Below are 288,358 nucleotides of genomic sequence, written 5' to 3'. Positions count from 1 at the left end.
CAGCCTGTATCATGCCTCTTCTGCATCCTCTCCTCTCCTCCCCTGTCCAGCAACGGCCACTTATTCCCTTGCTGGACTGAAATTTTCTGCAGGCTTCCCCATTTATTTTGGTTGTGGGAAACTGGCAGGAAACTGCCTTGCCTAATGACTTGGCTGCTGGTTAACAACAAGAGGGACCCTAGGGTGATTGCTGTTGCTAAATAATGTGTTGTGATTTACTACCTCATCATTTAGTGACAGAAATTCCAATTCTAATTGGTGTAATAAGTCAATACTACTTGTAGTTTTGAATGAAGTCTTCTGACAAATTAGAAATTAGTATTTTTGAAAAGGCTTGTGAGATTGTATGTATTTAAAATTAAGATGCATTTAAAACTTAGCCTTGCTACTATTGTGCGTAGTTTCAATGTTTAGAGTATGTCTATTATTAATATAGATGTAAGTACAGATCACAAAACCAAAAGCAGTTTTAGTGCCTTTTTTATTGCTTTAATACATAAAAAAAAGATGCAAGACATTTACATATACAGGAAATCATCTGATATTTACATATATCATAAAATCTTGATCACAAAATATAATAAAAATAGAATAACGAACCTTTACTACACATTAGTAGTATGGAGCCAGTACATCATATAATTCTCTTGTTTCTCCCCCTCCCCCCCTTGATAAGTCATGGTGATTAATTCCCAATTTTTGTTATATACCATACTTTTTGGAGTATAAGACGCACCTCCCCCCCAAAAAAAAGTGAATAAAAATTGTGGTGCATCTTATACAGCAAATGTTGCCAAAGCCCCGGCCTTTGGCCATTTTTGGCCTCCGCGCATCATGTTTTTTGCCTCCGCACGCCCCGTTTTAGACCCGTTCCAGGCTGCGGGGATTGCTACAGCACATTGCTGCCTCTGCGCATTGTGTTTTTGGCCTTTCTGCATCCCATTTTTGGCCGGTTCCAGGCGGCGGAGATTGGCAGTGATGTGCTGTGGCGAACCCGCAGCCTGGAACGGGTCTAAAACGTAGTGTGCAAAGGCCATAAACTTGATACGCGGAGGTGGCCAATGCCCTCTGGCAATCCCCACAGCTTGGAACAGCTGATTGATGGTACTGTGGGAGGCTGATCCAACTGCCAATCAGCTGTTTGCGCTAAATCAGTCTGCGATATTGTGAAGCTTGCCAGGCTGCTTGCTGCAAGGATGCTAGCTGGATGAATACCAATGGATGCTGGTAGGCAGAGGCAGATTTTTTTTTTCTTCTTTTCCTCCTCATAAACTAATGTGCGTCTTATACTCCGGAGCGTTTTATACTCCAAAATTACATTTTATCTTTAAAATTGTAACAGATTAATAAGCCCTACAATACTGAATTAAAATGAAAGTTAAGGTGATTTCCTTTGAGTGCCACCTGTTTTAAACAGGTTTATGCCCAGCCTTTTAAAACAAAGTATTTTGTTAAATTAGCATCATTGTATAAGAAACGTAATCTGCAAAATGCTGCCTTGAATAATATAGGTGTGATAACATAAGTATTCCCTGATCTTTATTTCATAATCCTTGCTAATAATTAGGGTTATTGTACTGATACTCTAATTGTTTATTTGAAAAATAGTGTAATTTCAAGTCATCCACAGTCTAATTCAGTTTGATTATAATACAGGAATTTATATGCTGTAAAATTGTGAAATAAGATGTTTTAATTAACTTTATTGCCATTTAGCAGTTATAGACGTTCCAAATTGCAATTATTTAAAATAGTAATTAATATTAGATGCTTAGCAACCTTTTACAAAATCAGATTGTGTGGGAGAGGGAGTTGAAGGTAGTATAGTCTGCAATGCATACGTCAAGTTCAATGTATTTGTATATTGTATATATATCAAGGAATTGGATAACATTTCATAATCTGCAAGGTTTTGTTATTTAGTGGCTTTTGATTCTCATAAATCAGGGTAGGTACTCTTGTCAGAATTGTATTTTAGCTTTGGTTTCTGTGAATTCTAAGTGCGCATTTGTGTCATGTGTGATATTAACTAGCCCTTTTCTGTTGCCTTAGTTAAAGTTCAATTTTCCCCAAATAATGGGGTCCTTTCCAATGACTCTTGTCCTCTGATTAAGTGTTTAAACTATTAAAGCTTCAGCCTCTTCATTAGCTTGAGCAATCCAGTGAGCAATCTGGTTTTGCCAAAGTAGCAGACAAGTCTGTTTCACAGATATTGCAATCTATGATTGATTGATCGGCCTAGGAAGGTTGATATTTTTCTCAGCAATTTTAATTTGGTTATAATTTCTACAATCCAGGGTTTTCATTAACAGTGGCAATTCTGACATTTCTGATTACCATTTGGTAAAGCGAATCACACATTGCTAAGCAAGGGCAGCACGTGTCACCATTTGCGACCAGTCTGCCCATTACTTTTATTGTTGGGAAATGGGAAAGAAGATCACAAATGGCAACCATCTGACCCTCGGATGCTACAACATCATAATTATGAGTTGGGCACTCAGATTGTGATCACATTGCAGTGTGGATGCCTCAATGGATGGAACTCAGAAGATCAGTCAAAAGTACCACTAGTTTAACACCATCACAAGTTTGAACAGTCACTGAACAAATAGTTGTTAACTGAGGACCACCTATATTATGGAACTCAGACTGTGGCTTATATTACTCATAAACACTTGGACTGGAGCCTTTTCCTGTTTCATAGGTTTAATTATCTCAGTAATTTATCTGGGAAATAAAATTGCAGCTAAAAAGGCAATTTGGAATAATAATCTTGTATAAAAGTAGTTTAATTCAGTGGGCTAAGTATTGCAATTCAGAAGATTCTTTTAAAAGATCTTAGTGAGTCAGAATCATGATATACCTATCCTGAGTCATTTATAGCAGGTACAGTATATAAGAACTATTTCAGCCAAAAGGCTAGTAATGTACCATACTTTTGCTGTATGGTTTAGTGAATACTCTGTTTCAGGGGCATGGAGCAGAAATTAGCACACATAAAATGGGAAGAACTTGGGGGGAAGTGGATAAAATACACCTCTACAAAAGAATAATCATTTCTGGGCTTGTAACTATAAAGGATATAAATGGAAATTAAGAATGACTTTGGACAATTCTTCAATCTTTATTTTAATAGTATGGAACTTTTCCTAATTTGTAGCTAAGGGCCAACACTGTGTTTACCTTTAATGAGTAAATCAGGATGATACATGCTAAGCATTCCAGTAGAAGAGAATATCTGTAGCTCAGGATTGAACTGCGGAGCCCTTGATGCTCTCTAAGCTTGGTTGTTTGCAGACATTTCATCACCTGGCTAAACTCAATGCACTAGTCGGATAATGAAATGTTTGCAAGCAAACAACCAAACTCAGGACAACACCAAAGTCTCCATAGTGTCAACCATTGTTTTTAAACTTTAAAGGTACAGCTGATATAAATAAATTGAATAAAATTGAAAGTCAATAATAGCAACATTTCATCATCAGAATAAAATTTCGTGGTAAATATATATTTAGACTGCTGTTTTTAGGTGTTTTTCTATTTTTTCTTGTGTTTAGATTTCATCCCTTGGAAAGAGTGTGTTTGTATTTGTTTGTTTGTTTATTTATTTATTTATTAAGTGCTTGACATTCATACTTATAGGGAAAATGAAGTAGAAGAAGTTAAGGAAGAAGGTCCTAAAGAAATGACTCTTGATGAATGGAAAGCTATTCAGAATAAGGATCGTGCAAAAGTCGAATTCAACATCCGTAAACCAAATGAAGGTGCTGATGGACAATGGAAAAAAGGCTTTGTTCTGCACAAGTCAAAGAGTGAGGAGGTAGGTACACTTTATTTTTATTGTTTATTTATACATACAAGAGTAATTGGCTTATGACTGTAACCATGTGTTTTCTAAATCTGATTTCAGAAACAAGCAGGTATTTGGTTAACTAAGCATTGCCAATTTTACTTTGAAACACAATTTTATATCCTTTGCAATTGAAAAATTTAAAAACACAAGGAGCAAAATCTTGGATTGTGATATCCCAGTATAGCCTTGTGTGTGGCCGTCATAGACTTTCTATAAAAAAATCACCTAATGTTAGCTTATAATATGGCAGGAAGAAAAAAATGATTAATACATGACTAGAGAATGTAACGTATTAAATGTAAATGAAATCAGTATTAACTTTGGTCTAGGTTTCATATATTATTTTTTTTTGTCAATACCTGTTTTTCCTATCTGCAGGCTTAAGTGGGGCCTTCAGCCTCTAAAAATTATATTTGCCTGGTAGAGGTGGAGAATACATTCCAGTTTTTAAAATTCAGTTGGCTAGTGGGATATGGGTTATGCATGTAAATCTTGAGTCCTAGAACAATTTGTAGAAAGAGTGTTTTACTGAATAATTATTTAGACACGTAATATTCCATTGTATTAAAATTTCCATGAAAAGTAAACTCTGTAAAATTTAAGACCATTTAATTGCACTCTGCATCTTACTTAACTATGATAGCTTTCTGTCCAAAGTAACATTGTGAATCTGCTTTTCTTACTTGTCCTTTTTATGGAGAGTTACAAGTAGTCCTTGACTTACAGCCATTCGTTTAATGACCCTTTGAAGTTACAACAGCATGGGAAAAAAGGGACTTATGATTGTTTTTCATACCTACGACCATTGCAGCATCCCCATGATCACATGATCAAAATATGTACTATTGGCAACCGGCATGTATTTTTAATGTTTGGAGTGTCTCGGGTCATGTGATCTTTTACGACCTTCTGACAACCAAAGTCGATGGGGAAGCTAGATTCATTTAACAACCACATTACTAATTAATTACAGTGATTCACTTAACAACTGTGGCAAGAAATGGGGCAAAACTCACAAGAATTAACTTGCATAACAGAAATTTTGAGCTGAATTTTGTCATTCATTGAGGACTACCTGTATGTTTATTGGAGATGTTGCTAAAAATGAGAACGAAAATATCAAGCTATTTGTTTTTTATTTTTCTTTGCTCCTGTTTCTCAGTAGCAAAGTTGATCCTTTTTTGTTTAAAGGCATGAGCTCCATTCTTTTCACTAGGGATAATTTATGGATGAGAGTGATGTGAATTGTGATCTAAAGCTGTATTTTAGAGTTCAGCACTTCCTTTTAACACACCTACCTCGAAGTGACTTTTTTTCTCCTAAAAGTGATCTTGATGCTTATGCTTATGTGTATTAATTTTATTAAACACGCTGGCTTGAATCCTAATCCCATAATACCCTCTTTACTTGTGCTGGTTTTGGATTTTTCTTGGTGTATGTTTAAAAACAGGTAGTCCTTGATTTACAACCATTCATTTAGTGACCATTTGAAGTTATAATGCCACTGACAAAAAGACTTGTGACTGTTTTTCACAGTTGCGACTGTTGCAGGATCCCAATGGCCATGTGATCAAAATTCAGACACTTGGCAACTGATGTGTTATAACAGTTGCAGTGTCCTGGGGTCATATGATCCCCTTTTGTGACCTTCCGACAAAGTCTATTGGGAAGCCAGATTCAACCATGTTACTAGCTTAATAACTGCAGTGATTCACTTGACTGTGGCAAGAAAGGTAAAATAGGAAAACTCACTTAACTGTCTTGCTTAGCAACAGAAATTTTGGGCTCAATTATGGTTGTAAGTTGAGAACTACTTGTATCTTGCACCCTACAGTTTTGCCTGCTTAATTGTGGAATTAGTTATTCATGTATACACATGTGGGAGTCTTACTGTCTTTCTTTTGTTTTTATTCCTTGCCATTGACATACAACTTACTTCAGACAAAGGGGATGTCAGAAATGCAGGGGAGTCAGCTGGAGCCCAATGAGGTACTTTATGGTTTATCTTTACCTAATGAATAAGAAACTCAAGTTCAAATTTGAAGATTTTTTTTTAAAGAAAACCATTGAAAGTGTCAATAAAGCTATTGATGAATTCATTAATACTCTTTTTTGTAACCAGTTTGGTTGCTGACCAATCAGCATTTGTTCCTTTTTGTGCCAACCTGCTTGCCCATGAGTTCAAGTAATTTTAGTTTCTGAAGCCCATATTTTTATCATGACTCTAAACACCCATGGCAATACTCAGATTGTCTGATTTTTTTTTCCTGAAGAAAAAAGTGTTGAAGGGATTTCAGTAATTGAGTCCAGTTATTAGTAGGTTGATCTGTGTTCCTTTTTCATTGTCAGCTGTTAAGGAATAGTACTATAACATTGTCACACCATCTGCTTCTCCTGTTGAAGTAGTTTGTTGTGGCTTATGTAGCTAAACAATTTCAGCCCATTGCATATTGGCAGACTGACCTCCATAGTTCTTCCATTCACAGAATAGTATGCTTCAAGTTCATTTTATTTGGATTTTAAATGTGAGCTAAAAGTCTTTGCTTGTATATTAGTATCTTTCAGTTTATCATACTGATTATTCAGTTGCAGTAAGACAAATTACTCGGCAGGTAATGAAGAGGGAATGGGGCTCTGCAAAGAGGTTCAGGGTAACTTGTGCAATAGTAATTGAGAATAACAAGTCTCTTATAGTTCTTACAGGAATATGGTACAAACCCAATTTATAAATATGCTCTGGGGCAGTCTCATCACAGTGGGCTCGAGTGGAATTTTGTCCAGAATTATGGACAAGATGGTTTCTGTAAAGTCAGCTATTTAAAATATAATGTATACTTGCTATCAGTTGATATTGAGATCTGGCATTTTAACTGTGTTTGATCTATAGAAGATAGGTCAATTTTTAATCAAGTGTTGAGTTTTGTGTGTTCTGCTTTGTTTTCTTTGTATCTAGGTAATTGTAATTGTATCTTTGAATCTTCTTTGCAAATCCAGAGCTCTTAGCTGGAGTTGTGGCATAATATTTCAGAGAGCATAATAATTATAGGGTTCCATAACTCCATTTGTTAAAAATGCAGTTTTGACATATATTTGACAATATTCAAATGTTGTTCCTCATTCCATTCTAATATTGTCTAGTTTGCAGCCTACTCGTTTAAGTAATATGGATAAAGTGTATATAATTTTCTGTTTTTGAATGAAAATATATTTTAAGGAAAACCAGTTAAACCTGAATTACTTGATTTCATTATAGTCTCATGCTGAGGACTCTGTAATGGATCACCATTTCCGCAAGCCAGCAAACGATATCACGTCCCAACTGGAGATCAATTTTGGGGATCTTGGTCGTCCTGGGCGTGGTGGTAGAGGTGGAAGAGGCGGTCGTGGGCGTGGGGGAAGGGCTAACCGTGGAAGCAGAACTGACAAGGTAATAACTGATTTTATGCAAATGAAATGTCAACTGAGGCAAATGTTTTATGGAACTGTGCTGCTTCTAGAAATGGTGCACAACATTGCAAGCCTAACCTGCACAATTTTGAAAAAATAAAGTTATATCTGAAAGAGTAAGAAGTTAACTTTAGGGAAGATGTTTATGTAATAATTTTATGGCTGAAATGTGAAATACATTAGCTTTTCCTCAGTTTCACTTAAATGATCGGAATACGGTGTGAGAACTAGATAACTTCTTAAGTGCTAGAGGAGTTAATTATTTCTTTTCCATTTAAGTTGCTGCTGACTCTCCTCCCCTTTGCATGCACTAAAGCTACTTCACTCAATTTTTGATATTTCCACGATACGTATTACATGATCTCAGAGTTACAGATAACCAGTATTTATGTTCAAATATAAAGTTTCCCGTTTATGAAATTAATTTCTTAGTTCCATTCTGTTTTGCATACTTTGAAATTTTTAAAAAATATTATCCTAGTTAACAATAAAGAGTCTTTATTCCAGATTTGTATATCCCAAATAGGAATGAGATTATGTTATATTTGATGCATTTTTCTGTTTGTTTCTTCTTGGGTTAGGGTTCCAAAACTGCACCAGAATTTCCACTAGCTTATTCAGAGCAATTTGAGAATTTGGGGGATGGAAGATGGGCACTGCATGAAAAAGTGTCAACTGCCCTGATTTCATCAACAAACAATTGGTTAATATTCTGACTTCAGCAACATATATACTAACAGAAGAATGCTCAATAAATATTTTTGCTTGTTCTCTTTTAGTTGGTTAAAGAGTTTGATGTGATCCACACACCCAACCAGGTTAGTGGCTTGATAATTTTATAACATGAGTACAGTAATGCTAAGGCTAGCACTCTTCCTATTTATTTATTTTATTTTATTAAATTTGTATACCGCCCTTCTCCTACTGGACTCAGGGCGGTGCACAGCCAAAATAAAAACATCCCAATACAAAATTTAAAATTTGTTAAAAGAATTACACAACTTTGGCCTAAATTTAAAATCCCGACTAAAACCCATAGGCAATTAAAAATCTAACATCTCAAAAAAAAGGGGGGGGGTTACGCCAGCCCTGCTTGGTGAAAAAGAAAGGTTTTTAGGGCACGGCGAAAAGCCCGGAGATCTGGTATCATACGTATCTCCGGAGGCAGGTCATTCCAGAGGGCAGGTGCTGCCACAGAGAAGGCCCTCCCCCTGGGGGTCGCCAGCCGACACTGCCTGGCTGACGGCACCCTGAGGAGTCCCTCTCTGTGGGAGCGTACTGGCCGGTGGGAGGCTATCGGCAGCAGAAGGCGGTCCCGCAAATACGCAGGTCCAATGCCATGGAGCGCTTTAAAGGTGGTAACCAATACCTTGAAGCGCACCCGGAAGACCACCGGAAGCCAATGCAGCTCACGCAGGAGAGGCATCACCATAGGAGCGCCCCCTCGCTCCCATAATCCCCCGCGCAGCCGCATTCTGCACCAGTTGGAGCCTCCGGGTGCTCCTCAAGGGGAGCCCCATGTAGAGAGCATTGCAGTAGTCCAGGCGGGAAGTGACGAGTGCCTGAGTGATTGTGCGTAAGGAGTCCCGATCCAGAAAGGGACACAACTGGCGAATCGGGCGAACCTGATGAAAAGCCCCCCTGGCCACGGCCGTCACATGCTCTTCTAAAGACAGCCATGCATCCAGGAGGATGCCCAAGTTGCGAGCCCTCTCCGTGGGGGCCAGTGACTCACCCCCAATATCTTTATCTTTATTTGATTTGTATACCGCCCTACTTCCGAAGGACTCAGGGCAGTGAACAGCCAAACAGTAAAATACATAAATAGAAAATTTAAAAACAGGATAAAATCGAATTAAACAATTTGGCCCAGACAAATTAAAACACCCCAGTCATTTAAAAACAGATTAAAATGTACATGTTTAAAAAGAAAAGAGGGAAAAAGATTAGGCCAGGCCCGCCTGGTGGAATAAAAAGGTCTTCAAAGCGCGGCGGAAGGTGCGCAGATCCGGGATCCTCCCTATCTCCGGGGGGAGCTCATTCCAGATAGTAGGTGCCCCCACAGAGAAGGCTCTCCCCCCAATAGCCAGCGATGGCACCAGCTGGCTATATCAGGACGCCGGAAGCCACAGCCACTCGGTCTTGGAAGGGTTGAGTCGAAGCCTGTTACTCCCCATCCAAATCTGCACGGCCTCCAGGCACCGGGACATCACTTCAAGGGCATTGTTGGGATGGCCTGGAGTGGAGATGTACATCTGAGTATCGTCAGCGTACTGATGGAACTCCACCCCAAAGCCACGGATGATCTCGCCCAGCGGCTTCGCATAAATGTTGAACAGAAGGGGCGAGAGGACTGACCCTTGCGGCACCCCACAAACAAGGCGCCTCGGGGTCGACCTCTGCTCCCCTGCCAACGCCAACTGCGTCCAGTCAGAGAGATAGGAGGAGAACCACCGCATGACCGGTGCCCCCCACTCCCAACCCCTCCAACCGGTGCAGCATGATACCATGGTCGATGGTATCAAAAGCCGCTGAGAGATCTAACAGGACCAGGATAGAGGAACAACCCCTATCCCGAGCCTCCAGAGATCATCCACCAATGCGACCAATGCCGTTTCTGTGCTGTGCCCAGGCCTGAAGCCGGACTGGAGTGGATCCAGATAAACAGCTTCATCCAGGTACCCAGGAAGCTGTCGCGCCACTACACTCAACAACCTTCGCCACAAAGGGAAGGTTGGAGACCGGACGGTAGTTAGCCAAAACAGCCGGATCCAGAGTGGGCTTCTTGTGGAGGGGCCTCACCACCGCCTCTTTCAAGGCGGGTGGCAAGACACCCTCACCCAAGGAAGGGTTGATAATCCCCTAGATTCCTAGATTTCCTTCCCTCATTTGTGTGACAACCTCAGGGTATTCTTTTCAGCAGTAAATCACTTTGAGATCTCTGCTCCTCTGACTTTGGAAATATTTTGCCTAGGATTCTTTTACTAGCCCTTGTGACTAATTTCCACTCAGAGTTGAAGTATGTGTCACTCCACCTTGTAAAGTTAAGTGTCAAGGTTTTAGTTAAGTTCTTTCTATCTCTGCCCTTCACCTTCATTAATCGTGGTCTCTATTATTTTGAGGGTCAAGAAAACCTTTTCTGTATGTCATTCACACTGTGATAATTTCATACACATCTATAATACCTTATTTGTTAACACTTGCAACTTTTTGTGATAGCAAAATGGGTACCGGAGAGCATTACGAAAAAGGGGACTATATTAATAAATAGTTGACTTACACAGCAAATATGTGCAAATTAGTACTTGTGTAACATTACTACTTTATGTTTATTTGTTGTATACAACTGTCTTAAATAATACAGCTAATGAAAGTGCTATATTGACTATCAGAATGATGGACCTCCTCTTTCGTTTCAGTCAAGTGCTTCTGCTCCTGATGTTGATGATCCAGAAGCTTTCCCGGCTTTATCCTAAACTGGATGCCCTAAGCCAACCCTGCCTCTTGTTGGGCCCTTCTCTACAAGGCTTGCATGCTTAAGGATCCTAAAAACAACTTAAGATATTAAAACGGGGACTCTCATTCATGCCATTCACACCTGAAGACTGAATTTTACCTGTTTTGAAATGAACTTCTCTTGCTACACAGAAGCAACAATATGGTAGTCAGTTTTGTATTTAGAAATGTAATGGTAGCAGGGATGTTTTCATAATTTTTTTCAGAAATTATGCATTCTTCATGGATACTTTTTTGTATTGCTGCTTGAAAATATGCGTTTCCAAACTTGAAATATAGGTGTGAACAGTGTGTACCAGTTAAAGCTTTCACTTCATTTATTTTATTTTTTTTAAATTAGGGTTAGATGTGCTTTCCCTAAACTACAACAATTTTAACTCTTGCACACTATTTCTTTTAATACTGCTTAGCAGATGGTTTCAGTCCACGGTCAGCTGGGATATGTATAAAAATAATATGGAAAATTGTTAGTACTGTGTGGAATACTAACTTCTGGAGTATTTGAGTTTTTAATACTTAAGTCAAACTTGGAAAGTCCATTTTCTTCTATCTTTGGTAGTTTGTGTATTCAAAATCTTTATACAAAATTGATATCAGATACTTGAAAAATAGTCAAAGCACATTGGTTTATATTCTCAATACCTGCTTGTGAATCCAGCAGCTCTGGTTGGATAATTGGCCTAAGCCATTTTTTTAAAAAAACAATCCATGTTGCACCTCTCATTCACCCTTTTTCTTCAAGAAAACTAGTTGTCTGTTTGGTAAACTTTGTTTAAACTTGTTAATATTGTTGCTACCAAAAATATTCTGTAGAGTGGAGCAACTTTTTTTCAAGACATGGAAGGTTGGGAACACAGTGGTATCTTATTTCTTAATATAGTTGGTTTAAACTACAGTTGATACTGTGTGGCAGTGCTGTAAATCTACATTAAAATGCGGCCCCTTGGGTGCATTTAAACACTGTTCCACTAGCATGCAACCCTGATTCTGAAGAAGAAACCAAAGGGCACTGTATACTTCTTGGGAAAAGGATTATTTGACTTGTTTAAATTGGAAAACCAAGACCATGAAAGTGGGACAGCAGTGGTCTGCGTGGGACATAAGCCAAACCTCACCACCCAATTGAAATGTGGATCTTGCTCTATTGCTTCAGCTTTTGGCCTTGCCTAGCTGAGAAGTGAATGTTTTATTTTTGGTGTGGGGGGTGATTGTAAGCTCTCCTTTCCACTGTAGACTTTTCTTAATATTTTAACTTAATCCCTGTGAAAGAGAATGTTACCACTTTCAAAACATGAAAGGACTTGAGCAAATAATAAAAAAGGACTACTTTGCCTTTCTGTCTACAACACTTGTTAGGAGATTAGAACTGAAACATCCATTTATTTCAAGGTTTTGTCGAGTACAATTGGTGGTTTTCTTAAGGAATTGGAAACATTACCCCCGGAGGGCAAAAAGTATTGAACTAAAGCATAAACAGTATTGAGATGATGCATTATCTGAATGATTTTTGTGAACATTTGTTTACGTATGCAAAGGTTACTACATTTACTCTGATTCTTGATGCGTTTAAATTTCAGCATTGTGATGAGGAAGTAGGAATGGAGAAGTAGATTTTTAAATGAGTCCAGTATTTGCCTTCAAGGAAGATTTTTAAGCACATTACCCTTCACCCTTCTTCCTGCCCCAATTTATTGGTTCTTAGTTTCCTGATTATGATTTTGGAGGTAGTCAATGTTCCTTAAGTCAACAGGTTACATATGTTATCAGGTTCCTTGTTTGTTTCCATCCAAATGCATCTCTTAGCACAGATTTCTTTGGAAGATTCTGCGTGTTGTCTATATCCTTAAAAAAACAAATTCCTATTTCCTGCACAAATACGCTAATGCCCAAATAACATACTTATTAAATAGTATGTTACTGTTCGTGAATAGTCCCAATTTAACTCTTTGATTTCTAGATGTTAATTCTGGACAGCCATATATCCATGCAATGCCAGTTTGGTACTTGACGTGACATTTTCATCTTCTAGTATACTTTTAATATAGAGCAAATTTAGAAATGCTGTTTAAAGATGGCAAATTTGCTGGCTTTTAATAGCTGTGTACTTAATTTGTGTTGAGCTGTGAAAATGCTTTCATAATATTGGTACATATTAGCAAAGTAAAGGTTTATTTTCATGCTCTTTTCAAAAATGCTATTAAATTGGCATTGTAAATGTTTTTAGTGCCAGGCATCTTGCCTAATTTCTACCTGAAACCATCTACATGTCTTTCCCAGGGAATGGTCCCCTTGTGGTGGATCCATTAGCAGTTGTGAGCATAGCTTTAGCAAATAACTACTCACATAGTTAATTTTAATATTAGCTATTAAATGAATTGGGCTTTGTATCTCTTATTCTTTTGCTTGTTTGTGTTGCTATTGCACCTTTTTTTAGAGCTAGCCTCCTTTAAAATGTGATAATTATGATTGATTTATTAAATGTTTGAGCATGAAAGTTCATCTTGTACCAGACTACCGGCAGAAAAATTAAAATGAGTAAAATGAGAGAGCACAAGCCCTTCTAAGGTAACCCTAAACATTAAAAACTATATGTCTATCGTGAATATACATTTTGTTGGACAGATACTGCGTCTGATTGGATAATTACATTTTGCCCTGAAATTTATATACCCTCCTGTTGACTTAATAAAAGCAGGACTGAGGCTTTTGGCTGTCTTGAGTGCTCAAAGTTTAGATACATGTTCACTTTCGATGAACAATACTAATTAAATTGCTAACTGCGAAATTACTGGTGAGAAAATAAGGGACTGATAGTGAACCTCCCACCCCTGAAAACTTTGATTTGAAATGTAATGCTTTTTTTTTTAAAGGTGAGAACATAATATGGTAATCTTTTATATTTTAACAAATGTGAGCTAAAAGTCTTCATTCACACCTGACTTAAAGGTAGATTAGTTGCTTAAAAAACAATTGCTTAATCCTTCTCTCAGAGGAGATTTGAGGAGTTATGAATAGCAGTGGGGTGCACCAGAGAAAGTATCTGAAGATGGGGAGATTGGCTGTGCTCAGGTGCATTGAATATATGAGAGTGCTGATGTTATCAGCTCTGGGTTTACTTTATTAACTTAATGTTTAAAGTACTTGCCTCAATTTTGCAATTTCTTAATAAGCAAAAGGATGCATGGAATAAAAAGGTAGAATTATAAGATGAAAACAGTTAAAGGTAAGAGGTTGAAGCTTAAGCTGTTTTTATAAACATCTGTTTTATTTGAAAATTAAATGCTATGTGAGTGACAAATGAGAAGAGCTTTTTAGAATTATATTTGGCTCTTTTCCATAACATGGAGAAATTAAATAGGTGGGCAAGAGTGCAAGTAAACTATTTTTTAAAAAAATTCTTTGGAAGTGGAGGAGAAAAATTGAATCACAAGTCCCATTGGGTTGGTTGGGGAAAAAACAGGATAGTAGTGTGAGTCACAGATTAAATTCTTCAAAACATATCCCCTGTAATAAATTAACAATGTTTGCAAATATTTACAAGGGTCGTTCTTATCCTTATATTTTAGAAATCATTTCTGGACATGCTGTGGCCTTAATCTTGAAAAGCAAATACTAGTGCATGTTTTCTTGTCAGTTGTACAGTGCTGTATATTACAATTGATTGTATGAAGTGCACTTAGTCTTATATACAGATCTGTCCTTCGATAATGTCGTATATGTTATCTTCCATATTTCAGAGAATGGAACAGCCTGCATTTTATGAGATTTGTAATCCGATCCTATACATACTCCCATTTTAATGAGATTTTAACTGATGCTTAAAATTGCAGCTGTTTTGAATGGGCAGGTTTGTTACATAGGTTTCAATCCCACATAGAGTAAGTCCCAATAAATGCAGAATGCTTTGTCTGTTTCTGATAGATGTAGCAAAAATATAACGGGCTCGGTTCTGTTCATGCAGAAGGTTATTTCAGATTACTGCTCAATTACAAGTTGGTTTAAAATACCACTCTGCCTCCAGCTGATAGAATTAACTTTAATGAAGTTATTTTGCAAGTTTCCGGTATATTCGTAGAACTGGATGTTATGGATCAGTAGTAATTTAAGCACAGGTTTATTCCTGTGAATGCCTCATAAAATGCAAAAGATGGTTTCATCCAGCTTGCCCTGGATTCACAAGTTCACAACGTTTTTTTCCCATAAAAACCACAATTTTGATCACCCAAGAAAAATGGCTAATATTTTCAACATTTGTTTAAATGATCGCCAGACACAGTTGCCTTTTATCCCATTCTGATTTGTTCTATGTATGTATATGTTGCCCAAACCAGTAGATCCTGGATCAATTTAGAATTTCATTTCAGCAAGATGTTCTGAAATCATGACTACAAATTTTGTGTTTTTCGAAGAGGATATACTTAACAGAATTTCACAGTTACATTGATTAAATGTATCAGTAGAAGCTAGCCATATATTTAATTTAAAATCATATATGCACATTGCACAAAATACAGCTAAAAAAACCAGGCCATTGGTTAGCCATCACCTGCCCTTAAATTAGCCATTCAAATTATATCCTGCATATATAAAGCTGCATTCTACTTGTCCAGAATATAGTTTACCTTAGAATAAATTGGTTCTGGCATTTTTTTAAATCTAAAAACATCTGTGTAGTATCCACATTGCAAAAAAATATTATGGAGTTAACATAGATTGGCAAGGAACTATTCAAGATTGAGTAAAATCACAATAGATTGAACATTGAGTGACAAACACTTGTGTTTTGCAGGATTTAATATCAAAGTGGACTGTATAAATTGCATGAAATTCTTCAGAAACCTTTTGACTTGCAGCTTTGACAACAATAGGCAGTAAAATGTATCTTCCATAAATTGTGCTGGGAAGAGTCTTACATCTACATAAGCAGTATTTTATAAAATATTTTTTACTATATTCCTTGGAGGAACACCTGCCTGTTTCAAAACCTGAATATTGCTTTTACGTTTAGTAAATGAATAACTAGTATGGGTTCTGGCATTTATATAGAAACAAAACTGCAAGTTTCCATCTTATTGAAAAATCCAAAGTATTGTATTGCACAGAATATAACCTGCTTAAAAAGCATACTTCTATTTAAGAGGTGTGATTAAAGTGTATATACATATGACCGTGGGAAAATCAGCTCCTTTCTTTTGTTGCACTGGACAACTGTAACTTCTGAAATACATTGATAAAAAGTGCTTTGTATCTTTATGAAATTTTGTACAAATTTCATAAAATTACTAAGTTTTCAAATGTAGAAAACATTACTACATAGGTCTGCTTCCTGATTACTATAAAACGAAAATTAGATTGCAATAAAACTTAAATGAAGTTTTTTTCTTTAAAACCAGTATGAGAAGGCAAACTTAATGTTTTGCAATCAAAGAGCTGGTTTGGTATAGCGGTTAAAGCAACAGGCTGGAAATCAGGAAAATAACTTCCAGTCCTGCCTTAGGAAAAAGTCCCAACTGGGTGACCTTGGGCCAGTTAGTTTCAGCCCTAGGAAGGAGGTGATGGCAAACCATTTCTGAAAAACCTTGCCAAGAAAACTGCCAGGGTTTGAGTCTCCCGAGAGTACGGTTGAATGGAGGAAAAGAAAGAGATCCTTTCAGGTTCGGAAACGGAGCAACTGAGGAATCCAGGAGATCTTGAAAGTGCAGTAAGTGCATATACTATAACAAGGCATGTAAAATGAATGAACTTCCGGCTCATGGATCAATTTATGGACAAAACGTTTGAAGAAAACATTTGCTATAAAAAGTGTAAATAAAGGGAGCTGACTGGGTCTTGGACTCTGAGAAGCAGCAATTAAAGATGCTATGCCGTTTCACCGAATGATCAGATACTGGAAGAACAGACGTGAAAATTCTGACAATTTCCACTGGGAAAGCATTCTAGATCCACTGATTTAAATCCTAGGGTTCTGTAAATGATGTTGCTGCAGGTGGCAACAGCTGATCAATCTCCAATAGGAAGCCTTGCAGGGTTGGATCCGTTTAGTACTTGGATAGGAGACCTGCAGATCTAGCTGTAGACTAGATTTGGAAGTTCAACAAAAGCCAGCAGCGTAACAGCTGCTGCTACTATTACCAAGACAATTTCAGGAGTCCTTCAAGTCACCAAGAGTTGAACTCAACTTGGATTTCATTTTAAAGTTTATAATTAGAACGAAATTCTGGACCAGCTGAAGTTCCACCCGTTTTCTGAAGGTAGAGAGTGGCAGTGTCAAACATACTAAGGAATGTGTGCAGTTAGGCGTGTAGTTCTCTGCCACTGCCATAACTTGGGCATTTGATCTCCAGACTTGTATGAAGCTAAACACAAGTCAAGGCAGCAAGATAGGGTGAACTTGCCTTTCAAATGATGGAGAATGTTTTGTTTAGATTACATTTAGGTTTACTCTTAATATTGCATAGGGAATACTTGCATCCTGGAAAAGGATTTGAAACTGCTTTGTGCTTTGGTGTAAAGTAAAATGTCTGAGGGCTTGCATTCCATCAAACTGGTGAAGTTGACTAATCTATGAAGTACGTCACAGTAACTTTGTTAGCCTTTATGGTGCCACAAACCTCGAAAGTTCAGGGGATTCACAGATCATAAGGTCCCTAAGAATCACCCTAAATCAAACATTAGGATGTGAACTATAATTCCCCCAGTGTCAACTTTTAAATCCTTCCAATGAGATGGATCTAAAATAGTTTCTCGAGTCCCATTCTATCAGTGGCTGAAGGAGTTCCAGGAGAATTCACATATTTTCGTTGTTGACTAAGAAATGCAGTAACTCTGCTCCATTTCCTAGCACAAACAGATTTTATTTTTTAAAAATGATCAAACTTTCTAGCAAGTGATGTTCCTATTTCTTCAAATGAATTCACTGATTATCAATTGAACCTTAAATTAGAAGTGCTTGGAAAATTCAAGTATTCTCTTCCGATTGTAGAGGGGAAAAAATGTCAGTCCCTCTTAATAGTTTCTAAAAAGTGAGTGACATTGACAAACTAGAAGCCAGGCGCCAAAGCCAGCTCCATCAGGAACATCGTATTTTAGGGGTGGGGGGAGTGATATAAAATTTGGTTTAAGCTTCATCAATATGTCGAGATATTTTACAGCTCATTCCTTGTCTGTTTTGTATTGGGCTCTTAAACTGATTTAATTTTTCTACTTTAGGTTTTGGGAAATTGGTCTTTTGTTCCTGGTCATATCCATGATGCTACTGTGAGTGAGTTTTTTCAAAGAAAGCACCAAAGACATTCAGTTCCAAAACACTTTAAGCCAGTGCTTTAAATAAAGTGAAAAAGGACCTTTGTTATATTTTAATGCTCAAATAACCTCTCTTCACCCTCCTGCTCCACTTCCCCAGAAAATATTGGAACAAATTTTGTCATCAACATAAAATAAGTTGGGAGACTGCAATTTTATATCTCCTAAGCTGGAAATATAATGGGTATTGTAAGTATGGAAACAAAAATGCTCTTTTTCCAGCTGCTTTGATGTATTTTTTGTGTATTTTAAATTTTGGTCTGTAATTGCTCTTATGCTACATAATATAAGCATTGCAGCATTGTAGTTTTTGGGATTCACACACAAAAATCATTTGGCGGTGTTTCAAAACTTAAGTTTGTTGTGGCAATTCCACTCATGCCCAGGACTGCCCTTAAGGCAGTGTTTCTCAATCTTGGAAGCTTGAAGATGGGTGGACTTCAACTCCCAGAATCCCCCAGCCAGCAGTGCTGGCTGGGGGATTCTGGGAGTTGAAGTCCACCCATCTTCAAGCTACCAAGATTGAGAAACACTGCCTTAAGGGCTGGTACTTCCTACTGTTTACCTGAGTTGGCTGCTCTGATGATACCATAGGAGTTCCTCACAGACATTTCAATCCTGTGATTTGCTTGCATTGTCAGATGTGAATGCTGATGTACAAACTACACAGAGTGTCGAGTTTCTTTTGTTAACTGGCCACCTAGTTTAATTGGGTTAGGGGAAAAATGGGTTAGATTGGCTTAAAGGCTTATTGAACTCACCCTTCATGTTTCTGTGTGAACGACTGCAGCAGCTTCAGTTCCTGGCCATTCTGCCCCATGTCTTGTCTCCCAATCCTACAGAGAAGGGGTCTCCAACCTTGGCAACTTTTAAGACTTGTGGACTTCAACTCCCAGAATTCCTCAGCCCGCTTTGCTGGGAAGTCCACAAGTCTTAAAAGTTGGGAGACCCTTGCTACAGAGTATTAAATTTGTCACAGCTTAGGAAAGGCTTCTCACAGAAACTCCTCATTTCCTCTCTGTTTTTTTCCAACTTCAAGCATTCTACGACAAGTGTCAAACTCGTTTTTTGCAGAGCTGGGGTGGGCGTGGCCTGCGCGTGACACATCCGGTCAGCGGGCTGCCAGCTTGACACCCCTGTTCTATGACCAACTGCTGTAGCTGATCATAGTGGTTCTCTCAATTCCTCTTATTTTGCTAATATAGGTAGTCCTCAACTTAACAACCACAACTGAGCCCAAAATTTCTGTTGTTAAGTGAGACATTTGTTAAGTGAATTTTGCCCATTGTATGACCTCTCTTACCGCAGTTGATAAGTTAGTAACACGGTTGTTAAGTGAAACTGGCTTCGTCGTTTTTGCTTGTCAAGAGGTTGCAAAAGGTGATCGTGTGATCTTGGGACACAGCAATGTCATAAGCATGGGTCAGTTGCCAAGCATCTGAATTTTGATCACATGATCATATGGATGATAAAAAGGTAAGTGTGAAAAACGGTCATAAGTCACTTTTTTCAGTGCCATTGTAGCTTTGAACAGTCACTAAATGAATTATTGTAAGTCGAGGACTCCGTGTACTCTCGAGGCCAGGATTTTTGCTGCTGATTTAGAAGGGTAGGTTCCAATCTTTATTACAGAACATGCAACTTGCATCAGCCCCGTTGGTGTTTCAGACACAGTGAGCTATGATCTCACCTAACAGTGAAGTGTGGGGGATTGGATTCTCTCCACTGAAAATGCCTGTAATGAGTCAGCCAAATGACATGTTACACCTCTCAAAGACCTTGTTTTTCAATTGCCATGACTATGCCTGCTGACTGTCCTAATTTATGCACATACCATTTTATTAAGAATTTTAATACTATAAACTAATACAAACGAAACTTAAAGAGAATAAAAGTTAAAAAATGCAAAAGAATGTGTGTGTGTGTGTATGTATGTATTATGTATGTATATGTATGTATGCGATTTCCAGCTTTCATCACAAACAAATTTAGTGATTATGGTTACAAACATTTATTACTTCATCCAAAATTCCACCTCTTTATCTATAAACAAATCCATGCAACATCATCTTTTCAGTCCTGGTGTCACCAAAAAAAAAAAAAAAATTCCCAAAATACATGCTAACTATGTATCTTGTTTTAATGTTAATCAAAAAACAATTTGATATCCTTTTTATTTCTAACCATGTTAATCTTTAGTTCATTCAAATATTGTCATAGGATCTGTTTTTCTCTATTTCTTCTTTATCTCATCACACACTGTTCTTCAAGGCTTTAATAAGCCTCTTTTATAAATCAAGTAAAGAAACATCCAGGTCATGCCCTTGGTTTGTAGTTCTCTTTTAAATTTTAAGTTTAAGTAAATTTAAGTCAGTTTCTTTAATAAATCCAGTGAAACATCATTTTTTAAAGTAATTGTCTTGGTCTGTCAGTTATACATCCACTTTTGAAACCATTTCTAACTTGTCAGATAAAATTTGTTCTATATGTCATTTCTTCAATAACGTTGAAGAACATTTGGACATCTATTCATAGAAGCAGAAATAATTACTGAAATTATCGATATTGTAGCTAGCATTTTCTGAATTCATTTTTCAAAAGCCGCCTTTGTAGATTCATTGATATAACAATTTTGCAATAGTCTTACTGCCTTGTATATCTTTCCTCTTCTTAAAAACTTAATCCCCTCTAGTGCCCAGTTTTTGAAATCATGAAATTGCTTATTTTTCTTTTGTTTTATAAAAATCACAACAGAATCTAATCCCCATGAGAAGCGTTTGGGGGTATCATGAGAATAGCACCCCTCACAGAGCATAGGTAGTCATAATGCTTAAGAGCAACATTCCCTATATCTCTGCTCTTAAAAAAGGGTTCTCAGTGAAAGAATTACAGTCCATTTTTATAGCATCCAGAGTAAGTTTTCCACCCAAAAAACCTGGATTTCTTCGAAAAGAACTTATAGGGAAAATAGGCAACAAATTGAGTTCAGATCCAGAGCTGTCTTCCTCAGAAGTCATAATGGCAGGTGTGATGGTTGGCAGGTAATCTTCTGTGGCATCCTTGAGTGGATTAACCAAGCACTCAGAAAATACTTGGCTTTCATTTGGATCTTCAGGTATAAGTTTCTTGTACAAAGATGGCAACTGATAGTTCCCAGTACTATCTGTTATATTGGTAGTCAAAGAATTGCAGTTGCTAGTTCTCATAGATAGTGCCTCTGTCTCGGAATTTTTGTATATGTGCCCATCCATAAAAGTAAAGCCTTGTCTTTCAATTAAGATTTCCTTTATTTGTAGAGTTTCGGGGTCTTCAGATCTGACTGGGTGGCTTAAAAACTCTGTAGAATTGGAACTTGATTCATCCTTAAGGAAGAAATTAAGAGAAAATGTGAGTTTGATAATAATATAAATATACCTCTCTTTAGAAGCAAGCATTTTTGCACAAATGTCACTTTTATATAACTGCTCGGCACAATTTGACATTCATAAATTCTTTTTTTTTTTTTTATTGAAAAAGTTTTCAAATACAGATTTTCCCCCCCCCTCTCCCTCCCCCTCCCTAACCCCCCCTCCCCACCCCAGCCATCCCCCCCTGTGACTTCTTCATAACAAAAAAACCCTAATTCATAACAGATTACTTACTCCCTCCTCTAGATATTGACCTTTACTTACTAAAAATATTATTAATATTATAACATCCCCCTTTATCCATACATTTCAGAAAAGAGAAAAGAAAGGAAAAAAAAGGGGAAAAAAAAAGGACATTATACTATAACATTATAAAATAACTTCTCCACTTTAAAACTATACAATAAGTCCTACTTTAACATTTAATCTTCTATGTATATTACTATAACATTTCAGAGCAGCCTTCCCCATCAAATCTAGTTTAACATTTATTCCACTCTATCCATTTCCTCCACTCCCCTAAATATATCACTTAAAAATCCCTTTTCTTAGACTAATCAATCTACTAACTAGCTTATTCACCCACTATCATGCAAAATTACCATACACATTTCTTAATATCTTTAATTCACTGCCCACACTACTTAAAAATATATGTCTATATTTTCCATTATATCTAAATAAAAAAAAAGAAAAGACAATAACTTTAAATTTATAATCCATATAGTATCTTCTTTAAGGTCTTTCCACTGGATTGGTAGAACCAACATCCATAATCGGGTAACATAGCTTGCTGGTGCAACAGTTTATTCAAGATCTTCAATCATATCTGCCCCCATCAGTAGTAAATATCTTCTTATATATATAAAAGTAAAAACAACCACCCGAGTGACATTATAATTATATTCCATATAGTAATAATTGTGGGTTTCATCAGGATTATTAATTCCCGTCATCGTAGTGGGTAACAACCCGATCTTCTGCATGCCCCAGCATAATTCTCTTGCCTTGTAATTCAAGATAATATAATATATTTATCAACACAAAAAAAAAAATTCCAAAATGGATAATTCAAATCCATCAGTTTAAGGCTCATTTCACGTCCCCAAATTACGGCCATGCAGAGATCTGCCACAATCTTCAGGATGATATTAACCAATACATCGCCTCTTCTGTATTTACACATAATCATTCATATTTTAAAGTCACTGGCTTCACTGTTGCCTGATTTAGAAATTTCTATTTTTATGCCACCTATTTCTTTTTTCCTTTACTTTTTGTGGGTTTGGTTTCCATCCTGGTTTCTTTTCTACAAATTGTGTATCATCTGGTCGGATTTTGTTCTGCTTTGTAGATTGGTTTTGTTGGTTTTGTATTTGTATCTCATATTTCTTTTTTATCCCTTGTATTTCCCCTAATTGGTTTCCATACTTGTCCTTGCCTTGATAAGTCATCACATTAAGGTTAGATGCCACTTCTCTCAGATTTATAGATAGTCCAGCTGGGGTATCCAATGAAACCAAAGGCAATTCATCTGGTACAGTCTCTATATTTCGATATTTTTCCTTTATTTCCGGCTCCTTCTGCTTATTGTGTATTATACCTGAAGATGTTAAGTTCATTTTCAACCTATTTTGATAAAATTCTTCCGCTCTTTCAACAACGTTTAGCTGATATCTTTCTCCTTGATATCTAAATATAATACCAACTGGGGCATCCCACCTGAATGAGATATTTCTCTTTTTTAACTCATTCACCAAAAAACCAAATTTCTTCCTTTCCATCAATATCTTAGGTGGGAGTTCCTTATAAATCCAAATCTTTCTTCCATGCAGTTGCAACTTAGAATTGAAGGAATTTTGCACGATGTTATTCCTAATTTCTTTATCTATAAAATAAATCACCACATCTCTCGGCAATTGCCTTTGCTTGGCAATCCAAGAGTTGATTCGATAAACTCTGTCAATCCTACTAAACACTTCATCAGGTTGAACCTTTAGAATCCCAGCTAGAAATTCAGAAGATATTTTCCTTAAATCATCTCTATTATTTTCCTGCAAACCTCTTAATCTTATCGCATATTCTGTAAAATTATATTGTACCATTAAAATCTCTTTTTCAATCTTCTGTTGCAGATTTTCTGCATTACCATACTTTTGATCAGCATTCATTTTAGGTTTTTCTTCTAAGCTATTATCCTGAATGTTTATCAAGTCATTTTCAATTTTTTGGATTCTATTGTCCAATTTATCTTGAGTTCCTTCCATTTTAGACTCTAGTACATTAGTATTTGTGTCCAACCGCATCATAAATTCTGTAAAACCATTAGCCATTTTTGAGAATTTTTTCTCCAAAAAATCAAACTTAGATTTCACCAATTCTTTAATTTCCTGCTTAAATTTTTCAAATTGCTGATTCACAATCTCCTCCCTTCTTTCAATCTCTTCTATAAAAAATTCTATTATATTAAAATCAGGTTTCTCAGACTGAAGAGTTAAGACTTGTTCCTTTAAGTTGCTGGTGGGGGAATCCCCCCCCTTCTTGTTTATCTGACTTTATGAGTCTCAGTGCCATGTTTCCGCCCAGGCAGGCTTTGTTAAAAAAAAAAGCAAGAAAGACTTCTTTCCAATCAACAACAATATCAGGTCTCCAAGGGAGAGAAAAAGAGAAAAAAACACAGGAGCGAAGTTTTGTCTACAAATGTAGCCAGTGGTATTTATTCCGCTACATTGTAGTAATAAAAAACGGAAGGACTTTCCCTTTCAGCCTCTCCTCCAGCCGACGCCATTTTAAAAGGCTTTTTTTCCTCTTTCTTTTCCTCCTCTCTCTTAAGTAATTTCTTTTAAAAATTCAGTAAAATACTTGCGGTTCAGTATTACAGGTCCAGCTCACATTTTCTTTGAGTAGTCTGTTAAATTTACAGGCTCGCTTTTGACGCCTAGCTCTGCATCAGCAGAGGTCTCCCAAAGCCCGGAGCAGCAGCTGGGGATACGGGGCATCTCATCCGCTCCGTCCCAAAAGTAAAAAAAAAACTTTTGAGACTCCGCAGAGAGTTCTACCCACCCCGGCCGGCTCTATCTCCGTTTCCTCATGGAAACGGAGTTTTTTCGAGCCGCCATTCCGTTGTGAAGGCGGCTCTAACAGGCGATGGAAGCTGACGATCCCAAAGGAACATCTGGCAGCGACAAGCAGCAAACCGGAAGTCTCGACATTCATAAATTCTTGTATAAAGTGGGGGTTTTTCACCACAATGTTAACAGATTCTGAGATTCGTATGAGACTGTCACATCAATAAATTTGGCATGTGTTTTTCATCACAGAAAATCTACATTCGATAAGAGGAAATCTTAGAAAACTGAAGCTAAATTATTTATATTTACTCTTTTTTCTCTCTCTGCAAATTTAAGGAAGATGTTTTTCTATTCAGAGAGAAAAGTCAATCAGCTGGGTTGGAGTTATTAAGTAGGTTGGTCTACCTCTTTAGAAGAGAATTCTTTTGCCCATGTAGAGTTGGCTGGATCTGGATACCAACCAAATACCAGAGCAGAAAAGAGAGAGAAAATCCTAGTGAGAAAAAAACAAAACAAAACAAAAAATGCAGCCGTTAGTTTTAAGTGATAATGCCACAATTGTGGGATGTTAAAATATCTCTAGAAATTATTAAACTAGGCAGAGCTATATGAAACTCTTCTGGCATGAGTACAATAAATATAGTCCTCAACTTATGAACACAATTGAGCCCAAAATTTGTGTTGCTAAGAGAAATTTGTTAAGTGAGTCTTGCTCCCATTTTATGACTTTTCTTGCCACATTTATTAGGTGAATCACTGCAGTTGATCAGTTAGTAACATGGTTGTTAAGTGAATCTGGCTTCCCCATTGATTTTGCTTGCCAGAAGGTTGCAAAAATAAATCACATGATCGTGCAACCTAATTGTAAATCCCATGACCAAGGGGATGCTGCAACGGTCATAAGTGTGAAAAATGGTCAAAAGTCACACTTTTCAGTGCTGTTGTAACCTCAAACAGCCAATAAGCGAGCTGTTGCTTGCAAAGATGGTTGGAGGTTTCTGCCCTGTAAATTGTGAAGGTCTGATTTGGCCTGCTTAAAATAGCAGATTTGGGTTATTATAAAGGTGCAGAAAGCTGCCAATTATTATTCCTACAAGGAATTTGCTATTTGACTTTTTGCCTTATGAAAGTGGGAACCAGTTCCAACTGGTCTAGTTGTTTAAGGCAGTGGTCCCCGATGGTTCTGGCCAGTGGTGGGTTCCTCCCGGTTTGGCCCGGTTCCGCCGAGCCGATAGCGGTGACGATATGATGATGTCACCAAACCGGTTCTCTTTGTTCGGGAGCTGCCCGCCACCGCGTTATTTTTACCTTTTATTTGGCCCCACCCCCAATCTATTCACTGCCTCCCGAGTCCCAGCTGATTGGCTAGAAGGAAAAAAACTGTTTAAACTCTTGCCGCGGGGCTTCAAAGGGCCGCCCTACAGCTGATCAGTGTTAAAAGGCAGTGTGGTGGTAGACCGGTGCCTCCAAGAACAAATGAGTAGACCGATACCTCCAAGAACAAATGAGTAGACCGGTGCCTCCAAGAACAAGTGAGTAGACCGGTGCCTCCAAGAACAAATGAGTAGATGGGTGCCTCCAAGAACAAATGAGTAGACCGGTGCCTCCAAAAACAAATGAGTAGACCAGTACAGTTCTGCAAGCAGTTAAAAGCCTGGTAGACCAGTACCTCTGCTAAATCCTAAAGAATTGTCACATGACCATCAAACCACGCCCACAAAATAAGCCACGCCCACAGAACCGGTAGTAAGAAATTTTAGAACCCACTCCTGGTTCCGGCTCTGCGGATTGGTGGCAGCGAGGTGGGGGGTGGGGAGGCGATGGCTTTGTGCGCACTATCTAATCCTGCACATGCTTTGAGCCAGTCACTCTTTCTGAGCCCAACTCATCTTATAGGGTTGTTATTGTGGGGAAAATAGGAGGAGAAAGTATTAGGTATTCTCCAAAGCATTTGAGGGCAAGACAAGAAGCAATGGATGGAAACTAACCAAGGAGAGGACTGATCTACGGAGAAATTTTCTGACTGTAAGAACAACCAACCATTGGAACAGCTTGCCTCCAGAAGTTGTGGGAGCTTTATCACTGGAGGTTTCTAAGAAGAAATTGGACAGCCATTTATCCAGAATGGTATAGGGCCGTGATGGCGAACCTATGGCACGCGTGCCACAGGTGGCACGTGGAGCCATATCGGTGGGCACGCGAGCATTGCCCTAGCTCAGCTGTAGCACACGTGCACACCGGCCAGCTGATTTTCAGGCCTTCTGGGCCCACCATAAGTCGGGAAACAGGCTGTTTCCGGCCTCTGGAGGGCCTCCAGCGGGGTGAGGAAGGTCCATTTTTTGCTCTCCCCAGGCTCCAGAGGCTCTTTAGGAGCCCGGGGAGGGTGAAAACTGCCTTCCCCACCACCTCCAGAGGCCGGAAACGGCCCGGGGCACATTGAATTATGGGTGTGGGCACACACGCACCCCCCACTCTCTCCATTTTTGGCACACGGCGGCAAAAAGGTTAGCCATCACTGGTATAGGGTCTTCTGCTTGAGCTGAGGGTTGGACTAAAAGACCTCCAAGTTCCCTTCCAACTCTGTTATTCTGTTTGTTCACCATCTTATTTATAAAAATACAATAAAGGGGGGATATAAATTAAATGAATAAATATTATTCATTACTGTTTACTTTTCTCTCGCTTCCAAAAGCAAGTTTTAGAAGGTGGCCGCTCTATAAGCATTTGATGGGCATCTTTCTCCACATATCTTCAGAGTATGTATGTTTGCCTAAGCCAGGGGTCTGCAACCTTAAACATTCAAAGAGCCATTTGGACCCGTTTCCCACAGAAAAGAAAACATTGGAGCCACAAAACCCTTCCCGTGCCTGACTCTTTTTGAACAGCCACAAAACTAGCATATGTAGTTGAAGTAAACATTCTGTTTTCTTCTGAAACTTTTCTCTTCTTGGATTTATCCATGGTTGGCCTCCCAGGGGTTGAAAAGCTCAACCAGCAGGTGTTGCACATTGGCGGTTGTGACGCATATTTTGTGTGACGGAGCCGCAGCAGAGGGGTGAAAGAGCCACATGCAGCTCCAGAGCCACAGGTTGCTGACCCCTGACCTAAGCCCTTTCTGGTTGGCTTTTGGGCTCTTAGTGGAGTAGTAGACATACAATAGAGGAGCTGCTAAAATAAAGGAAAGGAAGAAGCAACTAAAAAGACAGAAAGATAATATTAGAGCATCCATGTTTAAAACAGTCTCTTTTTGTAGACTGCCCCTTTGGCTTCCAAAAATGAAATACTATATCCATGGAACCCGGTCAGGTATCTCGCTGAATGTACATGCATATCTAAAGATAAGGAGCTGAAATGTATGGATGCATTGGAACACAACAAGGCAAAGTATAGTTAAAGGTAGAGCACCGAGCAGAATCATCATGAAGAATGAACATGTTGAAGGAATGATCTGAAGTTGTTGAGAAAGGCACGATATGGACTGTGTTTGCTGTGGAGGAATTTAGGTTTTTTATGGGTCCGCAGGCAGCCATTAATAGCCTCCCTGTTGGTATTATGCTTTTAAAATTAAATAAAAAACATCCTGCTTAACTTCGCCCTACATGTCTCAACTCATTCTGGATATTTTTACAATCAAGGGAGTGCTTTCCCCTGTGGATTATCCTATTTAATTCCATTTTTATTGTGTTCTAATTTTATGTCTACATCTAATAAACACTAATCATCTAAAGCAGGGGTGTCAAACCTGATTGCATCGCTGTATCTGTTTAACAGGCTTGATCTAAAGAAAGACACTTTGGTGTATTGGTTAAGGCCGTGATGGCGAACTGCTGGCATGCGGAACCCTTTCTGTGGGCATGCGAGCTGTCGCCCAGCTCAGTTCCACTGTGCATATGCGTGCACCTCCCGCCGGCCAGCTGATTTTTGAGATGCACAGGGCGTGCATGGGGGGCAGTAGGAGCACGAGTGTGCGGCACCCCCCCTGTGACCTGTTTTTGGGCTTAGGAGGCTATAGGCCCAAAATGGGGCGGGGGGAGAATAGGGGGTCATGCATGCATGCACAGGCCCCCCTTGCATTGCATTATGGGTGCCAGCTTTCATGCGTGCATGCGTGGGGGGTGGAGCATGGGGGGGTCACGTGTGCATGTGCGGGGGGGCAGGGGGAATGTGTGGGGATTGTGCGCACATGCACAGGCCCCCCGCATTGCATTATGGGTGCCGCAGTTTCGGCACACAACGAGAAAAAGGTTAGTCATCACTGGATTAAGGCATCAAACTGGAAACCAGGAGATTGTGAGTTCTAGTCCTGCTTTAGGTCCAAAATTGCTTGGTGACCCTGGGCCACTCAGTTTCCCTCAGCCTTGGGAAGGAGACAATGAAGACAAAGAAACTTTTGAAAAACCTTGCCAAGAAAACTGAACACACCTGTCCAGGCAGTCTCTGAGAACTAGACATGATTAAACATTAAAAAAAATCATCTAAGAAAAAAAATTAGGATCACTTACTTTTGCCGAACAGCTGGTATATAGCAAAAGAAGACTGAAAGTGTGCTAATAATGCAAATGGTTACAATTGGAACCCAGTCAGAAACACCTATAAATCCACCTGTTGTATTAAAGACAAAAGCACAGGTATTAAAACATTACAACTTAGATTAACAGGAATTTAGAAATCTGATATCTTTTTGAAGACATTAATTTATTTAGTCTCTTACAACTTTTTTTGAATGAGATCCATGACACATTACTCCGTAAGACACATATGTTTCAACAGGTAGCTTCAACTTACAACCATTCAAAATTACGATGGGCTCAGAACAGATGGTTTACAGCCCAAAAAGCACTTTTGGTCATCCTAAAATGTTATACCACATCATCACCCCCATGGCCACATAAACACATTTTGGCCGCTTGGTAACTGTCTCACCATTATGGCCAGTTGCATGAGCACAATTTGGGCTGCTTTTTGCTGGTTTCCCATTTGAAAGAATGGGTTCACACTTAATGACTGTGACATTCAGTTAAAGCCTGCTGAAAAAAATATAAAACCAGATCTGGTCACATGGGTGCCTCAACTTATAGCCATAACAACTGGTGCCAATTGTGGTTGTATATCAAGGACTAGCTGTTTATTAAAGCAACCACCCTGGATACTTTCCTATATAGCAGGGGTGGGCAACTGTGGCCCTTTTACAAACTGTGGACTTCAACTCCCAGAATTCCTGAGACAGCCAAGCTGGCTCAGGAATTCTGGGAGTTGAAGTCCACAGGTTGTAAAAGGGACACAGTTGCCCACCCCTGCTATATAGTAATCCCAACCTTCCAATTGGAGAAGATAATTTAATACCTTTTGCAGCTTATTATCTAAAAATCAAACCATTTCACCCAACATTTTGACAGATGATTATGTGCCTAACATGAATTTGTTTGGAAAAAAACCTCAGCCGTTACTCATAATGGTGACGTATTATAATTACTTTTTATGTAGATCAGCTCTTCGTTCCCTCTCGGGCTTTCTCCAGCGTTTGTAGAAGCCGTCATCCAAATAACATAGGAAGCACCAGCCTCTATGTTTTTTATACAAAAGGGCTGTGGGGCTGGATTAGAGATCTCTGATTGGAAAAATAAGAAGGTGAAAGAATAATTGTTTCACAACATGAGCTCTTATCAAATCAAGCTGCATATCTTTGCCTTTGTGATTTAAGGCAGTGTCCATTTCTTTGGGCACGGAGGAATGGATCCAGTTTTGGTCACCACACTATAAAAAAGATGTTGAGATTCTAGAAAAAGTGCAGAGATGAGCAACCTCGATGATTAGGGGACTGGAGGCTAAAACATACAATGAACAGTTTCAAGTACTTGGCATGGCTAATCTAGTGAAGAGAAGGACCAGGGGAGACATGTTAGCAGTGTTCCAATATTTGAGGGGCTGCCACAGAGAAGAAGGGGTCAAGCTATTCTCCAAAGCACCCAAAGGCCAGACAAGGAATAATGGACGGAAACTGATCCAGGAGAGATTCAACCTAGAAATAAGGAGAAATTTTCTGACAGTGAGAAGAAACAACCAATGGAACAGCTTGCCTTCAGAAATTATTGGAGCTTCATCACTGGAGGCTTTCAAGAAACGACTGGATTGCCATTTGTCAGAAATGGTGTAGGGTTTCCTGCTTGGGCGGGGGATTGGACTAGAAGACCTACAAGGTTCCTTCCTGAATACCTTTAATTTCTGACTGAAAGCTATTGATAGAAGAGAATATTTTTAGCCCAGGACTGAACTGGTGTCCTATGAGCTTTGGTAGGCTTTTTTTGCAGGCACTGCATTACCCAACTAGGTAACATCATCAGTGCTGGAAGGAATTGGAGTTTGCTCTCTTTTTATACCAGTGACTTGCCCTGTCAGTTTTGGCAGGCTTGATCTTGCTTGGTCCTTGACTAGGCTATTGTTTACTGTTAGTTTATTTGTCTGAGTTGTTAATTCCTTGACTGAAAGTTGCCCACCCCTCCTTTTTTTAGTACCCCATGCATTTTGTACTTGTTATTAATTTTTATAAGGTACCTACCATGGACATCTGGGGGTACAGAAAAGAATTGTTTCTGCAAATAAATCTTATAACTAATGATACACCCCATCTTCTGATGTTCTGGAACTTCTCTCCAGGAGACCAAAATGCTCCCATCTTCCACAGTTACATTCACAATCTGAGGTCCTGTTAATGGAGCTACAAAGGAAATCTTTGTGAAAAAGTTGATTATCTTAGATCAGAGTTCCCCAACATTTCTGGCTTTGCAGGGCCAGTGAGAGGTGGGGAGAGGGGATGATTCCGCGTGAGTGGTCAACAAGTGCGCACATGCATGCGCAGCTCCATTTGCGTGAGTGGCATGCATGCGCACCTCTGCTGCTCACTTAAATGGAGCATGTGAGAATGCGCTCGTGCGCATGTGTGCTCGCCGACCGTTTCCATGGCCTGGTTGCAAACCCCTCACAGCCCACAGGTTGGGGACCTCTGTTTTAGATGATCTCAGACCTTAAACCAAACCATCAGTTACTTTTACCTTTTGCTGAGATATTTTCTGTGGTCGTAGCTGCTTTTCCTGCTCTGTCCTGATAGAGTGCAAACACACTGATGTGGTAGCATACGTTGGGCTTTAAATTATCTAGAAATTAGAAAGTGGTCTTTCAGGCATAGCTGACTGCAGCGCTTCACAATTTTAGAAGCAGAGTGGTTTTATTTTTTTCAACACGATGTTTGCAAATCATCAATTTGTTGGTGTAGACATAAGGTCATCCTAGATTCTAGATTTAGACAACAATATCTAATGGTGCTGCTGGAAGCTAACAATTTTTTTTCTTAGTTCATTTTTTCCCCCCTCAATCTTGGTGGCTTTAAGCTCTGTGGACTTCAATTCCCATAATTTCCCAATCATTGCTTCTTGGTCCTCTATCCTAAAGGCCACATGTTTCAGGTACGTTTTCTGTCTCTCAGATAAATTTAGGAAACATTTGGACTTGAGGGCTAAAAGTGTATGCAAACTTGCTTCTGCTGGATTGATTATCAATAAGAAAATATTATTTTATTTATTAGCAAAACTAAGCTCTTCTTTTCTGAAGTTTGCAGAACTAAAGTATATGATCAAATCAGATGCAACATGCATTCTTGTAAAATTATCAATCTGTGGATTAGAAGCCTTGGGAAAAGACTTTAGAGGTTGTAAACATGTCATTAAGTATGAAAAACAGCCATAAGTCACTTTTTTCACTGCTGTTGTAACTTCTGTCAGTCAGTAAATGAACTGTTGTAAATTAAGGATTGCCTGGAATCCATTCCAGTATATAATCTATTACAGGAGTGTCAAATTTAAGGCCTGCAGGCCAGATATGGCCCGTGGGGTGCTTAGATCTGGTCCGTGGGGCCACCCTAGAAACAGTGAAGGACTGGCCCGAGGTGCCTCTGCCAGCAAAAATGGAGCTCAGGAGGACCGCAGACGGCCCTCCCAAACTCCATTTTCGCTGGCAGAGGGCTGCAGGAGGATCCTCCTAGTCCCACCCGGGCCACCACTACATCGAGCTGGCCATGCCCACTCGGCCTCCCAAGGTTGAACACAACCCTGATGCAGCCCTCGATGAAATTGAGTTTGACACCCCTGATCTATTACATTGAGTTGGGGAAGGTTGTACTGACTTGGTGCGCAATGCTGAATGGGGACTTAAATGTGTGAATGTTTAAAAGCAACACTCGTTTGTAATTGCTTGTCTACACTTGCTCGTTAGCAACATGTTTTCCTGAGATATGGTTTACCTTTTATCGCTGTGCAATTAGAAACAGGAATTTTAAACCATGTCAGGGAGGTGTTCCTGTGATAGTCTTGAGGGATCTCTACCCATTCAACTACATATCCATTGATGAAAGAGGATGGTGTTGATGAAGGTGCTTCCCATTTAACAACGATTCTCTCATTCTCCATGGATGTGGCAGAGACCTGGTTAGGTGGTAGCAGTTCTTTGAAGAAGAAAAAAAACAATTGTTTTATTCAGCTCAACTGGAATGCAACTTCATCAGCTCTGGAGACATTCAAATTAGAAATGGAAATAACGCTCATAGAGATGTTAGTAAAGTGGAATAAGATTTGGAACTCCACAATGGAACTATAAGTAATCAGTGATTGTAATACTGAACTAAAGTCATGCTACCAAAAAAATCATGAATAGGTAATGCAAAAGAAAATTAAACTGAATTATCATTATCCATTGAGTTGGTACTACTGTACTACATTACATGGTGAAGGAATCTTTTTAATTCATACTATTTAGCATGAATCAAAGCAAAATCCACCTCTGGAATTCTTTCTGTGGCCAACAACTGAGGCCAATAACTAATATTCAATTAACTTGATGAGCGTTTAAGTTCTGTAGGAAAAAAAATGTACCTTACCTGTAATTCCCAATTTTGTAGTTATGTAGACAGATGGGGAGACACCCCGTGAATTCTTCGAATTAAGTGTTATGTTATAATCCGCCTTAAGGGAGACATGTGAGAAAACAGTATCGGTGGTCACACTCATTTCTGCAGTTCTAGGTGGCATCTGGTTGAGGTTTTGAAATATCACTTGATAATGAAAGTTTTGGCTTATTGTTCCTGGTACATTTACTGACTGTAAAAAAACAAAAACAAACATTTTTCCATATTAGTTTAGGGTGTTCTGCCATGCCCCAATACAGGGTAACTGGACTAGAACCGGAAGGACATTGGGTTCAAAAATTCACTCTGTCATGAAGATGTATCCTGTTTGATTTTTCTCAACAGCTGGCCAAAGAGTGCCTGAGGTAGAGAATGGGGCGGGTTGTTAGGAATGGCTATTGTCTAACTGGTTGGGTTGACAATATATATAAACCATCAATGCATGCTTGCAGTCAAAATGTAATGTATAGCTTTAAGACTGTAATACTGTATTTCATCATTCTGTATTCTGATTGGCTAGCTCTGTAGCTAATGTACTTAAGAGGAAGCTTGAATCATGGCTTATTTTTTCTTATTACATTATTATTGCTACCTCTGCTCCTATCTGCCTGTTCTCTCTGCATGATCACTGCTTGATCATTGCTCTTGTTGTTTTCTACTTTTTTACTGATTGTTTTACTGCTGTACTTGTTCCTGTTTGCAACTCCAAAAAGAACTGTTTTATTGCATATGACTACAACAACTGGTAAGAAGACTTTGTTCTTGGAATATCCCTGGATTGACAATTTAACCATCTTTATCTGTATATGACCTGGATTGTTTATTGGACTTTGCTTTACTTTTTCCTAAAAGTAAAAGAATATCACAACTCAGTGTGTCTGTGTATTGACAGTGCTTATTCACAATCACTCTCAGCCGTTTCTCATGTGCACAACCTTGCTACTCAAAGGTTACTCTGTGCATATTCCTTAACACGGGTCTTCTGTAGCTTTCTGGCAGACGAAGAAGGTACTTTTTGACCTCATCTCTCAAGGCTCCACCTTTGCGCAGGAAAATGCAGCAGTGATGGCACGTATCTCCTTTCCCCATTTCCTTTTTTAAAATCAGAATAAGATGTGTACAGAAATATTTACCTTCCAGAAGAGAGTAATGTTCTGCATTTTGGAAGAGGTCTCCTCCTTTAAATACCAGACATCAACAGGTTCAAACGGCACTGGGAACCAAGAAAAATGTCCTTAGAATGTAATGTTTATATCAACTTGGGAGCAAACTTTGCCAAGTGTTGGGCAGCTGGCAGAAAACAAATGGAAGAATGCTATGAATACTTGGCAGTCAAGGATTTACTCATTCTAATAAAAGAAGTAATGATTTACCCTTACCAACTAGGAAATTTCCCCAAAGTTACCAAAACTCAGACCATAGATAGAAATTCTTCGAAGTATGATGTCAGTGGGCCTTCATCATTCTTAGTACCTTTAAAAGGGGAAGGGCTGGGAGATATCAACATGCCCTGCCACCCAATTTATTTTCTATTTTTTTTTCCAGATTTCTACAGGTAGATCTCAACTTACAACAGTTTCTTTAATGACCATACAAAGTTATAACAGCATTGAAAAGAAGTGATTTATGACAGTTTTTCACACTTACGACCTTTACAGCAGCATCATGGTCATGTGATCAAAATTAAGACACTTGGCAACTGATTCATATTTATGATGGTTGCAGTGTCCCATGGTAATGTGATCACCTTTTGCAACTTTCTGACAAGCCAAGTCAATGGGGGAGCCAGATTCACTTAATAACCGTGTTACTAACTTAACTGCAGTGTTTCACTTAACAACTGTGGTAAGAAAGGTCATAACATGGGGCAAAATTCACTTAACAAATGTCTTACTTAGTAACAGAAATTTTGGGCTCAATTGTGGTCATAAGTCGAAGACTACTTATATATTAGTATCCTATCTGCAATAAGGGATACAGATAATCCTCGATTTACAACCACAATTGAGCCCAGAATGTATGTTACTAAAAAGACATTTGTTGAGGGAGCTTTGCCCCATTTTACGACCTTTTTTGCCACTGTTGTTAAGTGAATCACTGCAGTTGATAAGTTAGTAACACAGTTCTTAAGTGAATCTGGCTTCCTCATTGATTTTGCTTGTCAGAAGGTTGCAAAAGGTGATCCATGACCCCAGGACACAGTAAGTCGTAACTATGAACCAGTTCAGTGGTGGATTGCTCCAGGTTCTGTCCGGTTCTATAGAACTGGTAGTAAAACCAGGGGGAGGCACCGCCCACCTGCCACGACGTCATCATGGGTGATCTGTGCATGCGCAGAAGTTTCTGGGTATGTGCAGAAATGCGCACATGCACGCTCCCACTACAAACCGGTAGTAAAGGTAAGTAGAACCCACTCTGAACCAGTTGCCAAGCTTCTGAATTTTGATCACATGATCCTGGGGATGCTACAAAGATCATAAGTATGAAAAATGGTCATAAGTCACTGTTTTCAGTGCCATTGTAACTTTGAATAGTCACTAAATGAACTGCTATAAGTCGAGGACTACCCATAATTGGTCTCAGGTGGTCTCAGTCTCACTTTAGAGAAGGAGCCATGCTGGATGAGACGTTGAAGTTGGTGCCATTCCAGCTAAACCATAAGCAGCATATATTTTTTATATATAAGCAAAGTTCCAACTTAAGCATTATCTTCATCCCCAAATAGGTCATTGAAGCGCAATAGATGATAGAGGCACTCTTGAAAAATTAATTTAAAAAATGAGTGACCACCAGGGTTTATTTGGAAATGTGTTTGTCTGCCAATAAACGAAGCTTTAAGATTAATTTTAAGGGATAGAAAATACCCACAAACGACTAGAAGGGGTGGAGCAAAGCAACCTTCCTTATTTGTCCTAGAAAATGGAATTTGACTAATATCAATCCCCACCATTTTGTGGATGAGCAAGTGCTTGTGGCAGCCATTTTGTGAGAGTGCTTTTGATAAACCTTCCCTCCCACACTTAGTTTTTTAGGACATTAAAAATATTTTTTTCATTTCTCCCTAAGTTCCTATGACATTATAGCCTGACCTGAATTGCCTGATTGTCAGAGGCTTCTTTTCCTTTTAAAAACATTTTTTCTACAACCTCTTCGGCCTGTGACGATCCCAGCTGAGCCGCATGATTATCAGAGACTTTTTTTTTTTTTTACTTTTAAAAGCATTTTTTCGGCCGAAGAGGTTGTAGAAAAAATGCTTTTAAAAATAAAAAAAAAAGCCTCTGATGATCGCGTGGCTCAGCTGGGCATGGGGGGGGGGCAGGGATTTTTGCTACCGGTTTTCCGAACCACCCACCGCCATCGCTACCAGATCGGGTGATCTGGTCCGAACTGGGAGCATTTCACCCGTCCATGACTTATTTTTATGTCGGTAACAAAATAACAAAACAGACATGTGGAGTTATTATTTTACTACCTGCTTCTGTTTGAAATGCTGGGCTCCAGTCACTCCATAAACCCCTTTCTAGAAGAAGCCTGCAGGAAACTTGGAATTCATATTTTATCTTGGGCTCCAGGTCATGAAGATCGTACCTTCTAGCGTTAAGATTTTCAAGCTAGCATGAAAAGGAGATGAAAGCATGCATATACAACTTAATAAAAGCTGTTTTTCTCTGGTAATCCCAATTCCACTGAGAGACAGAAAAGCTCTATTTACAGAACCTTGCAACAATCCTGTAAGTGCTATAAGATGCCCCAGTTGGGCACCGCAAGAGAGACACAGGATCTTCTAAATTAAAAGCCAGACCTGGCACAAACATTCACATTTGTTCCTAATTACGTGCTGGAACCAAAGCTTCATTATTTTGTAAACACGTATCTCTGTCTTGTTTCTCCTCTGTATAGATGTGTGAAGCTGCTTTAAAGTTGTCTGTCGCTGATGAACTTTATTAGGGCTGTTAGGACCTCATCGATGGGACAAGGCAGAATTGCAGAACTATTTTTATCATTGGTTGGATTCAGACATTGCACTTTATCAGGGATGGGCAACTGTGGCCCTTTTACAACCTGTGAACTTCAACTCCCAGAATTCCTGAGACAGCCAAGCTGTCTGTCTGAGGAATTCTGGGAGTTGAAGTCCACAGGTTGTAAAAGGGCCACAGTTGCCCACCCCTGCATTATATCATGCCTTTCTTAACTGTTGTTATCAGAAGATGCCACATTAATTAGATCAATACATCATGCCAGCAAAGAGACATGGAATTTTTTGCAGCTTCGCTGGTATTTTGGCTTCCAAGCACCATGCGGGCATGAGTCTGGTGTTGCAGTGATATCAGCAGTTGGACAGGCCTAATTATTCCCCCCCCCCAAGGTTTGGATGACTTTGAGATTAGAGATGAATGCATTTTCCCTTGCAGCAGCTTAATGTATCTATTTTCAGGAATGGGATGGAATGGGATGGGATGGGATGGGATGGGACGGGACAGGACAGGACGGGACAAGACAGAATAGACCTTGGAGGTCTTCTAGTCCATCCCCCTGCTTAGACAGGAAACCCTATACCCGTGATGGTGAACCTATGGCATGCATGTGTGCGCCGGCCAACTGATTTTTGGGCTTTCTGGGCCCACCGGAAGTCGGCAAACGGGCCGTTTCTGGCCTCCGGAGGGCTTCTGGGGGTGGGGTGGGGAAGGCTGTTTTCACCTTCCATGGGCTCCAAGAAAGCCCTTGGAACCTGGGAAGGGCGAAAAACGGGCGTACAGGGCCCACCGTGCCATTGCCTGCCAAAAGCAAGGGGAGCGCGGTGGGGTGGGGCGCATTGAATTATGGGTGTGGGCACGTGCGCATGTGACCCCCCTGCTCCCCCCACTTTTAGCACGCGATGGCAAAAAGGTTAGCCATCACTGCCCTATACCATTTCAGACAAATGGTTGTCCAATCTCTCCTTAAAAATTTCCAGTGTTGGAGCATTCACAACTTCTGGAGTTTTTCTACTGATTAATTGTTCTAACCATCAGGAAACTTTTTCTTAGTTCTAGGTTGCTTCTCTCCTTGATTAGTTTCCATCCATTGCTTCTTGTCCTGCCCTCAGGTGCTTTGGACAATAGCTTGACTCCCTCTTCTTTTCTCCCTTTTTTGGGGGGGGGGGGGAAAACCATACCATGTTTTGCCAGCAAACTGCGCAAGCATGATCTGGAAAGCTTCTGGAGATCACAATATCAGGACCAAACAAGATTATAACATGCCTGGGAGAGTTGCTCACCTCTGTTCTAAGCTCCCTGTTTCTATATCCTGTACTTTGTTTATAGAGCACAACGGCTCAATGCACAAAACATGTTGTTGTTGTTGTTGTTGTTATTATTGCGATTTATATGCCGCCTTTCTCCCTGGGGACTCAAGGCGGCTTACAAAATGACAAATTCCAATACAAATCACAATGAAATAAAATTAAAATCAGCGACCCTATTAAAAACAGTTTAAAATTATGACAGTGTACCCCCAAACAGATCAGTTGAGTTGATGAAAGAGCCACGTCTTCAGCTCGCGACGGAAGGAAAGAAGGTCGGGGGCTGTCCTGAGCTTGGTGGGCAATCCATTCCAGAGGGTCGGGGCTCCCACAGAGAACGCTCTCCTCCTGGGGGCCGTCAGCCGACATTGTTTGGCCGACGGCACCCTGAGGAGGCCGACTCTGTGAGAGCGCACAGGACGGTGGGAGAGCGGCTGGAGATGGTCCTGCAAGTACCCCGGGCCTAAGCCATGTTAAGCCAAAACTCAACTATATTATGGTTTAGTAAGATGTATCCGCTCACTCATGGTCAGTTGGAGAACCATTTGCTTTCTTTTGGTGCTAAGAAGCATTCTGGATGCCATCTTGCATCCACCAAATGATAAAAAAATGTGCAGAGGAGACAGAAGAGCTGATAGAGATCACGCTACTGATGTTGGTTAATAAGTATGCATTTGGAAGTACAGTATGTGTTAAATTAATGACAGATTATGAATCCTGTGCAGTATTAAAGATATACACTCCCTAGCTGAGTAAGAACAAAAGGATGACTCAATATGCTGCTATAAATCTTGCCTCCGGGGACGTGATTTAGGTGGAAAGCACCAGAAGACAATCAACAATCTGCTTCTATTACATCAGGATATATTTTGCATAAAACATGCCGTTGATTTCTCTTCTATTGGATGCTTACTATGGGACTGAAAATACTGACATATCTGAGTATCATTAAGGTATCACATTAGTAATATAGAAAATAATGACTTACATAATCGTAAAAAATAAAATATCCTTACTTTCTCTCTTTATTTGTAGAGACTGTAATAAAGCAATTTCATTTCATTTCAACATTCCTACCGTAATCCAGGAATTACTGTGGATTGGTTGGTATCTCAGTCTAAAGCACTGTGTTTCTTGCTGATCTTGCCATAAGATGGTACAATTTTGGGGAACAAAGGCATCACAGCTTACTGAGAGGTCCACAGGAGGGTGAGGCTTCACTGTGTTGTGATGATCAGTGATGCACCAACAGGAACAAAAACACAACATTATTTCTGGAAATAAAATTCTGAGCCATACTAATAACACCCCTACAAGAATCCTCAAGACCAGACTATCTAATAACCTGATATCTTGTAACATGCAGTAATATGTTAGATGCTTCTGAAAAGGCCATAAGTGGGAGATGAGGACAATACAACCACCTACTTGTCACCTTGAAAATTATTTTCAGCTATTCACTGTCTATAAACATGGGAGGGTCACATATTTTCCCATTGCTTTATGTAATCGTTTATCTATTTCCTTGTTCCAATCATCTCTGTCTGTTACAACTTTACAGATAGTCCTCAATTTACAAACATTCATTTAGGAACTGTTCAAAGTTACAACGGCACTGGGAAAAAAAAAGTGACTTACAACTGGTCCTAGTACTTAATGACTATCGCAGCAGCCACACAAGTCATGTGATCAAAATTTGGGCCCTTGGCAATCGGCATGCATTTTACAATGGTTACAGCATCCTGGGATCATGTGATCATCATTTGTGACCTTCCCAGCTGGCTTCTGACAAGCAAAGTCCATGGGGGAAGCCAGATTCACTTAACAACCAGATGATTCACTTAAACAACTACAGTGATTTGCTTAACGACGGTGGCACAAAAAAGTTGTAAAATCGGGTGCGACTCACTTAACATATCTTGTTTAGCAAGAACAGACATTCTGTTCCCAATTGTGGTCCTAAGTCAAGAAGTATCTTTACAACTTCACAAATAAATCATACACACTTGATATTGTTTGTCTTCAAGGAGCATGCATTTGAAAAGCTGAGTCCAAAAATTCCAAAAGCAGTCAGGGTGAAAAGCACACAGATTTATATTTTCTTATTGCTTAAAGATCAGTAGCAGAAACTTGACTTTTTAGTAGTTTTATCCCACCCAAGGAACTCAAAATAAGACTCATGAGGGATTTTCCCTTCATTTTATCCCAATTAATATTACCATGTAAGATAGGTTAGGTTGGGCTAAGAGATAATGAATAACACAATGCCCAGATGGGGAGTTGAACTTAGCTCCTGTCTGACTGCAGTCCTATTTAGCTCCTATATCACAATTGGCCTCCTGGGGTCTGTATTCTGTATGCAACACTTGCAGGCATTTCTACATCACTTTGGTTTAAACACCATCAAAAGAGCCACCTCCAAAGGCAATTTATCAAGGGTTGCAAAGTACTACCAGTATTTAGCAAAGGCAGCAAAAAGACTTTCGATACAAGAGTGGTTTGGTTTAGTTGAACTGACCGACTGATTAGAAATTATCACTCAAAATATTCTTTCCAATAATTTATCAGAGTTCCTGATAATCACCAATGTCTATTAATGTGAACTGCATTGGTTCAGATGAATTGCTCCCAAGTTTATTTGTGGCTTCAACCACAACTGTATAAGTAGTTTCAAAGTCCAGCTTTTTCCTGAGATCTACTGTTTGAACTGTAGTGCTATTTTTTTCTCCCAAGACTGTTCCATTGGGGGTTTCATTTGTTACCCTGCAACAAAAAAAGAAACTGAGATGAACAGGGTGAATTATCTTTCCTCCCCCCCTCCTCCCCCTCCTTTCCTTTCCCTTTCTCTTTTCCCTTCCCCCTCTCCTTCCTTCCTTCCTTCCTTCCTTCCTTTTCCTTCCTCTTCCTTCTTCCTTGCCTAGATTTATTTTACATCTATATAAAATTATATGACAGTCACAGAAATTATATTACCTAATTATAACCTAAATGTTCAGTTCATAAAGGCTTGTTTCTTTGTAGATGACTTGAATCCGATACTTTTTATTATAATATCCAGTTTAATCATTCGGTCTAATATTTCAGGTACTTAATTTGGTTAATTTCACTTACCCTAATATTCAGTTTAGTTTTCCCACTGATTACTCAAAACCCCAATACCTACTCTCAGACCTACTGCCAAATCCCAAGTATAGAATCATAAACTCAGAAAGATGACAAAATTAAAAATGAAAATCCTGCACAACTTTTTTGAAATTTGCATTATAGATCATGAAACCAAACCAAATCAAATCCATATGATGGCAAAATTTCTTTCAGATTTGTATCTGGATTGTGAATCAGGTATTTCAACCAGTATTACAAAAAAGAATTGGCATTTTTATTATATCAAGGTCTCCATCCCAAGCCTCCGGTGCATCTAAAAACTGTTAATTTTCAGATGATATAACCTGAGTCTGTAACAGCCCCCAGAGATATTTAACTAAAGGGCCAAAAAGGGGAGTTGTGTTATCATAAGCAAGAGATGGCTAACCTTTTCTGGACCAAGTGCCCAACCCCCCAAAATGCAATGTGTGTGTGTCCCCTGCGCATATGCCCCATCCCCGTGCATGTACCCCGCCCCCCATACATGCACGTGCTTCCCTCCCACATGCACCCCACCCCCTGCACATGTGTGGCAGAGACCCAAAAACCAGCTGGCTGGCAGGAGGCACGGGCGCATGCACAGCGGAGCTGAGCTGGGGCGATGGCTTGCGTGCCCACAGAGAGGGCACGTGTGCCATAGGTTCGCCATCACTGTCATAAGCCATGATATCCATCTACAATTGGATACAATTACATTCTGCCAACCATCAAGAAAATCTTGTGATGGGAGCAGATGATTAGAGAAGGGGAGATAGAGAATGTGTATTCCTGGACTTTCTATTCACAATATAAAGATAAACTGAGGGACAGCCACCGATTTTAAAGCCACAGAGGTTAAAGAGGAAGCAACAATATCAGCTGGATCTGGTTATTGAAGGATATCCAAAGTAACTTCCAACCTCAGAACAATCTATTAAGGTGAAGGATGTTGTTCCTTTTGTAGAGTTAAATAAGGTTCAACTCATCATGGATAGACTATGCCATCTTCTCCTTTGCCGCAGACTATACAATATTTTGAATTACCCTAATAATGGGAGCAAATCCTCAAAAAAGGCTTGCAGAGCAAAGGTGGATGTCAGGGTATTTAAGCCCTAATGGTTGACAACCATGACCAATATTTTGATCAAAGCTAGCTCAAATTCTACTCATTTCATCCCAGGTGGTACATAAGAAAATGGAAACACAGATGAAGTGATGAAGCAGAATTAGCCAGATGTAAACTTAATTATAAGGGAGACAGAACTTACCATAGTGTATAGGTAGTAAGCAGATAGGTATGATATCCTTTATCCCAAGAACAAATGGTGGATCCATATTTTCCATACTGGGCACATGATACATTTTTTGGTTGATCTGGAGCAACTTAAAAAAGAAAAGTGGTCTACAGCTGAGATAGGAGGAAATGACTCTTGGTTTGAATCTTTGTTGTTTATAAAAATTATTGGGTAAGAGTCTGTTTGCATTTGAACATTCCAGCGTACAGTGAATCCGTGCATCAAAACCTCTTCGAGGAAAGACCTGCCATGTGTACATTAATAATACATATATTCCACCAAGGAAGTGAGACCTAAGTTATTACGATTTCATTCTATTTTCCCCATTAATTCAGAAGAGATAGTATTGTCAAAAAATAACTTGGTTTTGTGGTGTGTTTTCTTATATGGATCTGATGAGGGTTGCTGAACATTGCAACAAAGCAGTGGTGGTACCTGCTGCTAAACATGGATATATTCCAGTGGTGGGTTTCAAATTTGTTTACTACCGGTTCTGTGGGCGTGACTTGGTGGGCATGGCTTCGTGGGTGTGGCAGGGGAAGGATACTGTAAAATCTCCATTCCCTCCCTAATCCAGAGGAAGGTTACTGCAAAATCCCCATTTCTTCCCATCAGCTGGGCCTTGGGAGGCAGAGAATAGATGTGGGTGGGGCCAGTCAGAATTTTTACTACCAGTTCTCTGACTACTCAAAATTTCCGCTATCGGTTCTCCAGAACTGGTCAGAACCTTCTGAAACCCACCTCTGATATGTTCATATGTGACTCTTGTTCTTCTCACTGCAGTCCTAATTTTGCTAAATAATCCAGTTAAAGTCAAACACTTTATAGCATAAAAGTGGAAAGATGAAAGTATGTATCTTATTTTCCTAGGCAAAGCCTTGGTGGGAGTTACTAATTTCGAAGAGAAATAGGACTGGCAGCAAGATGAACAAGAGTTATTGGAAAAAAATCAGAGGAAGAGATAACAGCACATTCCTCTATTCAAAATTTTGAGTGATTATAACACATAAGCATTTTTATGAGGCTATAAATTGATGAAAGGCAATAATTCTTTTTTTGTCTGATGGACTATTGAACAAAGCACCCATCTCACGAAAGGCAAAATCTGCCTTTCCTCAGTTATTTCTATTATTCTAATATTAATTAATTTACCCCCTCTATCTCATTATGTCTCATTGACTACATAAAATCATATATTCATAATAGAACAATGTTTTCAAAAGTAAACAAATTCCCTTCCCATTTTCTTCTGTACATAGTTAACAAAAGTTTTAAAAAGCTTCTTACTTCCAACATCAACATAAATTCCACATATGTTCAATGGCCTCGGTTCTTTGCAATTGCAATTAAATGTCTGCCTCCCAAAAGTATTCAGTAGAATTTGGGTTCTGATTGAAGAATTTGGAGAGCTGCTGCTACTGATAATGGAGTTGTTTTGCAACAAAACGATGTTACAATGCCTATGGTAGAAGCTCTTGTTTAGCCAGCAGGACAGATCCACCGTTGATTTTAATGACAGCTCCGTGCCATTTGCACGCATGTGTCCCCTGGAAGGCAGGAAAGAACTCAACAAGTTAAGGACAGTTAAGGTGCAGGATTTTTGTCTTATTATTTTACTCTTTTATGATTATTGTATTTATTGGTTTTCTTTTTTGGGAGGCGCCCAGAGTTACGGTTATATAAAAAGGGAGCCATATAAATCTTTTAATAAACAAATATTAACTTCTTGCAACAGAACTAAACTGGGTTTTGGACACCATATGTTTTGCCCTGTGCCAGTACAAAATGCTTGTGTGGATTCCCCCAACATGGCAAAACAAACAGCTCATAACAGGGACATCTACAGAAGGAGTAAAAAAGAAAAGAAAAATCACAGCTGCAGCTGCAACTCCATAGTCAGCCATCTTGGTTTTGTTAACACCCCATGGCTCCCATCTATGGTCTTGGCTCCCATAAATGCTCACCTTTGGTCTTATTCCAAACTTCTTGATCCTGGAGGCGACATTCAAAGTCTATCATTAGTGTAATGTAATGTAGTGTAATGTAATGTAGTGTAGTGCAATATAGTCATGATGGCGAACTTATGGCATGTGTGTCAGAGGTGGCACACAGCATCCTGTCTGATGGCACATGAGCCATCACCCCAATTCAGCTCTGCTGCGCATGTGCACGTGCCTCCTACCAGCCAACTGGTCTTCACGCATGCATGGGGAGTGGGGCGCATGCGTGGCACGCATTGCATTTTGGGGGTTTGGGCATGCATGCGAGCATTCATGCGCATATGCGTGTGCTTTGGGCACTCAGTCCAGAAAATGTTAGCCATCACTGCTATATAGTTTTTTCCAGCAGGTGTCCTCCAAAAAACATGTTGGATTCAGGGTCTTTTTAAGTGCAGGACCAATTATTCGGGGGGGGGGCAGTTGAACAGCCCCTCTTAACAAATATAGTTTAGATTTTGAAATCCCACATAGATACTTTAGGTCCCTCCATCTGTTTTCTGGCCTACCAATTTGGAGAACATAATATTGTTATAAGCTGCAGGTATAAGGCAGCAGCCCGAAGGGAGGTAATATTCTGCTCTCAGTTTCTCTCAATCATTTAAAGGCCCTTGTTGGGCTTTGGGGCCCATTGTGCTGAGTGACCTGTATCGATTGGGGATTACCAGAGTGAAATATACAGCACAAGGAGCACCTGATTAAAGGAAGCTGCTCCAAAGTTGAAGCCTTCTCTTTTTTAACCTTCTGCAAAATCAAGTACCAATTTTCTCTCTACTTTTGTTAGCTGTTAAAATATTGTTGGACAAACCAAGGAATCTCCTACCATTGCCCTGCCGCCTTCAGATTGCCTCTTAGCCAAGTTTCCAGTGTTTACGCAAGCAGAGAAAGAAGACAAAATAATGGGCTTGCTTTCCCATGAGCTGCAACTTCCTGGGTGTTCTCTTCTAAAGCTACTGAAGGGAAATCACATGTGGTTCTCTGAAATGGTTGTACAGGTGAATAAGTTACACTGTGAGGTAGTGGGTTGCGGGTACTGAGAGAGAAACATGGAGAGGCAGAGGAAGGAAGGGCTGTCGTTCTTATCTCTGCTTCCTCTTTTAACTTAGAAATAGATTTGGAGTCGGTTGAACTTTTAGGGAAAGATTTTCAAGTAAGCAATTTAGCTTGGAGTTGGACTTTCTTGACTGATATTCTCACTGTTCTATGTTGTGTACCAAAAATAGCAGAACCGCTACCATTTCCTTTGTGTGCCACATCACAGCTTTTACATGTCACACAAGGCAGGATCTGTTGAATCCCTCCTCTAGAGCAGGGGTCTCCAATTTTGGCAATTTTAAGACTTGTGGACTTCAACTTCCAGAGTTCCTCAGCCAGCTTTGCTGGCTGAAGAACTCTGAGAATTGAAGACCACAAGTCTTAAAGTTACCAAGGTTGGAGACCCCTGCTCTAGAGGGTTTGCTAGAACACCCAAGCACTGCCAGAAAGGAGATAGGATGAGCGTAATAACAACAACAACAACAACAACAACAACAACAACAACAACAACAACAATAATAATAATAATAATGCAAATTTGTAGGGCCTATCCTGATTCTTTACTAGACACAACTAGAGTAAAAATCCTTGGAATGAAACAAGGCTTCAATTCTGGAGGAAAAAATGCAACAAGCCCTTTGTCAACAAAAGAGTCTGCATTTGCCTCAGTGGATGTCACAACCAACTCTAGAACTAACATAAAAGGAATTCTGCAGGGTGGCTATTTTTAGTTAATCATTTCAGCCACCTTAAAAGCCTAATGGGCAGAAGGATGTGTATATTTATTTTGGATTTTAAAAAATTGTTTCTATTGTTTCAAAACCTTTTTTTAGTTTTAACTGTGGCGTATTTTTTGAATTGTAAGCTGCCCAGAGTCATTGATTGAGATGGACAGCTGTAGAAATGGAATAAATACAATAAAATGGGGGAAAAATTGATATTTTCTTTTCAAGAAAAAAAAATGCTACTCAACCGTCTACTCGTGCATTCTTCTGATAGCAAAACGTTTACTCCTAGAATAAAAAAACAAAACAAAGATGTTTCATAATAAACAATTTCAAAACCTAAATAATTATAAAAGTAAAGAAGTGTTGTTTATACAGATTTCATTACAGGAGGAAATTATGGGATCTGCTGACTTGTTTGGCAGCATTGGCTGCAACGGAAGATCAAGCTGAAATTTTTTCGAAGTTGAATAGTCTATGGATTTAAGACTCCCAGAATCAAGAAATGAGAGTCCAGATCATAGTTCTTCCTCCAAATTTGTTGTTCAGACTTTCTAGTTCTCTTTCTTGATTCAGTAGTTCTACCGCTGATTGTACATTGTCTAATCAAATCTACATTACCCATTGTTTGTATCCCCAAGATCTAATCCCAGGCAGTTCTTTATTTAAAGTAATGAGGACATGGTCAGTGACTCAATAGTTTGGATGAAGCTATTTGTTCATATAGAACCCTCCCCACTTGGCAGAAGACTATATGATAGGATAGGAATATTTTTCCTCCTGTGACTCTTGTAGATTATTGCCTTTACTGAAGATATGTAGGTTAAAAAAGTCCTGGATTTCCAGGACTCACTCACCTGCTCCCAAGAATACTAGAAAACACATTTTTAAAGGTAAGCTTCCTATGTTGAGCATCTTGATATCTTCTGCTGAATTTTTACTCCTGGGTTTGTTTTTTTTAAATTAATAATCAGTACATATAATCAGCGAATAATCCTTTAAGGAGGAAGACACTTTCATATTTTTGGCACACAGGACTGAAAAGTTGGAGTTCACCAGAAACAATCATAGGAATGATAAAGTGTGGATATTCTTCTAGAAGCAGATGCTTCCGTCGAGAAACCAAATGGTTTTGATCCAAGGTTTGTCTTTTCTTTCAGAGTCTTGCCTTTCCCTGTATTTTCTTCTCTGCTTCTCTACCCATCCACCCACCCCTCGGTTCAGGAACAATACTTCATGATTAATGTGACTCGTCATGAAACATATTTTTTTAGTTTCTTTTTCTTTTTTTTCAATGATGAGCAATATTTCCCAAGTTTTGTTTCTGGGTTCATGAAGACTGAAACGAAACAGAGAGGAGAATTAGATGAAAAGCCTGATCAGGTTTATTAGATTTACTTTGAAAGAATATGAGGGAAGGAATCGGAAATTATAGTTGTAACCAGATAGAAAAGTGTTGTTTGTCATATTCAACCCTGTGATCAAACTCTAGTGCAAGGGTCACCAACCTTGGCAATTTTAAGACACATGGACTTCAACTACCAAGAATTGTTGCTAGTTGCATGCTGGCTGGGGAATTCTGGGAATTGACTTCCACAAGTTTTAAAGTTGCCAAGGTTGGACACCCCATTTCTAGACCAAAGATGGGCAACCAAGGATCCGGAGGCCAGTTACTCCCTAAAATGCTTTTTTTTAAAGCTCCTGCAAGAGCCATATTATTGAAAATTGTCTAGTTTCCTGCCAGTAGAAGGCAGGAAATAAACTGTCTTGTCTGTCTGTCTGTCTATCTAGTTTATTTCCTATAGTTTATATACATACATACATACATACATACATACATACATACATACATAAACTTGACTCAGCTAGAAAATCTCAGTCCCAAATGGATGTGATGTGAACCCTAATCTTTTTTTTAAATCACTGCTGCTCACCAAAGACTGTGTCCCCACCCTAAGAAAGAACTTGCTTATGTCGCCTAGTTTCTTAATACTGGAAGGTGTCAATGATTGCCACCAATATGGTTTGTAGAGGCCATCGATAAATCATAGGTGGGGCATATCTATTTTTTAAATGATTACATGAGGTTCAGCTTCAGAAGTTGGAGTGGGAAACCAAGTCAGGTTATAATCTGGTGGCTTGGCTTGGCTTGGCTTGGCACATCTGCTGTACCTTCTCAAACAATTTAGATTACTTGTATAAACAAATTATAGATATTGGGGGGGGGGTTAAATGGGCAAGGATTTGCCTCCATTGACAAACATACATCTGAAAGGCTCACATTTTGTCATTCTTTCGCCATCATACAGTGGCTATAAAAAGTCTATACACTCCTGTTAAAATGCCAGGTGTTTTTGATGCAAAAAAATAAAAATAAAATCAGACTAAGATAAATCACTTCACATTTTTTTCCCTACCTTTACTATAACCTCTAAGGTGTACAAGTCAATTGAAAAACAATCTTTTAGGGGAAAAAGTAACAAAAAAACATACAATAGCAGGCAATAACTCGAACTACAGTGAAAATTGGTAGCGCAGCCCTGGTAGCGCAGCAGACTAAAGCACTGTTATTAACATCAGCTGCCTGCAATTACTGCAAGTTCAAATCTCACCAGGCTGAAGGTTGACTCAGCCGTCCATCCTTTCTAAGGTAGGTAAAATGAGGACCCAGATTGTGGGGGCAATAAGCTGACTTTGTATAAAATATACAAAAGTATGAAGGCTATTGCTTAACGCATTGTAAGCTGCCTTGAGTCTTCAGAGAAGGGTGGCATATAAATCAAATTAAAAAAAAAAATTGGACAATTTTACGGAAGGACCTTTGCTTGGGTACTAGCTCCCACATGGAATATGGAAAACATGGACAAGACCGAGAACAGAGGTGTCATGATGTAAGAAGAAGTTGAAGATATGGACAATATCACAGAAGATGGAAGCTGTGACTGTGGGGATTTGAGTCCTGAACATTTATTGATATGCCATAATCTTGATGGACCACGTACAGTGGATGATTTGTTCCTGGTGAATGATAAAGCTATTCAGACTGCTATTTTCTGGGCCTCCAATGCTATGCTATGTCATATAAATGTTTTAAATCCCTTCTGTGCTGAAAAAAATTCACAGAAATGTTTGTGCATGAACTGTAAATAAGTTAGTCAATGTGGAAAACATGTAGCGTAACATTAAAATAAGTACAAGATAGAAATCTATATTGCCTAGGTAGAGCACTCCTTTTAAGTGGCAGAGTATGTTATCCGTGAAACCATTTCCCTTGCCATCTTTTGGAAGGTGTAAGTGATTATCTGATGAATATCTGACTTCCTCAGATCATTTCCCAAGTATGACAAAACAGAACATCAAAAAGCTATTTCAGTTTCTTTATCTGTCAAAGGAATAGACTGGATGAATGATCAGTTCAGGATATTAAGAAGAAAACTTGTCTCTTTACGAAAATTATTTTCCATGTGGTATAGCAGTTAACAGAGAAGAATTAAACACGCTACCTATGGCAGCGTGTAGTTGTACACACACACACACACACACACCAAAGTTGGGGGATTTCTAGTATGCTTATAAATCAGAACAAACTTAACATGTTAAGCCACGAAGATTCACCTTCGGGCCAGATGAGCACCATTGTTTCTTCTTGAACAATTGTTCAAACCAGTACTTTATTTTTGTTACGTAACTGATTCCGTTTATGTTTACACTGTTGGTTTTAGTATTCATAGATTCTATGATTCTTTCATGTTGTTCCAGCTAATTTGTACTATCTGATCTTCTAGCAGTTATACATGGACATGTGGAATTATACTCTCATAGTTTGTTGTATTTGTTAAATTCACCAAGGGAAGCAATCCTAAATATATGCTCCCATGCTCTTTTTTTATTAGTTTTCCTGTTTATCATAGGCTTGAAAGGAGACATTTATAATTATCAGCCTGGTGCAGAAATTCAAATTAAAGCATGCCAGATAGATGCTTACTCTTCTGAGGGACAAGCTTTTCAGAAATTTGGAGGCTACTATTCAATCATCTCTTCCATAGGATAAGTATATGTTTAACCATTTTTATACAGCTTGGTTTCCAGACTTCTCATCATGTTGATAGCTATTCTCCAACATGCTTCATTTTTGTCATTGACTTTTTAGAACGGTGATGCCCAAAATTGGAAACAGTATTCCAGATAGTCTCCAACTCCAAGGCAGAGTGGAATTGAACAATTCCTCCTCATGATCTGGACTCTACATTCCTGTTAATGCATCTCAAGATAGCATTTACCAGTTTAGTAGCTGTATCCCACTGCTAGCTTATATTTAATTTGACACGCAGATTCCTTTCACATGTACTATTGCCAAGATAGGTCTCCCACATCTTATCCTTGTCGCTTTCAGTTTTTCCCCCCACACCCAGATGTGCAACTGAACATATCTCCTTTTTAGTTCCATCTTATTCATTCCAGTCCTTTTTGCTGAAATCTGTCCAGGTATTTTCGTCCAGGTATTTTTAAAAATCTCTTCTAACTTGTCCCTTTCAGTTTTGAATCATCTGAAACTTGATAAGCATCACATCAGATACCTAACCGAAGCCACTGATTTAAGTACTACCAGTACATCTCTCCAAGCTGAAGCCTAAACACAAACTCTTTGCCTTTTGCGCAACCGTGAGTCCATCTAGCATCGCTTAGCCCATATTTTTATATCTTATTATTTCATTTAAAGGAATAAGGTGAAATCTTCTGACAAAAGTTTTGCTAGCGCCCATATACGCTAAGTCTATCAAGAAAGGAGTTACTAATTGCAGCATGCCTATCAAAGAGCTTCTGGCCTCTCTCTGTCATCTGCACCTCTATAACTGTTTGGTTTGGTTCTGCAACCCAACAAGACAGACACAGACTTCAGAGGATAATTAGCAGAAAAAACAATTGCTACCAACCTGCCTTCCATTGAGAACCTGTATACTGCATGAGTCAAAAAGAGGGCTGTGAAAATATTTACAGACCCCTCGAATCATGGACATAAATTGTTTCAACTCCTACCCTCAAAACTATGCTATAGACCACTGCACACCAAGAAAACTAGACACAAGGACAGTTTTTTTCCTGAATGCCATCACTCTGCTAATTTTCCTTATTTGTACCCTATGACTATAAGTGTTGTACCTTCGGATTCTTGACAAATGTATCTTGTCTTTTTATGTACACTGACAGTATGCACCAAAGACAAATTCCTTGTGCGTCCAATCACACTTGGCCAATAAAGAATTCATTCCATCCATCCATCCATCCATCCATCCATCCATCCATCCATCCATCTATCTATCTATCTATCTATCTATCTATCTATCTATCTATCATTCTAACTGGGGGCCCTTTCACAAGTTTTTACTTAAGAATAAGAGGGCTTCTGGCCTTTTGCCACTTTTAATAGAAGGGCAGCTTTTAGTAGCACTTTCTGTAAAATGATAACTAGCAAAGCCTGGTTAATATAAAGAGACAGAGACTGGATAATATTTTGTCTATTTCTTTTTTTTTTCCTCATTTACTCAGGGGTTCTTCCACCTTTGTTTATTTTTAATACTACTGCTGTTCCAGCCATACACTCGGTCGATCTGATCCCCAGAAATGGAACCGAAGTGAGTAAATGGGATCGCTCTGCTTGCAAAAGATTCCAGGGCAGGAGCAGGCAGTTTCGCCCGGGGTGAAGGGTGGGGGGAGGAACCCACCATCCCGTCTTCCCCAAATTCTCAGCGAGTCGAGAAAATCTCTCCCTTTCCTTCCCTATTCAGCTCCACGGGGCAACTCACCCGCAGCAGGACACCCAAGGCAGGCAACGCGTAGCTCATCACTCCGCCGGCATCTTCTGTGCTGCTTCGTAGAAAGAGAGAGAGAAAGGAAAAAGGGAGGGGGGGAGAGAAAGGAAGCAGCACTCCGCCCCCACCATTCTTTTTGCGGACGCCTGAAGAATTAAATTCAGTATTGATTTAATCTGATCAATGGCCAGGAAATTTAAAAACAATGTTTTGGATGAAAATGGATACCGCATAGATAAAAGATAAAGTACAAACTATTACTTACATTCACGTGTCCTATTAGCGTGCTAATGCATTAACTATCCCAGCCATGATGCATTTAAAAATTAAAGAAAAGCCTATTACGTAGAGCAGGGATCTCCAACCTTGGCAACTTTAAGCCTGGCGGATTTCAACTCCCAGAATTCCCCAGCAGCTGGCTGGGGAATTCTGGGAGTTGAAGTCCGCCAGGCTTAAAGTTGCCAAGGTTGGAGACCCCTGACGTAGAGTACATATCTCCTAGCAGCTAATTATTTAAAAAGTATCCAAAACTGGTATTTGGGGTAAGCACTAAGCAGCCTGCAGAAGAAAGCACGGCCAACGTCGAGACCTAAATGTTGAGCATAGTTCTGTCCGGGGCAATGGGATCTGACTGAAACTTCGATTTTTGGAGGCGGAGATTTATTTCCCTGCTGAAAAGATTCCCGATTCCCCCTTCGCCCAAGTTGCTCCAGAGTAGCTGTTCTCAACTTTGCTTCTCCTCCTCCTCTTCCTCCTTCTCCTTCTCCTTCTCCTCCTCCTCCTCCCTGTCTTTCCAGAATTGAAATGAAGAACCATTACAGACCAAGAAAGGAATTTAAAAAGCAGCAATCAGTTCAACAGTTCTCAATTCTTAGCTATGCGTTCTCTTTGCTTTCTTGTTTTTTTCACTGAAGAATCATTTACTTTATTCCAGCTATGAGAACTGGTTGATTCTACTGGCTGATTGTTTCTGTTGCATTCTCTGACACAGAATTCTCCCCCCCCCCACCGGAGTATTCCCCAGGGGGAATGCAGCCCTCAACAAAACAAATCAAAACAGAACCCTACACAAAACAAAAGTTATGGGAGAGAATATTTAGGGAGAAGGTGGTGCCAGCTGTGCCCTTAGAGCTGGATAGAGCTGGATGTCTGGTCGTTTGTAATGCATGCAGTAGGAGGGGGCAAAGAGAAAGGAAGACGCTGTGTCACAGGTTGAATAAATGCTACTCTCTTCTACATCTTGTGGAAGGTGGACACTTCCATCTTCTACTGTGGGATCAGCCGCAGTCCAATGGCTTTGTGAATTTGGTGCCACCATGTTTAATTTAGGTAACACTAACAGGGTCACGTGATTTGCCAGTTTCATCAGTTTATCACATATTCACACAAATACATTTCCCAAGACTCTTCCCACTGAACCCCTGTTTGGTTCACAAAAATAAAGTGGGAATGAAAATTTAACAGCACCGTGATTTTAATGCATGAAGGGTCCCCTAACTGGAGTTAAACTTCTACTTTTTAATGCATTCACACAGGGGTTGACAACAATACAATTTTGGCTTTTTCCTTGGCTTTTTCCAGGATGTTTTCCCACTCTAGAACTCTGGTATTCCCTGAGTCTCCATTCAACCACTCTCCACTCATTCCTAGAGACCCTCGAGAAAGCCAGCTATATACTAGGTTACTTTGAGGCACTGAAATATGAATATTTTTAATGCATTTCAACATTGGGAAGAATCTTATACCAATGCAATCCATCCCATGGGTGAGTGAAGAAACAGTCAAAACCCAAAGGAGAACATACACTCCAGATTAATATAAGTAATTCCTTTGCTAAAACTGATCAAGATTTAAATTAATCCATAACTATTCCTCAACCAAAGACTGCCAGATGCCAATGAAAAGGAACCTTGCAACCAAGGAAACATGAGCTTTTCTTTCCAGGATGTGGGCATCCTGGTTATTTATTTATTTATTTATTTATTTATTTATTTATTTATTTATTTATTTATTTATTCAGATTTCTATACCGCCCTTCTCCTTTCGGACTCAAGGCGGTGAACAGCCAAGATAAAAAACATTTATACATAAAAGTTAAAAATAGATTTAAAATAATTAAATAAATTTGGCCCGTAATTTAAAACTTTTCAATTAAAATCCATATCAAATTTTAAAACCAACCATAAAATCAGGACAGCCCGGGTAACTGAAAAAAATAGGTTTTTAGGGCCCGACGAAAAGTCCGGAGGTCGGAGATCACTCATATCTCCGGGGGTAGATTGTTCCAGAGGGTAGGTGCCACCACAGAGAAGGCTCTCCTCCTGGGGGTCGCCAGCCAACATTGTCTGGCCGACGGCATCCTTAGGAGGCCCTCTCTGTGGGAGCGAACTGGCCGGTGGGAGGCAATTGGTGGCAGAAGGCAGTCCCGTAAGTACCCCGGCCCTAAGCCATGGAGCGCTTTAAAGGTGATCACCAACACCTTGAAGCGCACCCGGAAGTCCACCGGAAGCCAATGCAGCTTCCAATCTAACCAATTTATATTGGTTAGATTGACATCCTGACTTTCCTCTAGGAGCAAAAGCTGGCATATGTAGGCATCCTTTCCCTTCTGAGCTGAGAGTACAACAACCTTAAGGCCACACAGTGATTTTCCTTGGCTGAGGGTGGAGTTGGGGTTGGCTCTCCCTTGATCTTAGTCCAACACTTTAATCATGATAAATTTACTTTTATTCTGCTTTTGCTTCTAGGGAGGACTGAAATACTCAAAAATGAGTTTCCCATTTTTGCATTGTTAAGTTTAATTCTCTTATTTTGGTAACCGTTGACTAAAATTCTTAATTCTCTTGTTTTGGTAATGTAATATTGATTAATATTTGTATTTTTCTGCAGATTTTTCTAAGCATGTTATACAAAAGAAAAAAATTCTAAATATAGTCTTTGCGGTCATCCATAACCAATGCAATGCAATATGACATACCTGGTGCAGAATTTTATTATTTTTGATTGATAGTTTGCTTTGCAAATTTTAAGGGATAACTGGTTTTCACTTTGTATAAAAATCTGAAACTGGAAATTGTTGCATTCAGGTGCAAACCAAACAGTTATCCTCACTGATATTATTTGCTCCTAATAAATGTCCCGCTATCTCTTCTATTGACTACAGATTTCCTAGTTAAATGGTATATTTCTTCTTGATAGATGCTGTTCACCAAGACAAAAATATATTTAATTTTTTCACCCTTCCCTATACCACTCTCACCAATTTGGGCAGATAAAGAGCAATGGGAATCCTATGGTGAATGAGTAAATCCTACCTTTATCCTCCAGACAAAAACATCTAGGAAATTTCTATTTGAATATAACAATATTTTCCCTTGGGAGATGTCATCATAAAAAAAATTGGTGTAAAGGTAGGCCTGAACTTACAACAGTTCATTCAGTGACTTTTCAAAGTTATAACAGCACTGAAAAAAAATGACAATTTTTCACACTTACCAACCTTGGCAACTGAATCATATTTGTGTCGGTTGCATGTGATCAGCTTTTGTGACCTTCTGACAAGCAAAGACAAGAATCTGGGGAAACCTGATTCACTTAACAATAATGTTGCTAACTTAACAACTGCATGATTAACTCAACAACAGAGGCAAGAAGGGCCATAAAATGGGCCAAAACTCACTTAACACAAGTTTCACTTAGCAACATAAATTTTGGGCTCAATTGTGGTCATATGTATGGTGAAAAACAAATAAGCAAACCAATCATATTATTAATTTTAACAGGAAATGGAGAGAATGAAAGAATAAAATTCTGTTTCTTACATTTATAAGAAAAAACGTTTGTTACATGTAATTTTCCTGTTTTTAGAAAGTTACTGAAAACATATAGTTTGTCATTAGCCTGTGTAGGCAGCAAGTTATATACAGGACAGAGGGGCAGCCTGCTTAAGCCCTGATATATCTGCTTCCCAGGTTTCCTGGGGTGAAATCACTGCTGAAGATTTCAGCCCGTACTAGTAACCGTAATGGAAATTGTGTGAACGTGTGATTATATAAGTAGTTCCATTCCCCTTTGGTTTTCTTTTTCCAACTTTCTTGAACGTTGGTTTTGCACTGCTGATTTCATTTTCGTAAAAAAGGTCACTAATAAGAACTGAACAATCTATTCCCATAAAATATGCTCACACGCTACATCACAATATGTTTATTCAGTATTCTCAGAAGATTGTACTTTCTGTATTGCTTTCCTGTAACATAGTTAGACTCTGATGTATTTACGAACAAAACAATGTATTACCCTAAATTTTCAAAAATCAGATTTTGGTTCCACCATCCCATTGCCTAAAAAAAAAAAAAACTCTTCTTTTTTACAACTCTGTAATCCCTTAATTTGGGGTAGAATTGAGGTGACTGGATGGAGCTGAGCATTTACTGGCTGGTTGCCCTTCCTAATGCCTATGCAGAGTTTGCAGCAGATATTTTCTCTTTGCACCTTAGAAACATCTGCCACTGCCTAGGATTGAGCTTTCAACTTTCCAAGTGGGAGGCGAGGGTCTTCACCACTAGGCCACCACACCTCTCTCCATAATAATGCCTAAATATCTATCAAAACTTTTCTTATTAAATGGCATCACAGTATTCTATGTTTTCCCACCTATTGCCACCGTGGCATTGTTATTTTGAGGAGTTTAGTGACATGTTTCGATTTCTCTTTCAAGGACTAAAAGTTCAGGCCTCATTCTGAGCTAACCTGTCTGTTTTTCACACCTGTTTGCTGAGTAAAGGATACGAGACTTGAGTGGGTGGGAATCTTCACACAATTGCAAAACTTTCTTTTAAAATTATTTTTATTATTATCTGTGAAAGCCTCAGACATTCAATTCCCATAGCAGAGCTATATGCCACCAGATCAAGTCTTGTAGTCTTGTGTCCATAGAAGCAGGGCCATGAAGTCATGGTGCCAGGTTTTAATAAAACCTGGCCTTTAAGCTGGGAGCTTCTGCACCGAATCTAGCATTGGATCCAGAGGTGGGTTTCAGCAGGTTCTGACCAGTTCTGGAGAACCGGTAGCAGAAATTTTGAGTAGTTCTGAGAAACGGTAGTAAAAATTCTGACTGGCCCTGCCCCATCTATTCTCTGCCTCCCAAGTCCCAGCTGATCGGGGGGAAATGGAGATTTTGCAGTAACCTTCCCCTGGAGCAGGGCAGGAATGGGGATTTTATAGTATCCTTCCCCTGGAGTGGGGAAGGAATGGAGATTTTACAATATCTTCCCCTGCCACGCCCATCAAGTCACGCCGACCAAGCCACACCCACGGAACCGGTAGTAAATTTTTTTGAAACCACCACTGATTGGATCCTGTGGAAATTGGTCACCCTGGGGATATCTCTGCTATCATTATTAAGGAAGTCCTAAGACCTGCTTGTGTGCCATAGGTTCGCCATCACAGTATTAGATGTTCCAGAGAATTAAAGGGCTTATAGAAGAGTAAATTTTAGAATTGCCAAATCTGGACGAACAAGATATAAAATAAAATTCTGGATGATCAAAAGATGAGATAGAGCACTAATTTTTTTGCTGTCATATCTATTGACTATGTGGATTTGTGTAACCCATATATGACAGGCAACTCTAACAAATTCTAGAGGAGTAGCTATATTAATTTTATACAAGAGAAATGAAAAAAATAGCTTGTAGCATGTTAAAAACATTATATGTATGTATGTATATATGTATGTATGTATGTATGTATTTATGTATATTTATTTATTTATTTATTTATTTGTGGTATAGACTCTCTTCATCAGGGTCTTAGTTGAAGTTGAGGATAAAATTGAAACTTGGAAATGGAGTTTAATTCACAAAAGGGAGGATTATTTATTTAAATATACATAGTAAGCAACAGTAAACCATTTTAATATCTCATATTAAACCCGGGGCTTGTTTTCACCTGAGCATGATGTGTGAACTCTGTAATGGTGGTTTCTAAAGCAATGCATTATATGTGAACCAATGTTTTGTTCTGTGAAATATTGTTAAAACTGTGCCTTATGTGTGCATGATGTGTGAATCCAAGCAATGGGACTTACTTTTGAGTAATTATACACAACTTGTGTTTTAAGTCTTTATTGAATCATAAAAATACCCTCTTTTTCTTGTGATAAAAGGAGAATTTATCTAGTCTTTTTAAAAAATTCCCTAAAGGTATATGGCATTAACAATTTCTTTTCAGAACAAAATCATTCCTGGATTGTAAGAAGACTGACATACATTCTTATTTTATGGATTTAAAGTTTCAAAAAGAAAAGAATGACAAAAAATATACTTTATGACTTTTATTTCCACTAGCTGTTGCGGTTGTCTATTTCCTCCCTGCATCAACAGCTACTAATTTTAGTTTCTAGAGGTATTGAAGAACCGGTATTTCCATTTCTAGGAAGTCATTCATATTTTTGAGAATTTTCGACGGTGACTTGTTCTGAGGGGAACGATATCTCTAGGCTAATGTTAAATGGCATTTAACACATTTTAGGGTTCTCAAAATGAGCTCCTTCATCAATACCTAGCTTTCTTTTAAAAGACCACAAAGACTGGGTCAGATACTACTACACCATGTATAGGAAAGAGCTCTCCTGGATCATATAAATGCCCATGTAATCCAGCATGTTGTTTTTCCAAATGATTAAGTTCCAAAGGGAAGCCATCACATAGAAGTATCTCCACTGTTGTATCCAGGAACTGGTATTCAGTGCTCTTAACCTCAAAATCTAGAAATAGCAATTGTATCTAGTAGCCCTCCACCAATATGTCCTCAATCTGCTTAATTTCCTTTTAAAGCCCTCTAGGTTGGTAGCCATCGTGACATTCTGAAAAAGTTAATTTATAGTCCAACTATGCTTCATGTGTTTTGCTCTTTTACTGTTCCATATCCCTCAACATTCAGTATCCCTGGGTTTTTGTATTATAAGACAAAATAACAACAACATCTCTGTCCATTTTCTCTACATCATAACTGTCTATAATTCTAAAATGTCCCTCATGAACTATTATTTTTTCTAATTTGGACAGTGAGTTTTCTCAGTCTCCTTTCCTCCAACTTTTTGAGATGTTCAGTACAATGTTTGCAATTGGGCACCCAGAATTACATACTCTATTCCACATATGGTCATACTGTAAATTTCTATGGCATGGTGCAAACATGCTTCCTTAATGGTTGGATACCAGAAACGCTTTGCACCTCCTCATCCTTTGAGGGAGCATAATGATGGTTGGAAGAGAGGGATTGATGTCACTGAGGTCAGGAGAATTCCTTGGATGATAATAAGAGCAGTTTGCTCTTTCATCCATAGTGAAGAAATAGCCACTTAAGCAGTCCTCAGTAGCTTTTCAAGCAAGCCAAATTGGCCCAGAGGAGCAACATGTGTCATCTCCTAAACTTCAGGCTATGCTTGACTACTTGTTTGCCTTAGCAAGATGCAGCTCAGCTTGATTAGAGTCCTTATGATGAGAATAAAAGGATACACAACAGTTTATTTCCCACTGCTAGTGAATAGTTCCAATAACAGAGAATATCTGTAGCTCAGGGTTGAACTGTGGAGTTATAGGTGCTCTCTCAGAACGCATGTTACCTAGCTGGCTAATGAAACATCATAATAGTCAATAGTGGTAAATAACTTCTTTGGCCCTCAGAACTTTAAATTTGAGACGACTTCCTGCTACCCATTAAAAATGATAGATATTTGGCATGGTTTTTGATGACTTTAGAGCCAAGAAGGTACTGTATGTGAGGTTGCTGACATATCTGGATTTAGTCAGATTTTTAATGGATTCCCCCACTTCCTTTATATTGATTATGACCCTGAGGTATATCTTGTACATGCATCCTTCAGTTCAGTTGTATACTTCCTTGTATAAGAAGTTGGGCTTCATATACCTGCGGTATCATTTCATAGTCTTGAATTGTAAAGTAACTTTATTATAAATCATTTTACCTTCTGAGAAGATTATTCAGTTGACTTTCGGATCTCCCCTAATTCGATGTACACGTTAATTACAATATGAACATTAGAATTAGAGGTTAGAATTAGAATAACAGAGTTGGAAGGGACCTTGGAGGTCTTCTAGCCCAACCCCCTGCTCAGGCAGAAACCCTATACCATTTCAGACAAACAGGCTCTCTGATCTCTTTTTAAAAGCCTCTAGTGATGAAACACCTACAACTTCTGGTGGCAAGTCATTCCACTGATTAATTGTTCTGTCAGGAAATTTCTCCTTAGTTCTAGATTGCTTCTCTCCTTGATTAGTTGCCATGCACTGTTTCTAATTCTGCCTTCAGGTGCTTTGGAGAATAGCTTGATTCCCTCTTCTCTGTAGCAGCCCCTTAGATATTGGAACACTGCTATCATGTCACCCCTAGTCCTCCTTTTCATTAAATTAGACATACCCAATTCCAGCAACTGCCTTTTATATGTTTTTAACATGAATTAACCTGAGAGATGAAAACTGAAATGGTGGCTGCGACTTACTTTTTTCAATTTTGTTCAAACAATGAACGGAGAACCTTCAGTTATGCTGCTTGAAAATGCAGAGTTTGTGTTCTTTGTGCAAAACATATATCCTTTTTCTTTTTCTTCAATCCTCATAGTAAATAGCGTTTTGAGGGAAATAGGACATGTTGGTCCGGTCTTCACTTATTGTTTTTAAGCAAGAAAGTAGATTATCTGGTATTAAAGTCTGTTCTTGAATATCTTCATCTGAAAGCAGAAACCTCGACTGGGGTGCCTTTTGGGTGCTTGGGTCTTCATCTTTTGAGCTGACCCTGCTTTGCCCACTTCCACTATTCCTAAGAATAAGGGTGATTTTATCAAATAAAGACTTATTTTCATTGGGGTCAACAATAGGCCATGCAGGGGCCACAGGACTGGTATAATCTTTCCTTAAATTACTTATGGGTGAAACTATTGAATTTGATTTGGTGTCCCAGTTTTGAAAAGGTGTTTCACTGGTGGTGCTGAAAGTAGTTCCCAATTGAGCCTTATTAGAAGTCTGAGGTTTGTACCCATTTCTCACAGTCACATCCAAATTGCTGGCAAATGGTATATCATCTGAGCTACTGACTTTCTCAGGAACTGTTTTGCTTCCTTCCCTTTTTTTCTCCACAGCCCTATAGTGGTTCTGCATCAATATTTCTTCAACTTCAGTTACCACAACATCCAAAAATGGCTCGGAAAAATTGTCTGTCTCAGCATCATTTTCCTAAGCAGAAAAATAATATAGAAAGTGTTGAATATTCTATCACTCTTGTGGGCACATCATAAAGGTTGGAACACGGAAGGAGCAAACACCTGTTGAGGTACTAGCAGTGTCACAGGATTCTGAGTATAGATAGGTTTTGACTTATAATCACAATTAGGAGGTTGTTGCAGTCATAAGTTGAGTTGGACCCAATTTTATGGCAATTTTTACAGTGGTTGATAAGTGCTTACCAATGGGCATTTTTTGCCTTTGTTTGCCATAAATCAGCAAAATCGGTTGCAAATTGTGATTACGTGAAGACAGGAGGCTACAACCACTCGTAAACGTTACCTGGTTGCAAAGCACCAAATTGTAATCAGAAAACTGTAGTGGTCATTCAACGTCGTAAGTGTGAGTACAGACCATAAATCACTCTTTCTGAGGCCTTCATAACTTTGAATCATTGTTAAATGCATGGTTGTAAGTTAAGGGATTTATATAATGCTCTAAAGGAAAGGGGGAAAATGGATATCTAAGTACTTCCTGGTTTTCTTAAACATAAAAATATTTTAATCCAAAGAATTACCTGGAGACATTTGATTACTTTGCTGTTTTGCATCTTAGGATATTCTTCAAAAAGCCATTTTGGTGCTATCGATCTAACCATTTTGTTAACCCTTGAAACAAAAACACAACATGTTAACTTGCATTTTTAAATGATGGATTAGAATTCACATGCTTAACTGAGAGAAATATCAATGTAATTGTCAACACTTATTGTGGCTGCAGACTCTTGTCTTCAAATATGGATCGTCATCACGCAGATCTAAACCAGAGTTGGGAAAGAGCTACTGAGCAGCTATTAAACCAATACAACTTCTGCTAACTTTTATCCTTGAATGTCCTTTTTCACTCCTCTCTCTCCATTCACCAATTTTTTTTATCTTCAAAGATGATGGGAAGAATATGAAGGGAATGAGAGGAAGTGCTAGGAGGCAAAAGGTTTCTTTTTGAAACAGCGTTCTTCAGCTCAGATGCTTTTCTATATCAACTTGTTTTGCAAGCTGCTTTTAAGACATTCCCTCACACTGGGAGACAAAGCTCTGTAATTACATTCAATTATGAACAACGCTCAAGTGCTAATACTTTCAACAATTTATGGACAAAGGAGTGCCAAAATTTTATAATAATAATCCTTGTCATGCTTTAATAAAGGAAATCAAGACTGATACAGACAGTTCTTGACTTCAGACTGGTCACTTAGCAACCAAATGAAATTATCATGAACTCTACCAAAGTTATTTATGACCAGTTTTGAAGTTACAGGTGTGGTGGAGTGGGCAGTAGGCCCAAAGTCTTAGGGGAGCCCAACGAATGGGAAACATGGCATGAGATACTTCAGGGAACCCCAGGCCTCCCAAGCCCTCCTCCACTCTCTGAGGCCTATGCTCGATCTCCCAGGACTTCTTCTACCACTGAGGCACCCTATGCTCTGCTTAACATCTGTATCAAGGAGAGCAGGTGGGAATTGTTGAATTGATTGTGTGAGTACCTCCCTTAATGATCGTCGCGATTTGTAACTGTAATGGGCGGGCTTTGTCACAGTCATAACTTGAGGCCTACTTGTATTGGGACTGCACATTCCCAAATTATGCTGTCAAGAAATGGGTGGTTACATACATTTGATTAATAAATGAAACTAAATCTTCATTAACCAAAGCCTGGGAAAAATAGCAATTGGTACCTTTTCCTGCACGATTTAATTGCAATCAAAGTGAAAACAGAGATTGATAAGAAAGCCACTCCGACACCAGTTCCCAACAGAATCCCAGTATCGTAATCATCATTGGCTGAGAGAGAGAAAAGGGGGGGGGAGAGGGAAAGATGAATATACAAATTTTCATTCATGCATTCTGAATGAGTTGCAGGAAAGTGCAACTCCTGGATTTTTTTTAAACTGGATAAGTGTTATCATCTGCTGGAGAAGAGGGCAATTGCCAGATTCTCCTTGCTCTGATAAATAAGACCTTTTGTTTTAAAACAGTTTTACTACTGTTTCTGGCAGATAAGAAACAGAAGATTAGGGACAATACTGCAAGTAAAGAGCAGTTGGATACATATTTCATTTTCTTTGTCAGCTTTTTAAACAGTAAACCATTCAACTGCAACACTGCTTACATTTCTAATTAAAAGCCAAAGATTTCAGCTGAACATTTTTTCAGTTAAACAAAGAATAAAACTCAGCAAGTTGTACCCAGATTTATACAGAGAACAAAAAGCATGAGATGTAGCTTCAAATCTGCTTGGGCAATCTACAGCCCATTGTAGATCAATTGATAAAGTTAGTGGATTTTTTTCCTAGCATGCTGAATTCTGGCTTTTTTTTTTCCTGTAGTGAACATTTTTTGGTAACATTTTTTGACCAAGAGCTCAGCAGAGCTATCAAATGATCAGCAGCCGGTTTAAATAGCTTTTCATGTGGAAATTTGTCATTTCTGGTAATGCCCTAAGGATAGATTCATTCAAATGATTACATCCCATTTATTTCTATGGTTCTATGTCAGTTGAAACAATATTATTCAAAGTAGACATTATGGAGAACAGTGAACTCCCAAGCAGCTATGTGTAGAATTGTAGTTATGAGGACTTATTAAAATTAAAACATGTTAATTTCCTTGAATGCTTTGGTTGTCTTTTTTGAAATGTTGCAATAATATTTTATGACCCAGAGCACTGTTATGAATGGGATCTCTACATAGAGGGGATCTAAAGGCAACCGCTTGGAACAAACCAAGTGAAATCAATGAAACTTCAGTTGACCATGCAAAAGAATTCCCAAAAGTTATTGAGGAATAATTGAGTTATTTTACTGCAAAATTCTTGAGGAAACTTTCTTAAGGAGGCTGAGATGAAGAGACACATGTTTGGGTTGCAGTGAAAGCAACCCTGCTAAAGAGCTATAAAGATTAAGGATTCCATTGTGGTACAAACTCTCACGAATTAGAGTCTTTTCTCGTCTTTGTTATTTAACCACGTTTTTATTTGGTTTCCTGTTCTGTCTGTATTTAAATCTTTTTTTTAAAAAAAAGTCTTAATACTTCTTATGCTTTTAATTTTTTAATAAGTGTTCTTTGTTTAAGTTATATTTATGCTCACACCTCTTTTATTAATATTATTATTATTATTTTAAAACTAAATTGTCTTGTTCCTTTTCATGAATTTCTTGACTTTGGTCACTAATGGGTTTCCAAGGATAGTGATAGTAATTTATTAAATTACATTCAGTGGTAGAAGTTCTTGCTTTTTATAATTTCCTTCATCCAAGGATGTGAACATGTCCTACTCAAAAGCATGGGGAATTTGACTGAATACCTTTGGGAATTTTACAGGTGGTACAAGAACATTACTATTTTGCATTTTGCCATTAACAAAGTTTACATTTCCCTTGGACCTATCAGAAATGGAAATCAAAACCCCCAGACTCCTCTGGATGTCTGGCTTGCCTTGGAGGAATGATGTTCCACAAACCATTTAAAGACACGAACACATTATGTCATTCTCAATCCAGTGGTGGGATTCAAATAATTTAACAACTGGTTCACCCAGGGTCAAGTTGGCTGTCGTGGGAGGCATGGCCCATCCCCAACTCCGCCGCACATGCGGGATGAGCTCCCGTGACAGCCAAACTGACCCTGGGTGAACTGGTTGTTAAAATATCCCCCCCCCAACTATCAAAGTGGATCCTGTGCGCTGCGCTGCAGTGGAGAAATGGGAAACGGAACAGCCTGCACAAGGGAAGGAGGAGGAGCAGGGAGAAAAAAGAGGGAAAGCGGCCTTCTCCTTCCCTCGTGCCGGCAGCTCCATTGCCCATTTCTCCATTGCAATGCAGTGCCCAGGATCCACTTTGATTGGGGGGGGAGGTAATTTAACAACCGGTTTGCCTGAACTGGTGCGAACCGGCTGAATCCCACCACTGCTTCAATACATCCTCGACCACCAGAAAGGCAGCCTCCACACATTTTTCCTTGCACCAGTTCGAAAGTGCTCTTGCAATGTAACTTTTCCGATTCCTTCCTCCTTCCTAAAACTCGTTGGCACCGTTCTTGTCAAAAATTTTTAGATAGAGAAAACCTAGAATCTAGCAAGTTCATCTTCTGCATCTTGGCATCTGTTTTCCCTATTGATGGATTGACCTATGTCCTATCCCTGCTTCCCATCTCCCAGTCAGCATTTATTGAGAACGTTTTGTCATGCTTGCTTGGGTGCACTCATTTTCTATACAAGAATTTAGTAAATGACTAACAATTTAACAGTGGGGGTGCCCATATATGTATGTGTGTATGTGTGTGTGAATGAAGTCTAGATGGGTCCAAGTTGTGAGTAATCATAGGTTACATCTTTAAGTCTTTAATGTCTGAAAGCAATCTGAAGTTTTATTTTCTTGGAATCATTGTCAGTGCATGCTATAAACATTTCTTGCCACTTTGAAATGTCATAATGTTGCATAAGCCGTACATTTCTGATCACACAGAAAATCTCACAACCCCCCCCCCAATTATTAGAATTCTTTCCTACCCCTGATGACGGCAAGACTCCTTTCTTGGGAAATGTCAAGTTCTTTCTTTTCTTTCATCAATGCTACCCAGAAAAGAGAAAAAAATATAAGAAAGTGAGAATGAATGAATTCCGCTGTAATGTGAGAACAAGAATGATTCATTTAAAGTGCCTTGCAAATATAGAATAGATTTTTTTTAATAGAATAAAATATATTATATTGATTTTGCATGCAAATCATCTACTTAGTCACTAAGTTAAATCTCTCCCTTGCAGGACCTACAACACTACTATAAGATTCAGCCAGCAGTCACACTTCCTACTGATCATGTTTTTGGGGAAAGCCTAAAGAACTTTAGAAGTAGCATTAATGCTGGGTTATTCCATAAACCTTGTCATCGTGTGGTTCAATAACTTTCAATTGACTTACAATTATAATTCAGCCCACAATGTTGAATAGTGACAGGTGAATGCCAGTTTCTGGCAAAACATCAAAATCGTAATCACATGATTCCAAACAGCCATAAATGCAGGCTGGTTGCCAAGCACCCAAAATGTGGTTACATAACCATGGAGAAGCAGATGTTGGAACTTCAAATCCGGGTTGTAAGTCTCATTTTCAGGTTCTGTTGTAACTAAGTGACCCAGGGTTCTAAATTTTTTTACTACCGGTTCTGTGGGCGTGGCTTATTTTGTGGGCGTAGCTTGGTGGGGGGTTAATGTGACTGGGTGGGCGTGGTCAACTTTTTTTTTTTTTTACTTTTAAAAGCATTTTTTCTACAACATTAAGATGTTGCAGAAAAAAATGCTTTTAAAAGCCTCTGACGATCAGGCAACTCAGCTGGGATCGCCAGAGGCTTTTAAAGGCATTTTTTTTCCTACAACCTCTTTGTCCGAAAAATGTAGAAAAAATGCTTTTAAAAGTAAAAAAAAAAAAAAGCCTCTGATGAGGTAGGTGGGGTAAGCAAGCGGCGACCGGGCCGGGGACCGGTTCGGGGGCATGGCCAGCCAATTTTATTACCGGTTCTCCGAACTACTACAAATTTTTACTACCGGTTCTTGCAAACCGGTGCGAACTGGGAGCAACCCACCACTGAAGTGACTGCTTGTAAGGTCACTTAAGGATTACTTGTATAACAACAATAATAATCATTATTCTATCCAGAAAAGAGAGTATTTTTTTGACTGTTTCATTTCTTCTACCAAGCAGCAAAAAGAAGTTTTAAATGCTCCTTATAAATAACATAATCAATTCTCTCCGTTTTCATATGAATGGACTAAAATGTCATCCCGAATTTGAAATGAAATTTTGTTCAAAGCTGTGTTAGGATGAAAATTAAATTGACAGAGTTTTAAAAGGGAAATTCTGTCACCAAGTTTTAAATGTTACAGAAAATCTTACCAAGAACACATGAACAAACAGTATCAAAAGCACATTTCTGCAAGATTTTATCTGTGTAAAATATTCACCATCCTTGATTGGTCTTACAGGACCCATTGAGATACCATATTTTCACTTTGGGAAAAACGTCTGCTATAGCATCAGTTTTCCGCTTGCTATAAGGGCTTAATTTAAGAAGTCCAAGTATATCATAATGTAAGAATCCAGCATGATAGAGGATAGAATAATTCCTTCTTTAAGGGCATATCGATTGCTTTTGTACAATGAAAGTTCAGCCTTCACTAAAAAAGTATCTAGCACTTATCTTCACATAACACACATAATAATCGCAATGACTTTCAATGAAAATGTTTGGTTCTATTGTAGTTGTTAAGTGAGTACTATGTGTATGTGACACATGTGATTATTGAGGATATTTGAAGATCTTTTTCATTCTTTCATTACAATATGAAGTGTCTCTTCCTTGAGCAGTCCTTTTCTTGGGCTCCTTTTTCTCCAATAATAGTAATGAAACCTCATCAGAAAAACACTGGTGGTTCAAGGCAAGAGTCTTTGTTTCATATTTTGCTGCAAATTGTGTTAAATGAATACAGAACCTCACTTTAATTTTTCCCCAGTGTTTCTTTTTTTCCTTTGAACCCTCAGAACTTTATGGTCAATCGGGAGTCTCCAGAAAATGGCACACTGAGCGGTGAGGTGATTTTTTTTCTCCTACTGACAAACAGCTGACTTTACTGCCAAAGCTGGCTCTTTGGCAGCACAATCCCTGGATTTTGAATGTGAATAACTTCGAATAACCCACAATGACCCATGGATGACTGTGTTCTTGCCTGGAAAGAGAATTCAGTGGATTATGATTTTCAATAAGCGTAGCTTGAGGGTCTGGTTTCCATCTTTTCAAGTCATCATTTCTTTTTTTAGGAGTGTCTCTACTTTAACATCATTTTGAAGTTTTCTTTTGTTTTGGTCTACATTTTTAATGTTAAACATCTGGTTGAATGCTGATTTATCTTACAACCCCTTGTGAGATTACAAAAGTGAATTTTTCATTTTGGAGTTAAAAAACACGTTCTCTTTTGCCACATGGCAGTAGACGGCATGCGGACTTTCCCTTAGGTAGTGAAAATGATTGAATTTGAAGTACATCGGATTTCTACTGCAAGGATTTGATATCTCACTTGTTCTTAAAAGAACTTTGTTGTTTTACTATATTTTTGTATATATTAGGAATTTAGGATATTAGGATTAGTATATATTAGGATAGGAATTTCCCCCTTTATTTTCTATTTGTGGGAATCTCAATTTCTTCTGCACTTACTTTATGATGGAACATTCACTTTGTGATGGAAGAAATTGCTTACATTTTGGTCTGGAAGTTTGTCCATTAAGAGGGACTGGTACTATATTAAAGTTAAAGCAATAATAAATAAAAGATCCCGAACATTATATATTATACACTTTTTACAATGCTCCCAAAAAGAGATATATAAGAGGGGTAGGAGCCAGATGACTTTAACGTTAAAGACTTTCTTTGGAAAAAAAGGGTTTTATAAGCTCTAGATGAAAATCTAGGAAAAAGATTTGATGAATTAGCAAATGTTTTAAATCAATCTAAAGATGAAACCCAGATACAGGTGATAGCAGTTAAATCAGATTTGCAATTGTTAAATTGTTTGAGAATTGGAAACTTCGTAGGGGAGGCTGAATAGGCCATCCATTTAAAAGATTTAATCAGTGGATTGGTGATGGACTGGATCTTCTTAGGAAAGGAGAAGGAGATTGAAGAATAGATTTATTATATATAGCCAGAAGACAACTCTTGGGGGATGCTATGATTCGGTTCATGGGAAAACCTACTGAACAACAAGGGCTGCAGAAATAATCTCAACTCAGATTTATGGCTTTGGGGAGTGAGGTGTAACTATCTGGAAGATCCTAGTTATAATTTCAAGGAGAAGTTTATTGTCAAGAATCAATCGAGGATATTTGATCCTGGATGGCTCAGAGATAATGATTGCAGTGAATTTATGGTAGTCTAAAAGTTTGTGGAGTTTCTGCAAGTTAATTACAATAACAGATCATTAATAGAGGGCTTTGAAGTTTAGCTTGTTGTTGGGATTACCATCAACTGCTTTCTTTTACAGTAGATAGATGGTAGGGCAATTTGGGTGAGTGATAGATTTTCATGTTTGTAATATTTTTAATGCCGTATAGTAATTTAGCAAATAAAGATATAGAAGTTTATAAATTGTGGACCTGTTTTCCGGGGTGGGGGAAGGGAGGAACTATTATTGTTGAAATATATTTATCAGTATTCAACCAGGGGGGACCATTTATGTGTATCTTTGTTATTTTGTCTTTATGCACATTTTTTTCTAGTGTTTTTCTTGTATTGTTTTCTTTTTTCTTTTTTGGGGTTTTATATTTTAACTTTGGAAATAAAATAATTTTTTTATTAAAAAAAAGAATTCTATTGTCATCCCAATATAGTATAGAGATATTGCAAACAAAAGTCACACAATGTCCTTTTTACTGAGTTCTGAATCATAATACTTTTTTTTCCAGTTTTTTAACAGTGTTTTCAGTATCAGTATGATTTTTCTGTGGGCAGAGCTAGAGAACGAATTTTCACTCACTCTTCAGAATCTTCGACAAGTACCAAAATACTGTAAATGTATGATTTTATCAGAACTGCTAACTTTATTTATAAGAATCAGTTTCTTTTCATCACCAGAGCTGAGATATGAATGGCTTCTGAATGGCTGCTTTTAACTTTTTATTATTGCAGCGAAGATGATTGGATTTTGCACATCCTTGCTTATTTTTCCTTCTTTATTTCTATTTCATTCCTTTCTTCTTCTTCTCTATTTTATTGTCTGAAAATAGGATGTCTACAGATAGTCCTCGATTTATGATTACAATTGAGCCCCACATTTCTGTTGTTAAGTGAGACATTTGTTAAGTGAGTTTTGCCCCATTTTATGACCTTTCTTGCCACCGTTGTTAAGCGAATCATTGTAGTTGATAAGTGAATAACATGGTTGTTAAGTGAATCTGGCTTCCCCATTGACTTTGCTTGTCAGTAGGTTGCACAAGGTGATCACATGACCCTGGGACACAATAACGGTCATAAGTATGAACTGGCTGCCAAGCATCTGAATTTTGATCATATTATCCAAGGAATGCTGCAGCAGTTGTAAATGTGAAAAATGGTCATAAGTCACTTTTTTCAGTGCCGTTGTAACTCTGAATGGTCACTGAATGAACTGTTGTAAGCCGAGGACTACTGTACTTGCCACCTTCTCAGCAAAGGACAAGAAACTGAAAGATTAGGTCTGCGTCCACTAATCTGTATTTCATTAGGTTGCATGATTGGATGATATGTTCAGTGGTGCACAGGGATTTTTAACTCTTTTGCCTTTCTTGACAATACCTATATATACCTTCATGAATAGGGATCCAGCATGGAATATTGAGAAGTTGAAAACAAATGTTTCACACACACACACAAACACACACACACACACACACACACACACACCTGCTTTCTGGATGACATTAAAAAAAAAACCCGGACCTGAATTTAGTTTCATGTGCTTTCATGATTGAACATTAAGATTTTGAATGCAAAATACTTAGACTAACAGAGTTGGAAGGGACCTTGGAGGTCTTCTAGTCCAACCTCCTGGTCAGGCAGGAAAGCCTACACCACTTCAGACAAATGGTTATCCAACATCTTCTTAAACATTTCCAGTGTTGGGGCATTCACATCTTCTGCAGACAAGTTGTTCCACTTATTAATTGTTCTAACTGTCAGGAAATTTCTCCTTGGTTCTAAATTGCTTCTCTTTTTGATTAGTTTCCACCCATTGCTTCTTGTTCTACCCTCAGGTTTGAAGAATAGTTTGATTCCCTCTTTTTTGTGGCAACCCCTGAGATATTGGAACACTGCTATCATGTCTCCCCTAATCCTTCTCTTCATCAAACTAGACATACACAGTTCCTGCAACCGTTCTTCATATGTTTTAGCCTCCAGTCCCCTAATCATCTTTGTTGTTCTTCTCTGCACTCTTTCTAGAGTCTCAACATCTTTTTTAGATCATGGCGACCAACACTGAAGGTCTTACTTTTTGGGGTAAGACCCTGTTCTAGATAAGTCTTAGAAATAAAATACTACTTTGGATGAGCGTCGTTCTTTGTTCCATCTGTAGAGAACCAGTTTGGCATAGCTATTTATGGCAGGCTAGAAACTGGGTGACTGTGAGTTCTAGTGTTCCCTTAGGCACCAAGCTGAGTGGGTGACTTTGGGATAGTCACTCAATCTCATCCTTAGGGCAGAGTCAATGTCAAACCACTTCCAAATATTTTGCTAAGAAAACTGCAGGGACTTGTCTAGGCAGTCATCTAGAGACAAGATTGACTCAAAGGAACTCATATGCACACACAATCTGTAGACTACATACCCAGATGAAAGAAACTTATGGTTTGGACGAAACGTAACTGGAAAGTTTCTATATCAGTAACTATCATTAATCTTTTACAATCTGTCTGCTTGAGTTCTACTCACTCTGGATGGAGCTGGCTCGACTGATGCCTTTCTGATAAACAGCGTATACTGAAATGGTGAAGTTCTCCGCCATTCTGATGCCTTCTGTGAAGGTGAAGTTTAAACAGCACATAATTTTTATGGAATTTCGGTTCTAACACATACTCTTAAAAGGAATCGTCATCATCAACAGAACCTTTTTCTAAGAAGGAAACCATGATTTAACTGTTTTACATGAGCAATAATAGCAACAAGCATTAACCACAGAAACATCCATTCTGGAAATGCTTTTAATGAGTATATTTACTTCCCACCCAAGTGGGGTCTAAATAATTCTTTTTCACTAGGTTCTCACAATAGCTGCAAACTACTTGGGTAGCTGTAAAAGACAAGAAGCAGGCAAATTCATGGAGGATAAGACAATTGATGATAATACTTATGACAGCCATCTGTTAACTCCAGATGTCCATGAATGCCAGTTGCTAAGAGTCTTGAATGGAAAGACTCAATTGTACACATCCTCCATTTGATTACTTGGTGTGAGAAATGAATGATGACTTTTAGTCTCAGCCAGCATAATTCCTGTGATGTTCTTATGATTTTAGTAGCATTTTTTAAATCAATAATTTATTAGTTCAGGGTTTGCTTGGATTTGAAGCAGATCACACCTTTGAAAAAGCATTCTAGATTACTGAGGATTAAAAATATCTATATTTACTAAATATAGATATTTTTATATTTATATTTTTTTATATTTACTAAATATAGATATTTTTAATCTTCAGTAATCTAGAATGCTTTTTCAAAGGTGTGATCTGCTTCAAATCCAAGGTAATCTTGTGTTATTAGATATTGTACAAGTATTCCTCAGCTTACGACCACAATTAAGCCTAGAATTTCTGTTGCTAACAGAACAGACATTTGTTCAGTGGATTTTGCCTCATTTTATGACCCTTCTTGCCACAGAGTCTAAGTTAATCACTGCAGTCGTTAAGTTAGTAAGGCGGTTGTTAAATGAATCTGGCTTCCCCATTGACTTTGTTTGTCAGAAGGTCGCAAAAAGGAGATACATTACCCTGGGAGACTGTAATTGTCATAATTATGAGGCAGTGGCCAAGGTTCTGATCACGTGACCATCAGGATATTGCAATGGTCGTAAGTGTGAAAAGTTGTCATAAGTCACTTTTTTCAGTGCCATTGTAACTTCGAACAGTCACTAAATGAACTGTTGTAAGTTGAGGACTACCTGTACTTACTAATATATGTATCCACCTTTCATATTTATTGTGAAGACACCAAAATAATTGACTTGTAGCTTACCTTCAATAGAAGTTGATGTATTCTGGAAAGGAACTTTCTTCCATGCAACAATGCTATGATGAAAATGACTGAAGTTTGCAGAAATCCATTCCACTATGTACCATAAAAGTGTTTTTCCAATAGATTTAGGAGGTTCCCATTTAACAGAAATTCCTTTCTGTTTATCAGTGAATATTTTGATATTAATAGGGGGTGGGAAAGCTACGGGGAAAAACAGATGGTGTTATATGTCAGCATATCAGTTTTGTTACTGCATATTTCCATAACTATATATTGACATCATTCAAAAGGATTGCATTGACATAGTTAAAAATGCTCATGAAATTAGTGATTAGATTCGTCTCTGTAATGCGGTGACCTCCATATATATTGATTTCCATCTCAGACATTATGGAATTTTTCCATCCCCATTTTAGTAGCTACTATGATAGTTCTTTGTACATGCTGTGATATCAGTTGTGACCAAGATAAATGTGTCAGGCCTAGCCCCAAAATGACATAACAACATTAAAACAAAGTTCAGATCTTTATTTGCATATACCATATAGACAGCATCTTGCCAGACTAAACCTATATTACCCTAATCTAATAGATGTAGCAATAGCAATAGCACTTAGACTTATATACCGCTTCACAGTGCTTTTACAGCACTCTCTAAGCGGTTTACAGAGTCAGCATATTGCCCCCAACAATCTGGGTCCTCGTTTTACCGATCTCGGAAGGACGGAAGGCTGAGTCAACTCTGAGCCTCGTGAGATTCGAACTGCGAAATTGCAGGCATTTGGCCATCAGCAGAAGTAGCCTGCAGTACTGCACTCTAACCACTGCTCCAGTGGTGGGTTGCCCCCAGTTCGCACCGGTTCTATAGAACCAGTAGTAAAACCAGTGGGAGGCTCCGCCCACCAACCGTGACATATCAAAACGCTTCTGCGCATGCGCAGAAACTTCTGTGCTTGCGCAGAAGAGCGTGTGTGCGGCCCCGCTGCAAACCAGTAATAAAGCTAAGTAGAACCCACCCCTGGACTGCTCCACCGCGGCCTGGGAAATTGTAGGGAGTGGCTATCCTCAATCTCTTCCTCTTCCTGTGATGCAGTTCTGGGCTTTGCTGTCTCTTATCTCGCCCCCCTCTTTGGAATCTGCTCTCTCTTTCCTGGGAATTTGCGGCATTACTACAGTCCATCACAACAATTCTACTTCATAGGTACATCCCATCACACAATGCCTTTTTAAAGGCAAAGGCCAAAAAAAACACTCACACACAATGCTTTAAGCCAAAAACTAAAACTCTACATTCTGTAGCATTTTCTGAAAGAAAATAAGACATGGTATACATGCATTGTGTGCAACGCTATATTCCACAAGCCACGGCTAAAAGAAATTGTGGCTCAGCTTGATGGACTGCTCATTCTCTGTTGTAATGCACAAGATGAAATAGGTTTGATGAAACTTTTTCCCATGGTGTTATCCTCTGTGGTAACATTTCTCTGTGCATTCTTCCTAAAACTGTAAAGGGTGGCTTCATATATTCCAATGCAAATCATCCATTGAGATAGAATTTTATGAGTTTTCTGTATTTTCAGAAGCTGCGGGAACTGAATAATTAAGTCGAAAGGGTAGAAAAATTTATGTTCCTAACGTCTATAACTGAATTAATGAGGCAAACAGATAGAATTTTCTACAGTATCCAAAGGTGAATATAAAAAAAAATTGTTTCTGTTAGGAGCACTCTAACAAAGAACTGTTTTTTTAAATGTTTCTAAGAATGGTATATTTAGATTGAACCTGTAGAGGGCATTGTAGGAAAACTAGTCGACAAACAAGAGAGATACGTGCTATGCAATTGTAATTCTTAGAGTGCGGAAATGATAAAAATACCAGTCTGACTACTATAGGCTGCGCTATAAAGGCATGTTTCTAAGGCAGTATCATGAGTATTAACTCATTTGTGACCTGAAATTTAGCGGACACATTTTTATACAGATAATGTTTTAATAATCACAATGACAGGAAACTAATCTTTTAAATATATATTTTAGATCCCAATTTCCTGCTATAATATTTATGCCTGCATTGGAATTATATATTTTTCAACTGGGTGTCTCTGAAATTTGGGTATATATAAATATACAAACTTGTATATTGCAGATATAGTCATAGTGGAAGGATGTAATCTGTCTGAATTAACTTAATAGCTTCAATCTGCAGATGGCAAAATTCAAAATGTATAATTATTTACAAGCGGCCATTGTCATTTACAATGGCACTGAAAAAAAGTGACTTACACTTATGACCGTCGCAGCATCATCATGGTCATGTGATCAAAATCTGGGCACTTGGCCACAGGCATGTATTTATGACTGTGGCAGTGTCCCAGGGTCATGTGGTCACCATTTGTGGACTTCCCAGTCAGCTTCTGACAAGCAAAGTCAATGGGGGAAACCTGATTTGCTTAATTACCATATTGACTTAACTGCAGTGATCTGTTTAACAACCTTTGCAAAAAAAAAAAAAGATTGCAAAATTGTGTGCGATTCATTTGACAACTGCCTTACTTAACAATGGAAAATCTGGTTCCAGTTATGATGGTTAAGTCAAGGATTACCTGTAATATATTAAATAGTAATATATTACAATAGGGACATAAATAAGTGTGGTAATAATGTTAGGGAGTCCCCAGTAGGATATTTTATTCCATTCCATTTAATATCTTTTTTTTAAAAAAATTATGGCCACCCATTCCAGAGGACTCTGAGTGTCTTGTTAATCTAACCAGAGGTGGGTTTCAGCAGGTTCTGACCAGTTCTGCAGAACCGGTAGCGGAAATTTTGAGTAGTTTGGAGAACTGGTAGTAAAAATTCTGACTGGCCCCGTCTCCATCTATTCTCTGCCTCCCAAGTCTCAGCTGATCAGGAGGAAATGTGGATTTTGCAGTATCCTTCCCCTGGAGTGGGGTGGGAATGGAGATTTTACAGTATCCTTCCCCTGGAGTGGGATGGGAATGGAGATTTTATCTGCCATGCCCACCAAGCCACGCCCACCAAGCCATGCCACACCTACCAAGCCACACCCACAGAACTAGTAGTAAACAATTTTGAAACCCACCACTGAATCTAACATAATATTTCTGAAAAATTTGCCTGCTTTGTGATATCTTACCTTGGTAATTGTGAGGCGGTTGTTTCACAAAAATATTTGCAGGTTTGGAACTTCCTTTGGAATTGTGTGCTGTCACATAAATAATGGTCACTGCTGGGGGCACCATCACTTTGCAATGTAGTTCTGTTGTTTTACATAAATCCACCTTCTCTCCTTGTTTTTCATAAAATATTCTATAATTCAGAATTTTTCCTCTGCTTTCCTTTGGAGACAGCGGCTAGAGAAATGCAGAATTGCCTTTAGAGAACAGCAAAAACTAATATTTCATTATTTGTACATATAATGTTCCACAAGTTGCAGAAATGTGAAATCCAAAGGAAAAAGTGATTGAACTAACAGCTGCTCAGGAGTGCTAAATTACACCTGACATGCCATCCACCCCAGGTAACAGCATTTGAAAGGATTCATGAAGAATTAATCAGAATCAAACAAAAAAGTAGGGAGCCATTTAAGTGTTTTACTGTCTGCCATTTCACCTCTTCAAATTGTATCTTCAAGCAGAATTTTAGTAGGATTTTTAAAAAATTTGAAATGTTTGGAATGTTCTCAAAATCAAGTGAGAAAAAAAAAACTTCTTAATATGGATAAGTCAGGGGTGAAATCCAGCAGGTTCTGACAGTTCTGGAGAACCGGTAGCGGAAATTTTGAGTAGTTTAGAGAACTGGCAAATACCACCTCTGGCTGGCCCCAGAGTGGGGTGGGAATGGAGATTTTGCTATATCCTTCCCCCAGGAGTGGGGTGGGAATGGAGATTTTGCAGTATCCTTCCCCTGCCACACCCACTAAGCCACAACATGCCCATCAAGCCACGCCCATCAAGCCACGCCCACAGAACTGGTAGCAAAAATTTTTGGATTTTACCACTGGGATAAGTCACCTTTTTCAAAGCAGGTGGAACTTTTCCTTCTACAAAGAAGCCTTCACTATGTCCAACCTCACCATTACCTGGGAGGCCTTTACCTGCAAGGAGGGACTTGGATCTAAAACACAGGTGGCCACATCCTATGTCCACTTCTTCAGAACCCTAGATAACCAAGCAAGACTGTACATCATACTTTATTTCTATATATTTATATTTACACTCTTCTATTCCATAGAACTGTCCCAATCAAATTGCAGGTATAAATCTGAGATACTTTATCCATTAAATGCTTAGAATAGTGTTCACAGTGGCTTTGCAGATGTTCCTTCTCAAGGAGCAATCTGGTTACTCAAAATGAAGATGCCAGCCAGCTATCTGGTTACACAATAAGAGCACCTGTTTCAGTGCTCTTATTGCCACAAAGTAAGCCCTAATAAAGGTTATTAGCTAGGCTCTGTCAGATTCATTCTTTGTCTTCCTCCAGTAGTGCTTCAGGCATGTCTTGCATTGTTTCATCTCAGGGAATCCTTCTGAAAATTGGAGGAATTCAAGAATCCACAAATGCAGAGTCAGAACAGGAATGATCTGATTTAAGGCTGTCATTGCCTGCTCATTTCAAGCTAAGGCTTTGGACTAGCCATGCAACAGAATTTAGGAATAAATCTAAGGTCTCTATGGAATCCAACTGGGTTCATGAATTATCTGGGGCAGACCAACTGAATTGGTCCTTCCTTCTTGCAGTGGGAATTAACTGCAGAGAATGTCAAGGCTAGGAGAGCATGATCTCTCCTTGATAAGAAGTTGATATCAATACTCAACTTCAAAGCACACCATAATTCTGAGATGAAGACCAGCTCTAGTGTGTGCCATCCCCCCACCTCTGAGTAGGGCCCTTAATAATCTGGATGAGGTACATGGTTGCCAAGCTGCCTCTGTCTCTGGGTCCACAGAAGGCAGGTTGAAATGCCTCAGAATCATGAGCCTAGAAAACTCCACCTGATCTCTCCCACAGAGCTGAGAAGTATAGGCAGGGAAGCTGTTACACAGCAGGAAAGTTGGTACAGAAGCAGCAATCCCAATGGATTGTCCAATTTCACAAACAAGGTCTCACAGTCTATCATATCCAATGCAGCACCCCTAAAAACTTCCAAAGATTCCTGAATGACAACAACCACATTTCCTCCTCTTCCCCAGCGTTATATCTGATGCCACATTCAAAACCCAGAAGGGCAAATTTCTAAATAGGGAACCCCTCACCTTTGTATCCAATCAGGTTTTAATAATACAGAATAGATAGGTGTTTTCTTTAAGAACAGCCCACACCTGTCTTCTGCTGCATTGCTCCATGCCACTTTCCTGATACGATATCTTTGCTTTGCTTCCCTTCTCCTTCATCCAGTTCCTCCAACTGGTGTGCTCCCATCTCCAAGTGAAAGGGTTACATCATCACACCCTCACACATACTAGTGCAACATAGGATGTCATAAACACACCCACACATTATGCCTAGCACTCAGCATCTGCTATGTGGGACAACTGCCCATGTGACACTAGATATCCAACTCCACCCCATGCATTATCTCCCAACCACCCTTCCCTCAGGTGATGAACTAGGAGAAAACCAGCTATACCCTCATCTGGCCCATTGGCCCGGATATGCTTTCCACTGTTTTTCCACAGAAGCAGGAGAAGAAATTACAGCCTCGCCCAGTGCCCCTTCCCACAGCCAGTTTAGATTATTAATCCAGCCCTTTTCTCTCAACCCTTTGGAACCACTGAGGTAAACTGATCAGGTCTGCTTCAAAATGGAATCCATAAAGCAGTCTTCACTCCTTTTTAATCTGCATTGCATGGCCAACAAACATTTAAAAGATTTGACTGTGTGGTCAAATCTGCCCTTTTGACTTTTTTGACCTACACTCCCACAGTGGCCCCTGGTTTTTATTTGATAATGATAATCTCTATTTTATTTTATTTTTAAATGGTGTTTATTATCACCTTGATCAAGACAGTCACTTCTTGGGTACTATTGGGATAAACTGGCCCGAATTTCCTCCATACATCAAGTACCGCAGCTGGTTCTGTATTTAAAAAGAGGAGAGAAACATATGAGAGAAACAAATATATATAAAATGACTTCTATTATAGCATTGCTCTTACACTGGGGAATAATTATAATAATGGAGTAAATGAACTATTTTTAAAAATAGATTTTAAAAGATAATAAGCAAGCATGGAAAACAAGACTATGTTGATTTTGGAAAGACAGCGTAGGAAGCTAATAAATAAAAAAGCATATATTTTATGACAGATACAAGTGTAAACATAATTATAAATACACGAAAAGGATACGAATAAAAGAAAACATTAGGACAGGGATGGTAGGCACGCTGGTCCGCTTATGCACGCCTTTTACAGACCTCTTAGGAATGGGGTGAGGTCTACAGTAGACAGTCTAAGGTTAAAGTTTTGGGGATTTGGGGAAGAAACCACAGAGTCAGGTAGTGCATTCAAGTCGTTGACCACTCTGTTGCTGAAGTGATATTTTCTGCAGTCTAGTTTGGATCGGTTTACCATGAATTTGTATCTATTGTGTGCTCTTGTATTGTTTTGGTTGAAGCTGAAGTATTCATTGGCTGGTAGGACATTGTAGCAGATGATTTTATGTACTATGCTTACATCAGACTGAAGATGGCAAAGTTCTAAGTTGTCTAAGCCCAAAATTTCGAGTCTGGTGGCATAAGGTATTTTGTTGCGGGCAGAGGAATGGAGGATTCTTCTTGTGAAATATCTCTGGACTCGTCTGATTGTATTAATGTCCGATATGCAGTGCGGGTTCCAGACAGATGAGCTCTATTTGAGAATTGGTCTGGCAAAAGTTTTGTATGCCCTAGTTTGCAGTTCAATATTACCAGAGAAGAAACTACTCAAGAATAGGCTAATAACTCTTAATGCTTTTTTAGCAATGCTGTTACAGTGAGCTCTGGTACTTAGATCATTTGAGATGAGAACTCCAAGGTCTTTGACAGAGTGAGGGTCATCTGTTAGGTTGTATCCATTGCTGAATCACATCTTGCAATATCACTCACTGAGCCTGCATTGTTTGAATTCCCTCGGAGTTGTAATTCAATTACATATGGAGAGTGACAACTTCTCTGCCAGTTTGCTGGAGAGGGAAACTACCTATAATTGAGTTTCTACCTACCATTAGTAAGACAGTACTTATTATTAATACCTAGTAATTACTGGGTAATTACTCAGGGACAGGGACACGGTGGCTCAGTGGCTAAGACACTGAGCTTGTTGATCGAAAGGTCAGCAGTTCAGCGGTTCAAATACCTAGTGCTGCGTAATGGGGTGAGCTCCCGTTACTTGTCCCAGCTTCTGCCAACCTAGCAGTTTGTAAGCATGTAAAATAGGGACCACTTTTGGTGGGAAAGTAACAATGTTCCGTGTGCCTTTGGCGTTTAGTCATGCCGGCCACATGACCAAAGAGATGTCTTTGGACAGTGCTGGCTCTTCGGCTTTGAAACAGAGATGAGCACTGCCCCTTAGAGTCGGGAATGACTAGCACATATGTACGAGGGGAACCTTTACCTTAGTAATTACTAATAAATTATGTAACAGATCAGTAAGTAGCTATTAGCTGCTGCTTTATCAACCCAAGTTCACACTTTCAGTTGAAACATAAAAGGCAGGCCTTATTCACAAGACATATGGAATCACAATCTAGTCAATCACATTTAAATTTAGTGCATTATGTGAACTCACTGTTATCACTTTCTGGTTCAATGTGTTATTCAGAGAAAATTGGGTCTATGGTGTAAACTAAGTTAACTTTATATAAATATGTTGTGTGTTAGTACTGTAGTGGGAAACTTTTTCAGTATTTGAACATATCATTTCTCCCCTCTTCCTGACAATGAGAACAACAACAGTATAACAACAAAAAAGTATCACAAAGCTGACTGCCAAATAAGAGCTCCCAATAGCTAAAACATTCAGGAAATGACAGTTTTAATAGGAAATTACAACAATGGGAAAGAATTCACCTGATGAATTTCACATCAGAATGTAGCTACTAAGGGGAAAGGAGGCTTGCTAAAATAAATGTGCTAAAAGACTCTTGAATGGGAAAACAAAAATATTTTTTTCTTACTTAGAACCCAGTTCTGTCAGCAGGGGTCACTAATTCTCTGATAATATGGCTTCCTGTAATGTGCTAAACTTTTATCTGGTGTTGACAAAAAAAAAAGTGAAACTGTGTGCTAACCAGAGTTGTATGTTGTATTTCTTACCGAGGTTAGAAAGTTTCTCCTTAGAGCATGGGGCTTGTGGTAACTTTCGGAGGGAAACAGCAGAAAAAGCTTGGACCGACAATATTTTACTGCTAAGCCTACAAAAATCTCTCCTATTCCTCAGTGAGTTCCCACTGGCAACAATATTCCTTCATTTGTAGAACTTTTGGCTGGTTAGCTCAACTCAGTTTTTAAAATTGATTTTCTCTCCTCAGTCACTGCTGTTTTAACTACTCAGGTGAAATGAGAGCAAAAAGCAGAATGGGTTATCCTAATTCTGACAGTAGTAGGACTGGCAAGGACCAAATGTTTATGTTTGTTTGTTTATGTTTTATTGAATTTGTATACCGCCCTACTCCCGGAGGACTCAGGGCGGTGAACAAGCACAAGATAAAATACAGAAATACAAAAGTTAGAAACAATTTAAAACCAAATTAAATAATTTAGCCCACGACAATTAAAATCCCAATAATTTAAAACAAATTAAAATTTCAGTTTAAAAAATTTAAAAGAAAGGGGAGAAAAATTAGGCCAGGCCGGCTTGCTGGAATAAGAGGGTCTTAAGAGCATGGCAGAAAGTGCGCAGATCCGGGATCCTCCGTATCTCCGGGGGGAGCTCGTTCCAGATAGTGGGTGCCCCCACAGAGAAGGCCCTCCCCCTGGGGGCTGCCAGTCGACACTGCTTGGCTGACGGCACCCGGAGGAGCCCCTCTCTATGAGAGCGTACCGGCCGGTGGGAGGCTGTTTGTGGTAGTAGGCGGTCCCGTAAATAACCAGGTCCTAAGCCATGGAGCGCTCTAAAGGTGGTAACCAAAACCAAATAAAGAGTAGGGTTTCTTACCTTGAATTTTTGCAATTTGATATGAATTATACTAAGCATATTATTTCTATCAAATGACTAAGGATTGGTCCCCATGTCTTGCTTATCCCAGTTTGAGGATGGCTGCTCAAAGACAGGAGCAAATATTGTCCTCAACCTGTCTCCATCCCACATAAAGGCAACCTCCATCCTTTCTTCCTTGTCCCATTTCAAAAATAATGTTTTACAACTTCTGCCCGCTCTAGACATGTTGTATGTTTGAGCTTCCTTTCTTTCTAAGCAAATATCTCTCTTCCAGTTGGCCATTGCACACCATGGTAAGAAGACCCCATCTGTCTGGTCATTGGTTGCTATCTTCCATGGCCTTCTTATGGAAGGCTTCCTGCTCCTTCTGAAAGGATACTCCCACTGTGGACCAGTCAAGCTCTGGACATTGGCCCTCCACTTGTTTTTAAAGGGTTTGGTGGAGGACTGGTGAAAAAGTAGACTTTTTTCTTTAACAAATTAATCTGTGAAAGCATGGTCCCTCCTTTCATTTTTTTAACCAGATGAAATTGATGAGGGTTCTGCCAATTTCCTCTGCCTAAGCACTATAGCAAAAAGCAGGGTAGAAGTTTCCTTGCCACCATGCTTACCTGTCCAATGGCAGATAGGGGGAATGGGAAAGCATTGATGGGGAAATCAACAGGAAGAGTCTTATGCAAAAGAACCACCAATGGAAAGTTCATGTCCCCAAAGGCTGCCTGTGTAAAAGGAAGTGATTGATAGAGCCGTGGTGGCACAGTGCCGGCTGCCTGCAGTTCGGCAGTACAATTCTCAGCGGCTCAAAGTTGACTCAGCCTTCCATAGTTCCGAGGTTGGTCAAATGAGGACCCAGATTGTTGGGGGCAATATGCTGACTCTGTAAACTGTTTAGAGAAGGCTGTAAAGCACTATGCTTTACAGCACTATGAAGCAGTATATAAGCTGTTGCTTTCCCCAGCAAGGTTATAAGGAATAAGGAAGATGTGGAATCTGCTGTCTAGAATGAAGACCTGGCCAGCATGGATGCCAATGCTGAAAAGTGGATTGACAGTATTGTCTTCAATGGGCTTCATTTCCAGCTATTTCAGTATGGGAAAAAGGCTGCCACAGTATCTGCATATACAGGTAGTCCTCACTTATTGAATGATTGCTTAGTGACCATTCAAAGTAACAATGTGTCCCTCAAAAGGTACTTGTGATCCAGTTACAGAGTTCTGATGGTAGCACAGCCTCCTGCACAGTCACCTGCATTTGGCAACCTTTATGGTGGTTGCAGCATTCCAGTGTGTCATGTGATGGCAATTTATAACATTGTTGCTGGAAATCGGCTTTTTCAGACGATTTCTCACAAAAAAACCAAAACAAAACGCCCATAGGAATGCATTCACTTACTTAACGGCCATGGTGGTTGCTTAATAACTGTGACATTTGCTTAATGACCAACATTTGCTTAATGACATTTGCTTAATATTCGCTTAACAACTGCCTCAAAAAAGGTTGCAAAATTAGGTCAGTTAGGTGGGTGCCTCAACTTATGACCGTCATGACTTACAATGGAAATTCCAACTCCATTATGATCATAAGTTGAGGACTACCTATAAAAGCTGAAAGAAAAAAAATGTTACTGAGAGATCTGCTACTACCTGAGGAGCAGCACTGGCCAATCCTGTTGATTGCAAATATTTTAATGAATATTTCCAGCACACATGGCTGGAAAATGATAGGATCAATCTTCCATACATGCATTTTCCACAAACATCTCAAATTCATAAAGACCACAGTGCTACGGTTATATATAACCTGATGAATATAATACAGGAAACAAGAGCAAAAAGATATAATCTAGTATTCCAGTTCCTGAGTGACAGCTTCCTTTTGCTGTATATATTTTCTAGTCTGTCTTTTTGCTGAAAATACTCAGAAACCTGTAATTAGTTGATTTATGGAGGCTTCAATTCTTTACCCATTCTCTGTGGAATTTTTTTTTTTTTTGACTTGAAAAAGATGTTCAAGAAAAAGCAGTGAAACTCACCTTTCTCTGGAGTAATATATACTGCAGATTCACTCCATGTGCTCCACAGGCTTCTGGGGTGAGTTAGTTTGCATCTAATTTGAAACTCATACTTTGTATATGCATCTAAGTTGTACTCGGTGTTAAGTTCATCTCTTAAATTAGCATCCCAGTCTCTTACCTAAAACAGAGAAACAGTAAAATCCAATTTGGCACTCTTCTGATCTCAGCCTAAATCTTTGGTTCCTACATAGCGTGGTGTGAACCCCAAAGGCCTCCATCTATAGTGGAAAGTGATTTCTGTTTTCAAATATGATTTACTGTTGTACCTGCTTTTCCTAACAGTCAACTTCTTTTTTAAATCAGTGATAATTGAATAAATCAAACAGAAATGGAGCATTCTTAGGCAGTGGTGGGTTTCAAAGTTTTTTACTACCGGTTCTGTGAGTGTGGCTCGGTGGGCATCGCATGGCTTGGTGGGCGTGGCATGGTGGGCGTGGCAGGGGAAGGTTACTGCAAAATCCCCATTTCCTCCCGATCAGCTGGGACTCGGGAGGCAGAGAATAGATGTGGGCAGGGCCAGTCAGAATTTTTACTACCGGTTCTCCGAACTATTTAAAATTTCCGCTACTGGTTCTCCAGAACTGGTCAGAACCTGCTGAAACCCACCTCTGTTCTCAGGGCTAGCATCCTCAAAACAAGGATATTAAAAACAGCAATATAGGTGATAATGTTAGATTCTAGATGTAAATGGCTTAGATGGCAATACAAATTATTTTAGCTGCATTTGGAAATATTCCTGTTTATTATATTTAATGGGACCTACTTTTGCCTCAAAGCCATGTTTGGATAGTAACACTCAGTAGAAACTCAGAAGTTTCTGAAGTTCAATCCCAAACTGTATGTACATCACTGGATCTCTCAACATTTCTGTTAAGATAATGTACCTGAATTTAATGGGAGCAATGATGCTTATTCACTCTGTTTTGGGATTATCTGAGAAAGAACATCAATTTAAACTAAAGTAGTGCTAAAGGAAAGGCTCAAAACAATCTTTCCATTACATTTACAGCTATGTATATATTTAATTTTCTAAAAATAAAATGTGAAGATAATAAATATCTGCTTCCTACTATGTGGCTAGCAACATTTTGCTCATGCTGGAGGGAGGAAAACATACTTATCTATAACAAACTGAGGTTGCATCAAAAGCGATAACATCATGCAAACTCTTTTTTTCTACATTTGTTCCCAAGATCTGAGTATGTTAGCTGTGTGCTTAGTGTCAGGATATGAAACTTGTTTAGTCGGTTGCCCCCTTGCTTCTGCCTATGGACCCCAACGTGTTCCTATGTCTCCTAGTTTGTTGCTCTGGAGATGATACACTTTCTGGAGAAAGAAGAGTCATCACAGGCTGGGTAAAGAAAGAACTACTGCATCCCAGCACCATCAGTTTTCTATATCAGCCGGTTCATTCATAGAATAAGCCATGCATGCAACTCAACCAATCTAAGAGTTGCATACTGCATGTATTGAAAATGTAAGAATATATAGGTGTGGCATTCTTTCAATTGTATTAACAAATGTATTCCTCTTACATATTTATTAAAAAAAATGAGAGACACTGCCTGGATTTATCTTTCTTATAATATAAAATCTTTTCAAACCATATAACAGGAACTATATCAAAGAATAATCACTTGTAATTCACTAAATGGGTCATAGGGCAAATATTCTTATCAAATTTGCCCTCCTGATAATCTTTCAAGCACGATGGATTACAGTTTCTATAACCTCCATTTTTGGGAAATACAGAAATGTGTAATATGAACCATGTGTGTAGAGGAAATGTTTCACCACAAAACCAAAATACTGAGCCTACAAAGTTATTGTCATCCAACTGAATTATGAAATGGAATGATCAATAAAAAACTTCATTGCTAATTAGAAGAAGGAAGGAAGGAAAGCAATGTCTCACATGCCAAGTTTCACTTATTGTCTCCTTATATCGCTCCTCACAATGCGTCTCATTGATTGCTGTTTGCCTTTTCCAATGTATTATTGTCTTGAATCCTGGAGACTCCAGTGTTTTATTTTGAACAACAACAGGTACAGCTGGTATTACTAAAGGAAACATAAGAATGGCACATCGAATTTATAACAATAACATTATTAGCATTTTTCCCAACATGCATATTTTAGAAGATTGTTCTTATACTTCAAAAGAAGTACAATAACAGTAGATATAGTTTCTACACCAATTCATTTCTTAGATCTTTTGCTGTACAGTTATTTTCCATAAACACATTGTTTTGTTAATGTTTATGTATCAGTCCCATTGTGCTTTCCAAATGGAGATTATTTTATAAAAATGCTGTCACTATCCAGAATTCTTATTCTTACTTTGAGAGTTCACTTAACAGCTATTGATGATCCAAGTAAACCTAATTCAAGAATGTTTGCTAAGTACAATGGGACATTAAAATAAAATAAAATAGGACACTTGAATTTAATTAGCTGCCCTGTCCAAGTATCCAAGCCAAAGACTATGAGTTTTTCCATAATTGCACTTAACCATTTTATGTGACAGAGTCTTTTTCTGCCTTGTAACTACAATGTTGCCTTCAGCTTATCCCCAAATCCACGAATGAGAGCACTGATGATATTACCTAGTTAGGGTAATGGAACATCTGAAAGAAAACAAGCAAGCTCGGAGAGTACTAAGGACCCCTCATTTCAACCCTGAGCTACAAATATTTATTTATTTAGTTAGTTAGTTTGTCAAACATGTACAAGATAACAGGTAAAAGTATAAAATAATCTGAATACATGAAAAGAGTAAATAAAAAGGAATATTAGGACAGGGATGGTAGGCACGCTGGTGCACTTATGTATGCCCCTTACAGACCTCTTAGGAATGGGGTGAGGTCAACGGTAGACAGTCTAAGGTTAAAGTTATGGGAGTTTGGGGATCTAACAACAGAGTCAGGTAGTGCATTCCAGGCATTGACCACTCTGTTACTGAAGTTGTATTTTCTGCAATTGAGTTTGGAATGGTTTACCTTGAGTTTGTATCTATTGTGTGCTCGTGTATTATTGTGGTTGAAGCTGAAGTAGTCACTGACAGGTAGGACATTGTAGCAGATAATTTTGTGTACTATGCTTAGGTCAGACCGTAGGCGGAGTAGTTCTAGGTTGTCCAAGCCTAAAATTTCAAGCTTGGTGGCATAAGGTATTCTGTTGTGAGCAGAGGAGTAGAGTACTCTTCTTGTGAAATACCTCTGGACTCTCTCAATTGTATTAATATCCGATATACAGTGCAGATTCCAGGCAGATGAGCTGTATTTGAGAATTGGTCTAGCAAAGGTTTTGTATGCCCTAGTTTGCAGTACAATATTACCGGAGAAGTTTCACAAGATTAGGTTGACAACTCTTAATGCCTTTTTGGCAATGCTGTTACAGTGAGCTCTGGCGCTTAGATTGTTTGAGATGAGTACTCCAAGGTCCTTGACAGAGGTCATCTATGAGGTCATATCCTCCCAGCTTGTATTTGGTGTTCTGATTTTTTTTTGCCAATGTGTAAAACAGAGCATTTGTTGGTTGAGATTTGGAGTTGCCAATATTCTCTCTTATTCTCTCTTATTGGTACAGACATTCTTCTTAACTGTACCATTGTTAGATCAGAATCGTTCCTCTTATTCTATCCATCTAAAGTGTACAAAAATAGATTTCTCAATTACTGTGGAGGGAAGTTGAATGAGTGGCAGTAACCCAATGCTGACATAGGACAGAGATTGACAATGGAAATTTAATGCCCATGTAATTTTCTGCTGGTACAAAAATCAGTGGATAGAGCTTCAATTCAACTATCAAAAAGATCCTATGATATGGCAGAAATTAATCCTCAATGCTTTCATATAGCTTGTTAAGAAAAATATCAAAAATATTATAGCTTAGATAACACCCTCCAATCTAAGGTGTTTCACCACTAGAGAATTATAGCATTTTCACACCATTGCACAGACATTGATGAAGTAAAGAAAGCTTTATTCTGGTTATTTTAGCAAAAAGGTGGCTTGTAGGAAACATTGAAAAACACTACTAGGGAAATGACGTAACTTTCTTCAGCCTCACATACTTAGAAACAGAAGAAGATAGAATTGCTTTTCATTAAAATTGTTCAAGTCACTCCAGCTCACATCATACACGGCAGTACAACTTATCTCACTTATTGGTGAGAACACTAAGAATACTCTTACTCTTGAATTTGAGATGCAAGTGCTCCACTTGCATTCCACTCCAACAACCTATACATACACATATGGAAGGGTGAGTAATGTCTAACTGTGATCTGTTCCTACTTCATTTCTTTGCCGTATGGAAATGCCTAAGTTTGCTTTGACTGAATTTTCCAGCTTTCAACAGAAAAAAAAATAGCGCCCAGTAGAGGCACTCATTCAGAAAAGTAGGCATTTTCCTTCAGTCTTTGCCATTTGTTGTCTTGTGAGCGCTCGTGTCATATAGCAGGATTGCAGTGTCATTGCACAGAGCAGGACGGACAATTAATCCCACATCAAAAGTTTTTGCTGCAACTACAAAAGTAGAAGAAATATGAATACTCACTTCTTGCAGCCTGGCATTTATCACTGTTTTGGGGACCATATGTTTGGGTAGGGAGAGAACATTGCTCTCTGGAACTTGTAACATAGATTAGAGACCAAGGAAGTCCTTTATTATGACCTTGTCATGGGTTTTGCCAAGCATTCAAAAGTGTAAGTAGGAGCTGGGCATCTTTTTCCAAGGTGGAGCTCAAATTGGATTGATGTTAACTCCCAGAATTCTGGGTGGAGACTTCATACTGGCTGGGAAATTCTGAAAATAGAAGTCCATACATTCTAGATTTCTCAAGGTAGAGAAACACTAGTATAGAGGAGAATTGTTCTACAACAACAACACTTATATGTTTTATATTTTAAGTTTCCGATGTCTTTTGGGCTTTTCCAGTTTGACTCAAATTTGAATATTTAAATATCCTCATGTGACATCTGGCTTTTTAATTCTACATTATAAACTAAATAAACTAAAAAAAGTCAGAATGAGATTGTCTCCTGATATGAGCAATGTCTGGCTCTCAAAATCAACATAATTTATTAAACTTGTATGTCACAAAAACAACTCTGAGCAGTTCACAATTGAACAAAGAAATAATAAAATCAATAAAACTTAAACGGTAAATATATAAAAAAAATTGGATTCATCTGCTTATGATACATATTGTTTAACTTTCTTCAGATTAGGAATCAGGGTGTCCAAGAATATACTTTCCAAGTCTTAAACTGTCACTTCTAAAATTCCTTCAAAAGATTTTACTATAAAAATACTAGTGACAAATTTCATGGAAACTGCAACCTGTGTGTGTGTGGGAGGGGGAAATAGGTTTTCCTTCAAAAAAAAACCCCCTGAATCATATATTACCTATGGTGTTGAGATCAACATGAAGTTCTTCTGAACGAATTCCACCCAAGTAATTTTCAGCATGGACCGAGATGGAAAAAGTTTGGTTTTTCTGTAGTTGATTCAATGGAATGATAACTGAACTATTGTTTGAGACAAATTCTTTGTTCTCTTCTGTGAATAAACTGCAAAGATCAAAGAAGAGTTTAAATAAAAACGTAGCTAGTTAAATATTTGAATAAGTAATTAAAACAAGATCTGTAAATATTGTTCTAGAAAAGTCATTGTTATTAGGGGTCAGCATGTTTTCCCTCACATGTTGTTAAGGATAATCCAACCATTGGTAATTTTGTTTAAATTCTACTGCTTTCAAAGGGAACCTAGCTTTGTAATACAATACAGTCCTATAAAATTTCAGTGCAGCAAAACCTATCATTTCCAAGGCAGTGTTATTCATCAAAAAGAGAGAACAATCTGTAATTTAAAAAAGCAGAAAAATACTTAATTCTTATCCTGCCAGATACCCCGAAAATAAGACATGTCCTGAAAATAAGGCCAATCGGGCTTTTCAGGACATGTGATAATATAAGCCACCTTCGCAAAATAAGCCCCCCCCACCAACTACTTGCCCCACTCCCCCGAGTTCAGCCAAACTCCTTGAACTTGCGAGAAAGTTTTTTCTACAACATGTCTCCCTGGACAGAAAGGCGAGGAACGTGATGGTGCTAGAAAGGTAAGACGCGCATCTCGCGGCCCAATACGTCCCACCCCAATGGCAACAGCAGCCTGGCTGCTTCCCTTCCCCACCATCTCTTTATTGAGAGGGGTGGCAGGTGGGATGGGGGAGAAGTGAGACGCTTCTCGCCCGCCCCACCTGCCACCCCCAAATTGCACCCTAAAAGGGGTGGGTGGGGGCGGGTGGCTAAGTGAGGCGCAGGAGTCCTGTCATGCCTGGTGGGGGGGGAAGAAGAGATGGCAAGGGGAGACACATCTCACTTTTCCCATGTCCTACCTGCCAGAAAAAGTCTTTGTGAGACTTGTCGCACCGCCGCCGCCTTGTAGAGCAGGACTCTGCAAGGCTTGTGCCGTTGCATGCAGGAACTGCAGCACAGCCGCAAGGTTCGACATACTGGCACAGCCGCTAGCGGCAGGATGCCAGCTGTGCCGGTATGATGTAGCTCGTGGCAGTGCTGCAGTTCGTGCATGCAATGGCACAAGCCTTGCAGAGTCCTGCTCCACAAGGAAGCAGAGGTGGCGGGAGACATCAGAGCAGCGGCCAATGCGAAGAATGAGGAGAGGAGGCAATGGCAGCAATGGGACATCCAGTCCCACAGTTACTGCCTCCTGCACCCCAAAAATAATAAGACCCTCCCAATAATAAGGCCAAGCCCTTATTTGGGGGGGGTGTCAAAAGAAAATAAGACCCTATCTTATTTTCGGGGAAACACGGTAGTTTTTCCATGACTTTTCTTTCTTTGGCCATTAAGGATGTTTTTCCTGCTGAAGTACATAGAACTTAAAACAACTGTTCATTTTTCTGCCTAAATTTCAAATTAGAGTTATAAATGTAGAGAGGGGCCAATAACCTATTTTGGGGATATTCCTGAGAGTTTACTAAACAAATTAAGTTTCTTTACTTTTTCTCCTCTGAGTTAAAAGCATTCTACACTGCTATTTATCACCCTTTCTACCTCCCAAACCCACAGACGACCTGCAATTTTTCTCACTTTGGCTAACCTTGAAATTAAAATAGTCAAAGAATATGATGAGTCAACCAATGTTTTCATTCTAAACTACCAACAGGAGATTGCAAAAATATAATATTCTCAATGTTCTGACTCCTACACTTTTGTGAAACAACTCCCTTTTTCTCTACGCCATGAAAACAGGTATTGTTAATACCTTCATCCAAATTTAGATTACATAAAGTGTATATTTATCTGGTGGTTTGCATAATATGCACTCCGAGGAGAAAGGAAGATAGGATTCTTCCTAATTTCAACTCCTCATATCTAGGTTACTGTGCATCAAATAATAATTGCTAGGGCCATAAAGTATCAAATTAGCCTGAACTGGGAGCTGCATTTTAGATGGATTTTGACAGACAAAGTGTATTTGTCTGGTCATAGTTCAGAAACAAACATGTTCCTTCAACCCATCATGCCACCTTTCCCTTTTAAGGCCTTGTGAATAGGATGCAATGTTGTTTGGCAACCAGGGAAACTAATTGAAGAAACAGCTGCCACTAATACTAATAATAAAAAGTCATGTCAAAAGCTCTACTAAATTTCAGCCGAAGAGGTTGTAGAAAAAATGCTTTTAAAATGCCAGTAAATACCACCTCTGACTGGCCCTGCCCCCATCTATTCTCTGCCTCCCGAGTCCCAGCTGATTGGGAGGAAATGGGGATTTTGTAGTAACCTTCCCCTGGAGTGGGGAGGGAATGGAGATTTTACAGTATCCTTCCCCTGCCATGCCCTGGGGTGGGAATGGAATGAATAAAACTTTATTACGGTCCTCGACCAGCAATAGATATATAATAAATTAAAAATAATGGGTGGGAATGGAGATTTTACAGTATCCTTCCCCTGCCACACCCACCAAGCCACACCCACCAAGCCATGCAACACCTAATAAGCCACACCCACAGAACTGGTAGCAAAAATTTTTGAATCCCATGTGTATATACCCACATACACACACATATCTGACAGAGAAACATCAGTCTAGTCTGAATATATACATATACATGGCAAAAAAAAAAAAAAAGACTCCCGCAAATTTACAAGATGGATGGTATAAGGGACAAACCTGTTACAGACTCTAGTAGTCCTACTGTAAATACTTTGAAACCTCCTCCCAGAGGAGAGCAACGGAAACAGACTGTGAAGTGGGTATCTGGGGTCTCTAACAATGCTTCGAGCTCTAAGCACATTGTGCTTATAAAACAGTATCCTGAATAACAGGAAGTGAGCTTCCTATAATCTTCTCAGCTGTCCTTACCACTCTCTGTATGGACCTTCTATCTGAGGCATTGCTACTACCAAACCAAACAGGGACGCAGTTTGTTAAAATGCTCTCAGTTGTGCCTCTGTAAAAAGTGTCCATGACAGAAGGAGAAAGATGTGCTCTTCTCATCCGTTGCAGGAAATGCAAATGCTGGTTTGCACGCTTCACTAAAGATAATGTATGAAGAGACTAAGTCAGATTGTGAGTTATCTGCACCCCAGTTATTTAAAACTGTTGACCACATCTACAGCTGAAGCCTTGATACAAAGTGGAGTATAATTATGCTGGCTCTTTCTAAAATGACCTCTTTTGTTTTACTAACATTCAAAACCAAGTTATTTTTATTGCACTGGACCACCAAAGCCTTCACCTCCTCCCTATAAGAATCTTCATTGTTGTCCCAGATGAGGCCTACCACTGCTGTGTCATCCCCATACTTCACAATATGATTCATAGCAGACTTGGCACAGCAGTCATGAATCATCAAGGTGAACAGTAATGGACTCAAGACACAGCCCTGTGGGAAATCCGTACTCAGGGAGATGGAATTGGAAACTTTTCTTCCAACTTCATCAAACGGGGGCATATCAATAAGGAAATCAAGTATCCAGTGACATAAAGAAGTACTAAAACCTAATAGGCCTAGTTTGTTCACCAAATGCTGAGGAATGACTGTGTTGAATGCTGAACTAAATTTGTCAACTTTCATTTGGTAGGAATAAACTTCAAAAATATGAAATATGAAAATATGAATTCAAAAACATTGATTCTCAAAACTGAATTAATGTAAGGTACTGTATGTAATTATCCCTTTAGACAATTTATTTCTCCAGATGTCAACTTTTATGGGTTAGGAATAAACTTCAAAAAATACAAAATCTGAAAATATTATTATTATTTCCATATAAAGGTCCAATAAATATATATTTGTTGTTGTTGAAAAAGGTGCAAACTAAGAACCTATTGCAGTTTTAACACCTTTTAAAAATTCTTTTGAGATGTATTCTTATCACATGGAATTCAACATCTGGCCAAATAAAATGGATTACATTGCTGGTATAGAAGTCTTATTATTCAGTATTAGAAAGATAAAGATATTGTCCTAGCTATCAAACATAGAATTAGTGTTACCAGCAATGTATGAATCAATAGCTTATTTATATAGATTAGGTAAGCTGATTATAACGAATGATAACTTCCATTGATTGAAACGTTTATTTTACTTTTATGCATGTATGTACATCTGTGAATATACTCTTTCTCTGTTTTTTTCTTCTTATTTTAGTTTTTTCCTTTTTCTTTATAGCAACAGCTTTAGCATTTAGGCTTATATATCTCCCCATAATGCTTTACAGAACCCTCTGGGTGGTTTATTTTACAATGTCACATTATTTGCATATTGCTCCCGACAATCTGGGTTCTCATTTCACTGACCTCGGAAGGATGAAAAGCTGACTCAACCTAGAGCTTCATTAGGATTGAACTCCAGGCTGTCAGCAGAGTTTGCCCATAATACTGCACTTTAACCACTGCGCCACCATAATTTCAGTTACTCTTTTTCTGTATACAGTTAATAAAAGCAGAAAAAAGTCAGCTTGCACAACATACAAACCAATCAAGTTATTTTGGCATCTCAGAGAGACAACCTCACAGTGTTGCTGCCTTATTCTAGGCATCCAAAACCAGGTGTCTGCATGGCTGTCTTACTCTGCCCAATTAATCAGTGGAACAACTTGCTTCCAGAAGCTGTGGATGCTCCAACACCGAAGTTTTTAAAGAAGAGATTGGACAACCATTTGTCTGAAATGGTATAGGGCTGTGATGGCGAACCTATGGCACATGTGCCAGAGGTGGCACGCAGAACCCTCTCTATGGGCATGCGAGCTGTCATGCGTGCTGACCAGCTAGTCGTCATGGGCACTGGAGCACCAGAAAATAGCCTGAAAAACGCCCCCAAAATAGGCTGTTTTCCGGGCATTTGGGGGCGCATTTTTGGACCATTTTCAGGCTGTTTTCCAAGCTGTTTTCAGGCCATTTTTGGGTCGTTTTTCAGACCAAAAACGGCCTGAAAACGGCCCCAAAAATGGCCAAAAACAGCCAAAAAACAGGCATGCACGCACCAGTCAGCTGGTTTTCAGGTTTCCAGTGCTCTGGTGTGCCCACATGCATGCACCTGCACGCACATTCCAGTTTGGGCATTCAGTGCCGAAAAGATTCATCATCACTGGTATAGGGCTTCCTGCCTGAGCAGGAATTTGGACTAGAAGATCTCCAAAGTCCCTTCCAACTCTGTTTTTCTGTTATCTATTCAATAGTGGAATTAGACCTATAGTCAGGATAACTTGCCTGAAAGCTTCCACACCTGGAATATGTCTCATAGCCATGGCACACAACAACTACCCCAGTTAGCCTACCTAGCCAGTGGCTATATTGCAACCATTATACAATTGCAACGTGCAATTACTGCAAGTTCAAATCTCACCAGGCTCAAGGTTGACTCAGCCTTCCATCTTTTCGAGGTAGGTAAAATGAGGACCCGGTTTGTGGGGGCAATAAGCTGACTTTGTATAAAAAAGAACACCGCTTGGGGGGGGGCAAAAGCCCTACTAAGCAGGTATATACAAAAGTATGAAGGCTATTGCTTAACACATTGTAAGCCGCCCTGAGTCTCCGGAGAAGAGCGGCATATAAATCGAATCAATCAATCAATAAATAAATTATGGGAACTCTAGTCAAATACATATGAAGAGAACTGGAAGAAAGCTGCTGCTATAAATTGCCTTGTTCTCAGGAAATTAAAAAAAAAAAACTTGGGAGGTGCTGCATCTCATGAGTGGTGCCAGAGTTGCATAAAAGTGTGCATTGTATATCAAATCATTGGCAATTATTTTGTTATTACCTTAAACTAAAATTTTGTGACCTTTTTTTTTTTTTTGCAGAAAATGTAAGTGGGTCATGTTTTTCTTTTTCACTCATCAGAAGTATGGCATTAGTATGTTTGACCTTGGTTTGTGGCTCCGAGCAGGGAAACCACAGCACAGTTACCATTCTTTCATATTTGTCAAAGTTTGGTTGAATTGGTAGCTAACCTAGTTTTAGAAGGAGACTTTACATGGCAGGCAAATACATCTCACAACCCTGCTGTGGTTGAGTACTCTTTGCATGTTTTAATAAAAACTGGACTCTGCTGCCTGCATTTGTCAGCGGAGGAGTGACAGCAGGGGTGAAATCCAGCAGGTTCTGACAGGTTCTGGAGAACTGGTAGCGGAAATTTTGAGCAGTTTGGAGAAACGGCAAATACCACCTCTGGCTGGCCCCAGAGTGGGGTGGGAATGGAGATTTTGCAATATCCTTCCCCTAGGAGTGGGGAAGGAATGGGGATTTTGCAGTATCTTTCCCTTGCCGAGCCCACCAAGCCACGCTCACAGAATCGGTAGTAAAAAAAATTGGATTTCACTCCTGAGTGACAGTGTGCTTAATAATATCCCGCAATTACTTTTCCCCATAAAATTCCATCCCAAACCACTCTTCTCAAAAATTCCAGGTACAAATGTATGCTTGTATATCTGTTTACATTAGAAACCAGCTGGCCCGGGAGTGTATAGTAAAATGCCTGGTTAAACAATTCCCTTCCTTCTCACTGCTATGCTGGTCAAAAGGATGGCCTATGAAGATGTTGGAATTAAATCTTTTCAGAAAAATTACTAAGCATCTCCTCCTCAGTATAGTTAACATCAGGGGTAGGTTCTTACCTTTACTACCGGTTCACAATGGGGCCGTGCGCAAATGCTCGCTACACTTGCGCACGCACACACTCTTCTGCGTAAGCACAGAAGTATTTTCATGACGTCAGGGTCAGTGGGCAGGGCCTCCCGCCGGTTTTACTACCGGTTCTATAGAACCAGTGCGAACCGGGGGCAACCCACCACTAGTTAACATAAATGATGACTGGAGCTTCAAAGAGAGAAAAGGAGGGAGGGAGGGAGACTGAGAGAGTGAGAGAGCACCTTTTTATCCAAAGGACACTCAGGCAGCTGATAATTGAAAATAAAAAACATTTAAAATCTGATAAGAATGTTAGGTATATGTAAAGGTAAAGATTCCCCTTGCACATATGTGCTAGTCGTTCCCGACGCTAGGGGGTGGTAATCATCTCCGTTTCAAAACCAAAGAGCCAGCGCTGTCCGAAGACGTCTCCGTGGTCATGTGGCCGGCATGATTAAATGCCAAAGGTGCATGGAATGCTGCTACCTTCCCACCAAAGGTGGTCCCTATTTTTCTACTTGCATTTTTTATATGCTTCCGAACTGCTAGGTTGGCAGAAGATGGGACAAGTAACAGAAGCTCACCCCGTTACATAGTACTGGGGATTCGAACCGCTGAACTGCCGACCTTTCGATCGACAAGCTCAGCGTCTTAGCCACTGAACCACCATGCTATTAATGAACAATTAATAATTAACTATTTATTAATTATTAATTAATAAATTATTAATTTATTAATTATTGAATGAATAATTATTTATTAATTAACAATTAACAATTAACAATTAATAATTAATATGAACTTAATTAATTCAAAATAAAAGGACATGACCAAAGTGAAAGATCTTGAAACTTCCCTTAAAAACAGAAAGAGATCTGAGCACATTTCTGATATTATTCCATTGTTGTTTTTATAATTCATCAAGAGTGGCCAAAATCTTGGAGTTTGACAAATGTTGCAAATTCTTTGTTTCTTGCATGAGATCTCATAAGACCTCAGGCAAGAATATGTGAACTCCAGTGAAACTTCAGATATTTTACTTTTATTTTAGTGTACCTATAACGTTGTACAAAGTTGTGTAATCATGCCAGTCATCTCTAAAAGTTGCTAATACCTGATATAAAATGTCTGGCATGGGATAAAGACTTTTCTTACCTTTTCACATATAGAATGTAGTTAGTGTTTAAATGTGTTTTCTTTCCTGGTTTCCAAGTGCAGACCATATTATCTGATTGCTCAGGTTTAATGCAAGTTAAATTGGCTGGCTTGTCAGGCAGATCTACAAATCAAAGAGTTTGTAAAATTATGCTAATTTAAAACATACCCAGAAAATATGAAATCCTATCTCTCTCATTTCCTCACTATGTCCTTTGGCATTTTAAATGAATTTATTCAAAGTAGCTTCTAGTCCCCTTTTCGTCTAAGATATGCCAATGAACACAATTGCTTCAATTTGAATAAGATTCATTTAGACTTGCAATTTTCATCTGTTAATATAACTGATACTCTAAATGATTTTACAATGCTTTGCATTTGTCACAAAATACTTTGCCTAGCAATTAATTGTCCTAAAAACAGCATTTAGTTGCTTTGTGGCTAACAATTTTTGTAATTTTGTCTCTAAAATTGTATCAATACTGGTCTTTTCAGAAAAGTGTCAAAAACTTTTTCCTAAAAACTGGTTTCTAGCATTAATTGTCACCCAACTATCATTCTGACAATATATGTCCCCATGATTATAGTGTTGGCATAGTAGTAGTTGGATGATGCAATAAAATGCTATAAATCACCCACAAGGAAATGGCTATTAGCTCAGTCATTTTTCATCAGCGTCACCATTGTGTTGGGATATGTGTGTGTTGGAGTTAAAGTAAAAGTGGAGAATTCTCTTTTTGGCTCTTAACTATTTGTCTTAGCTATCTTTAATCAGTGACCAGCATTTCCCACTACTTCTCCAATGGTTATATATAGAACAAAAGTACATCTAGATGACATATACAATCAGTCCCAATTAATGTGAAACTGTTGTCAATAACGTTTGTACCTATTGTATAATGAGCAACATGGATTTATTGTTGGCAACGCTTGTTTACCATACTTCAGAAATAAACCTGGAATCTATAAAACGTCTACGTGGGAGCATATCATGTAAATTATTTGGACTATGCGTGTTTTAGATTGATGTTTCTGTCTTACTGATTTTGGTGATGTTTATTTCAAAGTAGATGCGATTAAAAGTGCCACATGTGCATATTTACTCAGGATTAAGACCCATTCATTTTGCTCCACACGGCTTGGCTTCCTCCCTTAGTTTAGATAATGCTTAGACCAGTGGTAAAATCCAATTTTTTTTTACTACCGGTTCTGTGGGTGTGGCTTGGTGGGGTTGGTGTGGCTTGGTGGGCGTGGCTTGGTGGGTGTGGCAGGGGAAGGATACTGCAAAATCTCCATTCCCACCCCACTCCAGGGGAAGGATACTGCAAAATCCTTATTCCCTTCCTACTACTGAGGGAAGGATATTGCAAAATTTCCATTCACACCCCATTCTGGGACTAGCCAGAGGTAGTATTTGCTGGTTCTCCAAACTACTCAAAATTTCCGCTACCAGTTCTCCAGAACCTGTCAGAACCTGCTGGATTTCATCCCTGGCATAGACTATAAGCCAAGCTATAAGCCCTCCTGAAAATGGATTATTAAAAAACAAACAAACACATAAGTATCACCTCAAAAACTTACTTTTAAATAACTGACTATCCCAAATTAATTAAGGTGTCCTAGAATGGCATAGTTCATGCTGCATAGCCATGATACTTACATCCCATGCAAAACTGTGTTCCACAGATCAGTCGGCTTCTAGAACTTTTGAGAAGGCATGAAACTGTAGAAAAAGGCTCATTATAATTCTGAAGGTTGAGCTGAACTGTAGTTTGGTTTATAACTGACAGGAGTGTATCCTCAACGTCGACATTATTTAAGATCAGAGATAGTTTCCCTTTCTGACAGTTTTCCACGCAATGACAATTTATAGAAACATTTTGGCCTATTTGAATGATTGGGGCTGGTTCTATCCATACACGCCCAGAACACATTATGACACCTGAAAAGAAGAAGAAAAACAGGAGGAGGGAGGATTACTATGAATACCTTAGCAATTCATTAGAAGTAAATTCTCCATGTTTTGGGTATTCTAACCTTGCTGGGGAAACACCAAGAGCGCACAGCAATGGGGCTAAATATTGTCCTGAAAGCCCTTCCCTGCCTTTCAATGAATTGTTAATGTTGCTTGTCTCTTTTAAAGTTTATATATTGTTTTATGGTTTTTAATATTTTATTTTGTACACTGCCCAAAGTCTCTCTGTGAGGGACAGAGGCGGTTTTAAAATGCCATACATAAAAATAAATAAATGATACTTCAAAAGTATTTACCTAGTAATTCATTCTAGAAATTAAAATAATACTGGAAGAGGTTTATTTATTTATTTATTTATTTATTTATTTATTTATTTATTTGTTCAATTTATATGCTGCCCCTCTCCGAAGACCCAGGGCGGCTCACAATACACTCAAAAAATCATTATAAAAACACTTAAAAATTAAAAACATTAAAACCCATTCACACCATTCAGATTGCAAAGCGAGATCAATGGCTCCAGGCCTGCTGGAAGGCCAGGTTGGCATTTTGCTTGACAAAAGGCTAGCTCCTTTTTAACTAACTAACTAACTAACTAACCAACCAAATGAACAAATAAATAAAATAAATGGTATTTAAATGTAAGAGTGAGATGGAGCAGGAAACCAGTGCACATGAAGGAAATAACTTATGGATACATTGCATCCTAGGAACCAAGCTAGGTATCCAAGTATAGTAAAATCTAGCTAGTAAAATACTGATTGGCTGGGATTAGGAACATGCATGATCCTAATCCCTTCCCAGCAGGGAAAGGATTGGCTTGGATTAGGAACATGCATACTGATTGGCTAGAATTAGGAACACGCATGTCTGTACACAGGGAAGGCAAATAATATGATGCGCAACATGACATCACATTATCAGTGTTATACTACACAAAAATTGCATTGTATATTATGATAGTTGCAGTGTCCCAGGATCATGTGATCACCTTTTGTGACCTTCTGAAAGCAAAGTCAGTGGGAAGCCAGATTCATGTAACAATCGTGTTACTGAATTAATGTGCAGTGATTCACTTAATAACTGTGGGAAAGCAAGGTCAGAAAAAGGGGCAAAACTCATTTAACAACTGTCTTACTTAGCAATAGAAATTTTGGGTTCAATTGTGGTCGTAAGTCAAGGACTACCTGTATTTAGTTTCTCTCAACCCCTATAAGGATATAATACTTACCTGGTCCTTTAGCTAAGCACCGATGAGAAAGAAGGCTTTGGGGGATCTTACAGAAAAGTAAGTTTAAAACCAACAATACTTTAGATATTGCCATGATCTGGAAGATGTTGGACCTTTGTCAAAAGGCATTGTCTAAAAGAAAAAACAATAATATGATTTTCTCTACCAATATTTCTTTTAAAAATGTTTAACATAATCCTACCAGATTGTTGAATGGGAAGGACAAATTTAGTTTTGGAAATAAATGCCTTGATTCTTTCTTGAACTGTCTATTTAGCTTCTCATATTTCTCCTTAACGAAAATCAATATCAGTGTTAGTTTACTACTATGATATTTTAAAACCACTTTTAAGCACAGCAAACAATGTTTCAAACATTTCATTCTGCTTGTCAGCAGCTCTATAAAAAGATATTACTATTTTAGGTTAAGCTGATATTTTTTTTATTTTAAGATAAATATCAAAGATGCTATGAGATTAGGAGTTTCTAGGCAAGGCAGTCTTTAGGCAATTTCCCAGGCTGATTTACAGATTTTTACAAAAATGCTAACATCATCCCAAAGATATTCAAAAAAAGGAAGAATGACATTCTTGAGTGTACACAAATTTAACAAAATAAAAAGTTGCAACTTAAAAAAAAAGATTAAGAGGTAAATTGTTACGGTTCTTCAAAATCAGAATCTCTTGAAATGATCAGAATATTTGATTTGGTTTATCTCAGGGGTCTGCAACCTTAAACATTCAAAGAACCATTTGGACCCATTTCCCACAGAAAAAAAAAAAACACCGGGAGCCACGAAACCCTTCCCGCGCCTGACTATTTCTTGAGTGGCCACAAAACTAGCATATGTAGTTGAATTAAATGTTCTGTTTTCTTCTGAAACTGTTCTTTTCTTGGATTTATCCATGGTTGGCCTACCGGGGTTGAAAATCTCAATAAATCGTGTGCCGGCGGGTGTTGCACATTGGCGGTTGTGACGCATATATTTCAGTGAAAGGGAGCCACAGCAGAGGGGTGAAAGAGCCACATGCAGCTCCAGAGCCGCAGGTTGCTGACCCCTGGTTTATCTGAACCAGTATTGAATCAACATGGCCATAGGTTTGTTCTGGAAAGCATGGTTCATAAAAGGGCACATTTAAGTACTTCTAAGACCACCATTAGAACAAAGATGGCTGGCCTGAGCAAATAACCACCCAAACTATGTATATCAGACGATAAATCAGCCACTCCTAGCTGGAGAAGGACTTCACTTCTCATGTTCAAATTACTTCTCAGATGATTTTTGTCCCTGCAAAAGAGAATTTGCTTTTTTCATAGCAACCATGCACAAGGGCAACAGGTATCTTACAATACCATAAAATTCCTTTCCTGTCCCTCAATTTCTTATCATTTCCATTTGTTTTTTTCCCCAGTGGCTCTATTCTATTTTTCTTTGCAACCCTTTCCATGGGTGCAGCTGCCCAGGAGAAGCAAACATTGACCAAAGGTCATTAGCAATAGACTAGCTATCAGCTGAGCAATAGACAAGTTGGTTTGGGGATGGATGTTTTTGAGCAACTGTGGAAGTGGGATTTCTATATCCTCTTCAAGCAAGGAGTTCATGCAGTTGCAAAACCCAAGTTCTTATCTGTTGTTTGATCATGAGGGGCCCCATCAAAATTAGGTCCTTTGTCTAATAATTCCTTCAGTGAGCAGTTCATGGTTTCCTTCTGCTTCATCAGCGGTTTAGGTATGTAGTGAAAAGGAAGCTGGGGGGCAGAGACCAAATTAAGTAACCCATTTATGGACTAGGTGTACAGCTATTGCAACCAAGCTACTAGCTGACATGCCTCCCCGCCCCCCACCGGGCAACAAGGTTGTGTAATGAGCAACTTTTGTTAAAAAATTTTTGAACTAAAACTAACTTGCAAATTTACTCTTGCTGACATGTTTACTGATTTTTGATAGATATTTATTTTATAAATCTAAGATGATTCTGAGGGGTCCTTGGTGCTCTCTGAGCTTGGCTATTTTCTTGTAGACATTTCAATATCCAAATAGTGCACTGATTATGTTACCTAGCTTGGTGATGAAACATCCCCCCCCAAAAAACCCCTAAGCTCAGAGAGCACCAAGGACCCCTCATTTCAACCCTGAGGTACAAATATTCTCCTTTATTTGTAGGATGATACTTTTCTTATATATTTCATTTTTCTTCACCTTTTTCTCTCCAGGAGCAAAATATGAGTGTCCTTCTTGCCCTCTAATCTTATATCACTAACATCTTTAGGTACATTTGATAAAAAATTGTGACTGGCCCCAAATTACTCAGAATGCTTCATAGTTTAGCGGAGATTTGAACCTGTTGTCCCCGATCCTAATCTGATGTGGTAGCAGACTCTCCGGCAAAACTGAATATAGGTAATCCTCGTCTTACGATCTCAATTGAGCCCAAAATTTCTGTTGATAAGTGAAACATTTGTTAAATGAGTTTTGCTCCATTTTATTACCTTCCTTGCCCCAGTTGTTAAGTTAGTAATACAGTTGCTAAGTGAATCCTATTGACTTTACTTGTCAGAAGGTTGCAAGAGATGATCACATGACCCTGGACACTGTAACCGTCATAAATATGAGTCAGTTGCCAAGTGTCTGAATTTTGTTCATGTGACCATGGGGATGCTGCAAATGTGAAAAATGGCCAGAAGTCACTTTTTTCCAGTGCCATTGTAACTTCGAATAGTCACTAAATGAACTGTTGTTAAGTTGAGAACTACCTGTATGTATGCTCAATAATTGTATTTTAATGATTTTTCTTAATTTATCCCAAAAATGTATTAAGCAAAACTGAATGTAAATCCCCTCTCCCCTCCCTGCCACAGTCTGTTTTTAAAAATCTTGTTAGAATGGCTGCTTTACAGTCTACTGGTCCAAAGCCAATCTTTGGAAGTTGCTTCATCTTTTGATAAGAAAATTAACTTCTTTTCACATTGGAATAATGGAAGCAAGTTTATAGCTTGATACCACCAGGATCTGATATGTTTGGTGTTTTTTTTCCTCTTTATCAAGTAGAACTAATTTATTGTCAGGATAATCATCTACACGGTTTATCTTCTTGACAAAGAGATTAGGCACTGCCCAACATTTTCTGCAGGGAAGACCAATGCAGAGTTCAGCTTCTTTGCAATTTGCTTATTCTTATTTTAATATGTTTTTGTTTAATAGGCTTGACCCCCTTCCATTGATGGCTAGATAGCTAAATAACTTTCATTATTATCAATTTTGCATTTCTTCTTACATTTTTATTTTATTTCTTCTTTACATTCTTGCTTATTCACCAATCTCAATAGATCCCAATCCTTGCCATAACAATGTAATGCCTTGCCATACATTGTGTTCTTTATGTAACTGTATTATGTGCTATGTGCTATGTAACTATTATTCTCATAGTACTCTATTACTATGTTAAACATCTTGTCCATACAAGATGAACGTAAATTCGAAATTGCCCTGTGTCCCAAAGACCTCCCCAGATTTTATCTAGGGAGGAAATTTCCAATGAAAGTCAAAGATGAGCTGATCACATGGATACTGCTCTTCCAAATAGGTGAAGAATACTTCATTTTTGTTCTATTATCATAGAGCCTTTTACAAGTTAAGGATAAAGGATTAGGTGCTTGGGGATACACCAAACAGTGGGATAAAGATTACTTAAATCACAGAGATAAAAGGGTCAGTGTCATCCAGTGGTGGGTTGCTACTGGTTCTCACTGGATCAGGCAAACTGGTAGTGGCGGTGGCGGGAGGCTCCGCCCACCTGCCTGGACACTTATGCGCAAGCACACCCATGCCCACAAGCAAACCGTTAGCGACGGGTTTTAAAACCCACCCCTGGTGTCACCAGAACAAGGAGTAATGTTGGAGTTTCCAGGCTGCTTTACATATATTGTAAATTCCAGGGAGGAAAGGCTTTGAGCTCTCTCCCCCACCCCCACTATTAATGCAAGATTTCCTTTTTCTGAAGAAACTGTTTTCTCTAATTAATTTGTTCACTTGGTTTGGAAATCATGCTGAAGAATTCCTGAAAATGAAAATTCTTTCCATTTCTATATATTAGACTGTAGCTGAAGGTCTATTAGTTTAGTATTTTCTTTAGAGATCTGAATTCTTTGATTTGCCCTTTTAGCTTCCTTTTTATCAATATTCAGATTTTTTTTCAGATTTCCATTTTGGAAATCAAACGTGACTGGCAATCCCCTAAATTTATCATTTTGGGCAACTGACTCAGTAGCATTTACTTCATGGTATAAGATGAAAGCAACTAGGATTCAGATAAGGATCTCTTCCTTTTTATTCCATCAGGCGGGCTTGGCCTAATTTCTTCCCTTTTTAAATATGTAAATTTTAATCTGTTTTTAAATCATTGGGGTGTTTTAATCTATCTGGGCCAAAATGATTTAATTTGATTTTATCTGGTTTTTAAATTTTTTGTATTTATGTATTTTATTGTTGCCTGAGTCCTTCGGGAGTAGGGCAGTATACAAATCAAATAAACCTAAACCTAAACCTTTTAGTTGATTTCTTAGCAGATTTTTCTATGATACAAATGTGTTTTATGACAAAGACATAACATTTCATATCACTACAATAGTGCCAATAGCAAAACTATAAGTTCTTCCTCCTCTTCCCAGCATTGTAGTAATAATAATGGCAATGGACTTGTTCATCTTAAAAACAATTAAACTGTACACTAACAATAGGCAGAAAAGAGGCAGCCAGTCTGGTATAGTGGTTAAGATATAGTGGTTAAGGGAAGGGGGAAGGGAAGGGGGTATGGAGGGGAAGGAGAAGGGAAGGAAGGGGAAAGGGAAGGGAATGGGAAGCTCAATATATAAAAATACTTTTTTACTCTTGTATTTACTGGGAAGAAACAACTTAAATCTGGTTGTATTTATTATAGTTCTTAGTATGTATAGGTATACAATCAGTTTTATTATAAATACACTTTATTTATACTGAATAGTATAACATATTATAAGAACTGGCACAATTCAAATAGATTCAGCAGGATCTGCAATCTGAAAAAGCAGACTTTGCAGGTATATACTTTTGCATGCCATAGACTTTTGCTGTAATCATGCAGCATCTGCTCAAAATGCTTCATAAAGATATTTTCAACACAAAAGAATAAACGAACTAAACCAAATCTGTATTTTGGAAAAGCAACATGCCAGTTAAATATGGAAAATAGAAGACTTACATTAACTTTTTTGTAATGTAAATTAAACCTTCACCCCTTCTCATTTACTATTATTTTGTCTCAAAATTTAAAAATAATCAAATACAAATAAATTGCTGTAGAAGATTTGCAGACACCTCCCTTCCATCCCTCTCTTTGTCCTTCTCTCTCTCTTTCTCCCTTCCTCTCCCTTTCTCTCCCTCTCTTTCCCTCTCCCTTTCCCTCCCTGTCTAGAAAAGAAGAATTCATAGTTTCATTGCATCAATTATTAGAATATATTTTTACCTTTTTCTTCATCCGGCCACGTGTCTCATTTCTGTGTTTGAACTTGATTTCACTACTAGCAGGTGCTGAATGAAAGTCTTGTTTCTTACTGCATGCCCTTTAGAATTCACTCCTAGAGGCACCAATAGAAAGACAGGAGAAAAAAGCAGCTTCTTAGTCATGACCTACTTGAGTAAGAACCTGTTAAGAAATGTTTATTTTGTGAGTCACCTTGTGGGGGAAACCCACAATTCTCAAATTTCTACTGCTTTTCTCCCCACTCCTCTCATGTCCTCCAGGTGCTATCAGTTCAATCTGAATAAAGTTAGTTCTGTATTTATAGTACAGAGCTGAGTTAAAAATTGATTTCTGAGAACTTGAAAACAAGGATTGGGTCAATTTGTTTGATCAGAATTACTATATATATTTTTTCTTTGCAATTTTAGTTAGTAGCAAAATAGCTAACATCGGCACAAAAAAAAATCATCATCCAGGTTACTTCCAAACAGCAACAAGAAAGCTCAGCTTTTTACATAGCAAAGGACTCACTTCTTTATATTTATAGATATTTTACGTTTTACAAAACACATAAAAACAAACATAAAGTAAGAGAGCAGAACCAATAAAGGAAAAAATATAAGCAAATGTATAGAAAGAATCACAAAGAAAAAATAGAAAGAACAAGCTATTTCCTTTGCAGAAAAAGTCAGTACATTTACAAAGTTCTCTCTTATTCTATGATTGCAGAAAAATTCCACCTCACTTTTCTTTATTATGTAACTTTTTTCTAATCATCAGAACCACCTTTTTGTTTCACACAAAAGGTTTATAAAAGATTTTCTAATTGAACATAAATGTAGATTATTTTTCTCAATCAAAGAGTTTAATTTAGCCATCTCTGCAAGTTCGGTCACACCTTTCTATTTTTGAGCATATAATAGTCTCATTGCAGAAATCAGATACTGTATAAAAACAATTTTGTGACTTTAAATATTTTAAATAAATATATCATAGGACAGTGGTGGTGAGCCTTTTACTCACCGAGTGCCAAACAGGTACGTGCTTTGCACGCACATGTGCCATCTGCATTAGCACATGGCTCCTCCCCGTGTGCTACATGCGCTGCATGTGCTGTACACGCAACTACACAATCTGTGTATTGGCATGGCTTTTGCGCGGCTCCCCCATGCGCTGTGCATACAATTGCACCATCTGTGCATGCGCACAGGTTTCGCACAAATTGTTACCTATGAGTGACAATAGCTCTGTCACCCGCATGCGCAAACGCGCGCACATGTGCAGGAGAGCTCCTAAGACTAGCTGGGTCCTCTGAATTGCGTGCATGCATACCAGAGGCCTGAACACAAGCTGGGCCATGCGCGCATGCCCAGCTGCAGGTGAGTTGGGTGACAGCTTGCATGCCCAGAAAGATGGCTCTGTGTGCCACCTCAGGCACGCGTGTCATAGGTTTGCCATCACGGTCATAGGATATTTCATTATTTTTCTCTTACATCTTTAGGAACAGCAAAACCATTAAAAGCTGCTCTATATTCTACGGAATGTGAAACATTAACTTCAGAGCACTTATGTTGATACCTTAGAAAAAACACTGGACATGACAACTTTGAACAGCAATTCCATAGTAAATATTTAGTATGGAAACATTGTCACTTGATATTTTATAGATATATAAGAAACTTTTATATACTTCAGAGTTATATACACATTTCTTAAAGGATCTTAGGGAATCATGGTGATAGTGAGTCCATGCTTTATTTATTTATTTTTTTCCCTGAAGTTGGATGGTTGCTTTTACTTAAAAGAAATTTGTTAAATTCAACCCATTTTTGAGATTCTAGGGAATCCCGGGTTGAAATTCAGCCAACAAAACTCAAGGGATGTCTTTGGGAAAATCATGCTTTCTCAGCCCAACCTTTCCTACAGGGCTATTGTGAGAAAAGTTGGAAGTAAGAGTATTATGGCCAATGCTCTGAGCTCCTTGAGAAAAATCAGAGGGAGGGAGGGAGGAAGGACATTTAAATTAGACCTGTGCATAACATGAAATATATATTTTCTTTCAAAACTGAAATATACACATTGTATTCTGGGATATAAGAGGGCAGGAAGGAAAGCATAGCCAGCCTTTCAAGATTCCTTCACTATAGCTTGTATCATTAAACATAGTTCCAGTCTCTAAACTTGTGGATTCAGTTTCCTTGAATTGCTGACACATCAAGAGAATAGCAGAAGCATACATGTGATTGTGAAATAGGGAGCTGATAAGAAAAACTTGATCATCAGAACATTTAATACTTATGTAAACTATAAATGGTACATAAAAAGAAGTACTCTTACATTTTACAGTTGTGGTATTATTGGATGTATATGCTTTTCAACTTTTATCATGCGTGATGAGTATAGAGATATTTCTATGTTCTTCAATATTTTCTTCTGAATATACAAGCATAATTCTGTGCCTGTGTATACTCAAGCTTGCTTGATACAGAATAACAGAATCTTCTAGTCTAGTCCAACCCGCTACTTAGGTTTACAACTTGAGACTGTTCTTTCCCTCCTCCCGAGAATTGAATAAAACGCTCCTACATGGAGACCATTTCATGTAAAATAAGCTTGTTGCTCTTCCCTGACACTGTATGTATACTCATACCTCAACAAATTATAACTTTCATCTCATTAACTTTTTTTTTTGCTTGCATAGACATGTGCCCAACCTATGTCACAAAGATCCCTCAGTGCACGGTCTCCACACAACACTGGAAAATTCTAGCAAGGCTAGTCTTAAGACTAGCAGCTTACAGTAAGCTAGTCACCATAGTTTTAGACAATAATGATGACACAATAAAAGTAATGAGATTCTATCAGACTGTGACCTTCAGAGAACACCTAAAGCTATGTCACAGAAGCAGATGAATTACAGATTAAAGATTCTCTGGTGATTCTGCCACACATATCTCCTCTAATTTGCTCCAAGTTATTTCTTTTTTAACTCTCTAACTTGCTTTTAAGAGCAAGTCCTTGACATTTGACCTTCTCCAAACCTATAGTTCAGAACAGCTTGAGTTTCCTGAAGGTTGTTTCTAGGCTGTTTCAACGGACATGGTACATGTGATATTGTACGTATGATTAAATACCTTTTAATCATCTTTGCTTTTCAGAAACATATCTAAAACTGGAATCAGTGAATGATCTGCACTGCAAATCTCATAACCCTGAACAATGACTGGAGAAAAATCTTTCTTGAAATCTTTCTACTGTCTAATGATGTAGGTACTGAAAATCTCCATGTTGCTTCTTGTGGCTTGAAATTTGGTACTTGCCAATCTCTTTTCCTTTGAATATGAAGGTACAGTAAATATATGCAGTATAATACTGGAAGATGAAGATAGACCTCTCTGGGTGAAAAACAATGCTGCATTATACCGGTAAAGTGACATGCAATAATTTTGCCCCCAGGACTGAAATAAAGCCTGATTTTTAGCTTCTTTTATGTTAACATTGTTCTTGTTGTTATAACAAGCCATTTTGCCCTATTCTCACAATTAATCAAATATTTGAATAAAGAATATTCATTCATTATAGGTAGTCCTCAACTTATGGCCACAATTGAGTCCAAAATTTATGTTGTTAAGTGAGAAATTTGTTAAGTGAGTTTTGGCCCATTTTATGACTTTTCTTGCTACATTTGTTAAGCGAATTAAAGCAGTTGTTAAATTAGTGACACATTTGTTAAGTTGGCTTCCCCATTGATTTTGCTTGTCAGAAGATTGAAAAAGGTGATCGTATGACTCTGGGACACTGCAACTGTCATAAATGTGAATCAGTTGTCAAGTACCTGAATATACATCTTGTGACCATAGGGATGCTGCAATAGTCATAAGTATGAAAAATAGTCATAAGTCACTTTTTTCAGTCCCATTGTAACTTTGAACAGTTGTAAGTAACTAAGTGAGCTGTTTTAAGTCGAGGACTACCTGTATTTATTCTAATAAGATCTTTATTTAGCCTAATGTGATATTAGTACGTTGAACTGTACACAGTTGTCTTCTTGCACAATATTAACTGTATCTATGCAGGATTCTGCAACTGTCTAAACTACACAATAAGCCAGTAAATCAAGCAAAATATTTGACATTTTATGTGCCAGATCATTATCTGGGATGTGCTGTACATGATGTTCCTAGCAACAGTTACAGAAAATTACACTTTGTTTTCAAAATGATCTCTGCAATCATTAGGATTTAAGCACATAATGAAGTGTTTATGGGGAGACACACATGATAGTACCAATGTTGTTATTTTGATCTTGTGAGAATATAGTTCTGAAATTTGGGATGTCACAATCCAGACAGCACTGACACATCATTCCATAATATTTTCTTATAATTAAAAAAAATGTAGTATTTATAACATGCAGTCTGAAGATTTTCAATTTGGAGATACATTAGAATGCAGATGTCACTTGCAGCAGAAATATTGAAATGATGGAGAGATTGCAAGAAAATATACTGAATGAAAAGTTAAACAAGAATTGTATCTCAGTGGATACAGAGAGATGTTGAACCTGGGATCACATCTTGAAGATGAGGGTCCTAGGATATTTGTTACAAAGAAAGAACCTGGGAGCCCTTTGGATCAAAACCTTCTTAGGGTTTTCTGTATGCTAGAAGACTTCAGGACTGAAGGAGCTGTGGTTTGGACTGATCTAGCCATACTTTACATGGAGTGATTTTTGATAAGATAGATGAAATGTCTTAATGAGATGCTGATTAAAAGAACACATGTAAAGTTGCAGTAGGGACAGCACATGCATCTTGGATTATTGAAATTTAAACTTGATTATGATCTGTGGCCAACGTAGAACATCACACTTTTTAAAAAATAGGTCACAAGATAGAATGGGTAGAACATAGTGTAAACAGTCAGGATGGCGTTAACTTTATACTATTTGGATAGCAATAGTATAAACTTTATACTATTTGGATAGTATAGTAAATAGTAGAACAGTATAAATTCAGAGCTACAGTATAAGAATATGTAATTGGGAGCCTAATTCCAGATGAAGACAAAATGGATACTATCTGGGTAAACTCTGAATCACTAAAAATTACCTTATAAAATATTCCAAGCAATGCATATGATAGGAGACATAAAAAAGTGATTCTAAAAATCCTGACCCAACACAAAAGCATGCATGTAAGAAAAACGTAACTATTCTACAAAAATTATTACAAGGACGCTTCAGAGGAAAGGGACAAAAAACTGTCTAAGGAAAAAAAAAAGCCAGTTACTGATGACATTTTGGAGGAACCAACATATTCCTGATGTTACATGTCCCCACACAAAATGTACCTAGATTACTTTATGATGGAGCTGTTTCCAGAACATAAGAAAGATGCACAGAAATGACCTGGGAAGCCCACTAGTGATGGTCTAATAGATAAACTTCAGACAGGGTTATAAAATTCTTATCAAGTAGCACATGCTGAGTTACTCCTGCCTCGCCATCCTGACAAGGACACCATTGTTGGTGGATAGGGGATTGTTTTGATATTTCTCCTCTAGCCCCACTAAAAGGAGGGCACCTCCATCGCCAGGGGAAAGGCTTTTCTGTGAGGTATGAGGAAGGTTCTAAAACCTTCCTCATACACATATAACAGAATTTCACTGACATTTGATTTAGAAGATCCTTTATGTGCTGCTCCATTGGCAGTATAGGAGCTCTACCTAGATCAGTTTGCCACTCCACATCCATGAATGTTGTTTAATGACAAGAGTTACCTGATCTATTTAACACTTTACTGTATGTGGAGAAAGGCATATGATTGTAATTAGCTTATAAAGGAACTCATTCAATAACTTAATTATCTGACAGTATCCGCCCTCAGATAGGACAGTAAATGACAAGTAAGAGCCAGAGTCTGGCCTCTGCCTCCTGACTGAAGATGTAAGAGATACATTCTGCATGTCCAGAAACTTTCGTTTTTAAAGAAATGACATCCTTTTAGCTAAAATCTTTCTGTTAAACTTTGATTGCATATTTTAGCATTATGGATTAGCAACTTTGCTTGCAAAGTTTCATGGGTAGGGCATCAACTAGGCCAGCTTCATAAAATAATCCCTACAAGGAGAAGGTTTTTGTTCCTGAGCACAATAGATTCTTATTCAATACTTTTTCTGAGTTTTATCTGCTTTATTTCTTTCAGAATTAAAGAACTGCCTTCTCTATAGAAAATGAAGAGTAAATATGGCTCAGAGAGTACTAGTAAAACTAGATGTGTTGAAGCGATATGAGAAGAAAAAACTGAGCAAATATGACATGGTGGAGGTAACTTTTGAGATAACATACAGCAGAAATACTTGTGATTCAGCTTTTAGAACGTACAGTATGTTTTTTCCTATGAGCTTCAAGAAAACCACAGGAACTTGGATTCATTAGGATTCTCAGAACTGATTCAAACTTCCTGTGCATCAATAAAATGTGGAGTGAAACATAAAAGTACCTCTCAGCTTTACTGAGGACAATTAATGTTTCATAACTGGGTTCCCATTTGAACAATGTCATTGTTTCTATCAGCAGAACTGAAAGGAGTGAGTCTTCTCCTCCCTGGGATCCACGAAGTGAAAAAATGTCAAGATGGTGGCTACAATTGTGCAACTAAAATTCTGTTTTATGTGCATCACATAAAAATGGATAGGGTTTCAGTCAGGCTGTCGTGGCCACCATCTTGATTTTTCCCCACTACATCCTGTGGACACTCTTGACTTCATCTCTTGTCATTCTTCATACATCTCACAAAAAACTGTTCTGTAATATTTGGGATTGCGGAGCAGAGGATATATCTTTTGCCCCATTCTGATTGGAATGCAATTTCAACATTGGATGATCTGAATTTGTTTTTACCTATGTGTGTTCTCCAGAGGTGGGTTTCAGCAGGTTCTGACCAGTTCTGGAGAACCGGTAGTTCGGAGAACTGGTAGTAAAAATTCTGACTGGCCCTGCCCCCATCTAGTCTCTGCCTCCCAAGTCCCAGCTGATCGGGAGGAAATGAGGATTTTGCAGTAACCTTCCCCTAGAGTGGGGTGGGAATGTAGATTTTACAGTATCCTTCCCCTGCCATGCCCACCAAGCCACACCCACCAAGCCATGCCATGCCCACCAAGCCACGCCCACAGAACCGATAATAAAAATTTTTGAAACCCACCACTGGTGTTCTCTAAAATGTTACCTTTGTTAATCAGCCAAACAATGGAGGGAGTTAAGGAGGAGACTATGCTGGAAATCAGCCCACAAAATGCTGGAAACAGTCAAACAAATAGGAGGAGAGGAGGAGATTGAGGAATTATTCTGAAATCAACTAAATAGTTGGTGTTTGGGAGGGGATTAAGCTGAGAATTAATCAAATAGAACAAGCTGGAAGATAGTTAAATATTAGAGGGAGATATAGTGGAAAATATATTAGAAATTGGAGTAAATAAAATATGCCTTTGTGAGAAATCTGTGTAATATGTAAACTGGGAGAAAAAAAAAACTAAGATAAACTGATTTGAGGATAAGGGTCAAAGGATTAAAATTAGATAAAATGTTGTTTTATAAAATATAATAAAAATGGAGTGGTATTGAATTGAAACTAAGAATAAATGGTGATAAAATTGTAAGGTAAACACTTAACAAGAGGTTAGAATATTGTAAAAATTATTTTGATATGACTTGTATAAGATGAAGAATAAAGATATGTTTAGAATTGTTATGCAGATGTAAAAATGAGTGAAAGTGAATTTGAAACTAATTTTGAATAGATATAATGGATTTATATAGATGAAAATGTTAAATTTGAGGTAAAATTGGTTTTTTCTTAAGTTTTGAATTTCTTTTTTATCTTTTTTTTTCTTTTTTTGTTTATTTATAAAAGATGTAATGGAAATTGTGAATTGAGCTTGTGAAAGGAATGTAAGCATGGTAACCATCTATGACCGGATCGAGATTTTTGCTCTTGAAAGTTATGTTTTTATGTTTAAATTTGAAAAAATAAATAAAAAATATTTACAAAAAAAATAAAATAAAATGTTACCTTCATTTGTATGTGTTTATGCCTTTAAAAATGAACCTTTTAAACACCAAGCTGCCGCTTTCCTGATAAGGCTAGTTTTAAAAGGACTTACATGATACTGTAGCTAGCTACTCACACAAGCTATATAAGTATTAATATTTTTAAAAACTAACCTGGTGCTTTACATAGTAGTGAAAAGTGAGTTTACAAGCTAGATACTAATGATTTCCATGTATGTGTGTGTGTTTTTAAATCAGTCTCAGAATCTTGGGAAAGTACAATTAAAACCCTATCACAGAACTCCATTGACATTTGATTTTAAATTGTTTTATGAACCTACAACTAAGAAATCAAATATTCCAGCAATTCCGTCTTTACATAATTCATACATTACAGAAAAGGAGCAGAGTTCAACTGTGCTGCCTGAAAGGTAAGACTTCTTTGATCTGATCTGAGCAGGTATTGCAGTTTTGCCATGTATTGTCCACTTCTGTCAAGACCACAATGAGTGTTGAGTGGCATGTTAAGAGCCACATTTTAAAAGTAGCAGAAGGTTTTATGAAAAATCTTCCAGAGTTTAAAGGATATAAAGGGATGTTCTAAACATCTGCAAGCCACCCACTTTTCCAAATTACACACACATTTATACAGCTCAGGGTAATTCCATAAATCCACTCCATATTTTCAGCTTCACTACCATCAGCATCACAAAGGTGAATAAAAGGAACCAAGAATCACCACTACATTCAACACTGCTGAAGGAGAAATAAAGATTCTTTTATTGCCGCTCCATGCAACAGTGATATAAACCAAACTGCTTGTGCACATACACCTCATACACATATTCACTTTGTACTATGTGAATATTTTTGGTCCCATCAGTGCAGATCTTTCAGAACTTGGGTTGGATAGAATTGGCAGGCTAAGAAAGCTGACAGATGTGATGTAAAGACAGAGAGGTTTCATCAAGGAACCAGTACAATATAATGCAATGCAATACAATACAATAATGGACAATGCAACCATTGCAAAAGTAGGACAAAGAAGCTTGAGATATTCATCCACATAGAACACACTTATCCAAGAAAGCTCATTGGATGGCTTTCGGTCATTCATACTTTCTCTGTCCAACCTTCCTCACAGGATTGTAGTTGTGGGGAGGAGGAGACGTGGAGAGAGCACTATCTATACACCTTCAGTTCCTAATATAATAAATAAAAAATAAATACTTGTTTACAGAGGCCTGTGAGCTCTTTAGAAACTAATTCCATGCAAATGTGTGTGTGTGTAAATCTACCCTAAATGTTCACAAATTATTGAAGTTCTTTTCTCGAACTGTTGCAGGACATTTACATTAAGCCAATTTTGTATTTTACAGATGGGATATTCCTAGTACTTCAAGCTCTGCATTATCAACACACTTCTCTAGGAATAATTATTCTGGCAAATCTGCTGTGAGGCCATCTAGTGCTCCAAGTTATCTGAAATGTAAGGCAAATGATCTGAAAGACATATTCATTATATTTATTTAGTAAATTTTCAACTGGAATCTATGCCTGGTTTTTCAATCATTGTCAGCCACAGTTTACTTAACCGATCTTTATGTAATAAATCACAGTTGCCTGAGATCACATGATCCATTCAATCAAGATTTCTTAATCTTTTGGGGGGATGGACCCTTTTAAGAATCTGGTAAAACTATGGACCCCTTTTCAGAAAAATATATTTAAATGCTTAAATGAATTCGTGAAAATCAAGTTGCAATTTCTTCCCCATCTTAAGTTCGTGGATCCCCTGAAATCTGCTTATAAACCCCAAGAGGATCCATGAACCCCAGATTAAGAACCTCTGCACTAAATTGTAAATAATATTTTTTCAAACCAGGAAAGCTGGGTTCACATAATACATTAAGCCAGATATTCTCAAGCTTTGCAGTCCCTAAAATAATAAATAAATTTGTATGAGCCCCCATATCCCAAAAGAAAGTGAATTATTTTGTTGGAATTCGGCTTGGGCAAGAAATAAAGAAATAAATATGCCAAACAATTTAATTTTTAATCACTTACCGGTAGATATCATAGGAGTTTGTGCAAAGCAAGAAGCAAAGCCCAGCAAAGTTCTGACTGCACTTCTACTCTTTATGTATAAAACTGATTTGGTTAAAAAAAGGAAAAACTATGTGACCTCACTAAGAAAATCACATATTAAGCACTAAGCCACAAAGTAATAGTTTACCATGGAGTGGAAATCCAAACTTGCAAGGTATTAATCATTATTTTATAATTAATGAAGGATTCTAAATTTTAATTCTCTCTCTCTCCTCTCCCTCTCCCCCCCTGTGTTCTAAATACTTACATACCTATCTTCCCCAATTTTTAACTCATTTCTTTCACTCCTGCTGCTTCCTATGGCTTTTGTCTTTCCTTTTTTAAAGCCTATGCCAATGTTGGCGTTGGTACCTGGGAAAAGAGAAGTTTGCCATATGAGAAATATATTCAAATTCTATATAATTTGAAGGTTGTGGTTGAAATAAAGTGCCACCTCATTTACATTTCCTGTTATAAATATAAAAACTTTACTTTTTAATTCTATGTACTTCTTTTTACAATCCATCTGACATCAGCAATTCTTTTGATGTGGGATAGTACGTCTTAAACATTGCTGATAAAAACTTTGCAATGTATTACACAATTCCTTTGAATACATACACCAAATTCTCTTGAACATGATCTTCAGATATTAGATGTCACTTTCCATAATTTCCATCTAGAGTAAATATCTGATTTCTCAAAAATAATAAGTATATTGTTTGGATAATCCATCTAAGCATTCCAGATTGCAAGCAGTGGTGGGTTTCAGCCAGTTCGCACCACTTCGGGAGAACCAGTTAACTTTCTGAGCAGTTTGGCGAACTGGTTATTGGAAGAAATCATTACGGCAGAGAACCGGTTGTTAAATTACTTGAATCCCACCACTGATGCCAAGGTCACATAGAGAAGCCCCTTTTAAGGCAAGCTCTGCCTTGTTTTTTCCTAATAGGCCTCTGCACTTATGCTGTGTGATATTTATTCCTATTTTATTCTGGCTTTTGTTTTCATAATGTATTTCTAAAAGCTAACTTGAAGACTGCAGATGGAAGCTTCTTAATCCTGAAACAAAAGTTAAAGCAAAAAAATGCTTATTCCACCTCAGAAGTTCAGATAATACCAGAAACATTATCAAATGTAAGTTGTACTATTGAGAATGTCATACCTTTTTTTTTTTTTGAAAACCACAGAATTTATCACACAATGTATGCCCCTTGCTTTTGTATGTCAAGATTTAATTTTTCTTTTCTTTTTTTAGAAAATCCTAAAAAATTCAAATCAACCTACAAAGCACGATTTCAAAAATGATAAAAGAATAAATGAAATCTCATGCCACTACAATTTAGGAAAATAATCAGCAAAATGCCTTTTTAAACATATTTTTTTCTTTTCTTTTTCACAGCTGATCATCTCAAGGAACATGTGATGATCTCAGTTTTGTTTCATCATACCTTTCATTTCACTTAAAATCTACCATTTCTGCTTCTTTCATTCCAAATCATAATTATCCATATGCCACTGTTCTCCCAGATAGATATAAAGTAATAACATCCACCACAGCTTCATTCTACCAAAACTTCCACCTAAAGGTTCATAATAAGATAAAGAAGATATAGCTTAGATTATCCATACTAATGCTGAGGTCAGTGCCACTCGGTTTGAGCCAGGTTTCCTCAAATTCATCCAAAATTTTAGTTTTACCCCAAAGGTTATCAAACTATTACTGTATATATTAATTGGCAAATCTAATCTAGCAATTATTTGTACCAACATAATCTTGTTCACATGCCAACAACCAAAAAGGTGAATGCTGAATTATATTGTTTAGAATTGAATAATCAAAGCAATCCAATGTAAACTATTGACTTGATTTGGGTCTCTAGGTTGATTTGATTAAAATCTCTGAATTAGATTGTTGATTCAGACAATTTTAGGGAGGGAAGCATTTCAACAGGTGTGAAGGCTATCACCCTTAAATCAATCCAGGGACAAGAAGTTTAATTTAATAATTTGATCTGGATCAATGACCCAATTGAAAAAAATTAATTTGATTCAAATCAAACTATCTTTGAACTGAAACTCCCTATCAAATCTTCACATAGTTGCAATATTCAAGCTTTTATTATTGACAGTGGAATATTTCTAATCAATGTATCAGTTATAAAGCATGCATACACAAAGGTAATATGAAATATTCTTTTACTCTTCTTTGAATGTTTTGTTTTACACGCAGCTGTTTGCTGAAATGCCATAATTTTCTCTGATTATCCCATTCTTCTTTTTTGTGCTTTCATATCGGTCTTGATTCCTGCTCATACCATTTTCTTGGCAACATTTTCAGAAGTGGCATGCCAGTGCCTGTTTTGTAGGGCTGAGAGAGAGTGGCTGGCCCAAAGTCACTCAGCTGGCTTTGTGCCTAAGATGGGACTAGAACTTAACATCTCCTGGTTTCTAGCCTTTAACTACTACACAAAATTGGCTCTCCTGTATTACACCGTGAGGTAAAAAGAACACATTTTGGATTTCTTTCCCAAGAGGAAAGATAATGGTATAAAGTATTTATGTTCAAAGGGGTGAAGGTGTATTTTTCCTTATGACAGGTTAGCAATAACTGTATGATTTCTCCCTTTTCATCATCTTTCTTAAATACAAGGAAATGGTTGATGTTTTAGGCACAGAAGATTGGAGTTTCTGGAAAGTATGGTTAAAAAATGTCAGGATGGTGGCTGTACTAGTATGATCAAAGCTCTCAGTCATGGCCGCCATCCTAACCTTTTTGATCATGCCCAATGGATGCTCCTGAATAGATAGCTCATGCAAACAAATATACTGTTAATTGAAATTAATACATATAGACTGTATGTCATCATAAGATAGCAACTAAGATGAAATTACCCATTTAACCCTGGAGTAATTAATACCAAAAAAAAAAAAAAAGACATGATCACAATCTGATTTAAATTCCAGCAGTTAAACTTTCATTAACTTTGCTATGATCAGATTAGCTGGAGACAGCAAGGAGAAAGAGAGAGATAAAAATGTGATGACTAGCCAGAAAAAGTGAATAATAAAAGATAATGAGCTCTTTCAACAAGTCCCTGTAAGCAAACAGAAAATAACAGTGTACAGGGCCTCTGTTCTAATACTGCCATTTCAATGCGGGTTTATGCAATTATGTAAGAGAGTACGTGTCTGGGAAAATGCCATTTTAAAATGCTCCTGCAAATAGGAATAAGCTATATCAGATCCGTAGAGTGGAGTTGGTCACGATTGAATGGCTGATGACAACAATGATATCAGAACTGTTTAGAAAAGATTTTCTGAGATTTTCCCATATTAAGTAAAGTGGAATATCAAAAAGTGATGCCTTGTTTGCACAAGTTGATAACAGTTGTAATGAAAATCTATGCCTCTAGACTTCAGTGAAGTCCACTGTCAATCATGGAAGGAAGTTGGAGGAAGGAAATTACAGATAACTCAATAATGGTCACATGAGTTGGAGCACATAAGTGGTTCATCGCAATGGATCACACAGATATGGCTTCCCTGCCTGTAACACCAAGCAAGATGATCATAAATGAATAACAATGGTCATTCATGATGTGTGAAAGCACCTTTGCTTGATAGCGTTAAATCAGGCACCATCTATACCTCTAGTGATATTTTGAACTTATGTTGCACATCTTTTCCAGCTGAATTTGTTACCTGCAAGAACCTGTATTAAATGGGATGGAGAGACATCTATCAGAGAGAGAAAAGGTTGGATCAAATAACTACTCATTATGAACCACAGCAAATACTTTTAAATAACACATAGATTTCAGGAATGGAGGACTAGTTCATATATTCAATACAGTTGAAAGAATTGTTTTAGCATTGTATATCTTAAGACTGAACTTCAAAGGCTGAAAAAAAATAGCTTGGATTCCTGAACAAATAGCATTTGGATTAAGGTTGATTTATTTAAATGTACTTCATTTTCTATGACTGATGCATTTAAAATAAATGTAAAGACATATTTTATTACAATTATCTATTTCATATGCACAATTGATTCAAATAAGTTTGTTGCTTGTAATGTTCTTACAAGAATAAGCAACAATAGGTTGCAAAGTTTGGAAGTGAAGGAGCCAGTCACAAGAAGTGGACCAGAGAAGAGAATGAATGAAGAATGAATGGATTAGTTAATTAATTAATGAACAAATACAAATAAACTAAGACTAATGCTGGAGATTTTCTTCAGCTCAAATGTTACTAATAATGTTGAATATTTCCTGATGACTAACTCAAACATTAGGGTAAACAAGATGCCAATCCAAAAACATCCCCCCAAAGTGACAGATTTAATTCTGGATGAAAACATTCACAGATGTGAATTAGCCTAATCTTAAAATGCAAACAAATTGGCCAAAAGCCTGAAACTGTCTTTGTGACTCACTGGCTCCACAGGGTAAACAGCCTGTAGTTTGGACATTGCGCTAGGATGTGAATCAATCCCCAGATCAATCTCTTAATCATAGTTATGCTAGTTATATCTTCTCCACTTTTTTCCAAGCCATCCAACTGTAAGCCAATTTTCCCTAACTTGGTTTCCATTTGGGTAGACTAGAATTCAGCCCCTTTAATTCTCAACCAAAAGTTATGCTGGCTGCAAATCACTTGTAGTGCCAAATATCTAAAAGGCATTAGGATGAGAATGTCCAACTGAAATTATTACACTAGGCATTTTTGTGTGTGAAGAAACAAATGGCTTCTATTTGCTGATAGCACTGTATTTTTGAACTATTGCTATTTCAGATGACATAATAAATCGGTCTGAGGCCAGAACGAAACCTACTCAAGATCTGAGAATGGAAAATAAATTCATAGTTGGTACAAGTGATCATTTGCGAACAATTGGCCAGGATGAAAGGTAATTAACCATAATTAGAAAAAATATTTTCTTTCTTTAAAATGAGAGCTGTAGATCATTTTTCATTTTTATGTTTACTGTTTAGACTTATTTGAGTGTTGGTCTTTATCCCCCATCAGAGGGATGGAACTGGCAAGGATACGATATAAAGTCAGTGAGACAGTCCCACTGTAAAAGGAAATGGGGATTCCTTTAATTTCCCCTTTCCAGAAAAAAAACAACAACCTTGCAAGCCCCCAATTTACTTACACATGTAATTGTAAGTTTAGGTTTGTAAACTACCTAGAATCACCTTTAGGCATGGCATCTCATAATAAATAAATACATCCTGAAAATCTTATCTGAACAAGCAATAGTTCTGGGACTAATTAGCTGAACTCTGAATCCAGGTGTCATTTATGTTGTGCTTCTTTCAAGGCAAAACCAAGGCCTATTATAGCAAATACATTTTAGAGACAATTCTTAATAAAAATATAGAACTTATTAGGCCTTGTGTATTGACAAGCATATTTAAAAGTAGAGTCTGTGGCATCATCTCTCCATCAGTTTTGTGAAGAAAGCCTTTCCTTTCCCTTCCCTTCAATCAGCACATCTAAATCATAAAATAAAATGAATAATTATAATAATTTCCTCCTACCTATTGAAATCTATTCTTATTTAACACAGCATTGAAAGCTAGAATATTAAGACTTAATGTTAAAAGAAACCGACATTTTGCTTATATAGAAATAAAAGACAAATCAAAAAAGGAAAACAAATAAAAAGTTCAAGTCTTAAAAAAGTAAACTTAAGAAATTTGTAAGTGACTTCTGACTTTTTCAACAGATAATTACAATCTTATTGTCCTTCCTTCATTAGATATTAAACAAATCCATCTACCTCCTCATTTAATCCATAGTCTTCAGATCCAGAATATAGAATAACAGAGTTGAAAGAGACTTTGGAGGTCTTCTAGTCCAATCCACTTGTCATACTAAAGATTGTCACAAAATCTATTACCATGTTTCCCCGAAAATAAGACCCTGTCTTATATTTTTTTGAACCCTGAAATAAGTGCTTGACCTTATTGCCATGTGCTCAAAAATCCCAATTGGGTTTATTATCAGGAGATGTCTTATTTTGGGGAAAACAGGGTAGTTTCCCTGAAAATAGGACCTATCCTGAAAATAAGCCCTAGCCCGACATCCAGGACTACACCTAATATAAGCCCTACCCCAAAAATAAGCCCTAGTAAAGGAGGGTGGGCATGGCCAGCATAGAAGGCAGAGTGCACATGCAGGCCAATGATGGATCATTTGCCTTCTGCTCTATTCAGTCTCAGAGTGTGCCGACCAAGGTACCAGCCGGCTGCAGCTGCTGCCAGATTCCATCGGTCCCTGCGCACTTGCTGGCTCTTGTATGCGCGGCAGGGAGCCCAGTCAGCTGATTGCCCTGAAATTGTGTTTCCCTGGGGCCCAAAAGAACATAAGACCGGGTCTTTTTTTTGGGGAAACACGGGTAGATATTATTTGGTCACTGATTGCATTATAACTAGGTACTGTTCTCACTTATGAAAACTCACTGTCTCAACACTGGTTTTTCATGTCCTGAGTAGTAAGTGGTGTGATCTGATTGAAAATGTCCAAGTTCAGTTCATCTCAATTCATGGATTCCTAAAACATCAATGTGTAGTTGATTCTTTAACCTTCATTGTGTTAAGCTTCCCCACATTTTTGCTACTTATGTTCCATGTTCCCACTGTAATTCTGTCTTTGCACATTTGAATTTTTTTTTTCTATATGGGAACATCAGCAACTAAACATCCTGAAGGCTTTAATGTAGTCACCTTATCAACACTATTTGCACTCTGACAGATCCTCAGAAGCATGTTGTTGTTGTTGTTGATGATGATGTTATCCATTCAGTCGTGTCCGACTTTTGGCAATTCTATGGGCGGGGTTACTCTACATTTTCCAAACTTGCACTACTTGGGTTTTTCAATGCACTGGTTTGATGGTGTATTGCGTGTTGAGTACCATTCAATCTGAGAGGCCCATCATCTGGCATTATAATTGTCAATCATGTATCAATGTGGTTTCTTGGTAAAAATACAGTAGTGGTTTACCATTGTCTTCTCCTGTGGAGTACAGAGTGATGTCTTTTCTATTGTCACTAAACAAGCACCTGCCTCCAGTATCGTCCTATATCACTACTGTCCAATATAGGTGCCCACTTACTTTAGCTGGGAAGCTAGAATGACATTTAATTTTTGGGTGATCCTGCTGGGAATATACACTTGACATATAATGGTGTTCTCTGTTCAAACCCTTCCAACAACATCCCCTACCACAATATAGCAATTTATTTCTACATGCTATGAATTTGTTCCTTAAATTTCTTGAATCTCCAAAATTTCATCCATATCCAAATCAAGACTAGTTTTAAATAATTTTTTTCATTTCTCTATTAACATCTTTCCTAAATCTTCAGATATCCCATTAAATTTCAAATTATTTTTGTAATCCTGTTTAGCTGTTTCTGGTTCAGTTTCTGACTTGTTTAACTTTGTCATTTAATTTCTCTGAACTAAAACAGTTCCTCATGTCCTGTTTGCAAATCTTTAATTTTTTAATCTTGAGTTCTAATTTGGAATTGTTTGTTAATTTTTCAGATTTATCTTAAAAATAATGCAATTTTTCATTCAAATCTGGTTGTTTTTGTTGAATTAATTTAGTTACGCTACTTTCTACTATACATAATCTACTTTTAAGAAGATCTTTAATTTGTGGTCAACCAACAGAGAAATCAATGATTCTGCTTGGACTCTTCTCATTATGTTGTTTTTTTCTTAGTGTGTCATTTTCTACTCAAGTCTTTGCATTATATAAGATATATTATGTAAGACAAATTATCCAATTTGGAGTAAGATACAGATTCTATATAACATTTAGATACTATAATAGAGAACAGAGAATAATAGATTTGGAAGGGACCTTAGAAGCAAAAAGGAATAAAGAAAAGCCTTGAAGGAATTTTAGCTCTTAATGCTACAACCTAGCTAGACCCATTAAACTCTTAAAAGAAACTTTTAAAATACTGGCATTCTTTACATCAAAACTGGCATTCTTTATACCATTTCTAGTACAAAGATCCTGAGGTTCAATGTTGAAAATCATAAGTAGATATTCTTTATGTTGGAGCTCCCTCTTGCAGTTAAAAGACATAGAAGTTGTCAACAGGCAGACAGCTGGGATGATGATTGTAGGAAAGTAAATCCAAATAAGGCAAAGAGAATTATAATCAAAATACAGATGGGTAAAATTCTCATTAGTATAATATTGAACCTTAGATAACCAAGTGATCTGCTGTGTTATCCTTTGAGAGAAAGGTCATACAGGATATGATTGGAATATATGTTAACATTTAGGCTGATTATAAGTTTTTTTTTAACCCCAATGCTGGATGGTCCCATAATCATTTAAGAAGATCTAAGATCATTTAAGAAGAACATATATCATAAATAAAAATAATGTGATGGCTTCAATAATAAGTCAATAGTTACTTACCTAAACAGAATGACCAGTAGATGTGGGAATGATGTCCTATTTCCTGCCGGTTTTCCCATTGACTTTGTTTGTGGGAAATTGACAGGAAGTATTGGAACAACAACAGCCACGACTTCATGTATAAAATTGGTCTCAACATCATGGAAATTTCAATTCCACAGAAATTAAAAGTTCTGGATTGTTATGCATTATTTAAGCTAGTAGGTTTTAGGTATCATGATTCAAACATTTTTGCAGTGTAATGTACCATTTGAGTTAACTTGAAGGTACAAACAGACACAGACAAACCCCCAGGACAGTTTTAATAGTGTATAGTTGTTTTTATCAATCCCTGTCTCTCTTTAGCTTTCTCACAGAAAAATAGTAAAACAAAACCAAAGAATACTACCTTCTCCTCATAAAAAACCTTGTTATGTATGTTGATCAATTACCGTATAACCAGTGGTGGGATTCAGCCAGTTTGCACCACTTCGGGAGAACCAGTTGTTAACTTTCTGAGCAGTTTGGCAAACTGGTTGTTGGAAGAAAACATTAGGGCAGAGAACCAGTTGTTAAATTACTTGAATCCCACCACTGCGTATAACTCACAACAGCCTTTTTCCCTTTTATATGCAAATGAACTTTTTAACACTGTTACAAAAATCTGTTTAATAATTGAACAGTCAGAAGGAAAAAAATAAACCCAAAGAGTCAGCTTGGAAAGTTAATTAGTTTTGAGATCACAGAAACTTACATTCATAAATCTCAAAATCAAAGAGAGGACTTCAAAAGAGATATAATGAAAGAAAAAAAATGGACACTTTCATTAAAACCTAAAAGGCACCTTAATTGACTGTCATTGCTCACCACTCACCCCAAAAGTGTAGAGGGCTTTCAGAGAATACTTGAAGATTGTATTGTTTTCTAGACCTCCACAGAAGGAAAATTGCTGTTTTGCCAGATTTTTGAAAATTAGTGGTGATTAAAAACATTTTTTTCTATAGTCCGGAAAGAAGAAATCTGAAACAGTATATCCACTGAAACAACTCCATTGTCTCTCCAATGAGCTGTCATCTTGAAACCCCAAGACCTTATTTAATTGTAGGCTTTTTTTCTGATTTGTACAAACATGACAAAGTATTCCTGTTTCCAGTGGTGAAATTCAGCCGGTTCTATCCGGCTTGGGCAAATCGGTAGCGCCAGTGATGGGAGGCTCCAGCCACCCGCCCGGATGTCATTAAGTCCTGCTTTTGATCCTCTGTGCATGCGCCTCCTCCACGCATGCGCAGAGCCTTCTGCGCATGCGTGGAGGAGGCGTGCGTGCTCACATTTGAGAGCTGGTAGCGAAGGTAAGTGAATTTCACCCCTGCCTGTTTCCAATATTATTTGTACAATGGAAGCTATTAAAAAATGCACACAAAAGTTCCTTCTGATTAAAAAAAAAAATCATAGATGTCATGCTCCCTATGTATGCCATAATGAATTCAATATGGCAAACTTATTTTCAAGAGAAAAGAACAGCTAAGAAGAAAATGGATGTACCTTGCTAAACATTCAGCATCCTGACCTACTCCTTGCTGACTGAGGATACAGAAAGATATTGTTCAGATAGTTAAGAAATTGACTTCCTTATGGTCAAGGAAGTTGAAACAAGTCCTCCCTTAGTAACTGGGTGAGGCCAGCAGATTATGATCTTGCAAAATGTTGCCTAACATATCCAAGATGTTTTGACACACCAGGGATTTAAAGCTTTTTTTTTTTTAATTGGGCCAACAGGTAGCAATTAGGGACTTAAAATAGGTTCTTATTCTAACTTGATGAATTAACAGAGTCTTCCACTATATTTTCTGCTAGCTGTAGTGTTTGGTTTGTCTCCAACCCATATATAATATAGTCCAGTAATCCAACTGAGTGGTGATCATAGCATATTAGCCCAAGTAGAGTTGCAACTGAACCCCGAGCTGGAGACGAACAAAGGGTCCCCTGGCTGTGGTTTTCACCTGCTATCTAAGCAGGAACTAAGAATTAACTACTAATAATACAGTATTATTCATTTAAATGTTGATTGTCTAGTGATTATTAATCTTCTTGTTTTAAAGGAAAGCCAATCTTCCCAAAGATTATTTAATTAATGATGGACAAAACATTCAGGCTGGCTTTGTCCATGACATCAAAAGTGGTTTAAAAAAGAAGGAATTGCCTCTTCTGCCTCTGAGCATTATGGATGAACTAGAAAATTCAAATGGCAAAATAATCAGTGCTAGTTGTACCCAAGGAGAATCACAAAATCAAACGGTATGTGCTGTTTTCTTACCCTTTGCTCTTTAACCATTGTCATTGCTTTTAAGATTTTGTAAGCTAATAACATTTTATCACAAAAATCCAAATTTCCTTGAGTTTATGATGGATCTTTTTTGGGGGGGAGGTGAGGGAAACAATAAATTTTATGAATCTAATACAGAAGATGTATTAGCACTATCAGTTTTATTTGTGTTGTGCTACTAGTGAAAGATGCACGTTACTTATATCAGTGCAAGAAATGAAGTTGGAGATTGTGGGTTGGCATTATGAAAGTTATACAGTTGGAAATCTTTGGTAAAATTAGAGCATGAAATTGATTACAAAATGAATTAATGGGATCACTTTAAATCTTGCCCGTAAATCAATTGGACTTCAGATTCAGAATAAATATGCATGAGAATTTCTACCAATTTATGATTGGTAAACCCAACCCAGGGAGCAAATTTACCTGAATGTAGTAGAAAGTATTTATAGTTGAAAAAAGTGATAAATAGGCTTGTAGTGGCTTGGCTCTGCATCAGCCTGGCACTGCCCACTATGGAAACATTGGAATTGTTGAAACGTCACATTCTTTCTGAGCATCAATGGCAGTTTCCATATCTGGAAAAGGCTTTGTACCAAAGTGGTTTTACATAAGAGGCATAGTGAAGCATTATCACTATCCTCATACACAGGAAGAGATTGCAGACTTTTTGCAAAACAACTTCAAGGGGGAAGGATCTTACTTCTTCATTGAAAAGTTGTGCATCCGGGTAATGGATATTTGTCTTTAAATCAAATTTTGCTTTTTTCCCCCTACTCTCCAGGTACTGTAATTAAGTAAGATTATAAATTAGAAGATTTTGGCTATGGTACTGTTTTTTTTTTTTTTTTTACCACAAACTTACTTACTTCACTTTTGAAAAAGAAAATATTCAAAACATCCAACTACTATAGTACTAGGGCTATTCTGGACTTATATGTGAAAAATCCAAGTGTGATCTGTTGCTGTCTCTAAACTTCAATTTATGGTTTAAGATTAAACTTTTAAACTTAAATTTCTTTGCAGGGTTTATGCGAGTCTGGATATAAATTTGAACTTCTTGTTCAAATTAAGTTATATGAATGTGGTTTCGGGAACTTAAGAAATAGGCAACAGATAGTTTTAAATAATTTCAAGGGATACAGGTGTCAGTAGGAGCTCTCCCTAAGTATGTGTAACAGTTGTGTGCTACTAATTGGTATACAAGTTTCACTATCTCTTTCTTTTTGTAGAAAATGAGTGAATCCTTTCCCGTTTTTTGTCATGAAAGAAGCAGGTGGAAGTTTGCTTGGAATCAGTGGCTTTTGTTATATGGAAAGAAGACACTTGATTATTTGAATCAGGATAATGAAGCATGTATGGACCTAAACCCAGTTCTACAAAATAATTATGATGATTCCATTGCAATAATCAAAAGTAAAACATGTCCTCATTCTAATCTGACAGCAAAGAGGAAGAAAAAACCCACTTTTACTAGGAAACCAAAACGCATTACCATTCAGATTTTATCTTTGGAAAGGCAGTTAAGTAATCTTTCTGTAAATTCTCAGAAAGGGACATCTTTGGTTCAGAAAACCCAAGGGCATTTCACCAAAAGAATTACCAGGCATGTTGTAACCGAGAAAAATATTCTTCAAAATATGTCCCAGCGTAACAAAGACATTCTTATGGCAGATGGAAAAAAACCTATAGGTAATATGGAACCCAGTCTCTCAACTGTCTCAAGAATAAAATCCTCACTTGCAGGGTTTTTGAAAAAACCACTGACTAAAAGTAAAGAAAGATTCAAAAAGAATAATGCAATTGTTGATTACATACCCTTCCCAAAACCAATTCCAGTTTGTGAGGCTCCAGATGGATTGATTGGCCGTAAAGTGCCCAGTTTAGCGGATTGTCCCTTGAGAAAGCCCAGTGACAAACTATCAGCTGATAGAAGCAGCTCTGACCAGGATCCCTTCTTAAATGAAACTACAACTGACATGGAACTCAGAGCCCAGGATCTGGACTCATTGAAGAGAAAAAGTGGAGAGACATCTAGTGAGATGACAAGTTCATCCTTCCTGCTAGACTTAATAAACGAAAACCTGGAGTCTGAGAAATCAGCCGCATATTCAAAAGATGAGAGCAGTGGAGACTCTTCTACTGTGATAAGTATACCAACAGCATCACCTGTTACTTCAGAATCTCCATGCCTCTCAAGGCCTGGAACAAGTAACAGCTGCAGTGACAAAACAACATAGCTCCAACCTCTTGAGTTACTTCTTGTTGTGTGAAGTTTTTTGGACTGACAATAAATATGTACACACCACACAGTGGATTAATTTATTGCCATGTTATATCAGGTCATTTGTTGCAATAGTTAAAATATAGGTGGGGCATTGGAATTTAGCACTTTTCAGAGAGAAAATGAAGCTATATTGAAAATAACAAACAAGAAAAAAATATGAATGTAAAGGCTTTTTTTCCCATTTTCCCCTTTCCAATTTGCAAAAGAATGTGGTTCCAAAGGATTAGTATCTTCTGCATTGCCTTTCCTTTCTTTCCCTTCCCTCCATCCTTTTAAAACTTTTCTGGCAGTAGGATAATGGGATAGAGAAAATTTCCATTCAGAGGGATCTTTCCAAAGTGCTTTTTTCTTCAAAAGGCATCTAGACTGTTTTTTCCTTGAGGAAGAAAAAAACATTTCACTTCTCATCTAAGAGGCTTCTTGGTTGAGAAGTGAAACATTTTTTTCTTCTTCCTCAAGAAAAAAACAGTCCAGCTGCCTTTTGAAGAAAAAAGCACCTTCAAGACAACTGTGACCTGGATGACCGGGAATCTCCAGAGATATTCAGTGGATTGTTTGCTTCAGGACTTATGAATACTTGACTATGTTTTTTCTTCACATCTGGGGTTTTCGAATGGTTCATTCAATTAAAAATATATCCCGGATTTTAATGCATAGTGCTTTGCATTCACCATTGTTCTCACCTCTGTTGTACAATGGGAGTCGGGCCTGCTCTGAGCTGGATCAGTGAAATTTCAAACTCAAGAAAGTTTAGGTGTGCAAGTTATTTTTCTTTTTCTTTGCACTTCTGATCCAGCCACCTGCCTGAATTCACTTTTCCTTGTAGTAAAGTGATTTATGTTCTTCAATTGACTGGATTAAAACAAAAAATCTGGGTCGAAGGGTTGTTTTTATACATCATCTTCCAAGCCAACTTTTTCTGCTACTGTGAATCTAAATCTTGCTTATACGGACATTAGTTCCCATCGCGGCCCCATGGACGTTCCTCCAGGCCTTCCTGTCCTCTACCATCATCTGGAGTCCATTTAAGCTCATGCCTACTGCTTCAGTGACTCCATCCAGCCACCTCGTTCTCTGTCGTCCCCTTCTTCTTTTGCCCTCAATTTTCTTCTCCAGTGAGTCCTTCCTTCTCATTAGGTGGCCAAAGTATTTGAATTTCAAGATTGGATTACTATTATGTAATGCTTAAATATTCTTAGGAACCTCAAGAGGATGGTGGGGAAAAGGTACAGGCAATCCTCCACCTACGACCATAACTGAGTCCAGAATTTATGTTGCCAAGTGAGGCATTTGCCCCATTTTACAACCTTTCTTGTCACAGTTAAGGGAACCACTGCAGTTGATTAAGTTAGTAACATGGTTGTTAAGTGAATCTCGCTTCCCCACTGATTTTGCTTGTCAGAAGGTTGCAATAGGCGATCAAATGACCCAGGGACACTGCAACGATCGTAAGTATGAACCAGTTGCCAAGCATCTTGTGATTTTGATATCACATGAATACTTTGTCACTTTGAATGTACACTAATTGGCATACACTAAAACGAAGTTACGTTGCACGCAGCTCTCAAAGGGTCTCTACCTCTAATAAGAACATAAAAACGACAAGATAAATAAATAAATGCAAAATTATGCATGTACCCACATATATATGCTTTTGGGGGTTGCTACTACAAAAGGTCGTAAGTGTGAAAAACGATCATAAGCCATTTTTTCTCCAGTGCCCTTGTAACTTTGTCCAGTGCCCTTGTCCCTAAGTGAACTGTTGCATTTAATGTAATGAAGCGGGCTCTGATGGATGACCACTGGATAACTTTCTATTCACTCTATTCTAAAAAGAAATGCATCCGGTTGGAAAGAGTACAAACTCAGCCACGGTCCTTTTGGTTCCTCTAGGAGGCCTCTAAGTTGTCAGAAGAAAGGAACATTCTAATAACATACAGCTTAAAGGTTGGTTAGGTCAAGGGGATCCACATGAGTTAAAAGTTGTCCATCGTCAAAAGATAAAAGATATGCTTCAGTAATCTACAAAAAGAATTATGATTGTTTTGCAAAGAAACTCTGTAATGTCAATTAAAATTGATAAATGTATAGGACCATATGAACTGCTGACTTCAAAAGAATCCTTTGTCTAGAACGCTTCATGTACAGAGCCTTGAACCTATTGCGCAATATATAAAATCTGTCTCTGATCAACCCAAAAGTTGTGTTTGTCTTATTAAATCCACAACACATTGATTTGCCTCGCCCGTTAGCTTTAAGTTATGTTCTACTCTACGAATGAAGATGACGTGACTCATCGTCCAGCCTTTCTGGAAGATACGACACGGAGGAAAGCCGTCCTACAAGTAAGGAGGCTCTCCCTCCGTCAGCCGTTTCTCTCCACCCCCCTCAAACCCCCCCCCACCTCTTCCCCCGAGAACTCAGGCCCTTTCTCGCCCCAGCTGCAAAGTGTCCCCAGAGCTCGCGCTCTCCCGGGCTTTCTCCTCCGTGGCTCCGCCCCCTCTTTGACGTCCCTCTGGCAACCATGTCGGCGGGCGTGCGCAGACGTCAAGCAGCTGGCGTGAAAGCAGAAGCTCCCTCGGTCGCCGTAGTAGCTGCCCCAGCTCGCGGAGATGAGGAGCCGGGCATGGCGGCGGCCCCCAGCCTCTCCGCCTGCCTCAAGCTGCTGGCGGCTGCCTTCTACGGCTTCAGCTCTTTCCTCATCGTGGTGGTGAACAAGAGCGTCCTCACCAGCTACGGGTGGGTAAGGAGGCGAGCCCGCCCGGGGCGAAGTTCATTGGCGCTGGCCCCGGTGGAAGTTTTAGGAGCTGGAGGCGGGGGTGTTTTTGCAGAACGACGCGTCCTGCAGCCGGGAGAGAGGGAGGAAGGGAGGGAGGTGAAGCCCGGTTGTCGGCCCCTTTTTGCATGAACCGCTGAGATGGGCGGGTGCTTTCATCCGCCTCGGGGGCTTCTTGCCCCTCCGTCCCCGGACTTAGCCTTCGGAGAAAAAGCCGCCTCCATGTTAACGGAGAAAAGGGACCGACGCCTGCTCACCTCTCCAGTGTGGATGCCCTGCGGAAGGTTTTGCCGTCCGCCTTTAGCATCTCCTCCGATGAAACCCCTTGTAAGGAGGTCTCTGTGCTGGGAAGTTGCCCAGTTGCCTTTTCTTCTCCAGGACTCTGGAAATGACAGGACTCCCCTGTCCTACAGGTAGTCCTCGACTTGTTCCGTTAATGACCGTTCAAAGTTACAGGGGCACTGAAAAAAGTGACTTGCGACCCATTTTGCACAGTTGCCACCTTTAGCAGCATCCCCGTGATTAAGATGCTTGGCAACGGGTTCATATTTATGACGGTTGCGTGATCACGTTTTGCAGCCTTCTGATAAGGAAAGTCAATCACTTAACGAAAGTGTTGCTATGTTAACAACTGCAGTGATTCACTTTTCAACCTGTGGCAAATAGGGTAAAACTCACTTAGTAATTGTCTCCCTTAACAACAGAAATGTTGGGCTCAATTGTGGTGATAAGTCAAGGGCTACAGGTTGTCCTCGATTTAGGACTATGATTGAGCCCAGAATTTATGTTCTTAAGGGAGACATTTGTTAAGTGAGTTTTCCCCCATTTTATGACTTTTCTTGCCACTGTTAAGTGAATTGCTGCAGTTGTTAAATTAGTAACAAGGATGTTAAGTGAATCTGGTTTCCCCATTGACTTTGCTTGCCAGAAGGTTGCAGAAAGAGATCACATGACCCCAGGACACTGCAACAGTCATAAATGTGAATCAGTTGTCAAGCATCCAAATATAAATCATGTGATCATGGAGATGCTGTAATGGTCATAAGTGTGAAAAATGATCATAAGTAACTTTTCTCAATGCCGTAACTTTGAGCAGTCACTAAGTGAACTCTTGTAAGTGGAGGACTATCTAGTTGTATCTGGACCTCAGGGGCTGGAATGGGCTCTGCTGATTCCGGCGGGTTGAATTCAGAGGGACTGCTTGTGATGTGCAGCACCCTAAATTTCCAGAGAACTAACTGACTGACCGACCGACTGACTTGGGTAGTTGGGGTTGCACTTGCCTTGCCATTCTCCCCCTTGCTTTAAAGGTTCCTTGGAAATCTTCCTTCTTTTGACGTTATATGTTTTTAACTTGCCTCCCATAGGTGCCCTGTAGTTTTCCTTGTTGTTGATCATTCTGTGTCCTTGCACCTTAACGTGCTTCTGGAAAGGTGTACTATAAGAAGTGCATCTGTGCTGAACATGTTAGGACTACGTTTGCAAGGGCGTTGGTTGCAAGGGCAAAGAATATGAAGTGCATCCCTTATTTTAGAATAGTTTTAAACGAGGGTGAAGGCAGAGGCAGGCCATTTTTTTCTGCCACCAGCTAGCATTCTCCGTCATGTATGATTTGTCAAAGTTTCTCGGCTGTCTAGTATGGTTTAACATGTTTGTGGTCTGTTACAGATTTCCTTCCTCGCTCTGTGTGGGACTAGGACAGGTTTGTTGAAGTCTGCATTTCAGAAATTTTCTAAATAGGGTGGGCAGGGAGAATTGGAGGCACCCTAGTGATTTCTCTTCCTTCTCTTACAGATGCTGGCTACCGTAGTTGTCCTTTGGGTGGGAAAGGCACTCAGGGTGGTCAAGTTTCCAGATTTTGATAGACATATACCTCGAAAGGTATGACGTGTTTCTTGTCTCTCTCCTTCCTCTCTCCTAAAACTAATAATTATTGAGATGGAAGCAATGAATAATCCTTTCATTAAGATAAATATTGTTCGGTATATTTGGCAGAACACACTTTAAAATGCATTAAAAGTGCTGTTAAACATGCAGAATTCTAGCCTTTATTTTGTATAGGATTATTCTCTTAATGGAGGAATAAATACTAAAAGTATATTTGCTTTGCATTGGCAATCTTCCTAAGAGAGAGGACTAAGCCTCAGTGACCCATTTTCTATACTTCTAAAAAAGCCTGTGGAGCTTGTGGAGGAGTAGAAATACTCTTTGAAAAGAAATGCTTTGCAGTATCTTACGTCCCCGTGTGTGTTTTTAAATTCTTTTTTTCCCTTTTAAAAAAGGTTGAGGGAAGTTTCCACACAGGCTCCTATTGCCTTTTCCTGAAGCGATGTAAAATTTCCCCTTAGAAATACAATCACTTAAATGTAAAAGGACTTACTTCCGATTAATATTCCCTCAAAATACAATCTTCTGTATGCTGGAATAAATAAATTAATCATCTTATTTCTGAGTAAACTTTGATAAGGTTTTGTCTCATGTAATGAAATGTTTATTTGCGTCAGAACTCCCCAGTTATGAGTTTTGAGTCCATTTACATAACTTGCGTATTCAAAGAACTTGTTTAGCAGACCATGGTACAGTATTAAGAGTGGCTGTTTTCTGTATTTATACCGATGTCATGCCATAGATTCTTAGTGTGCTCCTAATGTACACATATGAACAAGTGACTTGATTTAAACATGATCTCAGTTTATGAATACTTTGCCTTTACATGCCCAACATAACTTGAAATAATAGATGTTCTGTTAATGGCTTCACAAATGAACAAAGTTTTGAAGAAAAGAAGGATTATGTGCTTGTGTTGTAAACTGGATTTCAAAATCATATTTATCTGACGTGCTGAAGCCGTTAAACCACACTTAAACAGCATTGGGCTTGTGGTGTGCCTGATGAAAGCTGTTCATTATAAAACTGTCATTGTTTAGAATGCTAGGTCTCAAGCTGACGTTATCTGTTCATGGAGTGCTGTTTTATCCCTTTTTATAATTTTCTAGACTTTTCCACTACCTCTTCTCTATTTTGGGAACCAAATCACAGGACTGTTCAGCACAAAGAAATTGAAGTATGGATAACTTTTATACATTTGTGAGGTTATAATTTTATTATGCTTTTATTAAAACTATACATCTGTATAACAGGAGCTCTAAAGATATTTCTTCTGATTACTTCAGAATACTAGTTGCTCTTGGAATACTAAGATGGAAGGTGTTCTTAACAAATGGAAGAGTGGATAAACCTGAAGAATAATAAAACGGGTGATATCGACTAGATTTCTATATACATTATTATCTTGCATCTCAGTCATCTAGTTATTGAACTCAGAATAAATCCTGCTAATGTTTACTAGGATTTTCAAGTAAGAATGTGTAGGAGTCTCTGTCTGGCAAGACACATGTTACTCTGCAATCTTGCATGTGTAATCAGGAACATAAACGTGGAAAAATTACAACAGAAAATGCATATTCTTAAGTAATAAATATTTTCTCAAATTAGTTTTCTGTGACTGCATCCATGCCGTTAGCTTAGCAATTTTACTGAAAGTGGTTTGCTAGTGCTGCTTCCAAGTTACATATTTTTTACTTCTATGCCTAGCTGGTCATCCTGGAATATCCTGATTTAATCCAGCCCCAGATTGACAATTAAGAAAATAAATATATGCTTAGGCCACCAAGGGAAGGGGGCCAACACAGAGTTTTCCCCTTAACCTAGTGTGCCTTTAATTTTTTCACTGCTACACTTTAGTTATCAACCCTTACTGAGTCCTCATAGTTTATCAGTTAGGCAATGGAAGGCATGAAGAACACAATTGTTAAGCTGTGTTTAGGCCCTCGGTTGGCCTTAATTTGCTATAAAATCCCCTACCTAAGTCTTGAGGTAGTGGACTAAGTCATCCTGCTTAGGTGCTGCTACCTGCTGAGGCATTATTACAAATAAAAGGTGTGGTTTGAGCCCTACCATCTGTATGTTTGTTCTGTCTCTTTTCCGGTTCATTTGAACTGTTCTGGTCAGTTGTGAGTGACTGGAACTGGGATACCACCAATGCCTTTCTGAAGTGAAGAGGAATGCCTGACTTGAGGGAGGTATACCGTGCCCTTTCTTGATGTGGCCTGCCATAAATCTGACTATTTTTGGCAAAAAGAAGGTGGCGGATGTTCAGTTTATAGAGGATCCTAGAAGAATACTTTATCTGGATAAATATCAGTCAGGTTTGATGCCCAGTCATAGACATTGATCATGGTGGTTGATGACCATCTGTGACTTTGATAAATCCTTTAGTGGGGATTGAGTCCACTGACCATGGCACTTTGCTGAACCACTTATAAAGGTTTCACATTGGGAGTACAGTTTTATGGTGAGTTTAATTTTATCCAGTGGATTGTCCAAGTCAATAATAATAGAAGAGTAGCACTCAAGCGTGCAGCCTTTCCATTGTGGAGTGTTAAAAGCCTCTGTGCTCTCCTTTGTATTGTTCAACATCTCTATAAAGCCATTGGCAAGGTTCTGTCACTTCAGGATTAAATGTCATTGGTATGCTGATAACGCTCATTTTTACATTAGTACCCTAAGTTGAACTACTGGTGCTATAAACTGCCTGAATTGATAACTGAAGTTCATTTAATCTGAATGAAACAGAACAAACTAAAATTCAGTTACATAAGTTTCAAAGTTGCATTTGTAAAAATCAAGTTGATCCATTAACAGTGGATCATCCTGAATGGAGCTGTGCTCCACCCGAAGAAGTAGGTTTGTGAATTGGATCCCCCAATTGGATTTATGGCTTCTAATTAAATAGCTGATGGAAACTGTGGCCAAAGGGGATTTTGCCCAAATCTGGCTCTTATGCTGGGTTTGACTCTACCTTGACCAGGATGTCCTAACAACGGTAATTCATGGCCTAAAACCAGGGGTGAAATGCTCCCCGTTCGGACTGGATCACCCGATTGATACTATTGATACTAATGCAGCCTTGGCAGATTCTTGGTCTTTTTTCTTACTCTTTCTGGCAGTGTTGAAGTCAATCTTCCCTGCTTATACTTTTCTTTTGTACTATTTAGTATTTATAATGGTTTATCTAGATTAGCTTGGTATGAAAGTACTGACTTGGGGCATCTCAACATGATTAGCTTATTCAAAACATTCTTTTTTCTTTTCTTTCTTAGTCTGCCAATGTTTACAGTCCTGAGACGGTTTTCCATTTTGTTTACAATGTTTGCAGAAGGAATCTTACTCAAGTGAGTAAAAAAGTACGATATATATTGTTTCATGTGTCTGTGTTGGTGGGCACAGTTCTGCCTAATTTATTATGCTTCGTGGTCATTCTGTAGCAAGCATGAGAACTGTAAAGCATTGTGGAACCATCTATTTCTGAATTTTCTTTTCAAAGAGCAGCATAGATGTGTAGTGTATTTTTCATATTGGAAACTCCAGCAAATTCTTTAATTTATTGAATTTTAGTGCATAAGGTACTTTTGTTTGTTCTTTGTAGATAACCATACTTATTTTGTGTGTAGGTTCAGGGGTTAAAGACTTGACTGTGCAGTTTGTAAACATGGTCAGGTTGCTTGCAAAGTCTGGGTCACCTTTGTGCTAAATGATCCCAGTGAAACAGATACTAATCTTCCCTCTTATTGCTATAGTAACATGCACAGGACTTGGTGGAAAGCTCATCAGATTACCTTGATTTGTTGAAAGTTAACTGTTTTCATTTAGAAAAGTACTGAGAATGGCTGAAAATTTGCTGCAGTAATGACTAAGTTTTCTTTTTAGGAAAAAATTTTCTTGGGGAATTCGGATGACAGTATTTGCAATGATAATTGGTGCATTTGTAGCTGCAAGGTATGGTTCATTTTTGCCACATTTGCTTTTGCCACATTTTCATGCCACAAAGTTAAATAGTTTGCTATAATTTAGATTCCGTCAAATGGTGAAAAGGGAGTGCAAATGTAGGTTATTTCCTGTTATTGTAGAATTGGCATGAATACACCATTAAAGCAGCTGTACTGCTGAATTACAACAAAAATGGAAAGTTTGTTTCTCTAATATATAAATTCCCATGCAAAGGATTAAGCAACAGAATTAGAAAGTATTGAACGAGTGTATTGTCTGAAATATTTTTTCAAAAATTCTGTGCAGTCTAGTGGTAGGATTTCTTGTAGCTTTTTATATTTTGTTGAATATCACAATCAGCAAGATAAGTTAGCAAGACAAGCAGAAAGTTGTAGTTCATTAACATCTCAAGGGTAAATGGCCGCTTATGTAGGCTAAGGAAGTTGGCATTTTCTTCTTCTGCTTTCAGCCACCTGTATAGTTTTCCTGGTCCATAACAAATATGTGATTGTCTCATTCTATTTACTTTAACTGGCAGGTGGAATTAATAGGAATCTTTAAATCCACTTTGAATTATTTTAAACTTAGAGCAGTGCTCAGTTAGACATATTTATTTTTTGTTGAGTGGGGTGACTCACTTATTAAGAAAGAACAGACTGTACACAGAAAAAAGTGTGGCTATACCCTTCCTTCCCCCAGTTTCTTACAGGAGATCAGTTATATATTAAAGTGCAGTATTGGTCATATTTATATTCAGTTAGAGCAGGGGCGTCAAACTCAATTTCATTGAGGGCCTTATCAGGGTTGTGATTGATCTCAGAGGGCTGGATAGGCATGGCCAGGGTGGGCATGGCCAGCTCAATGTCACCCATGTCAGGGGCACCTGTGGAGGTCCAAGCGCTCTGCCAGCGAAAATGGGCTCCCGAGTTCCATTTTTGGTTGCAACAGCCTCCTGCAACTCTCTGCCAGCAAAAACAGAGCTCGCGAGGGCTGCCGAGCTCAGTTTTTGCTGGCAGAGGCACCACGGGCCGGTCCTTCACTGTTTCCAGGGCGGCCCCATGGGCTAGATATAAGCACCCCGCGGGCAGGATCCGGCCCCCGGGCCTTGAGTTTGACACCCCTGAGTTAGAGTATTACATATCAGGGTTTATCAGATGCCTAGCGTCTTCTGGAATACTGTTTACAAAATGTTTCCCACTTGCAGGATTCATGTAAATTATGTTCTATATTTGTAAATTTTACAAATTTTCTGTAACTTGAATGTTATTTTTTCTCCATAGTTCTGATTTGGCATTTGATCTAGAAGGATATATTTTTATCTTGATCAATGATGTCTTGACAGCTGCAAATGGTGCTTATGTAAAACAGAAGCTAGATTCAAAGGTAGGGTTTGCCTCATTGCTGCATGTTGCTAGGCTGATCAGTAAAAGAAAAATAAAAATGTATTTTTTTTGTTGCTGTGGGATAAGATATTCCACAGGTTGATCTGTTATGTACATAGTGATATGCAAAATGTTTCATTTTGAAATATTGCAAGCACAAAATTTCATGAAACATCTTACCCCAACACTGAAACAGTTTGTTCCAATATTTTGGAAGCATCTCAAGCTTGAAACATTTTTTTATCAACCTTCAAACAGTTTTTTTGTACTTGCACAGGCCTGAGATGGAGCATCTTGTGAAATGTGATGCTTGAAACGTTTTAAAAGCTTCCATTTATAATGTGTCAAGGTATTATTTAGATTCCTTGTTGAGGGAGATATAATTTAGCTATATCTAGTAATATCTTCCTCACTGCTGCTCTGAATCAGCACTCTGTTTTTAACCAAAGGACAACCACAATTCTGATGGTGTCCTTGGGTTAAATAACATAGTCATAACACCAGAAGCATTAACACATTCCGCAGCACAATAATACCCAACTATTTTTACTGTGAAGTTATTTCATGCCTAGATTAAAGTGGCAGACTTCATATTTAGCTCCAGAAAATCTTGAAAACCTGCAAATGTTGTTTTTAAAGTTAGCTGAAACGGTATTGGGTAACATTAACTTACAGGATAAGCAACTAAGCTGAGGTTCCCAAAATGCAGTGGTATACTAGTGTTACCTAGCTATTATATTGATTATTTGGTTACACTTACATATTTAAAGGAACTGTTATGTAATTATAAGATGGTTTAATGACTGTCACCCTAGGTAACCAGCGTAACTGGTCCCTTTTTTAAGCATAGTGAATCAAAAGCTAGCTTGCTAGCTGTGAAAGTGGATGAAAGTCAATTAGATCATGCAGTTTTAAATTGTGGATTAAGTGTGTTAACTTGCTGTGGTTATTTGGGATAGATTTCTTGCAGAGTTATTTCAGGCAAACATGTAGTCTAAGGGCAGATTTAGGTTTATTCTCCATATTTAGCGGACAACTACTAGGCAAAAACTTACCCAGTTTACAGGCTGAATTTCTGTGGGTAAAAAGCACAGTTTCCTCTGAATATTTATCCCTGTTAGAGATTGGCAGAATGAAGAATAAAATTTGTGATCCTTATTTCACTTAAATATCCATTTAATGTATTTTTAAGGTAGGCACCAGTCTGCAGAAGACATATGTAGCTGCACAACATTTTCTGTTATACTCTTGATTTGTGCTGGAGTATGAACCTGGTTTGTGTCTAAGGATATGGGGAAAATTATATTATTTGGATGGAATACCTACAGTCTTGTTTGTTTAGCTTTCTATGTAATATTTTATTTTTCATTTAAGATACGTTTCTGTTTTTTTTCCTCCATTCCCAGGAGCTGGGAAAATATGGTCTCCTTTATTACAATGCACTATTCATGATTCTTCCTACTTTGGGCATTGCCTACTTCACAGGAGATGCACAAAAGGTAAGTATATTTTTAAAAAATCCAGAATGCAAATTTTACACCAAAACGATATAAATAATTTCATTTTATGAAATGCACTTCTACATATCACTTGGAAATTTAGGACATAGATGTTGCTTTTCAATATTGTTTGCCAGTATGTCTAAATGTGGCATACTTTGATTCTCTTGCTTTGGGGTCCTAGGTTTTTTTTTTTTTTTACTTATGTGCCTCTTGCCAAAGCAACTTATATTTAAAAAACGAATATGTCAAAATAGAAAGAAAAAAAGAAAGCATTTACCAACTATTTAAGATGGTTGCAGTTGAAGAAGCACAATATATATGGCACATATGAAAGAAATTATATAAAAATCTGAACTTGGGAAGTAGCCGAACATTAATAACATTAAGAATAAATAATAATAATAATAAACACGAATAATATAAAAAATGAATGGAGTAACTGCAATTGATCCATTAAGTATCAGTTGCAGCTAAGATACAGATGACAGAAGTAAAATAAGTGTTGTTTTTCTGATATTGTACTTGTATCCAAAAAGTGCTTGTAGCTATCTACTGGGTCTTGCAGTTCAGCTTCCCCAGCTTAGTGGTTGGAGAATTATGAGACCATGCTGGTTGAGAATGATGGGATTGATAATTGCACAGCTCTGATGGACACCAGGTTAGGGAAATTAACATAGAGCATATTGATGCAATGATAATTGAATGGTGGCTTTGCCTATGTCAATATGATAAATAAGCTTGTTCTTATGGTAAAGCACTATTTATTTTTGGTATCTCACACGTCCTACAAAGATACAAAACATGAATCTCTGTATAATAAGTAAATTATTTTTAGGTTATTATGAAGTAGTGTCTCTAATTTTGTTGACACACATCATACAGCAAATACTTTATTACCTGCCTGCATTTCTTAGGATTTTGTAGGATTACCTGTACCATTTGTTAGTATTGCAGGAATATATTTCCTTTGTTAGTATTTCAATTCGTCTCTCCAGCTCCCTGCATTTATATTCCTCCCCAAATGCTTCTTTGTCTTCATCATTTTAGGAGAAAAAGCAAGAGTATGACTGCATGTATGTGACTACTCCAATTGCAGGCCTTACTTTGTCTCTCTATACTGCTATTAACAAGGTGTGCTCATAGAATATAATTCAAATACTTTATTCTTCAGTTTAGTAGCTTTGAGTTATGTTTATTTTTTTAAAATAAAACATTACATGAAGTATAAAATCTGGCATGTTTTTCCAACTGGATTTTCCTTCACCTTGTCAAACAACAAAATAAAGAGTGTAGTGTTACATAGTTTAACAAAATCAGCCTTTTGTACATGAATATGTATAATTTGGCTTTCGTCATCCTAGTTAAAGAATCTTTCCTGCTCGAAGGGAAGCAACAAGACACTTAGAGCTAGCAAGGCCTAGCACGTTCTGAATGGCAGTCAGCCAGACTACAGACAATAACTAATTGTTTGTAGTTGTTTTTCACTGAAGAAATCTAAGGGAAGTGTTGCAGGTAGTGTATTTACCCAAAATGAAGATAATCTTGAATTTAGACTCACAAAGGAGTAGTAGATAGAAAAAAATACACATATAATTCTCTCAGAGAATCAGTTTTCCAATCTTGGTAATCCTTCTCAGTTCTAGCAGAGAATCCAGTCCTTGAGATTCCTCCTCCCCAAATAAATGAATGTGTATCTCGTGTGTATATTTTCCGGCATTTGTGTATGTAAAAGTTCAGCCAGAAGTTGTAGAGAGTAAGGGAGATGGCTTTGATTGAGACATGCAGAAGTCGTTTCTGAGGGGGAAAGAGTTGAAGTGCTTTTAGAATGGCCAGATAACATTTGGAAATGACTTCAGACAAATTCATTGAAAGAGGTGGAGATACAATATAGTGAGACTTGCAAGATTCTGCTGATGGAACTAGTCTCATTAAAAGTAGTTGTAGCCTTTCTTTTTTTTTTTTTAAATAGTTTTTATTGAATATAAATATTAAAAAAGACATACGTAACATATACACAACAAACATTTATACAACATATACACAAAAAGAGTGTAATTTCTTCTTAAGCATTTTTTCAGAGTGACGTTCTACAATTCTACTTATAATATATTCCTTCACCTCTCTTTAATCTAATAATATTTTTTATTACATATATATGTATCAATCGGTAATATATCCCCTATATTTTTTGTATATTTCTAATTTTTAACCAATTATACCAATTATTCCATATTTTATAATAGTCTGAGTCTTCTTTTTCTTGTAATTCTTTGGTTAACCTATCCATTTCAGCGCATTCTAAAATTTTCCCTATTACTTCTGTTTCACTTGGTATTTTTTCTTATTTCCAATTTCTTGCGTAGGTTATTCTTGCAGCAGTTAGTATGTGGATTGTAAGATATTTGATATCCTTAGGGTATGATTTGTTAAATATTCCTAATAAAAATGTTTCTGGTTCTTTTTCAATCTGTGTTTTTGTTATTTGTTCCAACCATTTTTTGATGTTAGACCAAAATTTCTTTGCTGCCGGGCACGTCCACCATAAATGATAGAAAGTCCCTTGTGCCTTTTTGCACTTCCAACAAATTGGGCTATTTTTAGGTTGTATTTTTGCCAATCTGGTTGGAGACATATGCCACCGATAAAACATTTTCAGTTGGTTTTCCTTGTACGGCGTTGCTTTCGTTAACTTTAGGTTTACCTGCCAGAACTTTTCCCATTTTTCCAAAGGTATTGTGTGTTTGATATTTTGAGCCCACTTGATCATCGTTTCTTTGACTGTCTCTTCTTCCAATTTATAGCGTAGGAGAAATTTATAAATTCTACTAATTAATTTATTTTCTGAATCTAATATAATTTTATCTATTTCTTGTTTTTGATTATAAATTTCATATGTTTTTATATGTTCTCTATATTTGGATTGTATTTGAGTGTAAGTCCACCAGTCTATTCCTCTGTGTAAATCTATCTCCAATTGTTGTTTTGTCTTTAGTTTGCCTTGATAGTCAATTATATCTTTATATCTAATTATTTTTGTCTTATCTGTTAAGTTTGGGTACCTAATTGATTCAGCCGGTGCTAGCCAATTTGGTATCTTCATATAATGTTGTTTTTTAATTTTAAGCCAAATTTGTAATAGTGAGTTCCTTATTGTATGTGTTTTAAAATATGAATGTGTTTTGTATTTCTCATCCCACATAAAGGAGTGCCAGCCAGTTTGAAGTTCGTGTCCCTCAATTGTTAAAATTCTAGAGTCCTTTAATTCTATCCAATCTTTGACCCACGATAGTACTGCTGCTTGGTAGTATATCTCCCAGTCAGGGAGTGCAGCTCCTCCTCTATCTTTTGTATCCTGAAGCAGTTTAAATTTTATTCGTGGCCTTTTCCCTTGCCATATAAATTTAGATGTTATTTTATTCAGCTTTTCAAAAAACGGTTTATCTATTTTAATTGGGGTGACCTGAAACAAATATAAAAATTTAGGTAATATAGTCATTTTGATGGCCGAAATTCTTCCTAGGAATGAAATGTGTAAATTTTCCCATTTTTCTAAGTCTTTCTTTGTTTGTTCTAGTAATTTATCATAATTGTTTTCTTTAATTGCTGATGTTCTTGTAGATAAGCAGATTCCTAGATATTTTATTTTTGTTGTTGTTTGAATTTGTATATTATCTGTCAAATCTTTTGTTTGGATTTCCGTAAGGTTTTTAACAATTAGCTTTGATTTACTTTTATTGATTTTTAGTTGTAGCCTTTCTGTAAGGTTGATTTCATGGTCTGATCTACCTATGGGGCTGACAGAAGTCGCCCTTCAAAGGAGGATTATCATAAATAAATAAATATTCAACAACTAAAGGTAAAATATACGTTGAACTTGATCTCTGGGACTGCCTTCCTCCAGTTTTCTTGTCAGCATTGTGGAAATGATTTCCTATGGCATTTGTGGGATTTTTTTTTTCAACAGCCCAGTTTCCAATCCTAGAATTTTCCTGAGGCTACTGGAAAAAATCTGATGGACAAAGCAGCAATCAGGCAACTGTCAAGAAAGAATCCCAGGGTCATAGCCTTTCCTACATAGATGTGGGATTTCAAAGGCTAAGTATTAAATTCCAGGTTCATCTCTCACCCTAAGTGGAGGGATAATTCAATCCTGTGTTCCACACAAACATGCCACTGCTACTGTCATTGGCTTTGGCTAGTGATAGGATAGTGGAAAAGCCATAGACTGAGGAAGGGGATTCAGAACAGACATACAAGTGCTAATAACAACTCCATGACTAGACCTTTTAGGATTTAAAGGAACATTGATTGTTAATAGCTTGCTCTGAGAATAGAAATTAAGATTTGATGATACTATGTGGTAAAAAGGATATTAAGAAACATTGGAATGTGTATTTTCAGTAAAAAAAAAGCAGTTTTTAAAATGTGAACATTCATACAGTACAAGACAGTGAATTTGTTTTCAGTGATTTAAATGTTGCACATAGGATCCACTTTTTGACATTCTTGCTGTTGGTGTTAGGAGATTTGTATATTAAAAGAGAAGAATGTGAATATTGTGTTGTATTCTAGAATTTGTTTTCATCAAGTACATGTTCAGAGGCCTGGGAAATCACAGGGTGGTTCATAATAAACTTATATTTAGGGCTGAGCCTCTCTCCCTGTATGTGTTAGCTTATTATGCACTGATATGTAAGTGCAAATTATGACCTGTGAAAAGAGTGGATTGTTGTATTTTTTGTTGGTGAAGTTTTAACAAGAGGAAAATATTTGTCAGTGAAATTAACAGGCTATGTGTCAACCATGAACAATTGTGGCATACATTAGTTATCTCTGTGGTTCCAGTTGACTGAATATGTTTTGTGCCATAAAACCTAATTATTGCTGTGATTATAAAACTGATGATAGCTAGGTTCCTGTTACGTTTTTTAAAATCCCATTTCCCAGCTCATCTGTGGTTAGGGGTCAAAAAAAGTTTTTCTATTGCTTTTTCTTTTGATACTAAGTAAGTATGATGAAGACGAGAGAAGGTACACAATATACTCTTGTGGGAATACCATTCTTTTTAGGCTGATGAAATTTTGTGATCATAATTCTCCCCAAATGGCTGCAAGAAGATTGTGTTCATTCACGAATATGATCAGATCTGGGCATTTTACGTCCTTTGGGTCACATCCAGCCCTTTGGCTGTCCCTGTCTGGCCTGCGTGAGGTCAACTGAAAATTAGAAATCAAATGTAAATAAGTGTAAGTCATGCACACAATACAATTGCATTGGTTTTATTTTGAAGGTGGCTTTTTTTTTCAAATTATATATATGCATACATGCCTTTACAACTCTACCATGTTACCCCGAAAATAAGACCTAACCAGAAAATAAGCCCTAGCCTGATTTTTAGTGGCTCCTAATATAAGCCCTATCCCAAAAATTAGCCTGTTAAGATCGCCATCAGCCAAAGTGGGGTGTGGGTGGGTGTGGCCAGCACCGAAGGTGGTGAGGGCACAGGGGCCAATGGTGTTTGGCAGCAGACACACCCTGCGCAGTGCAAGTGGGTTGATTACCTGTCCAAGCAGCAGACGGAGGCAGAGGTGTGGGGGGGAAGGCAGGCAATCTGGATGTGCTGTGCGGGCCGTAGGCAAGCCGAGAGACGTTGGGATAGAGTGGGCAGGTGGCCACAGGAGGCTCATCTTTGTGTTTCTCAGCTTGCCTGCGGGCCCACATGGTGCATCCAGATCTCCTGCCTTCCCTCCCCCTCCTCCGGTGCATCTGCTGCCGGTACCATCACGTGAAGATGAGCCTCTTGTGGCTGCCCGTACCGGCCCACTGACTCTTAGCTTTCCCGTGGCCTGCGCAGTGTGTCCGGTTCACGTGTCTACCCCCATGCCTCATTAACAATAAAATATTCATCTTAATTTACATTGTTATCAAAATTAGTGATATTCTTAGATTACTTATTTTCACCTTTCCATCTGCTGTGTTTTATCACAAACATGTTCTATTCCTTCTTTGCAAAAATAGTCACACTCATAATTTCAACATTGTTATTCTCTTTACAATTAACATTTTAAATGTTCATTTTAATTTACATTGATATCAAAATTAATAATATTGTCAAATTGCTTATTTTTACTCTTCTATCTATTTTTTTTTTTTTGCTTTAATTTATATGCCGCCCTTCTCCGGAGACTCAGGGCGGCTTACAATGCGTTAAGCAATAGCCTTCATACTTTTGTATATTTATACAAAGTCAGTTTATTGCCCCCACAATCTGGGTCCTCATTTCACCTACCTTTGAAAGGATGGAAGGCTGAGTCAATCTTGAGCCTGGTGAGATTTGAACTTGCAGTAATTGCAAGCAGCAGATGTTAATAACGGTGCTTAGTCCACTATACTACAGGCTCTCTCTATTGAGATTTATCTTTAACCATCATCTCTAAATCTTTTTAGCATCCCTTTTTCTAATAATTTTTTGCACGACCCTTTATCTCACTCTAACTTCTCAATTCTCTTTTTTATTTTTTTATATATGTTACATTTCATCTTCTGGCTTCCTTTTACCTTTTTCTGTTGTGTTCTTTGAACATCCCTCACCAAAGCTTTCCCTTGTCTCTTCCAGGTTTTCCCCTTCTTTCCTTTTGCCTGTTTCTTTTTTAGGGGGAATTTTCCCCCTTTCCTCTATGCTCTTTTTGCATTCCCAACCATTTCTGTAATGCTCTCTATCTGATTTCTATTTTTTAATATTTTCTCTTCAACATTCTTAATTTCTTGTTTCTCATTTAAATTTCCCTCTTCCAACTTCTCTTCATTTTCTTTTTCTGTATATTTAAATGAATTTTCTGTTTCTTTTTTGCCTATTAAAGATTCACACATGCTTTTAAACATCAAAAGTAACTCTTCATACATCTGCAACTCCATTTTATGACAATTTAAAAGGTTACTAATACCTCCCCAATTATATCTCTATACACTTAGCCAAAATTTTAAGTCTATATAATTTTCTTATATCTTCTTCTTCAATTATTCCTTTGTCCTTTAAAGTTAAAATGTTCTTCTCAATTATTAATTATTATCCAAATTCAGCAACAGTCAAATCCAATTATAAAACTATCTTCCAGAAGAGAAGAGAAATAAAACAACTACCCAGATGTAAGACATAGTCACTCCTTAAATATTCTCACAGTGTCCAAATTATCATCTTCTATATGGCCAAGGTCAAAATTTCCAGCTGCTATTTCTTCTGTTTTGTCTATTTGAATAGAATGTTACAGTGCTTTTTCTTTCCTCCAGCAGATGGCACTCTTCGTTTCTACTCTGTTACAAAGCAGGCTGTTTTATCCAATTATTTGTCAAAATGTCCTATGATTTTTCAAAATTCTGTTATATTGTTTTCTTCCGAAAATCATTTTCTTTCCTTTTTAAAATCTTTTGTTTTTCCCAATTTTCCAAATCCAAGACTTTCTCTTAGATTCTATATATTACAGTCCATGCCTTCTCTTTGTTCCGCATGTATGTTTCCCCCCCAAAAGCCAGATAGCCGCTAGTCCAAGCTCAGGAATTCTTTTAAAACTTCAATTTTGATTTTTCTTAGTATAAATTGGGATTTATCTCACCCAGTTCTGGCACTCCATCCAATCGCTACTCCTGCACAATTCTTCGGTTTGGTTGTCCCAGCTTCAAGGTGGCCATCATAAGATGAACCCCCCGGGCCACCGCTTGTTTCTGTTCCAGCAAGGAAATTGCCAATTCCTCGCAGTTCACGAAAGGCCTCTCCTTTCTTCACCGTCCCTACAAGATGGCTATAGCTTGAAAGCTTCCCGGCAGCGGTTCATCCGGCTGGATTTCACATGGCTCATCAGAGCCCGCTATTTTCCAGTCAGTTTTCACTGCAACGTCAACCGGAAGTCTATTTTCATTTTCTAAGAAAGCTGCTGAGGTCTACAGTATTTGGGATGCACTGGCATCTCAAAATGGAAATTCCTTCTTTATTGGAAATAAAGGCAGTACCACAGCTTGTCTTTGCAACATACAAGGTTACAATTTCTGAAATGTTCAAAAGATTTTCTAAAAATAGAAACTTTGGTGGGTCAAGGATTGATTTTCTGAAAACATATTTTTTAAATTAATAAATAGGTCTGGTTCTTGGTACCAGGCTTTCATGGACCTGGCTCCTGAGGATCAGCCAAATATGTCTATGCCTAAAATACATAGAAAAATGCCTTTTAATTTTCCAAGATTTTAGCTAGTGGATGAATGGTGTGCATTAGATTAGGAGTGTCAAACTGAATTTCATGGAGGGCCACATCAGGCTTGTGGTTGACCTCAGGGTGTGTGTATGGCCGTCTGGGTGGGTGTGGCCAACTGGGTGGGCATGGCCAGCTTGATGCCACTCACTGGGCATGGCTGACTGGGTAAGCGTGGCCAGCTTGACACCATTCCCCAAACAGCTGGCATGTTCTGTAAATAGCTGTTCCAGTTGTGTTGGAAGTATACTCCAAAAAGCTTAAAACAATCCTTTAACAATCTTTAAGAAAGTCAAGCCTCAGAAATAAAAGTACCACAAAAAACTCGGGGGCGGGGGACGACTCCGGAGAAACTCAGTCTACAGATAGAAAGTCTAGGCGTAAGGCTTACAATGTAACAAGCTTAACCCGCACTGTGATAGTGCGGCCGCCGGGGCTTTGGATCGAGTCGTGCCTTTGCGGCCTCTGACCCGGCACCGAACTCACTTAGCTCCTTGGTTCTCCGAGGAGCTGAGGGAGATGAAGCGCCGGAAAAGACGCCTAGAGAGCGGTTGGAGGGCCAGCCGATCTGAATCTGACTTGACACTGATAAGGTCTCATATCACGACCTACCTAGTGGCGATAAAAGTGGCGAAATCTAGCTATTTTGCCGCTCTTAACACGTCATCAGATAACCGCCCAGCCGCCCTGTTTAGGGTGACCCGCTCCCTTCTCCATCTGGGAGTGCGGGATGACCCTTTGCAGGGTCGAGCTGAGGATTTTGTACAGTATCTGGATGATAAAATAACTCAGATTTGGGAAGACTTGGCCGCTGACTGGGTTAGCTCAGACGAGATGACTGAGGCAGGCCTTGAGAGTGTTATCTGGGAGGAGTTCGATCCTGTGGCTCCCGAGGACGTGGACAGGATCTTGGGACGGCTGAACGCAACCACATGTTTATTGGACCCGTGTCCCTCCTGGTTGGTGCTGGCTTCCCGGGAGGTTACATGAGGCTGGCTCCAGGGGATTATTAATGCTTCTTTGAGTGAGGGTGTCTTGCCGGCCGCCTTAAAAGAAGCGGTTGTGAGGCCCCTCCTCAAGAAGCCCTCCCTAGACCCGGCTGTTTTGGCTAACTATCGTCCAGTTTCCAACCTTCACTTTATTGCGAAGGTTGTTGAGAGTGTGGTGGCGCGACAGCTTCCACAGTACCTGAATGAAGCTGTCTATTTAGATTCGCTCCAGTCCGGTTTCAGACCTGGGTACAGCACGGAAACGGCATTGGTCGCGTTGGTGGATAATCTCTGGAGGGCTCAGGGTAGGGGTTATTCCTCTATCCTGGTCCTGTTAGATCTCTCAGCGGCTTTTGATACCATTGACCATGGTATCATGTTGCGCCGGCTGGAGGGATTGGGAGTGGGGGGCACCGTTTTGCGGTGGTTCTCCTCCTATCTCTCCGACCGGTCGCAATCTGTGTTGACAGGGGGGCAGCGGTCGACCCCAAGGTGCCTTGTTTGTGGGGTGCCACAAGGGTCGGTCCTCTCACCCCTTCTGTTCAACATTTATGTGAAGCCGCAGGGTGAGATCATCCGTGGTTTTGGGATGGAGTTCCATCAGTACGCTGATGATACTCAGCTGTACATCTCCACCCCAGACCATCCCAACGATGCCTTGGAAGTGATGTCCCAGTGCCTGGAGGCCGTGCGGCTCTGGATGGGGAGAAACAGGCTTCGACTCAACCCTTCCAAGACCGAGTGGCTGTGGCTGCCGGTGTCCCGGTATAGCCAGCTGGTGCCATCGCTGGTTATTGGGGGGGAATCATTGGTCCCCACGGAACGGGCCCGCAACTTGGGCGTCCTCCTGGACGCACGGCTGTCTTTAGAAGAGCATATGACGGCCGTGGCTAGGGGGGCTTTCTATCAGGTTCGCCTGATACGCCAGTTGCGCCCTTTTCTGGATCGGGACTCCCTACGCACAGTCACTCAAGCACTCGTCACTTCTCGTCTGGACTATTGTAACGCTCTCTACATGGGACCCTTGGGGTGCACCCGGAGGCTCCAACTGGTGCAGAATGCGGCCGCGCGGGGGATTATGGGAGTGATGGGGCGCTCCCATGTGACTCCTCTCCTGCGCGAGCTGCATTGGCTTCCGGTGGACTTCCAGGTGCGCTTCAAGGTGTTGGTGATCACCTTTAAAGCGCTCCATGGCTTAGGGCCGGGGTACTTACGGGACCGTCTTCTGCCACCAATTGCCTCCCACCGGCCAGTTCGCTCCCACAGAGAGGGCCTTCTCAGGGTGCCGTCGGCCAGACAATGTCGGCTAGCGACCCCCAGGGGGAGGCCTTCTCTGTGGTGGCACCTACCCTCTGGAACAATCTACCCCTAGACATACGAGTGATCCCAGACCTCCGGACTTTTCGTCGGGCCCTTAAAACCTACCTCTTTCAGTTAGCCAGGCTGTCCTGATTTTATGATGGGGTTTTTAAAATTTGAAATTGGTTTTAAATTGAAATGTTTTAAATTATGGGCCAAATTGTTTAATTATTTTAAATCTATTTTAACTTTTGTATATAAAGTGTTTTACTTGGCTGTTCACCACCCTGAGTCCGAAAGGAGAAGGGCGGTATAGAAATTTTTAAAAAATAATAAATAATAAATAAACCCAGGAACAGTTTCTGAAAACACTTAAAGCAGCGGGGCAATTAAGATAAGGATTAGGCTAGAAATACAGGCATACCAGAATGTTTCCTTCCTGCCTCCCTTGCAGGATTAGCCCTGTAAACTGGGAAAAGATTTCTTCCAACAACAGGTTCTCTGAACTCAGAAAATTAACATCTGGTTCAGGAGAACCAGTGCAAACTGGTAGCAGCCCACCTCTGATTGGATCCAACCACATCGCGGGCTGAATTCGGCTCACGGGCCTTGTGTTTGACACCCCTGCATTAGATGAACCTTTTTGCTGATGCTGCAGTTAATACTCTTGATTTTTTATTACTTTTCATACGTTAAAAAAATGCTAATAAAACAACAGATTTTATTAATAAAATAAAATCTCTTCCATAACTATGCATCACTATGCATCATTTCTATGCACATTGCAAATTAACTATGGTATATTATTTATATTTACTTTTACCTCCAGGTTCCATGTTTTTCTGTGTCAATGTTTAGATTGTGAAAGCATTATAGCATTTACATCTCCTCCCCAAATTAAGTGTTTCTTTTGATTTTATAAATGCTCATTGGGAAATTATGCCTAATAAAGTTTTTCTTAACAGTCTAAGATTTGGTGTTTTTTTTTTTATAAATGTAGTGCTTAATACCAAAGTAAATATATTTTATTATATGTTTTTTTAGTATCTTATTTCTCTTTAATATTTTATTCTCTTTCTACTATTTTAGGAATTACACTTCAACTCTTTACACACTTCACAAATCTATTTTATCTTTTCCTGTGGGTCCTAATTTTCTTGATACTTTATAATTTTGGATTTGTGTAAAATATTGGATCAATGACTGTAATAAAGTTGAACTTGTGGAATAAATTTTGCATTCTAAAGCAATCTTTGAATCTTTCTTCTGTCTGCCTCTGTACGATGGTAAATGTGGCAAAGCAAAATGCTAATCAAACTGAGCCTTTTCAGACTGTAAGTTCACCTTTTGTGCAATAATGTCTGCAAGAGGAAACCTACACCGCAAGCAAACGTTTGGGTTAGAATTGCTCCTATAATGAGCTTTTCATGTTACTTCATGAAGTTTCCTAAATACGGATTAGGGTGGGATTTGGTTCTCCATCCTGCTCTATGTGAATGAATGCTGCACATAGAAAGCTAGTGGAGAAAACATCCCTCTCTCCCAAATTTAAAAAGATAGCAAAAGTAGGAATTTATAATCCCATTTTTGAACTGTTTTATTTGTAAATAAAACTATCGGCATATCCATAAAGCTTTTATGTGCAAGACATTTAAGTTATGCATTTAGATTTAGGTTAAATTTGGAAGAAGCTTGTGAGAAGCAGTTTATATTGTGACTTGAAAAATGTCTTTTGGGGTGGGATTTTAGGGAGGAAATCCAAACTGCTGTCATTTCTATCCCGCCTTTTATTATTTTTTTTACAAATAACTCAAGGCGGCAAACATACCTTCTTCTTCCTATTTTCCTCACAACAACCCTGTCAGGTGGGTTAGCTTAAAAGACAGTGACTGACCCAAGATATGCGCAGCATTGCCTTGCCTTGCAGTGAGATGGGCAATAAAATTTAATGCATAAATAAATTTAAATCAATAAATCAGTACTGTATTATACTACATTTGTTGACATAACTGTATGACTGTAATTTTGTTGCTTGTATCCTTACGATTTATATTGATATTGTTTCCGGATTGCTTATTTGTACCCTATGACTATCATTAAGTGTTGTACTTTATGATTCTTGATGAACGTATCTTTTATTTTATGTACACTGAAAGCATATGCACCAAGACAAATTCCTTGTGTGCCCAATCACACTTGGCCAATAAAAAAATTCTAATTCTAATAAACAAATCTCTGCCAGCCAGACTCTGTTCCATTATCTTTCAATAGGAAGGTATTAGACTGTATTGCAATGGTATGTGAAAGGGAAGATTTTAAAAGACATCACAGAAACTCAAAGTAATTGTTCACTTGAAATAAGACCCTTGTTAGAAGAAGCAGTAAAGTTTCTTCCCTATTGTGGAGATATACATCGATAAAAAGGTGTTTACTTACTAATCAGAACTTGCTTTCTTGAGTTGGAGGAGATAATCTTGTTTTGTGAATAAAATTTGCCAAGATGTATTGAGTAGAACTGTGGGATTTTATTGACATGCATTCCTTAGATGTAATCCGCTTTCTGTATTAAAGCTTTCTTTGTGTATCCTAAGGTATGCATTTTCTTTGCACTTTTATGTAAAATCCCAGGTGCTCTGAACTGGCTCCTGCTGCAGATTGTATCAGTCCATCATCAGTTTTCAGTCATCGCTGCTTGTAGTTCTGTGGCTTTAATAAAAGAGACTATTCAAAGTCCAGCTACTCCTCAAAAGCTTATCCAGAAATTACTTCTAATATCTAAGGAAATCTTTTGCAGTCAAGATATAAAACATTTTAATTTATGGGTAGGCCCTCCTGTCATAGTTTCATACAAACCATTGAAATTCACAGATCTTTGGATAATTTGTTCTGAACTTTGCTGTGATTTGGTATCTTCACTGTGGAGCTCTAATACAGAGGCAGCTGAAAAAAATAGTAAGCTTGAATATTGTACAATAGAGATGACTAGATAAACTATTATAAAGGACTATGATAAAATATATTTTGATTTTTGTTTTCATTTTAACCACCCATAATCACCTTATATGGAGATGGATGACATAAAAATTTAACAAATAAATTTTATTTATATTTTTCCTTAAGCTTAATAATGGTACAATATTAAAAATATATTGGATTGATAGACTTATTATATTAGGCAAAATGTTTGCCAGACCTTATGCACATTATGATACACATCGTTAAACAAATCTGCTATAATTTATAATTGCTATTGTCTCTCTTATCACTTACAGAGTAATAATACAGGATAGGATTTTATTTTCAAATATTAGTTTCTGTTGAGATGAACAATTTCCCACTGTGTAAGATTTCATACAAAAGGCATTTACGTGTAGTTTGTGATCTATGAATTCTGACACTATATTTTTTCAGCTTACTTGGATGAAATATTATGAAAAATATTTCTGATTTGTCTATTAATATACATATAATTTGTTTTCAGGCAATGGAATATAAAGGTTGGGCAGATACCCTTTTCCTTGCACAATTTACACTCTCCTGTGTAATGGGGTAAGAATACTTTACTTTTGGCTTCCCCAATTTTTCCCCAATGCATTAAAGTCTTTCTAGCAACTTTATTTTAGTGTATAGGATTCACAGCAGGCAGGTATTACATCAGAAAACAATTATTGTTGATATACAGTACCTCAGGCACATTTCAGTAGCTTTAAACTCCAACACACTTATATAGCAGCAAAAAGGGGCAATGCCCAATTCCAGTATATCCCTGAAATATATTCTGGATTCTATTTATTATAGATCTTCTGGACTAAATCTAGAGTGAGATTTTAAAGCTGAAAATTCTTTCTCCTCCTCAATGAATTTGTGTCATGTCTTACCAATAATCGATATTTATCCTGGCCATTTTGACATTGCTTATCTCCATTGGTTGCTTAAGGACAGACAGACTGTGATTACAATACAGGTGGCTAGATTCTGCGCAGCAGCACTGGAGTTTTGTCCGAAATATGTGATTAACCACCATAGCTATTTTACACAACTAATGTCAAACCCTTTTACATTACTGCTCTTTTGCATTTTAGTATTTAGTGACTATGGGCCTCACAGTTTAAGAATTGATAGTTAGACTGTGTGTAACTGACAGATTGGATACCAAATTCTGATTTTAATATAGATTTTATCTGCTATTTATTGTTTTATTCTAGAATTTTTAACTGGATATTCCTTAAGTGTTTTTATTTGTTCTGGTCTCTGGTTTCTGACTAATAAACTTGTTTTTTTGGTTTTTTTTGAATTTTTGTTACATGAACTAAGTATGCTTGCTATTTTACAAATCTAAATATCTTGCTTCTTCAAATTGAAAAGTGGGTAACTTTTTTCCCCTCTCTTTTCAAATAGCGCCTTCAGGATTACAACTGTTCCTTCGGGAACATCACTGAGAGACAGAAATTATGTATGTTGCAGGGTGGTGCGGTGATTAAAAGTTTAGGAACAGACTCAAAAGCAAAATGGGTGTGTTAGGACTCAAAGACTCTGTTTGGATCTTATTTCATCATAAAAGTATGGATAATCACAATTGGGAATTTTACTGCTGCATCAAATCACATCTAATGATTGCAGGGTCTCTGGAGCACCTCAAAAGAGACTCTAACCCAGTATTGTTAAACATTCTTGCCAAAAATTCAGGAATTACATAGTCAGTTTCTGGTTTCCCAGAAACTGACTACTTATCTGTCTTTGGTCCATGTTTGAATTATATTAAATTGATTGTCAAAATCTTGTCTATCTTATATAGGTTTATTCTGATGTATTCAACAGTACTTTGCACTCAGTATAACTCTGCCCTTACAACTACAATAGTTGGCTGTATTAAGGTAAGCTCTTTAAATTTTTAGAACCAATAAAAAGTTGTCTCATTTTGCAAGTTTTGTTCGAAAATAGACACAATTCAGCCCTACTTTTTTCGGGGGGAAGGGTACATTTTGGAAACAAAATCATAGAGAATATTGTATTAGCTTGATATAGAAAAGCTTGTAACCTGAATTAGCCTTTATGTATGTGTGAGAGAAATGGTAATTTTTGTTTAACAAATGCAGTATATGTGGGAAAAGCTGACAGATGGAGGTGATGTGGTAGAGCTGTGGGATTTCATGCAATTTCTTATAGAAATTCTAACTACTTAAATCTAATTTTTAAGGTAATCAGATTGCATTTGTTTCTTTTAATGCTGGGACAGCATCTGTGATCTTTTGCTTCATTGTTTTATAAATATTTTAAAGTATTATGGCAATTTATGAACATAATATCTTCTATCTGACAAATCTACTTAAACACTCTGTTTAAAAGCTTAAATTCTGTTTATTTCTTTACTTCCAGAATATACTAATAACTTACATAGGAATGTTCTTTGGAGGAGATTATATTTTCACATGGACAAATTTTGTAGGATTAAATATTAGGTAAGTAAAGTATCTACCTTTTAAAGAAGTAAATGGACTAATTATGCAAGTTCATTATGGATTTTATGAAAAGATGCTTATAGTAGCTTTGCTGCAGCAACTAGCCTGGAAATAAATCCTATAGAACTTGGAAATATATTACATTTAAGGAACTGTTAAGATTAATATTATGATATACTTTTCATATATTGGTACACATTTTGGGAGCTGCAGATGGAAAGGTAGGGAAAATTTAAAAAAACATATAACAAAAATATGAAATGTATTCTAATATACTACTGTGCTGCATGATACTACTGAATATATTGGAGATCTATGTTGTCTGAATGATACTCGTAGGCTTTGCTTGGCTTCTAGGATTATTTAATCATATGACTGCTAGTTAACTAATTGTTTTTTATTGGTATATGAGTTTTAAGTTTGTTCACATAGGAGTCTGTTTTTTCTGCTATGGTTTTTTCTTATCTCAAGAAGTGTATAAATGATGTAATTCAAGGATATAGTCCTCTCATGGTGCAATAGGTGGCAAATAAATTTAATAAACACAAAAAATAGTGAAAAACAATGACATATCTCATTTGGGTACTATAATTAACTTTTAAATTACTCAGTCTGGCCTTATGTTGGTTAGAATGAAAGCCCTATAAGATCAACCTATTTACTAAATTATTTCTGAATCAAAGTATGATTAAGAAATTAAAAAAGTATTGCAACAGAAATTGAAAGACTGGAGTTAGAAAGATCTTCATATGAGGTTGGCTTTAAATCAACAATTCTGATAAAATTTCATTTTCTATGTAATCAAGTGCAAGTATTAAAATATGGAGGATTTTTTTTCCATTGGCTATTTATAGATGGTTGTTAACATTTTCTTCTCGTATTCACTATAGTCTTAAATGGGAACAACTTCTATAAGAATACTGTTGGGAATAAAGCAAATTTAAACCATAAGTATACATAACAAGCTATGAAGGGGTAAAGAAATATTACATATATTATGACATTGTTAAGCAAATGATATAATATGTACTTGCATCACAGCATCTGGCCAAAATATATACAGGTTGTCCTCGACTTAACAGTTCAATTAGTATTTAAATATAGGAAGAGACCTTTGGGTTTAAAGTATCAGCTATTTTCACCTATCAAATATCTGGCAGCAGCTCCTTGAGTAAACAGGTAACTTCCCAACATGCCTAGAACATATAGAAGGAATTAAAATAATTCCACTTTTCTTCCTATGGCTGAAATAAAATGTGGTAAATATATGCAGTTTCTGTGTAGGAAGAAATGCAAATTCGACTGTGGGTGGTGTGTGGGTGAGGAGACATGGTATCTGACTGGGGGACAAAGAATTTACTGAGGGCCTTGTGGGTGTCCATGGCTGCTACAGTACTGACCACAAATTTAATATTTCATGAAGACATTTTTGTTTATTAATTCTAAATGCTAATGTTTTGCAGTATTGCTGGAAGCCTCGTATATTCCTACATCACTTTTACAGAAGAACAAATAAGTAAACAGTCTGAAGCTAGCATCAAGATGGACATTAAAGGGAAAAGCGCTGTATGACAATAGGCATGCTTACCAGAGTAACTCTCACTTTTTAGAAAGATGTTGTTGACAAATCACTGTAGTATGCAGTTTCTGAATGGAATTGGATGGCTAAGTCGTATTTGCACAATCTGAAGATCGCCACATTTGGAATCAATTATTTATACTGGACTGCACATACGATGAATAGATTGCATTTAGGCTGCAAGGAATTATATATGTAGTGAAACAGGATTAATAATCTCAAATGCAGCAAAAGTGTTGTTGATCAGGATTGGGTGCAGCAAGAAAATGCATCAATGAAATCAAGCAAGCCTATTGTTCAGACTCTCATGGTTTTGGCTTGTTGAACCCTCCAACTTTAACTGCATTTTCCTTGAAGTCATGCAATCTGTATGAATGAAATGTACTGATAGTTCCTATATCTTGTTGCATGAAGCTGTGTATAAATAAGAAGATACTCTGAACTGCGGTTTGTGGGGAAGGTAGACCTACATTCACAATCAACAGAAATGTTACCCAAACAAATTTAGGATTTGTCAATGTCCCATCTAATTTTTTTCCCTGAACCTAGTGAAGCACTTTTAAGTGTGTGTTACACATTGATTGGGTTAGCTTGGTCAGAATTGTTTTAAACTTTTATAGACTTATCAGTACCTGTTACAGATAAAGAACAGATAAATGTTCTAAAGAGTAAGGTTTTAAATGCAGTTTTCTCCTGAAGAAATGAGAAAAACAAACTACAGTACTAAAATGTGGGTGTTTTTCCCCAGTAAAAGGTTTTCTTTTATTTACTTAGTTTTTTTCTATGCAATCAGTGTCCTTTTTTAAAGAAAAATCTCATCACTGTTTGTTTTTTAAAGGTTATAGCTTTTTAAAAGACTGTTATAAATGAGAGTTTGCCCTTCGGTGATTTAAGTGTTTAGAAATGCACATTTTTTTTCTGGAAAAAAGTAGTTTTGCAAACGTTTATTGAAGCTTTTTGGACATAGAAAAGCATGCTGTTGGAAGTTATACCCCCAGTATATCAACTCTAGCTTCCTTTTTGAAATAGGTTCACATATCATGCTAAACCATTAAACAGGTCCCATTTTGAAGAAAGCGAAGTCCTGGGTGTTCACATTGATGTGGAAGAAGCTGTTTTCAAAGGAGCCTCACCAGCCTTGCAAATGAAGCTTTTGTATCTGTTTGAGGTTTTCATATTGTTGCAAAGCAAATCAGATTTACAATGTCTCCAACACAAGTCTTTAAAAGAAATGATAGTATATTCTACTATCAGTTGCCCTATCATAGGCCTCTTACCCACTTACACTGAAACATGAGGAAAACTGGATAGTATCTGGATAGTGTTTATCCAGAAAATTCTGAATTTTAAGGAGCTATCTGTCAAATTCAGACCATGTTTGAAAAATGGCTCAAAGCAAAATATTCTGCTGAACGAATTCCAGTTTGCTTTTCACTAAAGAAAACCTAGCTTCAGTTTATTTGACTCAATGAACCACAAATTCCTGGCCTTGTACGTAGAGAGATTGAAAAATATAATAAATAATCCCTTTTAAACATTAAAGACATTGTAAAGGAGAACTCTGTGAGATTGGCAGCTATCATCTATGGTAGATGGTAGGACTTTTTTTTTTTTTTTTTTTACTAGCAGGATCTTATTAAAAGGCACATGCTTTCATGAATTGTAGCTCATATTTGCAATTTTAAAACAAAACTACACCAGAATCAACTCACATAAAATATCTTCAGGCTGTCAATATCTAAGGTTTAACAAACACAAATGATTTTAATACATTGCTATTATTAATTCATGAGGTACTTATAATTTGTCCCACATGTAACCTGCATATGCAGAACTACCCTTTTCTCTTCCACTTGCTGCATTTTTTTTTCAAATCCTCTCCTTTTATCCACTTCATGCATCCAATAAAGTGAGTACAACTCATAAAAGCTTCTGCCTTTTAATAAAACTTGTTAAGCACCTTTTAATTATTAAACATTCTAAGGTATTACAGTTTTTCTAAATTTCAAAAAGAAAAAAGTTAAATACTAAAATGATCAGAATTTAAAAGATTTCTCATCCAAGAAGCTGAGATTGTAAGTGAATTTCTTGCTAAGGAGACATTTCTACCCTGTTGTTCTATTGTCCGGACAACTTCTGGTTCAGGATTGTCAAGCCTGTGGAAGTGGTGCCAAAATTCACACACTAACAAAATTGCCACACTAACAAAAATGAAGTAATTTTAATCTGTCCCTCTCAGTGGGCCTCAAGATTGTCTTGTCTGTTTTTCCGTATCCCCATGATTTTGTATGTAAGGTACAGTTATGTCCTTAATGGCTTTGTGGGTTAAATTTAACTCTAAATTGAAGTCTGTGAAACAGGTAAATCTTACATATTCTGTGTTAAATATAAATATGCAGTCATTCCTGATCTGGCACCAAAAGCCGAATTATGTATACTGGAGACATTATTTAGCATGTAATTATTATTGTTTTGCATATTTATGACTTTGTTAGAGGAGGGGGGCAAAGAACTATGCTGGACATTGCAACAACACTAAGAAGAAATCCTACTCCAACAGTAAGTTGCTGTCTGAGATCGCAGATTGTTTGGCACACTTTAAAATACATTCTCTTAGCCTTAAACTGTTGAAAGTAAACACAGAACTTCAGAGTGCATACTTGCAATATGCAGAGTGGGTAACTAACAGTTGTTCTGGAATAATGTAAAGCAGAAAAGAGAATCCTGGAGCTTCACAGCAACATGACGGTCTTGAGCCTTTTTGCAGCCTCGGAAATACTCTTATCCATAATGTTGCAAATTTATTGCTGTTTTGAGGTATGAAGTACATGTGCAAGTCTTTCAATAGGTTTACTGCGATTTGAAAAACAAGCCCTGTTCTCCCCATAAGATACCCCCTCCCAACCATTAGCAATAGGTGCATTGTAACCTTTGATCAATAGAACATTGTCCATTCAAGCAAGAAGCAACTTTTTAAATGTTATGGGCTCCATGTTTTTCTTTTGGATAAATGCTGTCTTAGCCAGCAGCAATTTTGGAGGAGGGTGGAATAGTGAAATTTGGGTGTGCCAATTTTTTTTTTCTTTGCCTAAGATGTGTTAAGTCATCCTTTGCCGTGTTTAGGTTTTTTTTTCTGTTTTCAATTCTAAACCATGGAAGTTTATTCCTTCCTTTATTACTGCTTTGCTGCTGAATTTAAACACTATGATTGTAGGTAGTTCTGCAGACCACAAGAGTCAGTTCGACAAAAAAAGATGTGTAGTTTCTCCAAGTCTATAAATCAATTATCAGAACCAATATTTTAATCAAAATGATTTATCTCTAGATTTTATACCTGCCAGCTATTTAGAAGAATGAACTATCTTGACTTTGAAGGTAGATTAAAGGGATCTATTATACTAGAATTTTATTTTCTTGTCTACTTATGCTGGCTTGTTAAGTAGATAATGGTAGCATTTAGGTGATGCAGGCTAAAAAATGGATTACTTAGCACACAGCTGCCTTGGTCTACTGTTACCTTAATTATACTGTACACCAAAATTCTCATAAAATGCTTGTGGATGATTTATGCAAATAAACGTAGAATAAGGGATGCTGTTAGACTGGAATTCTTATAATTCAGTCAAATTATTGTATTTTTGTTAACCTGCTCTACTGAGGCAGTTGCTCTCAGGTACTTGTTAGACAAAATGTTAATCTACTGGATAGATTTACTGCCATATTAAATAGTACTGAGTTCATTTGCTTTTTTGTAATATACACATTTTTAGTGCCAAGTTTTAGAAAATATATATACTGCCTAGGTAAGCAAGTCTTATAGTTTTATTTTCTACACTGTTAAACTTCCTGTTACTATTTTTCCTATATAGAACAATCCAGCATTAGGAATAAACATTTTTAATGTATAACTTTTTTGTGCTATGTATTTTTGTACTGGCTTAAATAAATCAAGATTGTCTCCATTTACATTTTTTGTTCTGGCTTTTATAAGACTTCCAATATTTTAGTGACAATAGATTTAAGAATACTATAGGTATTATACTGTTAATTATCTTAGGCTTTGGCACCACTTTTTAGTGAACTCTTAACTGTGTAACAAATTTAATAGTAGTTGCCTATTGTTGTAAAACCAGTCATCTATTTAGTCTTTTTTTTTAATAATAACTCAAGGTGGCAAACATATTCAACACACCTTCCTCCTCCTATTTTCCCCACAACAACCCTGTGAGGTGAGTTGGGCTGAGAGAGGTAAGTTGGATCCTCTGAAGTATGATGAACAATATGTGAGAAAGCTTGGAGTTGTCTTCCAGATACATATACATCCCCCACACTAAGTTGGTATGTGCCACTTCAAGGACTTTGTTATCTCTCTACTCTTCCAAAAAAGTAGATGTGATTTTAAATATTGAGAAAATATTTCTAGGATATGTGAATAAAAGCATCTCTTCATCACATGAAGTGGTTGATCTGGCCCAGAGAAACCTGTGTTCAGGCTGACCTTCAGCGGGTTATTAATCCATCTTTCAGTCAACCTCACAAGATTGCTCTTTCAATAAAACATCACTCAGTATAAGTTTCCTACCTTAAACTTTTGGAAAAAAATAGGCTATATGTTTAACAAATGAGTAAAATCTATTTTAAAAGGCCAAATTATTTCGGTACTGTTGGCCAAGAAAACTATAGAAGTGTCCATGAACTCAAGATTGATACAAAGTTCTTATATAATACTTATTTTAAAAATGTCCCTATTTCAGTATGTATAATGTGGAAATGTTTAGATGATTTAAACTTTTCCAGGTTTATATTATTAAGTTTCTATATACAACAGCAAAAACATTTAGCTAATTCATATTTTATCTCAAGACAAGCTTGAACAATGGAGGAGTCTTGGTTGCATCATCTGATTATAATCAAATGAAAAAAGGAAAAAAGATAATTATATCTGAGTATTATTTCCTCTCTTAACCAAGATGAAGTGTCTCTGGTTAAAATTACTGTACTGGTTCTCCCATTCTGATGTTTGGTACTAATACTTTTAACTATTAGCCATCACAGGGTACGTAATTTTGACTCATTTATATTATATGACTATCTGAAAAAGTTATATCTGCGTGTATCTTAATCACAATAATCATATTCAAATAGTTGGAGGACATCAAACTAGGAAGATTACAGGTCATTCTTTAGAATCGTTTTATTTCCTGTTTCTATTTTATATAAACACACACACACAATTATATAAAATAGAAACATGACATAGTTTAGCATTTTACTGATTTCCCATGCAAATTGTCATAAAATAGAAATTGTTTGATTTTCTTTTGTAATTTTCTAAATCTTATTAATTCCAGGCACTATAATTTTAAAATTTGTACTTATATGAATATAGCCTTATAAGATCCTGGCTTTACCAAATTCTTCCTTGTTTATTAAATCATAATTACAAGTTTTCATTTTTCTTTGCTGAAGATTTGAATGAATCTAAAAAAACTATAAAACAAATTCTATTTGGGCTAGTAATTTCTCAATACTTCTAATAACGATCTCCATTTTTTATTACAGCAATTAATTGAGCTCTATATTCTGTCGTACATCAGGAAATGATTATATTTTATTGGCAAACACCCTCAACAAAAATATTCAGACTTAGATATTACAGGTCTAATTTCACAGCATCTCAGTTTATTCCTAATTGTTTTTTTTAAAACCCTATTGTCATTAAATATCTGAAGTTTAGTTTGAAACTAGTGTGAAGCACAGAATTTTTCCAAGTGCAAAGGTTTGCTAAAACTATTATTGAACAATTCAAGTATTCTCTCCCATATTATTAAGCAGCATTTTCACATTCTCTTAAAAGAAACAAATTCCACTCTTAAGTACTCAATATTTGTATTTATATAAGCAATATGTTTTAAAAAAATACTTTAATAAGCTTTTCCAGAATTGCAGACAGGGAGCTAGGTAAGAGACACAGGTATTACCAACAGTGCAAAATTACTATGTGAAAAATTTATAAAAACTACTTTGCAATTTTTTTTTGATTTCTTTCAAAATATCACTTTAAACCCTTTATAAAGCCAACAGTCAGGCCTGTTGAGTTGAAGGTTTGATTCAGACTGCACACAATGCACTTTATGGATCAGGACACAATAGTGCTTAAAATATACATTACAATCACTATACAAAGCTGTACTGACTTTTCAAACCAATTTGGAAGCAATGGGTTTCATCTTTTCCAAACTGCACTAAAAGCTGTTTGAACTGGTTGCTAAATTACAAGATTTTTAAATAGTACTAATAGTGCAATGTCTTTATCAAGTTATAGTGGCTGCATTTTAAAGAACATGAATAAAATATTGTATAAACACCTGCATAAATGAGATGCACATTACAATTAAATACTTAAAAACAGCTGAGCATTACATATTGAGTATGGAATGTCAGGATTTTCTTAGGCATACCATCAAAGGTAAGATTAAAGACAAAGTAAAGTTTCTGAAAAATGTACACAGTGCTATATTTTACTTACAAGCCTGAGAACAATATATTTATAAACTTTCCTATGAACAGTCTTGCAAGCATTTCCAACCTGCAAAAATACAGACAAGGAACAGAAAATAGGCCTTCAAAGTTGCAATAAGATTTCTAAAAGCATTGCACTGCCTTGCTTTGATATACTTTTTAAAACATAATCTTTGATACGAGGCTACAAAAACTTTGGATTTTCATATTAACAAAACTGGGTTTGGTCAGCCATGGCACTTTCCCTAAAGCAGTAAAATTTAAAAGATTAAATATTTTATTTATACATGTATACTGCTTGTAAGCAACAGACAATAAATACTAGTCCTATAATGTTAAAGCATGGAATTCATCAAAAATGTTTCATGAGAAAGAAGAAAGCTAAAAAAAAGATATCTCCAGAAACTACAACAAAATTGTGTTGGGACAATCTAAAAGTCTAGTGGACTTCATAATTAAAATGAAACTCTATATTTTGCCAAATCATTAAATGAGCAGATCAACTTGAAGTTATAGTTGTAACATTTCAAGTAAGCCCCAAGACAAGCACAAAATAAAACTTTATTTTATATAGCCAATGTGGCAACCAAAAAATAAAAGACTTTATATGTCATTGCGTGATTGATTCTGTAAACCTTCATTATGGCCATAATCCAAATCCTTTTATATATGGGAACTGTCACTACTGAAACTATCCCCAGACCGACAAGGACTTGTTTCAAATGTAAAAAAGGTTAACAACCCTTACAGTACCTCAAATCCATGCATATTAGTACACATACACGCCATAACAACTACTACCCACACTTTTCTACTTCCTCAGAAGTAGAAACAAATCCATGGATTTGTTGGATGTAGCATAAGGCCCTACGGTACACGCAGGCTAAGCATTTGTTCCTCATCAAGGTAGCCAGATTTAATTGATTCAATTCCTAATTCTACTGTGCTCACCCAAAATGTACATATAAGCTGATAAAATAAGGTAATGGATGACCTTGACTAACAAGAGTTAAACATTAAAGCCTTTAGCTGATTTTTTTAGACTATCTCATAAAAAGAAATCTGAAAAACAATTATAAAAGCAAGAACACTTGTGCAATCGTAGCATCATGCTAATCTAAAAACTTTTAAGTCACCATTTGTCCCAAGATAAAAGTTTGAAAATTCTGATATTCGTAATATGGGTAAGCAATTTAAATATTTAAAATTTCTACTGCTTTCTGAAACATGACTTTATTAATAAAAAAGCTTTAGCAAAATAAAGTGAAGCTGACAAATCCTCAGAAGATCAACTCTCAGAAGATCGAAGTTTACCATACTGTATAAGTTATGAAAATTACATACTTCTTTTTAGTATTGTAAAAATCTTTCAAAGGCTACAAAATCTGGAAAAATACAGAAAGTATTTCTTATTTCCAGATAAGAATATGGAAAGACATCACTGATGTCAATAATTTTACATACAAACCTCTTGGTTTATTTTTAAAATATAATTCATTCATATATATGTGTATATATATATGTATATGTATATATACATAATATACACACAGATAAACACACACACATATATATACATATGTCCACACATAGACACACATATACATATACACACACCAATGAATTCTCATGCAACTTTCAGGATTTACAGGCATTTCTTAAACTGTTCAATATTGCTTCTTTCTTCATGTCCATTTTATCAATTCTGCTTGGGAATTTTAAGTTATTTTTCAAAGTATAATTTACATAACAGGTTAGTGCCCTCAAGTCATCTAAAGAAATTTGCCTAAAAAACCCCCCAACAACCTCTCAACCGATTCTATAGTAACCGGCTCTCCGATAGAAAATTCTCTCACATGCTGCATCTGCATTACAGGATTTTAAAAGGTAACCTTAGCTAGGATTAGGAAGCAATTAAAATATATTTCAAAATCTCCATAAATTATTTTATGGGATTTGAATCTTTAAAGAGAACCTATTAACCCTGAAAATGCAGACATCCCATAATATTATTTGAATGAAACATATTCAGTCACCCACACTATCCTGGTCTTCAAAATTTCCATGGGCTACTGTTTCTTGGAAAATTTCAGAGGAAGCTGTGCACTCTTTGTCACTGCTGTTGATTCTTCTCCTTTTCATAGGCCTTTCATTCACATCTTCAAGATCATGCCTTGCATTTGAATGAGGAAGTTTAGAATGATTGGAAAGATTTTCAGGCTCATAACCATTTGTATCGAAATCTACAAGATGCGTTTTTTTGCCAGTTGTTGGTCCATTTATATGCAGTCCTTCAATTTTCACATCATCTTTACTTGATAACTCACTTGGCCCATTAGTAGATACACCTAGAAAGAAAAGAGAATATAAAACAGAAAAGAAAGAACTACCACCTTTAAAAAACAAGTCACAAAAATGAACCAAATAGCATGGATATGATGTCATCAAATATATAGAATACAAACTTGGCCAATTTGTAAGTATTTAGCTTTTAAACAGCTTGAGTGACACACTATAAAAGTGGTTGATGACATCATGTCCCAAACTAAATTTGATTTCATTTTCTTTGCATTTAAATAATGCTTACCATCTGGTATTTTCCCGCTTCAATTTACTCAATATTATTATTTCAGATGTCTCTAGAACTGTAGTGAGATATTACACTAGGGCTGGGAAAGGACAGTTTTAAATGTATCCTTAGTGATGGAAATTTCAAGGGTAGGTATGGTCAATCTTTCTCTCTCAGTCCAAGCTACTCCACAGCAGGGGAGTTCAGGTGAAAAGAAGAGGTAGAAGGAGCACCATACTGAGTTTTTTTTGAGAAAGATAGGATACTAATCTAATAGACAAATCTAATAGCCTTGTGATTAAGAGGCTGCAGACTGTACATGAGCCAAATACATTTTTGCAAAATTGAATATTGTAGCTTGCATCCTTAAAAAAATGACAAAAATTGGGAAATGTACAGAAGAATAATTTAAATTAGATGAAAATTACTTGCAAAAATGTACTTTGTTGGCTTAAAAAATGCACCATTAGGGAATTTAGATGGAAGAAGATATTTTACCTACCATTTTGATTACTATTGCTGGTTGTGCTGTCCTCTCTTTCCGAATGGCTGGTGCTACTATTGGAAGTTGTAGGAGGAGGGCTAGGAGCTCTGCTGGATGCTGCACTTTCACTTTCATCTAAAAGACGATCCATGTAGTCCCTTTAAAAAAATTGATCAAGAAATTTGCTCTTCAAATAAGCTTCATTTTAATGTTCCCATGTGATACAGTCCTACACTGAACAATCTGCGTTCACCTAATGCTAAGCCAAGATTTTAAAACCATAGTTATTATTGAAGAAGACATATTTGCCTGCTTTGCACATATATTAAATCATATTATGCTAAAGCAAAACCAGAAAAAGTGGCATGGTGTTATATAAGATCTAAAGGCAAGTTTTATTATCGTACTTAAGATAAAAAGCTCAAATTCAATGAATATGTAGTAAGATAAAAAATAATAGAGTAAAACCGTAGAAATTCAATAATTACCGCATCCCTTAGAGAATAGAGGTAGCCCTCACTTAATGACTACCCTATTTAGTCATTTTTCAAAGTTATGGGTATGCTAAAAAAATAACTATAATTAGTCTTCATATTTACGATTGTTGCAGTGTCTTGCAGTCACATGATCTCCATATCTGCATGCCTCACAGTTGACTTCTGACCAATAAAGTCAATAGAGAAGCCAGCAGTAAAATTGCAAGTTATGGTCATGTGATGTCTTGCCTAACAACATGAGTGATTCACTTAATAACTGTAGAGGAAGTGACATCGTAAGACTATTGCAATCATATGATATCTTACTTAACAACCACGTCATTTAGTGATGAAGTTGCCAGTTCCAACTCCCACTATGGTTGTTAAATGACCAGTAGTCCTAAGGCATCATTCTAATATGATCAGTGGTGGGCTGCAACCGGTTTAACAACCGGTTTTTTGAGTGTGCGCTTTGCGCCTAAAGTGCTTGCGCGCAGCGTTCAAAATACAGCAATTTGAAGCTCAGCTGCTTACCTCCTAAGGCAGCCCAGGTAAGTAGAACAGTGGAATGGCGGAAATCAGCTGTGCTGTGCGAAGCAGCTGAGCCAGAAAGAAGGAAATATAGGACAGGATAGGGCGGATGGGCGGGGCCAGCTGATCATCAGAATTACCAGTTCACCCAAACCGGTCCGAAATGGCAGCAGCCCACCACTGAATATGATACACCTTAGTAGAAAATGTCCATTTAAGTCATTCAGAGAATAATCCATTTTAAATTTTGAATGGAGATTTATTATCAGTAAACAGTACAACAAAGGCTTGCCTAAAGTAACTTTTCTATGCCAAGTTGCTAAAAATTTTAAACTATTTTTATGATATTTTTATTTGTTGTCTATTGTATAAGTTTTTTTTCTGTTTTATTCCTAGGTGACTTGGGGCTATTTATCGTTGAAATGTGTACAGAAATTCTTGAGGTAACTGGCATACTTAGCAAGCTCCTGCCTTTACATAATGCTTTTACAAAAGAGAGAGGGTGAGTGTATTCCTAGATTCAGTTCAGAGGAATCTCAGTTAAAATTCCAATTCAACTGCTTTTTCTATACTTTTCTAAACTGATATTCCTATCAGTTATACTATTGGTCATATTCGTGAGAAAATGAGACATATAATCTGGACTTTGGGAATAAAAGATAAAGTTGTAGTTTCAATGATAGCATCTGTACTTTTAAGAAAACAACATAATATTCTAATGTAATACAAACGTGGTATTCAGATTGATGACTATAAATAAATACTTTCATTTCTAATTAATTAAAACAGCTATCATTTTTTTAAAAATTATTTCAGTCCAGTGCAAGATGAGGAAACTAATATGTAATCAAAAAGACTTACGTTACACCAGGATGGAGATTGTACTTCTTTTTACCAAATCTTGTCTGCTGAGCAAAAAAGTCATATCGTTCTGATTTTTTCCACATGTAGTAAAATGCTACACACTCTCCAACAGATCTTGTTCGTACCTGTGTTTATTACACACCAAGAATATAATCCACTTTAATATAAAATTCATATAAAAGGATATATCTTTAAGAAAGGGAATATTCAATATGGAACATTTTTGTCAAAGTGTTGCCTATAGAAAGCCAGCAGACAGTAAATTGCTCTTTTTTTAAAAACTCAAACATCATGCAACACCCCTTTTTGACTTTGTAACACTTGGCATATCATCCTCACCACCGTCATCATCATGATTGTGCTGGTACTCTAATCTTGCCTACATATTCATTTGCTTAAATAACACTAGAATACCGTAGTAGGACTATAATACAAACAATAATAAAAAATAGACCTCTGTAAGTCAAGTCTCAGGCAAATCAGTTTTTTAACAAGTGAACAAAAAACTACTGCTTCTGTTAAAGAATAAAATCCTGTTGAGTTTGCTGGAGAAGAATCCCACTATCATGGAATAGATGTGGTGAAGAATTATTTGAAACAACACATTACAGAAAATCGTGAATTTTTTTAGTAACTGAACTCTTGTTAAGAAAGATATGGGAAAAAGAAGAACTCAACATTTTAGCTAATTGACAACAACAATGGATTGTAAGCAGGAGGCTTATCAAAAGTGGTAACAGCCTTAGAAAACACTGAATGTCTTTCTGGGATGCATATAAAGAGACTAACAGAATTCTGTACCATCAAAGGAACATTATCTCAATAAACTACTGTATAGAATTAGTGCCATAATTGCATAAGACACTAGAACTGCAAATAGTGTAACATCTTTTGCAGAATATAAACAAAAGGGTTTTGAGAGATGGAATCAATATTAAATATCCTGATACATGGACCATATTAGAGCCAGTGATTTGACAGCAATACTTCAAAGGTAAGGAGCCATTGTAATTTCTACATAATGCCTCTGTCTGCTTCACGTAATACCATTTCAAGGTACTGCTAAACATTACATAATGACAGCTTGAAGATCCAATTGGGTAACATAAGGGGAGCAGGACATGCATCAGCAGTGCAGGATCTTATGGGTGAAATGGGATTTAACAGCTTCTCCAAGGTTGTCACATGGTAATGCCAGAGCTCTAACTTAGCCCTAAACTTAAGCATGGTTAAAGTTAACAAGATTCTATGCTTAAGATGGATAGAAAGTGATTATGTGGAAACTTGGTCAGCCTCAATGTTAATGACGGTTAAGTGATAGCCACTGGTGTTCAGTGATAATCACTATTAATATGCGCAAGGAAAATTCAGTCTGTGAAAGGATCGTAACATCCTATAACCGAGAATAACTGCATTTGTCATACTGAGGTCTCAGAGGTCAAAGCTAAAAGTACTCTTTAAGTGCCACATTAGAGTAAAACTACGCAATAACACAAGTCCTTGACTTACGACCACAATTGAGCCCAAAATTTCCATTGCTAAGCGAGACAGTTGTTAAGTGAATTTTGCCTCATTTTACAACCTTTCTTGCCACAGTTGTTAAGTGAATCATTGCAGTGGTTGTTAAGTGAATCTGGCTTCCCCATTGACTTGCTTGTCAGAAGGTCGCAAAAGGTGATCACATGACCCTGGACACTATAACCGCCATAAATATGAACCATTTGCCAACTGTCCAAATTCTGATCATATAACCATAGGAATGCTGCAACGTTGTTGTGAAAAACTATCAGAAGTCACTTTTTTCAGTGCTATTGTAACTTTGAACTTACTAAATGAATGGTTGTAGGTCGAGGTCTACCTGCATTGCCTTCATTACAATAAAAATGTGACTTCATTCAAATTAACTTTCCAAACTGAGACAGCTGGAAGGGCAATTTTAGGCTTACAGGTCAGAGATAAAATAAGTATTCTATAGTCAAGCTCCCCACCCTTCAGTAACATGGATCATCTCTGTTGTTACCATGGTGGCCATGAACTACTGAGCCTCTTCTAACTCTATGTTGAGAGAAAGCAAATTGAAATCTCCCACATTACATTTTTGCACTTAATGCTTTCATCATTATACAAGTTACTAACCTTGTTTGCTTGGATTAAGTGAAAATCCTTTCCATAAGCCTTCAAACCTTGTTCAAAATTTCTACATTCTTCTTCTGTCCAAACAGACAGCTCCTCTGAATTAAAATAATACACAATACATAAATTAATAAGGAACTACAAGTCAAAGAAGGAAGTTATGTATGAATTCTTAAGTATTAAAAATGATAGCATATCTCATGTTTGATACAGGACCATTTTATTTAGATAAAGGTATCTGGAAACAGGGAAGCTCCTTATAATGTATTTAAAAGAGTACATGGGGAAGATGAGCAAATGCTTCATATTGTAAGCATCTTCTTCCTGCCTAATTTATTTCCTAGGATAGGGTTGGGGGTTAATTGGTTTAGAAAGCAGAATTTAGCAAGGGACCATTCCTTTCTTCCTGTCCCTTTTCATTTTCAGAGCAGACAAAATCTTTTCTGCATAGAAGTTCTTCACATTCATACACTTTTACAGAAATCGTTGCACTGTGAAAATACAATGCCATGAGTTGCCATCATTATCTTTTTTTTAATGCTGTACTAGTTTTCAAGATAACCAAGGTAGTATGGAAATACCTCCACAGCAAAAGATGTGCTATGAATTAGGTCCTCCCTGTCCTCTTCCCGTCCCACCTCCTCCACCACCCCATCTTCAGATGAACTCTCTTTCTCCATATCTACCAGAAGGAAAATATGGTTACTGTAATATATATGTATATCAGAGCTGAAGTTTAAGAGAATAAAATATTCAACTGAAATAAGTATGAAAATCACTGTGGCTGTGTGTGTGTGTATGTAAATGTAAGAAACAAATTTGAAAAATGATGCAGAAATTCACAATAGTAAAACACATTTTAAAAAATCATACATACCCCGAGCTGCTTTTACATTAAATCTCAATCTTCTTAATGCTTCATCTGTATCAAAATTACATTTCACTAATTCATACAAAGCCTGCAAAAGAAGAACTCCAAATTGTCATCTCAGGTTTCAATTTTAAAATTCTAATTTTAAAAATGACATAGCTCAACCATATATGAACTATGATCTCCAGGTTTTTCTATAGCTAATATAAAAATTCTGAATAATCTCTTCAAGATATTGTTATGGATTGGATATAGGATAATATTTCTTTGACAGTAAAATCCTGAAGGAGTGGCCTGCTTAAAATGCCTCTGCTGATGGAAAAAATGAACCAATTTCCCCCGATTTTCTGTCTCTTCATCATCTACACAATCTTCTTCCACTGTTCTGGACAGCTCATACACCTCCAAGGAAAATTTTAACGAAAATTTTACCTGTTCATTATCTTTAATATGGGATCCTTCAGGAATTGCATCAATTCCTCTTTCATCGCCTGTACGTCTGGAGGCTTCATTAAGGAATTCAATCACTTTATCTTCAGTCAAGTAATCTGGATTCCATAGTAATTGATCATCATTTTCATACACTAAAATTAGAGACAGATAATTACATGTTTCCTAACAATACTTAAAGATCATATAATTATTTGCATTCTTTGCAGATGACTAATAAATTTATCATTTTTAAAAATATTAATGAAAAACAGGAGATCTGAATGAAAGGGAAAAGCAAAGAGCTTCTGGAAAGTGCCTCATTTGTTTACTTTACTGTTTACCTTTTTACTTATTTCACCCAGATCCAAGTAAGCGCAAACTAGATTTCTAACAACATTACATTAAAGTAGTGGCCAAAATTGTGGAAACCTTTTTGGAAAAAGTGTATTTTCTAAAACTAGCTAATAACACCACATTTTCTTGGAGTACTACCATAAAATTATATATCAATGGAAATATAATTTAATTAATTTAATTAAATAATGGAATAACTTTTATGAAGGATTTGCTATTAGAATAGCAGTTACAGTATAAAGAAAAAAAGTGAAACATGTAGAAAAAATGAGATATAATAAAATTATCACCATAGAGAAAACGAGATATACAAAAATTATCACATCAGTTAATACTTAGTTGGGTAACCTTTAGCATGAATTACGGCCTTACAACGTCTTCCCATGGAGTGAACCAAGTCTTTTAGTTCTGCAGCTGTTATAATGTGAAACCAAGATTGAATGATTGCTTCTATTAACTGGGTTTTATTGCTGGGTTGCTTCTGACTAACAAGTTTCTTTAGTCGGCTCCATAGATTTTCAATTGGGTTAAGGTCTGGGCTATTCCCAGGCCATTACAGCAGTGGAATATGATTATCTTGAAACTCCCCCCCAAAAAGTGGGGTTATTAACCATCAAACCTCAAAAATACACTTTTCCCAAAAAGTTTCCACAATTTTGGCCACTACTGTACATAGTAATTATTGTTAAATATTTATATATAAGGAAAAATTGATACTTGAATGTTAAAAATCTTTTGGAGAATATAATAGCAAAAATATTCTGTTCCTTGCTTCCTAACATCCCTTGCAGAAACGGTTCTAAAATTATATTATATCCTGCCAGCTATAGAAGATATTACCAAATCTGACATCTATGAATGCTGCTAGCCTCAAAACCACAATGATGAAAACTGAAGTGTCTTTTAATTTTATAACTTTTCCCTTTAACATACAAAAGGAAAAGAGAAAAAAAGCACACAAAGCAAAAGAGAAACAGATTAATTATATATTTTCTGTATTTATTTATATTCTGCCTTTATTATTTTTACAAATAAAGTGGCAAATACTCCTTCCTTTTCTTATTTTCCATACCCAACAACCCTGTGAAGTAGATTAGGCTAAAAGAGAGTGATTAGCCTAAAATCACCCAGATTGGTTTTCTAGCTAAGTTGGGACTTGAACTCATGGTTTCCTGTTTTCTAGCTGGTGCCTTAACTATTAGACCAAATTGGCTCTCAACTATAGGAAATATTTCAGACTAGTTTCTGAACACATCATTTTACCCTGACATGAAATAGTACAGTTCATAATTCAAAATCCTCCATAAATATAGCCAATAACAGAATCAAGGTATTAGTTACCCAGCTAATTAATCATTAAGCATTGAACCAGGCAGAACCAATGTTTTGAATTAATTGGAATTATATTTATCTCATTGTAATATATACAGTACCAAATTTCCAACTGCCAGAAGTGTCGGAGTTGCTCAACCAATAAATTGTTCTTAGTGTTTCTGCAATCTCCAAAGCACCACAGCTACAATTTCTGAAAAATGCTTTCACTATTATAGCTTCTGTAATTCAGGCAGCTTGAAATATTCTTATTGATCAGTAATTCATAGGTTGTTAGGAATTTTAAAGTTACATACATGGGAGATGCAATAGAAAGTCTTGCACCTGGTAATGGGAAATCCAGTGTTGTAAGTGGTAAGGAAACGGTGCACAGAGGTTTGTATCATCCCTTGCTCGTGTGTGTGCATGTGTGTATCTATATCTCTAAGCCAGTTTATTTAATCATATTTTTAAATAAAGTGATTTCAGTTCACATATAACACTAATTTAAAAGCATTAGAAACACACCAAGGCAAACCAATTTCTTTAAAATGGTGTTCAAAGCCAGCTTCTATTTCCTTTGTATTATTTCCTCAGTATGAATAAATGTAAAGCTTCCCTACGTATTCTTTGTATCTTATACCTTATTCTTAATTGCAACCTTAATTAAAATGAAATGCCAATTACTTTACCTTTCTCATTCTCTTTATATTTAGATATACCAACTGGAATTTCAGCTTGATACATGGAGCCCACCATAATTTCCTGTTTGGAAAAAAGTATAAATCATCTGTAATCACAGATCAAACACCATAAAGAAGAGGGAGTCAAACTATTCTCCAAAGCACCTGAGGGTAGAACAAGCAATGGGTAGAAACTAATCAAGGAGAGAAGTAACTTAGAACTAAGGAGAAATTTCCTGACAGTTAGAACAATTAATCAGTGGAACAACTTGCCTCCAGAAGTTGTAAATGCTCCAACACTGGAAGTTTTTAAGATAGATAACCATTTGTCTGAAGTGGTGTAGGATTTCCTGCCTAAGCAGGGGGTTGGACTAGAAGACCTCCAAGGTCCCTTCCAACTCTGTTATCCTATTCTGTACTGTTCAATAACTAGAAAGACAGTCAAATACCATTGCAATAAAAACATTTTAAGAGTATGAAATAAGTATATTTGTTCATATATTGACTTATGTAATGTAAACAATTGCATGGGCTTAATAGTAGCCAAATTTGTCAATAAAAATGCCAGATTCCACTGCATTTTTTCAAAAACTGCCAAGTAGCTCCTAACTTGAGTGGCTAAATAACTCAGGAACAAAGAACATGTTAACTTTCGACCCAAATTCTGGACTTGGTACTGCCAAATGCAAAGAGTTTGCAGCAACTATAAACCACAATTCCAGATTGTGTCTGGTTAGGAAATTGGCAAAGCTGATTACTTGCATATAAATTTAAGGTTTCCTTTGCTGTCATTGTTCATGAATAAGAAAAGATTCTAGAATACTGACTTTTTGTATGAGAATGAAGCAAGTACACTTAAGTAATAAATGATTCAATTTATGTGCAAAATCAAACTGTTAACCTTGAATGTCAGATTAAAAACAAAAATCTGCAGTCGGAACAAGATTTTCAACCTGACCCCTAGTTATCAGGTAGACACAACAGTGAAATGTTTTTTTTCCAGTGACGATCATTTGGATAAAGAAGGGAGGAGGGGAAGAAATTCCAATGAAACATAATAAAATTGCAGATGTAACTAACAAAAAAACATTTTTTCCAACCTCCCCTTCCAAAACCTTGCCTCTGAAATTCTCAATACATTTTAATTAACAAGATTTCAACAATGATTTTATTTAAGTCAGATTTAGAACTTTTAAAATAAATATAGCTGCATGCTTCATATCTTCTGGCAAAGTACTCAGTCTGTGAGATCATTCAAATTTAATCTTCAAATAGCTTAACTGTAACGGCTCCTTGAGTCCCAACTAGCTGGGACTAGCTTCGTAAGAAGGAACTTTGAATACTCATAATGTTAGGAATGACTTTCCCCACAAATTAATTTGTACAATGATCATATTATGTTGCTACAGTTTATCATAAAGCTCATATTTACTTTTTTCCAGTCTTCTGAAGGAATATAGTCTTCGTCTTCTTCAGATTCCTCTTCTATTTCACTATCTATATTTAAAAAAATTAACAACTTTCAGTTACATAGGGATAGCTATCCTGAATTTACATTTTTTCAAACAAACTATTTTCTACAGACAGATTTTTCAAGTCCCATATCTGGTTGGTTAATTAAATATTGAACTGTGATGTCACAACCAACTCTGTGTGACTAATTGTGGTTGATATGTCCTGACTCATAATACTCTGAACTACAGTAAGCTAGGAGGTTTCCGATTTTGAAAAATATTGACAAATGTACATTCTAATATATTTACTTTAGGTAAATAGCATTGCTAAAGAGCTGATACATTAAACAAGATGTTGCTTAGGAACATCTGTATCTTGAAAGTCCCAAAAACATAGTATTAAAATATAAAACAAGTTTTTGTCAAAGGCAAGACTTAGCATGCAATACTAAAAAAAAAATAGAAATGTTCTTCATATAAAGAATCGGGAGAAAGGTTCACACAGCTAAAAGTTAACTATATTCTTTCAGGGATATACATTAGAAGGATATATACAAATGTTTCAGAATATATTAGCTAAGCAATTCATTGTAAAATAATTTAATCATCCCACAAATTCCATACACGAAGGACAAATACAAATGACATTTTAAAGCAGAGATTCATGGATTAAAAATTATCATGCTATATATTAGTTTTGAAAGCATACAAAATTATTTTGCTACATTTTTTGGACTAACTTTATGTTAAGAGCATTTCTGCTCATACACATGTATATGTAATTAGAAATAAGCTAAGCAAAAACCAGACTGTAATGGAAGAAAAGTTAGTTAAAATTCTTAGCATTCATATAAATATAAATATTAGAGCAATGATTGGGTCAGCGATAACATCAGCTAAGCTTCTATTTCTCTAGCCAGTTTTCCAAATGTTAACTGTGAACATCAGAAATGGAAAATCTCTGATTTAACAAATCAGCCAGCCACTTTTACCTCTCTTCAAGACCCCCTTCCTCTTTTCCCACCCTTCAATATTGTGTGACAGAGCTCAGAGCTTATTATCTCACTATCAAACAAGAAAAATATATCCAGCAGTTAGAAATGCTCTCTTCTAGAACACACAGAGGATTTTCTCACTTGAATGCAGTAATAGCAGCATAAGTGCTATATATACCTGAATTATGTTTTTACACATAACTGTGCAGGTTATACTCTTCTCAGAAATGTATTAGAAAGTAGGGCAGTAGATCTTGAGATTCAAATACAGAATTCAGAAGTTTTAACACCAACCAGCATTATCTTTACGGAGAAAATACCTTCTAACATGCTTCTCAGTAGATCCAATGCTATCAAGTGACAAGACTTTAGAGAAGATCATTCTCCCACTCCCCACACAGTTTATTCTTGATAAGTACCTTCATTGTAAAGACAAACAGCAACTACTATCTTTCTCTATGAGAAAGGAAAAGGCAATCTTTTATTTGTACAGAAAGTTCTTACTGTCTCCAACCAGTTGATAAGAGCTCTGAAGTTCATAAACATTCTCTTTCCACAACAAAACATTTTCTCCTTGCAGATGCTTTTAAAATATTAGAGAACCGAGAAGAGAGACTCTTTCCATACATCCAGTTTTCAACTATAGAGAAAAAAACCTACTGCCTTTGTCTTATTAAATTTGTGCAAATTTCTATACACAAAAATAAGCGCTGCAATCACTTGAATTCAAAATTCCAGATTTCATTGCTGCAATGGTTCTAACTCTCCTGATATTCATTTCCTGCACATGAGAATGCCCAAATATTTATACAACTTCCATGCATTTTAAAAATGCTTAAAAACTGATTTTAAAAATACATACTTGTATCAAAGTATTTACAACGACGTGGGCGAATTACTTCTGGTACTACAGATGAAACTGGATCACCATTTGATGACTGTGTCTCATCCTCTTGACCTGATGAATCCTTGATAGTCTCCTCCTTAGAAACAATTTAACAAAGATAAAAGCAATTATTTTTATTAACTCGACTTCTAACAGCATAATGCAGCACAATAAATACAACAGTGATCTTGAAGCAAAGGTCCAATGAGTACAGCAAATAAAGCAGACCAAAGCTACACATTAAACACAAAAATCAGTATATCTTAAGAAGCATTTTAAAACTAAAAATAGAAGGAGCCTAGTAAATATTCACAGGAAATATTTTGGTTTCAATATTATCACTGGAAATTTTTTGTTTCATCTACTCATCCTTTTATATCATAAAGGGTGAGACCAAGAAAAGGATAATGATTTTATGTTCACATTTAATTGGATAGCTTTATTATTATTTATAACCGTGAACAGTTCTTGAGGTTACCTGCTCCCAAAATATTAAAAAACTTTAACCAATAATTAAAGGACAGAAATAATTTCCCTAAAATTATGATTTCCCCAAATGAAGAGACAACAGATTGAATGTACATGCACAGATTTATATGCACATTCATGCCCACACATGTGTGTTTGTGTGTAGACAAATACACTGTTGAAAGCTTCCTCCCTTGTTAATTTGGAGTTGCTAAGTCTAGCTGAAAAATATCCCTGTATATATGTAACATATTTGCCAAAATGTGACAGATTTGCACAGGCATTATATACCTGCTAAAAGTTACACTCCAAAAAAGGGGATGAAGACAAAAATAAAGCAAAATAAAAGCATAAATCACTATTGGGTAAAATTTTCAGTGAAAGTAATTGATTCCTATCTGCATAATCTCATATACAATCCTGTCTCATGTGAGAAAAGTATGGGGATGAAAAACTTCTCTGCAATTTCCAGACGAAATATGAATAGCACCAAGTATCAAAGTTTATTCGTGACCATAAACTAACATTCTATGTATATAGTACACCCTACATGTCATAAATTAAAATAAGAGAAAAACACAGCTAATTATCTTTTGACACGGAACAATCTATAGGGAAAGTAATTCTACAGAGTTTCATTACAGTAATCATGATGGAAGAGTGCTTTTTTACTTTTTAAAAGATTTCTAAAAGATTTGTCAGCTAACAGAAAAAAAGTGTTTCTTCCATGGCACAGTTGAAGCAATTAATAAAGAGGAGTGACATTAATTCGAAGTGCCATTTCTACCTCCTATCTACAACCTTGATGGAAAGACCAAAAGCTGGCAAGAGTATATGTTCTTCTGTGAGGGACAGAGAAAATATATAAATATTTAAAAGAGTAAATAAATCTTGTTCCACAGGCCAGTGTTATAGGAAATTCGGCTTCTAGTGTAAACCCTAGATCCAGAACACATAGCATGATTTCTTATAAGGGCCTTCCAGATTCCAGTGAAGTGAGATTCCAAGCTTATTTGCTTTTTTAAAAAAAATGAGTAGTCAAGCTTAGATTCAATGTATAGTAATTGGGATAGATACCTTTCTCCCTCAAAATTAATTTTAACTAGTATTTCAATCAGTAAATCCTCATGTGGGCTTTCACTGTAATGCAACCTAGCTCTGGCCTCAGCTTGCACTGAAATGCCGTGAGTGAAGAATTGCTCTTAAGAACTTGTACTGAATTACCTTCAATTTGTTCTCATCTTTATAGACACAAATTTGTGTGCCAAATTTGTGTCTATAAAGCATTGAACTCAGCTCTTTGGCCCTGAAAACTGTGATTCCAAAAGGAATGTGATTATTTTCATAATGTTTGACAAATTTAATGGTTAGGTTTTTGTGCACAAGATGAAATAGTTTATCCTTGCTCTTTCTAGCAGATGAATGAAACAAAAATAATATCTGTTCAAACTCATTGCATACGATTTTCTATTTATGACAGATTTGTATGTATTGTTTTGTGAAAGTGACTACTTTTGTTTTACTACAATTATTTTCTATTTTTTCTTCCTTAGAATAGAGTACTCAAAGTACAACTACAATTGAGCCCAATATTTGCCTTATTGAGACGGTTAAGTGAGTTTTGTCCTATTTTATGACCTTTCTTGCCTCAACTGTTAAGTGAATCAATTAGTAAAATGGTTGTTAAATGAATCTGCTTCCCCATTGACTTTGCTTGTCAGTAGTCGCAAAAGGTGATCACATGACTCCATCATAAATATGAACCCATTGCAGGCATCTGACTTTGATCACATGGCCATGGGAATGCTGCAACAGTCATAAATGTGAAAAAGAGTCATAAGTCACTTTTTCCACTGCCACTGTAACTTAGAGCTGTCACTAACAAATGGTTGTAAGTCGAGAACTAGTTGTAAAGATTAACTTTGAAGCCAGCACATATCAGGAAGAGGATGATCATATTATCTGCATAAAGAAAAACAGATAATGGTTTCCTAGCTCTGGGGGATGAAACGAACATTTTGTCAGAAGTTAGATACTTGTTAAGGACTTGATATGCATAGTAAATTAAATGGACGTTGCTTGCCTGAACGTCCTTTCTGGGCGCACTGCTGGAGAATCCAAGAACGTGAGTAGTTTCCCTCAGCTAGGCTGATACTGAGTGCATATGACTTTAAGACAAACAGTTGACTCCGCCTCCAGGGCCTGGCTGAGGCTCAGTTTCTTTCACAAAGAAAGGCACATACGAAGGTCCAAGAGCCATCTGGAACCTCGGAGCAGAAGCCGGCCAGGGTGGGTTGGATTCTCCAGCAGCGTGCCCAGAAAGGACATTCAGGCAAGCAACGTCCATTCTCTAGCGCGCTGCTTGGAGAATCCAAGAGCGTGGGACATACCCAAGCAAGTGCTAGACGGGGGGGGGGGAGGGAAGGGCGGGAGGCTGAATGCTCCCGGGTATCAGAAGGAGAGATGACAGCCTGTAAAACATGCTGTCCAAAGGACACCTCAGCCAAGGCGAAGGAGTCAACCTTGTAGTGGCATATAAAAGGCGTAAGAGATGTCCAGGTTGCAGCTCGACAAATGTCCAAGATGGATGCCTGTGTGGCCCAAGCCGCCGTCGTGGAGGCGCTCCTCGAGTGCAGCAGAATACGTCCGGGCAGTGTCCTGTTCCTAAGGGTGTAACTTTGGCAATACATGCCTTGAGCCAGCGACCAATCGTGGCGGAAGAAACTTTGTGCCCCATTGACTCTGGTAAGAAGGAAATGAAGAGCGCTTCCGATTTCCAAAATGGCGCCGCACTTTTGATGTAATATCATAGCGCATGCCGGACGTCTAAGGTATGCCACTGAGCCTCCAGGCGATGGCGAGGAACCGGGCAAAAGTCCAGGAGGATCAGTTCTTGCAAACGATGGTAGATCGAATTGATTTTCGGTATGAAAGAAGGATCCATCCGAAGCACCACTCTGTTTGTGTGGAAAATGCAGAGGTCGGGACGGACGGACAGAGCCGCTAGTTCAGAGACCCTCCTAGCAGAGGTAATTGCCACAAGGAAGGCGACTTTCAGGATCAGGAATCAGAGACTGACAGAGGACAAGGGCTCGAAGGGCGGAGACATCAGCACCTGGAGAACCAGGGCAAGGTCCCACGTCGGGTATCGATGGACTACCGGGGGATGGAGATTAGTGGCCCCTTTAAGAAATTTCTGAATCCTCGGATCCTGCGACAGTGGATGATCTGATGCACACAGTAAGACCGAGTTCAAGGCAGCCACCTGGCGTCGGAGAGTATTTGACGCAAGGCCCTTGTCAAATCTGTCCTGAAGAAATTTGAGGAGAACGGCCGCAGAAGCCCTGGCCGGGTCAGTGTTATTCAGGGAGCACCATCGACGAAACGCCCGCCAGGTAACGTCATAGATCCGTCTGGTAGAAGCTCGCATTGTGGTGATTACCCATCCTGACAGGTTGTCCCTTCTCAGGAGGACCCTCTCAAATGTCAGATGGTCAACTGGAGTCATTGCGGCTCCAGGTGTTGGATGACCCCCCTGGCTGAGAGAGATCCAATCCTGGGGGATCCTCCAGGGGAGGGAGATCGACAGGTCCAGAAGGTCCGCATACCACGGCTGACAGGGCCAGTGCAGGGCAATCAGAAGAACCTCCGCGCCCTCTGATAAGATCTTGCGCAACACCCTCGGGAGGAGCGGAAGGGGGCGGGAAGGCATACAACAGACCGTGAGGCCAGGAGCAGCGGAGGGCATCCGTTCCCTCGGACGTTGGGCTGGGGAATCGGGAGAAAAAGCGAGGAAGTTGTGCGTTGCAAGGGCTCGCAAACAAGTCCACGAGGGAAACCCCAAAACTGGTCGACAGCTCTCGGAAGAATCCAGGGTCCAAGCGCCATTCTGCATGGTCGATTTGGGAGCGGCTCAGCCAGTCTGCCTGGGTGTTGTCCGACCCGGAGATGTGTTGAACCGAGATGGAGAATATGTGGTCCTCCGCCCAGGAAAGAAGAGACAGAGCCCCGTCCAACAGAGGCTTGGAGCGAGCGCCGCCCTCCCGATTGACATGTGCTTTGGCCGTAATGTTGTCCGTTAAGACCAGCACATGGCGCCCCTCTATCTCGGACTGAAAGTGGCAGAGGGCCAAGTGGACTGCCCTCAGCTCCAGCCAATTTATGTCGTTTTGGAGGTTGTTTGGTGACCAACAACCTTGGGCCATCTTGGTGGAAAGATGGGTGCCCCAACCCATCAGACTCGCATCCGTTGTTACTGTCACCCTGGGAGGTTCCTGAAAGAAGCACCCCCTCGCTATAGCGGGGAAGGTCCACCAATGGAGGGACCATTAGATGGAACATGGGAGTCGGACCTTTGACCTGGAATTGCTGCCAAGAGACTTCTGGTATGGGAGGAGGTACCATTGAAGGGGTCGGGAATGGAGGCGGGCCCAGGGAATGATGTGGATGCAAGAGATGAGTTTCCCGAGCAGTTGGGACAGCTGCAGGATGGAAACAGATGGGGATGATTGTACCTGCGAAATCAAGGCTGCAATGCTCAGACGACGATCTGGGGCCAGGATAATGTGTCCCGTAGCTGAGTCGATGATTGTACCAAGATGCAAGATACGAGTTGTAGGTTGTAGGTGGCTTTTCTCAAGATTCAGAGAAAACCCATGTCGTTGCAAGGTGTTGTGCACCATCTGCAGGTCCTGGAGGGCCCCTTGGTGGGACTAGGATAGGACGAGGATGTCGTCCAAGTAGCAGAAGACTCTGATGGGAATGAGTCTGAGAGAGGCGGCAACTGCAGCAAGGATCTTCGTAAAGGTTTGGGGCGCGGAAGAGAGGCCGAATGGCATGGCCTTGTACTGAAAATCCTGGTTGGCATAAGAAAACCGGAGGAAACGGCGGTGGGATGGCCTGACCGGAATGTGGAGGTAGGACTCCTTGAGATTGATGGAGGTCATCCTGTCCGATCTCCTGATGCAGCCCAAGATAGAGCGGAGGGATTGCATCCTGAATTGATGGTAAGTGATCAGTTTGTTTAACTCCTTTAGATCCAATATCCCCCTCCAGCCCCTGGAGCTCTTTGGAATGAGGAAAAATATTGAGTAGAAACCGGTTCCACGATGTTCTGTGGGAACCGGCTCTATAGCGCAGATGTCCAGAAGGTGCTGGATTTCCATGGACATCAGGTGCCACTTCTCGGGGTTGGCGGAGACGGGACATTGGACAAAGCGATTGGGAGGACAGGAGGAGAATTCCAGGGTCAGACCGAGGTGAATAGTTTGGAGTACCCATGCGTCCATCGTTGAAAGGTTCCACTGGTGGAAGAAGAAACTGAGACGCCCGCCGATGGGGTGGGACTCGGTGCAGTCATTTGCCCCGTCTGAAGGATCGTGAGCCCGTTCCTCGAAAGGGATGCTTGATGGTCTGCTGTCGTCTAGCGTGGTCTCAAAAGGCAGTCTGGTCGGAGGGACGGTCATAAGAGAAGGACGAAGAACGGTAAATGGTGGAACTGCTAGTCCCAGGCTCGACCTGAAAGGGCTGGCGTTGGCCGTACGGGGAATAGCGGCGATCAGCTCTACGATACAAAGATGGCATGATCTTCCGTTTGTCCTTATCCTCTATGAGGATAGGGTCCAGCGCCTCCCCAAAAAGCTGAGAACCCTTATATGGGGCAGAGGCAAGCCTCCATTTGGATTTTGCGTCTGCCCTCCAATGCCGGAGCCATAGGAGGAGACGGGACGTTACGGTGGAGACCACGGAGTGTGAGGTGAAATTGGCCGCCACCAGGCCTGCATCGGCGGAGTATTCCGTGGCTGCTACCAATCTGTTAACGTCCTGGTGGAGACGGCGATCGTCGGGCGGAAGTCGCTCCTGTAGCTGGTGAAGCCAGATCAGCGAAGCCCGGTTGAAAAAGGATGCAGACGTGGCAGCTCGTATGGCCCAGGCTGCCGCCTGATGGGACTTGCGGAAAATGAGTTCGGCTCTCCTATCTTCCGATCGCAGACCATCCATAATATCGTTGGAAAGGACTGCGGAGGAAGTCAAGGCAGCAATAGGAGCATTGACAGATGGTAGCGCAAATAGATCCTGGAGACAGGGCACCGAGCAGAACAGTTTCTTGTCGATGCCAGTCGGAGCCGCGAAAGATCCGGGCTGGGACCAGGGCCTCTGAACGACTTCAGAGAACAGCTGCAGACAGGGAATGAACTCCTGGTCCGGTTTTGGTACTGCAAAGAGGGCCTCATGAGGACTGGGGTCTCCCTGATGCTCAGGGCAAGCCTGAGAGGAGGCTAGCTGCGTGGTAGCAATGGCTTTGTGGAGCAAGGTCTTGAACAGAGAGGGCCTTTATCCGGCAATGCGTCTTCGTCATCCAAAAACTCCATATCCCTATTGTCATCGTAGTCAAATTGGGAGTCATCACTGTGAATCAACTCCTGTAAGGAATACTCGCTGGGTTCGACCTCAGCGCGAGGGACGACCGGTCTGGGAGCCTCAGAATGACACACTGGGGGGGGGAGGGTATTTGGGCTTGAAGTCCCTGAGGTTGAGTTCCTTGAGGGAAGCCAGCCGCCATCATCCTGGAGAGGGTAGCCGAAATCATAGCCTGAAGATCGTAGTAAACAGGTGCGCGCCCTCTGGCGGGCAGAGCCCCGCCGCCGTAGGGGTAAAAGTGGCCTCTGGTGCCCGACGAGGTAAAGGAGGCTGAGGCAGATGAACCGGCACAGTGGTCGAAGGCAGTGCAACCAAGTCGGTCTGCTGGCCAAAAACGTCCATCTGGGGTACCAGGATGACCCCGGCTGAATCTCCTGGAGTATTGGCAGGAGCGGGTTGTTGGCCCAATTGATGAGGAGATGCGGGTGCCACCGCCAGAAGCAACACTGGTTGAGGTGGGGGCTGGGCCTTGCGCTGGGCCTGGTCAAAGCGACGTTCTAAGGCATCATGTCTCCTTTTAGCGGCCTTATTCTCAGCAAAGGATGATTTGTGGGCCTTAGATGGTGAGGCCTTGGCAGAGTCCAAGGAGTGTTTGGGCCGCTTCTTAGGCTCCTTCCGCGAAGGGAGCTCGGAAGATTGGGTCTTGGAAGGGCTATGGGTCTGTTCCAGGTCCGAAGATAGCTCCGAATTGCCCATGGTAGAAAGTGAACCCAGCCCTCAATGAAAATGGATATATGAAGATATGTAAAAAAAAATTTTGGGAGGTGGGGTGGGGAGTAGAGTGTCAATCACCCCTGGAGAACTTCCCCCAACAGAAAGTTCAGCTCAGAAGCCCCGTCCAAATTATCCTGTGGAAAGGCCCAGATAGAGACTGGAGAAGGCTCAAAACAAAATGGCCACCTGTCAGAAGCGCTGGAGAAGCTCCCCACGACTGCGTTGGTAACGAGCTTCAATGGAAGGCACCAGAGCCAGCCGGCTCAGACGTGCTGTGGAGGCTCGTTGGTAGGCAAGACCCAGGCCTTCAGCAATGTCCGTTACAGAGCCACTGGAAGACGATGGCGACGGGAGACAAAATGGTGGCCGTGCGGGAAATGTCCGCTCGAAACACCACCGCGGCTGTGCCCTCGAAGGCCGTGATTGCAGGCGCGAGACCAGGTCAGTTCACTGAAGCGCTGTCACGATGAAAAGGGCCGAGATCCTGCGTGCGAGCACTAAAGAGTGCTCCAAACACCTCAAATGACAGGAAACAAGTCGCCGAGTATGCCGTGGAGCAACCGGGCAGGGCTCAGAAGCCGCCCGACAATCAGGAGAGACAAATAGTGATGGCGGTTTTGCCAGCAAGCCAGACAACCGACACGCTCACCGGCGGCATGATTAAACACGCCCACAGAGATGCCGGTGGTAAGGCAGAGCTCTGTGGTGATGTTCCAATGTGAGGAAGCGGAGGCGGGAGGCCTGGAGCCCCAAGACCAACACCGCCCCGCTGTTCCAGGAGATGTCAATAGACTCACTGCATTGTAGATGGTAAGGAAATGAGGTTTCTAGCTAAATTTGGTCAGAAAGCAGCAGTTAGAGTTCTAAGTGAAGGAGAAATCCAAAAGCACTCATTCAAACCCGACTGAGTGAAAGGAACTGAGCCTCAGCCAGGCCCTGGAGGCGGAGTCAACTGTTTGTCTTAAAGTCATATGCACTCACTATCAGCCTAGCTGAGGGAAACTACCCACGCTCTTGGATTCTCCAAGCAGTGCACTAGAGAAAAGAGGCTTGTTTAAACCTTTTTACAATTGGGAATTTGGGCTGAAATGCTTCTATTCACTGTACATTTGATTTGTTTATATATACTTTTACAGAGCATAATAATTAATCTAGTAAATTTGAAATCTATACAGTGTTTGATTATTTCTATTATAATTTTTAGAGATCTAAATTTTCTGTTACATGGTTTAGGATAATTGATTAATCTACAATTGATTGTTTGGAACTATTGTGTCCTGAATCTTTACCAGCCAAGACCTGCTTTTCTTCTACCCAAGCAATGTGGTCCCCACATATGTTTGCTATATTAAAAATACTTAAGAGACTGTTTAGACAGAAATCGGACGTTGTACTTACCTGAACGTCCTTTCTCGGCGCGCTGATGGAGAATCCAAATCCAAATCTTGGGGAGTTCCTCAGCTTGCTTGCCAGACTGGGTGAATATTTCTTTAAGAGATCCCCTTGGCCATTCCTCCCTTGCTTGGCTGAGTTCCAGTTCATTCACGAAGGCAAACAGAAACGGTGCTGTCATGAAACAAAACAATAAGAAAAAAACAACAGTTCTGGCCAGAAGCAGCAGGAGGGATGGGTTTGATTCTCCATCAGCGCGCCGAGAAAGGACGTTCACGTAAGTACAACATCCGTTCTCCAGCGCGCTGCTTGGAGAATCCAAATCTTGGAATATACCCAAGCTAGTCAGAATTCGGGAGGGCGGCTGCGGCATCCCAGGAGGGACCAGCCAGAACAGACTGTAGCACACGTCGACCAAACGAAGCCTCAGCCGATGCAAAGGAGTCAATTTTATAATGTCGAATAAAGGGAGTTAAGATAGTCCATGTTGCGGCCCAACAGATATCCAGGATGGAAGCCTGGGTAGCCCAAGCCGCTGAGGTAGCTGCGCTACGGGTAGAGTGAGGGAGGATCCTTCCCGGCAAAGGAGTCCGTCTGGTGCGATACGCCGTCACAATGCAGGCCTTAAGCCACCGACCAATCATGGATGAAGAGACCTTCATGCCCAATGTAGAAGGATGGAAAGATATGAACAAGGCCTCAGATTTACGGAACGAAGCCGTCCGCTTAATGTACCGACGGAGAGCCCTCTTCACGTCCAAGGTGTGCCATTGGTATTCGAGCTGATGACCAGGCGCCGGGCAAAAATCAGGAAGAATCAATTCTTGGCCTCGGTGGTATAGAGAATTTACCTTGGGCAGAAAGGAAGGATCCGTACGGAGCACCACTTTATTAGGATGGAAAACACATAGGTCGGATCGCACTGAAAGCGCTGCCAGCTCTGAAACTCGTCTAGCCGAGGTGATAGCCACCAGAAAAGCAACTCTGAGCGTCAGACATCGAAGGGAGACCGATGCCAGGGGCTCGAATGGAGGTGACATAAGAGCAGTAAGAACCAAGGGTAAGTCCCATGTTGGATATCAATGGACAGTAGGAGGCCGGAGATTGGAAGCACCCCTCAAAAAGGTCCTTATACGTGGATGCTGTGTCAAGGGTCGATCGTCGACAGAAGACAAAACTGTGCTTAGAGCCGCCACTTGACGCCTCAGTGTATTAGGAGCGAGGCCACGGTCCAACCCGTCCTGCAAAAACACGAGAACATCAGAGGGAGACGCTGTCGTAGGGTCCCGATGGGTCTTGGAGCACCAGGTGCAAAATGAGCGCCAGGTGGCATCGTAGATACGGTTTGTTGAGGCCCGTCTGGCGGATTGCATAGTGTGGATCACGCTAGCCGGGATGTTGTCCTTCCTCAGGCGGATCCTCTCAAATGCCAGACGGTCAACTGCAACCATTGTGGATCTGGGTGCAGAATGACCCCCTCGCTGAGAGATATCCTGTCGTCGGGGATGTGCCAGGGGCTTTCCACCGAAAGGCTCAGGAGGCCCACGTACCAGGGGTGACGCAGCCAATTGGAGGCGACCAGGATGAGATCTGCCTTCTCCTCCAACAGCTTGCAAATCACCCGAGGTATGAGTGGAAGAGGAGGAAAAGCGTAGAGTAGGCCCCGAGGCCACACGCTTCGAAGTGCGTCGCAACCTTCTGCTCCGGGACAGGGGAACCGAGAGAAGAATTGGGGGAGCTGGGCATTCAGCTGGTTCGCAAAAAGATCCACTGTTGGGATCCCGAACCTCCTCGACAGATCCTTGAACAACGACAGATCTAGGCACCACTCCGCCTGATCTACTTGAGTGCGGCTGAGCCAATCCGATTCTACGTTGTCTACGCCGGAGATGTGCTTGGCTGTCAGGGACAGAACGTTCTTCTCCGCCCAATGTAGCATCCTCGATGCCTCCTCCATTAGCTGTCTGGAACGGGTTCCTCCCTCCCTGTTCACATGGGCTTTCGTTGTTGTATTGTCCATGAGGACAAGCACATGTCGCCTTTTCACAGATGTCCGGAAATGAAGTAGAGCGAGGTGGACCGCTCGCAGCTCTAACCAATTTATGTCGTGTTGTAAATCCCGAGTGGACCAACAGCCCTGGGCGATCGATGACTGCAGATGAGCGCCCCAACCGAACTGACTCGCGTCCGTGGTTATCGTTATCCGATTGGGCTCCTGGAAATAACACCCCTTCCTTATGGACGGGGATATCCACCACTTGAGAGACAGACGGACCACTGTCGGGAGAACGACTGTGAGGTTGGAGCTTACTCGGAGAGACCTTTGATAGGGCAGGAGGAACCATTGAAGAGGACAACTGTGAAGCCGAGCCCACGGGACAATCGTGATGTACGAAATTAATTTGCCGAGTAGCTGGGACAAGGTGATCAGACGAACGAATCTGAGCGACAAAACCTGCATCACCAAGGATCGAATGCTGCGAACCCTGACGGGAGACAGAAAGACATGACAGCTGACCGAGTCTATGACAGCTCCGAGATGGAGAATGCGAGTAGTGGGTAGAAACTGACTTTTGACGAGGTTCAGAGAGAACCCGTGCTGCTGTAAAAGATGAGAGACTGTCCTGAGGTCGTCCACAGCTTGATCCCGAGTGGCAGAGAGGATAATGATGTCGTCCAGGTAGCACATAACTGTCACAGAGAAGCCGCCAAGGCTGCTAGCAGCTTCGTGAAGGTCCGAGGGGCGGACGAGAGGCCAAACGGCATGGCCCGATATTGGAAGTGCTGGTTGGAGTAGGCAAATCGAAGAAAATGTCGATGTGAAGGATGGATCGGGACATGCAGATAAGCCTCCTTGAGGTCGATTGAAGTCATAAAGTCGCTCTGTCGGATGCCCTGCAGAATTGACTTGAGCGACTGCATTTTGAAATGGTGATATCTGACAAACTTGTTCAGCGCTTTCAAGTCTAAAATCCCTCTCCAGTCCCCGGAAGACTTCAGGACGAGGAATAGGCGTGAGTAGAAACCGGATCCCCGTTGTTCCACCGGCACAGGTTCGATGGCGCAGATGTCGAGCAGATGATGTATCTCTGCGTCCATCAAAGCTCTCTTCTCCGGATTTCCAGGTACAGTACATCGGAGGAAGCGGTTCGGAGGGCTGGAGAGGAAGTCCAATGTGAGGCCGAGCCTCACAGTCTGGAGAATCCAAGCGTCTGTTGTGGAAGAGACCCACTGGGGCAAGAAATGAAAAAGACGACCGCCAATGGGGAGCTCTGAGGGATAGTCACTTGCCCCTCCTGAATGGCCTGGAACTGGCCCCTCGGAATTGCCGCTTGGAGCTAGATTGCCCTCTGCTCCAGTCTCGAAAGGCAGAACGTTCAGCGGTACGATCGGCACCCTGGGAATAATGTCTGGAAAAATAGGAGCCACTGGGCCCTGACTCCGCCCGAAAGGGCTGCCTCTGGGTACACGGAGTAAACCTTCTATCATGACGTCTGAAAGAGGAAGGCATAACTTTTCGTTTATCCTTATCCTCCACCAGTATAGGGTCTAATGCTTCCCCAAAGAGAAGAGAACTCTTGTAGGGAGCAGATGCCAGCTTCCATTTTGACTTAAGATTGGCCCTCCAGTAGCAGAGCCAGAGGAGGCACTGAGAAGTAACATTGGAAACAAGAGCCCGAGAACTTGGCTGCAGTCAAAGATGCATCTGCGCAGTACTCCATGGCTGCCACAATTTTATTTATGTCATGGTGGAGCCTGCTGTCATCTGGTGGTAACCGCTCCTGCAATTGGCGCAACCAAATAAGGGATGCGCGAGCAAAGAATGAGGTTGACGTAGCTGACCTGATGGCCCAGGCAGTCGATTGATGCGTCTTACAAAGAGACAGCTCAGCCTTCCTGTCCTCGGTCCTGAGACCGTTGAGCACATTGTTGGAAATAACGGCAGAAGAAGTCAGCTGGGCCACGGGGGCGTCCACGGAAGGCAATTGGATGAGATCCTGCAAAGAAGGATCCGAGCAATACAATTTCTTGTCCAGTCCGGTAGGTACAGAAATGTAGGCCGGTTGGGACCAGGATCATTGGACTACATCCGTGAATAACTCTGGACATGGAATAAAGTCTTGGTCAGGCTTTTGTAAGTGGAACAAGTCATCATGTGGATTAAGAGTTGACTGTTGTGATGTTTGAGCGGAAGATAGTCCCATATTTGTGGTAACTTTGGCCTTGTGGAGCAAGGACTTAAACATGGAAGGACGGAAGAGACCCGTGAAAGCGGGATGTTCAGGAGCGAGGTCTCGTCTTCCAACAACTCCATCTCATCAGGCTCCTCCTCGTCCCAGAGTGAGTCTTCCGCCAGAAGGGATTCAGGATGATGGAAGTAGCCATGATGCGGGTCACCATACAGTTGAGCCGTTGGTGGATGGGAAGATACCATGGAGGGGGGTTGAGGCCCCTGAGAAGGAGCTGAAGTCAGGATGTGAGAGATGGTCTGAGACACAAGATCCTGAATGTCCCTAGACAGAGCAGGTTGAAGGCCCTCCGAAGGGCAGAGTCCAGTGGCCGTAGGTGTGAATGTTGCCACAGGTGCTGGTCTACCAGAAGGATGGGGAGGGAGAACGCTGGGTCCGGGTGCAACAGATGGAAAAGCTGCTTCTCTAAGGTGTTGAACGTCAGAAGCATACTGAGCAGCCACAGAATGATCTTGAGTCACCTGAGTAGACCGATCAGGTGACAACTGTCGATTAGAAGATTGAGCCCTCTGCTGAGCGAGAAGGTATTGTCTCTCAAAGGCCTTGCGCTTCCTTTCTTCAGCCCTATCAGCAGCAGATGAACGAATGGTAGGATGAGGGCTAGCAGATCTTGCCCGGACATCACATTGTTTAGAAACCTTGGAAGAGGTTTTTGAACGTGTCTTGGCCTCTGGAGGACTATAGGCCTGATCAATTTCAGAGGAAACATCAGACTCAGCCATGAGCACCGCCAATCCAGGTAAGTCAACGAAGAGGAATAACAAAATTGATTGATGAAAGTTGATCAATGAAGTAATTGCTTTTTTTGTTTGTTTTTGTTTTTTAACAAGAACAAAATCAAACAGAGAAGTGATAAACTCAGATATGGCCAATAAAGGTGTCAGAACACCCCCAACAGCCGCTTCGCTGCCACTCACAACTGCAATATAAACTGTTCAAATATTCCTCTCCAGCCGTAATTTAAGAATCCTGTGATGTTCTGACTTGAAGAAAATGGCGGGCGGCTCGAAGGCACTTCAAAATGGCGTGCGGCTCGAATCTAGCCGCCCAGCGCCGTTGCGGAGTGAGGGAAATGACAGATGGCAGTTAAAAATGGCGCGCGGCTCGAAATTAGCCGCCCAGCGCCGCAGTCAAAGGAAGGAGCCGAAAACACAGCGTGGGGAACAAAGCTGATTAATCGGCACAGCGAAGCTCAGTCAAATGGGGGTTTGCAGGTAAAACGCATAGACCCCTGGCCGCCAATTGAAGTTGGAGCAGTGTGGAAGGCGGTGGTGGCTTTCCGGCAGTCCGGAGCCAACGCAACCGCCGGTGGCGAGCTCCACGTCTCAGAGATGCCTAAACAGGTATCGCTCCGAGAAAAACGAGGCAGAAGCAAACAGAGGGGAGCCCCCTGGAAGAGCCCCAGGGCTAACTCACCCACCACGGCAATTACGGAGCCTGGAAGACCAACAAACAGCTGAGAAGCCTATTGACGAATCCACACCGCTCAGAAGTCAAGAAATTTAAGAAAATTTTGCTTGGAAAATCCAAATGGGAAGAGTTCTTCAGCCGAATTAGCCAGAGCCAAGGGAAAACCCAGTCTCTTGCTTGACTGAGTGAATGAACTGGAGCTCAGCCAAGCAAGGGAGGAGTGGCCAAGGGGATCTCTTAAAGAAATATTCACCCAGTCTGGCAAGCAAGCTGAGAAACTCCCCAAGATATGGATTTGGATTCTCCAAGCAGCGCACTGGAGAAATAATAGGATTTTCTTTTCTTTTTTAAAAGATTGGCACTGTAATAGAATAATAGTAGTCTCCGAGCAACTGGACAGAGCAATCAATGTATGTGAAGAGAAGACCAACACAGGAGCCCACTATTCTGCATTAGCTTTTATAAGTAATGCCAGAAGAAAAGAAGATAAAATAATCACAGGATGGAGATGGGGTCAACGGTAGCAGCTCTGGGAAGTAAAAAGAAAGAGGGAAACAAAACTAGATGTAAATGTAGGCAGGGAAAGAGATCAAAGAAAAGGAAAAGAAATGAAAGATAGCTTTCCTCAGATATATTTCAATTTTAGCATGAAAACAATCTCCCCCAAATGGCTTATCTTCAAAGGTACCAATGCTTTTCAACAGCGAACTCTGCAATTGCTTATATTTCCTGTCCACTTTTACTTTCAGCATCATTTTCTAATCTTTTAAGAATTACAGGGAATGTATGATCCCCATCCACAAATAATTATTTAATGTGGGGGCGGGGGGAAATTTCATCTACTTATAGATTAACTGTGAGTACCAGTAGTTCTTTATAGGATATGTAGAGGAAACTGAAAATACACAAATGTTAACAACATATTACAAGCTAGAATAACTATATGGATAACTGAGTCTGATATGCCTTTTTCATTAAAAGAGTGCAGATGATTAAAGAGCTGACGCTTGTCAGAAGCACTCTTAGCCACAGCCACCATCAAACTTCTAAAAAAGCCATGAAACAAAGAAAAGCAATAAACACTCCCTACAGGAATTTTTTATCTGTATCAGGTTTTTTTTTAATGCTCCCAGCTTATATATGGGATAGTTTCATTCATTCATGCCTTCCTTCTAATTCTATATTTTAAAATATGTAGATATAAATATGATTTCATCTGCCTCGTTGGGAACTGATTTTAGAAACAAAAGTTTTCAAACCTTTATCTATTTTGGACAATACCTTTAGTAATGTATCCCAGTTTCAATGAAGAAACTTCACAAGGAAGGAAGGAAGGAAGGAAGGAAGGAAGGAAGGAAGGAAGGAAGGAAGGAAGGAAGGAAGGCAGGCTTTGCCCAGATTTGATAAAGGTGCTTTTCAATGTTTCCAAGTGCAAGTTTCATTTTTTTCAAGACGTTCTCATTATCACAAAATGTACTCTTAACTCTGCAGTTTTAAAAATAACTGACTGAAGTATTCTAATAAGATTCTATGACAAAACATGAAACATGCAATTGGTAGCCCACAAACTGGTTTGTATCCTGTCTGTGGCATCAAGCAAGGACAACCTCAAATGTAGATATTATATATGTACTAATTTCTGAACCACAGGCTAGATATTCCTATTCAATTCCTCAGTGCTCAGATGGGCTGCTTCCATCAACTCCCTACGCAGATGCACCACCACCATTTCCTTTCTAACTTTGATTCTAGCTTAATGGATATATCTCAAATCTTCCACAATCTGTGGAGGAAAAGAAAGGCCAGTGGCCCATCTATTTTAATGTTTTTATTTCCTAACAATTTATGAACTGGAGATAAACAACTTATTGCTTATAAGCTCTCCTTATAAACATTTTAGGTGTTCAATGTTCCTCCCAACCTGAGATTCTGAAACAGATCTAATAATAAAATATGTTGTTGGTGTGCTATAAAACAAAAGGCCATCCTTTATCATCAAATAAGAAGAAATAGGCAATATACAAATGCAGGTAATAAATTATAATAAATATATTTCATTGCAGAAATGCCTTTGGTCTCCACAAAAAGAGCACTGTAAGAGTCTAATTTGCCTTCTGAAAACTTGTGTTATGTGACTGGGAATACCAATTATGACAGCTACTTTGCAAATGCAGCTACAGCATTCAAAATATGACTCTAGGTCCTCTACTCCCATAATCTTGTGTTATGAGTTAAACATTTTTTAAAATACAGAGAAATACAGAAGTCCCATTGCCTCACAGACATTGTTTCACATTAATTACAGTACGACTTTGTCACAATTAATAAGAAACTTTAGTATGCATGCAACTTAAGGTGCCTTTGTGATTGATTGATTGATTGATTGATTGATTGAATAAATAAAAGTTAATTATAAAATTGCTGTGTGATCTCTTTCAGTGGAGCCAATGTAGGCTATTTCCTATCTACCTATAAAAAAATAACTGAGGTGGTTTTACCTAAAATAAAGTCTCTCAAAATAGGAAAAATAAAGTTCTTAGCAGCACAGCCGGAAACAAAGATTTATTTAATTCATCTTTCCAATTGGAAGTACTGATATATCAATTTGTCAAAAAATTCTGCAACTTTTTAATCAGTGCAAAAAGAAAATTCACAGGAAGAGCATTTTAATCTGAAGACCTTCTTGGACAAAGAAAATGGCATATGCAACAGTCATAAAAATAAATTTTCTAGAAATTTCAGTTCATACTGGATATAAAGAAATAATTATTTATCATTTTTTTTGTGTATGTGTGTGTGTGTGTGCATATGTATGTATACACAAACACACATACATATTGTTCAAAATATAACGATGCCAAAGTAGCCACTGCATATGCAAACACTTTAATATACAAAGTGTTCATATATTAGAAAGTTGCCTTTCAATTATCCATTTCTAAAACATCGGTCCAACTACCAATCAAAACTTGATGAATAAAATTTACTACCATTGGCACAGGAGACTAACAAACATCCATTTTCTCTCAGGAGAACATATTCAACATCTGACAATTCCACTGAATTCAGTATTGAAACTCCATCTTTTATTCAGGGTGTGTTCCAAAAGGTTTTCCTGGCAAATATCTAACCACGGCAGAATAATGTAAGGAAATTTACTTCTTCAGGTAATTCCAATCTAGGGAATTTAGATATTTATTAGTGATCAAGTGATCAAACAGAATTGCGTTCAGTGGTTAGAATGCAGTATTGCAGGCTAATTCTGTCAACTGCCAGCAGTTCGATTCTCACCGGCTCAAGATTGAGTCAGTCTTTCATCCTTCTGAGGTCAGTAAAATAAGGACTCAGATTGTTGGGGGCAATATGCTGACTCTGTAAACTGCTTTAAGAGGGCTGTAAAGCACTGTGAAGTGGTATACAAGTCTAAGTGCTATCGCTACTATGTAATGTAAGCCCAAATATTGGCAGCAGCTAACCAACATTGACTGATTTCAAAATAATCCAGATCTGGTTAGGTAGAGACCACCAAAAAAAGGACAGGGAATACTAGATAGGGAAGTAGAAACAAAAACATTTCAGAAAAAGGAAGCGGAAAGAGCACTTTCATAGTTATGAAAGATAACCATATGTCCAGAAAATTACCAAAAGATGAGTTCGCCTAAAGATTTTATCTATGTCAGTATTTCTGAATCTTCATAACTTTAAGCATGCTGTCTGAGGAATTCTCGAAGTTAAAGTCCACACATCTTAACAGTTTCTAAGATGAGAAATATTTATCTATGTCACCAAATCCTGACTGCATTTTGTACAAGCAACTATCTCTGAACCCTTTTCAAGGAGAAACCAAGCTGGAGCACATGATAAGTCTATCTGAGAAGTCATCAGAGTATGATTACTGTGGGCAAGCTACCTTTCTTTAGAGTGTGTGTGTTTATGTGTGTGTAAACATTCCACACAATTATTATCATTAAGTTCTGGTCATGCACCTATATTCCCGGGGTGGGTTCTATTTTTTTTTACTACTGGTTCCGTGGGCGTGGCTTATTTTGTGGGCGTGGCTTGATGGTCATGTGATATTTAGGATTTAGCAGAGGTACTGGTCTACCAGGCTGTATCGATCTACCCATTTATTTTTGCAGGCACTGATCTACTCATGTATTTTTGCAGGCACTGATCTACTCATGTATTTTTGCAGGCACTGATTTACCCATGTATTTTTGCAGGCACTGACCTAATCATGTATTTTTGCAGGCACTGACCTACTCATGTATTTTTGCAGGCATCGGTCTACTCATGCATTTTTGCAGGCACCGGTCTACTCATTTGTTTTCTTTTAACAATGATCAGCTGTAGGGCGGCCCTTTGAAGCCCCGCGGCAAGAATTTAAACAGTTTTTTTCCCTCTAGCCATCAGCTGGGACTCAGGAGGCAGCAATAGATTGGGGGTGGGGCCAAATAAAAGGTAAGAATAACGTAGGGGGTAGGGGTGGGGCCCAGAACCAGTTTGGTGATGTCATATCGTCACCACTACCGGCTCGGGCGGAACCCACCACTGAACCTATATTGTTCTGTTTCATTATATACCATTGCAAATGGAAAGCAAAAAAAGTTTCTCTATGTCTGTGTGTGCGCAGGCATGCACATGTTGTCAGGCCCTAGTTTTGTCAAGTACCTTTAAAGTGCCAAGAAACCAGTAAGAAGCATCAAAGTTGCACATCTCCTGTGACTCTGTTAAATTAAGTTATTAATGAGGGCAAACATAGCCCTTTCAATGCAATTTAAGAAAAAAAAACCTGAAATTAAATATCCTAAATAAATATTACAAAGGCAATTTTTAACAAATTGGCTTGACATTTTCATATTTTAGCTTGAAATCTGGAGAAAGGACGTGGCTTTAAAGAGAAAAATTCAACTCCATTTCCCTTTTTGTATTTCCCCATCAGCTTCCATAGCTTGTTGTTTCCAAAAAGGACAAAGTCCGAGGTAGGAAAAAAGGAAAACTTTTGGGAGAAAAAATAAGGATGTGAAGGATCCCAAATTTTTGCAGTGCTTTCAAACTAATTGCAATTCTAAAACTAATTTCTAAATGTTTTATGGTTATTCTTTACATTGTTTGCATTGGGGAAATTTTGTTTCATTTGAAAAACAAAAGCAAGAACAAAAGAAAAAGCCTGGAACAATAGCAGATGTTGTATAATCTTAGCACGACACTATTTACCAGATGCTCTATTATAGCACTTTCAGAAACCAAATAGGATTTTTATCCAATTTTTATTCTAATAACATACAGCAAAAAACATTTTTATTATGGGAAATGGAGCAATGTAAACAAGGAAATATTTTTAGTAGATTAAATGCATTGACCAAAGATTAATAAGATTCTTAGGAACAAATACCGTAGTATTTCATTTGATGTAAGTTTTCTATTATTTATTGGTGCCTCTTAGATTTCTTGCTATGTCTTTTGTGCTCTGGACTGTTCCATATTATTCTCTTGATTAATCATGCAACATGGCAACATTTCTAGTACTACTCTAAAATTAATTAACATTTCCTTTATTGTAATACACTACAATAGTTATAAAATATGCCATATATTTGCAGGTCAAAAGTGAACAATAAATACTCCTAGATAAGAGGGTGAAAAGATGAACCTTTCTAATATAACCCAAAACGTCTACTCCAAGATTAAAAGTATGATGAGCAATCTCAATAGCACTATTCCAATTTTCTATAAAGTTAGTTACTTATTTCTTGGATCTCAGACTGTATTTGAAATTAAAGTGGGCAGGGGCCTTGAGTTTGCATGCTTGCTCATTTATTTTATTTACAAGTAATGATAATGACAGAGGCTGAACTGGGAAAGTCACTAATAGTCACTAATAATTATAACCGTGAACAATCCCCTTTAATTAAACAAATATAAATTCTTTCCTATTCAACTGTTAACTAAGTGAATGGAACAACAAGCTCAGCCCAGATTCAGTCTCGTAAAGCCTTCAAAATGCACCTTGTCTCAACTCTCCGGAATTGCTTAAACAAAAAACAGAGAAGACACTAACATGTACATAGCTATTATAACACTCTGCTTCTTCAAAATAATCCTATAGAAATAGTCAATCCCAGCTTGCCTTCCAATCTTTAAGATCCTGCATACCAGATTAAATCTGAAAATCAAAACTACATACCAGGTTTACATTCTTTTATCTACAAGAGCTTCTCTACATATTGCAGATTTCAAATAATTAAATTCTTGCTTACCAAAGGCACATGAACGTAAAACATAAACCAAGTTTTTAAATTAATAAATCTAACTCACTTTATTTTCTCCACTGCACCCACTGTTGTTATCATTATCTTCACCCTCACCCTCCTCCTCCTCCTCCTCCTCCTCTTCTTCCTCTTCTGGTAGTGGTACAGAACCATCATAACCATAAAGGCTAAGAAGCTCATGAATTGGCATATCACCTTCCTAAAAAGAATTAAAACAGGACATGAGAATTTAACCAATTATAAACCATTATGGGATGACTAATCAACAGTGGCAACAATTGCTCCTTGGTGAGCATATGCTGAACTTTATGTGTCTATAGTGACAGACTTCAAGTGTATATGTACTTGTTAATAGCAGAAGGCAGGGTGAGATACTGATGCAGTCTGATAGGATAGCCACACAACAATCAGGGATAGTAAAAGCAGGATGGAGCAATTTCTACTCTGTGTGAACAGGAAACAGTAAGACACACACAGGCACAAGTGCGCGCGCACATACACACACTACTCAATTTGATAATAGTAGCAAGGAAGAAAAAGCTACAAGCGATTTGTTTATGTTATATTGATTTTGAACAAATTAATGCTAGGCATGGCAACAGATGTCGAATTATCACAAATGAAAATGTCTTTTGAATGGAGTAACAAATGTGTACATATAAATTTACATCTACAGTTATAAGTGTTTTGCAGAAAGCTAGGTTTATCTCTTTTTTTACACATTAATTACATGGCTGATTAGTGCCATATAATTAGTGCCAAAATTGTTCTATAGTGTCAGAAATGTACTATAAGAATGTATTCATTCTAATAGGTAATTTTTCATCCTGAAAAATATTTATGTAGGCCAGCAATTGTTAATGAGTTGTACACATAATACATGTGTACATAAATATACTATGTATATAGATTATATATAAATATTTGCATGGGTATTATATACAACACACATATGCACACATACACGACTGTAGAGATAAAAAAATAAAATATTAAAGAAAGAGCAACTGGAATAAAGCAAATAAATAAAACAAAAAGAAAAGTCAGTTTGGTGTAACAATTAAGGCATCAAGCAAGAAACCAGGAGATTGTGAGTTCTAGTCCCGCCTTAGGCATGAAAACCGGCTGGGTGACTTTGGGCCGGTCATTGTCTCTCAACCCAACCCAACCCACTTCCCAGGATTGCTGTTGTGGAGAAAACAGAAGGAGGAAGGGATAATATGTATATTCACAATCTTGAGTTAGCTATAAAGTAATAAAAATTGAATAAATGAAATAAAGAGAATTCAAAACATAACTGCATTTTCCAAGTCTCGTGAATTCCAAGTCTCTGAAATTCTAACTCAAAGATTTTTAAAAACACCTTTTAGATGATGATTTCACCAACTAGTAATCTGTTATCTGTACTCTGTAAAATAATATGCAAGCTAAATATTGAAGAGCCTGTAGTACAGTGGACTGAAGCACTGTTATTAACATCTGCTGCTTGCAATTACTGCAAGTTCGAATCTCACCAGGCTCAAGGTTGACTCAGCCTTCCATCCTTTCAAAGGTAGGTGAAATGAGAACCCAGATTGTGGGGGCAATAAGATGACTTTGTATAAATATACAAAAGTATGAAGGCTATTGCTTAAAGCATTGTAAGCCGCCCTGAGTCTCCGGAGAAGGGCGGCATATAAATTAAAGATGTGTGTGTGTGTGTGTGTGTGTGTGTGTGTGTGTGTGTGATCCAATCATACAAAAATTTGATGTAATTGGCCGTAATACATCTCCCTGAGCAATTTTCAATATTGATCAAACAATCCATAGAACTGAATACGTGCAATATTTTTAATATGTACTAGCACTTTATCTGCACTAGGCTTTCACTGAAAGTCAATATTCTGACCTTCACTGATATTTTATAAGCAACTAACATCTGATTGGAGTGGAGACTCAATGTTCCATTAAGAAGTTGCACCAGTTTGATGGGACACACATTTTCATGTGACACTTGTTACATAAATGATTAGGAACACTGACATGGAATTTGCAATGTTCTCATAATTTCACAATCACTCCTATTCTCCAGGCATGTTCATTCACTATTTCTTTGATTTCAAGAAGACAAAGTAATTATCTCAGAAATCATTGACCTGAAAACAACCTAAATATTTTTCACTTCAGTGTAATATAACTAAAATATTGTATATTTTCAAAAATGTGCATGTACCAAGAATTCATAACCATCAATGTAATTCTAATCCCATATCTGCTGATATAATTAGTCAATAATAAAACTACTTTCATCCTTACATAAAGAACAAGTCTAAAATAAGCTGTACTGTTTTCAGAGAGAACCTTTTTCCATGTAGGTTGGCTTTTTAAAAAACTTAGCCAGCAGATAGTATGTACATTAGTAACAGTAAGGTAAGCACTGTCAATTTCTTTTTGATGTCATATTCCACTTACTAAAGAACATTTGTGCTTGCTTAAACAGAGAAATTTTTAAATGCAGCTTGATTTTTATAATCCACAATAGGTAAATAATTGTTTACTTGCTTTTTCATCCTAACAGTCCCGGGAACTGCTTAGGATATAATTTAATCATAAGCATGCCAGTGTTTACTGTTTTATGATTGCCTTTTTTTTTCTTTTTACTTTCAGATTTATTTTATAAAGTAATCTGAAGATTTTGCATTTTGGTCTAAAAGTTTATCTTCCTAAAATTGAAATTTTTGTTTCCAACTGTGGTTCTAGAAAATAAATACACCTAAAACACCTTTATCAATAGCTTAGGTGGAAATACTTTATACTGAATAAAGCCTGTATAAACTTTATGCAGTATTTGAAAGAGATGACTAAAGTTTCCATAATGTTTAATATCTATGAAAAACTGTAAGAGTTAGGAGTATGGAAAACATGCTACAATGGCTGTATAATATTTTATATGTCCTACTGGGATATAAAATTTTTGTTTCCATTATTTTTCAAACACCGTTTTAAGTGTGCCATTTAAAATAACTGCAGGGATATTTCAGATATGTAATACTTACATGATTCTATTTTTACTTGGATAATATTCATCTCGGGAACATTAATATAATAGTGCACAAGGACAGTCATGATACAACCCATTACTAAATATAAACAGATTATACCATAAGTGGGGCAATGTGCAAAAAATGTAATATATAGGGTAAGAATTCTGAAGTCACTATTTCACTGAAATTTTGAAAAATGTCTATGTGCTTTCAGGCATTAGTGAGAAGAATACATATAATATTTGCAGTTTTTTAAAAAAATATTTACCCTTGTAAGATCTTCTATTTCAGAACTGAAATTTGTTTCACCTTCCATCATTTCTTCCTCTTCTAGTGTTCGTTCATCATCAAAATCATGTACCAGCATGTCTGCTGTTGGGTCAAATTCATGGTCATCTGATGTTGCAGACCCACCTAGAATTTAATTAATAACCACAAAATTGATCATCTCATATATTTAAGTATTAGTATTACTACATGACAGCAAAAATCAAGAATAGTTTAACAATTAAGGCAAGATAATATAGTATTTGAGGAAATCATAGAACAATGATAGTAATTCTGCAGGATCCAATCTGGGTCGGTCACTGGGATCAGAACTTTTGTCTTCCAAGCTTTCGGACTTGTGCTAGAGCCCATCTTCAGGGAACTTCATTCTAGAAAAAAGTTCCCTGAAGATGAGTTCCAGCACAAGTCTAAAGGTTCAGAAGACAAACCTCTGGTCCCGGTGACTGATCCAGATTGGATCCTGCAACATTATCCTGGGACATATATATTTGCCTTCATTCATATAGTAATTCTACTCAGGCTTTTCTCCGCTATAGTACCATGCACTCCACCTTGATCTAGCAGGAAACTATATGGACAACTGGACATGAAATTTGCTTTCTCCCTTGTCAATCACTATCTTGTCTTTATTGCTTCTATTCACTGCAAGTTGATTCACTGCAAGGATTTAACCTCCCTTCAAGGTAACAGGTTGTGAAACTAATGGATTTTACACATTGTGAGGCTGTTCCTGGACAGTGCCAGAACAACATAGCTAAAGATCACTTATGTCTCACTTTGGCTAAGGATGAGATGAAAGAAATATCATGGGGATATTCACAGAAGACATGTTGCAAGTGTAGTTTTGTGGTGGACAATCTCAGAAGCACGTTTTAGATGAGGATAATATTTTAATTTTACCCACATATACATGGATTCAAAATTCTGTGTAAATCCTAAGGACTTTTATTTTCTATAGAAAAATAATATATAGGAGAGACAAAACTAATTAACGGGCAAAACTAATTATAAACATTCTAGTGCCCATGCTCATAAAATGTTACTTTCTCTTAGAACAATGTACATTCAAATTTCCAGATTGGGAGGATAATAAAGACATTGTGTACAAACAGATTTCAAATCTTTATAATCTTGGGAGGTTATTTATAATATTTAGTTATGCTTTGTACTAGCCAAAGTTCTAGCTGCAGTTGAAAAGTCCTTTATGTAAGAAGAAATACTTTCATTTTTATTTGCAGCATAAGAATAATTCCAATTTTCACTGTTCCACTAAAAACAATCTATCTATCTATCTATCTATCTATCTATCTATCTATCTATCTATCTATCTATCTGAATGAAATTATTTGAAAAGTTCCCCTCAATCTGAAGTGAAGATAAACAATGACCTGCAACATAAAAAGAGGCAACATTCTATTTATATTATAAAATATAATTTAATAAATTATAATTAATAAAACGTAAATTAAAACATAGGAGTTTTAAAGTCAAAGTTGTTGCACAGGAAGCCCTGCTTAATCATTAATGGTTTTTAATTACTTGAATTACAACAGTTAGATATTCCAAGTTAGGGATGTACAAACTGATCCATGCAAAGAACAAAGAATTTGGACAATCTATGGAGAGAAATATATGAGCATTTTACAGTTTGCTCTATCTGGAATCTGGGACAATCTGCTTCAAATGCTTTAGATGGAAATATGTATACATATATGTTTGTGTCTGCCATTCCTTATATGTTTGTCTGATTGAATGCCCTATTTTCTTTTGCTATTGGAATGTTTATCATCTTGATCTTTTGAATTCTCCAGTCAGAATGAGTACCATAGGAGGAATATGTAGTCCTATAAAGAACATGTAGCACATTGTGGATCTATCTGCTATTGGAGAAGACAACCTAGATAGCAAGATATATTGAGAGATCACTATAATCCACACTCATTCAGTGCAGAATTGTTGCTTCTGCTGGTGATAATACTGGTAAAGTACCTGGCTGACTGCCTCCTCAGCTCTAGTCCTATTTTAATTTTTTAAAGTTTCAATTTAATTCAGTATAGTGTGATGATTTGTTAGCTCAAAAGAGATTCTCGTATCCATTGCCTTATTTTTTAAAAAATAGCTCCCTTTTTAGTCTAAAACATTTATCCACCCCTCCAAACGCCCACCCCACCCCACAAATGGCCAGCTTGTTTATGGGGAAGGAATATCTTTGACTGCTTGGGTGAATGATTTTTAATTTTCATGTTTTATTTATTTTATTCATATAACATATAAAAAATTCAATCTCCATCAAACAGTGTGTTGTCTGGGTTTTTAGGCAATCATAATCAAAATGTTTCCAATAATAATATTAGTACTATAATAACAATAATATTTAACTTATCTATTTTAACAAATATCTGTTTTAGCATTTATCCTTTTTATAGCCCCACATTTCTAACTTCTGTTTCTATTGTCTAACCATTGGTAAAATAGGTCCCATATCTTTGAATTTAGTAACAATTTATTTTCTTTATCAGTTTTTCATCCATTCGAGTTAATATCTGGTCCAGTTCTGTTAATTCTTTATTAAAACCATACATTTTAGCATTTTTCTCACATAGAGATTGTATCTGCATTTGTGGCCACCATGCAATGTCCATCCCTTGACTACTAAGTTCCTGCTTGGTTTTTAATTCCCTTTTTTCATTCAAAATATCTATATATCTTACAATTTTTCCATATTAATAACATTAGGATGAATCAATGCTTTCATTGTGGAAAACCAGACTGGTATTTTCAAGTAATGTTGTTATTTTATTTTTATTTTTTTATTATTATTTATTTAAATTTATATACCGCCCTTCTCCCGAAGGACTCAGGGCGGTGAACAGCCAAAGGTAAACACACCGAATACAAAAATTTAAGAACAGTTTAAAAAACATATTAAACAATTTTGGCCCAACAATTAAAATACGCCTTTTGAAATTAAAATTAAAATTAAGCAATTGGAGAAGTTAGTTGTTCTTTAATTTTAACCTATACTGATAGCAATGCATTTCTAATATGTCTTTGAAAGTAGCTATGTATCTTATTCTTCCCATACCATAAAAAAGCGTGCCAACCTAATTGAAGATTGTGTCCTTCTAAAGTTAATAGTTTTTTGTACCTCAAGTTAATCCATTCTTTCACCCAGGTAAGTACCGAGGACCGATGATACAATTCCCAATCTGGCAACCCAAAGCCCCTTCTTTTTTGGAGTCTTGCAACATTTTCAAACCTATTCTTGCTTTTTTCCCTAATCAAATATATCTTAATACTATTTTATTTAGTTCTTCAAAATATTTTCCCCCAATTTTATTGGAATTGTTTGGAATAAATAAAGTAATCTTGGAAAAATGTTCATTTTTATAGTAGCTATTCTTCCTCTTAATGACAATTGCAGATCTTTCCATTTCTCCAAATCTAGTTTAATTTGTTGCATCAGTTTCATATAATTATCCTCTTCGATCGTTGCACATTTTGCTGTTAGTTGTATTCCTAAGTACTTCACTTTTTTGACTATCTGTGTATCAATTCTTTCCATCAACATTTTTTTGTGTATCTATGAGGTTTTGAATTAATTTTTTTGTCTTATCTTTGTTTTCAATCCTGCAACTTTCCCGTATTCTTCTATCTTTCTAATTAACTTTGGTCCAGTTTCTAGTGGTCTTCTAGTATAAAGACCAAGTCATCTGCAAATACCTGTAGCTTGTATTTCTCTTTTTTATTTCCATTCCTTTTATTTTTTCATCTTGTCTAATATTTCTGGCTAACACTTCCAAAGTCAGTATAAATAGCAAAGGGGATAGTGGACATCCCTGTCTACTGCCTTTTTTTATATCAAAGTTCTCTGTCAAATCCCCATTTACCATCACATTAGCTGATTGTTTGTGGTATATTGCTTTAATCATATTAATAAATCTCTCCGAAAGTCCACGTATTTTAATTGTAATAACATAAATTGCCAATTAACATTGTCAAAAGCTTTCTGTGCATCTAAGAAAATTAACATCATTTGTTTTCCAGGATGTGTTTCATAATACTCCAATGTGTTTAAAATCATTCTCATATTAACAAAGCCCCCCTCATTTGTGACCTAATTCAGGAGGGGAAAGCAGACCTGGCAGGTATTACAGAGACCTGGTTGGGCAATGAAGGGGGGGTCCCCCTCGTAGAAATGTGCCCACCAGGTTTCCGCGCATTCCATCAGCCAAGGACTCGGGGCAGGGGTGGAGGTGTGACAGTCATTATAAAGGAAGGTCTTGACCCTAGGGAAGTCACTGTCCCTCAGACAACCGGATGTGAGTCCCTTCTCATGAAGTGGGATTATGGATTACAGATGGGCCTATTGATTACGTACCTGGCTCCCTGCCACGTATCAGCAGCTCTGCCTGAGCTCCTCAACGTAATAGCCAAGGTGGCAGTTGAGACTCCTAAGCTACTGGTTATGGGAGATTTCAACCTGCCATCCATTGGTGAAATGTCTGAAGGGGCTCGGGAGTTTATGGCTTCCATGACGGCCATGGACCTGACCCAATTAGTTCATGGCCCTACTCACACGGGGGGACACACTCTGGATTTGATCTTTATCTCTGACCAGTGGCTGAATGGTCTAGATATAGGGGATATAGTCATCGAACCCTTGTCATGGTCAGACCATTCTCTCCTTAAGCTTGACCTTCTGACCACTACAACCCACCGCAGGGAGGCGGAATCAATTAAATGGTTCCGCCCCAGGCGCCTGATGGATCCTGATAGGTTCCGTTTGGAGCTTGGGCCATTTCCTGAGACCTTGGCTCATGACTCAAGACCTAGTAGCGTCCTTGGATAGGATGGCCGCTAGTGCTTTAGACCGGGTCGTGCCTTTGCGGCCTCTGACCCGGCGTCGAACCTACCCACCTCCTTGGTTCTCTGATGAGCTGAGGGGGATGAAATGCTGGAAAAGATGCCTAGAGAGCAGTTGGAGGACCAGCCGTTCTGAATCCAACCAAACACTAGTGAGATCTTATATTAAGACCTACTTAGTGGCGATAAAAGCGGCAAAATATAACTATTTTTCCGCTCTTATTGCATCAGCAGATAATCGCCCAGCCGCCTTGTTTAGGGTTACCCGCTTTCTACTCCAGCTGAGAGCCCGGGAAGACCCTCTGCAAGGACGAGCTGAGGATTTTGCACAATAGCTGCACGATAAAATCGCTCAGATTCGGGAAGGCTTAGACTCTAACTGGGTTAATTCGGATGAAATGACGAGGGCAGATCTTGAGGACATTATCTGGGATGAGTTTGATACTGTGACTCCTGAGGACATGGACAGGTTACTGGGGAAGCTGAATGCGACCACATGTTTATTGGACCCGTGCCCTTCCTGGCTAGTGCTGGCTACCCGGGAGGTTACATGTAACGCTTCTCTGAGCGAGGGATTCTTACCTCCCGCCTTGAAAGAGGTGGTGGTGAGACCCCTCCTTAAGAAGCCCTCTCTGCATCCGGCTGTTTTAGCAAACTACCGTCCAGTCTCCAATCTTCGCTTTTTAGCGAAGGTTGTCGAAAGTGTGGTGGCACAACAGCTCCCACAGTACCTGGATGAAGCTGTCTATCTAGACTTGTTCCAGTCCGGCTTCAGGCCTGGATACAGCACAGAAACAGCATTGGTCGCGTTGGTTAATGATCTCTGGAGGGCTTGGGATAGGGGATGTTCCTCTATCCTGGTCCTATTAGATCTCTCAGCGGCTTTTGATACCATTGATCATGGTATTATGCTGCACCGGTTGGAGGGGCTGGGAGTGGGAGGCACTGTATTACGGTGGTTCCCGTCTTACCTCTCTGACAGGTCGCAGTCAGTGTTGACAGGTGGACAGAGATCGACCTCGAGGCCCCTTACTTGCGGGGTGCCACAGGGGTCGGTCCTCTCGCCTCTCCTGTTCAACATTTATGTGAAGCCGTTGGGGGAGATCATCCGTGATTTTGGGGTGCGATGTCATTTGTACGCTGATGACACTCAGATGTACATCTCCACCACAAACCACCCCAATGATGCCCTTGAAGTGATGTCCCGGTCCCTTGAGGCCGTACGGGTCTGGATGGGGAGAAACAGGCTTCGACTCAACCCTTCCAAGACTGAGTGGCTGTGGCTGCTGGCGTCCCGGTACAGCCAGTTAGTCCCATCACTAACTATTGGGGATGAGTCATTGACCCCTGCAGAGAAAGCTCGCAATTTAGGCATCCTCCTGGATGCACGACTGTCTTTAGAAGATCATATAACAGCCGTGGCCAGAGGAGCTTTCTATCAGGTTCGCCTGATTCGCCAATTGTGTCACTTTCTAGACCGGGACTCATTACGCACAGTCACTCAAGCCCTTGTCATTTCCCGACTTGACTACTGCAATGCTCTCTACATGGGGCTCCCCTTGAAGTGCATCTGGAAGCTCCAACTGGTCCAGAATGCGGCCGCACGAGTAATTATGGGAGCAACATGGTGCTCACATGTAACACCTCTTCTACGCGAGCTGCACTGGCTTCCGGTGGCCTTCCGAGTGCGCTTCAAGGTGTTGGTTCTTACCTTTAAAGTGCTCCATGGCTTAGTACCTGAGTACTTACGAGACCACCTGCTGCAACCGATAACCTCCCACCAACCAATACGCTCTCACAGAGTAGGCCTACTCATAGTACCAGCATTAAAACAATGTCGTCTAGTAGTTCCAAGGGAGAGAGCCTTCTCTGTGGGGGCATCTACTCTTTGGAACAAAATACCCCCTGGAATACAAATAATCCCAGATCTTCGCACTTTCCGATGTGCCCTGAAGACCTTTCTGTTTCAACAAGCAGGGCTAGCATAAACATCTAAATTCTATGCCAAGGTCTTAGCAGATACACCAAGTTGACTCAATTTATTATTTACTGTTTATTAAAAAAAAAAAATTACATGTATATGAAATCTTAATCTGTTCACCGCCCTGAGTCCTTCGGGAGAAGGGCGGTATAGAAATTCAATCAATCAATCAATCAATCAATCAATCAATCAATCCATAAATATTTTTAACCTGCCCCTTTGGCAAAAATCCATTCTGATCTACATGTATAAATTCATTCAAAACCCTTTTTAATCTCTCTACTATTATCAAAGCATATATTTTATAATCTGCATTCAATAAAGGTATTGATTGGCCTATAATTCTTTATCTGTGTTAAATCTGAATCATCTTTCGGTATAAGAGTAATATTTGCTTCCAACCATGAATTTGGTACTTTTGCTTCTAGCAGAACTTCATTATAAACTTCCAATATAACTGGGACTAATATATCTTGTAATTGTTTATAAAATTCTGCTGGTAGCTCATCGGGCCCTGGCATTTTATTATTCTTTTATCTCTTAATCGCTTCGTTCATTCAACATGGCTTTAACTGTTTCAGGTACTTTAGGAAGTTCAGATTGTTCCAAATATTGTTGTATTCTATTTTCAGGAATTTTCTTCTGATCATATAATTTCCCATAATGCTCTTGTATTATTTTTTTTATCCTCATACTGATAATAAGGGGTCCCTTTCTCATCTATTAGTCGATGTATCAATTCCCCCCCCTCTTTTTTCAGTTTATATGCCAACCATTTCCTAGTTTATTCACATTTTCAAAAAAGTTTTGTTTTACACTTTTGATTTTTTGTGTCAGTTCATCTTTTTCCAATAGATTCATTTTGTGCTTTATTAGATCTATTTGATTTTTCAATTTCTTTTTTTGCAGTTCTTTCTGCAGTTCTGATTCTAATCTTTTATGTTCTTCTTCTAATGTTTTCTTATTTTGTTGTTTCTTGTTTTTCTTCCCCATGTAAGTTATGACTAATTCCTGAGTATACGCTTTAGCAGTATTTGCAAGGAAGTATCTTCTTTCCAGGTCTCTTTTTAAAAAACTCCAGTTCTTTCCCCATACTTTGTATTAATTCCTTATCATGCAGTTCAAAGTCCATCTCAATTTTCTTTTTTGTCCTTTCCATACAACTTTTACAGGATTATGATCTGCCCAGACATTGGGTTCTATTTCTATCTCTTGTACACGTTTTCAATTCTGATGAATCCATACTATATATATTCTAGACCAATATTTATGTCTATTGGAATAGAATGTGTACTGATTTTTCTTGTGGTGTGTTTCTCTCCATACATCTAGGGTTCCTGATTCTTCCATCATTTTTAAAAAGGTTTTAGGGAGTGGGTTTCTAGCTTTTTTACCTGTTTTACTACTCTTATAATCAAGTTCTGTATCTACAATTGCATTGAAATCTCCTACCTCACAGATATTTGCATATTCCAATTCTATAATTTTCTTATGTAGTTTTCCATAGAACTTTGTTTATTATTATTTATTTATTATTATTAGGTGCATATATCGCTATTTATGATTCATCTATTTATGATTCATTGTTACCTCCACCATCAATATTTTCCCATCTTCATCTGCAAAAATTTGTCTAGCCTTTATTGTTTCTTTAATATATAGAACCACCCCCTTTTCTTTTCCTGCGCTAACAAAGAATAACAGTTTCCCAATTCTGGGAGACTCTAATAATTTACTATATTGTTTTTTGATGTGAACCTCTTGAAGACAAATCAAATCTATTTTTTTTAATTTATTAAAAATCCTTTTTCTTTTCGTAGGTGAGTTCAATCCACTTATACTGTGTTTCTCCGAAAATAAGACCCTGTTTTATATTTTTTTGAACCCTGAAATAAGTGCTTGGCCTTATTGCGATGCGCTCAAAAGCCCGATTGGGCTTATTATCAGGGGATGTCTTATTTGGGGGGAAATAGGGTAGTAGTTTTGTTTCTTCTTCCATTGTTTACTTATAGATAGGTTTTGTTGATCTATTGTATCTAATCTATATCTTTTTTCCATCCAAGTCATCAATATTCCCTCAGGTATCAGCCATCTAAAGTTTACTTCATGCTTTATTAGTTGTCTTTTCAAGAATTGATACTGTTTCCTTGTATCTCTTACTCTTCTGGGTATTTGTTTCAAGACTGCTATTTCTCTCCCTTTATATTTCAATGGGGCATCTCTTCCTCTTTGAAGTATTTCTGCTCTTATTGTCTTTGAAAATCTCACATGCACCTCTCTGGGGAGTTTGTGTGCATTCTAAATATATCATATATCCCAGAGAGGACTTCCTGCTTGCTCTCCTCCAACACATCCGCCAACAATTCTGCCATTTTTTTCTCCTCAATGTTCTGAAATCTCAGGAAATATTCTGTTCTGTCCATCTCCAGCATAATTATGGATTGCTCCAGCTCATTATCCACTTTAGTTAATCTGTAATCCATCTCTTCTACTTTATCTGTTTGTTCTATCTTCTCTTCTATTTTCTGAATTCGTTGTTCATTTTCAGTGATTATTTGTTGGATGTTATCTATTTTATCTTCCATCTTTTGTATCCTATCTGCCAGGTCATCATGGTTCTTAGCCATGGCTTCTTGTAATTGTTGAAACATCATTTTCATTTCCATCTGAAAGGTGTTCAATCATTCATTCTGCAGCATACTATCTATAGAGCATTGGCACGCTGGGCTTGATGTGCTGCTGCTGCTGGTGGTGGTGGTGGTGATGCAGATGCATTTTTTTCTCCCTATTTTACTTAAATTTGTATTGCTTGTCATTTTAGTCATTTTAAATAATAAATAAAATATTTTAAATAATAAAATATTTTAAATAATGATTATTTAACAGAGACAATAAATCAATAATCAAACAATCAATAATAAATCAAACAATACGCCATAATACCCAATTTAAAAAATACACCTGAAAAAGTCCAACAATTTCCTTTCTTATTCCCAGTTCTTATTTTCAGACCTTAGGTCAACTTTAACCTTTTTAGCTGTTATATTTCACAAAGCCAAAATATCCATAGTCCAAAGTTCTCTTCAAAAAATTTGTTTTCTTCTTGATAAATTGTAATCCACAAAAGCCCGCCAAACTCCAAAATTGTGTCAAACAGATTATAAATCACCAAATAGGAGAGCTAAAAGAAGGAAGTCTTCACTTGCTTTATAAACAACTTCTGCTATTTTCCAGTTTCAGTTGCTCAGTTTATAAAATCCATATCCATTCAGAGAGCTACAATGTTTAAAAATCACACTGTTTTCACTCTTTCTCTGCAGTTCCCTCTATAAACAGTTCCCAGGTATAGACAGTTTATCTGAATCTTGTAACAATGTTCTTTCAATAAACCACCCAAGGTCAATTGTTTAGCTCACTTTCTTCTTTTACTTTCACTCTAAGAGTTTTTCTTGCCAGTAGGTGTCACTGTTGCTCTATTTCTCTTCTACTCCTCTCCTTGGAGCCCCTAAAAGAAAAAGATTTGGTTTATGTTAAACAAAGTTAAACATAAACCAAATCTTTTTCTTTTAGGGGTTCCAGGCTCCAAATTTAGTATTCCAAAAAGTTAGTACTGTGTTTCTCCAAAAAGACGACCCGCCTTGAAAAGAAGCCCTATCATGTTTTTGAGTGCATGCGATCAAATTAAGCCCCACCCACAAAATTAACCCTAATTAAGATCCTGCCCAGGGGGTGGGGTGAGGGGGTGGGGTGAGGCACACAGATAAAAAAAATAAGCTGGTGTGGGGATGGGGGGTGGAGCTGCCCTGCTTACCAGGCCTCACACACCCCAACACCTGCCTCGCCTTCTTCTGCAGCCACTTGCCGCCACTCACATGCATCGCCCTGGCCTCCATCTCACCTTCAGATGCCTGCTGTAGCTCTATTATCAATCAATCCGGAGCTCTATTATCGGCTGCAGAGGGCTTTCCAGAAGGCATCTGCAGCTGATAACAGAGCTCCGGATCAATCTGGAGCTCTGTTAGCGGCTGCAGATGCCTTCCGGCACGCATCTGAAGGCAAAACAGAGGCTGGGGCGATGTGTGCAAATGGCAGCAAGCGGCCAAAGAATAAGTGGGCCAGCAGTGGGCTCCTGCTGGGTGGGGCTGTCGGCGTCACCGCCACAAGGTGAGTCAATAAGAACCCTCCAAAAAGAAGGCCTAGCTGTTTTTTCGGGGGTCAAAAGAAAATAAGACCCGGACTTCTTTTTGGAGAAACATGGTAGTTCAATAAAATCAATTAATATTATCATTAAGATAGTCAGTCCAATTTTCCTCTTTTAAAACTTATTTCATTCAAATAGTTCACTTTCTTGTCTGGATCTATTTCAGCTTTTGTGCATATTCACCGCTATTTTCAGGGGGTGGAAAGTAAACAAATCCACCCACCCTTTTTTTACAGTTCCACTGTCACTCAAGCCAATTTTTAAACGGGCAAATTTCTCAACAGAACTTGGAAAATTCTCACCCAGTTCAGCCACACTGTTCCTTCTCAATCTTCATTCTTCTCCGATCGGGCTGTCACAGCCTGTGTCAGGCACGCAATGGCCATCTTTTGCTTCCTGCCACTTTGAGAGCTTTTGTCCGGATCAAACAGGGAATCTGCGGCCTCCTTGTGATCTACGGAGTGCTCTCTCTTCTTCACCACCCCTCCAGGGTGGCTTAGGTCCCAAGAGACCCTCTAACTGCTAGCAGGAGGAATTTGGCAAACTTCCATAGAGCCCTATGGAAAGTACACTGTATTGCCGCGACATCAGCTCTGCCTCCCTCTGATTGCTTGGGTGAATGATGAACAACCCGACTCATTTCTCCCAGCAACTACAAAATGATATCAGAGTCAGATTTCATGTGTCTATTTCCTGACATTCAGTGGTCCCCATATATGGTTAGATCACAAAATCCTGCTGTTCAGTCTGGAAATTCTAAGTTTACTCTGAATTCTGTATTAATAGATTTTTTCTAAACTGGGAAAATGGACGTTGTCTTACCTGAACGTCCCTTTTCTGGGCGCTGCGTACACTATCCATCAATGGGTTAACTTCTTCAGCCTTTGGCAATAACTGAGTGAGAGCTCAATTTCCCTTTCCTGTTGCCCTGCCACGCCCCTCAATCCCATGATCCCCAGTCTGAACGAAGTTATAGGAGACCACACCGTGACAGGTAAGGAACATAACTTTAATGAAAACCATCTGCAAACACCAACAACTGTAATGGGCAGAAGCCAACGAAAAGAAAGGGGAGGGTATGGATAGTGTACGCAGCGCCCAGAAAAGGGACGTTCAGGTAAGACAACGTCCATTTTCCTGTGCGCTGCTCCCACTATCCATCAATGGGATATACCCAAGTTTAAACCCCATGGGCGGGAAGTTGAGTGCCTCCAGAGTCCTCCTCTGTCACCACCGTCTGCAGCACCCTGCGGCCGAAGGATGCTTCTGCTGAGCTGTAGGCGTCTATCTTATAGTGACCGATGAAGGGTGTCACCGATGACCAGGTTGCTGCTCTGCAAATATCTGCCACCGACGCCTGCGTTGTCCAGGCCGCCGATGTGGCCGCGCTGCGTGTGGAGTGTGGGAGAATCCTTCCCGGAAGAGGTTTAGCGTTCAGCTCGTACGCCAACACGATGCAGGCCTTAATCCATCTGCTCACCGTGGATGCTGAAATCTTCCGTCCCATGGAGGCCGAGTTGAAGGATACTAAGAGCGCCTCCGTGTGACGGAAGGCCGCTGTCCTGTCAATGTAAATGCGAAGGGCGCGGCGGACATCAAGGGAGTGCCATTGTTGTTCTCTGCTGTTGCGGGGGCAGGGGCAGAAGTCCGGAAGGATGAGTTCCTGGGCACGGTGGAACCAGGAATTCACCTTAGGGATGAAGGTCGGGTCCAGCCGGAGGACCACCGTGGTGTCCCTGAAGATGCAGAGGTCCTTCCGGATTGAGAGAGCTGCTAGCTCCGAGACTCTTCTGGCGGAGGTGACTGCCAGAAGGAAGGCCATCTTGAACGATAGGTGTTTTAGGGACACTGAGCTCAAGGGCTCAAACGGGGGGGCTGTTAAGGCCCGGAGAACTAGCGGGAGGTCCCAGGACGGGTACCGGTGCACTGTGGGGGGGCGCAAGTTCTTGGCGCCGTGAAGGAATCCCTTGATGCGCGGGTGATGGGACAGCGCTTGGTAGGGAGGTGATGCGATGACCGTGGATAGCGCTGCTGTCTGGCGCCTTAGGGTTGCTGGCGCCAGCCCTTTCTCCAGTCCTGACTGCAGGAACTCGAGGATGCTCTGGATTGAAGCCGATGTTGGGTCTTCGTGGTGCTGAGAACACCAGCGGCAGAACGCCTGCCACGAAGCCTCGTAAATGCGGGTCGTTGAGGGCCGTCTGGCAGCCTGGATAGTATTTACTACGCCATCTGATAGTCTATCTCTCTTTAGGATGACCCTCTCAAGTGCCAGACGGTCAATCGTAGCCACTGAGGCTCTGGATGACTGACTGCCCCCTGGCAGAGCTCCAGCTGGTGGGGGGGATCTGCCAGGGTTGCTCCACGGATAACGCCACGAGGTCGGCGTACCACGGTCTTCGAGGCCAATTGGGAGCCACCAGCAGTAGGTCGGCCTCCTCCGCCAGTAGCTTCCGGATGAGACGAGGGATGAGGGGAATCGGTGGAAAGGCGTAGAGCAGGCCCTTGGGCCATCTGCATCCTAGGGCGTCGTGGTCTTCCGCCTGTGCGGATGGGTATCGAGATATGAAGCGAGTTAGCTGGGCGTTGGTCGGGGTCGCGAAGAGGTCCACCTCCGGCATCCCAAAGCGGTCGCTGAGTTCCCGGAACAGGCGTGGGTGTAGCTGCCACTCCGCTGGGTCTATCAGTTCGCGGCTGAGCCAGTCCGCCCTGACATTGGTTGATCCCGAGATATGCTCCGCTTTGATCGAGAGCAGATGAGACTCCGCCCAGGCGAATAGAGCCTCGGACTCGAACATCAGTGTGCGAGACCTCGTGCCGCCTTCCCTGTTGACGTGGGCTTTTGCCGAGATGTTGTCTGTGCGGATCAGAACGTGCTGGCCTTGAACTGCTGTCTGGAATTGCCGTAGTGCCAGCCTGATTGCCCGTAGTTCCAGGAGGTTGATGCTGCTTTGCTGTTCGCTCCTGGACCACTGGCCCTGGGCTACCAGGTGGTGCAGATGGGCACCCCATCCCCGCAGGCTTGCGTCTGTGGTCAGTGTGAGCCTGTCCGGGTCCATGAACTCGCAGCCCTTGAGGAGTGCCGGGGACCTCCACCACTCGAGGGAGAGACGGACCTGAGGTGGTATGGTTACCCTGCGTTTCAGGTTGGTCTTGCCTGCTCTCTGAAAGGGCAGCAGGAACCATTGGAGGGCCCGCGAGTGTCTGCGTGCCCACGGAACGATACCGAAGCAGGAGACCATCTTCCCGAGGAGTGATGCCAGCTGTACCAGGGGCACTCTCCCCCTTTCCGAGACCTGTTGGATTAGGTCTCGAATGCTCAGGATCCTCTCTTGAGAGAGGAAGACTTGGCCTCTGATCGAGTCGATCTCCGCCCCCAGGTGCAGTAGTCGAGAGGATGGCTGTAGCTGGCTTTTCTCGAAGTTGATGGAAAAGCCGTGGTCTTGGAATGCCCTCAGGACTCTTTCCATATCCCTGGTTGCCTGGCTGTGTGACGACGATAGGATCAGAATGTCGTCGAGGTAGCAGAGGAGGCGCACTGGGGTGGCGTGTAGTGTGGCCGCCACCACCGCTACTAGCTTGGTGAAGGTACGAGGCGCCGACGAGAGGCCAAAGGGCATTGCGCGGTACTGGAAGTGCTGACCTGCAAATTCGAATCTCAGGAAGCGCCGGTGGCTGGGGTGGATCGGTACATGCAGATATGCCTCCCGCAGGTCGACTGACTGGAGGAGATCCCCTCTCCTTACGCCCGCTAATATTGTCTTGAGGGAGTGCATTTTGAATCTGCGGTACTTTACCGACCGGTTTAGTCGTTTGAGATTCAGAATGGCTCTCCAGCTTCCCGAGCTTTTGGGCACCAGGAAGAGAGTTGAATAGAAGCCTGCACCCTGCTGGTCGTGAGGCACCGGTTCTATGGCTCGTATCTCCAGCAGGTGTGCGATCTCCTGTGCCAGAAGGTCTCTGAGGTCTTTGGACTGTGGGACCGGGCAACGTACAAAGCGACTGGGTGTAGGACCAGAGAATTCGATGGAGAGCCCCGAAGAGATCGTGCGCTGAATCCACGAGTCCTCCGTTGATTGGGCCCATTGCTGGTGGAAGCGTTGGAGTCTCCCGCCGATGGGGCCCCCGGCCCGGCCGTCACTTCCCCCTTCTGGCGGTTTTGAAACCGGCCCCGCGGAAGGACCGTTTGGCTTGCTGGGGTCGGCCGCGGTCTCGGAACTGAGATCTGTCTTGGTGTCTGCTTGCACTCTGGAATTGGGAGCGTTGTGGCGGGGGTCCCCTCGGCCCTGAGCTGGTCCGAAAGGGCTGCTGGTAAGAGTAAGGTGTGTATCTGCGGTCCTGCCGCCGGTACGCTGATGGGAGCACCTTCCTCTTGTCTTTATCTTCGATCAAGACTGGGTCCAAGGCTGCCCCAAACAAGTCTGGAGCCTTGTACGGGGCTGCGGCTAGCTTCCATTTGGCTTTTAGGTCTGCCTTCCAGGGGCGAAGCCAGAACAGCCTCCTTGCTGTGATGTTCGAGGCCAGAGATCTAGAAGCGAATTTGGCGGAATTCAGGGATGCATCCGCGGCATATTCGGTGGCGGCTAGGATCTTATTCAAATCCTGATGTAGCCTAGCGTCTTCCGGAGGCAGTTTTTCCTGTAGTTGGCGTAGCCAGATGAGGGTGGCTCTGTTGAAAAAGGAGGTCGCCGTTGCCGTCCTGATTGCCCAGGCCGCTGCTTGATGGGACTTACGGAGGGCCCACTCTGTCCTCTTGTCCTCAGCTTTGAGCCCATCTACAGCATCCGTGGACACCATCGATGAGGAAGACAGGGAGGCTACTGGCTGGTCCACCGATGGCAGAGTTAAAAGGTCCTCCAATTCCTGGGCTGAGCAGTAGAGCTTCTTGTCTAGGCTGCTTGGGGTTGTTAGCGAGGCTGGCTGTCCCCAGGGGTTCTGGATCACGTCCGAAAACAGCTGGGGGCATGGGATACAGTCCTTCTCCTGCTTGGAGGACTTGAAGAGCGCATCGTGGGGGCCCGCGGTAGCGGGTTTAGGCGCGGAGGTCTCGCCAGGTACGCCTAAGTTGGTTGTGAGGCGCGCCTTGTGCAGGAGCGACTTGAATAATGCTGGACGGAAGAGGCCCGTAAAAGCCGGAGAATCTGGCATCAGACCTTCGTCCTCTGATAACTCGAAGGTCTCTGGGCCCTCCTCTGCCTGGTCTGAATCCTCTGACGAGGATGACTGGGCATGCGCCTGTTGGTGCTGGGCCGGATGCTGTTGGGGCGCCCCCTGGGCTGGTAGTTGGCGGGGGGCCCCTCCTGCGGCCTGCTGCCAGCCTGCGGCCAGGAAGGAAGACATTGCGGCTGAAAACATGGTCTGGAAGTCTAGCTGGCTGGCTGGTAGGGGTCCCTCTGGGGCACGCAGGCCAGCTGCCGTTGGCGTAAACGTAGCTTCCGCCCCACGGTGGCGCCAGTGAGAAGGGTCCGATAGTGGGGCATCTGGCAATGATCGGGATGCTCCTCTGGGCCGAGGCAGCTGTTGGTTGGGGACAGCTGCCCTCGGGGTTGCCGGTGTTAGTGTCAGCTCGGCCAGACTCGTGATGCCAGGGCCCGCCTCCGCACATACCTGAGGAGAAGGACTAGGGGGCTCGGGCCCTTGAAGAGGTGTTGCCGCTCTCTCCTTCTGTGCCTTCTCGCAGAGGCGTTCTAGGGTCTTATGGCGCCTTGCAGCATCCTTGTCGAGGATCGGGGGGCCTTTTCCCCACGGTCTTTTTGATGTGATGACCGTTTCCTTGAATGCTTTTTAGAGGATCTGGACCCCTTGCGAGGAGGGCTTGTTTCAAGCTCTGGGTCCGAGGAGAGAGGAGAGTCTGACAAGCCCAAGGCTGCCATCTGGCTCTCTCCACAATATGGCTTGCAGTGCTTAAAGGGAAAGGCTTCTGTGCTTGCAGCCGGATGGGGCCCGAAGATCCTCGAATATAAAGCAGCTGGAACCGTTGGGGAGGCCCTATGTAAGGTGTGGGCCTCCAACTGCCAGTAAGGGCGGAGCTACCCTTATCCGGATGCAGCCAAGATGGCGGATCTGGAAATCCCCTGCAATGGAGGGAGCACGTGGCTTGCAATCCGAGGGCTGGGGAAGCTGCGGTCTCACAGCGGTGGCCCGGGGGTCCTACCGCCTGCCGCGCTCAGCCCAGTGCAGCCCCAAGGGCTCTGGCAGCGAAGAGGAGGAGGGGGGAGGCTGATTTCCTCACCGCGCTGCTCTCCTCCGATCCACGTGTGAGCTGCGGTCGCTTCGGGAGGCTGCGGACTCACAGCGGCGGCCCGAAGGTCCTACCGCCTGCCGCGCTCGTTTAAAGTGCTCCGCAGGGCTCCTGGTCGCCGGGGAGGGAGGAGGGAGGGGTAGCTGCCTCACCGCTCTCCGCTCTCTCCCTCGTCGTTCCGTCGGGCGGCTGCTTCGATCGCCGCTCGCGTGGGTGGCTGCCGAGGTTCGCTCTCCCCCCCCCACGCTAAAGCGCCGACGGAGCCTGTGAGGGAAGCGTGGGCGGCCGGAGCAATCGGCGCCGCTCAGCTGTAGAGCTGATCTTCCGCTTGATGCAGGCAGGGAGCCCAAAGAAAAAGACAAGGAAAATAAAGGACTACTCAAAAATAAAATAAAAATCTAGGAAAGGGGAAAAAATGGCTTGAAAGCCTGGAGCTCTAGGAAAACACTTCAGTCTTTGCCAATAACTGAGTGAAGACTGGGGATCATGGGATTGAGGGGCGTGGCAGGGCAACAGGAAAGGGAAATTGAGCTCTCACTCAGTTATTGCCAAAGGCTGAAGAAGTTAACCCATTGATGGATAGTGGGAGCAGCGCACAGGAAAATCTATGGAGATTTTCAATCATCTAGATCATGATTGTCCCAAAAGTGTTTTTTTCAAAAGGCAACTGAATTTTCTTAGATTTTTTTTCCTTTGAAAACCTTTCGCTTCTCATCCAAGAAGCTTCTTCAGTTCTTCAGGAACTAAAAAACAAAACAAACAAAAAAATCCAGTTGCCTTTTGGGAAAAAAAGCACCTTTGGGACTAAACTGGGAAAGAATTATAAAAAAACAAACCCCTTCATTTAAACATTAACCAACCTATAATGGAGTAATTAACAGAATAATAGAGTTGGGAGGTACCTTGGAGGTTTTCTAGTTAAACCCTTCACACAAACAGGAGACCCTATACCATTCTGGAATTAATGGTGGTCCAATCTCTTCTTTAAAACCTCCAGTGATGGAGTACCCACAACTTCTGAAGGCAAGCTGTTCTGGTTAATTATTCTCACGGTCAAGAAATTTCTCCTTAGTTCTAGGTTGGTTATCTCCTTCATTAGTTTCCATCCACTGCTACTTGTCCTGCCTTCTGGTGCTTTGAAAAATAGATTGACGCTCTCTTCTTTGTAGCAGCCCCTCAAATATTGGAACACTGCTATCATGTCACCCCTAGTCCTTCTTTTCACTAGACAAGACATATCCAAATCCTGCAACCATTCTTCATGTTTTAGCCTCCAGACCCCTAATAATCCTTGTTGTTCTTCTCTGCATTCTTCCCAGAGTCTCAACATCTTTTTAATATTGTAGTTGACCAAAACTGGATACAACAGTCCAAGTGTGGTCTTAAAGAATTGACTAAGTAGAACATACTTCACTCTGCATTCACTCTGTATATATGATTAAACCAGCTTAAAATATTACTGTTCTACTGATTAGTCATCTCCACATCATTTCATTCCTGACCCCATCCCTTGTTTATTCTGCATAATGTTTAAATAACTATTCTTACTGTACTAACTTGCTTTTAGGTTTTTCCTCAGTCTTAATTTCCATATTGTCCAAAATATGTTCTTATAGACAAACAGTTAAACAACTTCTTTCAACACTCATTCCTCTCAACAAACACAGTACGACACTTTTTCATCAGTATTTGCACATACTAACATTTCTCTATTTTTCTCATTGTAAGTAAGCATTCCATTTATATAAATTCAACTACAATAGTGAGCAAAATATTGTGAGTCCTCTAAAAGTATTTGTAATCCTATGATTTTGTGACTTAAATTGTGATCAGAACTTCATCTAACTCCTAATAAGAAAGTGATTTTGATAGAACAATGCCCCAAAATAAAGTACTCTGTCATGTTTTTGCTGAATACAGTACACCAATCTTCATGGTCTTTATTGGAAAAAGCATGTGAATTTTAACACTTAGTAACTTTCAGTAGAAATATAACTGATTTTTCTTTAGAAAGTAAACTCTTTTTTGGCCTTTAAATGTAATAGCTGGTAGTACCTCGTTAGCAATGACATCAACTAAACATTTCCTGCACATGTTGATCCTTCTTGTTTTATCAGCTTAAATTATTATAGATCATTCCTGCTTTAACAGTGATATTTATGGGTTGTCTTGCATGACCTGTTCATTTCGTGTCCTGCTGCAACATTTCAATTGAGTTAAGTTCAGAGTTTTGACTTAGCAATTCCAAATTGCAAAATTTCTTCTGCTTCAGCCATTCTGTTATAGCTTTATTTGTGTGTTTAGGGTTATTGTTGTGCTGTATGACCCATATTTGTTTAAGCTTCAGTTCACGGATGGATACCCTGACAATCTGCAGTAGAATTTTCTAGTACAACCCAGAATCCATTGTTCAGTAATTGCAACTATGTGAGTTGTGAGACTCAATGTAAGTTGTGAGACTGCAAACCAACTCTGAAGTATGTGCCATGTTTCAAAATCATGATTCAGTTTTTCTGTTGAAATGAAACGTTTCTTTTCTCACTAATAGGGAAATTATTCAAAGTTCTTTTTTTGTTATAGCTATCTACCGAACATTGTTCCAACAGTCATCACTCCGTGCCTTATTGCCATTAACTCTTTCTTGAGGCCACAGAGAGCTTTTTTGATCAAAGTGTGATTCATTTCCGCAGCTCTGTTACATGGTAAGTGAACTCCAGTGGTGGTAATCAATGTGTTTTTTTCACATGAAAGTTCCCATCAAACTCACACATAATTGACTTTTCAAGACTTGAAACATCTGACATCTGATTATCCTAGGGTTAAATTTAACAGTGTATGGTCACAGACCCAGGGAGTCACATAGTTTGTTTTTTTAAAAAGGTAATGATTATTGACTCAATGTGTTTGATAAAGACATGACACAATGTACTGTTTTATGCTTTGTTTGTTTAACCAGAGTATATTAACAGAATTTAGATGATGCTCTGAGCACAATGTACTCCTCACAGTACTGCAGGATTACAAAGAGTTCTAAATAGTTCACAAACTGTATTTGCTCTAATTTTTGTCATTTATTTATAATTTTCAAGCATGCACACAATTTTACTTCTTAGACACCATTATTTCGGTCTCATACAATTTTCAAATCTGCATTAAACAGTCTATTTAACATTCACTGAAAGTCATTCCTATTCTCAGCCAAAAACATGGCATCATCCACATACAAGCAGCACTTAACATTTACTGCTGTAGCCAAAACACTTCTATTATCATAAATGTTTCTTATATCTCCACCAATACATTAAATAATGAATAGGATTTCACACTTTCTAATCTTACCTTAAAATTTTAATTTTACATTTACATTCTAATCTTATCTTTAAAAATTCCTGACAGTGAGAACAATTACCCAGTGGAATCGTTTGCCTTTAGAAGTTGTAGGTGCTCAATCACTATAGGCTTTTAAGAAGAGAATGAACAGCCCCTTGTCTCAAATCGTATAGTGTCTCCTGCTCGAGCAGGGGATTGGATTAGAAAACCTACAAGTTTCCTTCCAATTCTGTTACTTTGTTCTTTGCTCAATGCTGAACTATTCCTGAAGCATTCTCTTTATTCTCATGCCTGCTTTGCTTCCATTCTACACTACACATTCAGAAAACAACCTTTAATTCCTCATTTCCTCAAATCAATTTGAAATTTAAAACCTATCCACTTTATTCTACATTTTCTCTGCATCAAGTCATATAAAAAACCTGCTCATTACAGATTTCTGTATTATCTGAAGTGCAAAAATCTGGGCTGCACAACCCATACCTGGCATAAAGCTGAAATTTCATTTCCAAAATTTTGCTGTCATCTCTCATACCCTTTTACCAGAGTTCTGCAAGCCCCTTTCCAGACACATATAAGAAACTAATGTTTCTGTTGAATAGGGGAAAAGTAAAAATATTTCAATTATTAAGAATTAATAAAAATCTTTGCACACAATAACTACCGTATATAGTTACTCCATAAAAATACCATATCAAAGTTTTAACATTTCTGCAACTGTATCAATACATTTGTATTATGCTCTCTTTTCTTTTATCAAAACTATGTACTAATATTCTCATTTTGATCATCTAAAAAAGCTCAGTAGAAAGTCAAAAGCCTCCAATATGCATATGGAGAGTAAATGTGGTATTATTTTGGCTAGCATAGCAGCTTCCTAAACTCTTATGTGACATTACATAAAGTAGACAATAATGACAATTACATTAAAAATTTGCCACAAGTACTTATTCTAATTAACCTCATATTCCATATCATAATCTATGATATTAACGTAAGAACTGACTAACAGCCTTATTTCAAGGTTTCTCAGATTATGTAGAAGAAATGTAAGAAGTATTAATTATGAGTTGAAAGGAGCATTTAAATTCTGTACTAAATGTCAGATTATAGTGGCCAAGTCTTGATTGTTGAGTCTTCTTTAAACACAACCAGCGAAGGTGATCCCAACAAAGTTTGGATAATTAGAATTTATCTAATAGTGAAACAGAATTTGTCTTATTTTATTCTGAATCCATTATTTTTTGTTCTGAACCTGAGAATAATACAGAATGTATTTTAGGTGTCTGTGTCACTTCTTTTTACATATTTGAAGAATGTTACCCCATCCAATCCTATCAACCCCAGTTTTATTAAAGTTATACAATCCAAGTGACTTAAAATCATTCTTTATAAGACTTTAAATCATTTCAAGTTAATGGCTTTGCTTTCAGTATCAACTCAACTAATCCCCAAATATCAGAAAAAATAACCTAATCAAGATCTTATAATTAGGTTACATTACAACAAAAATATTTTATTATGATTTCACCAAATTGTCAATTTATGATTCCTTAACACATCAGTTTTCAAATACATTATTGCTATGGACAGAATTTAAATATATCCTTCTTTATAGTGTCCTTGGTGCTCTCTGAGGTCAATTGTTTGCTTGAAGACATTTCATTTCATTGTGGACATCATTAAGTACCCCACAGTTCAACCTTGAGCTACATATATTCTCTTCTACTGGATACTTATTTCTGAAAGTTACATTTCTGATTGTAACACAGAATCTTGTGATTTGTGTTTATTAAATACAGAAAGTTATGAGAAAATATTTCCTGACTTATTTTAACTTCCCGACATAATGATTTCCTAGTAGTCTCCCATCCAAATATTAACCAGATCTCAACCTGTTTAGCTTTTTGAGTTCAGTCAGAGTAGGCTAATTGCTGCCTCCGTTTAAGACTCCTAATTTATATACAAAGATACAAAATACAAGTGAGATTTCTTTTGCTAATTGAGCAGGTCTTGAAAGGGTTAACCTTCTACCAAAAATGTGTGTATTACCCAAGAAGAATAAATAAATCTGCAATACAATTCTATTACAAGTGGATAACATTATTCATGCTGGCACTTGACCTTAGTTATGGTATAATAAATCTTCATTTTTTAAAAGTTGCTTTCTTGCATTAATCTGAAATTTGTTAGATAATGCCATAGTTACATGCATATTTTCCAAATTCTTGTGAGAGTTCAAAGGCACATTTTTAGAAATATATAAGAGCAACCTGACACAGGCATATTTGTTAGGGCTATGCAAAACATTCAAATGAAACATCTCTCCTAAAATTATTAAAGCAACAATCTTCTACAAATGTAGTATAGCTGAAGCCGAAGCTGTTTGTAGCTATCTGCAGGCACAGCTAGCTGCTTTGCTGAAGAGAAAGCACATTGTGAAGCACTTCATTCAAAAGCTTTGCACAGCCCTAATATTTGCCGGGCATGTAATGATCATTAGCAGTGGTCCCTTGAGATCAAACTGCCTTTTAGCATGGAACACACTCTTTTAAATAAAGTTCAGTGTAGTTAATTATAGCAACAATTGTGCATTCTCTAATCAAAGAATATTAATATAAATATTAATATAATCAAAATGAACTTGAATAAAGAACTTATATCTTCTCCAGTTTAGTAAATATTAAAATAAAACATTACCTGGGCTTGCTGATTCAACTGATGGCTGTCCAAAAGAGAAAAAGAAAATATTATTAGTAAAAACACCAATTATAATGTTAAACTTTGTATTTAAATCAAGCATATAATTGTCTAGAAAATGTCTGATTTGTTACAAAAAGAAAAATAAATACATCATGGAAATATTTGCAATCATTATTTTTAGCCATAGGTAAAATACAGGTAGTTGTTTTAGGACACCCCCCCCCAAAGATACTTGTTCCCCTCCCCCACATGGTCAAATGGTTGCATTCTGGGCACCAGTAACTGACCCACATTTACAACCATTATGTGACCGCAATTTATGATGGTTTTGCTGAAAACCGATGTTACTTTCGGTTTTGGCAAAATGCCTCATAGTGAATACATTTGCTTAACAACCAAAAATTCACTTAATGACCATGGTGATTTGCTTAATAACTGCTGCAAAAGGTCATAAATTTGAATTGGGCATGTGATGACTTGCTTTACAACTTTCACAATTTATAATTTAATGGGCAGGCTCCGTTATGGTCATAAGTCAAGGACTACATATAATTAAAGGGGGAAAAAAATCTTACAGGAAAACTAGCAGCAAAGCTCTTAAAATATTATTAGCCTAAAGAAAACTAACAGATATTTCAGGTTTCTAATACCCGAGTACTCATCGGTAACTCAAATTTGTCTAACTGAAACATTACCACTTGGCATGTTAATGGTATTTAATATTGTGTTTATGTCTGGTCTGCCATATTTTATTTTGGTATAACTCGTGAAGATATCCTTTACCTTATCCATTTTTCATGATGAAAAATCTAACAAACCTATATATATATATATATATTTTTTTTATTGAATTTCTATACCGCCCTACTCCCGAAGGACTCAGGGCGGTGCACAGCCATGAAATAAAACACATAGATATACAAAATTTAAAATCGAATAAAATGAATTAAATAAATTTGGCTGAATTAATACCCAATTTAAAATACCCATATTTTAAAATCCATTAAAAATTTAGAATTTACACTTAAAAGGGAGAAGATTTAGGCGAGGCCAGCTTGATGAAACAAAAGCGTCTTCAACTCGCGGCGGAAGGTGCGCAGATCCGGAATCCTCCGTATCTCTGGGGGGAGCTCATTCCAGATCGTCGGTGCCCCCACAGAGAAGGCTCTCCCCCTAGGGGCCGAGAGCCGACATTGTTTGGCCGACGGCACCTGGAGGAGCCCCTCTCTGTGGGGGCGTACTGGTCGGTGGGAGGCTGTTGATGGTAGTAGGCGGTCCCGTAAGTAACCAGGTCCCAAGCCATGGAGCGCTTTAAAGGTGGTAACCAGAACCTTGAAGCGCACCCGGAAGACCACCGGGAGCCAGTGCAGCTCGCGCAGGAGAGGTGTTACATGGGAGCTCCATGTTGCTCCCATAACCACCCGCGCGGCCGCACTCTGCGCCAGTTGGAGCCTCCGGGTGCACCTCAAGGGGAGCCCCATGTAGAGAGCATTACAATAGTCCAGACGAGAGGTGACGAGGGCATGAGTGACTGTGCGTAACGAGTCCCGATCTAGAAAGGGACGCAACTGGCGAATCAGGCGAACCTGATGAAAAATCCTCCCGGTCACGGCCGTCAAGTGCTCTTCTAAAGACAGCCGTGAGTCCAGGAGGACGCCCAAGTTACGAGCCCTTTCCGTGGGGGCCAATGATTCGCCCCCAATAGCCAGCGATGGCGCCAGCTGACTATATCGGGACGTCGGAAACCACAGCCACTCGGTCTTGGATGGGTTGAGCCTGAGCCCGTTTCTCCCCATCCAGATCCGCACGGCCTCCAGGCACTGGGACATCACTTCAAGGGCATCGTTGGGGTGGTCCGGGGTGGAGATGTACAGCTGGGTGTCATCAGCGTACAGATGGTACTTCACCCCGAAACCACGGATGATCTCGCCCAGCGGCTTTACATAAATGTTGAACAGAAGGGGCGAGAGAACCGATCCCTGCGGCACCCCACATATAAGGGGCCTCGGGGTCGATCTCTGCCCCCCTGTCAACACAGACTGCGACCGGTCAGAGAGAAAGGAGGAGAACCACCGTAAAACGGTGCCTCCCACCCCCAACCCTTCCAGCCGGTGCAGCATGATACCATGGTCGATGGTATCAAAAGCCGCTGAGAGGTCTAACAGGACCAGGACAGAGGAACAACCCCTGTCCCGAGCCCTCCAGAGATCATCAACCAACGCGACCAATGCCGTTTCCGTGCTGTACCCAGGCCTGAAGCCCGACTGGAACGGATCTAGATACAACACTTCATCCAGGTACTGGGGTAGCTGTCGCGCAACCACACTCTCAACAACCTTCGCAACGAAGCAAAGGTTGGAGACTGGACGATAATTAGCCAATACTGCCGGGTCCAGGGAAGGCTTCTTGAGGAGAGGCCTCACCACCGCCTCTTTCAAGGCGGCGGGAAAGACACCCTCACCCAACGAAGCATTTATAATCCCCTGGAGCCAGCCTCGCGTCACCTCCCGGGAAGCCAGCACTAACCAGGAGGGACACGGGTCCAACAAACATGTGGTCGCGTTCAATCTACCCAGAATCCTGTCCACGTCATCTGGGGTCACTGGATCAAACTCATCCCAGATAACAGTCTCAAGACCTGTCTCCGTCACCCTCGCTGGATCTATCCCGTCAGAGTCCAGACCTGCCCGAATCTGAGTGATTTTGTCATACAGATATTGAACAAAATCCTCGGCTCTCCCCTCCAAGGGGTCCTCCCGCGCTTCCTGGTGGAGCAGGGAGCGGGTCACCCTAAACAGGGTGGCCGGGCGATTATCTGATGACGCAATAAGAGCAGTAAAATGAGTACATTTTGCTGCTTTTATCGCCACTAGGTAACTCCTAATATAAGATCTTACCAGTGTTCGGTCAGATTCAGAAAGACTAGCCCTCCAACAGCTCTCTAGGCGTCTTTTCCGGCGCTTCATCTCCCTCAGCTCCTCGGTGAACCAAGGAGCCAGGCGAGATCGGCGCCGGGTCAGAGGCCGCAAAGGCACGACTCGATCCAGGGCTCCAGCAGCCGCCCTATCCCAGGCGGCCACTAGGTCCCCAGATGAGGCGTGAGCCAGAACCTCCGGGATTGGCCCAAGCTCCATCTGGAACCTATCAGGTTCCATCAGGCGCCTGGGGCGGTACCATCTTACCGGTTCCGCCTCCCTGCGGTGGGGTGCTGCGGTTCGAAGGTCAAGGCGAAGGAGCGAGTGATCTGACCATGACAAGGGTTCGATGACTATCTCCCCTATCTCGAGATCACTCAACCACTGTCCAGAGACAAAAACCAAGTCCAGTGTGTTTCCCCCAGTGTGCGTAGGGCCATGAATTAGTTGGGTCAGGTCCATGGCCGTCATGGAAGCCATGAACTCCCGAGCCACCTCAGACGCCTCACCCACGGATGGCAGGTTGAAATCCCCCATGACCATAAGTCTGGGGGTATCAACCGCCACCGCGGCAATAACGTTGAGTAGCTCGGGCAGGGCTGCCGCCACGTGGCAGGGAGCCAGGTACGTGATCAGCAAACCCATCTGAACCCCATGGCCCCACTTCACAAGGAGGGACTCACAACCGGCTGTCTGAGGTACAGTGGTCTCCCTCGGCCTAAGGCCTTCTCTAATAATAACCGCTACTCCCCCACCCCTCCCCTGTGACCTTGGCTGATGGAATGCGTGGAAACCTGGTGGGCACATTTCTACCAGAGGGACCCCTCCCTCTGGGCCCAACCAGGTCTCCGTAATACCCGCCAGGTCCGCTCCCCCCTCATAAACAAGATCACAGATGAGGGGGGCTTTATTTACTACAGACCTGGCGTTGCACAACATCAGACGAAGGCCCGGGCCCTGAAGGTCTGTACTACCTGGAGAACGGGTGGAGCCTTGGGGGCCGGAGCACTCTACCGCTTGAAGACAGCGGGTGCGTGCTCCCTTAACATGATATGGCCCCCTGCTCCCGCCATATCTACCCCTCCCACACACAGTACCGATGGTGAAAGCATAGTCTGGACCAGCTCGACCCCCTCCGGATCCCCCACCACCCCCGCCGAACGTCCTGGCCAAGCCCGACTCTCCCCCTAGTGGGTTCTCCCCCAAACCCACAATCCTAATTCCAATCCCACCCCCCTCCCCCCTCCCAGAACCCCTTAAAAGTTTAAACAAGGACAATTTTAAAAAACCCCGCAGCCCCCTCTTTGCGGCATGCCACCTCTCGGGACTCCAGAGCCCGTCATCGAGGTAGGCCCTCGATAGAGTGGAGGGCCAAGCCTGCGAGAGGGGGGAGTCTCGCAGACCAAGAAGCTCCGCTGCTATATCTGTCACAAACACAAAAATTCACCTATCAAATGACATTGTCCCGCCTACTGGACATCTGGAAACTAGCCCTAGTCAACAGAAGAGTCCCAGCCACAAAGATTAACACCAGACCCAAGATAACACATGACACCACCACCAATCATCCTCACCAGATTCAAACCCAAACCCATCCCATAGACGAAATACAACCACTATCCAGAAGCCAGACCACGGCGGCATCACCAGCTGCTGCACCTCCCCTCTGATCCCCACACAAAGCAAACTGACACACGTCATGAACACATGGCAAGACCTCAAACTCGGAGCCAAACCAAAGCCCAGGATGTGGCATCACAGCCATCTGCTCAGGACATTACATCAAAAAACTCAGGATATCACAATACTAGAACTCAGGATATTAACACATAGCCCATTACCCAGGTCGTTAAAACACAAAAGACTAATGGACACACATCAAGGGCCTCACCCACACAGGATGTTACAAAACATCTGACTAAACTGCAAACATCAACTAATCAAGATGTAACAGCACTGGCAGCCAACCCACTCATGGCAACAGAGCCAGCACCCCACACCTCCCCACCAGTATTTATAGAGAGACGGCAGCTCCGATCACGCTTTCCTCGCACAGGCATGAAGCCAAGGACACCAGCCTGAAGATGACGAGTGACACCTCGTCGAAACGTCACCAAGATACTCTCAATCTTACATGGGAAAAGACCCGAATACACCAATACTTGCATACCTCTACCCGTGAAAATCTACGAAAATAAATATAGATAGATAGATAGATAGATAGATAGATAGATAGATAGATAGATAGATATAATACACACACACATATACATATATTAGGTGGGTGGGTAGATAGATAGATAGATAGAATATATGTGTATAATATTTCAAAGTTTCTGAATAATATTGTTTACGTCAAGAATGGGAAAACAGGGGCCCAGGCAGTTCAAAATAAAGTTTTATTGAAAGCTTAAGCTCTCTTCAAGAATCTGAGTTACTAACAGTCAAAGCAAATTGGTGGTAGATAACAGTCAATGGAATTCAAAGTGGGCTGGACTCTTGTGGGTGTGAAGGGACTAGAGCCTGATGACGCATTTTACTCCTGCTTTGGGCTCAGCCTGGTAATTTCCTATGGTTTAATTTAGAATATATGATATATCCATGGATGATTTTAATTTGTTTTCTGATAATTATCAATATTTATTTACTGTATTTTAAACCATATAATTTAAGTGATTCCCAGTGTACAAACTATTAACTATAAACATATAATAAAACCTAGAAATAAAATTGTAACAAATATATCAGTGTAATATAGCAATAAAATGACACAAAGATACACTTGATACCAACACCACTTAATAAGTGCAAAAAAATAGACTTCAGAGGCCCTCCAGAAAAGCTGTCTTCACAGATCTATGAAAGATTGGATTGTATGCTGACTAGAACATAGGTACAAGAATATTCCATAATTGGAGACTGCCAAAGAAAAGATTTTTCTGCCCCCCTGCCAAATTCCCTTTCTCTCTTATATGTGGACAACCCTAAGCAACCTGTCCTTGAGTAAGTATATATTAAGGAGTTTATAGTTTCCAAGATCAGTAATTAATATCAAATCCTTAACAGCAGAACACAATCAGAAAGCATGAATCACACTAAGTTTCTTTAATTAGACCTACTGTTAGAAAACAAGGAGACTCTTCTGGTGAGCACCATAGTGAAATGCTGCTGGATGTAAGTTGCCAAAATCTCTCTGGAGAAAGTAGAGATCTCAAGATTACCCACATTTACTCCCCACAGCTCATTTTTGGTGAGCAGATGGCAGGAACTGTGTTTTTGTGATCAACGTATGACTGACTAAGGAGTTCATAGAATTTATAGCGGCTAATGCAGTCTATATATAACTACTTTAGGTTCAACTGAGGTTCACTCTTAATAATTTTAAATTTATTTTATTGTTTGCTTAAGGATTGAGAACCTTTAGATAGGCAGGTCTTAGTAAAATCACTGAGTGAGTTTTGTTCAATCCTTCAAAAAATAAGTTTTAACTACAAGTTCAAAGATTTGTAAAAAAAAAAATTGGTGGGAGACTACAGCAAAAGGATGTTTAGTATTGACTTTAGAAAGTTTTTAGCAAACATACAAACAAAATACAAATGGACTTAAGACTTTGAAGTTAATTAAAAGGATCTTTCCCATGGGAAAATGTCTATATAATGTATTTTTCGGAGTATAAGACGCACCAGAGTATAAGACGCACCTTAGTTTTTGGGCAGGAAAATAAGAAAAAGGCTGATTGGCAGGTGGATTGGCCTCCCGGAATACCCCCAATCAGCTGTTCCCAGAGATGAAGTTTAGCAACAGGTTCCTTGGTTGTGAGCTCTGTGCCTTGCTTTTTTTCCTGCCTCTGAAACTTCTGAAACTCCATTTCAGAAAAAACTTTTTTTCCTGCCTCTGAAAGCCTCTGAAACAGAGCTTCAGAAAAAAAGCCTCTGAAGCTCTGTTTGGGGGGTTCTTTTCTAGGGCTTCTTTTCTGAAGCTTCTTTTCTGATGCTTTTTTCAGCCTCTGAAACCTCCATTTGAGAAGCTGGGCAGGGCTACATTTGGAATATAAGACGCACCCAGATTTTCACTCTCTTTTTTGGGGGGAAAAAGTGCATCTTATATTCTGAAAAAATATGGTATTTAGATAAAACTGATAACTTTGAAGGTTGAACACTAGTGGACACTTTAAGAGAGATCTACAATGAATGGTTTTCAGGAAGTTATTTACTATTACTGAAGAATTAGAAGATGGTATTGAAGAGGAACAAGGCCACTTAATAAAATTGTAATTGATTTGAAGGTGGATTAAAAATGATAGCCTATAAGAAAGAGATGGAAATAGTAAATTTACAAATGAAACTAAATTATGATTTAATAAGTGAAAAAGACATACACATATTAAATCAGAAGAATGCTGTGGATTATTCCTCTACATTGGATTTACAAAAGGGACTTGTTGAAGTTGCCAAGGATTTTCTAAAAAGAGACAGTAAGAATATGAACAGTGGTGAATAACATCTTTCTACTAGAATTACAAAGGGACTTGAAAGGATATGAGGGATTCTGAGAGAAGAGACAAAGTATCAAAAGGGGATGTTAGAACTCTGAGAGATCTAAAGATTGTTGGGAGAAAGAAGAATATAAAATCGGTTTATTTGATTGACATTAAAATAAATGGGTTACTATTTTTGGTAATGTTTAAATGGTTTATTGACAGACTGGATGATGATGTTTTAAAAGTTTTGTTTGTTTGAAGAGAGGAAATGTGGGAATATGTTTAAATAGAGATGGAAATTTAAATATAAAAGGAACAATTCAAACTGAGTTTAAGCAGATATAGTCTGCAATAGGGCTGTTATTTTTGATAACTCTTGATGGACTTTTGCTGATTAATATGGAGAGATGAGTTTTTAGAACTGTTTATAGAGAATGGGGTGAGGTATGGGATGAAGAGTTGCTTGGTGCTATTTTAAGAGACAGTGAAGATGTTGATCATATTTGCAGGGGATGAAGAGGGAGGTTCCTTTTTCTCTTTTCCCTTTTTCTTATCTGCATTAGATACACACACACACACTATAAGTTGTATTCATTTTATCTGTATAACATAATTTTCAATAACATTACTATATAAAAAATAAGGGGCCATGAATCAGAAACCTAGAAGCAAACAAAGCAAAATAAGATACAGGCAAATCTTCAGGCCTCTTCTTTTCCAATAGAGAGCAACTGACCTTAAACAATGCCATGGGACAATATCCCACAAATGCAATAGGAGAGAAGTCTTGAAGCTTTGCCTCCTTAATTACCATGTAGGCTTGAACATGAGCTCTTATTTGGCCAAGTCCACTTTTGTCTTATTCTATGGCACTCTATTAGCTTCTGCTATTTTAACTCCTGTACCACCTGAGAAAGTTTAGCAGCACATGGGATTAGCAGACAGGAAGCTGCTGCACAGGGACAATTCAACCCTCTGGTCACCTCCAAATTCCAACCAACATCAATAAAACTGTTTCTCGAGTTGCTAGGAAAATCCCTAAGTGCTTAGTAGAATTCCTCCAGATACATAAGGTGCCTGAGGCAGATAGTCAGTCATGCCATCCTACAGAAATTATGCAGAGTGATTAAACTCATCTGACCAGAAAGTTATTTAAAATGGCAAAGGACTATATTTGTATCCTATATCCTCACACAATTTATCTGAAAAAAAGAGAGATCCGGTATATGCCTGCATATATATTTTGAGCCTGAAATTATATTGAGACAAGTTATGATAATATCAACCAAGGCAGATAATCAAGCGAAGAAATCAACTCCACAAAGCGGCTAAAACTACTTTTATTGAAATTGGCTATAACAAAATCTGGCACATCTGATTATGTGGTACCTCCCCCTTTCTGTCCAATGAATTAGGGAGGTGTTTGTCTGAGCTATTTGCAAATGTTACCTGGATGTTGTAGACAATGTATTTTAATCCCATATACTTTTAGCCACAAAGCTGCAGATCTCTATCAAGTTCACTTGACTTACTCTACAGGTATTTGTGAGTTACTGAGCCTTCCTAGACACTCTTCCAAGGCATGGAGACTGAAAGCTTATAAGACAAATAGTTTTAGAAATACCAGTATCAGACCAGTGAGGAAATCCAAGAGGGATGTATCTTGTTGGGGCAGCCACGTGGGATCCTTATCTTGTTCTTATAGTTCAGCTGAATGCACAGACACTTACACCACACCATCTCAAAAGTAGGACGCCTGATCACAGATAAATTATTTCTTAAGAGCACAACCACCCTCCCTCTTGAACCCTGGCACTGCAGTTGATATCAGACACAAAACTCGGGAGGAGAAATCTTCAGGAGGACCACAGCCCTAATCTGCTCAATAATATATACCTTAGATCTATTCGTTCATTTACCACCAACTTATGAATAAAGGTAGTATTATTACAGATGGATCTGGCATTCAGCAACAGTAGATATAGTAATTTACAATACTATATGGTACATGTAATATCAAAACAGAATTTAAATGTTTTGTTATTGAAGTGGGATCTTCCTCAAAGACTAAAGTGCCTAGGAAGCTATACTAAAGACATTAAGATATTATCTTAATATCGGTACTTAGACACTCACTGTTCATCAACTACACATAAATGTTGATGTTCTACCCACCGAAGCTGCCATGTACAATAATAGAGAGCTGCTTCAACAGTTAGTCAGTCACTTTAAAATATATCTGTTTCCACCTCTATCTTTCAGGAAGCATAAATTTTTTTAACAAATGAAAAGCATGTTCTCAATAGTTTTGCAAAATTAGGAATCATAACCTTTAGAGGCTTAGTTTTTACTTTACTTTTTCTTTATTCCCAGATTTAGTTTTTATTCAAACAATAGAATATTTGGTCCTTAATGAAGGGGAAAAAATCAAGCAAAATAGATGAACTTGTAAAATATATGAAGTATTTCTAATACTACATATTTGCCACTATTGCATAAATAGATATTTTCCATTTCATCTTGCTCATATCCCAAAAGTTCCAAATCAGATCAGATAAGAATCAGTTCTGATTATGGTATGAGAGACAATGAGAGTTGGATACAAATTTACCAAAAACATATTTTTAAAAGCTAGGGATGCAGAGCATGGCATTCAGAATTCATTCCAACCCTCTAATAATAGCTCCACTTTAAGTCATGTGACTGCCAGAGAGGAAGAATGGAGTTCAAAGTTTTTTTTTAAAAAAAGAAAAGCTCACATTACATGGTACTCCAGAGGGGAATAGTGGTAAAATTTTCTTGGATTTTTTTTTCCTCTGCAACCCCGGCCTATTCAGCCTATTTTCAAACTTGATCTTTCTTTTGACAGCTTCTATCCTAACAACAAGTTTTGTCTCATCCTGTTCAGTATTATATGCTGATGGACAGAGTCCCAAGTCTCTTTTATCACAACAGAGTAAGAAATAGCTGAGTATGGTCCAGTTGTCAATTCCATAACTCCAGTGTACCACAAAGTCAGAAGCCCTAGAAATTACAAATAAAAAGAATACCACTTGTACAGCTATCAATAAACTATTCAAAGTCAATATTATGCTGTTCCTGTTATCTAGAAGAAAGCAACTATGGATTTTAAAAGCCTAATATACAAAAATAACCATAAGTTTTTGAAATGCCATGATTTCCTACTATCTCTCAAATATATGTCCAATAAACACAACAAAAAGTATTGGATATAGCTTTTGGCGATTACATTTTTAAAATAATGATATAAAATTGAAAATCAGACTATTATTTTAACTGATTGAAAAAGAATATTGAGTTCACAGTAAGTCATGAAAGGAAGTTATTACCTAGGTCTCCAATGATTTATAGTAGCATACTTTTAGGATTATTATATTGATAGTCCACCTTTTTTCTAAGGCTCAAGATCAGCCCCAGCCAGACACTACTAGACTACCACTGGCCAAGGATAAATAGCATCAACTGTATGGAAAAATCTAGGTAACAAGTTGATCCTCACCTGTAATTATTCAAACTACAAAGTTCATGCGCTATAATTAGGAATTTCTACTGCTTTGTTTATAACAGAAAAAGCCTTTCCAAAGACAACGGTATTTATTTATTTACTACCAGTTGTATATTCTACCTTTATTTTGTACAATCAAGATAAGTGTATATAAAGGTCTATTTTCTCCACAACAATCCCCCTATGAAGTGGGTTGCGTTGAGTGTGACCTCATCCCTGTAATATTCTTCATGATCCTAGTGCCCTTTGCATATTTTAAGATGAAAGTTTTAAGAATTTCCAACCAGCATGATGTCAGAGAACAAACTTAAATGCGAACTTAGAAAGGCTTGAAGCCTAACCAGTAACAGTAACAGAGTTGGAAGGGATCTTGGAGGTCATCTAGTCCAACCCCCTGCTCACGCAGACCTATACTAAGATATGAGAGAGAGAGATTTCACCATTTTTAGAATAATCTGAAACTCAGTTCCTGGTTTGTAGTACTTTTATCTTCCTTGCTCCGGCACAATCTGACCATCACCAAGTGCTATACAGTGAGATGAAATCGGGGCTAGCCGCCCAGTGCTCCCCATCACCATTTAAACATTCCCACAGCCCCACCCCCAGCCACATGCGCATTCCACTCCCCTCAACTGATTCCTTGTTAGATGCTGGCCAGATGCCGAAGCCTACCCAGTGCACAGGCGCCTGTTCCAACTGAGCTGTTCCCAGCTCCCAGCTCTCAGCTGAACATGCTGCCCAACATCCACGAAAGCAGCACTGGGCCCGGCCGGAATCCGAGTGGAAGTAGCAACGGATCCGAGGCCCACAGGTATAGGGCGTGGTGGGTGTAGCTTGGCCACCCAGTCGCTCCGTTGTGCTGGAATGCCCCGGTGCAACGTCCTGGGTGTTGCCTATCCCCGCTGACACTAAAATTTAATGTCAGCCCCGCCAGGCATGCCAGGGCTGACACTAAATTTTACAGAAATATAAACAATATAATTTCAAAAAAGAATACCCAGCTGGATTAGGATAAAATCTATGTTAGTTTGGCATTGGCAAATAGAAGGTGGAGTTTCATCTCTTCATATCAGTCACCCAGCAAATGGCAGTTTGAAGCATGTTACCCTCAAAGGTAACCAGATTCCTACACCAAGAGATAAAAAATATGGGGGAAAAGTTGTAGGCTCAGCCAATCAAGAGGTACAAAGGAAGAGTGCCCTGAAGTGGGCTTCTCTCCTGTGGAAAAGTTTGTCGTTCCCCCTCCAAGGCAAGAGTAGCTCCCACTGTTATGATGCTCCAAAAGATTTAAAAAACCCGGCTTTCTGGAACACCTATTGTTTCTGACTACTATAGAGTACCTAGTATAGGAATGCTATGTTATAATTTTAAAACATAATAAGATATGTTTTCTTTTCTTTTATTATTGTTGTATTTTATTGCCAATGCATTGGATGGGGATGTCTGGATGGGGAGAAACAGGCTTCGACTCAACCCTTCCAAGACCGAGTGGCTGTGGCTGCCGGCGTCCCGGTATAGCCAGCTGACGCCATCGCTGGTTATTGGGGGCGAATCATTGGCCCCCACGGAGAGGGCCCACAACTTGGGTGTCCTCCTGGATGCACGGCTGTCTTTAGAAGGGCATATGACAGCCGTGGCCAGGGGGGCTTTTTGTCAGGTTCACCTGATACGCCAGTTGCGCCCCTTTCTGGACCGGGACACCCTACTCACGGTCACTCAAGCACTCATCACTTCTCGTCTGGACTATTGTAACACTCTCTACATGGGGCTCCCCTTGGGGTACACCCGGAGGCTCCAACTGGTGCAGAATGCGGCTGCGCAGGGGATTATGGGAGCGACGGGGCGCTCCCATGTGACTCCTCTCCTGCGCAAGCTGCATTGGCTTCCGGTGGACTTCCGGGTGCGCTTCAAGGTGTTGGTGATCACCTTTAAAGCGCTCCATGGCTTAGGGCCAGGGTACTTACGGGACCGCCTTCTGCCACCAATAGCCTCCCACCGGCCGGTTCGCTCCCACAGAGAGGGCCTCCTCAGGGTGCCGTCGGCCAGACAATGCCGACTGACGACTCCCAGGAGGAGAGCCTTCTCTGTGGTGGCACCTACTCTATGGAACAATCTACCCCCAGAGATACGAGTGATCTCCGACCTCCGGATTTTTCGTCGGGCTCTAAAAACTTATTTTTTTCAGTTAGCCGGTCTGTCTTGATTTTAGGGTTAGTTTTAAAATTTTAATATTGATTTTAATTGACAAGTTTTAAATTATGGGCCAAATTTATAAATTATTTTAACTTTATTTTTATCTGTGATGTTATGTATAGATGTTTTTATCTTGGCTGTTCACCGCCCTGAGTCCGAAAGGAGAAGGGCGGTATAGAAATTTGAATAATAAATAAATAAATTGCTTTATCATCATTTAGAGTCACTTTGACTGAAATAGTTTATAAATGTATAAATAGAATAAGGAAATATTCCAAAATTTGATGGCTGTTTGGCAATCAAACAGATTGCCTCAAGTAGTTATATGTTTCTTCTTTTTTGGAGAAGCAGAAGGTAGGCAGCCTTCTGTAAAGCATACTATAACAGCATCCTTTCACAAAAAAAAAAAAAAAAAAAAAGTAAAATGAAGAGTGAGCTAGGCCAGGTGATTTTCAAGATCTCTTTAACTTTACCATCCTAGGCAAACCTGATTAATATAACAAGCTGTATATCAGGAAATGGAGCTAGTGTAAAAGACAGCAGGGAGACTTTTGCAAAGCATATGCTCCACACATCACATTACTTTGCTCTTCAAACATTTCATTGCTTTTTATTGTGCTTCCAAGTGCAATTCAATGTACTTGTGTTGATCTACAAAGTTCTAAACTATGTGAGACTAGGAAATTTAAAGTATTATTTATTTCCAAATTAATGTTAATCCAAGAGTCTATCTGAATTGTGGTAGGATATGAATGTTGGTAATTTATTATCATAATTAGAAACCAGATTCTGTAGCATAATTACAGAATTTACTACCAAAGAAGAAAAAAATTGCCTCCCTTCTCGTTCTGCTTTCAACGAATAAATACTCTACATTTTCAGAACATACAGTGTATGTAGAGCTCTCTGGGCCTCAAAGCAAAACTCTCACAAGGAGCTGTGCAATTTGAGAGTTAAGTTGTTGACTCTCTCCCAATTGAGATTGGTTTTGAGAAAGAGAAGAGAGACATCATGAGCTACTTTATCTTCTCTGCTGCTGTTACAACATGCTTAAGCCTCACAACAATCTCCTCTTACACTCTTAGTCATTACAAAGCATCCCATTCCTGGCTGACGACTAGAAGGTAACTGTCAGTAATGGCACTACTACTGTTGTTGAGGCAACAGCTTACTTGGGAACAACAGTGGAGAATGATGAAGTAGCAGTAACTCTACCCTCACATGCCATTCTTCTCTTGTTGGAGCACTTGTGAGACCAGGCTTATTTCTTTGAAAGACTGAAGGTATGGAGCAAAGGAGAATCTGGAGTATCCTGTATTTCTGAGCTCTGTAGAATTAAGCTATTAATTTTTAACTGGGAAAAAGCCTTGCCTTTGCTATTTGGATGCCCCTGCTTTTAACTCTGTGATGCTATGTTATTATTTAAATTAAACACCTCTCTCAAAGTTGGAATTGTATTGCTTGATTGCATGGTAAATATTGATATTTTTATTGCAACAAGTAATCCTCAACTTATGATCACAAATGGATGGCAATTTTGGTCATTAAGTGATGTGGTCACTAAGTGAGTCATCAGGTGACTGAACTGGAGTGTACTACCATTTTTACTGTGGTGGTTAAGTGAATAACAGCATTCGTTAAATGAATCCAGCTTCCTCCCTTGACTTTCCTAGTTGGAAACCGGATCGGAATGTAACAAATCATGACCATGACTGCAAGATGCTACAACCATCATAAATGTGAGCCAGTTGCCAAGCACCCAAATTATGATAATGTGACCTTAGGGTGGTGCAATAGTTGTAATTTCAAGAAGCATTATGATCATAAGTCACTTTTTCAGAGGCCGCCATAACTTTGAACCAATGATAACCATTGGCATAATGATAAGCAGATAAAAGTAGTCAGAATTAGTTCCCCAACTGATAAAAACATATAAACCTATGTAAGCTTCCTTGTTATCAGGTCAGAAATCCATTTCCTTATCAATTTGTCTCAATGTTGTTGAGAATTTTAATTTATATATTGATTCTAAATTGAACATAAATAATTGCTGAAATTCAAGTAAGCACATCCCATCTATCTCAATTAATTTTGCTAAAAAGAATTCTGTAACACTCATACCTCTAAGAGGAACTTTCTATTTAAGCAGTTGTCAATCAGTCTGATACTAATTTACCATAAACATTTTGTCTACAGCTTTAACTTCCCATACACTATTGATTCAACCATATAAGGAATGCATATCAAAACTCTGCAGTTAATCTAAACCAGGGGTGAAATCTATTTACCTTCCCTACTGGTTTGGAAGTGCTTGTGCGCGTACGTCACGTGCGATTTTTCAGAAGGTCAAAAACAGATTACTTCCTGTTTTTACTTCCTGTTAAAACCAGGAAGTAATGATGTCTGGGGGGGTGGGCAGAGCTTTGTGCTGCCGCCACTACCAGTTCACCAAACCATGCGCCGCTGCGGCTACCGGTTCACTCGAACCGGTGCGAACCAGTAGCATTTCACCCCTGATCTAAACTTATTACAAAATGTAAAAACTTTTACTAGCTTTTAGAAATTTGAAAACTTTTACAAATGTAGTTTTCCTGTTAGTTTACTCAAATGGGAAAAAATTAGTTTAGTTTATTGTTTATTGATTAATCTGGGAAAATGAAAACTATAGAAAAATAGAAAAGCCTGCTTTTTTTCTTACAACATAAGCAACTAGCTTTGCAAACCCAATACAATGTATAAAATTTGTACCACAAGAAAGGTCCAAACAATGTATGACTTTGCATTCAATGCAACACCTTTTCTCAGTTAAAAATCAATAGCTTAATTTTATGTATAAAAACCACTACATGATCAGATTATTTGGTCTTTAAAATATTTTGATAATTAAAGGCTATTTGAATAATTTTAAAACTACTGAAACAAAATTAATAGCTAGCAATATTATTAATACTCTCATTCATGCATATTTGAGGATTTTTTTTGTTATGGTAATACTGCTCAAAAATATTTTCCCCAGAAATGCTTGCCTTATTTAGTGCCTCTTTATTTGGATCAGGTAATGATTTGGAGAATTTTTGATGAGTTCAGTAAACATGTGTGTCCCTAAAGGAAAAAAAGCTTCAATATTTTATCTTGTTTTAATGAAATCATTACAATTTGTTTCTATTTTTAATATACTATTTATTGGGTTTTGATTATAAAGATTTTGTTTAAAAATATACTCCTTTGTAAATTACTTTAGGAATCCCTCTGATAACAAGAGAGTAAACTGAGGAAAAGAAAAATCATTAGATAGCCTGATCATCTAGCAGTGATCATTACTACAAAATGCAGTCTTGCTTCAGAAGCAATGTAGAATATGGTCCATGTGTATGCATATATTTCTTCCTCTAGCATATAATTAAGAGCTCCAATTTTGGATTGAATTTACTTTCACCATTCTGTTAGAATAAAATAGAAACTTTATTTAGTCAGCATAAAACTGACTAAATAAGTATAAAACTAACACAGATATACAAGTAGATACAAAACTCCAGAAAACAATAGGACATATTCACTGTAAGTTGTCAGCCCTACTATTAAAAATTGAATTATAAATGATAAACTTTAAGGTAGTACTGTTTTATGTATTTAGAAAAGAAAAGCAAGCAAAAGCTACTACTAAAACAGAAGCAACTTTCAACATTGTAATGAAACAAAGAAAAATTAAGTATACCCATTTTAACTCAATTGTATCAAACAGATGTAAAAACCATTAAGTTTTCAAAAAGGAAACTGCGAAAAGAGGCAAGTTTGAACATGAGCCACATGTTCATGGAACTAATCGGTTTCATTTTCTGAATCTCAACTAAAATGATATTCAACTAATATTCTCTGATTTTCTCGTTTTCTATCATTTCGATGGATATCTGAAAACTGCTATCTCGCCTGTCCTGAGATGAGCTTCCCTATTTTTTCACATATTAATATAATTGCAAATATAGACCAATTTTTTTAAATCTTTTCATTTTTGGTATCATTTTAAACAAAAATGTCATACCGACACAATCTTATTTAAGTGAGCAAAGGTGAGGGCAGCACAGGCATCAAAGCACTGTAGTTGTTTGGCTCCACACGGAATAATTATAACACTTTTTAAGCAGAAGAGTGGTGAAAGACATGTGCTAAAACAGGTTATCAATTTTTGAGATAAGTAATTCATCCAAGCTGGGATAAGAGATTTTAAGAGGTTTTCCTTGTACCAAAAAATCCCCAAACACATCAATGTTTTAAAAAATATTCAAATGTCAGTAAACTATACTATCAATTTTGAAAATACCCATTACTTGTGGGAATCAATCAAAGGCTAATATGGTAGTATAAAGGATTAAAGTAAGTTTTCCTATACAAGCTCAACTACATCCATATGTTTTTCTCTTGGCAGCAAAACAGAAATGGTTTGCTATTGCTTTTTTTCCTGGATTTTTTGTTTGTTTGTTTGTTTAACTTTCCTTTCTACCCTGTAGATTTGGTATCCCTTGGTGGCCTTCCATCCAACTCTTCACAAGGCCAGTCCCTGCCTAGCTTACATGCCCACCAAAAGCTGGACAGGTGCTGCCACCTCCAGCACCCAACCACCTTAAGCAAGTCTTATAAGTTGCTCAACCTTACCGTGAGAGTCTAAAACACCATTTTGAGCTTCTGAATTTCGGGGGGGGGGGGGAGGAGCGACAAATGTTAACAGTTTTGGCAAATTACAAACCCCAGCCTAGCCCAGCCTAGCCCAACCCGAGAATGCCCTTTTCCAGTGTCCACAAGCCAAGAACTTAACCTGTTAGAAAGTATCCTGCCAAATGCGGGAGCAGCACAGAGCTCTCCCCACTTCAAAGACTTTCAAAGACTGTGCTAAAACACCCAACCATCGGAAGCGGGGGGGAGAGAGAGAGAGAGAGAGAGAAAAGGCGTTTCAGCAAAATAAGCCTCTCTTGACTCCCCAACTCGCCCTACGAAGCTTTTGGGTCTCCCCAGATCTCCCATTCTTCTGCTGAAGGTGGGGGGGGGAGGGAAACAAATAAAGGGACAACTTGGGTGAATCCAGACTGTTCCGAACAGGAAGAAAAGCAGCAGCCTTTTTCTCTTCTCCTATTCACAGGAAGGCACCTCTCATATCCCAGAAGGAAACGAAAGGGTCATGTCAACGTTTCTCGTCCCCTTCGCCCAAAAACATTCCCGCCACGCCGGGGTCCCGCAGGGCCGGGTCGTTCTCCCCGACTCGGGGGCCCCGCGAGTTCTAGGCGCAAGACGCCACCCAGGCCCATCTCGGGACCTTCCTCCCATCTCCGTAACTAACTTGTGGGGGAAGCGAAAGGAAAAGGAGGGCAGCGGCCGCGCAACAAGTTCCCGGTTGGCCCTAGAGACTCGACTCCTATGTCTTTTCCCTCACCGGCCGCCGCTTCTTCTTCCTCTTCTTCTTCTTCCTCCTCCTCTCCTCTTCCTCGTCTCCCTCCCTCCCTCCTTCCTTCCTTCCCCTCCTTTCCCTTCCATCCCCTCGCCGCCACTCGCGACTCTCCCTCACTTACCTCCGCCATGTTCGCCGCTCAGCTGAGGCGGGCCGAGCCTGGAGAAGGGGAATCACATCGCCGCCGCGGCGGAGAGGAGGAAATGGCACGGAAAGGTTGCGGGAGCAGCGGCGGCGATGGGTCACAGGCTCTGGGAAGCGGCAGCAGTGGATGCAGGGAGGAGGGAGCGGGAAGCCACCAGGGGGAGGAAGAGGCCCAACGTCACCGCGCAAAGGAGGTGGGCGCGCCCGCGACACCGCCTCTCCGCTCCCCCCGCCCGCTTCCTCGCTTTGCCTGCCCTTCTCTTTCTCTGCCAGCGCGAGCGCTTCAGTCACGAGACGGCGGCGTCCGTTTCCCGGCGTCGCGCTCGCGAAAGGCGCATTCACGCCCCCCCCCGCCCCTTCCTCCCACCCCCCGAACACGAGAAGAGAAACGGTCTCTTCGGGGACTGGGGCCGTTTGGAAGTGGGGGGGGGAAAGGTGTTTTAAACGAACTACGCACGCGCAGTCCACACCCAGGGCCGAGGTCCCGACTTCTCTGGGCGGACGACGAGTCTCCACAACGTAACGCGGGGCCGCCCAATTTTTTTTTTTTTTTTTTTTACTATTATTAAAAAAAAATGAGCACCTTGTACAAAACAGCGACTCAACCCACCCGCCCAGATGGGCTGGGGTGAGTCAAAAGCTTCCGCTTCGCCAAAGTTACCCCCCCCTCCCAATCTCCTTCGGCGCTCTCTTCGCACGTTTACTTTCGCGCATTTTCCCCGCGGTAAAAGAATGGAGCCCAAATTCTTTCCCGACTTGGGTCAAATAAGTATAGCCGCAGCCACTTTCCGTATCGCGAATACGCGGGGATAAAGAAGCAGGAAGAGGGGGACTCGTGATGGGGAAAGCGCAAAAGCCACTCCAGAGCAGGTTATCGCTGCCGTTTATCTTTCTGAAAGGCGGGAAGAGTCGATCACGGCTCGCCCGGTATCCCCCCCCCCCAACGCCCCCAGTGTGGTCTCGTATAGGATCTCCTGCTTGAGCAGGGGGATGGACTAGTTTAGTGTTTAGTTTTGAAGCATTTATTTATTATGTCACAGCTAGTCCTCGATTTATAACAGTTCATTTAGTGACTGTTCGAAGTCACAACGGCGCTGAAAAAAGTGACATGACTGTTTTTCACATTTATGACCATTGAAGCATACTCAGGTAAATGATTTACATTTGGATGCTTGACAACTGACGGTTGCGGTGTCCCAGTTGTCAATTGATCACCTTTTGTGACCTAACAAAGTCACTGGGGAAACCAGATTCACTTAACAATTGTGTTACTAATTTAACAAGTGCAGGGATTCACATAACAAATGGGGTAAGAAAAGTGGTAAAATGGGGCAAAACTCACTTAACAAATTTCTCACTAAACAACATAAATTTTGGACTTAGTTGTGGTTGTAAGTTGAGATCTACCTGTATACTATCTCATATGGGTAGTCCTTGACTTACAACCATTTGTTTAATGACAGAAGTTACAACAGCACTGAAAGTAGTGACGTGACCTTTTTTTTCACACTTAGAACGTTGCAGCATCTCCATGGTCATATGATCAAAACTTGGATGCTTGGCAACTGGCACATATTTATGAGGTTGCAGTGTCCCAGAATCATGTGATTGACCTTTGCTACCTTCTGACAAGCAAAGTCAATTGGGAAGCCAAGTTCACTTAACCACTGTCTTACTAATATAATAGCTGCTATGATTCACTTAACTGAGGCAAGAAAAGTTGTAAAATGGGGCAAAACTCACTTAACAACTATCTTGCTTAGTAACAAAAATTTGGGACTCAATTGTCATAAATTGAGGACTACCTGTATATTTAAAAGATTAAGTAGTGAAAAGAGCCAAGAGTGCAAGTGTCATAGGAAACAAGGACTGAAGCGACTAATTTATGGTTTGCCATTCTGCTCGTGTGGGAAGAGGGCTCAGGTTAGGACTCAGCAATTTGCAAACCATCCCCCCCTCCCAAACCAAAATAAATTCCTTTTTGGAGTTCTTAGAACTGTATCAGTTGAGCCACCAAAGTTTGGTGACACAGTGCCAACAAAGCAGCCTGGGTTTTCTGACATTTGGTGGCTGAAAATTTCCAGAGCTTTTAACATAGTTAAGGTTGTAAAGAAGACCCTTTAACTCAGGGGTGTCAAACTGGTGGGCCATGGGTCAGATGTGTCACACATAGGCCACGCCCACCTCAGCTCCATGAATGGGAAAAAGTCACGAAATGTCATTTGATGGCAACATGACGCTGCAAGTTTGACACCCGTGCTTTAACCCATTAGAAAAAAAAATCCCAGCACTGCCTGTTTTGTATCTACTGATTTCAGTGGGACAGTCTCTAGTTACATGCAACTATTGCACTCTCCAATAAATATGCATAAGATTGAATTCTGCTGAACTCAGCAGGATTTCCAACAGGACATAAAATGTTGCACTGTAAATGCAAAGATGAAAGCAGTGCAATATAATATAAAAGTGCATTGCAGTACAATCTGTTATTTTAATGTTGAAATCCAGGATGTGGTTTTATTGTGTCTTAATGTGTCTTCTTGCAGAATTATTCTACGAATTACCAACTATGTAGAAGGGACATTTGAAAAATGTTATAGACATTTCCGATATTGAGTAGGAAGTTTAAAAAGATATATCTTTAGATCCTGTTGTATGCAAGTCATGATACATTGTGTTTCATAGATATGCCATAAAAAATTATCCCTAATTTGCAATTGGTATGGTGGTGTTCTTTGAGTCAGTGTTGACTCCTGATGACTGCCTGAAAGTCCATGTAGTTTTCTTGGAAATGTTTTAGAATTGGTTTGCCATTACCTGCTTTCTGGGGCTGAGAAAGTGATGGGCCAAAGGTTGTCCAGCTGGCTTAGTACCTAAGGTGATACTAGTTCTTGTGGTCTCCCAGTTTCTAGCCTGATGGAACCGCCAAACTGGCTCTAATTTGCAACTTACTTATTTAGTTATCATACGGCATGTTCACATCATATTTCAGTAAAAAGGGATAAAATACAAAACAGAAATAAAAAATAATTTGCAACTACTCCCATCTCCGTAACTTTCCCTCCCAGAATCACATAGTTTGAGTTGGATGACTATATATGTGCTGAAATAAATAAATCTTTAATATGAGAATTTAGTGTCTTATCTGATTATATTATACATTAAGTTGATTTGATCCCACTGCTTTTTAGTAACAATTTTCAAATTTTGTACTGCATATTTATTTTAGTTTTGCTTGTTAGTTGCAATATAGACTTCCACAACTGATTTGTCTTTCAGCTCAGTTTAAGAGTTATTATTTAACTCTGCTGATTAGCTTGGTAGCAACTGAAACCTAATTTGTTCAGGGATTACTTTTGATATTTGTGGAACCTATACAAAGAAAATACTAGGTTGTAGGTTTGTTTTGATTATATTAGTAAATTGTTTTCTACCAGAGGTCTATATAATTATATTATCTTTTGAAACCATTTTTAACGTTTTTGTAGAAATCAAATTAAAAGTTTAATATTTGGACTTTCTGGTCCTGATTGCAATGCTGCCTTCGAAATTGCATAGTTGTCAAATAATGTATTTGAAAGAATTAAGTAAAAGTAGTTACAGGAAAATGAAGGAAAGAGATGAAATTAAATTATTCATGTAATGTTTGAAGTATGCTTGAATGTCCTGTTTCTGAAACAAGTGGCAGGTTATTTTAAAACAATCATGAAGTGTTTTATTTTATTTATTTAATCTATACTATATGTCGCCCATCTCACTATCAAGTGACTGTATACAATGTACTTTTTTTATATATATTGGACACCTGTACCAGAGCACATGTATATATTGGACATCACAGTCTTGTGATTCCTGGAGCAGTGATATATGATTTCCGAAAACTGACTATAATACAATTTTTTTTTTCAATTTTGGGCAGGGAAAAAATTAAAATCAAAATTAAAGTGTTACCCTAAAATAGACACTCAAAACTCCTTAAAATGACAACACCACAGCCTTGCCTACTTGGTAGCCCTTAATCCTGCCTGCATTTAGCATGGTCTTGAATTGCCATCACTCTTGTAAATAATATTCAATAAGAGTTACGTATTATCACCATGCTATTAGATTGACTTGAAAAAAATAATTGAAATGATTTGGACTTGTCTTACTACTGGTTAGAAATTTTTTAGGATTTTCAGCTTGTTTTAGTAGTAGTTGCTGCCTGTTAAGGACACTTGACTATATTTCTTAGCTCTATCAAGTAAATGGCACTGAACTGACACTTAATTCATCATTGTGGGTTATTGATACATTCTGCTTATTAGCATCTTTTCGTTTTATAACAGGCAAAAAACAAGTCATTTTCCTGAAATATGGGGGTACTATTACAATTCTCAGTCAACTTTGGGGGAAAAATAATTGCATCTTATCTAGAGACTCTTAAGCTATATACCACTAAAATGCTCATTGTCATAACTTTTACCTTGTAAAACGGTACATCATAAGGCAACAATTTTTGAACCAGATACATGAAATGGGCTAATATAGAGAGAGTAACCAAAATCTGGGATCCATGACTCTTGAATGAATGTAATTTGGGGAAGTTTTGGCTGTTTCAGTACTACTGACTTCTGTTGGGTTGCTGCTGCAGTTATTTGATCTTGATTTTAAATATTCTGTGCAGTCTCCCAGTGAATCTCACAATCTCTCTCTCTTATTCACTCTGTAATGATGAATTGACTCAGCATGTGGCTCTTAAAGAAGCAATAACTTTAAGGTGCATGAAGAAAGGTCTGGATATTTTTTATTGATTTATGTGTTTGTTCTCTGCTGACAAACATGCATATGTATCTATATCCCATCTTTGTTCAAAAACTCAAGGCAATACATAAGAGTTCTATATTATTATTTTTCTCCACAACCTTGTGAAGTAAGTTGGGCTGAAATTCATTTAATGAGCAGCCGTGGCTACAGATGGAATATAAACTGGATCTCTCTGATGTCAATCAAATACATTAGCCTCTACACCAGGTGTCAGCAACCTGTGGTTCTGGAACCGCATGCGGATCTTTGGGACCTCTGCTGTGGCTCCCTGTCAGGTGATCCCACCACTGGCTGGCCCCACTCCTTGCCCCCCATCCCAGTCACTCCTTGCCTGGCCTAAGAAGGTAAGGGAGACGACAGGGGATGGAGAAGCAGCTGGGGCAGAGACAGAGATACAGAGAGAGGGGGAGAGAGAGAGATACAGAGGGGGGGAGGAGGGGAGAGAGAGATCAAAAGAGTTTTGTGGTTCCCGGTGTTTTTTAACAACTGGCTCTGCCCTAATGACCGGCTGGATAGGCGTGGCTAGGGAGGTCATGTGACTGGTGGAAATGAGTGACGTCGAGTTGGCCACGCACACCCAGGTTTTGTTGCTCCAGGTCTTTTCTGTGGGAAACAGGTCCAAATGGCTCTTTTCAGTGTTTAAGTTTGAAGACCCCTGCTCTACACCATGTGCACAATTATTAGGCAAGTGAGTATTTTGACCATGTTATCTTTTGTATGCATATTTTCCACCTCCAAGCTGTATAAACTTGAAGGCTTAGTGGATATAAGCAGATCAGGTGATGTGTATTTGCGTAATCAGGGAGGTGTGGCCTAAGGCAGGGGTCACCAACCTTTCGGACCTCAGGGACCACTAAATTCATAATTTTAAATCCTGCGGACCACTAATATGATCTGACTAATGACCGGCTGGGTAGGCGTGGCTAGGTGGTCATGTGACTTGGGTGGGCATGGCCAACTCGATACCAGTCACGTCAAGGGGCGCCACACCAGCCTCTACAGCCTCTATTCCTCCCCTGCCAGCCATTCCTCCCCTGCCCGCCTGGGCTCCTTAGGGCCCCAACAGGAAGCAGTTGTTGGAGCTAAGCAGCCACCACGAGAAAGAGTTGGCAAAACAGCTCAGTTCAAATTGGATCTGACCAAGAAGGAGGCTCAGCAGAAGCATCTCACTGAGGACTAGAAGCATAGGCTTTCCAAACAGAGGGAAGACCTGTGGGAGGTCAAGGCCAGGTACAGGCGCCCGGAGGCTCAGTGGGCTGAGATGGTCAGCCAGTTCCAGGCAATGGTGCAGTCCCACTGGAACAAGGCCCTCCGGCTCTTTGTCACCAGTGGTGCTTCCCTCCAGCCTTCGCCCAAAGCCCTGCACCAGGAGGCTGAAGCAGACCCCAAGTTGGAATTTCTGCCTCCCTCCGACCCACACAAAAAAAGCACGGGCTGTAGTTTGAGGACCCCTGATTTAGTGCAATATAAAAAATGCAAATATTTTTTCTGAGGACCACCAACATTTTCTCGCGGACCACCAGTGGTCCATGGACCACCAGTTGGTGACCGCTGGCCTAAGGAGATCAACACCCTATATCAAGGTGTGCATAATTATTAGGCAGCTTCTTTTCCTCAGGCAAAATGGGCTAAAAAAGTTTTAACTGACTCTGAAAAGAAAAATTGTAAAAGTTTTTTCAGGGGGATGCAGCACTTCTGAAATTGCTAAGATATTGGGGCGTGATCACAGAACACTTTGTTGCAAATAGTCAACAGCATGTGTCCACTGAATAACTTCAATCCAGTACACATCTACTTTGAAATTTATTGTAGCTTTTTTTAGGTAGTAGAATTGTAACCTAAAGGAATTCACAAGTAAGTAAACATGACATGGAATTGGGATGCACAATAAAATGTATGATTTTTGATTACCACTTCATAAGGTGAGGACAAAGATGTAATGGGTGGAAGCTTATTAAAAAGAGATCCAACCTAGATACAAGGAGAAATTTTGTGACAGAACAATTAATCAATGAAATAATTTGCCTCCCAGAGTTGTGGATGCTTTATCACTGGAGATTTTCAAAAATAGATGGGAAACCATTTAACTGGGATGATGTAAGCTCTTGCCTTGAGCAGGGAGTTGGACTAGAAAACCTTCAAGGTCCCTTCCAGTCCTATAATTCTATATTCTAACTGAATTGATCCCATTGGTTGCAACAGGAATTGACTGACTGGTTTGTAACTGACATTGTGGGCTGAGAGAGAGAGACTGGTCCAAGGTCACCTAGTTGGCTTTCATGCCTAAAAAGGGACTAGAACTTAAGAGTCTCCTGGTTTTTAGGCCATCATCTTAACCACTGAACCAAATTGCTTCTTCTGTGGCTTAATACAGTACTAAGCTAAAATTTATTCATAAAGTCTGTCTGTATTTATTTAGCAAATTTATTTCCTGCTCACTCCTAATTGGCTTTAGGCAGCCTAAAGCATAGTTATATAAATACTAAAAACTATATATGAGTGGTGTGGTGACCTAGTGGTGAAGACATTTGCCTCCCACTCAGAAAGTTGAGAGTTTGATCCTAAGTAGTGGTAGTTGTTTGTGGAGTGCACAGAGAAAATATCTGCTGTGAACTCCACATAGGCATCAGGAAGGGCATCTGACCAGTAAATGCTCAGTTCCATTTAGCCTCCCCAACTCTATCCCAAGGGATTACAGAACCATAAAAAACCCTAAAAACGATGTGTAAACATTAAAAGGCCTGCAGCATAATGTCCCCGAAGTCTTCTATTAAATTATAATGAGGAGGATAGTCTTAATTCCAGCACCAGTTTTCTGCCCAATGAAGATCTCGTATCAAAAAACTTTTACAAATTGTAAAATTTATAAAATTGAATTTTACAAATTCAGAAAGCAAGCAGATCGGAAAAACTTACAAATTGCCCAGTTGAATATCTAAGAAAAGATAAATATTGCCCATTTTTGTAGAAATTCATCATCATCTGGATTCTGTTCTTTTCATCCTTTTGGTTTTCTGCTAGTGTTGTTCTGTGCAGTAAAAATGCAAAACAATTAACTGAGGCATAAAACTAGTTGATAATCTATTGGGTCAGGAATAGGAGGAAAGGTGTGTCTATTTCAGCTCTGTATTTGTTCAGTGTGTTTGAATTACAATAGCCTGATCCGATCTGATAAGTTTTTCACAAAACGGAAAAGAGGAAGAAAGTGCTGGAACTCAGAATCTGAAGGAACATAGCCTTTGCTCCACTCTCTTTGCACCCTACTGAGCTTCTGCATTGGGAGGGTGTGGTCATTCTGCACTGTCGTCTTCAGATGGCAGTTGTATCTGCTGTTTGCTGTTTTGCCCTACCTCTTCTGTTTACTCAGACGTAATCTGTCTGGTAGTGCTTCAGCTGACTGCTCGTTGTTGGTACTGCTGAAGCTGTCTCTGGGTTTGGGTCTTCGTTATCGGTCCCCTGCTCTGATTCCAAATCTGAGCCAACTATGAGCAAAGTAGCACATGAATTCGCCTCTGCCATATGCATTAATAGTATTAACTTGCACCTTCATCTTTTTAAATGATTACTAATAAGTCTATCAAATTTTGCCTGAAAATATCTTGCGATACCAATAGCATAAAACGAGTGTTTTATATTTTCTGCCGATATTTAGTGCTTTTCTAGATTTAATACAGGTCAGATCTGGTAGCCTTGATTAATGAGGTTTCATTTCAAAACTGGTTCACTGTAATTATAGATTCCATTGCTTCAATAATTGACATATGTCTCCACAACCAAATATGGAGCAAATGAAGAGTATCTCAACCCAATCCAATTAATATGTTCTTGGTAGTAAAATTGTTTTAACTATTTAACTATTAAATGCATGCTTTATAGTAAGTTTCACTGAATTGAACATTAACTACAAAATGCCATCAGAAACGGGTTGAATAGATCTAGCCCTATTTCACTTGAAAGATATGACTCTTGAAGAAACACACAGACTTGAGTTACATAAAAAAGACTTTGAATGTCAGTGCTAACTAGCAAACATTTAATGAAAATGTAAAAGGAAATGAAGCAGCCTTTAACAACAATATTAATCAAAAGGGAATTCTCAGCTGAAGGCAAAACTTGTATACATAATTTAAATATCATAGGTACACTCACAAATTGCTCTTTTATGATAATAGCATAATATGGATGCTAGCCCCATTGGAAGATACATTGAACTGGACTGCAAATTGTTTGCTGAAAGTGAAGAACTGCATTTGCTTAAGCTATTCTGAATTTTTGATGCAGTCATATAATGAAAATCTACAACTTAACTGCCACTGAAATTGCTTTAGGTATCATAGCCTCTGTTAAAATGTGATAAACATAAAAGACATGGGAATCTTAATGACTATAACATGCAATATTAGTTTGGGAAGGCAGCAATCTTCAGAAAAAGTAAACAAAAAGAAATAATATAATTTTCAGAAAATAGGCTCATCTGCTAACCAATTTGGTGTAGTGGTTAAGACGTTGACCTAGAAACTAGGAGTCTGAGTTCTAGTCCTGCCTTAGACATGAGAAACCAGCTGGATAACTTTGAGCCAATTACTCTAAGCCTCACAGGGTTGTTGTGGGGAAAATAGGAAAAGGAGATAGTGTTAGGTATGTTTGCAGCCTTGAGATACATATAAAGTAATAAAAATGGGATTTTAAAAAATCAAATACATAAAACCAGTAGTGCAAGATCTGTAGGAAGAAAGTATACACTGTATCATACAGATATGACAGAAGAAACAATCAGAGAAGATGCTTATCTTCGGATATGATTCCTGAACTGGCATGTTTGTTATATAAAACTTGTTTCTTTGGATTTTTTATTTATGCATTTATAAACAATTTGCCTCAAATGCATTTAAAAAATAAGTCATGTTTATAAGTAAGTAGAAAGTAACCATTAGAATATAAATCAGATACTATATACCAGTGATGGTTAGCCTTTTTGGCACTGAGTGCTGAAACTGGAGTGCACCTGCACGTGTGCCAGAGCACCAGAACCCAGAAGAGAGCAGCTGGCTGGTGCACATGTGCGCAGCGGCCAGCTGCTCTTCCGGGTTCCATTGTGCACATGCATACCAGACCAGTTGGCTGGCGCGCATGCACGCAACAGAACTTGGAAGAGCAGCTGGCGACGGCACACATGCCCACAGAGAGGGCTCTGTGTGCCACCTCTGGCACGCGTGCCATAGGTTCGCCATCACAGTTATATACAGTCCTCTGATGTAAAATGCAATATAATATAAAAATCTTACATCTTACTAATGTAAATGAAAAAGTTTTATTCTCCAATAAATAATTTTAAATAAAAAAGCTCTAAATTTAATTTTCTCTTTAATTTTTCTGGATACTTTCTTGATGGCATAAACCTTATCAATTTTTCCTTGTTACAAAAAGCCAAGCAGGAAGAAAAAAATAAAGAGCAGCTCTTTTTTTATCATGGATCAATATATTACAGCTTCATAACATGGGCTCAGATTGGGAGTGAAGATGTGTAAAGTATATCCTATCTATCCCACATAGAACAAAGTCATAGAACAACTAGAATTGATTTACTAATAAATGTCCTCTCTTCTTGTATACATGACTCTAGAGAAGATGGTTAACAATTAAAACATCATAAGAACAATTAAAATGCAATCAATAATGAAAAATAAATAACATACAGCAACCAAGAATTGAATACCACACAGTCAATATAAAAAGTGGGCAGGCCTACATTATCAGTATTATTTTGACAACAAAGCCAATGTTTTAATGCCTTGTGACCCAAGTATGCTGCTTTTGACACATCTAATGGGAGAGTTACAACTGGGGAGAGATAGTCCTATAAGAACCCTAGTCTCAAATCGTGAAGGACTTTAAAGGTAACCACCAGCCCCTTGAATTGCATGGCAGCTAATGCAGCCATAAAGCAGAGGAATCATATGTCCTGAGAAACTAGCATCCAGAACTGCCTGAGCTGTTGCATTTTGCACCAGCTGAAGCTTCTGCATATTCTTTAAGGGTAGCCCCAATTTTTGGTCTTTGTTCAACAATTGATACAAGTGAAATATACAATACGGTATATACTGTAGCTTATACAGTACAGTACAATATAAACTTAATAAGTATGTATAAACTTAATAAGTTTTAAGCAAAACTTATAGATAGAATAATGACAGAAAAAAATACATGCAAAAAGACCCCCATGCAATGTCTATGTCAAATTTATCTCTTCTTAATACAATATTACATGAGATTTCAGATTAAGCCTAAAGTTGCTGTGAGGTACACTTCTTAAAGAGTTCCTGAGGAAGATGATCTATTTTATGTGTTAGTAATATATTACAGGTTAACTTCAAAATGCAGCATCGGTGGATGAGAGCAAATCAAATTTACGAAAAGGTTTAGTTGCATAGTTTTCCCTTTTATTTAGATGGAATGAAAGGCAGACAGAACTTTCAAATCTGAAACTACCAAAACAATAGTAATAACATTTCCGGAGTAGATTCTAAGTCCCTGCAATAACCAAGAGGGAAAAAATGCAAATAAAGGCTATCCAATCTCGGTTTTCATCCAGGCTTTCTCATATTATCAGCCAATCATATAGCTACGTGGGGAAAAGGTGGCTACCATGGTTACCACGTAAACAGTTTCCTGTTTCAACAGTAGCTGTTGAGGGAGTCAGGCTTTGTACCTAATTTGGATTTTAAAGCAGCAATCTAGTGGCATAGACATTTGCTGAATCTTATTTCTCAGAGTGCTGGCATACTGGCAATAAGAGCTGCTGCTTATTTGACAGCTTCAGTGTTCTCTCTGCCATTGTGTTGGGAGACAAATAGTATATTCAGGACGTGGAAACAACTTGATCATGTCGGAAATGACTAATAACCAGGATAGCAAGACCAAGAGCATCATTATCAATACGTAAGTACCATGGTATGGTTGAAGCAAAGGAATGGTTTTGAAGCAGGCTCAGTGGAGAGGAGGCTATCTCCAGTCATTTTGTGACAAGCTAATACAGGTTTTCCTAACATACTTTTCTACTGTTTTAGATATAATGTTCATCAAATCAGTTTGGACAAGTAGTTATGGCTTATAAGCATTGCAATCTATAGCAGTCAATGAGGACCGGTTTCTGCGAATATAGGATAAACATATTCCTGAAAACTCAAGTTGCCTGTATTAAGGCTAGAGACTTCAGCAATTGGACATGAGGGTGGGGAGAAGGCATGGTCTCTATAGAAACAGACATCTCCTTCTGCAGTTTAATTGTCTTCCTTAAGCATTTGGTAAAAATCCCCTCAATTAAAAACTGGAATGTAGGAGGTCATTCTGATTCTACTTTCTTTGTGTGAATTGATTCCATTTTTCATGTGGTTCTAAAAGTTTTCATTCTAAAGTAAAGAAAAATGTAGCTGGCTAGAGGATAAATACAGTGGTACCTTGGTGCTCATTGTTAATTGGTTCTGGGAGGTGTGATAAGTACCAAAAATGATGAGTACTAAACAATTTTTTCCTATGAGGAATAATATAGTGAGTCACAAGGCAACTGCCATCGACAAGTTCTGTCTTGTGTGTTGAGTACCAGGACAAAATTTACATGTCAAAATGCATTGAGTACCAAATTCAATGAGTTTCAAAGCAGTTGAGTACTAAGATACAACTATGTATAAATTGAAATATTCTCAAATTACCATATTTTTCGGAGGATAAGACGTACTTCCCCTCCCCCCCAAAAAAAGTGGGTGAAAATTTCTGTGCATCTTATACAGTGACATGGTGGTGGCAAACAGGCCACGCCAAACGGGCCATGGCGATGGTGAACGGTCAACGTCGACCGAGTGGCGTCGAATGGGCCGCATCAAACGGGTTGTAGCAAACAGGCCGCAGCAGCAGGGAACGGGCCGTGCTGAATGGGCCATGGTGGCAGCAAACAAGTCACGCTGAACGCTCACCACCACGGTGAATGGGCTGCAGCGGTGGTGAATGGGCCGCGCTGGTGGCAAACGGGCTGCAGCGGCGGCGAATGGGTGGCACCGAACGGGCCACAGCAAATGGGCCGCAGCAAACAGGCCAGATGAATACTGGATGGATGCTGGGAGGCAGAGGCAGATTTTTTTTTCTTGTTTTCCTCCCCAAAAAAGATAAGTGCATATTATAGTCCGGAGCGTCTTATACTCCGAAAAATATGGTAAATAATTTTAGTATCATTGCTAAATTAAGAATATTTAAGTTTTATTCTTAAATAACAATTGTGCTTATGAATTTATGATTAATGTTTTTTTTTACTTTATTTGAAGAGATTGCAAGTGGTTGAGAAAGGTTAATAGAGTATGTGTGTACACAATTTATTCTGAACCCTTCCTAATAGCCATGCTAGAAAAGGGAAGGAAAGAAATGGAATTGGCTAGTCTCAAATTCACCTAATATTAAACCATAATGAATAAGACCTCTGTCTCCATATTGGGCTTTTTATCAATTATTTATTCTTTCAAAAACAATAAAAGTTCTTGCAGAAAAATTGTTCTTGGTCCTGCCATCATATATTGAGCATCTTTTCTGTCCTACCTTAATAGATTTTGGTGACTAAAAAAAGATGGAAAATATAATGGGGAAATACAAATTCTAAATCGAAGATATCGTGGCATTGAATTCATGTAAATATATGTGTGGATGTCTGTGTCGATGCACATAAACACACTAATTCAGAAATAGAGGTAGAAGTATCTAAATCAGCCATGATACCCTTTCCTACCTTAGTCCTCTATATGAACACTATAATTTATCCAGAGTTTACCCTGTGATATGCTCAAGTAAGAAAGGATATTTTTTAAAATTTAATTTACTTACATAACAGCTGGGTATAATAGATTGATATTTTCGCATTTCATGATGTTATTACCAAATTACAGCAATTAGCCATTAATTGAATTCACAAACATGTGTATCCACTAAAGCACAGATGCACAATGCCAAACAGCTGTGAACACAAACTAATTCTACTTTTTCCTTTTTTCTTATGATATACAATTGTATAAAACCAAACTATAGTAATAAGAGATAATAGGTATAACAATCTAAATTTCCGTTTGCCCATGTTTGTCTATATTATAAAATTATTAGGGCACCCATAGAAATGCCCTTAACCACCTCAGTCTTGAACCATTCAAAACATGGAATTCAGATAACATGTTACTTTAGATAATGGAGGTTAAGATTTAAAAATTTAATAGTTTAAAATAACTGTCACTATACAGAATCCACTTTTCACAGGTGAGACAATTCCTCTACAAGGATGTCCACTGAGGATGACAAACTAAAGAAAAACCTGAATGTGTAAACCTTTCCACCATTTGGGTTCACACATAGTTCTAAGCCAGGTTTTGTTCAACTGTAGATTGTTCAACAAATCACAGTTGTTACGTTCATATATAACCTTATGCTATCTGGATTAATTCAGCTTGTCAACCAAAACGAAGCACCTCATATTTTAACTTTTACCATAGAATACTGTTTACTATAAAGACCTATAGCACATTTTACTACATTTCCTTAAAATGTATTGAACCATAGTTTCCTATTTGTCACCAAGTATTCACAGTTACAGTCCAATAACACCTGGCTTGGTTAAGTAATGCTAAATTATAATATTGTTTTGAAAAATAAGTTACAGTAAATGTGTCAAATTTTAAGCGGCATATTAATTTGAATCAACCTTGTAACTTCTAATCTGTATACTCTTCTATTTATCACCAGGAGCCTCACAAAAGAACAAAATGTATATAAGAAGTTACCATCAGCTTCATCATCTGGGAGACGATTGAGCTTCGCTAGTGCCATGCAAGGTAGTAAAATCGGTTCATTGGGTCGCAGAAGTATCGTGATCACTTCAGAACCAAAAATGGAAAAAGGTGCTTTACCAAGCAGCAAACCTGTTGTTCAGGTAATCAGGCACTATATGAATCATAAATGTAGATCTAATTAACAGTTAAATCTAAGATAAGGGGCTATTAAAGATGCAAAAATGTTAGAAATATATTGGTTCATCACATAAATCAGCCAGATGTTCAGACTGGATATGGCATTTTTATCCACCTGTCGAATCCTTCCAAGAACCTGGGATAGGCAGATGTTGATGTTTGATGGTGTTAGAGGTAATGTTGCAGGATGTAAGCTGTTCTGAGCAAAGCTGCCTTTTGCAATTGGGCTAATAGTGAATTTGTCAATGCCTATGGTGTTCAGGTGATACTGCAGTTGTTTTATGATTGCATCCAAGGTGACAGTACTATTGATACTACCTTTGCTTTCTTTTGCCACAAAAACATTATTATTATCATCATCATCATCATCATCATTATTATTTACTTTATTCATTAAACATGAAACTCAGTCAACTGAACATTCAAAAATGCATCACAAATACAATTGACTGGTGTTAATGGTTGATACAGGTCACTGCCAGGGTCCTAGGTATCAACCAAGTACCTTCTTAAGATGTACAATGTTCCGAGTAGCACAGTTTTTTGCAGTTCCGCTGGAAGCTGCAATTTCTTGATGTATTTTATAAAATTCTTGGACATGGTACCAAGTGCCCCGATGACAATGGGTATTATTATTATTATTATTATTATTATTATTATTATTATTATTATTTCAGATAACATATAAATTAAAATCATTCTTCTTGAATAGTTCTATAAGTGAGAAACATGAGTGTTATTTTCCCTTGGTATCATTCCATCAAATTAAATGATAATTTATTTTAAATAATAATGCTAATTCAAGATAGTAACATTTTGCTGCATGATATAACAAGTAAATGTGTCTGCATATTTGTGTCCCTTGAAATGAGCTATATTTTCTAACAATTAACCAGAGATCATTTAAAAAAGCAATAGGCAACAATACAACTGGATATGTAGTTTAAATATTAAGGCTGGAGAAAATGGAACATCTTGCATAAAATACTCGATCAAACCAGTGGTGAAATCTAAAATTTGTTACTACCGGTTCTGTGGGCGTGGCTTGGTGGTGGTGGGGGTAATGTGACTGGGTGGGCGTGGCCATTTTAAAAAATTTTTAAAACCATTACAACCTCTTCGGCAAGGGGTTGTAAAAAAATGCTTTCAAAAGGCTCTGAGGATCCCAACTGAGTTGCCTGATCGGCAGAGGCTTTTTTAAAAAGCCTCTGCCGATCAGGCAACTCAGCTTGGATTGTCAGAGGCATTTAAAAGAAAAAAAGGGTTTTTTTCTTTTAAAAGCCCTTGAAGATCCAGCTGAGCCACGTGATCATCAGAGGCTTTTTTTTTTTTTTTTTACTTTTAAAAGCATTTTTTGGCCGAAGAGGTTGTAGAAAAAATGCTTTTAAAAGTAAAAAAAAAGCCTCTGATAATTGTGCCGCTCAGCTGCACATGGGGGGGCAGGGATTTTTGCTACTGGTTCTCCGAACCACCCGCCTCCATTGCTACCGGATCGGGCGATCCGGTCCGAACCGGGAGCATTTCACCCCTGGATCAAACCCAATATCTGAGTTGCTTAGTTGCCTTCTAAACTGCAGATATAGTACATATTTTTAGTTTTAATTAAAAGTTAATTCTTGTATTGACATAAGTCTGCCATTTAATTATGAGAGTTTATATATGGTACAACATTCACTGTAGACTCATTGAGAACTACTATAAAATTTTGTATTTTGTATCTTTTTTCACCAAGTCTATATTTTGTTTGTCATCTAAAAAAAAGTCATCCAGCTGTTAATTATCTCTTTACAATTACTTTACAATCTGTTTTAGAATCTTCTGATCACACAGCACAGCTGTGATTGTCGGAACCTTTTTTTTAATCTTTTAAAAGCATTTTTTTACTACCGGCTCGGGCGAATAGGTAGTAAAAAAATGCTTTAAAAAAGTTTTTTTAAAAAGGCTCCGACGATCACAGTTCTGCCAGGCGATCGTCGGAACCTTTTTTTTTTTTTACTTTTTAAAGCATTTTTTAACTACCTATTTGCCTGAGCTGGTAGTAAAAAATGCTTTTTAAAAGTTTGTAAAAAGGTTCCCATGCGTACCACAGCTGATCACACACACCCTCCCCCGCTGTTCTACTTACCTTCCCAAGCCTCCTTTTGGTGCACACTGTGCGTGTATGCATGCAGCTCATGTTTGGTGTGAACTGCGCTTGCGCATGTGCAGCACGCATTTGGTGCATGCGCGGCCAGCGAACCGGTAGTAAACCAGTTCAGATTTCACCACTGAATCAAAGCCAATTTTTAAAAAGCTCTCCTTTTTTCCTAATATCTGTTTAAGGCTGGTGATTTCTTAAAAATCAGAAAAAAGAAATTTTATGTTCATCCATAATAAAGTGATCCTGTGGAAAAAATGCTATAATTTGAAATCTGGAAGCATGTGCTATTACAATCAATATGTGCCTCGTTTTCCTTTCCTCTAAATTTATGCATAAAATATCAGCTCAAAGCTGCAGTCTTAAAGTAAGCCATATCATATTAACTTCTTAGTGGCAACAACTGCAAGTCTATTGGTTTCTAGACTGGGACTGAGGGAAGAATAGAGCTCTTTTACTGTACTTTTGTTATTTATTACATCTACAGGTTTTTGATGATCAGGGAAAAGATGTGACACCTCGTCCACTTTATCGTCCAGAATTGAATGTCGCACACAGACAAAGCAAAATTTTATCAGTACATGATTTTGCTGGGGTGACTCAACCTGATTTCTTGTCTTCTTTATCAATGCAACAAACTTCTGTAGCTAGTATTAGTTTAGCCGGTCCATTTTCCAGGTATGATATGACAACACATAAAATCACTTTGTCAAAACCCATACTGATTTCCTCTAATGCAGAGGTGTTAAACTCGCATTGTCATGGCAGCATCACTTGACATATTATGACTTCCCCCCCTTCGCTAAACCCGGTGTGGGCGTGGCCAGCGCATGACACATCTGGCCCGCAGGTCGCAGGTTTTACCAGCCCTGTTCTAATGTAACATCTACACAAAGGTCTTAAATACTGTTGTTTATCACATGATTTATCCCAATTGATCTTATAACCAGAATACTTTCCAATATACTGTATTATCTGTATAAAATTAGTCAGAGAACTAAAATATCAAATTTACAATTTAAATGTTCATAATGTGCCAAAGAAACAACAATAATATCTGAAGATTGCCTAACAATAGTAGCTAAAGGTTCAAGAATTAAGTCAAAAAGCAAGGGTAAAGGTGGGCAGCTTTGCTGAATACTGTACTGTAACAAAGGATTTGCTATTTGTTGTAAGTTTCACAAATAACAAATGTTAATTGAATCAACAACAAAAAAACAGAAAAATATAATTTTATTAAAATATTGGAAAGCTTGGGCCTACCAGTAAAGATGATGAGAAGCAGATGCAGAAAACTAAAGGTTTCCTTCTTGACAAGATACTGAAAGTTTCTTCATCTGCTGTAGTTTAACTCCACAGCTAATAGCTCCTGAAGCTCAAACAGTGGCTAACACTTAAACTACATTTATTAAAATAAGCCAGCTTTCCCCACTATAATTAAAGTAATTGAAGCATTCTTTTAAAAAAAAATACAATTATTAAAATGAGGAATAGTTTATAAGATCTGTTTTGTAACTAAGGCATGGTTGATTGAAAACATAAACTGGTGGAATTTCTCTTATGTATATTGTGGTGGGAAGAAGACATATGAATTGGACCTTACCTAAGTTCATTCTTATTGAACTCTAGCCCATAGACTTCATCAAGTGAAGAATTAATTACCGCGTCCTACAAAAATACACAGAGAGAAATGAACTGCATTCTATTATAAGGCAGTTTAATTTATTGATTAATTCTTTTTTCATGTATCATTCTTCTTGTCCTTGTGGCAGGCATTTAGCTAATTTGGAAACATAACTTAATCAGAAATCATATTATGTGAATTAGACTAGAAATATTTCGTGAACTAATTCATGAAGAATGGAGTATGCTAATTTCAAATCAATGTCTCCTCAGTTCTTATATATTTGCCTTTTCTATTACAAAGTCAGTGCAAATATATTACATGTAAATGTTTGTCCTCTAATAGATAATATTATAAACAACTGAAAACTACTAAGCTATCAGTAGTTCTGTGAATATTTTTTTTTTGTTGATATGTAATATTCCTTCTTTGTCATTTGCTATTTCATTTCCATTACTTATAAAATGTTCTATTGAAACTACAGAACGTATGGGAGTGGCAGTGTTACAAAATCAAGTGCTTCTACTGAATCAATGGCAGAAGAGATTGTAGAGCCTGGATTTAGACGAGACACAATTTCTAGTTTTACAGGTAAAAATCTACATAAAAACAAATATTTTAATAATCATTTTTTCTTCTCTTTCTACATCATTAATATACATTGCTGGCCTGTACTATACTCATGGCAGTTTGTACTACAATCTGAGTTATATAAGATATAAAAAAAGATGGGAGAAATATCTGATGATGATGATGATGATGATGATGATGATGATAATAATAATAATAATAATAATAATAATAATAATAATAATGTACAGTATAATAAAATAACTATACCGTGTTTCCCCAAAAATAAAACGTCCCCAGATAATAAACCCTCCCTGAAAATAAGCCCTCCCCGAAAATATTTAAACGCACAGCCAGTCCCCACCATTTCCTCTGGTTAGGGTTAGGGAGACAGCTGGAAATCAGGTAAAAAGGCAAGAGGATTCCCGTCTTGCTCCACGCGCCCCAAAATAATAAGACCTCCCCGAAAATAAGGCCAAGCACTTATTTCGGGGTTAAAAAAATATATAAGACAGGGTCTTATTTTCAGGGAAACATGGTAGTACAAAAATGTTTTGATGTTCAATAAAATCAAAGGCATCAATATCAGTAAATAACAAGTCCAGTTACTGTCTTGGTGATTAGCCTAAAATGGTCAATACTGCACACTCTCTGTTTCTAGCTCTATGCTATGGGTGCTCCTCTGTATCTCTCCCTGGTAACATGTTCTTTAAAAAGTGGTTGATATTATGTCTTGGCTAGTTTTAAGTATTACTTGCCCTTACCCCAGTTTATTGAATAGAATTATACTTACTACATCAAAGCCTTCTTTTACCAAATGTTCCTAAAGCAACATCATGAGCAGAGGAGCACACTGTATGTTGCTTTTAGGTATTCACTCTCTCTAGCAAGTCTATATGCCAATGAAGTCGCTACACCAGAGCTGTCAGACTCCCTGCCCACAGACTGGATGCATCACGCGCTGGCCAGGCCCATGCCCAGTTTAGCAAAGGGGAAAAAATTCCCAATACGTCACGTGATGCCGCCGTGACAACATGAGTTTGACATCCCTGCTCTACACCTTAGAAGAAGAGCCTATTCATATAAAAGAAAAAATGTTTATGTTCATTATGTTCAGTAACCTGTATATGACCTATACATGCTGTTCTAAATGCAAAATATGAATTCATTTTCTTTCATGGTAGATGTCCAGGTTAGAAGAGAGGAGATGTTAGAACAACTGACAAAGCAAGATTTAGAAAAGACTGTGGATATATTACTGACTGAGACAGAAACAATTTGGTTGTTTAACATGCCAACTGATATGATATCCTCAGAAGCTGAAGAAGCTGAAGATGTCAGGTAAGCACAGTGCGATGGCTATTATGTACATAACCTTGCCTCTCATTAGCAACTTTGCAATAAAATGTAACTTATAAATTCGGAATTTGTTCCTATGATGGTTTGTATTACAAATATAACAAAATATATTTTGTTTCTGCGGTATCAAGAAAGAGCAATCTATGTTCATTCTAGGTTGAACTGTAATACCCAACAGCTCTAGACAGCACAACCAGTACTGAAGAATTGTGGGAATTGTGGGACAAGATTTGAGAGCCACATATTGCCGTCTACCTTGTTTCCTAGCAACAAAGTATTTTACTGTTACACTGAGTTATAGTTTAGCATTATCTAAAGCAGTTTTTGTCTTGTGCATTCCCATTCCCTTTTTCCTCTTGTACAGGTACTTGGAAACGATAATCTCCTGTTTAACGTTTAACTGGTTACACTTTAGCTTTATATCCGAACCTAGTGAAATATCAAATCAAATATCCCTTTGAGTTTAGCTCAACTCCTGCTGACTACATGGACATAGATTCATAAAACTAGATGGGTTCATGTAAAGTTCAAGTTTTGAAGAGTGTTTTATATGAAACTGGATTATTTTAATAAGCCACAGTTAATTTAAAAATCCAATCTAAGTACTTTAAACCATAAGTGAAAGTTTCCATCATGTCATGGCTGCACAGGAAGAAAAGTATGTGCATACTGTAGTTTACTATTATATCTATTCTAGATTAATTTACAAGTTATTTCGTATTATGTTTTAGGACAATATTTTCCAACTTTCCCTTCAGATGTTTTGAATTATGATTCTCAACTCCTTCCTACAATCTCAAAAAGCTAGTTTAAAAAGAAAAAAGTCATTAAATGTTAGGTTATCCAATTATAAGTCCTTTATATGTTTTCATTAAATTAGCAATCACTGATAATGCATAAAGTATGTCTGAGATTTAAAAAAATGATCATGTTGCACAGCAGAATGAAGGGTCACATTGTCAAGGAGGGCATGTATGATTAAAGAGAACTTGAAGTATTTCAATAGCCATCATCACTAAGTCTCTGGCCAGCTCCTACTGTAATTCTCAAAATCACATTTGTATTTCATCACAAGTGTCTCACTCCACAAGACCCTCTCAATCACTGCCAGTCACTGTAAAAAATGGTAAACTAGCAGTCCAATCATCTGTTTCTTGCTTGATACATTCCCAAATAATTGGTTTCATACTATAAACTTGCCACCACTGAGCATATCTAATGTTTTACAGTCCAGTCAGCTATGGGAAAACAACACAAATATTATTTGCATCATTATATCTATCTGCAAGTGAGCTGTAACAGTTATTTCTTGTAGATCGAGGTGGGCAACTATGGCCCATTTATGACCTGTGGACTTCAACTCCCAGAATTCCTGAGCCAGCCATATGTTGAAATCCATTAGTCATAAAGGGACCGTGGTTGCTCACCTCTTCTCTAGATCCTAAGAATCTAATGGGCAATTGCATAAAACAAAACTGTGCAGAAAGAAATACAAAAATGTGCAGTGTCAAAAATATTGTTTATCTACTGATTCCCAACTGTTAATCTGGTTAGAAAAATGCAAACTTCAGTACTCCCTCAAAAGAATTCCAAAACATTTTACAGTACAATTGTATCCATATCTGCTTAAAAGCAAATCCAACAGAGTACTTACTCCAAGCTGAAGTTTGCAACTTCAGAATTCCACATCTGTTGTAGTACCATTTAAGAATTAGTTTCCATGTACAATATCTATGGACATATTATTTCTAAGAAGATATCTGCAAAGGAAAAAGATATCTGGTTGAAGTTGAAATATTTGCATACAGCATTTTGAATGCATATCTTTTGTTTTCCAAAGGAAAAAGAATATTGCTTATATGGAACTCTGTAAAAACAGACTTGGCAATGATCAATATGCCAATAGAATGATGCAAACATTGAATGGAGCACCAAAGACAAAGGAAGTACAATGTGACAAAATTGTAATGGCTGACAAAGGTAAATTAGTGGGAATTTTTTTAAATAGATCATTGACACTCTATAGAAAGATATATAGTTTCAACTTCGGAAGCAACACCAGAATATTTTTTTTGAGTTTCCTATGTAAATACATAAACAAGAAAATTGTTTGGTCCTTATGCAACTTTTTATTTTCTTTTGGCAGAAATAATGAATATTGCCTCTAAAGATTTCTTATGAAATTGTATCAACTAATATAAAATATTACGTCTACATCTGTACATTTTTTAAAGTTGTGTTTGTACAGTTCAGCATTCTACAGATGTATATGAGAAAATTGCTCTCTATATATTGATTTTTTAAAAAGATTATAATAAAGAGGATAGACTTGAATTATAGAACACTTGACTATGGAATTAAAAGTCAGTTGCTAAATAAGATTTAAGGATATGGAGGTAAAAGGAAAGAATAAATCAAATGTTTTCACAATGGTTTCACACTGAGCGGGGAGTAAGATTTGATGCCTGTTTAATTATTTAATGTATCTATCTATTAAAATCATATAGTGGCAGTAGACTTTAGGAGTGAAAATATAAGCAATTGGCACCAGAATTTCTGTTGTTAAGCAATGTGGCTCATAAAATACAACATCATTACATGACTGCATTACTTAGCAATAACAATCCCAGTAGTCCCAGTTGCTGTCATAATCCAAAACCTCATGGTTAAGAGAGGCCCTCACATGACTGGAATCCTAAACAAGCAGGTCAATAAGTAAGAAGTAGGGGTGAATCAGGGGTGAAATGCTCCCGGTTTGGACCGGATTGCCTGATCCGGTAGCGATGGTGGCGGGTGGTTCGGAGAACTGGTAGCAAAAATCCCTATGCCCCCCCCCCCATACCCAGCTGAGCCACATTATCATCAGAGGGTGTTTTTTTACTTTTAAAAGCATTTTTTCTACAACCTGCTCGGCCAAAGAGGTTGTAGGGGAAAAAAATGCCTTTAAAAGCTTCTGGCGATCCCAGCTGACTTGCCTGATCGTCAGAAGCTTCTAAAAAGCATTTTTTTCTGCAACCTCTTAAGGTTGTAGCAAAAATGCTTTTAAAAGTAAAAAAAAAAAAAAAGTTGGCCATGCCCACCCAGTCACATTACCCCCCCCAAGCCACGCCCACAGAACCGGTAGTAACAAATTTTAGATTTCACCCCTGGGGTGAATAGATGAGTGCCATAGGCAGGCACTTATGACCCCAAGCAGACCAGCAGGGGCTATGGGTGAACTAATGGGGGCTAGGGGCAGATGCTACAAAGTGCAGGTGGGGGTTTATGGGGTAACAGATCCAGGGATCTCATACTTCATGTGGGGATCTTTGGGAGAAAAAGTGATAGGAGTGACTTGTGACCTCCTCTACCAACTTCCCTATTGACTAAGCTTGTGGGAAACTGGCAAGAAAGGTGATCACATGATTGTGGGGATATGTGGCAGCTGGAACTCTGAGGACAGGTCATAAGTTCCCCTCATTCAGTGCTATTGTAACTTGGAATGGTCACTGAACAACTAACCTGAGGACTACTTGTATGTGTATTTTTATATACATCCAACGCTATGTAGATGGCCAAGAATGATTTGAAGTGGATGTTAAATAAACTATAATAAATAAATAGTGTAGAAAAACAGTGAATATCGTAGGTGTAAAAATTTGGACACCCTTTATATCAAGACAAAAGAACCTTTCACTAAAATATACAACTTCCAAACATTTCCTGTAACCAACTAAGAATTGTTTTGAGATTTTTTTTTCTCCCAGAGCTTTCCTTGCTGTTGTCCTCTTTTTTTCTAGCCAGGAAATATTTTTCAATAATATTCAAGTCTAGTTCATTCCCAATTTTTTATTGTTCTTTCCTGAAAGTACTTCATACTCGATTTGCAGTATGTTTCTAATTATTGTCCTGTTGAAATAATCCTGTTAGCTTCAGTTTCTGCTTAGTGTGGGACATTTATTGTTGATCTTGTTGTTTTTATTAAGACTTATATCCTATTTTTTATTTTGATTAACTCAAAATTGTCTTCTAAATTTCCCCACATAAACAATTCTGCGAGATGGATTGTGCTGAGAGAGAGAGTATCTGACCCAAAGACATACAGCGGGTTATCATGTCTATGGGTGGACTGGAGCTCACAATTTTCCAGTTTCTAAGCACCTTTGCTTTCTCCATAGCTCAATTTCAAATCCAAGCGAGCCTAATTTCTAGTCAGTACAACTAAGGAGATAAGTGACTTCCTCTTTTTTGTATAGGTGTATGTATTTTAAAACCTCAGTAGATGGCAGCAGAACCAAATTGACCTTGGCTCAGAAGTAAGCAGAGTCAGCACTAGTTAGTGTCTGGGTAAAGGAACGGCCAAGGTTGTTGGATAGCCATGGAAATTAGGGGGTGGGGGAATACCAGTAGAAGGCAATAGCAAACCAGTTTTTTAATATTGCCAGTAAAATTTCATGGCCCAAACCACCAGTACTCAAGGATGCTTTTACTTTAAAAAAAAAATACTTTAAAAGTATAGGGTAGATTTGTGCAAGAATGCTGCCCCTGTGAGGTGAGTGGAAGCAATTATACACCTCCCTAAAAAATAATTTAAAAAATTAAAATGGAGAAGTCTGTTTAGAAAATTGACATGACATACTTTATGCCAGAGGTCTGGAAAAGAGCTGATGTAATTCCCATCTTCAAAAAAAAAAAAAAAAAAAACCAGATCCAGGAAACTACAGACCTATCAGCCTGATCTCAATACCAGAGAAGATTCTGGAAAAGATAATCAAACAACGAATCACCAAACACCTAGGAGCAAACAAAGGAATAACCAAAAGCCAACATCGGTTTGCCAAAAACAGATCATGCCAGACTAATCTTATTGCATTCTTTGACAAAGTGACAAAATTAGTGGACCAGAGGAATGCTGTCGATATAATTTACTTGGACTTCAGTAAAGTGTTTGATAAAGTAGACCATAACCTACTACTAGATAAAAATGTGAGTTAGACAGCATCACCACCAGATGGATTCATAACTGGCTGACCAATCACACTCAACGTGTAGTCCTCAATGGAACTGCATCTACGTGGAGGGAAGTATGCAGTGGAGTACCCCAGGGCTCTGTTTTAGGCTCTGTGAAGTGCTCTTCAACATCTTCATCAATGACTTGGACGAGGGGATAGATGGGGAACTCATCAAATTTGCAGATGACACCAAGCTGGCAGGAATAGCCAACACTCCAGAAGATAGGCTCAAGATACAGAAGGATCTTGACAGACTTGAACAACACGCTATCTAACAAAATGAAATTCAACAGTGAAAAAAGTAAGGTTCTACAATTAGGGAAGAAAAACAAAATGCACAGGACCGTATATGTGGTACCTTGCTTAATAGTAGTAACTGTGAGAGGGATCTTGGAGTCCTAGTGAACAGCCATTTAGATATGAGCTAGCAGTATGCAGCAGCTGCCAAAAAAGCCACACGGTTCTGGGCTGCATAAACAGGGGGATAGAATCAAGATCACGTGAAGTGTTAATACCACTTTATAATGCCTTGGTAAGGCCACATTTGGAATATTGCATTCAGTTTTGGTCGCCACGATGTAAAAAAGATGTTGAGGCTCTAGAAAGAGTGCAGAGAAGAGCAACAAAGATGATTAGGGGACTGGAGGCTAAAACATATGAAGAATGGTTGCAGGAACTGGGTATGTCTAATTTAATGAAGAGAAGGACTAGGGGAGACATGAAAGCAGTGTTCCAATATCTCAGAGGTTGCCACAAAGAAGAGGGAGTCAAACTATTCTTCAAAGCACCTGAGGGTAGAACAAGAAGCAATGGGTGGAAACTAATCAAGGAGAGAAGCAATTTAGAACTAAGGGGAAATTTTCTGACAGAACAATTAAAAAGTGGAACAACTTGCCTGCAGAAGTTGTGAATGCTCCAACACTGGAAATTTTTAAGAAGATGTTGAATAACCATTTGTCTGAAGTGGTGTAGGGTTTCCTGCCTGACCAGGAGGTTGGACTAGAAGACCTCCAAGGTACCTTCCAACTCTGTTATTCTATTCTATTCTATTCTATTCTATTCTATTCTATTCTATTCTATTCTATTCTATTCTATTCTATTCTTCTATTCTATTCTATTCTAACAATGCAAACACATCCTTTATGATCCTCTGGAAGAATGTGCAGTTATACAAAGAAAACATGAGAATTCCGTGACATCTAGTTATAGTTATCTTAGCTTCTTAAACTAGTTAAAGAAATTCAACCAGTTTGCTTTTCTGAAATATATCAGCAGTATTTCCTTGTAACATAAATATGTGGTACTTACATATAGAACAAAAACAGAACTAATCATGTCTTCTTTTTTTCCATAGAGATAATGGCCACTACCTGGGATTTATTTGATTCTTTTAATGCTTTGGAAGAAGCAACAGCAGAAACAATTAGTGGAGCGCTAACTACAGTGGCTGGTAAACCAGCGGCAGCCAAAGAGCGTGACAAAGCTATCTCCCTTGGTTCTATGGAAGGTACTTTTACATATTATATTTAAATTTCCATATCTTCTCCCAGCCATACCAAGATTTACATATTACCTGTATATCAAGATTATTATATGTAAAAAAGTATATCGGGGTGGTTTTACCCTTTTAACTAGATTATATCATTAAAAATGATGAGGTATTATTGCTATTGACTTGGGTTATCACAATGAAATGAATTCTCTTTTTATTTTTCTTGCAATTTTCTGATATGGGATCAAATAAATCCTAATGAGTAATTCTATAAATGTTAATCTAGACAAAAATCCATTTTTTAAAATGGAGTTTACTCTCCAGTGCATAACATTTCAGCATTTATGAAAAAAATGCACTAATACTGAATTTTACATTAACAATATATAAATACTGAAGGAATAGTTTACAGCCTAGAATTCCATCTCTATTGAAATGGTTTCAAGGTGCAAAACACTCATAGGCACACAGAAACACACACATATACATGTATCCAAATTGTAGATTGAATTGGAGACTGAAATGTCAAAGTAATCTCCTCTGGAAAAATAGAAGAATATAAAACAAAACACCATATTGTAACATTTAATACATTATTTATTAATAGATGTTTATTCTGCCCTTAAAATTCCAAGTCAGTTCAGAAAATGAAAAACTGAACATTATTTTCTCTTTCTTCTAATACTTCAGATGTTCTCTTTGTAACATTTGCTGGGTTTTTTTCTCCTTTCAGAAAGCTTTACTTCAAGTTCCATTATTGATCTTGAAAGTGTAATTCTCTCCCGAATTCAGGAAGAAACAGAAGACCACTCAGAACTTATATTTAAATCTGACAAATTTAATCAGGATCTATTTTATATGGAAAGAGTCCTAATGGAGAATATTTTCCAGTCGAAACTTGCAGCTTATCGGCAACTTCCTATCCTCATAGGTACATAAGTGATCAGGTATTTACTCATCAGCCTGAGTTCAGGAACAATTTCTCTTATTGTAAAAAAAATATTTACGTTAATATACAATACAGTAATGTTATTCTTAGAAGAAAGAATAGGGAAGGAGTTCTCAAACCCACTGCTCATGAATCAACTTTATTTATACAAATCCTTCCTGAAAAGAAAATGTTAACCTGGTTTACAAATGAGGTGTTAGAATGTTTTGATACCTACAATCTAGAACAAAGGTCTTCAGTTAGTGGGTTACACCTTTTTTTTTTTTTAATTTGATTTATATGCCGCCCTTCTCTGGAGACTCAGGGCGGCTTACAATGCGTTAAGCAATAGCCTTCATCCTTTTGTATATTTATACAAAGTCAGCTTATTGCCCCCACAAACTGGGTCCTCATTTTACCTACCTTAGAAAGGATGGAAGGCTGAGTCAACCTTGAGCCTGGTGAGATTCGAACTTAAAGTAATTGCAGACAGCTGGTGTTAATCACAATGCTTTTAGTCTGCTGAGCCACCAGGCCCCTCAAAAAGACATCAGTGTCACCCTCATTATTTTGTTGTTGAAGAATTAAATCAGAGCTCCTCAAGGCTTGACTTTTCTCCAAATGTCAAGATAAATGTGGTCAGTTACAAAAAACATTTTCCCTTCAAGGCAAACTCAAGACACTTAAAGAATTTTTTTTTAGAAATGTAAGTAAAAGGCAGAAGAAGGGTCTGAGCCCTCCGGCAGTGCACATAGGTTTTATGAACTTTCATATTTTGGGACCAAATCCATTTCACAAAACAGGAACTAAAGTAACTTCCACCATAGAACTTAAGTACAAACAAAGAGGGTAGGATGATGCCAGAAAAACATTTTACAGAAGGAAAGCTGGTAGTCCTCCCAGAAGCATACAGAGGCAACATTTCCTAAAACGTGAGTTAATGAATATAGTACTATACCAATAGCTTTAAAAAAAGAACAGCTAAAATCCAGACAAAATTGCCTACACAAATCCAGAGAAACATATCTCCCCATGGATATGTAAAGAAAGAATTCTTTCTCCCCCCTCCCAACCTTATAGTTCTGTTCCTTTTATTAAAATTATTTGGTTGCTAATTGTAAACTGCTCTGAGGTTTAGTAGATTAAGAGAGAAAAAGGAAAATATGAATGAATGAATGAATGAATGAATGAATGAATGAATGAATGAATTTCTACCATTCCATTTATTTATTCTATTCCATGTATTTTTTTCTCCCTTTTGGGCATTCTTTATAACAAATTAGTCTTGTTTTTTGGAGGCAATGCTGGAAATAAACAAATCATTAAAAGCTTTTCTTAACGCTAGCTTCTTGTTTTTCAAAACATGAAAATGTTTATCTTGTTAATTCAGAAGAGATATGAAGATGGTAGATACCATGGCAAGTAATCTGTGGATATTGGGAAACTTTTTTTTTTTAAAGGAGAAAATGAGAACATTTCAGACATTGCATAGAAGAGTAGGATCTTGGGAGCAAGACTTGTCCTTTAAGTTTCTCTGGCATGCTTTATTGCATTTATATCATGCCTTTGCTCTTGGAGCTTATACTCAAAAAAGTTGAGAAAACACTGTATATAAATGAATAAGCCCTAATAATTTCTCTTTAGATTTGTGGGTCTGTAGTTCCCACAAATATATTCACCAGCCAATATATTTTGGCTTGTGAATGTTGGGAATAAGGCATCTGAAAAAGCAGGCAGGTGGCTGTTTAGCCAACATATGGAAAGTTTAATGTCATTTTGAAGGAGAAAAGGGAGGAAGGAGGAGGAGGAATGATGAGTTGTAAAGGAGACAATATTCTTTTTTTTTCATTGATGTAGAATTCTAATTTTTACCAGGAGCTGTTTTCATTTTAGATTTATAATTAGCTACAAATGCCAGTGTTCCTTTGATTTTTGAAACTGGAGCCTTAGAAACTATGAAAAGGCAATAATATAGTGCAGTATTAAAAATAAGACTCCAGTGATAGATTAAAGGAAGGAGTTCCCAGGTCCAAAAAAAGCTGCAGACTCTTTGGATCCAGCTGGCTTTGCTGTTGAAGCTTTTCCCACACTGGGAACATTAAGCAGGGCTGAACTCTTTTCAAGTATTGGTGATACATACTGTATCTTCCTTAATAGAACATGATATGTGAGAATGTTTCTACATTTTAATTTGTAATTTCAATGGAGATAGCTTCAGATCTCATTGCCATTTGGATATAAAATAATCCTGGCTAAAACTAGGTTCAATTATGTTGTGTTTATCAAACAAGAACACCTCCTATAGAGCTAATCTCTACAGTAGATGACTTCTCTGTTTATATTTCAAAGGGAGAGTGAAAAGTAGATCTCTTGGTGCCCTCAGACCTTTCATTGGGAATCATGGCAGTCATCAATATCTAGATATTGGTCAGGCTATATAACCAATGCCTGTTGGGGAATATAATGATATCGGCATTTTCTTGTTTTTCTGCTTATATTCTTAGAGCCAGAAAAATCTGAATATAGTGAATCGGAATTTGATAATATATCAGTAAAGGAGGAGGAAAAGGAGGAGGAAGAAGCGGCTGAAGAAGAACAGACATCAATGAAATCATCCTTGCTGTTAGAGTTTGGTGAACGACAAGAAGAACTACCACCACCATTTATGGAAGCCTTGTGGTCCTATGGATGCAGTTTGACGAAAGGCAACAATGTGAGCTGTATGGCTTGGAACAAGTTCAACCCTGTAAGAGACCACTAAATTTCTGATGATGTATATATTATGTTTAAGGATATGCAACTGGGCTTCTTTCCACCTTTAAATCCTCAGTAAATGGTACAGAGGATCAGGGCAAAGGAGCTCCATTTGTGTACGATTTCTACACAGTTTTCAGGAATCTCCTTTCCTCTTATACCTACCTCAGCAGACATTCTTGACATTCTATGACATTTTCAAGAACATGAAAAGTCTATGGTGAGAAGAATACAGCACAGAGAAATTTTCTACTTATTCTCATTCGCCTAAATATGGAACCTAATTTTATTTTTCTAGTTGCATATATCTAAATCTGGAACATTAAGTATATTAGAAGAAGAGGCTTAGGAACCTTGATTTCCATGCCGGACAATGTTTGTTTATCCATTTTTTTTTAAATGTAAGGGAAACAATTTACCATAGAGAGGAAAGGATTCTGCACATTACCCATTCTACTAGTTCAGAATTGGAGAATTCCACATGACATGTTGTTTGAAAGTATTTTGATAATAGGTAGCAATTAATTGTTTCTCTAAACTAGTTTGGAACCAGCCTAGAAACCGGGGTGAAATCCAGCAGGTTCTGACAGGTTCTGGAGAACCGGTAGCGGAAATTTTGAGTAGTTCGGAGAACCGGCAAATACCACCTCTGGCTGGCCCCAAAGTGGGGTGGGAATGGAGATTTTGCATCCTTCCCCTTCCACGCCCACCAAGTCATGCCCACCAAGCCACACCACACCCATCAAGCCATGCCCACAGAACCAGGAGTAAAAAAATTTGGATTTCACCACTGCTAGAAACTCTTGTGCCAAAGAAAGGGAGTGAGTAAATATTCACCAAGAATCTTTCTCAACCTCAAAAACTTTAAATTGTATAGACCTGAACTCCCAGAACTCCATAGCCAGTTGATGTCCACATATCCCAAAGTTGTTGAAGTTGAAAAATTGACTTCATTGATTAACAAGGGCTTTGTAGTGTTTTGGGGAAAAAATGCTTCATGGCACACAAGTACACATAGACAGAATTTGTTTCCAACTCTTTAAATCAAAGACATCTTTTCCTGGAATTTTCTGGCCACAGCTAAAAAATCCCACAAAAAGAAAAAACTGCTTTAGTTGTTGTAGAGAACAACTAAAAGCACTGTTTGCCTTTGAATCTTGACTGCTTAAACCTATTTGACTCAGTTTATGAACAACTGGTATTCAGGCTGGATTTTTGGCTCTGAATGAGATTTAAAATATATTGCCTACTTTACATTGCTGTCTGACATCAACTGTCCAGATTCTTTATTTCTGTCTCTCTACCACCTTTCCATAAAGCTTTGCCTTGTTTGTCCCCTTGAATTGCAGAGTTTCTCCTTAGCCTTATTTATCAATATTTTTTCAACTACCTAATAACTAACATCCTTCTCTTTTTTTCAGACTTTCATTTCTTCTATGGTCTTCCTAGCTGTATGTTTCTCAGCCTTGCTGATTAGCCTACTTTCCCTTTTTTCCTTCATATTTCCTAAATTTAATCCCCCTCTGCATCATTTTTTACTTATCAAATTTCCCCTGGATTAAGGCTTTTCGGGGTGATGGCGGCGGCAATGAACCTTTTCTTGTTAAGAGTTGGCCGAATTACAAACCAGCTTTCTGCTTTCAGACCTTAATCATGACAGTAGTTAGAATACATCTACCATTCACTGGGAGAGGTTTCTCCACCATCATCAACACTAACTACAGCATATGTCACTAAAACAAAATACAGACTATAATAGCAATTTTCCACCCCAGCAATCAGTGTTGGTAAACATTATTTCTGTCCTACCCTAGGCAGCAAAGTTGTTATTGAGCTGTTTGGGTGGCTTTACTCGTAAGGGCTGGTAAAACAGGAAGCAGGAGTTCTTACACTAGAGAAGGCCAGTATATAACCCTATCTCAACCAACTAGACTATCAGGTGACCCCCAAATGGAAAGGGCCAGGGAGAGATGCCTAAAGTTTAAACCTTGAACAATGACTTTTCCTGCAAAGAACTATTATATTCATTCTTATCTGTAATAAAGATGCTAAGCCTGCAGAGTTGGGTCTGGAAATCTTCTGTTAAATCCAGACCACTTTTCAATAAGGAATGAAGGGTCTGAAGAATTATGATTGTATTAGTATTAATTTGACACTATCAAGGCTGTTTTGTGCCAATAAGACAACTTGTTCAACTTGATACCTTTTAGGTTGAGAATGCAATGCTCAATTTGGTGCTAAACTGACTGGAAATTTGGAAGTAGTAGTCTCTAGTAGCCTCTATATGTGGAGGACATCTCATTGTGGAAAAGCTCTATTATTTATTGGCTTGCTTTACTGAAATGCTCAAAATGAAAGTCATGGCAATTTTAATGTTATGTTGGCTTGTAGTAATCCACATTCTTGGCTCTTAGGATCTTTTAGCTGTTGGTTATGGGCAGTTTCGTTTTCAAGAGCAGAAGAAAGGCTTGGCATGCTGCTGGTCACTGAAAAACCCTATGGTAATGCACACACTTAAAATATTAAACATAATTTTAATTGAATTGATTGCATTTTTATTGCAATTGATAATGATGCAATATATTTTTCATGCTTGCTTAATATCAAATTTATTTACAATCTCAGACCAATGCATATCTGAAGCCATAACAAAACATTTGGTAAAATCCAGATGATTCATTGACAGCCTACCTTTCTTTTGAAAGATAGGCCATTTAATAAACTATCTAATTCAATTCATATTATCTCAGAAGTCCTACCTTACCTTTTAGCATTAGAAATCATTTTCTAATTTTATAAATTATTTAAAAGTATTGTGGTTTATTAACATTATTAAAATACATACTTTTTAGAACATAAACTTTTAAGGTGTAAAACAAATATTATTTAAATTAATTACTAGGGCTTATATTGTTTTTATTAACATGCGTACCATTGTGCATTGATGTTATGGCTTTGTAAATTGTATCTAATAGCTATATAATAATCAGCCTAAAAAATAAACAGTTGTCATTACAGCCTGCCTTAAAGGAATTCTTGGGTTCTGTGGCTATCAATAATTTCATACACACAAACACACATACACAAATTTCAAATAGGGATATACTTAATTAGAAATGTGAAAGTAATTTAAAAAATTATGAATTTTGTGATGTTCTTTTACTTAACTTTTTATTTTTACAATCTGTTCAGTGGCCAGAACGTATCTACAACTGTGTTCATGGGGTAACTGCATTGGATTTCTCTACAGCCAATCCAAACCTCCTAGCAGTAGGACTGTTTAATGGGACAATAGAAGTTTACAATGTCCAGTCCCGAAATCAAACTTCAGTTCTAGATAACAGGTATGACATCATAAGTCTTCTAAGCTCTTCCTCAGACTTCTTATTGTTATAATGAATTGTTTTGGGAAAAAATACAGGTTTATAAGCAGTGCTAAGGCCTCGTTTTGTAATATTTAATTTAATACTTAATTCCTTGTCTGTATGGTTGTCGCTCCTTTGAAAATTTGGAGGGATGACAGGTATTATTTTGTCCTTCCTGTTTCTCTGAATGGTAAGCAGTTTTAAGAATCCAGTGTTACTGTGCCAGTTTTCTTTGAAAGAAACAACTTTCCAGAGAGATATCCCTGTTTCACCTGATGCTGTTCACTAACAGAGATATCTCCTTCCACTTCCAAACAAATAGAGTTAAAGTGTATCTCAAAAAAGCAGGAGTCTTATTTTCTTTCAAATTTATTTTATTTGATTAAAATGTGCTGCTGGTGGGTAGGAAACATTGCTTCTCTTCAAGTGTTTTAAGGCTAAATCTTTAAGAACATTTCCAAACTGTTTAAGCCTTTCATCCTGCTATTTAAATAAGCGTTCTTCAATGTTAAGAATTTTTTGAAGTTACAGAAATTATTTGTCGGGATCTACTGTAAACCCCGAAAAATTTCACCATTTCACCATCAGAGGTGAAATTCTTTTAATTTATTTGTAGTAAGAGAGATAGTGCTGGTGTGTACAGAATTTCAACTTTATGCTTATGTGTCAGGTAACTGTCCCAAGTTGATAATGCATTTTCATAAGCTGCATGTATGCCTGCTTGTATAATATATAATATAAAAACAAGGGATATAATATACCCCGTTTTCCCAAAATAAGACATCCCCTGATAATGAGCCCAATCGGGCTTTGAGTGCATGGCAATAAAGCCAAGCACTTATTTCAGGGTTCAAAAAAATATAAGAGAGGGTCTTATTTTAGGGGAAACACGGTAATTGTTCTCCTGCAGTTTTTTTTCTTCTGTACCATTTTGCTTTAGAGGCTGTATAAACTCAGGGGTTGTATTTTTATGAAAATATGTTTCAGCGAATCCCACGATAAACATTTAGGGCCTGTGTGGCAGCTGAGATGGGTGGAGCAAGACAGGGGAACAAGTGGAGAAGACAAAGGAGAGATCCTCGTCTCCATTTCAGCAGATGGCAGAATAACTAAATGGTTTGTTCGGAAAGGACTGAGCTGCACAGGTAAATATATTCACCTTATACAATTATCTGAAATAATTCAAGGTTTGCATTTCAAGACTTGTGTTGATTTTTATTTGTGATTTATCATCTTAATGTTAATGGGTTTTATAAAAAATAGTTTTATAATGACAGATTTGTATGTCTATATGAACTTTTATGCAAAAATATCCTCAGGAATATCTACTATCATTAGCAAAAATGAAATAAAGTACTGCATTATTCTTTCATTTTCCTTCTTCAGCGTTTTGCTATAGGCAGGCTGGTGAAATAAAAACTGAAATTAAAAATAAATGTGTTTTTATTCACATAAAATATTTAATCAAGCTGAGCACACCTGCAGAATAGCTGACATTAATGTCATAGAATCTACATTATCACTTCTCTGCTTGATAACTGAGTGACAAGATCCGGTTTTCTAAAAAGAATTAATATGTTAATATTATTATTCTTGCTTCTTGCATGTTTTTTTTATTCACAAAACTGCTAAATGCATCTATTCAAAAATCTGCTTCCACTATATGTACTGATCAGTCTTCCCAACTTGTGCCTTCCAGAAATATTGGACTGAGACCATTCAGAAATTGGGAAGTCATAATCCAACCCACTCAAATGATATCAAGTTGGGGAAATTGTTGGATAATTTTGTTGGGTTGGGACAGGAGGGATGCGGTAATATTTTAGAACTGTATATAACCTAAAATACATAGAGAGCAGTTCCATTGCATGAGAGTTTTTCTCCCCCAATGATTGTATAAGCATGAGATTGTGTTCATGATTGAGATTTTGTAGTGGGGTGGCATCGTAGGTGGGGAGGTTAACCCTCTTTCATGTTCATCCGATGCACAATCATTTTTTGCATGTGGTTTTAAAAAAAGATAAGGACATTTCCCTTTATTCCGGACAAATAATCCTGCATCTTTTGTATGTGAGAAAGAGTCCGAACAGCCCTCATAATCAGGGCTGATATTTGCAATTGTTTAAATTACAGACCTAATGAAGCTAAAGCGAACTACAGCTGAAAAGAAAAAAACAGGAACAGAAAGGAAAAGTGAAGCACTTATATCTCGACAGGCTCCAGGACTATGCTTTGATTTTCATCCAAAGGTATTTAATTGATTATAACGTCTTAATTCATACTCCCTGGCCTGAAATATTTCATCAGTATTCATGTAAGTTATAACAACAATACTTACAATATTCATGTAAGTCATAGCCCCAAATAGCGAAGCACCTGATAGGGGTGGTTTGTTCCTATCAACTGTTTGGAACAAGCTGCATGGCACAGCTTTTTAGATCTCCAAACTAAGCAGAGAAATGGGTATCTTTTCAAAGATGGCAGAGCTTTCATTCTCTATCCAATGTGGTAAAACACCTTGTGCTCTTTATTACCTGATATCAGGTGGAAAGACCAGAAATCTTGGGTAGTCATGCTTTTGGGGAAATTGAGAGCAGTATCTCCTTTAATCACCACCATATCCTGCTCAATGTATTCCAGGAGAAGAAGAAGTAAAAGAAAGAAAACAGGAATTTAACTCATCCATATATCTAAACTAGATATATTTTTATGCAGGATTCAGCCCTCACCCCCCCCCCCTTCAATATGGTAACTTCCCAAGAAGTGAAAACTGGGAGACATACGAATCTCTTTATACATCTTGGAATATAATACATACAGTATGTGAAAAAATAGCATATCATGAAAGAAGAGGATCTCTTTCTGGGGAGAGAAATAAAGTATGGCATGACTGTAGTAAGTCTGAGGCTAAAATGGAATGTTTCATTAGTGGTTTTCAAATGTGGTTCCCAAAGCCAGAGGAGTTTAAGCTGATGGCATTCAAAGTGGAAAGCTGCTCATTGTCACTTGTGCAATTTTGCTATGCTGCCCTGATGTCCAGAAGAATGCTGGAAAATGATGGTAGGTCCCTTCCCATCCTCTCCTATCCTCTGACATCCACCCTTTTTGCCTTTGTAAATGTGGTTGGTTATTCTATATTGTTTTAATAAAACATCTGATTATGCCGTTGGTCAAATTCAATGGTTTAAACATTTGAAAATTCCCCTATATTAGAATTTAAGAATTTTAAATATTATCTGGAAAGGAGAAAAGCAACCTTCCTGGATTAAAGATTGTCATAAAGGCATCCAAGTTGAATAAAATAAAAGGGGCCACAGTAATTTGGTTTTGTTTCAGGACACTAATATCTACATGGCAGGAACTGAAGAAGGTTATATTCATAAATGTTCTTGTTCTTATAACGAGCAGTACCTGGAGACCTACAGAGGACACAAGGTAAGAAAAATTAAACAAACCTGATCAAATAAACCACACTGCTGTTTTGTTTTGTTTTTACTCCCTCTCTTTCTCTGTTAAAATATCTCAATTTAAGAGCTTCCCACCAGTTCACAAGCAAATCGAGACTTCCAGACTCATGCTATGGGCTAGTTTGGGAAATGGCTCTACTTTTTTTCTGACTCTGCACCGCTTTTCCTGAAACGAGAGCAAAGCTGTTGTTTTCTCTTTGCAGTGCTCCAGTTCTGAAGAGCTTAGGGATTGCTGCCCTCCTCCACTGGTGGGAAGGAACTATTGCCTCCCCTGCTTTGTGACTCAAGATAATCTTTCTTGGTACCTGTCTATGGGCTTGTTTAGAATAGATACTCTCCCTCATTCTAACTACTTCAGAAATATGCAGTCCTGCTTTTGTCTATTTGAGAATATACTTAGATTTGAAAGGGGGGAAGAGAAATGTGCTTAGATTGGGAAATGCTGCTGCTATTTTCATAACCCATGAAAGGTTTTTAATAGCAATAGCACTTAGACTTATATACCACTTCACAGTGCTTTTACAGCCCTCTCTAAGCAGTTTACAGAGTCAGCATATTGCCCCCAACAATCTGGGTCCTCATTTTACCGACCTTGGAAAGATGGAAGGCTGAGTCAACCTTGAGCCACTGGGGATCGAACTGCCAAACTGCTGGCAGCTGGCAGTCAGCAGAATTAATTTGCAATGATGTATTCTAACCACTGCGCAACTAAGGCTCTTTAAGGCAGGAGGAATGGTATCTTCGCAGTCAGCTTTGCATTCAAGAAAACTTCCCTCATTTTTTCTTTCCTTTTTCTTCGTAAATGACCAGACTTAACATATGCAACATATATTGCAAACATATAATGTGTTTTATTTCCTTTTTGTGTGATGGCTTTTTTATATGCGGCAACCAGCAGGATCTTAAGAATGACATTCTTTGAATTCTGTTGCTAACCTAGGAGAAGGACCAATTGGCTCCTGGTGTCTCTTGCCTAGTTCCTATGGGCATTTCTATCCACCCTCTGCCCACCACTTATTTTCTTCAGTAACTTGGCATGGCCACACAGATCTTCACTGGGAGTGGGAAATAAGGAAGTAAAGAATAGAACAACCACCTGGCCAGCCAGTAGAGGAGCATACATCTAAAGTTTAAATCAATACCTTGCTCCTCATTGTTATAATTTCCTTATTGCATTTATGTTAGCAGTAAGGAACATTAAAGGTGACTCGACCATATAGAATAGGGAGTGGCATAAGCAACTCTCATTGCTCCTAGAAAGTCAGGTGGATGATGATAAGGTACTGCTGCATTGGGTTCAAGGAAGATTATGTAAATCTTAGAACTACAAGGAGGGACAGAATGGGTGTTCCCATTAAGGAAAAATTGGTCAGTCCACAACTTCCAAGGGAGCATACAAAACTCACTCTTCAGGAACTGAACCAAAAGTTAATCTGCTTCCTTTGCCAATCCATCTGGAAGTTGCAGAGTATCATGAGGACTCGGAATGTAAAAGAATCCAATTATGTCTTTATTCAGCTTTTCCTTTGGATTGTAATCAATATAGTTAACCTGGTTAAAAGTGTGTCATTCAGCATATTAGTGTTCAGAATTCAATTATCTTCTAAAAGAAATTTGAGCTTATAGAGGAGCAGTATTCTTTTGCATAAATATTGCTGTATCATTGTTGATCTTTGTTGCCCTATTCATGACTATATCCAAATATGATTACTTCAAAAAATGTACTAACTTTGCATTTAAATCGCTACATTTCTCTTGCTTTTCCTTAAGGGCCCTGTGTATAAGATCACATGGAATCCTTTCAGCACAGAAGTGTTTCTAAGTTGTTCTGCAGACTGGACTATCATGCTGTGGCGCCAGGATTCAGTTCGCCCAGTTTTAATCTTTACTTCCACTACCAATGTTATTTATGATATCATGTGGTCTCCAAATTCTGCCTATGTGTTTGCAGCAGTGAATGAAACCAGGGTAGAAATCTGGGATCTAAGTGTGAGCACGTAAGTAACAGCATTTCCTAAAAATGATTTTCAACCAACACTAAACAAAATAAAGATCATAGACTACATTTCTATTGTTCTGTGGCTACAACTGGACTATACCAACTGCGTTGCCAGCATATTAATAAATTTATCCACTACATTATTCATATTTCTGACCTTGAACTTTTTCTACATCCCCCCCTTCCCTTGTATGTCTCTCTTAAGTAATAAGCTTAGTAGTAAGCTGCTTTGCAAGACAATTGTCTGAAAAGTAGATAAAATGTAACATAATTAAAATAATACATAGAAAATATTTTTAGGAAACAATAAATAAATAATATTAAACAATAATTGGGTAAATATGGATATCCATACAAAGTGGAATATGCCAAACAACTCTCCAGTTCCAACTGCACATCTTCTGTTATTTATAGGTTGGATCCCCTAATTGTGAATCCTGCTACTGGCAATTTGAAATTCACAACTGTACTTTTTGCTAAAAGTGCAGATTGCCTTCTGATTGGGGACAGTGATGGACTAGTCACTGTTTATGCACTAAAAAATATGACCGTCTCAGACAAAAAAAAGGTAAGTTTCACTGCATGAAAAGTCAGCATTGTTCTGTACCTGATGCAAGCAACTAAACCTCCTGTTTCTTGATAGTAATTTATTATTTTGAATCTGCTGAGTTTGTGGTTGTAATATTGGCCTATAACTGCATCATCATTCAGATGATGGCTGGCTGAGGAATTCTGGGAGTTGAAGTCCACAAGTCTTAAAGTTGCCAATGTTGGAGACGCCTGGTTCAGACAGTATTTACTATGGATGCTAAGGCAATGTAATGAAACTGCAGAACAGGTGTTTTCTTAAGGCATTGTTTCTGCCTATAAATTGAAGACAAGTTCAATTAGGATCACCTAATGCTGAGTGCTGTTAAAGCTTGAGCTCAGTTATATTGTCTCAGAAGAAAAACAATCAGTCAATCAATTACCAGAAAGTGACGTACAAGATAATTTCAGCTGTTTTAGTCTGGGATTGACAGTTGTGATACACTGTAAATAGAAGATCCAAGTTCATCATTTTCATCTTGTTTACAAAATGGGGAATATTGGGAAAAAAAGGTTTAAGAACTAGGTATAAAATTATAGGCTAAACATATTAGTGAATGTTGGTATAATTGGAATACCTGTATAAATTTGAAAGTATATGATTTATGATGAATTTCAACTAAATTGTTTTGTGCTAAAACAGTAATGTTTAGGTTTAATTATACTATTACACACAAATTTTCTTTAAGATTTTTCAGAACAGCATAGTGCATAGACTTTTCTTAATGTATTCAAAAATGCCTTTCAATATTTTTGTTTTATACCTATGTATATATTTATTTCTTTTTCAGATGGATATGTTGCATGATATGATCGGCTCTAATCTAGCCAGTCCAGAGTAGTTTTTTTTAACTGAAATATTTAATAAAAGCGAAGATGATGTAAAACATGGCATTTAATAACTCACCATAAAAATGTAATTATTAAATATGTATGTGGTTCTGTATGTATACGTCTGTAATTGTTTTCCATATATAACACACCTACAAAGATAATCTGTGATGAATGTTTTAAAAAGCCCCTAAATGTTTTTACGGAAAGTACTAATAATTCCATAATTGGGACCAGGAATTCTGTTACTAAGTGACATGGTCATAAAACATATATCCACACCAACTTATGATGACAGTTCTAATAGTTCTGGTTACGGTAGCTAGGTGGGATGTCATATCACCACCATGTGCTACCTCCTGCCAGCTTCTTCATTGACTTTGCTTGAAAGAAGGTGGCAGTGAAGGCCACAAATGGCAATCATGTGACTGCAGGACACTGCAATCATTGTAATAACAAGTCTCCCAAATCCCCCAAATCCAGATTACATAGTGTTGCGATGGCCACAACTTCAAGGACTGCATTCAGCTTCGAGGTCTCCACATTCAGCACCACTATAACTTTAAGCAGCCTCTGAATTAATAGTTGTTATAAAAGGATACCTGCAGAAGCAAACACAAGCATTCAAACACAAATAATGAAAAATATTCTTTTTTGCTATGAATGACATCCAGGAAAAGGCAGGTCAGTGTTTAAAGTGGGCCTGGATTCAGGATTGTTTATGTTGATGCTATTCTATTTTTTTTTAGTTATTGGGGTGGGGAATGGGATGTTAGGAGAAAGACAAAGAAAGAAAAACCCAAATTTTCTTCCATAGTTAACTAAGATCCACACTGGTATTGATTGGTTAGCATCAAAGTAAGGGAGTCCAATTTATAATTTGGTCATATAAATATAGGAAGTCTCCAGATTATGAACCTCCATCTTTAAAACAACTCCTAGTTATGAATAGACTGCCTGCAGTATTCAAAATGGTGGATGGCCATCTGGCAAAGAAATCCATCTCAAAAAAAGAAAGGCAAGTGTAAGCTGGCAAGGAGAATCCCTGTGCTGCAGGCAGGGTGGTCCTAGTGGTGTTTCTCTCCTGTGTGTGGCTGTGCAACCCAGCCCCATCTACTGTCCCACTGCTATATTTCCACCCCCTCTTCTTCAGCTCACACTTTGCATGTGTTCCTGCTTGTGTGTCTGTGTGTGTGTGTGCTCTGACAAGCCAAGTGAGTGCTGGAAATTGGAAGATTAGGAGGTTTGGAGATCAGTTCTAGGGAAT

At 38.7% G+C, this 288,358-nt stretch overlaps 7 protein-coding genes across 17 annotated transcripts in view; 4 read left to right on the top strand and 3 right to left on the bottom strand.

Annotated features, from left to right (window-relative positions):
- SERBP1 (SERPINE1 mRNA binding protein 1) overlaps positions 1-13,521 on the top strand; it is a 22,262-nt gene extending 8,741 nt beyond the window's left edge. For both annotated transcript variants that reach the window (XM_034433246.3, XM_034433245.3), the window contains exons 6-10: positions 3,646-3,823; positions 5,798-5,845; positions 7,110-7,283; positions 8,083-8,121; positions 10,723-13,521. In XM_034433246.3, the coding sequence (XP_034289137.1) occupies positions 3,646-3,823; positions 5,798-5,845; positions 7,110-7,283; positions 8,083-8,121; positions 10,723-10,779 (496 nt within the window). In that variant the 3' untranslated portion in view covers positions 10,780-13,521. The remainder of the gene's footprint in view (positions 1-3,645; positions 3,824-5,797; positions 5,846-7,109; positions 7,284-8,082; positions 8,122-10,722) is intronic.
- A 6,964-nt stretch (positions 13,522-20,485) lies between these two features.
- On the bottom strand, positions 20,486-52,890 carry IL12RB2 (interleukin 12 receptor subunit beta 2). The gene is made up of 17 exons (XM_034433247.2): positions 52,813-52,890; positions 47,866-48,347; positions 47,257-47,296; positions 44,539-44,798; positions 43,225-43,339; positions 41,418-41,596; positions 39,911-40,053; positions 37,025-37,163; positions 34,686-34,765; positions 33,526-33,745; positions 32,893-33,093; positions 31,649-31,750; positions 31,156-31,314; positions 30,073-30,207; positions 29,102-29,201; positions 25,005-25,092; positions 20,486-21,483 (listed from the first exon to the last, which is right to left on the bottom strand). The coding sequence occupies exons 2-17, from the start codon at positions 47,921-47,923 to the stop codon at positions 20,968-20,970; spliced, it is 2,535 nt and encodes an 844-aa protein (XP_034289138.2). The 5' UTR covers positions 47,924-48,347; positions 52,813-52,890; the 3' UTR covers positions 20,486-20,967.
- Positions 52,891-61,264: 8,374 nt separating this feature from the next.
- IL23R (interleukin 23 receptor) lies at positions 61,265-107,245 on the bottom strand. Its single transcript, XM_087891095.1, has 15 exons — positions 107,134-107,245; positions 101,634-101,765; positions 100,088-100,369; positions 98,428-98,551; positions 90,520-90,683; positions 87,023-87,168; positions 85,066-85,225; positions 79,890-79,972; positions 77,030-77,246; positions 73,874-74,074; positions 72,575-72,658; positions 66,627-66,689; positions 63,796-63,901; positions 62,638-62,728; positions 61,265-62,072 (listed from the first exon to the last, which is right to left on the bottom strand). The coding sequence occupies exons 2-15, from the start codon at positions 101,725-101,727 to the stop codon at positions 61,449-61,451; spliced, it is 2,439 nt and encodes an 812-aa protein (XP_087747221.1). The 5' UTR covers positions 101,728-101,765; positions 107,134-107,245; the 3' UTR covers positions 61,265-61,448.
- A 2,619-nt stretch (positions 107,246-109,864) lies between these two features.
- LOC117674975 (uncharacterized) lies at positions 109,865-130,335 on the top strand. Of its 2 annotated transcripts, XM_034433249.3 has the most exons (10): positions 109,865-110,065; positions 110,289-110,396; positions 113,337-113,458; positions 115,439-115,611; positions 116,560-116,669; positions 118,296-118,405; positions 120,961-121,027; positions 122,066-122,180; positions 127,804-127,999; positions 129,260-130,335. In XM_034433249.3, exons 3-10 carry the CDS (start codon positions 113,378-113,380, stop codon positions 130,265-130,267), a joined length of 1,860 nt encoding a protein of 619 aa, XP_034289140.2. In that variant the 5' UTR covers positions 109,865-110,065; positions 110,289-110,396; positions 113,337-113,377; the 3' UTR covers positions 130,268-130,335. The 2 variants fall into 2 exon arrangements, with proteins under 2 accessions (XP_034289140.2, XP_034289141.2); XM_034433250.3 differs by lacking the exon at positions 110,289-110,396 and having other exon boundaries at positions 109,877-110,246.
- Positions 130,336-132,663: 2,328 nt separating this feature from the next.
- Positions 132,664-163,335, top strand: SLC35D1 (solute carrier family 35 member D1). Of its 2 annotated transcripts, XM_087891094.1 has the most exons (13): positions 132,753-133,053; positions 134,759-134,792; positions 134,885-134,971; positions 136,087-136,154; positions 138,253-138,324; positions 138,860-138,928; positions 140,200-140,302; positions 141,708-141,800; positions 142,851-142,934; positions 155,813-155,880; positions 157,127-157,205; positions 157,708-157,790; positions 159,254-163,335. In XM_087891094.1, the coding sequence occupies exons 1-13, from the start codon at positions 132,839-132,841 to the stop codon at positions 159,360-159,362; spliced, it is 1,164 nt and encodes a 387-aa protein (XP_087747220.1). In that variant the 5' UTR covers positions 132,753-132,838; the 3' UTR covers positions 159,363-163,335. The 2 variants fall into 2 exon arrangements, with proteins under 2 accessions (XP_034289144.1, XP_087747220.1); XM_034433253.3 differs by lacking the exon at positions 142,851-142,934 and having other exon boundaries at positions 132,664-133,053.
- Positions 163,336-165,246: 1,911 nt separating this feature from the next.
- Positions 165,247-246,487, bottom strand: MIER1 (MIER1 transcriptional regulator). Of its 4 annotated transcripts, XM_034433251.2 has the most exons (14): positions 246,163-246,422; positions 227,488-227,512; positions 204,152-204,297; positions 200,907-201,059; positions 179,911-180,031; positions 178,032-178,096; positions 176,609-176,681; positions 174,252-174,403; positions 173,826-173,907; positions 172,952-173,046; positions 170,813-170,940; positions 168,963-169,102; positions 167,932-168,239; positions 165,247-165,958 (listed from the first exon to the last, which is right to left on the bottom strand). In XM_034433251.2, exons 1-14 carry the CDS (start codon positions 246,169-246,171, stop codon positions 165,884-165,886), a joined length of 1,572 nt encoding a protein of 523 aa, XP_034289142.2. In that variant the 5' UTR covers positions 246,172-246,422; the 3' UTR covers positions 165,247-165,883. The 4 variants fall into 4 exon arrangements, with proteins under 4 accessions (XP_034289142.2, XP_034289143.2, XP_060545960.2 ...); XM_034433252.2 differs by lacking the exon at positions 200,907-201,059 and having other exon boundaries at positions 246,163-246,487; XM_087891093.1 differs by lacking the exon at positions 165,247-165,958 and having other exon boundaries at positions 167,109-168,239.
- On the top strand, positions 246,470-287,206 carry DNAI4 (dynein axonemal intermediate chain 4). Of its 5 annotated transcripts, none has more exons than XM_034433255.3 (17): positions 246,470-246,813; positions 260,763-260,949; positions 263,611-263,801; positions 265,232-265,338; positions 266,502-266,658; positions 268,517-268,656; positions 273,022-273,174; positions 273,893-274,090; positions 276,592-276,833; positions 279,256-279,342; positions 280,034-280,185; positions 281,194-281,351; positions 282,340-282,455; positions 283,543-283,641; positions 285,444-285,670; positions 286,087-286,240; positions 287,052-287,206. In XM_034433255.3, exons 1-17 carry the CDS (start codon positions 246,761-246,763, stop codon positions 287,100-287,102), a joined length of 2,472 nt encoding a protein of 823 aa, XP_034289146.2. In that variant the 5' UTR covers positions 246,470-246,760; the 3' UTR covers positions 287,103-287,206. The 5 variants fall into 5 exon arrangements, with proteins under 5 accessions (XP_034289146.2, XP_034289148.2, XP_034289147.2 ...); XM_034433257.3 differs by having other exon boundaries at positions 246,654-247,334; XM_034433256.3 differs by having other exon boundaries at positions 246,723-247,055.
- Positions 287,207-288,358: the final 1,152 nt, after the last annotated feature.

The sequence above is a fragment of the Pantherophis guttatus genome, chromosome 3 (genome assembly GCF_059756535.1).
Source record: "Pantherophis guttatus breed Tessera chromosome 3, ASM5975653v1, whole genome shotgun sequence".
Taxonomy (NCBI): Eukaryota; Metazoa; Chordata; class Lepidosauria; order Squamata; family Colubridae; genus Pantherophis; species Pantherophis guttatus.
The sequence above is the reverse complement of the archived record's forward strand: the minus strand, read 5'-3'. Positions and strand labels throughout refer to the sequence as shown.

Bases quoted from the DNA above. Each gene is read 5' to 3' on its own strand.
- LOC117674975 (XM_034433249.3), top strand. From the start codon at position 113,378: ATGGCTCAGAGAGTACTAGTAAAACTAGATGTGTTGAAGCGATATGAG. The intron at 118,406-120,960 runs GTAAGTTGTACT...CATCTTTTCCAG, and splicing joins TACCAGAAACATTATCAAAT to CTGAATTTGTTACCTGCAAG. The intron at 122,181-127,803 runs GTAATTAACCAT...CTTGTTTTAAAG, and splicing joins ACAATTGGCCAGGATGAAAG to GAAAGCCAATCTTCCCAAAG.
- IL12RB2 (XM_034433247.2), bottom strand. From the start codon at position 47,923: ATGCTCAACATAGGAAGCTTACCTTTAAAAATGTGTTTTCTAGTATTC. The intron at 44,799-47,256 runs GTTGAGTAGCAT...CCTGCCTTCCAG, and splicing joins GAAGAATGCACGAGTAGACG to GGGACACATGCGTGCAAATG. The intron at 29,202-30,072 runs GTAATTATAATA...TTAATACAACAG, and splicing joins AGAGCTGATCTACATAAAAA to GTGGATTTATAGGTGTTTCT.
- SLC35D1 (XM_087891094.1), top strand. From the start codon at position 132,839: ATGTCGGCGGGCGTGCGCAGACGTCAAGCAGCTGGCGTGAAAGCAGAA. The intron at 134,972-136,086 runs GTATGACGTGTT...ATAATTTTCTAG, and splicing joins ATAGACATATACCTCGAAAG to ACTTTTCCACTACCTCTTCT. The intron at 142,935-155,812 runs GTGTGCTCATAG...ATTTGTTTTCAG, and splicing joins TCTATACTGCTATTAACAAG to GCAATGGAATATAAAGGTTG.
- DNAI4 (XM_034433254.3), top strand. From the start codon at position 257,875: ATGTCGGAAATGACTAATAACCAGGATAGCAAGACCAAGAGCATCATT. The intron at 276,834-279,255 runs GTAAGAGACCAC...CTTGGCTCTTAG, and splicing joins CTTGGAACAAGTTCAACCCT to GATCTTTTAGCTGTTGGTTA. The intron at 285,671-286,086 runs GTAAGTAACAGC...TGTTATTTATAG, and splicing joins TGGGATCTAAGTGTGAGCAC to GTTGGATCCCCTAATTGTGA.
- IL23R (XM_087891095.1), bottom strand. From the start codon at position 101,727: ATGGCAATATCTAAAGTATTGTTGGTTTTAAACTTACTTTTCTGTAAG. The intron at 98,552-100,087 runs GTAAGTATCATG...TTTGATTTGTAG, and splicing joins AACACAGTTTTGCATGGGAT to ATCTGCCTGACAAGCCAGCC. The intron at 63,902-66,626 runs GTAGGAAAGAAT...TCTCTCTCTCAG, and splicing joins GAGTCTTGCCGTCATCAGGG to CCAATGATGATTACGATACT.
- MIER1 (XM_034433251.2), bottom strand. The intron at 174,404-176,608 runs GTAAAGTAATTG...CTCTAATTTTAG, and splicing joins ATATAAAGAGAATGAGAAAG to TGTATGAAAATGATGATCAA. The intron at 168,240-168,962 runs GTAGGTAAAATA...TTTTCTTTCTAG, and splicing joins CAGCAATAGTAATCAAAATG to GTGTATCTACTAATGGGCCA.